The 256,943-nt window shown below is 41.0% G+C and overlaps 6 protein-coding genes across 11 annotated transcripts; 3 read left to right on the top strand and 3 right to left on the bottom strand.

Annotated features, from left to right (window-relative positions):
* Positions 1–12,180: 12,180 nt before the first annotated feature.
* GJA10 (gap junction protein alpha 10) lies at positions 12,181–14,040 on the bottom strand. The gene is made up of 2 exons (XM_054279070.1): positions 13,151–14,040; positions 12,181–12,224 (listed from the first exon to the last, which is right to left on the bottom strand). The coding sequence occupies exons 1-2, from the start codon at positions 13,974–13,976 to the stop codon at positions 12,181–12,183; spliced, it is 870 nt and encodes a 289-aa protein (XP_054135045.1). The 5' UTR covers positions 13,977–14,040.
* Positions 14,041–22,753: 8,713 nt separating this feature from the next.
* On the bottom strand, positions 22,754–41,602 carry CASP8AP2 (caspase 8 associated protein 2). 2 transcript variants are annotated; one of them, XM_054279888.1, is made up of 10 exons: positions 41,469–41,602; positions 40,312–40,387; positions 39,054–39,134; positions 37,226–37,326; positions 35,999–36,073; positions 34,676–34,791; positions 30,347–32,847; positions 26,612–29,543; positions 24,951–25,050; positions 22,754–23,639 (listed from the first exon to the last, which is right to left on the bottom strand). In XM_054279888.1, exons 2-10 carry the CDS (start codon positions 40,358–40,360, stop codon positions 23,583–23,585), a joined length of 6,012 nt encoding a protein of 2,003 aa, XP_054135863.1. In that variant the 5' UTR covers positions 40,361–40,387; positions 41,469–41,602; the 3' UTR covers positions 22,754–23,582. The 2 variants fall into 2 exon arrangements, with proteins under 2 accessions (XP_054135863.1, XP_054135864.1); XM_054279889.1 differs by lacking the exon at positions 39,054–39,134.
* Positions 41,603–42,080: 478 nt separating this feature from the next.
* Positions 42,081–135,780, top strand: MDN1 (midasin AAA ATPase 1). The gene is made up of 102 exons (XM_054279886.1): positions 42,081–42,182; positions 48,713–48,939; positions 50,491–50,715; positions 52,042–52,149; positions 52,229–52,421; positions 54,360–54,572; positions 55,761–55,892; positions 57,368–57,471; positions 59,433–59,547; positions 61,073–61,266; positions 62,276–62,357; positions 63,034–63,129; positions 64,107–64,219; positions 64,714–64,862; positions 64,966–65,026; positions 65,509–65,720; positions 67,157–67,260; positions 68,243–68,387; positions 69,030–69,126; positions 70,340–70,453; positions 71,083–71,230; positions 71,395–71,505; positions 72,322–72,473; positions 72,935–73,113; positions 73,488–73,696; positions 74,772–74,918; positions 75,674–75,815; positions 75,944–76,078; positions 76,157–76,295; positions 77,121–77,259; positions 77,340–77,470; positions 77,957–78,101; positions 79,232–79,361; positions 80,332–80,562; positions 81,288–81,485; positions 82,904–83,112; positions 83,644–83,766; positions 84,658–84,855; positions 84,944–85,051; positions 85,612–85,800; positions 86,595–86,684; positions 86,776–87,036; positions 87,171–87,441; positions 87,790–87,949; positions 88,250–88,366; positions 89,503–89,711; positions 90,253–90,398; positions 90,882–91,084; positions 92,218–92,438; positions 93,436–93,549; positions 94,339–94,471; positions 95,145–95,254; positions 95,910–96,043; positions 96,668–96,828; positions 97,159–97,279; positions 98,406–98,616; positions 98,758–98,989; positions 99,837–99,963; positions 100,848–101,018; positions 101,160–101,374; positions 101,474–101,855; positions 102,039–102,148; positions 103,237–103,933; positions 104,896–105,057; positions 105,752–106,025; positions 106,950–107,185; positions 107,852–107,947; positions 108,187–108,281; positions 108,929–109,053; positions 110,121–110,267; positions 110,553–110,662; positions 111,107–111,180; positions 111,370–111,565; positions 113,016–113,172; positions 113,323–113,469; positions 113,891–114,017; positions 114,902–115,007; positions 116,029–116,144; positions 117,170–117,649; positions 118,169–118,395; positions 118,748–118,894; positions 119,116–119,288; positions 119,666–119,827; positions 119,958–120,095; positions 120,359–120,500; positions 120,727–120,899; positions 121,130–121,273; positions 121,916–122,048; positions 122,667–122,986; positions 124,492–124,653; positions 125,052–125,153; positions 125,303–125,504; positions 125,957–126,127; positions 127,538–127,695; positions 129,160–129,249; positions 129,625–129,740; positions 130,356–130,530; positions 131,155–131,228; positions 131,322–131,436; positions 132,062–132,125; positions 133,326–133,468; positions 134,828–135,780. Exons 1-102 carry the CDS (start codon positions 42,081–42,083, stop codon positions 135,014–135,016), a joined length of 16,713 nt encoding a protein of 5,570 aa, XP_054135861.1. The 3' UTR covers positions 135,017–135,780.
* A 126-nt stretch (positions 135,781–135,906) lies between these two features.
* On the top strand, positions 135,907–138,353 carry LYRM2 (LYR motif containing 2). Its single transcript, XM_054279895.1, has 3 exons — positions 135,907–135,970; positions 136,122–136,262; positions 137,177–138,353. Exons 1-3 carry the CDS (start codon positions 135,926–135,928, stop codon positions 137,255–137,257), a joined length of 267 nt encoding a protein of 88 aa, XP_054135870.1. The 5' UTR covers positions 135,907–135,925; the 3' UTR covers positions 137,258–138,353.
* Positions 138,354–139,360: 1,007 nt separating this feature from the next.
* ANKRD6 (ankyrin repeat domain 6) lies at positions 139,361–224,713 on the bottom strand. 5 transcript variants are annotated; one of them, XM_054279891.1, is made up of 18 exons: positions 224,661–224,713; positions 224,440–224,572; positions 184,065–184,206; positions 172,802–173,058; positions 164,452–164,550; positions 156,174–156,272; positions 155,575–155,673; positions 152,248–152,346; positions 151,235–151,333; positions 149,551–149,649; positions 149,239–149,316; positions 148,337–148,441; positions 147,948–148,085; positions 147,542–147,718; positions 145,402–145,554; positions 144,736–144,849; positions 142,666–143,008; positions 139,361–141,660 (listed from the first exon to the last, which is right to left on the bottom strand). In XM_054279891.1, the coding sequence occupies exons 4-18, from the start codon at positions 172,919–172,921 to the stop codon at positions 141,104–141,106; spliced, it is 2,379 nt and encodes a 792-aa protein (XP_054135866.1). In that variant the 5' UTR covers positions 172,922–173,058; positions 184,065–184,206; positions 224,440–224,572; positions 224,661–224,713; the 3' UTR covers positions 139,361–141,103. The 5 variants fall into 5 exon arrangements, with proteins under 5 accessions (XP_054135866.1, XP_054135867.1, XP_054135865.1 ...); XM_054279892.1 differs by lacking the exons at positions 184,065–184,206; positions 224,440–224,572; positions 224,661–224,713 and adding an exon at positions 176,369–176,751; XM_054279890.1 differs by lacking the exons at positions 172,802–173,058; positions 184,065–184,206; positions 224,440–224,572; positions 224,661–224,713 and adding an exon at positions 161,780–162,118 and having other exon boundaries at positions 164,452–164,536.
* A 4,681-nt stretch (positions 224,714–229,394) lies between these two features.
* RRAGD (Ras related GTP binding D) lies at positions 229,395–249,108 on the top strand. Its single transcript, XM_054279856.1, has 7 exons — positions 229,395–229,605; positions 236,103–236,398; positions 236,794–236,993; positions 237,946–238,060; positions 243,817–243,959; positions 245,698–245,846; positions 247,760–249,108. The coding sequence occupies exons 1-7, from the start codon at positions 229,458–229,460 to the stop codon at positions 247,909–247,911; spliced, it is 1,203 nt and encodes a 400-aa protein (XP_054135831.1). The 5' UTR covers positions 229,395–229,457; the 3' UTR covers positions 247,912–249,108.
* Positions 249,109–256,943: the final 7,835 nt, after the last annotated feature.

Genomic DNA, 256,943 nt, shown 5'->3' with positions numbered 1-256,943 from the left:
TATTGTACAAGTAATTTATTAAATGTCTTTCTAAGGGTATATGCTGCTTTTAAGATGCACTATATTTTTGGATCTAATCCCTGTATTATTTTTTTTCCCAAGGAAGTAAAATGTGCTGCAAAAGCAAGCCACAGTGATTAGTATGCTAACTGCTACTTCTCTTTAAAAAGCAGAGTGGGAATGAGATACGTAACTTTGCTAAGTGGATTAACTCCTGCCAGAGAAATGATTAATGCTGATACTGTGGTTGTTAATCTGGAGTGTGACACTTCATCATGTCTGTATCCTAAAGAGTGCTTAAATAGAAGTTAAAATGCCTAGATATATAGTTAATTTTTTTAATATGTGACTTCATGACTGCCTATAAATAAAACAAAAAAAAAATAAATCTGCATGCTGGAATCACTATAATCCTGTAATAAAATGAAAACTGATCCACTAGGAGAAAGCATGGTGAAGCCTTGCAATTCCAGAATCAACACCACATCCTCATCTGTGTCTTCTAATCCACTGCAGTGGTGGTGAGGAGAGAGCAAGGGGTGTGTTCACAGAATAGGAGACCCATAGTGTATTTTGCAGTGAGACAGAGTGGATGTTTGCCAGGTTTCCACAGGCTCACATTTTGCTCCACTTGACATCCTCTACCATTGCAACAAGGAGTGCTGCTTCCACCTTTTCTTTTCCCTGATCTGAGATGCTTTTGAAGGTGCCTCTGGGTGAATGTTGTAGCCCATGGCTACAGCATTTTAAAAGTCTCTATTTTAGGGCTGCCTTGAGAAGTTTTAACTCAGTATGAGCAACGGCTTTGCATAAGGAGGGGATCTGCTAAGTATGGAGCAGTTTTATTTTTATCAGAAGTGAGGTGAAACTCAAACTATTAACATAAAGAATTTCTGCTCTCTTTCCTGTTAAAAATTTTCTCAACAGATTTTGACTTCATTTCAGTTTTTTCTCTGCCAACACAGTCCATGTTAATTTTGCATCCATATATAGAATACATGTATGTATGTATGTATACATACATCTATAATTCTAGTCAGAGTGTGTGTTTGTGTATTTTCCTGTTTATAATACATATATGTATATTTATAATACTCCCTGGAGTATTTTATGACTCAGGCATCAGGTCTGATGCTGTAGAATACAATATATGTGTATATGCATATGTTCAAATACTGCGTGTATATTTAAAAGATCTATTGTTGGTGGTCTGTAGAATAATTATTCCCTTTACTCCTAAAATTTTAATGGCATTACTTGCAAAGATTAAGTGTACAGTATTTTCCTACACTCCACCAAAATAGGTATTATTTATATCGAAGTCAATTATTGATGAGCTTTTTAAGGTATTACATTACTAATATTGCCATTTTTGCAAACAAAATCACTTTTTGGCAGGAAGGAATGCTAAAAATACCTTTTTTATAAGCTTATTACCCCAACCAAGCGACTGCTAAAATGCCAGTTAGATGACTCCTGTTCTTGTGCAAACTTAAGTGACTGTGGGCAGAGCCCTTGCCATAACTGACAGTCACTGTGTGGTTCATGCAGTGCCACTGTTGTCCCTTTTGGCTAATTAAGGGCATGCAGAAAGAAACTAACATCCCAAAATAGCAATGGGAACTGGCAGCGTTTGATTTCATTGATTGCTTAGAAGCGGAGATGGTCCCAGGCTACGAGCCCAAACGCCTCCCCCGCTTTGGAGGGAGCCAGGCGGGGGCTGCAGTGGGCAGGGGGCTCATCCCTGCAGCCAGAGGAGCCCGTGCTCGGGGATGTGGGCACAGGAGGGAGCAGCTGCCCCGTGCTGGGGGTTGTGGCTGGCACCCCCTGCCCAGGCTGGTGGTACCCTGCGGCTGTGTTGCACCCAAGAGGAACGTGCATGGTTTCAGTCCTGTTCTCACTGCTGCGCTTGCTCTGCCTGAAGCTCTCTGGATCCCTCAGACCAGCAGGAGTGATACTAAACACTTTGGTGATACTCAATGCGTGGTTGTTTACTCAAAGTTGCAAGCATCACCTTTGATTTCAAGGGTGAGGATGCCCTAAGAGTTTGTTCCAGAACCAGTTGGTTACAAGTGCACCTCTTATATATGCCTTACAAACTTCAGAGGCCATATTCAAAACAGGGTTTTATCAGTGTATGCAAGGGGGTGCAACCCCTCTTCTCTTCCTCCCCAGGTCAAACAGTATGGACAGTTTTCACACATATCTACCTGTATAACCCTCTGTACCTCTCATAACTGGTCAATGACTGTAACAGGTTACATCAGGTGTTTTTTCTACATACTTTTTACACAAATTCTATGCGATTAATGTAACTTAATTCAATGCATCATTTTATTGTACTAGTTCTTAAGCTTGTCTTTATTTTTTTTTCTAGGTGACTGTGGTTTCTTGTGATTTTTATTGTATAAATAAATGAGGTGGCTGTTGATGCTTACTCTCTGTTACTAAGAATTTTTACCTTTTTGGAAGAAAGCATTGCTATGAACTAATGAATTTAAAATGTCATTTACTCATTGTAAATACAGTATTGTGCAAAAAAACAAAAATGAAAAAAAACCACCCGACCCTTTTCATTCATTTGAATTGCTAGTGTTAACTGAATTTTGTCTAGACACCATTTCTGTTGATGAAATAAAGACATATCATTATGTATTGTAAATTGTCTCATCGTGACTCTGAAATCGACGTTAACTCAGGACTCGGTTAACACACGGGTTGTAGTGAAATGCAGCAGGGTGGGTTGGAAACAGTTGTTACTGCCAGGTGAATCTCTGGAACTAATGAAGAGGCTTCTACTCACATGGTCCCACTGCTAATTCACTAGCAGTCTTTGATCCAGGGATCCAAGCTACCTTTGATCTGCAGGAACAGCCCAGGGTGTTCCATTGCAAACATGAAATAAGTTTTTTTGTAAGATCAAATAAGCTGTATCAATACTCGTTCCCCTAGTACATGACTTAAGGCAATTCTGTTCAGTCTTTGTTTTGGTCTTCTAAAATGCCAGTGTACTTGTTGGAAAGTAAGGGAAGAGGCTGAGGTTTGTTTCCCATTTAAGGAAAACCTGAGAGAAACTGAGAGAGGTTTGTGTAGAAACAAAACATAGCTAAAAATCTCTGTAGTATTCCTCCCTGAAAGAGGAAACTTGTGCCATGGACCATTAGCAGGAAAGCCAGAAAGGGAAGAAGAAATTACAACAGTTTTAGATGCTATTTACCACAAGTAGGACATGGGGTCCAGTGAGGAGGTGTTTGTGCTGCGGGAGTCTCGCATCTGCCACCTCTCTCTTGTGTTGGATGCAAGCTGGGAGCCTGCTCAGCAGCTTGGCAGGAGCAGACCCAGGGAGGGGGAATGGCGTGACCAGTTATCCTGCCCTGGCCCACACACTTGGGATGACACTCTGTGGCATGAGGAGGTCAGGCTGCTGGAGGGAGGCGCCCAGGCTTTTTTATCACCAGACACAAGACCATCAATTGTGTTCCCTTGGCCACCAACCTCAACGTCTTCTTGTTGAGCATATGTGAAGAAGGCTTCTCACCCCATCAAATCTGTCAGAGGCTGTGTCCACCACACCTACGCAGCCTGGCAGCAGACAGAGTACATTAGCAAAGATGTTTCTTAATCCCTCAGTTGCTGCTGGCATTTAATGGCCTCCATTTCAAGTATTTCCCTTAAAATTCTGAACACATGCACAGGCAAATTGTCAATGAGTTTCTAGTGAGGCAGAATATTGTCACAGACATCTTTTTATGAAAATCCTTTTCTTAGGATTTTTTCTTCTGAGAAGCTGAGAGGCCTTAGAAACAAAATATAAACAATGGTTATCTGCTGCTGTGGAATGCAGCAGGTGGATCTGTGATGGGTCTCGTGTGGATGTTTGGAATTAGTGACCACTGACGGCAGAGCTGGCTCTCTCTCTCTGTCCGAGCCACAGACCTTTGTTTTCATTCTTTTCTATTCTATTCTTAGCTTAGCTAGCCTTCTGAGATGAAACTTTTCCTTCTATTAATATAGTATATATCATAGAATAAAAAATCAAGCCTTCTGAACACAGAGTCAACATTCTCATCTCTTTCCTCACCTGAAAACCCCTGTGACCACCGTCACAGAATATGAATGTAAATCATGTGCTCTTGAAAAAAACCCAAAACACTGCAATCTTTATGCTTGAGTTATTTTCCTGCAGTCCTGCTTTCTGCTAGCCTTGCCTTAGAGTTGTCAAGTCATGGAGGATTTTTATGCATAGGGAAAGCTGCATAGCAAACGAACTTGTTCCAAGCATCATTCCCTCCTGAGATGATAGCAAATGTGAAATGTGAACTGTGACAAATAAAAGCAGCTTTAGGTATGTGGCCAGAAACAGGATCAGGGACAGTCAGAAGAAGGTGCTTTATTTTCCAAGTACACCAGTGGAAGAGCTGCTTTTCCTTGGGCTGCATAGAACCCAGAAAGCCAACCCTCTGGAGTTAGGCTGTACTAGCAAACTGAAATGAGCTCTTTTTGGCTTTGCTTGTCTTTTAGTTCTTCTGTATGAGTTAATGAGGCTGTGAAAAAAATAAGATTTTTGTGACCGCAATGTGATCTTCTCAAACAGCAAACTGGAAATCATAGATGTTTTGCACTTAGAGTAAATTGTCTGATATCACTTAGTTTCAATTTTGAATACAAAAGCATTAGCTATGAGGAGGCCACGTTAGCATGGAAAGGCTTTATCAGAGTGTGAGGATTGCATTAGCACAGGCAGAAAAGCTGCAGATATTCTTCAGCTGTTTTTTTCTCTCTTTAATTTTCTGTCCTTTCAGATTCCATGAGTGTTTCTTCTGGTTTTTTATTCATCAGCTGCTGAAGTCTGGAGACATAGAGGTCACATAGCCTTCCAGGTTACTTTCAAATCAAACTATTCCTTTCTTGTCAGTGCCTTGGGTCTTAGGCTACCTTGAAGTTCTGTGGATCAGCCTGGTTTCTGATATGAGCACCACTAGCATGCACAACAAGCTGTGCATCCCAAAACGCTCCCCAAAGACACAAGGCTGTTTTTGCAGTGGCAGCACACACTGGCAAGATCCAGCTCAATCTACGTGAGAGAAATCTTGAGTTGTGGAGTGAGCTACCCAGTAACACCAGCAGTCAGAGTACAGCACAGCTGGGATTGGCATGAGATGGAGGAATAAAATGTTTGCTTTTTTAAACTGTGTTATCAATTTAGCATTACAGCAGTGGGACAGGGGAACATAACGACAGAAAATCTGCTTTTCATCTCTCTGCTGAAGGCAGTTTGTACTCAATCCCTTAGTTTATTTCTTCTCCTTAGAATGTCCTTACTTTTTCATGATGGATGATAGTTCTAGGAGCATGCTCTGAAAGACAAGAGAAAGGAATCACAAAACTGAATTGGCTTAAAGGAGAAAAAGAAATGCTATCATAGTAATTAACCCCAGCACATACCTCGTTAAGGGAATCTGGTGTTTAGCTGACAACATACTTACCTTGTAGGGCTTTGTTCAATGCTAATGGCAGGGTGGGAAGAGGGGAAGCATTGGTGTGACCAGCAGGTTGAGGGACGTGATTCTCCCTCTCAGCTCCTCTGGGACGTCACCTGGAGTGTTGCATCCAGCTCTGGGACCCCAGTATAAGAATGTCATGGACCTGCTGGAGCAAGTCCAGAGGAGGATGGCCAGAGGGGCTGGGACACCTGCCCTATGAAGACAGGCTGAGTTAGGGTTGTTCAGCCTGGAGAAGAGGAGGCTTCAGGGAGACCTTACAGCACCTTCCAGTATCTAAAGGGGGCTTGTAGCAAAGCTCTAGAGGGACGGTTAGCAAGGGTGTGTGATGGGACAAAGGGAAATGGCTTTAAACTGAGAGTAGGTTTAGATTGGGCATTGGGAATAAATTCTTTACTGTGGAGGTGATGAGGCATTGGAAAAGGTTGCCCTGAGATATTGTGGATGCACCATCCTTGCAAGTGTTCAAGGCCAGATTGGATGTGGCTTTGAGCAATGTGGTTTAGTGGAAGGGATGGGCACCCAGCCCTGTCCATGGGTGTGAGGGTTGGATCTAGATAATCTTTAAGGTCCTTTTAAATCCAAACCATTCTGATTCTATAATTCTGAGATTTAGTAATTTGTTTGAAATCAGTGAACCCACCCTAGTAGCTCTTTCTGTATCTGGTAAGGAGGTTTGTATCTTTTTTAAATTCTTTAAAATCTTACAAAGATGGACTAAATTAAACAAGTTCTGCTTTCTAAAACCCAGCTTATTTGTTTTTTGTTGCACAGATCCTCAGAGAGGTTCATTAGTGCTCAACTGCTGCTGATACCCAAAGTTTATCTCTGTTTGTGCAAGTGGTGAATGGTTACATTTGGGTGGCCAAGTGGCTTTTGCAGGAAAATTGGTATATTTGCTGTCATCACCACAAGTTTCTTCTGAGTGCTCCAGGGCAGAATAAAATACAAGTACTGTGGGATTTATTTCTTTTTTAAAGAGGTGTTTACACTGAAAAACTGTACAAAACCAGCAGTAGTCACAGCAGGTGTAAATGTGAATACCTTTGAGGATTCTCAGAAATCCTAGAGGAACACAGGTCTTTGCCAGTCCCTTACCCCACCTGCAGATTTTCCTGGTGGAGCTCAGCTGTATAAATAACTCCTCCATGGTTATCAGGTTTGTTATTTCAACATACATTCACTCTTATCAAGCGGTTGCAGCCCCAGAAGCAAGAGCAGGTGAGCTAGTTAAATGAGTGAGTATTTATTCCTTGCACGATGCTGAAAGGTTGAGTAAACATGCCCTGTTCTGAAGAAGATGGCAAGCACTCATGCTGAACAGCAGCTTTCCCTTCCCTATCCTGCTCACTATGGAGAGTTCTCCCAGTGGGTAAGAGGCTCAAAGCTGAATGAAGAATTGAGAAGCAGGAAAAAATTGAACAGCATGGACGAATAAAAGAGCAGTGCAATGAGAGAAACCAAACCTAGTGAATTGTAAAATTTTCACAACTTTGACAGAACCAGGATTTCAGCCCTAGAGACTTTCTCCTCTGCAAAAGAATAAAATCAGCAGCCCTATCTCACACTAATTCTGCAATCTGAGAGTATCAGTGTCACCATCTGCTTCATTGTTAATTTTATTCCCTTCATTCATCATAAGAAGGGAGTCTTGTTTTAAAGATGCATTTGTTACTTTGTAGCCAAAAATACAGACTTATTAAAATGGCACTGTGAAAGCACAGGACACTCTGGAGGAGAGGATGAGGAAGATGAAGCACTTCTTGAAAAACAAAAGTCTAGAGTGCCTAAAATGCCTAAGATTTCTTTATGGAAGTCTTGGTCTAGTAATTTTTGTTGTTAAGATCATTATACATCTTCTAATGATTTCCAGTTTTGTTTCTTGATATAGGAACTTATCATGGCTTCATCAAGAAACACAAACATTAGACAATGTCAAGCCCCCATCTTCTTGGAATACCCTTGGGTACTCTAGAAAGAGCACGAGCACAGTAGAGCACATAACCTCTTAATACAGGCTCAGGCATGGGTTGCAAATATAATTTGTTCCAAGTCACCTGAAAGTTGGTGCCTTTGTGAAGAGAGATGTCAATCTAGTGTAAATATTCACAATCCCAGTTAATCAAATTAAAACTCCTAGGTTTTAGAGAACAGCATAGAATTCTTTAGAAATTCTTTGGTCTTTACCTATCACATAGGTAAAGACCAAAAAGAACTGATGCTGGACATCCTGCTCAGGTAGCATGGAACTGGAATCCTCTGCTTTAGAAGGGCAGGAAACTCAGCTAGCAAAGACTTCCAATGCAGCTAGCAATGAAATACCAGACAGCCTCCAGCTTTTGTAGAAGTGATTACATTCAGCTATTGAGTTGGGAAGACATTGTGACATTCTGAAGATGGAAAGTCAGGCTGTGGTCACCTCAGCTGAGCAGTCTGATCGTTCTGCAATCACTCCCTGGTTTGCAGAAAATGGGTGAGGAGGAAGACTGCTTGATTCTGGCAAACGGTGCCTTTGGAAGTAAAGCTGCAATTTTCTCTAATTGTTCATTTGGAGTACTCAGGTCTGCTTTTCATGCCCCCAGAGATAAGAAGAGTTATTCAGTGGTCCTAATGCCTTGACACAGTCTTGCATGTGGATGCTGGGAGACAGTACCCCTCAGTGCAATGCTCCAAGAGCCAGGTGCCTATTCTGGGCTGTAATTCCTGGCTCTGCCTATTTTCAAGAGAGCACAAGTTGTATCTGTACTTGTTACAAACTGAACTTAGACTGGATCAGTCTATTAATCTTATCAGGCTTAAGCATGTATTATCCACCACTCAAGACCCTGACTGGTGCAAATTATGAGGTCTTTTTCTCAGAATATAATTCATGTCCTATGGACAGCAGCATAATTCCTTCACACCTTTGTGGATCCACCTCCTGTCTGTCAACTATGATTATGGATATACTAAATTCAGTGAAGTTTTTTCCACTCAGTTGTGTGTGAAAATCTGCCATTTAAGGCCTGCTTCACCTAACGGAGTCTGGCAGCCTGGCACCATGCAGAAGATGCCCTTTTGCTCCATAGCTCTATCTCCCCTGAAATTAAAGTTAAAATGTGGTGAGAGATGCAAACCTTAGGGCAGAACTATGTGTCTACCCACAATATCTCTGAGAAGATAAAATACTGTTTATTCTTTAAGATGTATCCTCTAAGTGAGCCTTGAATATTATTAGCTTGGAGACAGTTATCAATGAACAAAATGTTTTCTGTCACTTCAAAGCATGCTGACTGTGGTCCACAGGATCAAGGTTTTGGAGACATGCAGATAGTCTGACTTCAGCTGTTCACAGTTGCTGGATTCCCCTGTCAGTGTAGAGTTTTGTAACATTCTATTGAGATTAGATCATCTGTATAGTCAGCAATGCTCTTGTCATTGTGTTTAGGTGGAATGAAATCAGTTGGAAATAACCCTCATGTCATGCATTGATTCTCCACCTTTGCTTTGCTATGTGCTTGAAGGTCCAGTTTTGGTGGTCTGTCTTCAGAATCTAATAAACCTAAAGCTTGACCAACAGAGGCTCCAAAAAAGGCCTTCTTTTTTCCCAACAAATCAAATAAGTTTTTAGATTTTCTGTCTCTGACTTTGGCTTCCTGGTCTGAATAATTATTAACTTTGGATAATGGCGCATGAAAGAAATGGAACAGAACATGAAGAGTGAGTGGTTTGGGTGTAAAACTAAACAGTTGCAATGTAAATATTTTGTCAGGGGTTTAGGCTGCAGTTGGATGTGAAACAACGAAATGGCTCTTCATCTCCACCAATTCCAGGCAAGGAAGTTTTAAATAGCCTTCTAGTTTGTGGCCAAACATGGTTGGTCTGTAAATCCTACCGACAGGAAGGGCATTTCTTCTTTTTTAGATCTAGAGCTGGTCTGGTTTGAACTGAAGTCTGGAAAAGTTGAGGAATCCTGATAGCCAAATGTTTTGTAATCAATATCCTACTGCGCTGTTTCATAGGAGCTTTCAGTGAAGAATTAAACTCATTCTCTCCTAAGGGTCCAAAATAACCTTTTCTCCAAAGAGGGAGGCCAAAGGCAAACTTCCTGTTCTCTTTGAGAGATGCAGTTTTGTACTTATGAAAGAAATCCCGTTATATGACCCAGCCAATCACCTGGTCTTCCCAGTTTGATCCACAGGGTCCAATACATAATGACAAGTAACTTATAACACATTTATTTGTCCCTAATGATTATTATTTGCCTGTTAGAGATTCAGTTTTGGTGTGGAAATGGCATTGGTAATACCGGTCAGAGAAAAAGCTCATCACTGGTTGAAGGTCAAGCATCCATAAATTGTACCCTTAGACTTGCTTGGTGCTTTCAGTGTCACAACTCACAGAGGGCAGTTGACTTGTCTGAAGACTCTTGCACTATCAGGTGGATGGATTTTGTGTAACTTTGAGGGTTTCTTTCAGCTAGGAAGAAAACTATGGTGTTTGTGGGCAGCTGTATCTGCCCTGCTGTCCTAGCACAGAACATGGGTATGTGTTTGGTTGGAGGCTGCTGGAATGGTTATTGAGCTGTAGAAAGTGATCTTTTCAATGTTGAGTTGATACTCCTCTCTCTTTGAACCTAATACGAAGAATGCTACAGACAAATTCTGGCAGAATGGCGTGGATGAGGGGGGAAAAGAAAGAAATTTGAACCAGTATGGAACTAAAGATGATAGTTTGGGAAATTTATCAAAGAAAACCGAAGAACAGTGTCAATTCTGCTCCTAGGCTACCCAGCTTAGATTATTAAGATCCCGGTTAGAATAGACTATATTTTGTCTGTTTAAAGTATGTTTGTGCATGTGGATTCACTGTTATGTTAAGAAGTGTCAGTACTTTGCCTTTTTTTGCATTAGTGTTGCAAGTTAATCAGGGATGGCAGTAGGCAATGTTTTTGTATGCTTCATTTGGAATTTTTTTAAATATAGCTACTTTTAAGTACTTATTAGAAAATATTATTAATAGATTTTTAATAAAATCATACACAATTTTCTTTTATCTAAACATTACCTCTCCTATGAGGAAAGGCTGAGAAAGTTGGGATTGTTCTTCCTGGAGAAGGCTCCAAGGTGATCTAATAATGGCCTTCCAGTAAGTGAAAGGGAGCTGACAAGTGAACTGGAGAGGGACTGTTAGCAAGGGCATGTAGTGATGGGACAAGGGGGAATGGCATTAAACTGAAAGAGAGTAGATTTAGTAGGAAGGAATTCTTTACTGTGAGAGTAGTGAGGTGCTGGAACAGGTTGTCCAGAGAAGTTGTGGATGCTCCATCCCTGGAAGTGTTCAAGGCCAGACTTAATGGGACTTGGGGCAACCTGGTCTAGTAGAAGGTGTCCCTTGACAGGGTGAGGGTTGGAACTAGATGGTCAAAATCCCTTCCAACCCAAATAATTCTGTGCTTCTATCATTAATACATGTTTGTCGTCTTCTGGAAACCGATATTAAAACAAATCAAACTAATGCTGAATGTCTTTGACCAAATTAAATAGTTAATATAGGAACTGAGGAATACAGACTGGAAGAGTATTCAAGTTTTAATGCCCAGGTTCAACATATTTATGATGCACCAGGATATTTGTGTACTGAAATTCGTATTCATAAAAATGCTGCAGCAGTGCCAGAATAAAGTGCATTTGCCAAAACCTCGCCTCAGTGGAATTAAGAAGTACCTGTACTTTTAAATATTGAATGCTGTAAGCAGGAAGCACCAGGCAGCATACCTACATCAGTCACATTTTAAATTGCTAGCACAAGTCCTATACATGATGATCTCCAAAGACAGCATGCTGGAAGACTGTTACTTTCAAGAATAATGGCGTTGTTTTGCAAACTGACTATATGTCTCTGAAGGTCTCCCCTGGAAAGTGGAATCATTGTCATTACATAGGAAAAGCTGCCAAGCAACTTCCGTGAGTTCTCAAGAGAGTGCTACTGAAATTCTGTCTTGCTTTGAATAACTTTCTGCATTCACCTTTTAAAAGATCCTTCTATCTGAGTATCTAAAGCCAGCAGATCAACAGATTAGGCTCTAGGCCCTCTCTCTGTATTAGAAAGATTGAAGTGGAAAGTGCACCTGAGTGACAATTTAACACAGCTTATGCTGACTGGCTTACTGTAGGAACTGCAACCCCATGGAAACTGGAACTCACAAGCAATTTTTGGATGAGCAGTGCAACGGAGCCTTGTGTTTCTTACCAGAAAAGATTTGAAGTTTGTTGACTTTGTTTGTTTTGCATATAGGAAAAGAAAAAGTGGGAGGGGAGGAGGGCTGTTTAGGAAGAGTGAGGAAAAAGAATTGAACAGAATCTATGATTTTGAGCATTGTGTGAAGTAATCTTGTTTATTACATGCCCTATAAAAAGTCATTTATGGGCTTGCTACTGCAAGCAATTGTAAAGGAGCCTCTATGCTCTCAAAGAACCAAACCTGTGATCTGAGACCACCAGAATTCAAAACTCTTTTAAGAAAGCCTTGTTGACTTTTGAATGCGAGCACTGTAACTTGCCAACATTATGACTGTAAGAAAGCCAAGAGCACGTGGCCAAAGAAAAGGAGGAGCTGCTGAAAAGGCATCTCTGTAGTTGTTGGCTCTAGCATTACAATTATTTGGTGGGCGTTTTTACATGTAGATCTTTTGATTCATTCATTGAACAATTATTCGACTTGGAGACCACCTCTGAGACAAACCTGAAACCGAGAGAAGTTGTGTCATTGAACTCAATGCATTCTTGGCTTCTCTTTCTTACACTGGCTGGAGCTGAAGAAGTTTTCCCTGGGACAATCCTCGTCGAGTGGATTGGGATGATGGAATGAGTATATAAAGAAGCTGGGATTCGCTGACTTAGAGCTTCTCGGGACTCAGCAATTCCCTGGTATTCCTGCTTTCACGGCAGAAGCGGGGGGCCGAGCGTTTGGGAGCTTGGCTTTGTCCGGGGGGCCGCGAGGGGCTGGGGCTGTGCTGGAAGTCCTGCCCGAGCCGTCCTTTCCCCCGGCTCGCCCCCTCCTCCCCAGGGCCGGCCCGGGCTGCCGCGGCCCCCCGCCGCCCCCCTCCCGCGGGCTGTCCCGGGCGCTACTTGCCATGGACAGGCGGCGTCCCGAGGCGGCGGCCGGCGGGCTGGGCGCGCCCGCCTCGCGGCGCTGCCCCTCCGAGCCGGGGCCGGAGCCGGAGCCGGGGCCGGGGCCGGGGCCGGGGCCGGGGCCGGGGCCGGAGCCGCGGCGGGAGGCGGTGCTCTCGCTGTCGCTGCCCGCCCGGCTCCCGGTGAGCACGCGGGACAGGAAGCTGGACTTGCGGGTGCCGGGGCAGTGCCCGCTGTCCGGGGAGTCGCCGCGCTCCTCATCCAGATCGCGGCAGGCGCTCACCCGGCTCTGCCTGCGGGGCGCCCGGCCAGCGGCTGCGGCCGCCCCCGCCGCTCCCGCCCCTCCGCCCGCCGGGGCGGCCCGCGGCGCCTCCTCGCTGCTGGACGAGGGCGGCTGGTGCTGTCCGTGGTGCCGGCGGCGCGGCGGCGGCGTGGCCCGGAGCTGCCCGCGGTGCTGCCGGGCCGGGGGCGGCGCGGGGGCGGCGGGCGCGGGCGGCGGGAGCGGCGCGGGGGCGGGGCGCGGCGGGGCCGCGTTGCTGGCCAGGCAGGGCGGCGGGGGCACCACCGAGCTCTTCTTGGAGTTGTACGCGCTGGGATCCTCCTCGGACGGGCCCGCCGGCCACAGCGGCTGCCCGCACAGGCTCTTCCGGATCTTCTTGATGCCCAGGTGGGCGATTTCGAGGATGTTGAGGAAGAGGGAGACGGCGGCGATGCTGTTCATGAAAACCATAAAGATGGTTTTCTCTGTGGGTCGGGACACAAAACAATCCACCGTGTTAGGGCAGGGGGGCCGAGTGCATTTGTAAAGGGGAGACATGTGAAACCCGTATAAAAGATACTGTCCTATCATAAAGCCCACCTCGACCACCGACCGGGTCAGGATATGTAGGACATAGGTGCGCAGCAGGGACCCTCTCAGGGGTGCCTTATTCACTTTCTTCTGTTCCTCCAGCTTACGCAGTTCTCTCTCCACCCTCCTGTGTTCCTCGAGCATGGGCTCCAGGTCCTCGAGCTGAGCCCGCAGGTGGGCTTTCCTGCTCTGCCGCTCTTTCTCCAGGGCCCTCAACCTGTAGAGCGCGTGGCCCATGTACACTAAGGACGGGGAGGAGACAAATATGATCTGCAGTACCCAGTATCTGATCAAAGAGATGGGGAAGGCTTTGTCATAGCAGATATTGTTGCAGCCAGGCTGCTCCGTGTTGCAGATGAACTCGGACTGCTCATCATCCCAGACATCTTCAGCAGCCACTCCCAGCACCAACATCCGGAATATGAACAGGATTGTGAGCCAGATTTTGCCAACTATGGTGGAGTGGATGTGCACTTCCTCAAGGATGCTGCCCAACAAGTTCCAGTCCCCCATGGTCAGAAGTTCATATCTGGGGAAAAAAAAAGTTATTCTCCTGCAGGGGTAGATTTCTTTTAGAAATGGCCATTTTTAGTCTTTGTTGTTGTTTTTGCTGTTTGTTTTTGGGTACTATTGTTAATTTCAATATTTGTGTTTCACATGCATTCTTCTGGTAGCTGGAGAGCTCTTAGACGTTCGTCATTACTTTCTACTTACTGAGCCTTTAAATTAATTCAAACTTCATGGTTACTGGTCAAAGATGCACATGTGAGATTATTTTAAGATAAGAGATATTTATTTCAGCTGTAAACCACAGTACTTCATAACTGCCCATAGTTTATATTCCTTTCTTCCCACTACAAGTGAAGATGACTTTTTTCCCACCTGGCAAATCATTTGCCAACTACAGCTTAATTCTATACCCACTCCACTCCACATTGACTATGGATTTGGCATAGTTTTGCCACAATAAATTATGTTCTTGGCTTTAATTTTTTGGATAAAGTTTTGAGAAGTGTCCTATAACTGTGATTTAGTTTCTTTTTTTTACCCTAAGGTAGCAGCAATTTTAGTGCCATCCATCCAACATTTTCCCCATCTACCTGGGTAACAATTCACAAGTTTCTCTCTGAAACTACAAATACACAGCTGATTTACACATAGCTGTACATTTGCAGTCTCAGTTCTAGGATAATATCAATAAACTGAATGCTCCTAGGGTTAATACCTTTATTTTTATGCATCAAGTTTTGCTGCATCTTAATTATAAATTGTAACATATGAGGTAATTGAATCAGAGCGATGTGGAGGTTTTTAACAGTGAGTGTGTGAAAATCTTTTTAACTACCTCTATCCCAGAAACTGATTCACAAGCAAATTGGTCTGTGTTCTGCTTGATTTACAAGCTGCTTCTTTTGAAGCTTTCTTTTGGAGCTTCAGGTAATGGGGGAATCGAAATGCAAGATATTTGGCTGTTTATTTGTGAATCACCTGCATGTTTGGTGTTGTGCCCCTGGAACTTTTTCTACTAATATGACAATAAATTATTGAAGGAACTGGGATCATATCTACCTTAGGGTTCACACTTGAATTTCTTTTATGCTACAATACTTTCAAAACATCCCAAATTCCACTAAACCACAACCTTTAGTAAAGTACAATTTCTAACTTTTTTTTTTAAAGATCTGGCTTGTTGATGTGCCCAAAATCTTGTATATATTTAAATTATAGCATAGCTGGGTGATATCACCATTATTAATATGGCTTGGCTCATGACATGATCCCAGGAAGTTCAGTTTTGCTTCAAGGCTATATTTATCCACACCACAAGTAAAAAATTTCAGTTGTAACTGGCAATGAAGTCATTCTCAGCATAGGCATCCTACAGACTTTATTATTATGTTGCTGGGACTGGTTTTGGTCTGCAAATTTGAATTTTCACACATGGAACTGGCTGAGTAAACACATCTAGTCAAGCAATCTCTTAGGTGCTGTTATGCACCCAGAATATCTTGTTTCCCCATTCCTTTCCTCCCACGCATATCATTGCAATGAGACACAGGAGGAAAACAGAAAGTCAGCAATAATTATTGTAGTCCAATGCAACAGTTAAGCAAAGGAGCTTTAGGCATATTCACTGCCTTGCAAGGGGCTGATCCCTCACTGAAATTGATTGACTCAGCAAAAAACCCCAGCCAAACAACAAAACCCTATGTGTGATGCTACAATGTAAATTCAGGGATAAATATGTTTTAATCCCAAAGATGAAATTCTCTAGCAGCAGAAACTGGAACAGAAAGTTTATGTCTGGAACAGAAAGTGGATGTAACTATTCAGGGCAAGGGAGGTGTCTAAACATATCACTCTGGCTGGAGAGAGTTTTGTTTCTTGAGTTGTTTCCACCATTAAATAACTATCCTTACCTTTGCATTATAAAAGCCAACAGAAGAAATGAAATTGTAGGAATGGTATAAATTCACTCTTTAAGTGAGCCCTTGATACTAGGACAGTGATAGAACTTTCAGAAAAAAATAATGACACAGTGAATACTGAGTATAAAATAAAGAAGTTAGTTTAGAGCCACAAAAGCCAGCATATCTAAGAAATCAGCACAAACTACTTCACAACCTTGTCATAGCAATACGCTTCTAATTTTTCCATTTCTGTCCCCTTCCCTGCTCTTTGAGTTCTAACAGAGTAATTTCAGTTTACTGTAAGACAGCAATCTTAAATATCAATTATATCATTACTTCTAGTTTACTAGTAGACTAGAAATTCTAGTAGTACAGCCTCTTCTATACTACTAGCACTGTAGAATAGAAATATATCATTTTCAGTATAGAAAGTACATACCTGAGACATTTCTCATTATACCATCTAGCTTTGTGTCTGCCCAAGTATTTTTGTATGGTTATTTCAAACAATAAAAATTCATGGATGTAATCAGTTAGAACCAGATGGAAACCCATAATTTCTCTTGGAGGAAGTTCCTTTATTTTTTGATTTTGCTATTTTAAAAATCATCTTGTCATTTGCTACTATTCAAATCACTTCTATGTGACATTCATGCCATGTTTGCATCAGTTGAGGTATGAAATAGCAGCATTAAACTTTTAATTTCTTGTCAGAAGTTAAATGTTAAGATGCAAATACTCATAGTTTTAATTTGCATTGCTTCAAGCCTGACAAGCACCTGCTTGCTCCATACAGCCCTAGAAAGAATTATTTTTCTGCCACTTACCTTAGGAGAATGCCCCTGGTTAATCTCTTAGAGCATTGCAGAAGGAGCATGCAGAACTGCTTGTTGTTATTTCTCAGAGATCTCTCTTTGGGTGTCCTAGGACATCTTCTTTTTTTTTCCTTTTTTTCCTTTTCCCCAAGAGCCCAAGCATAGACGTGGTGCACTGAATGGGCTTCTCAGTTCTGTGCAGCTGGGTGCCAAGATCACTCTGTCTAAACTATTCATGCACAGTTTAAAAATCATCAGATGATAGGATGGATGATAGGATGGTGCCTCTAGCCAAAATTATCATGCAATTATTGTAGTCAGTGGCATCTAATAAAGCCATTCCCCCAAGGCTTAATCTGTTCAGCAGCAGTTTGTGAAGTCCCTATGCCTTGTTTTAGTCAGTTCTTTGAACTTTACACCTTCACCCAGCTCCCAAATGGAGTTTTATTTTGTAAAATGGCTAAACAGGCAGCTTTTACAGTACAATAGAGTCTTACATTTTCTTTACATTCCATTAGTTTAGCTTTGGATCAATGCTCGAGGATCGATCGGTCATGTCCGATTTCATACCCTGCTGCCTGGTGAGTTAATTCAGGATGTGTTAGACTGAGCCTTTCAAAATGGAGGCCACAGGAACTAAGACTCGAGTCTTAAGTTAGAAACACAGGCATTCAGCACAGTAACCCCTCATCAGCTGGGTTGAATAGTTGCCCTCAAGCCCATTCAGAACGGGTATCTGTGAGAGACAAGGTTTATAAAAGAAGGCAAGTTGTCAAAATAATATTTTATGAGAAATTGGAGCCACCAGAACTGAGTCGCCCATTCTACGATCTTGTACTGCCTACTCCTGCCCATGCCCAGGCCTACATTTTATGGAAATACAAAATACTTGTTTTTTCCTCTCTTATTGTAGAACTTCTGGCCCTTTTCTTCCATTTTATAAGGCACATGTATGATTTCTATTTCAGACTCCTCTCCCTGAAGATACTCCTACAAACCAGTGGCCAGTTCTCAAACAAGAATAGCCTCACCTCTTCTTTGGAATGATCTCTGATTTATGCACCATTGTGTCCTTCTCTCTCACACAAGCTGTACATGACCCCCTGAAAGTCCTGTTTGAATGTGCCTTGAGAGCCCTGCAGCAGCTGAGGTGGCTGCAGCAGCTCTCCTCTAGCCTCAGCCTAACACAGCAGATTATGGCTTATGCACACATTACAAACAAATGCCTTACAGGCAGTAGGAATACAATTTTCACCCCTGAGAGATGTGTTAATATTCATCCAAACCTCCCAGACCTCCCCCTGCCTTTCTCATCCATATACTCTCACATACCTGTCATTGCCATTTTATTTTCATGTCTCTTCTTTCCAAATCTGGTCACCAAGTCCCTAAATCTTTTCCTTGCTGCTTCAGCTCAGAGCATTGACTCAGGCCTGGTCCTGTGTGCTGCCTCATCAGATGCTCTTCACCTGACATCTCCAGCAGCTTCCACAGTCCCAGGTGTTTCTCAGGAGCCTCCTCTTCACCTCTGCTGGTGAAAGCTTGAGAAGAGAGCAAGAGCTGCAGCACCTATGATGTGCCCATCCTGTCAGAGCTGTTCACTGCAGAAGCAGCTCATTCTGGGCCCAGCACACTTCTGCCCCATCCCACCTGTCCCTTGGCAGGTCCAGAACCACAGTGCCTACTTCACTCTGCCCTCAGGGCACCCTGGTTTAAGGTTTTGGTTTTCTCAGGGGACAGGGCAGGTGACAGTGGGCTGTTCAGGGACAATTTTTTGCACTTCTGCTGTAGCAGCAGAATAATTAATGTTGTTAAAGGACTGCTCATACAAGCTTGTTAATGGACCATATAATTAATTGTGCATGAAAGGGAAGCAGGGTGAGGGCGCAGGGATGGTGGTGTTTGCATTTGCAAGAATCTGTGGTGCCTCAGGACACCCCCTTGCTGTAAGTTCCTGCCACAGACAGAACCAGCTTGATTCACAGTATGAGTTGACAGCAGGCTGTGTGTGGATTGGTGGGAGGGAATATATCTTGCAGATCAGAGATGGGACCTTGGCCAGTGGTGACTGGAACAGGCAACTGTGAGAAGCAGCACAGTGGGAACCAGCACATCCTCATGCCTGACCTTCCCGATCAGGAGTGACCTCCCTGCTGGGAAGCAGAGACCCATGGAAGATAGTGCTGGGGCTGGAGCAGATCACAGCCAAGGAGGGTAAAAGGTCTGGTCCTGGTGGCTCTTCACTAAATCCCAGTATCCAAATCCAGTATGGGGCATTTACTCTGGCCTGTGTGTGACAGCAGGATTCTGCACCTGGATGGGGTGACCCTGGATGTAGGTGCAGACTGGGGCATGAGAGGCTGGAAACACAGCCACAGAAAGGGTCCTGGTCCATGGCAAGTAGAACAGGAGCCAGCAGTGCCCTGGCAGCCAGGAGGGCCAGCCCTGTCCTGGGGTGCATCAGCCACAGCTGGACAAGGGAGGGGATTGTCCTGCTCTGTTCTGCACTGGGGCAGCCTCACCTCAAGTGCTGGGGACAGCTCTGGGTGCCACAGTGTGAGGAAGACATTCAGCTATAGCAGAGAGCATCCAAAGGAGGGCAACAATAATGGTGAAGGGCCTTGAGGGGGAGCTGGCTGAGGTCACTTGGTCTGCTCAGCCTGGAGGAGACCCCATTGCAGTCTACAACTTTGTGAGGGGAAGAGGAGGGGCAGATGCTGATCTCTTCACTGTGGTGCCCAGTGATAGGATGCAAGGAAATGGCCTGAAGTTGTGTCAGGGAAGGTTTAGGTTTGAGTACTAGAAAAAGGTTCTTTGTTCAGAAGGTGGCTGAGCACTGGAACAGCCTCCCGAGAGAAGTGGTCACAGCCACCAAGCCTGAGAGAGTTCAAGAAGCATTTGGACAACACTCTCAGGCAGATGGTGGCATTGCTGGGGCTGTCCTGTGCAGGGCCAGGAGCTGGACCCTTGCAGGTTTCTTCCAACTAACAATATTTTTTGATTCTAAGTTAGAACTCCCAGCTAGTACAAAATAAGTTCTTCTAGTGTTAGATCCAAATACACTTTTTATAGCATTGCAGGTTTTGACATTCTTGTCAGGCACTCACACATTTGAAAAACAGGAAAAGATATATATGGGAACTAATAGTAATCTTCTTATAACACAGACAGCAGCATTTCCTTGTACTAATACTTCACAATTCTGACATCACAACACAGCTAACAGTACAGGGTCAAAACCACTCCAAAGTGCACATGCTTTCTGCTGTCTCACCAAACCCATCACAAATTGGATGTGAACTGTGAGCTGGACAACAGGCTGCAGCCAAAGCAATTCAGCTATGGGCATAATGACATGCAAAGATGAGACTACAGAATTTTAGCTTTAAACTAAATCACTACATTTGTAGAGATACATTGTACTCTCACTAGCTAGAGTGAGAAATTCCTCGGCTTATTGAAAAAGTCAGTTCACTTGAACTTCTTTCCATTTTACTAGACAAACATTACTGTTACTACTGGTACTAACTCGCTTTTTCTGAGCAAGTTACCTTTCACAGGAACCAAACAGCCACCCCTGAAACTCTATCCATCTGTCCTAGCAAAGCCAATTCCGCTCCTGAAATGCCTCAACTGATTTCATAGATTCTTCTAAGAAATCCTTAAGACTGCTCCTCAGCATGCTTTATTACTGCTGCTTCCCTTCATGAAGACAAATTGCTGAAGATTATTCTGCATCTGGTTTTAGAGTGAATACAATGAGAGGAAAGCCTTAGTGGGAATAGCTGTGTTTTGCTGGATTGACATCTAAGGAAGTGTTCCGAGTTAAGACAACTGTTGTATGTACACCTTTAGCTGCCAACAGACTTTGCCTTAGAGAGAATCCCTCAAAATTCAATGGCCAATGCCCCATGATTTCACTATCATGCACATCTCCACTCTCTTAATTTAAACTCTGGAAAATTTTTGAATACTCACATCCATCAAACAGAATCCTGTAAAAATATGTGTGTTGGATAGAAGTAGACCTAACCTTCACTAGCAAGTTGGAGTAAGACTCTTGGAGGGCCACCAGCTACACTCTTCCAGTGAAAGGTCTTGGGACACAAAATGGTCTTTTCTCCTTTGTAATATTCCACTCAACAATAACCCCAGGTTTCCAGAAAAAATACTGAAGTTGTAGGTCCTGTTTCATAAGTGGCTTAAGGGTTTTATGTGGTTTGTGAAATTCTCCACTTTCCAGTCACATTCACTAAGAAATAAGCAGTATGTACTCAGAGCAGTAATCAGAGCAGAGCAGCAGCCGACAACTTCCATGTTTATTGGCCAGAACATCAACATAGCTACTCACTTATACAAACTAGGAGAAGTAAATTTTAATGCTGCTTCACAGCATGTGTAGCTGTCAAGCCATTAATCAACAGTTCTAGAAAAAATTTTGATTTACCTGAGGTTTCACAAAGTAGACTGTAGAATTACATACAGTACATTTGGCATATATGTATCAAAATTCTTGTTGGAGAAATAAATTACAAACAATGTTACAAAACCACTCCAAGCCAACCTTTGTTCAACAAGAACACGTGTGTGAGTTTTAGAGTTTTATTTTTTGTATTGCTCTTACAGTAAGCAAACTATTCAGTTTATACAAAATAAACCTGTAGTTTTATATACTTAAAAAAATCATCTTTGGCTAAAACAAAGCTCTATTTTTATACATATATTTATATATATACAAACATCAGATATTTTACATGACCACATAGGAACCTGTACACATAGATACAATAGAGAGAACATTAACCAAGTTTCACACTTTACAAAAAAGGAATCCAAGTCAGATTCAAAACCGTCAAACTCTGCCCCCATCACCTATACAGATATGAAAGTAAGCACACATAAGGAATAAACAACTTTGTAATAAAATACTGCCTGCCTTTTTGGAGGCAGAGAGGAAGCACTTAAGTGGAGAGAAGTGACTTCCCTCAGTGCCTTCAGTACTGTGCACATGTTGATCTGTAAGGATATGGTTAAAAACAACACTCTTAGGCGAGTCTGATTTTTCCACACACATAAACAGTTCTCTGCAAACTGACTATTCTGAAAACAGTTTCAGTTAGATTTAAATCTCCAACAAATTAACAATTATCACAAACATTTGTTAAGAACAAGCATGGGCTGGTGCACTGATCCCCCACTGAAATTACCAGGCACTGACTGACAGCAAAGCACGGAAGGTGAGATTTGATCATTGAAAGCAATGTTCAGAAACAAGCACAAAAGATGGAAGACTGCCATAACTGACATCATCACCCACTCAAGTTGTTCCTTGTAACAGTTTCCAGAGCACTGCCTAAAACAAGGACAATGCACTGTTTGGCAGCACGACAATCCATTCCATAAGTCACATGTACCATACTCCAAAGGGGTCAGTGACAACATCACTGACAAATTATCTGATGGTTTATTAGAAAGAGAAGTCTGTCCCATTAGCTGGAGAGGGAACAAAAAACATGCTGACATTGAAGAAATGGTTACTGGACTCTGAAAAAGAGCCAATTCAATCCAAGTTGAAAGGCAATGCACTTAGGTGAGGGCTATTAAATGAAGTCTAACTGTACTCAGCAGATGCTCTGACTGAATAAAGACTACAGCAATTCCAATCCTCTGTAGAAAATAAAACCTCAAAAATTAATGAATTCATTAAACAAAACCCCCTGCAACTTCCAGGAATGGTTCTCAGAGAGAAGAAAAAACAAAACATTTTTAGAAATTTGGGATAAACAGCAGTGTGTATGAGATGTGTGCGTAAATATATATACACACACACACACTTTAGGTATGTTCTAGTAAAACTGGAAAGAGTTATAACAGATTTTTTTAAAATAGAACATAATGAATTTCTAATGCACTAAACAATGTGTAAATATAGATGCAATTGCTGTCAAAACATGCCAAGTTGACAAGCTTTTGAAAACTGCCTGTTTTTATGGAAAAGTTTTGCTTCTGGTTATTAACTATGAAGTCACATTTTATGAAACTGTAAAATCTGTTTCTGAATTTTTAAAAGAAAATCACTCCTCGATATTTAGTTTTTTTTAACAAAACAGAATGTTTATTGTGTTGAAGACCTAAACAAAGTACCTTTTCCAGATGTAATTTGGAAGAGAAAAACACAATGGCCTTTGCGGAGGAGCGTTCATGTAAAGTAACATTTATGCCACCCTGCACACTGACTGCTCTGAAAACAGATCCTGTTAGATTTACATCTCTAGTAAGTAAACAATTGTCACAAACGGTTAAGAACAAGCTGCAAGATCCACCTCTTCCTGAGCAACAGAATTCAATTACTAGATAAGCAACTTTTGGAATCATTGCTATCATTGCCCTGCCTTATTTTAAAAGAAAAAGACCTCACTTCTTAAAATATGTTCCACAGTCACCAAGATGACCTACCTGTCATTTTCCAGGATTATCTATCAACTGGATTCCAAAGCACTCTTACTTTTTGAGATCACAGTTCAACATCAGCACACACAGAACTTCCAACAAGTGCAGCAAGAGCCATCACTCCCGCTCTTGCCCCTGTCTCCACCCACAGAACACCTTTAACTAATAGGAGACAACCCCCTTGAAATGATACTGCCCCGTGTGCAGTGTCAAAGCCCTTTCTTTCCTGGCCACTTGGCTTGTGAAGTTCCCTCTGTGTTACTCTGTTAAAGGAGTTCAGAGGAAACTCAGACAAGTAAATACTGACAGTGCACAGGATTTACCAAACTCAGTATTCTGACCCAGATACCTCTCCATAATCCCACCATATGAATGCAGTAGCTCCAGTTCATCCCTGCAGGTAACACCTGAGCCCTGTAATCATGAAGAAACTTGGTTTGAGTCTACTTGCACTTGGATTTCTTGAACAGCTTCATTAACTGCTTGAATCTTTCTGAAACCTAAGAGAGGACAAAAAAAAAAGACATATCATTAAAGCCCCCGACCTCCACATCTACCACAACAGACTGATCTGACATCAAGTTTTTTTTAAGACCACCGCTATTTACTTTGAAGAAATTTTAGTAGAATTTTAGGAGCACCATTAACAAATTAACTGGATCTAGGAAGTCTTCCTGTACCTTTCCCATTTGAAATAGCTTCCAGGTTAATCAAAGACAGCTAGAGCCAACACAGGCTTCCCTACAAGGAGGAGGAAAAATGAAGGCTTCAAAGCCAATTAGCCTTGAATTTGGCACGCATAACTGTGAGTACAATGCAAATGTAAAGACAAAAGCTTATTTTGTACTCCATAAAAAGCACCATTTATTGGCTATTTCCTACCCTCTTGTACAATTGTTGCTTCAGGTATTTTTTGCTCATCATGGAATAATCTGCCTAACAGGGATTTTACAAAACTGGTCTGTGGATCAGAGTAAAAGGCCTTTTTGCTGAACATAGCTACAGATGAAGTAGTAATCTCACTCAGCTCTAAGTTACTACATTTTATTGCTCTATACATATTGCTATAGCATATTGATGATCCACCAAACTAACTGGCAAGAGAGGCATAAATGCACAGATAACATTATTTTATCTAACCAGCCACCCCAACAGCTTCTAAACCCCACAAAAACTCAACAACTATACAACACAATATCCTAAAATCCAAATCCCAACATGCAGGATTTCCTAATGGAGTCAAATGTGTTTCTCCCTTTCTAGATTTGCAGGATCCATATTAAGAGAACAATTCAACCGAAGTATAAAGTTAGATGCAAACCTCTGGGAATATTCTACATTAATTTGGTATCTGCGTCCTTTGAAAACTTTTACATTAAAAGTGAAAGGAAAAAAAGAAATGCCTTCATTAAAAATGACCTTTCTGCACAACCATGATACTTTTTCTCAGCTCTAAACTGAATCTTTTTTCTAATTTATTAAAGGTATCCAAAGGCTTCAGGCCTCTCAAAATTGCCTTTCTTTATCTAAGTGCTGATCCAACAACAGAACAATCCTGTTGTACCTGGATTATGAGTGGAGCAGTTCCGATGTACCAACCAAACTTAGGAATCCCCATAATATCCCTATGTCTATTTGTGAGAAGTAACAGCTGGCAGAATCTAAGATGCTTTTTTTCAGGAATCTCCCAGAAAAGACATGAGGAAAAGAAAACAACAGATAGGCAGAAGATCTCCAAAGCTTTTTGTTTCACTGTAATTGTAAATGTAGGAATACTGCTGGTAGTATATACAAGAATGATCATCACCTACCTGACTTGGGCTTTTGTTCAGCCTAGTGGCCAAGGCAAGAAAGGTTTTGCTTGATGGTCCTTTTCTCTGACATTCCAGTAAAATTTCTCGGTCATCATTTCTACAGCAAAAATGCATTTTCAAAACATTAATACATATAGTTGTGTAAATGTACACAAACAAAATAATACATACAGGTATATATAAAATTCATAGTATTTCCAAACTACAGAACATGACTTCAAACAGCAGCAACAAATTTGTGGAGGATCCTTTCTTCTACCAGCAGAGTAAGAGAGTCAGTACGAACAAGAGGTAGAGGAGATTACGTTCCCCTACTAGGGAGGGCAGGATTTGTTAGAACAGAGCTAGCCCCAAACCAAAGCCAAAGAGTTTTAAGCTCCTAAACCAGATATTTAAACATGAATTGAAAGGAACTCCAATTCAACAGAGGTCAGCAGTTCCAGCCTCAGTTTGCATGGCTGAACAGAAGCTTTCACCTAAGGATGTTTGACTCCTCTAAGGGGCTTAATGTAACAAACATATACTCAGAGAGCACATGTACTGCTCACATGAGAATAAAAACCCAGGAGTCTATTCTGAAGTGTGTCACCGATTTCCCGTCAGTCTCATCAATGAATTTAGGCAAAATGTGTATAGCCAGCAACTTTATTTGGCTGAAACCTATCATACTTCAACAAATTGTATTTTTTTTTCTTCAATTTCAAAGAAAAGTGGAATGACTAGTTATTTAAATAAATGTATTTTTTTAAAAAAAGATAAAAGTTCAAAGATACACAAAACCTGCAAAACTGGAAACCCGATCATACTCATACAGAAAATTTTAAGTCTCTTTCTACCTTGTTGATTTGCACATTAAAAAAAATCACATTAGCTTTTGCTGCCTTTTTTCTGTGAAGGAACTGGTTCTCTTTTAAAATGCTACCTAGAAACTCACTATATCTGAACTACAGTTTAGAAAAGTCTATCCTGAAAATTTTAGAAGCCCCTTTATAAAGTGTTCATTGTGTCAAGTTATATAGCAAGAACAGCAAAACCTGCCAACTATAGTTTCTTAAAAACAAGAATACACCACAATAATTTTGCATGTATTATTGACACAGACAACCATTCCATTTGTCACCCACATCCTGCAAATCAGAATATATTGAGTGGAATGGTTGACTGCTACATTTCCACAGATTGAGCAGCTCAGGCCCAAAGTAAAACTGTAAGCAGAAAACTGCTTACTCTCATGCCTTCCCTCAGAGGGGGAAATCTTTAGCTGTTCCTCATCAGTCACCAATGCCTCCTAGGAACATCAAGGAACTTCATCCCCTACCAAGCCTGGCTGGAATTTTTGGACAGAAAAAATAAACCGGGCAGGGGAAATAAGAACATAGAGTGGATTACAGTAGGTCTTGTTACCTCAGCACATAAGCTTTCCAAACAAAAACCAAAAGGACTCCTGCTTTGGGAGATGTGGATAAGAAATGGACATCAATCTCCTACAGCAATCCTGCATTGATAAAAGGAGGCTCCCTTTCTCCTTTTTAGAGAACAGTGTAGAGCTACCAAATAACTTTGGTCATTAGCTAAGACCCCTTTTCTTCCTTCTTTTCAGTGTTTCACATAGTTTTAAAAAACCCTAAAGTAATCAAGCAGATTGAATCAGAAATTACCTTGTCCAGGAAACTACGACTTCTCCCTTCTTTTTAATGATGTTTTTGGCATAGAGGCTAGGTGAGGATGGAGATGAAGCCGAGGGAGAAGAGTCTTTATTCTGCTGGTCATTCTTCTTACTGGAACACTGCTTGGGTGATGAATTTTTATCTTCAATCCTGACATTACCTTCATCACTCCCCTCACCTGCTGATTCAGTTCCTTTTCGTTGCCTTTTTGAATTGGAATTCTCTTTGATAGTCTCTTTTTTCCTCTTCTTATTAGTTTTATCATCTATACTTATCTGACACCCTCCACTAGTCTTCAAACAGGGTTTTGTTTCAAGATCACATTCACTTGCTACAGTCTCAATAGAAAGCTCTTCTGTTAGGTCTGCAGATGAATCCAAGCACTCTTCCAGCTCTTCCTTTTTATCATTGACTTCTGAGTTTCCTGTTGAAGTTTCCTGAGTCCTGTTCTCTGCTCTGGATTCCACTGTATGACATGAAGCTCCACCAACAATACCATCTGTTATGCATGACTTCTTACTGCATCCAGCAGGAAAAGAATCCTGAGATCTAACATGCATTTCATTTATGTTTTCAGATACTTGCAATTTCTGTGCCTCAGATTGCTCAGAGCCTTTATCTGGGCTTTCAGAGTCATGGCTCTCTTTGTCTGAACATTTTCTAGAGGTTACAAGCAAGCCAGTAGTTTCTTCCTTTCCAACACTACTGTGTGACTCCTTCAGAGGCTGAGCTAAGGCAGGATTCTGTTCTTGTTCAGTGCTGACATGGGGCAAGTGATCCATGTTAACCACATCTGGTTTGACAGTTTCTTTCACGGTGGCACTCTGGCTGTCCTTTTCTTTTCCCCCCGTTCTCATTTCTCCTTTTCCAGTCTTGGCTGAGGATGCCTGTGCCTCCTTCACCGGAGCCATCTGCTCAGAGGCTGGTGAGGCAGATGGCACTGCCCTTCGGATCTTCACTATGAAATGATCATTGGATTTCTCCATGATCACTGCTTGCATCGGGAGGCTGGGGCGACACTGGAAACCGGGAGCAACAGGCCGACTTGTCCACGACGAGGAACAACTTGATTTACTGCTTGAGTTATCAGACTCTAAAGCCAAATGAATGTCTTGTTCAGTGGCATCCTCCTCTCCAAGAAGTGCATCCTCGCTGTAATGTGCACTAACAACACCCTCTGGAGCTGAGCTGGAATTATTCTCAGGTTTTAGGAAGCTGAGGTGAGCATCGGATTTCAAAGGCGATGGAATGGTTAAGGAAACAGCCAAATCTTCAAGGAGGATAGAAGAAATACAAGATTTATTCTTCTGTAAATTGCATTCATCTTCTTTGCACGAAGCTGAGTTTGTGGAAACCTCAAACATACAGCTCTCATCCAGCACATCTGGATCAACAGGCATCTGAGACCTAGATGCCAGTGAGGGAGCTCTTACAGGTGAAACAATAGTCCAACTAATATCCTCATCCAGTTTACAATCCATGCATGCCTCCTTTGCACTGATGTCTTGCTCCAGTTCAACAGTATTATCCCTGTACTTATGGCTGTCTAAAAACTGTTTCTCTGGAGTCCTGAATTCACAGTCATTTCTGTTGATATTGCCACCATTTTTTTCCAACAGATCAGAACCCTGTAATAAGCTTTTGAAAATTTCACCCATTTGAGCATCACTTACTAGATTAAATGTAAGACTGGAGGCTTGCTGTTCTGTGAGAAGCTCATAACTAAGATCAGACTTGTTAGCATCTCTGGACAGCTGGAGACCTTCCTTCTCATATTTCACACCCTTCAGTGGAGTAAGAGAGTTTTGTAAATTATTCTCTTTAGAGAGGTGAACTTTTGTTTGGGAATTTCTTGTGTTATCAATGGAATTAAGACATTTTGTAAGGGCAGTTTTTGGTGCACCTGGCTTATTTTTCTCATGGTGGCAGTTAGATTGTTCATAATCCACAGATTGTTTTGAAATATATTCTTCAGGCTTTTGAGAACCCTCTTTCGGGGACTTTTTTCTAGATCTCTCCACATCATTTTTATGACTGATCTTGTGGTTTTGCTTTCCAACTCTTTCAAACTTCCCTTCCTCGCTCTCATTTTCCACATCACATAGCTTTATTATAATTCTCCTTATCTTTTCAAATAAGTAATCAAGCTGTTCATCTACAAATTTCCACAACTGTTTTTTCATATCTGATACTTGCTGGTCAAAAAGACGGTCCACTATTGCGTTCTTTTTAACTTGTTTAAGTTTTGACTCTATAATATCACAGATATTCAATTTTAACGTATCACCTAATGCACACATCTTGGAAAAGTTCAAGTATCTTATTAATGCTGTAAAATTTATGATCCCAGATTCTATAATTCTGTGAAAATGCTGAACTGGGAAGTGTACTTTGAACTTCATATAACTTTTCCTCATCTGTTTTCGTATAGCTCTGAGCATCTGCATGATTTCTTGTATATTTGAAGGTTCAACAATAACATGAACTATTTTTTCAAGACAAGCAATGCTCACAGTTTTGTTTTTCTTCGTATTCTTTGAAGATCTGAAGGTCTGATTTTTATGCCTCTCTCTGTTCTTCTGTGTGCTTACTTGCACAGAAACAAATTTTCCATTATCTTCATTGCAGTGCACAGTTTTGCTATTTTGATTCTGTGGGCTGCTGGTTAAATTTCGTGTCTCAGAAGAAGCTTTTGGTCTTGACTTTTTAGTATTTTCAGAGCCTCTCTCTGGTTTAGATCTTTCTTTATCTTCATCACTACTTATGATTTCACCTTCTTCTATTTCATCAGAAGAGATACTCAGCCGAGACTCCATCTCTAAGTGTTCATCAGACATGCTCATTGGCTTTTGATTTTCTTTGTTTACTTCCTTTGACAAGTTCTTTGAGGGACAGATGACAACAGTACTTTCAGGCATTAAATCTATAAAAAGAAAACAGTTTGCTAGTCACCACAAAAAATGCAATTTTAAACAGATATTTTCAGAAAAATAAGATTCTCTTCCATAGACTGATTGTTCAGAACTGTTTGAATTCATGAAGCCTGAGTTATAATGAGTTTGGGTGGTTTCCTTCAGCAGCTGCCAGTTTAATATATTTCTTTGAGCTTTAAAGGGCAAATTAAACTTTATTTTGAGCAAATTTTGAGCTTTAAGGGGCCTCAACATTTCACCAAACATATGTGAACTATCTCACAAATACATCAGTTGGAAAGATAAAAATGTAGCAGTCTTCATCAGTTTTAAATTTCTTTCCATTTACTTTAACAAGTTTTCTGATTACTGCACCAGCTAAATTATAACTCTCACATCATTATGAATTAATATTTACATACAATAGTTGTCTTTTCTTTTAACAATTTCAAAACTAAAACAAACTGAGAATGACCCAATAATGAAACCTAAAGAGATCTATGTAAAACTAGCCACAATTAAGAAATGTATATGTATGTTTTTTTAGTAAGTTAATACAAAACTCTTATTTCAAGCAGTCTTCTGTCAATAGTGACCAACTCCAATTTTACAGCACTAATATTTAAATGGCTAGAATCCTGGCTGCAACATTAAATGCTGCCACCACTAACAAAAAGGACCACTGGGACATACACAGCTTAAGAAAACACAATTTGTATTTTTCAGAAAGCAGTCAGAAGTAGTTTCTGCTTTCCATGAGAGGATCTTTTAAGTTTTATGTAGAAAACAAATTAGAATATACACATGCAAATACCTTTGTTGTAAGTCTTCACAAGGCCTTTGCAGGGACTTTCCATCCTCAGTGCTCTAGCCAGGGGACGTATTGGACTGTTCAGTGGGCTGATTGCCTTTGGAATATACCTCAAGTGATTGAGATCAATGCTCAGAATTGAGCTGTCATCATCAACACAAACTGGGTTAGTTAATACTCTCTCTTTAGTTACAGGGCACATCTCACCACTGAGAGAAGATGCTGTTGCAGTACTGTTATCAGCTAGGTCTGGCCCCAGATCACAAGTATTCTGGTCAACTAGTGGTTTATCCTTATCACTTATCCTAATTCTGTCCAGTGAATGAGATGTACTTGTATTAACTTCACAGATACTCTTTTCCTCAATGGGATAGTCAACATTTTCTGCAGCCAGGTGATCATCATCCCTCACTACTTCCATTAAAGAGTCTGGTTTTGTTTCACTGCTATCATCTGCAATGTCAGAGGACTCCAGGTCACCAGAACTTCTGGCTTCTGAGTCATCTAAGCCAGCATTTTGAGAGCCACTTTGATCTGCAGAGCTTTCTGTGTCAGCAGCCAGCCATATTTTATCTTCCTCTTTCTTCTCTGCTGACTCCAAAAGGTCTCCCATACTTGCACTTGCAGGTTCAGGTCCTGCCACTTGTGCTGCTGGTACATAATCATCCTGCATCTCACCCTCTGTCACAGGCAGCTTTTCACACTCTGCCACACTCCCTGTCACCTCCAGGGGCAAACATTCAGGGTGCTTCAGACCTGTCACTGCTGCTGTTTTTACTGACGCTTCCAATTCAGCTGGATCACAAGTCTCTGCTGCTTCTGAAGGCGTTTCAGAGTCCATCTCATCAGGAACCAGCACCTTTGCTGCTGCTGGCAAGGCTTGGGGCTGTACCTGACCCCCTTCTTCTTCTTCTGGTAAGGTTTCTGAGCTTGGTTCATCAGCTGTGACTGCAGGCACTGCCTCAGCCCGTGCTGGATCTGCTGCTGCTTTCAAGGCTCCATTTCCAGAACCGGCAGCAACAGGCAGTGCTGGTTCCATGCTGCTCTGAGCTGCAGTGTCCAGAACCTGTAGTGCTGAATGACTGTGCCCTGTGGGACCACAGTCTACAGGGTGGGCACAATCTAAGAGCTCTGCTTGCAGTGTGAGCTCTGCACCTCCCTCATCAGTGGCTTTTTGGGAAGGTGCTTTAAGTCCATCCATTGCAGAGAGAAATTGTTTTTTATTAGGAGAAAGAGTTAAATTTAGCTTTTCCATAAAGCTAAGTTTTAAGTCTTTGTTTTTTTGCCCAGTGTGATTACCTTTAGTTTTGGGTACCTTATCATCTTTTAAGGTGCCTGCTACTCTGGATGTTTCTTCCAGCTTAGAGGATTTGTTTCTCTCACTTTTTGTACCATGGGTACCTTTCTTGGAGTCTTTTACAGATTGGTGAGAAAATTCTTTTGCAACTTTTTTTTCATTTCTAAAATGTCTATTTTCATCCTGATCCTCTCTTTCCCTTTTCCTTTTTTCCTCAGTTCTGTGTCTTTCTGATTTGGAATGTGCTGTTTCCCATTCATGTCTACTGCTGCTTTCCTTCAAGCGTGCATATTTATGCTCTCTGCTGCTGGAATTAGAAGGTGAAGTCCTTCCTTCTCGAGAGCCATGATCATCTGTGCCCCTGTCTCTCTTGCAGTCAGCGTGCTTTACTTTTCTAGACTCCTCTGCACGACATTTATGTGATTCATGAAGACTCTTTGAATGGTCATTCTTGGAGTGTGGACTGCTTCCCCTGCTAGGCCTCCTTGCTTGTTCTTGCAGCTTCTCATTTGGTTTATTTTTTTGGCCAGCATGTTTTTCACCTTTATCATGTGTTTTATTGTCCTTTTTTAATACATTTTGTGATCTCTCATCAGTATACAATTCACCTCTTGCTTGAAATCTGTCTTTACCAGCTGTCTGTTTCTCCCAGGAAGAAACACCCCTTTCTACTCTTCTTTCCACACTTGGACTGCATTTGAGTTTTGTGCTCTGACTTTTTTGTTGCAATTCATTTTTACTAGCCTTCTCTGAGAGGGTTTTCAGCTTCTGTTGAGGATCCACATTCCCCTCCTCGCTGTCCCCATCATTTCCAGTGCTCTGATGTACTTCTCTTTTGTATTTGCTGCCACTTCCCCTGCTGTGCTGTTCATTGCTTTTGGTTTCTTTTCTTTCCTTTCTGTTCTCCTTGGTGGAGGTATGGTCATAGCTCAGTGCACACGTGTGAGCACCATCACTGCAGAGCTCCTCAGGAGGGTACCTTGGCAAAAGTGGAGTGTTCCTTTTCTCAGAGCCACACTTCCCACTGTCCGTGCTGTGAGATGAGTAACTGTGGTATGCATCTTTTGAACAGTCATTCTTCATTCTGTGCTCCATCTTCATGTTATCACCAAAATCAGAAGGTCTGAATTTGGAATCTTTAGTTTTAGTTGCTCCTGGAAGGTATGTTCTGGTGAAAACGCTTCGATGGTTGGGAAATTCTGACAGCCTGTTTATAAAACAAAAAAAAAGTTATCTTATTTTTAAGATTTTTAATTTTAAATTTTTAAATTTACTGAAACATAACTAAAGCTGAACTGCAATGAATCCATGTTTCTGTAAAAATTAACACTTTCAATTTCAAGCTGAAAAAAAAGGGTGATATAAAAAGACATTTAATAATTTCCATCAGCACAGAACAAAAGAATGTAATTGATATATATATTTTCCAAAAGAAATTAATCTAAAGAAAAATCAAGATTTATGAAAAAATACTGTATTGAGTCTAGTTAACAATCTCAATTCAAATTAGTATTTCATTGTCCAGCAATAAAAAGAGCTCTCCCCCAGGGGAAAAAAAAAGAAAAAGTTGTTCTTTGCAGCAGTAGTGATTTAAAATAATAATAATAATTTTAAAACCATCAATAAGGAAATAAACTACATGTGGGAGTTTTTGCAAGCTCCAGAAAACAAGTACACATTATAGATAGATAACCATAGATAACCAAGCCTCATCAAGGCCACATGCTATTGCTGAGAAGTCATCATATTAAAAATAACTTTAAAAAATCAAATTAGAAAGGGTATACATGTGTGATTAATGTAATTGTATCCAGCTGTGGTTTTTTTGTTTTGTGGTTTTATAGTTGAGGGGTTTTTTTTTGAGCTAAACACTAACAATTCCTTGAGAGATACTAACTTTGAAATAATCTTTACACATAGATGTATTGCTTAAGAAAAGCTAATTTACTATAAACCATGCAGCAGACAAGGCATGTTTCTAAGATCTCAAAGTGCCAATTTCCCCACAATTTTCCATGATGGATGCTTCCAAAATATCTAGATGAAATACCTTGTTCACAAACTTTCAGCACCATCAGATGATATTGAAATGGAGCTTGTAAAGTATATAAAGTGGTCAAATATTCAAAACAAAAAGTTGCTTTTCAAAGAATTTAATTTTAAATTCACTGCCCTCAAAGGTGTGAAAATGACAGCTGTTGTGTGAAAGCTGATGAGCTGAAAGAATTACACATGTCAAAACCTCTTGATCTCCATCAGACTGTGCCCAGTAATTCTCTGTATTTAGCAAAGAAACCTGCATAGTTTATATGCAAATAGCCTTTAGCACAGGGACCTCAAAGGAATCTCCTTTACAAAATGTTTTGGTGCAGGAAAATATCAAATGGTCAAACCAAAACACAAACAAACCAATGATGTGTGACCCAAGTGACAAGGAGGTAACCTTCTGACACGTTGGCATCCTGAATCCCAAATCCCTGCTCTGCCTTTACATGGTTCACAAGCTTACTGTCAGCTGCTCTCCCATCCATACTTCACTGTTTCAACTCCTGCCTGTAACATTAGTGGTACACAGAAATAATTCTCTTGTTGTTATCCCTCACCACTGGAGACAGGATTTCATATCTTCCCAGGAAAACATGATATAATTTATTTATTTCTTCTCAGTTGTTGTCTGAGAAGTTCCATGGAATTCATGTCTGAGGCCATAGAACAGACACAATTCAGCTTCAAAACTAGTAAGATAATGCTTTCAAACATGTAAGATAGTTAGATAACCCACAAGGAATAGTGGGTTGCAAACAAAAATTCATGGAAATGGTCACCATGTGGATTCCTTCTTTTCTTAAGTAGAAACCCAAGACCTCATCAGGCAAAGGAGAGCTGTATTTCCTCTGACTGTACTGGTTCTAAACCACACAATAATTTACTAATTTTTTCATTAATTTTTCTTAAAATGCACACAAAAATTCCTAACAAGTATATAAACATGATCAGACCACAAGCATGTTTTCAGTTCTGCTGTCTGTTTGTACCTCTGATGCAGATGACTGATTTCTTCATCCTTACGGTTAATTTCCACTCTTGCTGTTTTGATAAGGGCTGAAATATTCTTTTTGAGAGCCTGGTTCTCATTCTGTAGAATGATATTCTATTTTAAATATACATAAAAGAGACAGCAAGAGAGAGAGGGAGAGAAAAAAACAAGAATTAGCTTGGATATCCAACCATGTAATGAAAAACAGTGCAAGACAATCACTAGGAAAATGTCCCATCGTTGGCAAAGTGACAGTAAAACATGTAAAATCTTTCAAAGAAATCAGAATGACTCAGATCCAAAACAGTATGAGGCTTTTTTTTTTTTTTAATTTTACTCACATTTATGCTTCTGTTTGTGGTCTTGGTAATTATTTATTAACAAGAAATATGCTTGAAATGCGTACAGTTTCAAGCATACAATTTAGTAAAATTGAAATATGCCATGAAACAAGTGAGCTAAAAAATGATAATCCACCTCTTTGTTTCATTCTTTTACACATTTATTTCTTTCTTGGTCATTGCATCAAATGAGAGATGTAGCTCTCAAGCACTTTCAGAGAAAGAGAGTAACTGTATTTCTTTTAAAGTATCAAAACCAACTTTGGGCACTTTATCATTCTAACATTTCTAGGTATGATATTCTAGAACCCTGTCAATCCTAGAAATAATCCCTTCTCTTGATAATTGTCCTCAGCAAAGCCTGCTCAGAAAGGCAGACAAGTTTTGCAGAAAACAATACAAAGTGTCACAGGGCAGCAGCTGCTTACCACTGCAGACTTAGAACCTTTGGGAGTTATGTGCAATATGCAGCAGAGCACACTGCAGAACTGCCCCAAATAATCCTCTCTGCAGAGTGGCACAGCAAGGGAACAGCAGCTGCAGCTGAAGAGCAGCTCAGACTAATCAGAATGGCTCTATGCTCAAAGCAACACAGACATCTGCTTCCAGTGCTGATGACAGCTCAGGTGCTTTACAGCCCTGTCCCTAGAGCATTAAAAAAACAAGAGTACTGGATACCTTTCTGATAACTAATCATTTGACACATTTACTTTCTAATCAGGAAGACAGAAGATAGCTTTTAACCAAATAAAGTCTTACTGCACACAACATTGTGAAACATTAATTTACCTACTGATCTTGTCAGTAGGCTATCCCCTCCAACCATCCTAGGCAGACCAAGGTCCTAACATCCACAGGGATGCTTTACAAACCATCCATGCAATGGATCAAGTCTGGAAAGCATAGGAAATTGCTTTCTCAAAGCAATATTCAATTTACTTTGCATCATCTTGACAGTATTTCCCTTTGAACTACAATACCTGTGCCTGTATTTCTTTAAATTTCTTCATCAACTCTTTAATTTGCTGCTGACATTTTCCATATTCTGCCTGCAACTGTCAAAGAGAGAAGAATTCAGAGCACAGAAATGGACTTAATTATACAGAACAGTTACTTCTCAAGATCTATTGTCAGTTAACACATTAATGTATATCACAACCTCTGTTTTTCCCCCAAAGGAACATATGAAAGCCATATTGAAACAAAAGGCTCCAATAGGTATGCAGATCTCTAAAACAACACAAACACTCAGCTAAGAGGAAATCTATTGAGCTTGCCTCACAGTAATAGGTGAAGAATAACAGGAAGCCATATTATTGTGAAATAAAAGACACAACTGCCAAGGAGCAGGAGTTCTGAGAGCCAAATGGATGGGGACTCTCTTGACAGATCTCATGTAAGATAAAACAGGTAAGGAAAAACACAACAAAAAGTTACAACAACAAACTTGGACTGCCATAATAGACTGCAAAGGACATGATCCTGCTGAGACCACAAAGTTAAAGTAAAATAAATTCGGCATGAGCTCTTCTTTAGAGATAGATAGTGACAAAGTTTTCATAGGAGAATGGACAACTTCCATTCAAACACACAGTCAACAACTTTCAAACTTGCAAAGTGATATTTTCACCACTCAGAGTCCTGGAGGTTTCACTCCTACTTATTCTGTAACATTTGTTAATGCCTGCTCCTTTCATTCCATTTAAATGTGTCTTACAGGCCAGGATCGGTGATGCTACTTAATGAGCATTGTCTTGATTTGCTAGAAGCAGTTACCTGCTGCACGGCCACCTTCAGTCTCAAGGACAGAATTTAACAACATGTAAAACAGATCACAGATTTATCAGCTTTACTCTGGTAAAACTTGTTGGGAGAAATGTCAAGATTTTAGCTTTGTATCAGATGTATGACCAGATCACTGACTACAGGGAAATTCCAATACATTTTCCCATAACACAGCTGATAAATGAACTGCATGCAAATGAGAAATGGGAACAGATCATGTCACAGAGTGACAGTCACTTGAACTTCTTGTTCTAAGAGGTTATTAGCACACTCCTGTTTTTACTTACTTAAAAAGAGCCTATTTTTCCTACAATGTGAGCATGCTGACAACATTTTCTGTACTTTACTTCTCACACAAGGAAATTAGGAACAAAATCCCCCCCAAAACATCAGAAGTTTTTTTTCCCCATATTAATACATACCTCATCATAGGATGCTTTCTTTGCAGTCCCTTCTTCAATTAATATCTCATCAAATAAATTTAAGCTGCTTCTAGATGGTGTAGTATTTGGAGCAAAATTGTCTATATAAAGAAAAGCAATTACATGAGAAAGAAGGTATTTTTCTAACCATCTTGCATTTTGTACACAGTTCTATATTGTCTGTGCATTTTGGTTTTACTTCTTTTACTTACAAGGTAACAACACACAAAGTAATTATTATATGCTCACATCATACCATGCTGCAATAAGGCACAGAGATATCTTGAAATAGCCAACTGTAAGTGAAATGAAAGTGAAACAAAAAAAACCAAACCCAAACAATCAAAACCAACTGACAAGCCAACACCCAAATTATTTAATTATGGTGCTTTTTCCTCAAATCAGCCTGGATGCCCTGTTCACCAAATACACTTCACTTAGAGGACCTGGCTTATGACACCCCTGAAATACAGATGCATTTGCAGATAAATAAATGAAGTCAGCTATTAAAGCTGTGCTTCCATCCTATGGACAATGCCATAATGCAAGAGGATGTATAAATAACATCTTATCTGTACAGAGCAAAGATCTCACCAGCCCTCTCTGCAAATTTAAAAACCCAAGGTCACTGAAAACTGGACTATTTAAAATGTTTCTACTGCATTGCTATTGCTCCTTGTGTTTTTAATGTTTACTAAACAATGCATCTCCATATAAGAAATATGAACTGAAGAAATACAAAATGCAAAATGAGAAAAAGATGTAGAGATGCTTTATGTCTGTAGGATATAGTACAGTTCTTCATACAAATTCAATGGTCTTACAACAGTAATATCAGGAGAGAAATAATTGCTTAAATACTAGAAACAGCATTTCACTAAACAGCACACTAAGGCTCACAAAAAAGTGCTGAATCCATTTATTTCCCACTTTCAAAGAGGTCAAAAGAAGAAATTAATTTACATTAGCATGTTGTAGGTACAGGTTTGTGGTAGTTGGGAGTGGGGCTGTGGCTGAGCCTCACCCCCAGTGGGCACAGCTGTGAGCAGCAGGTGAGCAGCGCTGACAGCAATGAGCCAGGGAGTGCCCAGGGGCACTGACCAACACCAAAGGGAACTGAGGGCACTCAGGTGCAGTGCAGCAACATGAGGGGTGTAAAAGGTTGGGCTAAAGAACACAAAGGGCAGATGTCTGAAGCCTTCCATGTGATATGGGGTTACTCTGTACGGGCACGTGGCTGAAGCCTTCTAACGTGGTATGGTGTAACTCCGTATGGGAAAATGCTTAAAGCCTTCTGAAATTGTATTGTGATACTTTGTGTATCCTGGCTCTCCGAACTTCAGTGTGTGCTGCAACAGCATGTCAAATTATTTGGACAGTAACAAAAGGTTTAAAGGATACCCTGAATTTACTGTATCACACTGAAAGCATGTTTTGGATCTCTCACTGGGGATTTAGTGATCAGTGACTGCTGGATCTGATCCTGAAGCTAACAAAAACACAAAATAAGGGTATTTTTTCCAAGGTAAAATGTCCTACTATCAAGGCACAGATAAAATAGCGAAGGTTTCCAGCACCCCTGCTCAAGTATCTTCAAATAGCCAATATTAGAAAAACTATCTTTCATTCAGCAAACAGATTTAAGCATTCTCTGCTGCATTTATACAGCCTAAGATATATGTCTTGAATTTAAACAAGTTGCTTGCTGAAGCATAGGCTGCACCAGCTAAATGTAAACTTAAAACTAAATATGTTTTACTTGAAATCAGCTCAAGAAGCAGAGACTCTGTAATGTGCCAAGCAGAGCAGTGAGACACCATTAACCTACCAGAAACCGACAAACTGCTGTCCAAGCCATCATAAATATCCACAGAGCTCTCATCTCCTTCCCTGAAGGGGGAAGTTTCAGCTAAAGCAATAGAAAAAAAAAAAAAAAAAGCTAAAGTAGTCATTTAGTAAACTGCAAACTCTACTTTTCCCATAAAGTAAAAAGTAAGCACAGCTATGATCCTATACCAGTAGAAAACCGGAGAGGTAATAGTACAGACCAGTAAAACGGGAATTTTATCCAGGAAACTACTGCTACGGTGGAGAAAAGATCAGCCACCAGGGAGTAAATTGTAAGATCAGCTTGTAAATACCACAAGAACTGTGCATAAAGCCAACTATATGGCAAATAGATTTTAAAATGACAAATTAAGTAAAATTGATCTAACTTTGAAACTCTTTTCTAGAATATGCTAAATACAAAACATATAGAATCCAAAAACAAAAATAAAAGATTCAGTATGATAAAACCACTACTGTTAAAGAAAATATTTCTTGCTAAAGAGAAAGCATTGTAGCAGTCTATATCATAATACCACCAATTTTAGTCTTTAGCATTGCCATCTACTAACACAATAACTGATTCTGTAAATGTATTTTAATCTAAATCATCTTAGTTTTGCTTCATGTCTTTTCGCAGTGCCTCTTATCACTCTCATGTCGTCTATGTAGACCTCTCAATTTCTGCAACAAATATTATTTCTATAAAGAAAAGCATCAATATCCATAGTCCTTCTGAGGCTGGGAATCTCCTAAATATGTGTTAAACCAGCCAGCTGTGGAGCTGGAAATAAAGAGTACCTTGATTATGGAGTACTGCAGCAGTTTCTGTGATTACCCTGGGTAAAGGTAATGGCAAACCTCACCCATACTTATGGGTACTGCGGCAGTTGGGAGCACATTGGCTCTTACAAACAGCAAACAAGGGAGCAGTGCCCCATACTGTTCAAATGCAAGCTTCATGAAGATACAGCTGAAGATTAAATTAGACACTGTGAAATACAGGGGCGAGACCAGCTCCAGACCCCTTCAAAACATTCCAGAAATCCTAAGTACACAGGTAGAGTTTCACATACAAACTTACTAATGGGATAGGGCTTGCTTGATATTGTGCCACAACCATTTAATTACATTTGAAGCTCATCAGAATTTGTCACAACTTCGAATTTGTTTTTTAAGTTATTTCTAGACCTATTTATTTGCATAAGACTGCTTTCATTAATTCCCCAGGAGCCAGAAAGTAATCTAACACTTCTCACCACTGTAGCGGATATCGTACAGTCCCAGTCCATCCTCATCTGCTGCCATGGTACAAACTCTCTATGGCTTCCCCATCTAGGAGCAAAACATCACAGCAAAGGGAACCAATTAATCGACAATTTCAGAACAGTAACATAAAGCAGCACCATCTTGATGTACATAAATTACACCTGTGCTACATGTGGCCCTTGCTCTTCAATAAAATCTAGCACTAGAGTAGGAAAACTCTTGGATCAAGGCAACAAGAAACGTAAAAAATTATTTGTTACTTGAATGAGCATCCTGAAGATGTTTAACTATGACTTATTGATCCGACAAAGAAATTTCGATATGAAAATCAGCACTGCATTATATGAACAGGTTATCCCAACGTGCAGCTTACCCAGTTAAAATAAACTGATTTGATATTTCCGATTTCTTCCCTACTGACCATTTAAAAGCAAATCCCCGTTGTCTGGTACCACCAGTCAGACCAGTAAGGGGCTGGCAGGGGGGAAGGCAGAGGCACCCGGCAGCGCTGAGCAGCCCCCAGCCCGTTCAGAGGCAGCCTCTTCCCCTCGCCCTCCCCGCACACGCGGGAAGGAAGGGGCTCCCGCCCGCCCCAGTTCCTGCCGCGGCGGAAGAGCTCGGGACCTCTCGGGGGTCTCAGTGCAGGAGCAGCCCCGGTCGCGGCTCCCGCGGGGCGGGCAGGCTGTGCCCGGGGGAGCCGAGCCGAGCAGGCTGTGTCCGCGGGTGCGGTGCGCGCGCAGGGCCGAGAGCGCTCATCGGCCGCCGCCGCCGCGGTGCCGCAGGCCGGGCGCGGGGGGCGGGGCCAGCGCCGCGCCAGCCAACGGCCGCAGCCGCACGGCGCATCCGCCGCCGTGACGCCACCAAACTCCGCCTCCAGCCCCGAGCAGTTGGCGCCAAAGTGAGGCGCGCGGGGCGACCGCGCCCCACCCCCTCGGCCGTGGCCCCGCCCCCTCGCCCCTTCCCGGCCGCGGGCCCCATCCCGGCCCGGCCCCGAGCGCGGGAAATCGCGCGCTGCTCCCGGCGGGACGAGCCGGGAGCATCCCGGCTGCTCCAGCCCGCAGCTCACGGCAACCACTGGTCACGCAGGCCTGGGCCGCGGCCGCTGGAGGTTGCCCGGGGCTATGCCGCACGGCACACACGAGCTTACCTGGTGTCGTTCCGCGCTGCTGCGGCGGTGCTCCCGGGAAGACCAAGGTTTAATCCCGGCGGCTGGTGCTGTCGGCGATCTCGCTGCCAAACCCCTGCAGGGACATCGTTACCGCCCGACAGCCGCGCTCGGCCTCCGCGAGCGGCCGCCGCCGGGGGCGTAACGCTCCTGCCGCCCGAGCCGGGGCCACCCGCTGCCGCGTCCGTCACCGCCCGCCCTCGGCCGCCTCCCCGACGCAGATTTAAAGGGCTCGCGGGCAGGCGAGTCCAGCGGCAGCAGCGGCAGATGGCTCTCCGGAGAGCAGAGAGCGGGGAAAGCCGAGGGCACGGCAAGCGCAGCCCCCCACGCGCGGCGTTCCGGCGCTCTGAGCCAGCGGGGGAGCCTCGCTCCGCTCCCGGACGGCGCCCGCGGCGGGAGGGGCGGGGCGGCGCGGTGCACGCCGGGAGCTGTAGTCCGGCAGGGCGGGGGGCGGCGCGGCGGCCGCGCTTCCCGTGACGGCGGCAGAGCGGAAGTCGGTGGTGCCGCGTCCGCCGCGCGCCGCACGTGCTGCGCTCCGCGCTCCCCCCCGGCGGTGTGCCGTGCCCCTCCCGGCGCGGACCGAGCGGCAGCGGGATGGCGGCCGAGCTGCGGCTCCGCCTGGCCGAGCCCCTGCAGCTGGTGGCGCGCAGGAACGAGAAGAGCGGCGTGGAGCTGAGCAGATTCGTGGCCAAGCAGGTGAGGAGCGGGCGGTGCGGCGCTCGGTGGCAGCCCCCGGGTGTCCGTACTCCCTCCGTCAGGGAGGGGCTCGTAGGGGCCGCTGTGGAGCGAAGGGAGCGCACCCCTGTGCCTGCCCCGTGCCGCCATCTCCTCCCGGCCGCTCTGCGTGTGCCCGACCCCCCCGGCCGCCCCCGGCCCTCGGGCAGCCGGCGGGAGCTGATCCCGCTCCCTCCCTCTCTCCCTGGTGCTGGTTCTCGCCGTCCTCGCCCCTGTTCGGGGTGCGTGGCTGCAGCCCATGAGGAAGGCGCTCTTCTGTAACCTCGTACCCTTCCTATTGCGTTTCGCCCCGCAGTTAAAATCTTCAATCCATTCCGTGGCGCCTAAGGTGACTCCGGAGGCGTGACAGCGAGAGGTGGTGTTTTGTTATCAAGCACTGAGACAGTGACTAGTCCCTACCCTGTTGCTGTTTTGCGTGTCTTCTTTAATTACCTTAAAACAGCATGTGGGATAGAAAAGGCATGGATTTTCTAAACTTTGCTTTGAGGGTTTTTTTAAAATCACAGTCTCCGGGTTGTAGTGATACAGAAAACATGGTCCTCTAGTCACTTGCATGCTTAGGCTGCCTTAGCTCTGTGAGGCACATCTGCCTTCTAGGAGAGTTAAGACCGATCTCCTTTCTTGCTCTGAAATGCTTGAGGACATGTAACAGCATATCAACACATCAGATATTGTTTTATTAATGCTCTTCGTGATAGAGCTTTTGAAGCCCCTCAGATGTGTACACATTTGGGGCTCAAAGTCTCTATTTCTCTTTGAGTGTGTAGGAAATATCCCAGTTGTTTGAAGATGAAAAGTCTGAAGTATCATATTTTTTCAGAATATTGGCTTTCAGCCTGAGTTGCTGTCGCAGTTATGGTTGGGGAAGGCTTTCATACTGGTACTCGAGGTTCTTTGTTGGTAGACAGATGGCTCTTTCTTCTGTCGCTGCAAAGACAGGATCAAAGTAAAACTGACACGAATATACAGTCCTGAGTGGAAGCTAATTGGTGGGAAGCAGTGACGAGAAGTTGCTTTTCACGAGAGAGAAGCTGCTGCGAAATAGGAAGGGGGATGATGTGAGTACAGGCTGTAGCAGCCAGATGGAGCAGCGAGCCAGAAGCGAGTCACCGAGATCGAGGTTGGGAAAGACACTGAGCCCTTTCCCTCTGGAGAGATGCTTCAGGTCTAAAAGCCTTGCAAGCTGGAAATTCCTAAAGAGTGATTGTATAGAGGAAGCCTGGAACAGCACAGGATTTAATATTGTCACATCCTTTTGAAAACTGAATTGCTGTTTCCAGGCTTGGAAGCTACAGCTCTAGGATTATTTTAAGCTTGTCTTGCCAGTAAACAAACTCCATGTCTAAACATCATACCTGATTTCCTGCTTTGTGTATAACCCAGGAAGCCTGCATTCTGGAAATGTGGAACTCTCTTTGCTCTACAGCTTTATCTCTTTCTGGCAGCATATTTCTTCAACAGGGTTCCATAAAGGAATGAAACTTGCCCACAGCTGCTAAGTGAGGAGCAGTCTTTTGAGGTTCATAGTGTGGCACAGTTCATGTGGTCATGGAAGGTTTTGTTCCTTGTGCTTGAGTGTGGGATAGAATTAGAGCCTTTTCTGTAAAGTATTTTTATATACCATGAACTCTGCAAAGATACAGCAAATATCTGTACTTACTCTTAATGAGGAGAATGGGATGAAAAGCTCTCTGAACCAGCCTTTGTTCCCCACGTTTACATTTTTGAATAATTTAAGCAAACTGTAGAAGCAATAGGTCTCCACAAACTGCTGGAATGTGTTTTTGGTTCTTAGTTACCAAAGGTCTGCCAGAAAGTCTTCCTGCATGGAACTCCAAATGTGAATTTTGTGCAAATGTATGTCTTTGGATGCCTGTGATCATGTAATTTCAGCAGAGAAGTTGATCACTGAGAAGGTTAAAACACTCCTAGGAATGGAACTTTAATCCAAAACCACCCTTACTGGTTTCTGTCCTTTGCATCTACCACAGTGCTTATATGGAAATATATGTATCCAAGAACCTGACCCCTTGGGATATTTCTTCTATTTAGCCTATGCAACCTTCCTAACTGGACAGGAGCTCTTGAGCACACCATTCTTGATTTTTCTTTTTTAATTTGTTGATGGTTTATGTTGGCATCCTTCATTTTGCATTTCATTTTCCTATGTAGCAGTGAAAGTTGTTTTAATAATAATTCCAAGCTCTTATTTAGTGGCCTTCAGTCTTAGCATTTGATGAAATGCCTTTATTCCTTTATATTAATAAATTTAGGAAAAAGGAGATGACCTAGTGGTCTCAAATTCACAGAGTTACCCATTATCTGTCAGAAAAATGTCCTGATGCTCTGGCAACGAAGGCAGAGGTGTTTTCATTCTAAAATGTAACTTCAGCATTGTATTTGAAAGATTAGTTAGACAAATCGACTTTATTTATTATGTAGACTTTTATTTATTAGTTAGACTAATAATGTATTAGAAAATAAGGGAAAGTATGTTGCACTTTGGCTTCCATCTTGGGCTGCATTGTCATCTCCTTCTGCTATGTTTTGAAAAGCTGTGATTTTGGCACACCTTATGTCAATGATACAAAGTCAGTGAGAAACTTCTTGCTTGCATCCTCTCTTGTGAGGGGGAGGTCTGTCCAACTCTGTCAAAGATGTGTTGGAGGAGGTTCAGGAAGTTCCAGCTTGTGAGACTGCATATCACCCCTGGTTTTTTTTTTTTTATTTCCCTTGAACTGTGTGGGTTGTAGGAAAAGTGTGAGCTCGTGTTTTGGTTTAGCTTGCTGAACTGAACAGCTGCCAAAGAGTGGTGCTGCTCTCTATTGAAGTGAAGGGGAGAACGACCATCCTGGTAATGCATCGAACTCCAACTTTATTGATCAATCAATCACCTTAAATAACAGTGCTAACGAACGCCATGAATATTCTGTAATCCAATGTCATGATAGGCTAACAGAGAAACTTCTAACCACTCCCTTTGTTTTAGAATACCTACAATTGTTTATTAAAAACAGAAACCAAAACAGAAACCAGAAACTAAAACAGAAACCAGTGTTCCCAAAACTTCTACATCTGTTCTCAGGATGGCAGGCCTTCCCAGAGACGGTGTTCTGCTTGTTATGGGAAGACAGTCTGAGAACTCCATTGTTTATAGAATGATGCCTGAGAGAGTCTAATTGTTTATACAAATCAGAAGGCTGAGAACTGTTAGAAACTGCTTTACTTTTCCCCTATACTTTTCTCTCAATTGTATGTCTCATGGCCTTTTCTTTAAGTCATTCTCCGACAGCTCTCTTTCCAGCCTCTTCCCAAGGCTGAGCCACACCTTTGCGTTGTTTCTCTTACCTTGATCCCAGAACGAGTGCTGATTTGGAAAATCCATTCAACTTTCCCACCCAGTGTAAGACTTTGTAAGAAGGATTAATTTGGATCATCTTGCTAAGTTGGTTGCTGCACAATCACACAGCTGTTGTGTGAGAGGACAGAGAGAACATAAGTTCCTGGGATGGAGGGGAAGAAAGATTTCCATGTGTGGCCCTCATGCCCTCCCAACTCTTTAGGAGTGTCCCAGTGTTAAATCTGTGTCTGGTGTAACCTGTGTGTCGTGAGCAGAAATGTAGATTGCATATACCAACTTGCTCATTGCTGTGATCCTTTTATGAATTTAGAGTTTGGATTAAGCTAGGTATTATTAAAGATTTCTGTACTTTGTATGTTCTGAGCATCTTGGGATCTCTAGCTGGTCAGAGTGACCCCGAGATACGTCAGAAAGTCTCTTTTCCCAGCCTGGCGGTCAAAGAGGGAGTCAGAGCTCTTCATTTCTCGGTCTCAAGGTTGTTTATTGTATCTCCTCATTAAAATTCTTTCTCCTGTCCTGCCGAGGTCCATTCAGCAAGACAGTCCCAGGCACTCTGCCTGCCCCCGGGGCAGTGTTATGTCTTTGTACTAAAAACTATGTGTACAATATTTGCAATTGCTTTCCAATACCTATCACCTATGTTAGACAGTGAGCTTCTACTCTAAACCAATCTAAAAGTGCCAACATCACAGCAGAAGATGGAGGCCAAGAAGAAGGAGAAAGGCTGAGTACACCCCAATTTCTCCATCTTGCCCCCTGAACCCCCATTCCAAAAACCCCAAAAAAATCTATTTTTCACCCTATAAAAATTATATAAATAAATTCACTATCATTCTACTTAAACTGTCGTGGCTTGTAATTCTTCATATAAGGTTGGTAATTGTTTTTTCCAAGGGCTAAATCAAAGTTACAGGGGTCTGGGGCTCTGTGCCAAGGTCTCTGAGCCCCCTGGGCAGGGGCTTGAGCCCTCCAGGGCAGCCAGAGGAATTTCCTGGGTTCCAACATGAGCACATGAACTCTGCAAGCTGGGAGGGAGATGTGCATCCTGGTGCTGGAGCATCGACTGGGACCGTGTCTGACTCCAGGGATCAGTCCTAGCTGTGTGTCTGCTTCAGGTGTCTCTTCAATTACAGACTGTGTGTGTGTTGTGTGCTTGGAGGCACAGCCTGTCATGATGCTTTCTTAAAGCACCTCTTTGGTACCCCATGTGCAGATTTGACTATCCCAGACTTGAACACTTTCAGATCAGCTGTCTATTGCTATTGGTTGAGAAAGCTGGTATTTCATAAAGCCATGTTTAGTTAAAAATAACCCCTTCTGATAGTATTCTGCTTCTGCATAACATTTTTCATTTAGGCTCAGATAAACAGTCTCTTTGTAGAATGAGAATGTTGCCACTGTGATTTTTGAACAGTTTTATAAGTCCTAAGGGTACTGCGCACAATGATTAAAAAACTGCTTCCTCTCACAAAATTGCCAAGTGGCATGAACTTGTTGGACAGTAGACATGTAAATACAAAATTTTACTGAATCAGTCACATTATTTATTATTTTATTGTTAGCTGGCTTTATTTGATAATCAAAGCTCTGGTTAATAAATTAGGCACCCTATTGTGCCTTGTTTGGGTAGCCAAAGATGTAATTGATTTGAAAATTTGAGATATTTTTTGTTTTTTTACAATTGAGTTTATTTCTGGTTCTTTTGAGCCATTCTGCCTTTAAACAGCTTATTAGTCATTTTGCCACTCAAAATCTGATTCGCTGTAATGAGTAGGGCCTTGCTCCATTTTTAAAATTATTTCTGATGCTGCTGTGATAGATGAGAGGGAGATAAACTTATGTTCTGTAAAAGCAAACACGAGCCCTGTAAGAAACAGGTTGCAATTAATGTGATGTGCTTGATATTTGTAGTGTATGTACCTCACTGGTATTCCTAATGCTGTATGGGGATGAATATATTTTCAAATTCAGGAGACCAAGGAACTTGAACAGGTTTGCCTGTGTTCTAGAAGGGTGTGTGTTGGTGTAATCAAAGGACAGCTGCACTCTTGTAAAAATGAAACCATCCCTGAGATGGTGAGACCAGGAACAGGTCTTACCAGAGTAACTAAAGCCTAGGAGAAGCAGGAATTGGCTGCATGTGGTGCTGAAACAAAAGACTACCTGAATATTACAGAATATTTTACAGAATATTTCTGTCTTGAACAGGATAAGGGTTCACTCAGGAAGGGAGGGGAGCATGGAGCATCTGAGTTGAGAGCAAAACCACTGCAGTGCAAATTCATAATCCTGATTTTCAAAATTACTCATACTGCACTCTGTGTTAAGCATCATGGAAGTGGAGAGATGCTTGGGTAGTAACATGATGTCAAAGAGACAGATTTGAGGGTAAGAAAAAATAAATGGGTCGTTCATCAGTAACAAAGTTAGGAGGACTGGGAGCATTAGGCTAGGTTGAAGTGAGTTGGTTTGGGATTTTTTCTTTCTTCCAGCAGATGTCAACATGTTTTCCTTGTATTTTAAAGAACCAAATGACAATTTTTGTATAACAGTATAAAAAGAAAAAGGATTTCAACTTCAAAACTGCAGATACAAGCTGCTTCTTGTTAAGAGCACTGCTTGCTGTAATTCTTGTCAGAACTATAAAAATAAGGCTGTGATCATGACTGATTGAATGCTTCCTTTTTGTAAAGAGATAGTGAACATGAAACAAGTTTAAATGTTAAGTTTATTGTCTTAAATGTTTTGTGGCTCTCATGAGACCAAGCTGTTAAGATCAATGGAAATTCTAGGAAGATGTATTAATTGTTTCAACATTTCCGCAATCTTTTTCTTTAAAAAAATACAAATTACTTTATCTTTCGGCTGTAAAATATAATTTAGGGTTTTGGGACTACTTTGTAATTCCTGTTTAGTGTATCGTTGTGCATCTTACCCCTTCTGTATTGAATTTTTTTTTTGAATACTGAGCACTGTGTCAATTGAGTACCTGCTTTGGGATTTTGGACTCCCTTCTGGTTTTGAACTATTTGTTCCTGTAAAATTCACTCTGACTCCTTCATGAATAGTTCTGAAGTTAAAAGTCAGAATAATTTTCCGTTTAACCTGTTTTCACTTTGCATTCCTTTAGGTTTGGACTCAGCAGGATCGTCAGTGCATCCTCAATACTTTCGCGCAGTTGTTGCTGGATAAAGAATGTACTCTATTGATCGGCCGCCAGCTTCGGCCCATCCTGCTGGATTTGTTGGAGAGAAATGCAGAAGCTATCAAAGCTGGAGGCCAAATCAACCATGATCGACATGAAAGGCTCTGTGTAGCAATGAGCAAGCTGCTTGCTGACCACCCTGATGTTATGCCGTGAGTAATGGGATGTCAGTGTTTGAATTTAGGAGGTGTTACAGCCTGCTCCTGGAGGCAGGGTAAACCAGGTTTTTGTTAACAGATGGATTGGGATGGATTAGAGAGAAGGACACTGACTGACTGGTGTTTTTTTATTTTAGAACTGGTGTTTATTACTGGTGTTCTGTTTATTTTAGAAACATTTGGTTGCAATGGAAAGGAGATATGTAGCTGTTTTGGTTATTACCTGTAGAAATACAACAACATATAAGCATAAAAAATAACATTTAAGGAAATGAATAAAGGAAACAAAAGAAAGAGGATAAGAATAGAAACATGTCACTACCCATGGTAGTGGCGAGACTTGCTTGTTGCAGTTTCAGTGTCCATTGGTCCAAGTGATGGTGGAAGTGTTGATCCATCATGAGGTGGGAGAAGCCCATGGAATACAAAATTTTTTGGGTTAACAAACAAATACCTTCAGGTGGGAAGGCCCAGGTACCTCCCCCGGTGGGGGAGAGTTTTGGCTGTGTTGCAACACTGTGGATCGTGACCAGTTCTCTGATGGAAGTTCCTAAAAGCGAACCTGTGGGCACTTAGAGATCTTTGATTCCTCCCAAGACGTGGCTGCTGCCTCTAAGGTAGCTGAGCCAGTTACGCCCCATCACAAGGGATGAAAGCTTTTAGTGTGAATGTCGTGGTATTCCCCCTCCCCCCCCCCACCCCAGGGAAGAGGGAAGTTTTCACACCTGAGCCACTTGTGTAAGGGAGGACATTGTCATGATAAAAGCATTATCCAACCTTGCAGGATTTCCTTCTTAGTGGTGGACTCTTCTGGGTGTGGCTCAAACCCCTGCTTTGGCCCTGGGTGATGGGTGCTCAGCCCCTCTCCCCTGGGCTGTGACCCTGCACATCCTCAGCAAAGCACAGATGCTTTTGCAAATGGGCAATTGTTTGAGTCATCATTAACCATTAACATTGCAGTTAACATTTCATCCAGGCGGTACCTGCTTGTTACTGTTCCCTGGTGAGGAGAGATAGTGTCAGAATTTGAATTGTCTCTCACAGTAACAAACGTGTTTTGAACGGAAATAATTATTAACTAAATACAAGTCTCAAATACAGTTTATTTTAATTAAATCGTGTTGTAAAATGCAATTTGACTTTCACCTGTGATCCACAGAAAAGCAAAATAGCTTAACAATAGGTTCACAACCAAAATCTTTGAGTTTAATATTAGACCTCTATGCTGGTAGAATATAAAGTTGCATAAGTAGGAATCTGTATTACTTTTTCAGTAAACAAGAGCAGTCAGAGTTTTCATCAAAGGCAGTACTGTTTCCCCTTGATAATTAGGTAATGATTTCTAATAAGGCGATGTGTCTGTTGTCAGCTGATTGCTGAAGTGGTTGTCTTTCTCATGTGTGGATGAAGTTAATTACAGGCTTAGTTCTAAGTACTGTCAATTACTGTCTTAGGACCTGTGCCCTGACGTCTTTATTAGTGTCTGGTTTTCTTTCTTCTGACTTACATGTTTGTGTTGTCTTTCTCTCTCACTCTCTTCTAAAGATTTGCTTTAAGATACTTTAAAACTACATCACCAGTTTTCCAGCGGCTTTTCCTGCAGAGCTCAGATGCAAGCACAGTTCGGTATGGGCGCAGACGAATGAAGCTGCGGGACCTCATGGAGGCTGCCTACAGGTTTTTACAGAAGGAGCCCTCGGTTTTCCGGGAGCTGTGGGACTGGAGTGTGTGTGTTCCGCTCCTGAGGAGCCATGACACTTTAGTCCGGTGGTGAGTTAAAACCTCCAGATCTTCTTCATTGAATAGCTGTATCTGTGTCTTGAATTGTAATTAAAAATGTTCACATGCAGTAGAAAGCGTTTTCAAGTAATACCAGCAATCGGTACCATGGGATCTGTGTTTATACTTCTTAACTGGCCTTTTGAAAGCTGTAGTAATCTATCACAAGGTGAATTTCTGACTAGCACTTAGTAGTGCTTAAAACTGTGGTCTAGAGAATCTTTCCAAATTATTTCAGTTTGCCTAAGTTGGTTCTTTTTTCAGTTGTTTGTGTGTTGATTTCTCAGCAGCTGTGAAACGTAGCTTGTTTAAGCTGCGTCTTGTATTGGCCTTGTTACAGGTTTTGTGTGGGATTTTGGTCAGATGTTTCATGTTAGGTGTCTGCCCGCAGGCCTTCAGCCTAATCACATGCTCTCTACCTTATTTAGTAATGTTAGTGTCTTTTATTTTAAAAAGATGTTTAATAGTCTTCACTTTTTAAAACATAAATTCTGAATTGTGTTGGTAGCATATAAATTCAGTAAGGTGTATAATTTAGGAAGGGCAGAACCAAGATTGTCAAATCTATCAGTCATTTATGAAGCTCTCCAAAATGACATAGTGTCAGAAAATGAGAGCACTTGGAATTCATTGAGTAGAATTGGTTTACCTGGTGTTCAACCAATAGTCTTAAGTGAATGAGCTGACTCTTAAACATTTATCCTGAAACAATCTTCTGCCTTTCCCCCATTTCTTCCTTCCCCCCATCATGCTCCTTGAAAACTTTGTTCTTGGAATTTGAAAACAGCATTATAATGAACGAGAACTGGTTTATGATTTATATTAAATGTTCTTTTGTTGCAAGACAGCTTTATGTAGTCACGACTTGGGAGTTGTTGGCTTTTCTAGGCACTCAGAATTGATTTAATTGCATTAAGTTTACTTTAGAAATAGCATGAAATGCAGTTTTGGAAGGGAAATAGTAGGAGGAAAAAAAATGGGCAGAGATGACTTCATTTTCCTTGTCTCATATGTTAACCTTCATTTATTTAGGAAAGTGCATTCCGCTATTATATTTCTGCTGATAATTCAGTTCTTCAGAGAAATGTTAGCTAATTGGGGAATAAATTAAAACTGTGCCATGACAGAATTGCTTTCCTCAGTTCTGAGATATTTGTCTAATCTGAAAGAATGTTAAGCATAGTGCTAAAATAATTTCTATGAATAAAGTTTTCTGCACGTTTTTCCAAACTTGATGTTTTGTTATGCAACTGACAGTTGTCAAACTACATTCCTTAAAACTGTTCTGACATATTTTGTTCTAAATGTAATTTTCAGGTATACTTCCAACTGTCTTGCTCTGGTTACATGCATGAGTGATGAGCATAAATTATCTTTCCTGAAGAAGATATTCAATCCTGAGGAGCTGATACATTTCAGACTGAAGTAAGGACTTTAAAAATCTTGAACATTATTTGTTTTTCTTGATGGCTTTCAGCTGAGTTAATAAACATGGGTTTCACAGGTTGCTAGAAGAATCTCAGCTGCAGAATGTGGAACAAGCCTTAGTTTTGGCTAATCCAGACTCCTCATTTTGGCAAAAGGAGAAAGAACCACGCCATACACAGGGACACGTTGTGTCGGGTGACCTCTCTGCACGTGTAGTGGCTGTCTGTGGCATTGTGCTGCCCAGACTACAGCATGTTTCTGAAGAGCAGGTATGTAATCCACAGTTAAATCTGTACATTTTTGTTTTAGCAATCTCTAAGTACAGTGAACTGACTTTATTTCCTGATTGGATGGTATTGAGATACTGTGAGTATCTTTATCTCTCTCAGTGTGTGCTGTAAGCTAGTGTTGCATAATTCTGGCACCACACAGAAAATCTGCAGTGGAGCGAAGCAGTGAAGGAGCAATAGTGCTGTTCATTTTACCTTCATGTAGCAGTTTGTACAAACATACTACAAAAGAATATTCAGCCTAACATAATAACTTCAGTCTCAGTTGGGGTGACAATCCATGGCTGATAAAGCAGGATCTGGGACAGTTGCTTTTACCTGCATTGATGTTGGGGGTTTTGTGCTCTACAGGCATCTTGTATGCAGCCTTTCTCCAGACATATGCTCAGTTCTTCTATGAAAAGAAGAAAACAAGTCTGCTGTTTAAATTCTTCCATAAGACAGAGAAAGGGGAAAGGAAGTGAGCAAGAATTTACTGTCACCACTTGAGAAAGTGTAATGTAGACTATAGTGCCTTATGGAAGCCCATCGGAGGCATAAATATTTTTAAACAAACAGTATTTCACCTTTTTTCTTCTAAATTGCTATTTAACTTAAGCTGTTCAGATCCCTCTTTGTAGCTACAGCCAGTATTCCTGACTGTTTTTCTCCTTTAGGTATCAGTTTTAGTTCTTAGCTGAGTTCTTTTGTTTAATTTTGTAACAATGATCTACAACAGGAGAAAGAAATGAATGAAGAGTACCAGTGTCCAGAATTATTTGAGTGGCTGAATCAAGGAAAGAGGATTTCCCCTCCAAATTCCTCTTCCCCCCATGCTGTTTTTCTCCCCGCTTCTGTTTTTCAATTCAGTGTTTTCTAGCCTTTGGGGTTTTTTTATAGGATTGTGAGAGAGTGGTTTGGAGTTCACTGTAGCAGGGGAAGCTGTAGAGCTCTTTAAGGAGATTCTTACTCCCATTGCAGCATCACTGCTGCTGCAGCTCTGCTGAAGCCAGGCCATGCTATAAACTGGATTACTGGAGGAATACTCTTTTATCTCTGAGGGAGGGGAGAACTTCCCTGAAAGGAATGCTTGTATTTTTTAATAGCCACAGGTATTCCACTGATCTGGTCTACAGTGTAGTTCCAGTTACAATAGGGAAGTTCCAGTGACAGCTTAGGAGCAAACAGTGAGGGGAAGCAGGTTCTCTTGTTTCCAGAGAAGTACATCAAGCTATATCTGGAAAAGGTCAGACTTAAATACAAGACACTTGTTTCTATGCTCTGACTCCCTTCCTCTGAGCTTTTTGGCACAAAGCGCTAATTTTTGTGCCATATATAGATAGGTGACTAGAGCCAGAATATTTGGAGACCATCCGTGGCATTGATTAATTACCATTCCATAAACTGAATTCATTTCATTTTGAATAAAATGAAAATGTTATTGAATATAACTTTTTTTCATTCACTGAGTTTAATGATCTTATGCTTTGGCCTCTACAGAAAGAAGTAAATACTCACATTTATCCATTTAATATTCATATTTGCATCATTTGAATGCAACTGCTGTTTAATTTGTCCTGTGATTTGAATCCATTCCAATGACCTAATTTCACTCATATTGCAAATTGTATTTGCTTGACATGAGTTATGACTGAATAGTTACTGTGCCTGTACTGACAACTTTGTGTGAATTCCTCTTGGCATCAAGTTGTATGTATACTTTTTATTAAGTGTTTCACCTGTAATAGCTTTTGGATGAAATCTATTTTGGTATCTGTTAATAGATTCAACTTTAGACTCCTTTATTTTATTTTATATGCAGATCTGCAGGCCAAAATTTTTCTTGTTGTTAGACTCACTTTCCTAATTGTTCTGTGTGGTACAACTGTAAGAAAAGTAACTTCAAGTGTAGTAACCCAGAATTTTATGTTTGAACAGGAAAATAACACCAGCAATTTTGTTTTGGTTGAATCTGCCTTCACAAATCTTCAAAACCTTGCTATTGCTGTATCATATCAGACTCCTGTTTTATTAGAAGGACCGATAGGATGTGGCAAAACTTCTTTAATTGAATATTTAGCAGCTGTTACAGGAAGAGCAAAACCTCCTCATATTTTGAAAGTTCAGCTTGGAGATCAAACTGATAGTAAGGTAACTGATGGATTTGTTTGGTGTTTGAATCATGTGACATAACTTTTACTTAAAGCATGGACCTAATTTTCTAATAATAAAATGTTTTCACCCAAGGACCCCAGTGCCCAGCTCTTTAGTACTTGTCTTAATATTGGTGAGAATGAATAAATAAACAGGAAAAATAACTGGTTTTTTCCAGTAGGTTTTAAATTCTTTGCATAATTTTGCTAAACCTGAATCATTCAAATTATGTTTTATCAGGGGTTTTCTATGTGGAAGAACACTATTGATTTTTTTTTTTTTTATTAAAAAAACTTGATTTGTATTGGAAAAAGCAGGATTCTGGTGCCAAAGGTTGTGTGAACGCTTATTTCAGTTTAAGTGAGCTAATGTTAGTTTAATCTGATGCCTTTTTTGTGATATAAAGGTGAGATAAAGTAAGATACTGGGATGTTGAGGTGATTTGCAGTTACATATTAATGATTAAGCTCTATCTGTAGATAATTTTATGTACTTCTTGTTTTTCATGCAGAATTTTGGAGCTTGAGTTATGTTGTTTGGCACAATTTATTTTTAGTTTTTGAAGGTGGTTAGTATCTACCAGAAGTTATCAGAAGGTTTTTATTAGCATCCATGAGCACCTTTCCATGCTTGCATGGAGCGCCTGGTTTCACCATCTCACAGACTGTATCTTCTCATATGCAAGAGTAAGGCCACCATATTTAAGAAAAAGTGGTGAAGTTCAAGGTACAAAATATGTAGCAGTAAAATCACAAACTCAATTTTTAAAGCAGTGCTTATATTGAAGTTACAATTTGAGAGAAAAGCAGAACTTTGAATAACTTGCCTTATAGTTCTGTTTACTACCTTAGTCGCAGACTTTACAAAAACATAAACTAAAGCTTGGTGTGACCCTAGACAGTTTTCTGTATTACTTTAGATTGCTTACAAATTAGGGTGGCACAGCTCATAAATTTACTTCCAATTACCTGGTTTGTTTTAATAATTAAGTTTCAGTAAAATTGCCGCCGGAGGCAGGAAACTTTTCTTCTTATTTAAAAAAAGTGCACTGCTGGGCACAGATAGCCAGATTGTTTAGTGAGGTAGAGTTAAAGTGTCACTTCTGTCCCAACTTTGGTCGTTTTTGCCATCCTTTCCCCTGGGGAGGCCGTGCCCAGGTCTCTGATGTGCCTGTTTCTGTCACAGACGCTGCTGGGGATGTATCGGTGCACAGATGTACCCGGGGAGTTTGTGTGGCAGCCTGGCACCTTGACACAAGCTGTTACCAAGGGTCACTGGATACTCCTGGAGGATATTGATTATGCTCCTCTGGATGTGGTATGTAGCTCTATGTTTGCTTTAAGGTACTGCTCTCGCTGCCCATGATGGCAGTTTTGGGAGTCTGATCACCAGGGGTCTGGAGCAGCACACTGAAAATGCTGCTGCTTAGAAGGGCTTAGAAAGAATTCACCTGTCTTGGTTCACATGTTTGCACACCTCATTAGTTTTTGTCTTTGTTACAGAGTAGTCATGACCCTGACACTGATCACAGATTTCAGTCTGAAAGCTGGAGATGACGCTGATAATGTGTCTGATAACGTGTCTATTAAACAGTGTTTTGGTGTTTGAAACCAAACGTGGCCCTAAACACCACAGAATATTGTCAATATATGAGGCTTAAGACTTTTTTTGTTTGTGTGCCCTTTTTTCCCTTCCACATATTTTTCCTTACACATTTCTTCCATATTAAAAACATGCTGTTGCACTTAGCATTATAAGCTTTAATAGATTTCCTGGTTTTTTTGGCTCCAGAACAACTAGTTAGTCAGTCATCCTTGCCTCTTGAAGTAATGGCTACTGAAAAGAAGTCATTTTCAAGCATGGTGTGATAGAGATGCTTTGCTGCATAGGCCTCCTGGACATTCTGCTGGTTGTTTCCTTTCATATCTGTTCCATAAAGCATCCTTTGTGTGGCTGAATAACCTGTCAGTTTATTTATTATGTTCTAGGCTTTCTGGTATAGAAATAGAAATAGAAAATTTATAAGAAAGCAAATGAATAGAGCTTGTACGTACAGAGAGTTCACTGCTAGGAGGTTGTGCACTTACTTGCTTCTGTGGATTTAGCTCAGTGCACTCATGATGATCATACCCTGAGTATTATCCTGCATTCACCAAATCCCTTTCTTCAATCCTCCCTGCAGGCATCCTGTCTGCTTTCTGCATATCAAAGGATTTCTGTGTGCTCCCTGTGTGCTGAGGGGTTGGTGTGGTCATACCTCCCTTCTTTCTTTCCACCACCATTATAGTCCCTCCCCAGGGAAGGGTTGGTTTTATAAATAGGTACCAAACTCTCCTGGGGTAGCAGTGTATACACTGAAAAAGGATTATGGTTGAGAACGTCATCCTTGAGACACAGGTTATTTTTGTTCAGGCAGATAAGCAAAATAAAGCTTCTGGTTTGAATGTGTCCAATAAGTAATTTGATAATTTTAAAATTAATAGTTTTGATTTGGACTTGAAGTGTTCTGGCTGTCATTTCAATTGTCTTACCATTAAATTTGAATACAGGAGAAAAAAAGGTAAGTAAACATTACACCTTTGGCTTCCACTGCTGGTTAAAATTGCTGGGAACTCTGCAGTTCCTGGTAGCATCACTTGGAAGTGTATCTCTGGAAATAGCAGTTGCTGGCAATGTGATGGTGCTCAGTGGCATTGCTCCAGCATCTCAAGTGTGAAATAAGTGTGGATGGTTGTGCTGTCTGTTAGTGCCACCAAAAAAAAAAGTTTTACAGTTTTTCTTTTTCTCTCCAGATCTCTGTGCTGATTCCACTTTTGGAGAAAAAAGAGTTACTGATTCCTGGTCGTGGTGACTGTTTAAAAGTAGCACCAGGATTCCAGTTTTTTGCAACCAGGAGGTAGGTTTGTAAACTTAAATGAGATTGGGAACATGGTATCCTATTTTTAAGTCCAAGGTGCTTTTTACAAGGTACTTTTATAGGACTGGTTTAGCAATTTCCAGTTAACAAGGAATATAAATCATAGAAACTGTGAAAATAATTTTTTTTCCACTTGAAGGCAGCCTTGGGGTGAATCCCAGTCTTTGTACAGAAAAATAGCTTCAGCAAGGCTGAAGAAATGAACCTTGCTAGGAGGAACCCTACAAAACCAACCCATCACCAAGACAAAACACCACTCATAGGAATGTGTGAAAAAGGTTTATTATTGATAGTTATGAAATAGCTATAGTGTCAATATAGGTGTTTTTAACTTTTTCTAGCCAGAGAAAGATACAATATGCTCTGCCTGATTGTTTCACTGTTGTAGTGGCTCCTGCCTTGGATGTCAAAATGACTTTTTGTATAGGAAAATGTAATATTTGTATCAAGGTTAAAGATTAGGAGGTCTGTATGGGGAATGACAGTTACATGGTTTTCAAATATTTTGTAGTTTATTTCAAAGCCTTTAACAAATTTCCCTGATTTTGTCTTACTTCTATAAATTGGTTTTTCTGATCTATTTTTTCTGGAATTGAGTCTTCTGTGTTCCACTCCTTTGGTTGCCTCATTTCATAAGAATTTGTGTTTCTTTATGCGTGGTTGTCATGGTTTAACCTTGGTCAGCAACTAAGCACCACACAGGTACTGGCTCACTCCCCTGCAGCAGGATGGGGGAGGGAGTTGGAAGAGTAAAAGTGGGAAAAGTCATGGGTTGAAATAGAGTTTAGATAAAGCAAAAGCTTTCCACACAAACAAAGAGACAGACCCTATCACTCTGAACATCCCCACCCTTCCTCCTTCTTCCCACAGCTGTGTATGCTGGGCACTGCTGATATGGAATATGGGATATCCTTGTGGTCAGCTGGGAATCTGGAATCCACCAGGTGGAATATCCTGGTGGGATATTCAGTTGGGATCAGCTCTCCTGGCCATATCCCATCCCAGCTCCCTGTGTTCCCTCACCCACCTCTGCTGGGTGGTGCTGGTGCTTTCCTGAGGAGCAGGAAAAGCCTTGCCTCTCTGGAAGCCCTGCTCAGGGGTAGCTTAGACATCCCTGCATTATCAGCACTGCTTGGGTCACAGATGTAAAACACAGCCCCACACCAGCTACTATGGAGAAATTTAACTCTGTCCCAGCCAAAACCAGCACATCAGTGAACAGTTTGTATAGCAGCAAATTATAATTTTCATTAGGTTTGTTAGGGTAGATTCTGTAAATCTGTTGCAGTTTACAGCTGGGAAATAGTATTTAACAATTGAAACAAAACACAATACAACAAAGAAGAAAAAATTTAATGAAAACCCACCAGAAAACAAAAGCCAAACCACAACCCCAAATCTAATGCTTTGCATGTGCAAGGCTACTTCTTACATGGCTGCATAGTTATTTCTGTAGTAAAAGAACAAAGAGAATGAAATAGATGATGGAAAGAGCTGAGTCTGGAGGACAAGGAAGAAGAATTGTGAAACACTGTGGAGGGGACAGTGCTGAAGATGCTTTTCCTGCACCTCTGCAATAAGATCACAGATCCTTTAAGGTTCTTCACAGGCCGCTTGTGTCAGGTTTCTCCCTTTACCAAAGATTCTGTATATTGCTTCTGACAGACAACTGACAGTAGGTTGAGTCTTTCTGAAAGTACCTCAATGGAGATTTTGGCATAAAGGAAGAAAAACACTGTGCTAACAAGTAATTTGGAAAGCATGGATAGGCAAGGTGGAGTACATGACAGTACAGTGACAAACAGTGTCATTTATGCCTGTTGCATTGTGCTGTAGCAGCTGTATGTACCATGTTCTTTGATGCACAGAAATGCACTGAAAAGGCTGAATTCTTCAGCCACACTCAACATGCTGTGTTTCTTCATTGCATTTTGATTTAGGATATTCAGCTGTGGTGGAGGTTGGTACAGGCAGCAAAGCAGCCATGCTGCTCTTCTGGACAAATACTGGACCAAAATTCATCTGGATAACATGAGCAAAGGAGAGCTCAAGGAGGTATGGGGGTGTGTTGCTCCATTGTGGCATGTGAACAATTGTTTCATCTTAGGGTAATAAATGTCTTTCAGTAGTTAATTGAATCCTTATTTTATCTTCAAGTTCTACAATAGACCCTTACAATTTCAGCTTTGTGCTGCCAATTTTGAAGTAAACAGGCAGTTTGTCAGGAAAATTTGAAGTGAATGGAACCGAGATTCTGGAACTTGCCTTGACAGACACAATTGTGCTTTGTGTGGGTCTAAGAATCAAGTTACTTTGCTGCTTATTAGCCCACAGGGACTTGAAAGCAGAGAGAAATAGCAAAAAAGAAAATTGAGTTTAATTTGGTGTTCTAAGCTTTAAGCTGAAAAATAGTTGGTCAGTTACCAGTTAAAAATAACTGCTTCTGTTAACATCTTTCTTTTGTTAGCATCTCTAGGAGGTGTTTGCTCTGTGTAATTCTTCAGAAGATTAAAACAGCCTAGGGCTCATATGAAAATTCAATTCTCTGGAGATTCTCCTTGTGATACAGAGCTCAAAACAGGATCTGATTCTAGAAGAACCTTGGCTGAGGGGAAACGTAGTGAAGAGTCTCTAGCAGAAGAGTTGGGGAGAAAGTTCAGAATTTTCTAGAATGGAGAAGACAGTTTTTTCAGTAGAATTCATTCACTCCTTTGGTCTCATTCAGCAGCCAGCACAATTATAGGTGGCCTTAAATATCTGTGAGGTTTTTTTCCTTTCTTGTCATTTGTCAGCTAATTGGTAGGAGTGGGGCAAGAACAACTACAAAAACCTTATGAAAAAACAGAACTTGAGTGTTAGCTGTGTCTCTTACCGCCAGGTTCTTTTTATTCTTTTTCTGCAACTTTGTAGCTTAAGTCACAAAAATGTATAAACTGAGCACTTAGATTCCACAGTAGTATACCCACTTGCTTGCCTTGAAAAAAGTCTCATGTTGTTAATCTTAAAAGTCTCTCTGGCAGGGTAGGATCAGTTTTCCTGGCCTGTATCTGTGAAAAGTAATTTTGAGAAGCAATATTTTGGTTGGCAAGCTTTAGTGGAGAGAACAGAGCTGAAAGGAAATTACAAAAGAAAAATTATCCCCTTAACGTGCCTTTGTCAGCACAGTGAATAGACAATTTGAATGCAATATGAATTTAGTCAATAAAAGAAGGGTGGGAGCTAAGGAGTTCTGTTACCAGTTGTGAAGTTGTAAACTGGTCATGGTTTGGGTTCAGATAAGATTGAATGTACTTTTTGTTCTTCCTGTTGCTATTTGTGCAAATGTATTAAATGATCTGGAGCAGAGCTGAGCTGGAAAAGTTTGTTTTTGGCATCAAAATCAGTATCATAGTAGTCATAATTTCTGATTTCTTCAGGTGAGAGATTTCAGGAGAGCAGTTTCATATTGCTTGCTAGTTATATCTATTGAAGCATCTCCCAGTGAAAACTGGGGTGCTGTTGGTTTCTTTCCAATATGGATGGGTTTGTTGTTTTCTTGTTTTGTTTCATTTTTTTTTCTTTTTTTTGTTTCTGATTTCAGATCCTCCAAAGGAGATACCCCAACCTTGCTCTTGTGACAGATCACTTGCTAGACATTTTCACTGACCTTACAGGAGACAAGTATCAGGCACCAGAAAACAGTGCTGCTGGCTCCAGTCACGTGCCAGAAGCAGCATCAGAGTCGAGATCAGAACATAAGAAACCAAGTCTGGAAGGACGAGAACTATCTCTAAGGTTGTCCTTTATATGTTTATTGGAAGCCAGCTAGTTACAGAGATAGAAGGGTTTATTTTTGTTATTTTTCTTAACTTTTTAGAAATAATGGTAATAGCTTAATAATTAAATGTGAAAAACTGGGAAATAGATTTTTTGTTTTAAATAATGATTAATATATCATTTAAAGAAGCTAAACTCATTCTGCGTTATTTAAATTTCCTATTTGCTATACTTACTTTTTGGCTGGCATGGGAGAATGTGTGAGTTCTGTCATATGCAGTGCTTTGTTGGCATCAGGCCATTTGAATTTATTCTTAATTATTGTTAACACAAGATATTGGTACTAGTTAAGAACTGGAAGATGCTTATAATGTTATCTTAGTAGCTAGAAAATAACATGTTCAGTAACTGAGTGCATTATCTTGATTATTTCATGCTGAACACTCAGCATTATAACTTAAGGTGACTGAAAATAACTGTATCTGTAATGTACTGTTAATTTCAGAAAGTCTGTGATGAAATGTAGTTTGATGCTGAATTATTTCTTCCTCTCCTACCAAATGTCAGTTCTATTCATCTGGAATTTCTGTAACCAGTAGTGCTTTGTAAATTAGTTAGTAAATGCTAGGTGTGGGTAGTACGTGATATTTGTGTAGAACAAAAGAATGTCAGTTTTTTCTAGAACAAAATTTCCTTTTCTCGCCTTTTGGAAGATCTTGTTGTTGGTAACGAATCTGTATCTTGAAAAAATAGGGGGTTTAGACCTTTCTGGATTCTTTAATACCTTTGAATTTTACAGTTAAAGTTATGATTTAATGGGAGTATGTATGATCTGTTTGTAAGCAATGTTGGTCTGTGCTCAGCTGCTCCTCAGAATTATTGTCCTTTGTGTCTTCCCGTGTGCAACTTGCACAACAACTACACGTGCAAGTGCCGCAAGATGATGTCGTGACCTAAGCTGAACATGAAAGAAGATGCTGTGTATTTTGGCATGTTTGTACCAAGTCTTTTTGTTTTTTCTTTTTAGAGACCTACTGAATTGGTGCAGCAGGATTGCTTGCAACTTTGACAGTAATTCTTCAACCACAGCAGTGAATATTTTTCAGGAGGTGCGGTAAGACTTGATGTGGAAATTGATCCCAAATTCTGTTGGTGTCTCACAAAATCCTCTCTTTGGGAATGTGAGATGGGAATTTGTTTGGTTTTGTTTTGAAGCAATTGGACTGTAGTTGGAATGTTTGTGATCTCTCTGATCAGAAGCTTTTGTTGCTACTAGGAAAGTTGTTTGCAGTAAGGTGCTAAAAGAATTTTGTGCTGTCATACAAACTGCATGGTGGGAAATAATTGTAACTGATATAAGCTGGGATTGCGTGTGGCAGAAACCTTTCTTTTTCTTGTAATATGGGGCTACTTTTCTTCTTACCTGCTCATCAGATTACAGTATAGGTTGAGGACTTTTTGGATGTGCATCTGTCAGAGGCAGTTTTGAGATGTGAGATCTTACAATGTTACTTCCATCTCCATTTTGGTCCATTAGTCTAAAAACAGCTTTTGTGGTTGAGCATTGAAAAGTTTTTATTTTTGGTGTAAACCCACTACGTTCTAGAGTTTAGAAGTTCTTATTGCATCTTTTTGAACTCTGTTGTTTGACTCCATCATAGGACAGTGAAATAGTTTTATTTGCAATGGTTGAATTGGATTTGGGTTCGTTTAGATTAAGATGGTGCTTTGTCAGATAAAATCATACAAAATTAGTTTTCAAGAAGTTGGTTTTCCCTTTGACAGGCACTGGACTGTTTCACAGCCATGTTGTCCAATCAAGGGAGCAGACAGAAAATGGCAAAAGTTATTGGAAGTTACCTAAACATTTCAAAAAAAAAGGTATGGTGAGCTACAATTAACATGATCTTTATTGGTAGCTTGCAATTTTTCTATGATTAATTGAAATACGTTACACTATTTCTTATTTAAATTATGCTGACTTTTCCATCCCAAACAGGTTTTTTTGCTTTCTGTTCCATCCCAGGATCTGTTTTCCTCCTATTTTTTGTTCACCTGCATTTGTTTTTTCTCTGAAAGTTCCCCACAACCTGTTTTAGAGCAAATGGCCTCAGGATGTAAAAGAAGGATTTCACAGCTGGAGCAGCATAGCTGCCTAAGCACATGATGCCACTATATGCACAGGGTAGCAAAGAATGTGTTTTACTTAGATGGTTTACAGTGAATATTAAACTCTTAAACAGAGAGATCAGAGAGAAACATGATCTTTACTGCTACTTGTTCTGTACTCACGCTTACAAAATCAGCTGCCTCTCTGGAGCTGTATAAATGACAAAATTAAACTAAATCACTTCTTTGTCAACTATTTCTGACTGTAGAAAGAAGTCTGCAAAGCAAATTCTCTCTGTTGTTACTTTAAGTTGACAGATGGATCCCTGACTCTTCTGTGGGTTTTTCTCTGTCCTTCTTTGCGTTATTTCATTACAGGAATGTATTATTCTCTGCAAGTGGCAAAATATCCTTGTTTACACAAAGGATTTTTTTTTAAGGGAGATTATTTGCTTATTGTTAAAATAATTGTTCAAGTTTGTGTTGTTGAGCTACCATGGAAGTAGGTGAAGTAGAAATACTGTGGCAAAGACTATTACCAAGTTATTGAGTTGAAAGTTGTTTGTATAGATAAAAACACTTCTGAAGTCCTTCACTGTTTTAGGTTATGATTGTGTAAAACCTCCAAAATACAGAATTATGCTATTAAAAATTAACTTGCTGCAAAATAATACTGGTAGCATGGCGTGGGTGCTGTTGCTGTGATGTAAGCAACATTAGTATTGGAAATGCTGATGCTTTTTTCACAGGTGGAGTTCTTCTGTGAACTCTATAAACCGGAAATTTCGATACGGGAACAAGATGTCTCTGTCGGAAGAGTGAATCTTGTGAAGAAGCAGAACCAGGCTCTCACTGTTCAAAGGTAGAATATCCTGTACTTTCCATGTGAATTGAAATTCACATAGGCTGCAGGTCACAGGGTTTAAGGAAAATTCGAATTGGGTATTCTCATTCTAATGAAAGGAATGTGAGAGCTCTTTCCCTTGCAATCCAAGTTTTACCTTGTGTATTTTTAAGAGTGTCTGCATCATGCTTCTGGCAGCCAAAGCGTGGAGATTTTCAACTTCTCTGAACTAGAGCGTCTTCAAAAGAGTGTGGATCCACAGCTGTTATAAAAAGACTGTGGTGGCTCTACCTTGGTTGAGGGAGATTTTTGTATGTGTTGGTAAATTCATTGGCCAGGAAGTTATTTGGAAACCCTGAATTTTTAGATTGTATCTTAGAACTATTTATTTTCTGACCTATATTAAAAAAAGTCCTAAATCAAACCACTCCACAAAAAAAAATTAATAAAGGCAAAATTGAAATGAGCTCCTTGATAAATCTTAGTTTGAGTAACTTGCATTGTTTTTTCAGGGCAAAACATACCTTTGCTGCCACACGGCCATCTGCAGTACTGATTGAACAGCTTGCAGTGTGTGTTGTCAAAGGGGAGCCTGTGCTCTTGGTTGGTGAAACAGGAACTGGCAAAACCTCAGCAGTCCAGTACCTAGCTCATATTACAGGTAAATAATGTGTGAAAATAGTAACTTACATGAAGATAATGTGAAAAGCAACAAACAAACAAACAAACCCACAAGTTGATGGTGCTCTTTTATCTGTTTCAAGGACACCGTTTGAGGGTTGTCAACATGAACCAACAAAGTGACACAGCAGATCTCTTAGGGGGGTGAGTCACTGACCACTGTTTTGTCTGTTCTGCAGAACAAATGGACAGTATCTGTTACCTAGTAGGATAAATGTCTTAATAAATATATTTGCATGCAGAAACCTTCTTGTCCTTGCTGAAGAGCAGAGCAGTGTGTGCAGAGCTGTGTGTGATGAAGTCATTCAAAAACAGAGCCCAATGTCCTGCCCAAAGTGGCTTAACTGTTCAGTATAAATCTGATGTAATATTCACTGGACAGATTGTTGGGTAGTATTGTGAATATTTTGCTTATCAGGGTGTTCCTGTCTTTACAAAATCACCTCATGGTGCATTTAAATATGTGCAATTCTATTTAGTTTGTTAGTTTAGTAAAAAACTTCAGAAACAAGAGTTCATCCATGCAGCTTATTGTTGTTTCAAGTAACTGGTTTCGGACTTGTTTTCTTTCTCAAGTTCACAGGTGACTGTCTCACATAAATAATTACTCTTTTGCTTCTCTTCAGTTACAAGCCTGTGGATAACAAGCTGATCTGGCTCCCTCTGCGAGAGTCTTTTGAAGAACTCTTCTATCAGACATTCTCTAGGAAGAAAAATCAAACATTCTTGGGACACATTCAGACTTGCTACAGACAGAAACGTTGGCATGATCTGCTAAAACTAATGCAACATATTCATAAATCTGCTATTAATAAAGAAGTAAAAGAAAATACATCTGGTAAGACTTCAGATGGATCAAACACACATTAATGCTAAACCATGCAGAGGGTAGATAAATACTGGTGAATTTTGTTTTTTTAATTTGGGTTTGTTTGAAGTTTAGGGATTTTTCCCTCCCCCTGTATTACATCTTTTTTTTCTGGTTTTGGGAAATGCAATGTCAACATTGAAACAAAACATTCAGAACACTGTTAGAACAGTGGTTGGGTTTTGTTTTGTTTTATTTTGTTTTGGTTTTCCTTTTTCTAACTCATCTCTGCTGGTAGCTATGTGTGGAGATTGTGTGCCCTGTGGTACCCTTGGCATCTGGTCTCCACTCAGTACTTGTTTGCTGTGCTGGGGAGCAGTCCTGCTTGTTTGTGTGTCACTCTTCTATGTGAATGCATTCCCACTTTCAGCCCTGGAACCTGCCTGGGTCTCACAAACGTGTCCTTTTTAAAAAACAAAGCAAAGCAACAATCACAGAACCAAACCCAAAGTAATAACAGTTTTAGAGTAGAAATTATTTTTAAGATCTTTCTTTTGCCTTGTTTCCTCTGTTAGTGATGCTGACTGGCCTAGTGCTTTGTTTTGTTCCACAGTGATTTTATCTCCAAATAAGTTCTTCTTGTTTTATACTTCACAACCCATTTTGGGGCTGAGGCAATGTTGATACTATAACTTGCTTGAAATTGTTTCTGGTTCTAGACCAGCAGAACAAGTGAAATTGTAGCTTTCTTTCCATTTGGGCTAAATAAAAGCAATTATAAAGTTTATCTCCACTCTTCTTTTAACTGGTTCTTCTGAATATGCAGATATTAAAATAAGTGCCCCCAAATGTCAAAAAAAAAGAGTTTAAAAAGTTCTTGCACTTATTGCAGGAATTGACAATCCTAAAATAAAGACAAGCTGAAATCTTGCAAAGTTTCTTAAGGAATTTTGATGTTGTATGTAGCTCAGGTAGGGATTTTAACAGATAACTGAAATCAGTGTTATAGTAAATATTGTATCTGATAAGCAGTAGTGTGTTAATTATTGATACTGAAGTGTTCATTATTAATCTGTTAGGTCATTTCTGTTAAAAATTTGGATTTATTTTTTTGACGTGTCTCTTTCTGTCTCTGGAAATTAGACAGTGTTAACAGTCATGCTGGAGCAAAGTGCAATATAAGTATTTGTTCCTCATCTGGGAATGAATAGCAAATTGTCTGAGCACTATTGACATATGGACACAGTTAAATTTAAAAAACAACCACACATGCAGGAAACCAAATCAGCAAGATTAAATTCTTTTTTTAATTTGTGGTTTGTCATCTGAAGGACTTAACTTTTTTTGTTACTTGAGCTTACTGTTGTATCTCTCTGCCTGAAAAAACTTGATAAAAAAAACTGTTGTGAAACATTTTTTGTGCTACTGTTCTGATGGTACGAACTTAAAATTTGTTTTTCTTGCAGGCTTACCACTGAAGGAAAAGTGGGAGGCATTTGGTCTTAAACTGAATCATGCTCATCAACAGATGAAAATGACAGAAAATGCCCTTCTCTTTGCATTTGTTGAGGTACTTAGCTATTTGCATTTTGATGCTAGAGGAATAAGGAGAAGTATTTAAAAGACTTTGCAGTCAGTATTATATAAGTTGCTTCCTGGCAAGAACCTTTCTGTGAAGTAAAACGTGTGCCATGATAACTCCATGAAATCAAGAGTGCAGATTCAAGGAAGCAGTGGTGAGATGGGCAGTGGAGACTGGTTTGTGCTAGCACATTAATTCAGTGCTGTATAGCAGGGATTAGGACTGGTATGACAAAAATATCAGTATGTCATATTTTCTTTTTAATTCTAGGAGATTAGAAAAAACTTCTTGATCAGTCTCCAGTAGGTCTTGCTTCTGGCTAGGAATTCTTGTGAAGGATTTAATATTAAGAATCTGTGCTGTTTATCTAGAAGTGATTTTTCTAAATGTTTCAAACCTGTAATATGTTTTGAAGATATTATGTGTGATTAGGAAAAACCATGAGGTTTATTTATGCTTGTTTATTGTCGCCCCAATAATCTGAATATATTCTCTCAAATTTCATGTGATGTGTGTGAAATGCTGACCAGTCCTCCATAGAAAAATGTATTAGTGAGTAGTTGGAGAACCTCTGACTTAATATAGTGTTAATTAATAGGGTACAGATTCCTTAGGAGCATAATACTGCTTGTGTCTTTGGATTTCTTTGGATTAACTTTATTCTCATGTTTTATTGCACCTATGCACCACAGTGCTAGATTGCACAAGAAAGGGATCCTAAATCTGCTGTATTTGAGCCAATCTAACTGGTAACTGATACAATGATATGATAACTGTGTGACTTCTGTGACTGGCAAAATGATTGCTGTTACTGAGGGAGAGCAGTAAAGCTGCTACTGCTGTAAAAGGTCTGGAATTGCCATTTGTCTAATCAAGCCATAGATTGCACACCAAGTAATTCCAGTATCTGAATGCTTCAGTTGACATTTCATTCCTGGCAACAGGGTTAACAAATTGATCTTTCTTTTAGGGTACTCTGGCACAAGCAGTAAAAAAAGGAGAGTGGATTTTATTGGATGAGATTAACTTGGCTGCAGCAGAGACTTTGGAGTGCCTGAGTGGTTTATTGGAAGGATCATCTGGGTCACTGGTGTTACTGGACAGAGGAGACACAGGTACTATTTCTATGCTTGCTTATGCCTTACCTTGGTGCTCAGCTGAGTTCCCTATCCTGTGTAGCTCAAAATAAGTTGAGATCATTTACCTTTAAAATGAATGTGTGCACAAGAGAGCAATGTGCTCTTTGTAGATTTCATATATCTTTGCAAGTGGTCTGTTCTCAACAGCAGTGTGAGCACTGCTGTGTAGAAAGTTAACTCCCTTTAGAGATGTAAAGATAAAAAACTACAGTTGCTGAATGCTGCTCTCAAAAGCTACAGAGAGAGACAAATGTTGTGTGAGCATCCCAGGCTTTGTTTTCTTCTGGCTGAGGGAAGCACTGGCTATTGTTCTGAAAGAGGCAAAAGCAGTTCCAGGTTTAGGGCTGACATAATTTTTGAAGTGTTTTGTGTTGTTACAACATCTTGCTACACACAAAAAAGTCAGGGTTTTACTTGCCTGTGGCTGTTGTGAAGATGCAGGTACTTCTGATAAAATCACATGGGATTATTCTCTCTGAAAATTCTTGATGCTGGTATTTTTAAGGAAATGTAGTAGTGCAGCAATAGAAAATTGCTTTAGATCAAATACACCATATTTAACATATAAATATCCTATGTTTATCATGAACTTTGCCTTTTATTTCTGTTTTGCTTTAGAGCCTCTTGTCCGTCACCCTGATTTTCGCTTGTTTGCATGCATGAATCCAGCTACAGATGTTGGAAAGAGAAATCTTCCTCTAGGAATAAGAAACAGGTAGGAAATAATGATTCTGGGACAAAATAGTCGCGGTCTTTTTCAGAGTTTAATTAGTTTCAGGAGTTGCCCAGTGAAGAATGCTTTATCTGAAGCCTGAAGATGCAAGTATGAACTCATTTACTACCTGTGAGAGATGTATAGTGAAGGTTTCTCATGAAATAGAGTCAGCAAAATACTTGGAAGTAGCTGAGCCGTGAGCAAATGGTCTAGCAGTAGTGTAGAGTGTTGTCATTGGGAACAGGAAATTATTATTCCTCACATTGAAGCTGTCAGCACGAGGGAATGTTACTGCAGCATTCGCAGGTACTGCAGTGTAATGCTAAAAGCATTATGTTCCTGATGGGAGTGAAAAAGACAGGTAAGTGCTTGGTGTCTGCTTAGCAGCCTTTCTCTTAACTTAGAAGTGTTGATGATCCTTGCAAAAAGCTGCATATCCAGTCTTGTTTACTCAAAAGGAAGGTGGTTTGCATGGTGGCACCAAATATTTGATATGTGGTCTCAAAGCATTTAAACTGTGGCAAGGCAATTGGAATTGAGACAAATCCATTCTTCAGAACCATTACCTGTTCCTGTATGCACACATCTCCTCCTTGATGCAGTTTCACTCATGAGTGCCAAAAGTTGCATATGTAGTCCCTTTCCAGATTCATAAACACTGGGCAAGACTCTAGAGATGCACCAGCTATGTGTAACTAGTCATTTGTAGTTATTAGTGGCAAATCAAGGTTTTATTGCTCTTGGCTCTCATGCAGACTAGTGAAAGGAAAGAAAATGAGTGTAATACAGAAGAAAAGAGATTTCAGCATCAGCATAACTTACTAAGTTTAAATGAATTTGTATTTCTATTTGTCAAAAATGCCTACTACTATTGGTCAAAAATAGCTACTGCTGTGTCAGTACTTTGTTGTTTAGGCTGTAACATTTGAGTATCTATTGCAAATTGTTTAAATTTGTAATTTAAGTCACACTGTTCACTGTCAGTCTAAGATGTTAAACTAATTCAGATAAATTACTTGAAAATATTAGTAATACCTTATTTTTCAACTGCTCTGCTTCTTGAGTCTGTCTGTAGGTTGGACAGTCTATAGGTCTGCAGCTTTAACTGTTAATTACAAATTTAAAATGTTATATGCCATGAGATTCATATACAACATGATTTTTCCATATGGTCAGGTACCTTAAGTGTTACAGATTGATTTGATTCTTGCAGGTTTACTGAACTTTATGTAGAAGAATTGAGAAATGAAGGAGACTTGCAAATTCTTATAATGGATTATCTGAGAAGCTTGAATGTGAGCAGAAATACAGTACAAGGAATTGTGAAGTAAGTTGACTATAATCTTTTTAAATTCTTGATGAAATAAGTCACAAAAAATAAGTATGTGGTGATAGTCTGTGGTTAGCCTGCTTTGGGAAACACTATAATGCTCTCCATGCAGCAGTTGGCATAGCTGTAGGAAACAGAAGAGTATAGGCATCCATCTTCTTAATTCTGCAGGTTTCTGTATTTGTGGGAAGGAGATTTTAATTTTTTGAAACTCAGAATTGTTTTCTTGGTGGCACCAGTTATATAGCATTGTTGTTTCAGTCCTCTTTCATATCTGGGAGACTACAATGGTTTGCTTCTGTAGATAATTCTGAAGAAAGTCTTGTGTGTTTGTCTAGAGTAACCTTTCTTTCCCCTAGTGTAAGGTGAACTATCTCATGTTTAGAATATCTGGAGTTTATAGTCACTCTCTGTGTATCAAGCTCTGTCAGAAATACGGCACTAAAAATACTCTGTTGCTGTGCTTCACTGACTGTACAGATGGCAGAGCTTGGCATGGCTTTCCTAACCTGGTGCTTTTGAGAAAAGTAACAGTTGGGGATAAACTGAAGTGTTCATACTTGGGCTTTGATTGCTTGGAGCAGTGGTCTGATCAGTAACAGCTCTATGTAACTGTATTTTTGCAGCTTCTATTTGTCTGTGAGAAAGGAAGCAGAAACCAAGCTGGTGGATGGAACTGGCCACAGACCTCACTACAGTCTCCGTACCCTGTGCAGGGCCCTGAGATTTGCAGCATCCAATCCCTGTGGCAGCATAGCACGCTCCCTGTATGAGGTGATTACCTGGGCTGGCATGTGCTCAGTGTGTATTCACTGCAGAGGTTGTTTGGGTAAAGGATAATCTTCTCTAAGTTCAGTATTGAACAGAAATGGTTCTTTAATCTGTGTGGTTTTTCCTTATTTTTCTTGTTTATCACTGAAAATAATTCTTCTTCTTAGGGCTTCTGTTTGAGTTTCCTGACACAGCTTGACAGAGGTTCTCACCCAGTGGTTCAAAAGCTGATATGCCAGCATATAGTCTCTGGCAACATCAAAAGCCTTCTCAAGCAGGTAAGCAACTAAGATTATGAAGAGCTGTCTAGTATTTAACGTAGAATTTATTTTGAGTTGAGTTCCCTCGTTTTTCCTCTACATTTCGTTCTTGCAGTTCTGTTTTTCATTTTACAAAGTTAAGAAGTGGAAAAAATTAATGCCATTCTTTTCTAGTTTTTTTACTTTGCTTGAATGTTGATGTGTTAGCTGGTTTTATTTATTAATTTGAAAAAATATGGAAGCCTGAATAACTAAAGCACTGTGGAGCGTGGGCAGCTTAATGCAGTGGTTCCAACTGTAAAGCTTTCACAGACTTTGGACAAGCTTTCTCAGGCTTTATATTTTTAGACTGAATGCAGAACATATGGATATGAAGAAGCATCTGTGCTTTGTCGCTTATGGGAAAGGAAGAATGTCAGTAGTGCTGGGAACCCAGCATGAGTTTGCATGGGGGATGGGGAAGCCAGTTAAAGAGATGGGTATTTGTTTCAAAATAAACCCTTTCATGCTGGAGAATGTGTATAAATATATAAAAAAGATGAAAGCAAAGCTCCTGCTTGTAAATGCCCTTCAAAATTCAGTGCTAAGACTCTTGAGACATTTTCATCTTCATGCCACTGGCAAAGATTTCTGCTTCATGACCCTGAAATAATCTGGTCAGGTTTTTCCTGTAATTTGCATTCTGTGGCAAGGGGACAGTGGTTACTGCAGGAGTGCTCAGGGATTAATTAAAAATTTCTTTAGAGAATATGTAGCAGTGGTGTGACAGTAGTTGTTCCATTAGCAAATTGAAAGCCATCTGTATAATCTGTTATTTCTGTCATGTCTCCTTAGCAAATACCAAAACCTAAAGGAGGGAGTTTCATACTTATAGAAGGGTACTGGATTTCAGCTGGGGACAAAGAACCTGCAGTAGATGAGAGTTACGTGCTCACCCCTTCAGTTAAGCTTAATCTGAAGGACATTGTCAGGGTTGTTTCTGCAGGGTAAGTGTTTTAACTTCTTACTTAAAAAAAATAATGTAATTATGTTTGCTTAGGCCTTGAGTTGTTGGTGTCCCTCTAATCTTTATTGTTTGGATGAATAATGTCTATTTTCCTTCTACTTTACAGTTAACTTTTCATTATAGAGTGACTTGAAATTTATACATGTGTTTTTTGTTTCCTTAAACCATCTTACTGCCGTACCTAGTTTTATTTAAATTCTGATCTAGAAATTTGCAGTTAGAATAACCTGCTTATTTCACACTGCCATGAAAAGCTTCATGGGTAGCTGTTAGCACTTGGGAGTAAAGATATTTATATTTCCCTGTCAGTGTATGATCTTGGATATCCCAAATGAGTTAAGTGGTGGTGTTTTGATGGTGTGATTTAACAATGTTGACATCTTGTGTGTGAGAAAGTCATGGCTCATGCTTCTAACCCACTATTTTGGTCATGGCTTTTAGGACTCATCCAGTACTGATTCAAGGAGAGACCTCAGTTGGTAAAACCAGTTTAATTCGCTGGTTGGCTGCTGCTACTGGGAATCATTGTGTAAGGATCAACAACCATGAGCATACTGATATCCAAGAATATATTGGCTGTTACACATCAGATGCCTCTGGAAAGCTGGTATTTAAGGAAGGTAAGTGAGCATGTTCCATGTACTCCAAATTCCTGTCTCATTTCAGTGGCTGGGGGTTTTTTTCTCCCTTTTCTGATTAACTTGTCTGGTTTATTACAATGGAGAGATGACCTGTCATAAAATTAGTAGTTGCACTTTAATGATAATCACTTGTGTGTGAATTTCAGTGAATTCTGAAAAAGCTCATGTCTGTCTCATCATGCTCCCATGGGACCTAAAGATGCTAAGCCAACAATTTAAACAATTCTGTTGCTTCTGTCTCTGGATTAGTGTTCATCATGATTGAAATGGGTTGCTGAAAGTATCTGGGTGGATGCTTCTGTTAGATTTGCTTTATAAGATTTTTAACGAGGCATTTTTCTGTTCCCCCCAAGGCATTCTCATAGATGCAATGAGAAAGGGCTACTGGATTGTTCTAGATGAGTTGAATTTGGCTCCCACTGATGTTCTGGAGGCTCTCAACCGCTTGTTGGATGATAACAGGGAGCTGTTCATTACTGAGACCCAGGAGGTTGTCAAAGCTCACCCTCGCTTCATGCTCTTTGCCACTCAGAACCCTCCAGGTCTCTATGGTGGCAGAAAGGTCTGTATGATCTGTTCCTTTTGGGTAGCCAAGACTTTGGGTAGTTAATCTCTCTCACACATAGACTGTGATGTGAAAATGTTATGATGTGTAGCAGCATGAATCTCAAGAGGGAGAGAGTTTAGGTGGCTGTGGACTGTCAGTATAGCTGGGCTCTGTTTAGGTGAGTTACTTGTTTCATGGATACAGAATTTCTAATTAATTTTAGGTAGTTAAGATTTAAGTGATTTAGTGAACCAGACTTCACGTATATTATACTTGAATCAGCATTTCTTGTCCAAGAGCACTGGGAAAGAGATTCTACTTGAGCTGTAGAAGTCCATTTTGTACTGTTTCTTGTCTGGAATAGGTAATTTTCTTCATGGTGACTGGTATGGTGCTGTGCTTTGGATTTGTGATCAAAACAGTGTTCATAGCACAGGGATGTCTTAATGATTGCTGGGCAAAGCTTGCACAGATTCAAGGCCTTTTGTGCTTCTCACACTGCCCCATGTACTTGTGGAATAGGTGGGGGCTGCATGAGATGCTGTGAGGGGACACAGCTGGGACAGCAGATCCCAACTGCCCAAAGGGATGTTCCATGTCAAATGGCACTGTGCTCAGCAGTCAGAACTGGGAGGAGGAGGAAGAAGGGGAGTTCAGTGTTTGTTTCCCTAAATAACACTGGTGTGTGATGAAGCCCTTTTTTCCTGGAGATGGCTGAATACCTGCTTTTTGATGTGAAGTGATGAATGAACTGCTAATTTTGCTTTGCTTGCACATGCACCTTTTGCTTTACCTATGAAACTGTCTCAGCCTAAAAGTTTTATCACTTTTACCCTTCTAATACTCCCATTGTAGGGGGAGTGAGCTTGTGGCTTTGTAATGCTTAGCTGCCTATGCCCTTAAAACACCCAGTCCATTTTAAAGCTTTCTCATCATCCAATCTGTCTATTATGCTTTCTTTCAATGTTGATGTGTGTGTGTTAATTTGTATGCTATGACACTATCCTTATTTCCTCTGGATGTGTAGGGGAACATCTATGAGCAATATCAAAGGAAAAAGTTCAAACACTGGTGTGGTCTCATATTTTAGGTTTTGTCCAGAGCCTTCAGAAATCGTTTTGTGGAGCTGCATTTTGATGAACTGCCAAGTGCTGAACTGGAAACCATCCTGCACAAGCGATGCAGTTTGCCACCTTCTTACTGCAGCAAGCTTGTCAAAGTCATGTTAGACCTGCAAGTATGAGAGTATTTTTTCTTTTAGTATAAGAAATGCAAACATACTTCAAAGTAACCTGCACAAAGTAATAGAAATTCCTTTGGGGGGGACGTATTGTTAGCTGAAGGATATTTAAAATGCTAAATCACAGAGAGAACCCACCGAGGTACTAATTTTCAGTGGTTAAGACTAAGGCTAGGGAAGGTGATGTCAGATTTGAGAGAAAGCTAGGAGCAAAAAAACAAACAAACAACCCGCCAAAAAAACAGACACCTTGGGATTTAATGTTTAGAATTATCCCTTGCTCTGGAGCCAAAGCACAGTATTGGATTTGTAGGGGTCTTTCAGTCATGTGAAATTTGGTATTATTTTTAAGCAGCAATTTTGGATATGTTTAGATTCTCCTGTATTCAACAGACGTTTGACACTTAGTATGTAACTAAAACTACCTTGTACTTAAAAGCAATTATTGCAGCACAAACTGGATTTAGTTTTATTCCAGGTAGCAACTAAGAATATTCTATTCTTAGTTGTTTTTACTTAAAATTATCTTTTTCTTAAAATTATCATTATCTAAATTATTTAGTTCCTGATGCTCATCAAATACCTGCCTAAAAGGAGTTAGTGTTTAGATGTTGTGACTTTTCTGAACTTTTTTTGGTAGTTATTAATGGAATTTTCTTGTTGCAATGTCACCGCAGAGAGGGGTGATTATCTTTTCTAGAAGTATTTGGACAGGTTGATGAGAAAATGCCTCACATTTGTTCTTGTGGCAGTCTTACCGCAGAGGTTCCACGGTGTTTGCTGGGAAGCACGGCTTCATTACCCTGCGGGATCTGTTCCGCTGGGCTGAGAGGTACCGGCTGGCAGAGCAGCTGCAGAAGGAGTATGACTGGCTTCAGCACTTAGCAAATGATGGTGAGCTCTGCTGCCCCAGCTTTTCTAAGTGTCTGTAGAATTGCTTTCCAGTCCCCGCTTCTGAAGTGTAAATTTTTGTTGCTGATTACCCAGGTAGTAATTGCTTTCTCTCTTCCTCTGTTTTGTAGGTTTTATGCTTCTGGCAGGCAGAGTCAGGAAACAGGAGGAAGTGGATGTCATTCAAAATGTCATTGAAAAACACTTCAAGAAAAAAATATATCCTGAGTCTCTCTTCTCAGGGGAAAGTGTCAAAAAGCTGCTGGGTGAGTTTCCTCGAGGGGCCCCACTGGTAGATGATCTCTAGATGGACTGAAGCTGATGGATTGCTTTGTGTTTTGTAGCTAAGTCTTCCACGTGGATGTCAGTGATGGACAGAGATTTCAGCCATGTTGTCTGGACTCAAGGGATGAGGAGACTTGCCATTTTGGTGGGACGAGCCCTGGAGTTTGGTGAACCAGTACTGCTGGTGGGAGACACTGGGTAATCTTGCTTTTTATGATGTTCTGTACCAGCTGCTGAGCTGGAGACAAAATGATTGCGTGGGCTTCAGTGCTGCTTTCATCTGGGATCTTTTAATTTGAGCCTGTCTCATGGCAGACTTGCAGCTGCTGTTTTTCACAGTTCCTTTCTGGGGGGAAGCAGATGCATCTCATTTAACCTGTGTCTTTGATGGGTTCATCTGCATTGTGTAACTACATAGAAGTTACATAAAAGTAGGAAAATGAAAATATAATCTTGCTGCCACTTCTCCACCTCATATACGGTAGTGGAGGTCATGGACGTAGATACTTTCTGCTCTTGTGCTGGTAATAAATTTGTAGAGTAAATTTTTATGGAAGAGAAGAAAAGGAAAATGCAAGAAAAGAGAGAAGGAAAATTTACTTGGGTAGTAAATGAAAACTAGATGCTCAGCAGTTTATTCCATCAGACTTAGGCTCAGTCTAGACATGTAGCATTTCCAGTTCAGTGAAATATAGGCTAGTTGAGTATCTGGAAGGCAAGCTGAAATAAATTTGACTTTGAACATGCAGAAATCCATCCATCCAGCTATTGATTTAAATTTAATTGATTTTAATTTAATTTAATTTTAAAAGGTCTCTTGTGCAAATCAGCAACAATTGTGCCAAAAATGGCTTCACTTTGCATACATTGCTTTCAATGAAAGGGAGCAGAAGAAAATTTGCATGCTGGGCCTTTGCCTCATAGCTCTTCAATGAAAGTATGAATCCTGTCCAAAGTGAGCTGATTGCTTGGTTTTGCTTCTGTTTTTAATTCATCCTTTTTAATCAAATTACTTGGTTACAGGTGTGGTAAAACCACCATTTGTCAGATCTTTGCAGCATTAGCAGATCAGAAGCTGTACTCAGTGAACTGCCACCTGCACATGGAGACATCAGACTTCCTGGGAGGGCTGCGACCAGTCCGGCAGAGGGCCAAGGAGCAGGTTTGTAATACCTTGGGTGGTGTCACCATGGAAGTAAAAAGGAGCAGTTACCACTTCTCACTTTCTTTTCCTTTTCTTAGGAGGAATCTGAAGGCTCTAGACTCTTTGAGTGGTGTGATGGGCCTCTTGTTTTAGCAATGAAGGAAGAAGGGTTTTTCCTCCTTGATGAGATTTCTTTAGCTGATGATTCTGTACTAGAGCGGCTTAACAGGTATGTCTGAAATGTGGTAGTACTAAGTATCCTCAGTGTGTCTGTTCATTATCCAAACATGAGTGGAGTAAATCTGACTTTTAGGCATTTTGGTTTCCTAGCTTAGGTGAGCTGCTCTCTTGCTGAAAAGGACAATGGTACAAATAAAACTTGAAAGTAAAAAATCTCTAGTTTACCATTTGCAGTATTAATGTTTTCAGCCTGCCGGAGAGCTCTTGAAATTATGAAAATCCTGTCAAATCCCCAAAACAAAATCTAGTTTTTCCCCTCTTTTGTGTGTGTGTAAAGAAAACCCCCAGAACAACTAAAATAGAAATTCAACTTTATCATCTGTTTGCAGCAGTCTCCCTCATTTCAGTCTTTTCTGTTACCCATTATATCAGGTGAAGGAAAGTTTATCCAGGCCAATTAATGTGATTTTCATTTTTAAGTGGTCTTTTGAAGTGTGGAGCAAAATTTAAGCAATTTTTTTAACCTTCTCTCTAGTGTTCTTGAAGCTGAAAAGACATTGGTACTTGCTGAAAAAGGTGGCCAAGATGATGAGGAGAATGAAGTGGAACTGTTAGTTGCAGGAAAGAAATTCCGTATCCTTGCAACCATGAACCCAGGAGGGGACTTTGGGAAAAAGGAGGTAAATGTCAAAACATCTGGAAGTACAGCATGCATCTTCTGGTCAGATTGACCATTAAGTGGTTGGAGCTGCAATGCAAAACTGCGTCATGCCCATTCTGGCATCCAGTGCTTTCTAGTTGGCATTGCTTCATCGTTCTAAAGGAGGATTGGGGTGAATCTGTTTTCTGCCACTTCTGTGGGCTGTCACTGTGGCATTATAAATGAATACTCAGCAAAATGTCAAAGGAAGCTTCAGGCCTCTAAATACTTGAGTTAGGCTTGATACATAGAATATTCAAGTACAGGAGCTGTGACTTGTGAAGCAAGTAAATCCAGGTCTCTGGGGTAGTACAAAGTGGCATATCAGATTTTTCTCCTTAATGCTGTTCAGAAAGTGATGGTCATCTTGTGTTTCTTAGTGAATAATGAACATCACATCCCAAAAGAGCTTTTTCATTAAATGAAAAAAATTGTTCCTGAAGTTGAGAATTAAGTAATTTAAAACATGTTTAAAAAACCCATAAGACAGCAAAACCCTACAACTTTTAAGCAGTGTTGGAAGCTAGGTTTATAAAAAAGAACCAGAAGCTCTTTTACTCAAAAGAAGATGGGCACTCCATTTAAAGTGGTTTCTGAAGTAGAGAACCACTCATTGAAGCCATGTGTTTAAATAGGATTTATTTCTGGATTGCACTTTTGCTACTAATTTTTGTTTGACAAATTCAGCCAAGGAAGAGAGGAATTAAAGAAACAAGCTGTAATTGAAGGCAAATTTCCATGTTGTGGTTTGCCTCTGTAAGCAAAGGGAGAATACAGAGCCATTGTTTGATACATGGTGTCCTAAAATGAAATGGAGCTTTGGTGATTGCAAACCAGCTCAGTTTCTTCCCATATTCTTTTGAACTTTTTATATCACCCATTTCCTGCATTGATGCCACTACCAGAAGTCTTAAAAATCCTTCTTCTTTCAAAGATTTTTCTTACAAAGTGTCTCTGTCAAAATTAGAAGGAAATATCCATCTTTATCATTTTATTTATTGTTTACAATTACAGTGACTGCAAGGCTGTTGTTAACTGACCTTTAGGGAAGATGTTGTAAATGAATTTACAACTTTAATGTAATTGCTCTGTCACTCTGCTTGTTTGCAGCTTTCCCCTGCGCTGCGCAACAGATTTACAGAAATTTGGTGTCCGCAGAGCAATGGCCGCGAGGATTTGATACAGATTGTAAAACACAATCTTCATCCAGGATTGTCTCTGGGTGCAGTAAAGCACAAGGGTAGGTATTTCTGTGTGTTGATACTCAAATATTGCTAAGAAAGTAAGGAGTTTGGAGGCTGACAGCCTTTCCTCAGGATGTACACCACTGTCACCCTTTTTCTGCTACATTTCTCCCTGAGGACAGTATGCTATATTCTGGACTTTGTTCTTCCTTCACTGTGTATGGTATATGTCTAGCCAGAAGTAAATTCAAGGCTGTGTTTACTTCACCATCCAGGTAGTTGAACTGTCCCCAGCCCTTCAGTGTCCCAGCTTGGTTTTAATATAGAGTGTTGAAAGAACTGGCACTTCACTTTCTGCCAGCAGCCTCACTCTTAGTGTTAGTCATGTGATGCTGTCTTGTTACCTGAATTTAAAAGGAACTGTAACCAGAGCTCAGGCAGTAGCTTCTCTTCTCTTCTCTCTTCTCTTCTCTCTTCTCTTCTCTCTTCTCTTCTCTCTTCTCTTCTCTTTTCTCTTCTCTCTTCTCTCTTCTCTCTTCTCTCTTCTCTCTTCTCTCTTCTCTTCTCTCTTCTCTTCTCTCTTCTCTCTTCTCTCTTCTCTTCTCTTCTCTTCTCTCTTCTCTTCTCTCTTCTCTTCTCTTCTCTCTTCTCTTCTCTCTTCTCTTCTCTCTTCTCTTCTCTCTTCTCTCTTCTCTTCTCTTCTCTTCTCTCTTCTCTTCTCTCTTCTCTTCTCTCTTCTCTCTTCTCTTCTCTTCTCTTCTCTCTTCTCTTCTCTCTTCTCTTCTCTCTTCTCTTCTCTCTTCTCTTCTCTCTTCTCTTCTCTTCTCTCTTCTCTTCTCTCTTCTCTTCTCTCTTCTCTTCTCTCTTCTCTTCTCCTGTTTCTAGGATAGAGTACCTATCTACGTTGCTCATGCAGCTGTACCTGCCCTAAAGATGTTTTTAAAACAGTGTAGCAGATGGGACCAAAAAAAATGGTAACTCAAATTTGTTTGGTGGTTTGTTGGTTTGTTTTTAATTTTTTTTTAGGGGCAGACATAGCAGAACTCATGATGGACTTTGTTGAATGGCTGACTAATCAAGAGTTTGGTCGCCAGTGTATTCTCAGTGTGAGAGACATCTTAGCCTGGGTTAATTTTATGAATGTCATGGCAGAGGATGAGTCCAGTTCTGCCAAGGGATGCAACCACCGTAACATTTCCCCATGGATGTCTCTTATACACGCTGCATGTTTGGTGTATATTGATGGAATAGGGTCAGGTAAGTCTTCAGGGCTCATTTGTTAGCAGAAAATATGAAACACTGTATTTGTATTAATATTTTTAGTCCAATGCAAACAAAATGCTTTGGGGCAGCATGGGACTCTTCTAGGAGACATTTTCACCTCCATTTGACGACGTTCTGTACATCATGTGCCTTTTCTGTGTTTCAGCAAGAGTTTAAGTAATAGAGCAAGCTGAAGTAAATTAGAGGGATTAATAATATTACAAAGGCTAGCACACATATTAAGAAAACCTGTGGTTTTTATTGAGTTGATGTGGTTTTACTGAGCTGATACAGTACCTGAGCACATATTATGCTCTCATGCTCTCCCCCACTGCACATGTCAGCATCTGTCTGTGCTGGCCTGTACTGTGCACATAGCTGAGAATGCATCTTTGTGTTTGGCTGCTGGCCCAGCCGATAAGTAGTAGATAAGGGAGAGGAGGAAAAGTGGAAGGCACAAGAAATGCCAAAAAAGAAAGCCTGGGGAGGCCTATGGCAAGATATCAGGGTGATTGTGACAGTAGAAGAAAGGGGGTTGGAAATATGGTGTCCTTAGTTCTGGGCTCGCAGAACCATCTGTCCATGGTAAATAGTACTGGAAGCACTGAAAACATTAAAATAAAATATAAACCTGCATGCACAGGAAGGGATGAGTTTCTTGTCATGACATGAATGTGCCTAGTTGTGTTTTGAAGCACGCTTTACTTTCCTAATTACAGGTACAACATCCTGCTCAGCTGATACAGCTTTATTAGCTCGTGAGAAATGCCTCACATTCTTACATGAGAAAATGACTCAATTCTTTGAGCTGACTGATTGTCAGAAGAATGAACTGAAGATTTATGACAGAACAAAGGAAAAAGAGTTTGTTTGGATGGAGAACTTTATGGGAATTCCCCCGTTTTTTATTCCAAGAGGCAAGAGACTGTGGGAGTGGGTGGACATTTATTCTGTGATTTGTATTTTCAGTAGTTTTGTTATTCACTAGATCTAGGTAGGATACCTGAACCATCATAGAACAATTTATTAGTTCTTAAGCTTTAGAAAAATCCCTTTTCTGCCTCCAAGTGTGTAGATTACAACTCAGTCACATTTATTAAGACACATCTGTTCATTCTCTTTTTTCATTACTTCTTAATGGCCTAATTTTCATAGACTTTTCTGGTATAACAAAGCTTTTTTAAAATTTTCAGTTGTGATTTTCTGTCACTTTTGCATGCTCAAAAGGCCTGTTAACTTCCACTAACTAAAGCTGCAGCTCGTCCTGGCCCTTGTGCCAAGCGTGGAAACCAGGAGCCCTGAGTACAAAGCTAAACAGAATGGAGATTAATGCCATGCCTTGCTCTAGGCTCTCAAAGATTTGATGCTATTTTGGCAAAATCATTAATTTTTGCATTTCAGTTCCTCATGGGACAAAAGAATGCAAATGGAACTAACAAAACACTGCTGCTTGCCCTTAAAATACCACAACAAGACTAAAAAGTGATGACTCTGAGCTTTCTAACTCAGCTGGTTATTTTTTAGCACATGGACCTGTGTGTTCCTAATGCTGCACTAATTGTTCACATTTGGACTTTCTGGCATTCATGGATTGTGTTAGTCATGCATAAAATTGTACAAAGTAAAGCTTTTTTGTAAATTGCTTAGCTCCCCTTTGCTGATTAGCTCACAAAAGGAATCTCTTTGGATCCCTTTCCTACTAAACAGGTGTCAGTTTGTGTAGGATGCACTGGTGATTAATATCTTGTATACATGAGAAATGCTGTATCACGCATTTGGGGCAGTGATGTCCAAGGAGCTGTACTGGCTGGAATTTGGCAGACGAGCTCTGTGCTCTCTTCCCACTGTATGCCATAATAACAGTAAAGGAGAAGCAAAGTTATAACTAAGGGGATGTTCCTTCACAGAAGTGGCAGTGGGAGCATGACTGGATTGTATCCCTCAGTGTCAATTTTTCAAGAGCTGCTTCTGCGTTTTAGATTCACACAAATGAAATGCAAGAATACATTTATGTTTGTTCAGGGATAGATCTTTACTTTAGGTCATGAACCAGGAGATATTTAGGTTTCATGGAAAAATAAATCATATGTCTATGTGCTTTTTTGCAAAATTCACTTTAAATATGTGGAGATGGGCTAAGATGTAGCTGTGGATCAAACAAAATCTCTGTGCCACGTCTCCAAGAATGACATACAAGCTGGATCTCCATTGCTTGCTACACTGAGATCAATTTGCAGACACAGTGAGCTCATTCAGAGGCATACTGTCAGCACCTCCAGCATAAACATTCTTTAATTGTTTAATTGTTTTCTGGTTTATCTTTCCTTTATTTTAGGCCCTGTTCTCCAGAGGAACAACATGACAGATTATGCTTTAAATGCTGGGACTACAGCAGTGAATGCACAAAGGCTGTTAAGAGCCCTACAGCTTAACAAACCTATTCTGTTGGAGGGCTCACCAGGAGTGGGCAAGACCAGCCTGGTGGCTGCCCTGGCAAAAGCCTCAGGGAACTGTCTTGTTCGAATCAACCTGTCTGAGCAAACGGTAGAATATTACCTTCATTACTCAGTGTTTATGGCAGGGTAGAAGCTTTGTGTAACTTTTAAAGTGCAGTTCTCTTAAACTTTGGCACTGTGTCTGAAATGTCAGTTTTTCCTTCTTGGTCTCAGTGGTCTCAGAACTGAATGGGAGGGGGAAGCAGACAGAGCAGTAAGCTTCTGTGAGTGAATGCCAATTCCCAGATATTTCTGTTCTTTTCAGGTGAAGCCATGCTTTTCTTTATCTACTGTGTTTTTCTTGGTTTCTGCAGCATTACTCGAAACTAGCTTTAAGGCTTTTTAGCTTTTCTGTTGGAATTTAAATTTTTGTTGTTAAATATTGTACCTTATCGCTGGGGTTCTATAATGGAAAAGCTTTCAGCATTTTGCAATTGCTGAAAATTATTAATTAGATGTAAAGTGTAGGTATTAAAAGGAAAGGTAGAAAATGTTAAATGAAGTTAACAAATAATGTTTATCAACTTCTGTTAAATTTTGTAATTCTTCAGTTTCCCCATTCTGTTCTTTTCTCCCAAAGGATGTGACAGACTTATTTGGGACTGACTTGCCTGTTGAAGGTGGGAAGGGAGGAGAATTTGCCTGGCGTGATGGACCACTCTTAGCAGCATTAAAGGCTGGACACTGGATTGTGTTAGATGAGGTAAGTTCAGGTTTGGGGACAAATGAAATGGAATGTTCTAGAAGAGCAAATTTGGTGATTTGCCTTGTGGAATAAATACCTATGAGTGCTGATGACCTCCCTTCATGAAGGCAGGTGGTGACTAGACTGTTTTGAGACAAGAGAACAAGGACTGAATCCCAGCTTAAATGATTGCAGAAGACCAAGGATAGGTTTGATTTGCATTTGAAAGGTTTTAGGGAAGAGTGTCAACAGAAGTTTTGGTACAACTGTTCTTTATGGATGCAATTTCACTGAAATAAAAGGTGTTTTTCTGGGACTAATATACTTTGTTGGTCGCTGATTTAATTGAGATGATGAAGAGTTCCATCTTGCCAGTATAAGCTTTCCTGCCACTGCAGGACTGTTCATGTACCCTGTAGCAAGTGCTTTCAACCATGTGTGTGACAGATCTGCCTTCTTGGCAATATGCACTCTAATTGCTGCAGAGTGCAAAATCTTCAGTTCCTTAGCCCCTTGTAAACCTCCTTTTTTCCCCCCCTATTGAGAAGAATGTCACTTCCAACAACCACCAGAGACTGCCTGAATTTAAACAAACAAATAAAATGCCCTGAGTGCCACAAATGTATGAACATAAATTTAGAAAAAAAAGTCTTGAAAATGCAGGTTTTACAATGGAGAATTGTTTTGTTATCACAGTGAAAAAAACCACAGTACAAATAACAAGTGAACATAAGGAAGTGTTAGTTGCTCCAGGATAATAACAGTCTAGCTGGTGGTAATAACTTGTGTTAGTTCTAGAGCAGGAATGAAATGGAATTTTGCCTTCTATATATCTCAGACTATTAGACTAGAGATTATGCAAAAATGTTTTGTGCAGCTTTAATATTGTATCCTTCTTTCTTTCCTCAGTTGAATCTGGCTTCTCAGTCTGTGTTAGAGGGGCTTAATGCATGCTTTGACCACAGAGCTGAGATTTATGTTCCAGAACTGGGAATGAATTTTCATGTACAGCACAAGACGACGAAGATTTTTGGATGCCAGAATCCATACAGACAAGGAGGTGGAAGGAAGGGTCTCCCCAAGTCCTTTCTTAATAGATTTACACAGGCAAGCTTATTTGTTTGGTTTCCACTACATCATGATCCTGTCTTACAGGTTTCTGATAAAAACACTCTGAATTCTCTTGATTTTACAGGTGTATGTTGATCCACTGTCAGCAGAAGATATGAAATTTATTGGGAATACATTGTTTCCTGCTATTGATAAAACCATTATTGCTAAAATGGTTGCTTTCAATAACAAGGTAAACATATTTTAATTTCTTTTCTGTAGAAGTAGGCAGAATGCACTAAGTAGAAAAAAATTAAGTATAATGTTTTATTTCCAAGCATTTTTATAGAGAAGTGTGTGGGTAAAAAAAGAGGGATGGAAATAAATGTAGAGGAAAGTAAAGAACACCACTAAATCTGAATTCTTGTACCATGACAATCAGATGCTTTGTTGATATTTGACGAGGCACTGTTTTTCACAGAAGATAAAACATACATACACAGGAGAAAGTAGTCTTCTGTGACCTCAGGTAAAATCTCTTGTGTCAGCATCTTACTGCATATTCATTTAAGAGTGCAACAGTAAACTGCAAAATTGAGCTGTGTGTTAAGAGAAACAGTAAGAGACAAACTAAATCAAGCTTTAGTTCCTAGCATATCTTCAGCAAAGTAAATTCAGCCTGCTCTTTCAGTTGTCTTTGTCTTGTCAGCAGTGCCAAAGGCAGAAGTTCAATCAACATTAAAAAAATATTTGAAGACCAGCTTGTGGATGGAATAAATGATTATTTTTTTTAATTACTGCCAATTTTTTCAGATTGAAAAAGAAGTAATGGCTGAAAAAAAGTGGGGACAGAAAGGAGGACCCTGGGAGTTCAACTTACGTGATCTTTTCCGCTGGTGCCAGCTTATGCTTGTTGACCAGTCAGCAGGATGTTATGATCCAGGCCAGCATGTGTTTTTAGTATATGGAGAAAGAATGAGAACCAGAGAAGACAAAGAAAAGGTGAGCCATTGTTCTCCTTCCTTTCTCTTCAGATGCTCAGGATATATTTATAGAAATCCAAGTTTCAATCTCCACTTTGAAGATTCCTTGCAATTCATTCATGGACACTTATCTCTTAAAATTAAAAATAGGTTTGTTTGGAGTTTTGGGGTTTGCTATAGATACCTTCTCCCCTTGCCATTTGAAATATCAATTTAATTAATATAAAAGCAGACAACTGATGTAAATAAAGGCAAGCAGAATAACAAAGGACTTAAATTAAAACGCATCATACTCTTGTGTGATTCTGTATTAAATAATGTTTGCTACCTACTTATCCCTCTCTTGGTTAGAAATCCTGTGCTTTTTGTTTAATTTCACAGCATTTAAGTGGTATTAAACTGGAAAGTCAGATTGTGAAACTGAAGTTACTGGTTGTATGTGACTGGCTATTTCCTCATGGCTTTACTGTCCCCTGCCTGTAACATTGTCATATTTTTCTGTGTTACCAAAGAAAGAACTTATTTATGAAGTAAATTCTATCCCACTACTTTGTTAAAGAGAAACACTGCTTACAGTATTTCAAGTCTCAGGAAACCATGATTAATGAAAGGATTGCTGTGGGCATCTCACACTCACATTGCTTGCTGCACTTTGAGTTAAATGAGCTTGTAATTTACAGTGTTAAGTTACTGTCATACAGCTGTGGAGCTGAGAGGAAAAGATACTTTAGGTGTAAACCTTTAGAAGTGAATCTTTGGAACAGTGGATAACTTGAACTCATAAGTCTCTTTCTGCTGTTTTAACTGTTCTAGGTTATTTCTGTATACAGAGACATTTTTGGCCAGGAGGCCAGTGTGTATACAGGAACCAGGGAGTTTCACATCAATCCATATAATGTTCAGGTAAACTGTTGACAAGGGATTTTGTGATGGGATAGGGAAGGAAACAACTTGCACAGCTAAACTCCATTTGCCTGTCTGTTGTCCCTTTCAGATCGGTTATTCAGTTCTTTCTCGTGGCAGCTATATTCCTCATTCTGGCAGAACTCTCTCACTCCTGCATCATTCACTGCAGTCCCTGGAGTCTATAATGAAGTGTGTGCACATGAGCTGGATGGTGATCCTGGTGGGCCCAGCAGCTGTTGGCAAAACCAGTCTGGTGGAGCTGTTGGCCCATCTCACCGGCCATCGGCTGAAGATCATGGCGATGAGCAGCGCAATGGATACAACTGAGCTCCTGGGTGGATTTGAGCAGGTAAATACTGGTTTGGTAATGTGGCAGAATTCCTACCTAATAGTGGCCAGTCTGCTGTGAGCTTACTGTTTGTAAATGGAGCCCTGGCAGCGCAGTGTTCTGCATGAGCTGACTCTCTCCTGGCCTGTGTGCAGGTTGATATCAACAGGCCGTGGCAGCGCCTCTTGGCAAAGGTGGAGAGTGCTGTGAGCACCCTCGTACGGGACAGTCTGCTCCTGGCAGAGCTCTGTGCAGATGATGCTGAACTCGTGCTGCGTGCTTGGAGCAATTTCATCCTGAATTACAAACCCAAATCTCTGGGGGAAGGAGGTGGAAGTGTTACAGCTGAATTAGTGAGCAAACTGGAGGGAATACTTGTACTTATCCAGCGACTAAACAACAAAATAAATTCTTACACAAAGGCAGGTATGTATGTTGGATTTCCTTCTTCTTTTTTTTTAAAATAATTGTTTAAAATAAGGCATCAATACTCATCAAATTTCATCTAATGGGAGAGAAGTGATGCAGAAAAGTACTTGTTTAGGGAGTAAAGTGTCAATCTGTTTTATATTTTGTTGTGCTTGCAAACTTTTTCTGTTCACATGGATTTTGCCTATGGGAAACTTCTGAAGAGCTGAAGCCTCTGCTCTTAAGTTCCCCTAAAAAGTAGGAAGCATATATGTTTATTAACAAAATAACTACTATTTTTCCTGAATGGTGCTGGAAGCTACTTCATTAATGTAAGATCTCACTGTAAGATGTACTTCCTTTCAGAGTTTGCTCACCTGGTAGAAGAGTTCCGGCGTTTCAAGCTGCAGCAGGCCCAGGCTGCTGACTGCAACAGCCATGGCACTTTTGAGTGGGTAGATGGGATGTTGGTTCAGGCCCTGCAATCTGGAGACTGGCTCCTAATGGACAATGTTAATTTCTGCAAGTAAGAGATTTTACTGGCCTTGTTTCAGTGAACCTTTGGACCTCCCTGATTTACTTTGCCTCTTACTGTGTGGTTCACAACTGAATATTTTGCATTTGATAATACATAGGAGCAATAAATTAGATTTTCTGGAATAGTATCTTCCTTCACAGACAGCTTAGCACTTGACAGTTTTCCTTTTACCTTATAGAGTAATGAGCTGTTTGGGTTTTGCATAAGGTTGGTACCATTTTTATTTCAGATCAGAAGGGGATCAAATTGGTACCTTTTAATGACCACATGAATTTGTTTTGATTGCAGCCCTTCTGTGCTGGACCGCCTGAATGCTTTGCTTGAGCCAGGAGGTGTTCTGACCATGAGTGAGAGAGGTGTCATAGATGGCACAATTCCTACAATAGCTCCTCATCCAAACTTCAGGTACTTATTTCTGCTTTTTGTTTCTCCTTTTTTTTTCCCCCTTTATCAAATAGCAGGTTTAGCATAAAAATGTCATCAGTGAGCCAGTCTTCTGATATTTTGAATGCCTTTTAGTTTGCCTTGCAGTGCAGTGACACTTTATAGCAGGGAAGAAAACTGCACTGTGGTGAGCATATAAAAGAAAGCTTAAGATGCTTTGCTTTATATCCCTGTTGCAACATGAATTATTACACAGGAAAATTCATAGCAATGTGCCTCTGCCTTGTTTTTGCGTTTCTAGTTTAGGACTCCAGCACTTCTCTGTTTCACTGTGATGAAATTGAGGATGCATTGAGGATGGTGAAGTCTTGAGATATGCTGGTTTTGAAAGCTGGTATATGGGCATAATAATTTTCTTCCCAGCTTTTTCCATCCCATATATATATTTGAGTTTCCTGCAGTGACAGAACTTAAAAAGAAAAACAACAAACCACCCAAATAGACAGTCTGTTCTCTCAGACCTGAAGTAATCTCTGGGGAAGATGGAAGGAGAATGTAACAGGATTCTGTATCATTCCTACCTATTACAAATTCATTATAAGGATTTTGGGACTGATACCCTCTGGTTCCACTGAATTGGAAACATTCTTGACTTTTCAGAAACCTGTTTCCACTGCATTGTATCTCAGAAGTATTTTTCCTCCTTGCTTTTAAGAGGTGTCTATTGATAGTAATACCTACTTGAATGTTGGATACTTCAGTTTTTAATAGCACAGATTTATTTGAAGCTGTTGCTAAGACTTCAAAAAAATCTTTATAGCTTGGAGGCACAGTCTAATTTTTCTTTCTAAGTGGGCAAATGATAAAACAGACATAATTCAGATAGTAAGTTAGAAGTCATGCAGAATATCTGTGTCTAATTGTAAAGTATAACTTCATACAGATTTCTCATTTAAATTCAGTAGCTGTCCCTGGATTTCTAGATACTGTGTTCCCATTTTTATGAAGGTGAATTTACTTTATGGAGAAGCAGATTTGGTAGTTCCAGAGTGATAGTTTAAGGACCTAAGTTACATCTTAAGAAGTTAAGGCAGTTGAAATGGATGATTGTTGTAGGCTGCTTCCAACTTGAGTTATTCTTTTCTAATATCCACCAGGCTCTTCCTTTCTATGGATCCAGTTCATGGGGAAATATCCAGAGCCATGCGGAATCGTGGGATTGAAATTTACGTTCCTGGGGAGAATGATGGAAATATATTGGACAGTCTGGATTTGAAGTTACTCCTGCATGGTTTGGGTTTAGTTGGAGACAGTGTCTGTGATGCACTTCTGGCTGTGCATTCAGAAACCAAGGAAGCAATAGCAGGTAAAAATGTCTGTTCACTATTCTTTAGCAACATGGGCTCATTATATATATCTGGATGAAGTCTTTAGTATTAAACCCTGGTTATATTGTTGTGTTATGTGCTGATATAAGTAAGCACATAAAACTATAATCAGGTACTTTTGGATTGGTTTTTTTGCATTCCCAGGAAGTAGGCCCCAGTCATGGAAACGTGGTAACTACTGAGCTTTGTAAGGCGGCATCAGACCCTGGCACATTGTCCCTTGCTATTGGGAAGCCAATGTATTCAAAGTGAAAATGAGCAAAATAGAGGGTTTGCACAAGTTGTATTTTGCAGCTGAGTTTCATTCAGCTCAGCTGTCTGATGTCTTCTTTTGAGCTAGTTGTCTGTTATTTACAGTCTTGTCAGATTTTCTTAGCAACCTTGGGAAGAATCCATTCAGCTTTCAGGTCAATAGGATATACTTGTTTTGTATCATGACACCTGAAGTGGTGTTTGTCACATTAAAAGGCTGACAGTTGCTAAACATTTGGATCACTCTAATTGCTGTGTGTCTTTCAGGTTCTGTGTCATCTTTGTCACCTTTGCTTCAGGCTGCTGTATTAATTGTGCAGCAAATACAGAGAGGCTTTGGATTAGCAAAGTCTTTTTACAGAGCCTGTTGGGAAGTTTATGGCCGCTCACAACAACTGCAGATTAACCAAAAGGTAAAAATCCTGTATTTGAAAGCTTTTCTTAGATCATCTAGATAGATGAAAAATGTAACTTCATGAGGCTAGTGTTTGAGATCCTCTGTTTCCTAAATGCCTGAGACAGAGACTGATGAAGATGGTGCTCTTGGAGAAATGACCCAAACAGTATCCTGTTTGGACTCTGAGGCTTGTAGTTTGTGACAGCTTCAGCTGAGACTTTGGGATATTCACTGGTGCATCTGTAGCCTGTAACACTGTGCACACTCATCTGTAGACACATTCACTTCCTCTCTGAAACTGCACAATGTGTTATTTCACTTCTGGTAGGAATGTTTTGGTACTTTTATTGTGTACATTATATAGTGTTTGTAGAAGACTTGGTGTCTAGTAATTTCATAATACATACATGTAATTAAAGAGTTTCCTGAGGTTTGGTGCTTGAATACATGCTGCATGTTTGAATGTGACTCTAAACTGCGTTTTGGTTGTTTGTTGTAGCTTGTGCTAGAATTGGTTACAAGGCATGCTTCCTCTCTGGCTTCCCCTGACAAGTGGGGTGAGTCCTTGCTGGCAGTGGGATTGTGGCCAGACTCCCTGCCTTCGGCTCTGTTTGCAGCTGAGGACTCACTCCTTTCCACAGTCCAGTGTGATGGCCAGGTCCTCATGTATTGTCTGCATAGACTAAACCTCAGAAACTGCAGGTAGGCAGGAAGCTTTTTTTTTTGGTCTGGTAAAAGAGAAACAATATATGTGAACTATTCATGGCATGCCATTGCTTATTGCAAAATCCTGTCTTCATGATGTTGTGCAATCTCTTCATAGAGATTGTGACAGTCATACTCTGTGTTCCTGTTACCTTTACCTTGCATACAGCCACTGCAAATGAAAGTTCAATTATTTACTGCTTTATTCTTAAGTCTTCCAAATACATTCAAAATACTTGACTTTTTAATCTTCAGTAAGTGCTTTTGACTCATTTTGAGAGTTTTTTAGCAGAAAATGTGAATGCAAACACTGGGTTTTGTAGATAATAAGAGCCCCAAAATTTCTCCCTTCAGTTTCCTTCTAAGCTTTCAAAAACCTGAGCATTGAACTAGTTTAAAGTACACTAATGATTCTCTGGATTTCCAGTTTTCATGGAATCAATTACTCATCAGTAATTTTAGGTCCAGTAGTTTCAGGTGAAAACAAAAATTTCCTTCTTCAGACAGAGCTGTCTGAAAGAAGCAGAGGCCCCCGTGCAGGGGGTAAATAAAAGAATTTTCTAATGATTTCTTGTGCAATATAGCTGTTAGTTTTTACAACACTGGTGCAAAAACTTCGTTTCTGCCTTCTTTGCTTAATAACCTCCTCTGGACTATAGGTATACAGATAGGTACTGTGGGTTGCTTCCAGTGAAACAAGTGTGGAAGCTTGTAGTAAGATAAAAAGTTGAAATTGTAAACTCTTAGCAATATGCTGTGTTGTTTGCTATTTTTGTTCGGTTTTGTTGTTTATTTTTTACTCAATGACACTTTTTTTCCTATCTCTCTTTTTAAATTTAACTTTGCATAACATTCTGGTGCACAAATCAATTAGAATTTCTCAGTGAAATTCTGTGCATATTCTCTTGAGATAGTGGATGAATTTTTGGCAGCAGTGAGCTCCTAATAGTAGACACTGCCAACTGATTTGAAGTTGGAAACTGGTTTTAAAGCTAAATGATGGAGGAAAGATCATTGCATTGCTACACTGATGCCTAAAGATGGTTGCAGACCATCTTGACCTGCAAAATATATTTTTTCCTGGATCTGGCAGTTCAAGCCCTTGATTGCTGGACTTGTTTGTGTTTCAGGACATTACCAGTGACTCTGCAAGATCTTAAGAAAGTTCTGCATTCCACTAATCCTGAGAATCTCAAGTTCAGTGCTGTTGAGATAGATGCAAACTGGATGGATGAAATGGAAGTTCTCCAGGCTTCAGTGAAATTGTTCACAGAAAAGGCAACCAATCAAGACTGGAAATTAAGAGTTAAATGGCTTAACTCCTTAGCCAAAAATCTGCCACAGGTTCTTGGTATGTAATCATTTAACTTTGCTTTGTCTGAGGGCTGAGTTATTAAGTATTCTATGGAAAAATTCAGACCTTTCCAACTTGTGGGTTATAAAGACTCTCAACTATCCACAGTAATTCAAGGGCATGGAGGCTCCAGGGAGGGACAGAAACAGGTTGTGCATGTTAGGGAAATAAGGAGATTTGGGCTAAACATTATCCTTTATTATTCAACCATGTGTATAACTTGTGCCACTTCTGAATTAATTACTTTTGGATCAGTTTTTCATCTGTGTAAGCAAATATGCCTTTTCACTATTTGTTTTAGTGATAGTGAAAGCAGGCAAATGCCTTCTGTGTTCTGGTGTTAAAATACAAATGCTTGGAAAGCCAGGAAACTGCAGAACTGAGATTTCCTGAAGAACATTCAGGATAATAGCTGAGATAAGCTATTCACTTAATTACAGAATTAATCACATTAAACTCATGGAGCATTTAGGCAGCCATTAGTCCAAATAATTCACACATTCAGCTTTCTTCTATAGTCTGAAATCTCAGATGTGCTGTCCCTATATTAATTGCTTCCTCTTTATTTTGCCATTTTTTCAGGCAAGTAGGTCTATAAAGTAGAAAAATATGTAAAAAATTAATGAAAAGTGTGCTCTTGTTTTTCTTATTGTAAAGAAAATACACCCACCCCCCTCAAAAACAAAAATAGACGTATTGAGAGGAAGATTTGAAGGTAAAAATTCATGGATTTTCACAAACCATATTTTACTAGCATACATGTAGTATCACTAGTTCAACTAGAACTCCTTATAAGATTTATGCATTCAGCTGTGACATTCTGGTGCTTTTAAATTTAAATCCTTTGGAGCCAATACAAAATATGACCAACCAGCATATCCAAAGTGGATGCACAGATTTGTTTCAGTCTGCTTGTGCTGGCTCAGTTGAAGTTATTTTTTTTATTTGTACTAAACACTCTTTTATCCCCATGTTCTCCCCTCTTCACCTGCAGATTCAGTGAGGATTCAGCTGGAAGCAGGTGCCGTAGCCCTTGGTTGTTTTTATGCCAGTCCCCTCTCATCTGGAGTCAGTAACATGATCAAGTTGCTACAGCCAACTATGACAGGTACTCCTGAAAAAGATGGATGTAAGACATTGCTTCCTTTACTTGTTCTCTGAACACACTGCAACCCTTCTTAGGAAATGTATGTAGTGAAACAAAGGCTAAATTCTAAATACGTGTTGCCTTTGTCATGAAAGAAAGTACAACAAAAAAACAAACAAAATTACAACAAATACAAACATTCTTGCTGTCTGGAACAGTAAATATGGCATTAAATGCATTCATACTATTCAAGTTAGAGATGAGTGCTCTGCCCATGAGTCCTGGTTGTGTATCTGTGACTCAGATGTATTCCTACAGCTCAGAGTGATGTTCTCAAGAGTGATTCAAAAATTCACTTCCTTTCTGACTTGATAGTTTAGGCACCCTGGTCTTTTTTCCTCAGGATTTGTGTCAGCCCATCTGAAACCCTTGGCTTGGCCTGTAATTCTCCCTTGGTGTTTTGTGGGGAGCTCAGACCTGTGGCTTCTTCTCCGAGCTTGTTAGGTGCATGAAAGCTGCATACAGTGACACTGGGCCTTTTATGGATGGTCCTGGGTGTCTTGCCTGGACTGTGAGCCAGACTTGAGATTCTAAACTCTAATCCCTGTTTAATTTATTGTCACTGTTCTGTTTTACAGAACCTGCAGTCAGCTTTAGTGCTTTTCTGTTTGGATATCTGGAGTGGGAGAGTTTGACTGCCTTTCCTCCTGGGCTGCTTCTTTCTTTCCCTAATGTTCTTGCATAGGCAGGGGGACCAAGAAGAGAACTGAGTGATGTTTCACTGCTGTCCTGTCCTGTCTGCCTTTCCAGATGAACATGTGATGCCTCTGGACCCAAGGTGGAATATGCAGTTTTTGGAGATCATTAGAAATTCGATGAACTTTGATACAGAAATGGAACACACAGATCAGCTTCTTATGCTATTGAAGTCTGCAGCAAATCGGTGGGTTACAAAAAAACCTTGTAAAGAGTGCCCAGTGCCTGTAACCAGTGCTGAGTAAACACTTGAGATGTCTGCCAAGTGTGATTTTAGGTTTTGATTGGTGTGGTCTAAAATACCAAGCAGAGGTTTTTGTACAGATATTTAAATACTTTGCTTCTGTTTTCTGTAGATGCATACTAAACACAATCACTTAAAATAGGAGCAGAGTTCCCAGCATTCCATACAGGCTGCAGTACTTCAAGGAAAAATCAGAACTGTGGGATGAAGCATTAAAGAGGCAGAAGCAGCAGTGTGAGATCCCTGACAAAACTTATATAGTTCTCCTGCTTTTGGATTTTGACTGTTTTTCCTAATAAGATTAGAAAGTGCACAGATTTTGAAGTTAAAGTGTAAGAAAGCAGCTGCTCACATATCCTACAGGATGTGGTGTTGCATCTGTTTAGCAGCTCACTGGTTTTCCCTTCCTGGTGAAGTCAGGAATCTGCTCCTTGTGAAACTTGCTTCTACAGAAACCATATTCAAGCAATTACTTGTGTTGCACTTCATGCTTCTTCCATAATACACTGAATATATTATGTCACTTTGCAGTTCAAATGCCATGTTGTAGTTCACCATTCTCATAAGGCCAAGGTTTAAACCAGTTGGATTGATTACGACTTTATTTTTACTTCAGGGCAGTGTTGTTTCTTGACCGAGAAAAGAGAAGTTACCTTGAGAAGAGTTTGATTGCCAGCAAGAAGCCAAGAAACAGTGCCTTAAGAATGTCTCTAGATTTCCACAAAAGTGGGTTGATTTTTGCTGTTCCTTTTGGTTCTGTAGTCAATTTGAAATATGATTCATTTGCATTGTTATGAAATGTGTACTTGAAACATGGTGTGCAAAGAAAGAATATGTGAATGTAAAGCAGTCAGATGAGGACTAATGTGGTATCAACACATTTTTCTTAGATTAGATATGCCTAAGGTATCTATTTATGTCCTGCCTCTGTGAGGTAATCAGTATTATGATTTTTTCTCTTAATTAACCAAACTTAAGAATAACAGTGGAGAGAAACTGGAATAGTCTTCTGTCTTTTTAGCTAACAAGAATAACCAAATTCTTCAGCTGTGTTTTTGTTTTATGTAAGTAAGAAGTTTTACTTTTAAAACAAAGGGTAAAATTTAGTATTGAAATTATTGTGCTGCATAGAAGCAATTGATCAAGGAATCAACTCTCATTATGGATTTTTAATATATGTATAAAATGCATAGAGGTAACAGAGAACTGTGAAAATAAGGACAGGCTACTTTTGTTGCTTCATTTCTTGGATCTTTTCAGGTTGTGGTTTATTTCTCAATCTTAGAGAGGTTCTAGTGATCAGAAGTTGACCCACATGTGTCATGTGATGTGGCTGGAATATTCAGTCTCTGCCTTTCTTTTCCTCTTCCCCAAACCTCAGATCCAGGGAGTTACAACTGTCTTCCTCACGTAGTCGTGGTCAACCTTGCTGCTTTCTTTGAGCTTTGGGATGCATTTGTACTTCACTGGGTGAAGTCTACTCAGGCGGCCTTAAGTGATGATGACACACATGATGTGAGTAGACTTTGCACAGTACATTTATGGGAATTAGGTGAAATGAGATTGTGTGCAGAACACTATTTTAGTTTCAGGGATCATGAAATAAAGTGCAGTGCTTCTGTTTGTATTCAGAATATGCCTAACAGTAGGCAAAAAATCATGTTTGTTTTAGTGGCTGTATTTGTGACCTCTAATACTTGCTTAGGATGGCATGAAGTGTGCTGTAGGAGTACTTATTTCTGTCCACTGATGATAAACAGAGTATCCATTTCTGTCTGTGATAAGAATGCGAGAACATGGACAGCTGACATGCAGGCCGCAGAGGTGGCACTTCTCCCTTTCCCTTTTCAGACCATGAATATCATTTTGCTCAAATCTTGACGTTGTAGACTTGGTGCAGGGATTGGTTGATTTTAGCTGCTGTAGTTCCCCTTGCTGGTGTGGTGTTTTTAGAGAGCCTGTAGTTGAGTCCTGGTTGTGTAGCACTAAATACAAAACGCTGTGGGACTGTGATTAATACAGGTGTTAATACACCTGTTAATACAAGTGATGGTGGTTTTGCTTTTTCTCCTGCTGGAAGTGAGAAGTGTTGTGTAGGCTGTGGCAGGGGTAACGCTGTACCCCCTTGGCTGGTTCCAGGTGTTGTGCTGCTCGCTGTGGCGGGACCGGCTCTGGGCCGTCTCCGACTCTGTCACCGTGGATGCGCCAGGGTTGTCACTCCTGGCTCTGCACTGGCACTGGGTCATGAAACACCTCATTGACAGGATTCCTCAGATGCTTATTGGGTCAGACCAGAACAAGTGAGTGGCTTTGTTTGGTGGCTTTTGATTTCTGTTAAATAGCTGTATAAATTACTCTTTTCTGTAGTGTTATAGCTGCTAAGCATTGTTTAGATTAGTGTCCCAAGTTATTTTCCATTAGTGATGCAAACATTGTTTGTTTTTAAAATCTGTGTTTCCTAGCACTGTGCTTCTGCTTGCTCAAATGATCATCTAGAATTTTTACCCCGTTAGTAAAAGAATTCTTATACATCGTTTTACATCCTTTTGCCTGTTTCTCAAATTTCTGTTAACTGTGGACTTTTTTTCCTCACATCTGTCTCTCCCTTTTTTTATTTTTCCCTCTACAAGGATTTCCAGGGAAATTCAATCCATTTCACAGCAGATTCAGAGCTGCTTGGTCAATCCTGCTGGTAATTCAGCCAATATGAAGATACTACAGAAGTCTCTAGGAAGACCCCTTCCTTTTAAGGTATCAATATTATGTTTGCAAAAGATTTGTAGTTCCAGCAATGTCCAGATAGGCTTTATTATATTTACAGCACTTGCTTTTCAGGACAGAGAAAACACAGACTTTTTCTATTTTTAAGATCGATTTTAAAAAAATTTCAACACATGTTAACGTACATATCTTTTGAGAAATATATCAGTTATCCAGAGATAGCATTTCTACTATTAATTATGCTATGGTAAGAAAGTATTTATGTAATAGAAAGGGGTACCTGAGCATAAAAATATTACTCCTTGCTGTGTTTTGGAGACTTGTGAATATCAATATGCCATTTGCTTATTCAGTGAACATAGGTGTATTTAGAACAATCTGTGCACTTTCTTTTATACAGCACAGGATGGGGCTGCCTTATGACTTCCCAAAACAAGGCCTTTAAAATGTGACAGTTTTGGAGTTTGCTCTTCACATATTTCAGAATCTGTTATAACTAATTTTTAAAAAAATATTTTAGTGAATTTTCTAGAGTACAAGTCCCTGTTTAAAAGGAGTGCACAAGTAGTCATGTGCAGTTGTGTTGGTCACTAGTGATTAGACCTGGGTTTTTATGACCTTCTCTCTCAAGGATACTGAGCTATCAAAAAATGCACATAGTTACTTTATGAGACTGAAAAACATTCAGCGCTTACTAAGGATTTAGAAAGATCCAAATGTATTTAGGCATCCAAATGTATCTAATATATCTAAGCCTCCAAATGTATTTAAATTGCAGGTGTACACTATAATTTCTTGTAAGTGACAGTAACAGGTATTTTTTTAGTATTTTGTGTATTTATTGCCCTTGATTTCGTTAAGTTGCCTAGTTGAAGTTCCATTTGTCTGCATGATCTATGTAGTTTCTTCATGAAGGGGAAAAAGCCCTGACTTGACAAGGAGGCATTGTAACCACCTGTTTCAATTTCTGTCTTCTTCTGTATTGAGTCAGGCTACTAAAAGATTATTTTTAGGCTGTTGTTGCAGGCTGGTTATGTATACTTGTACTTTAGTTGTGTGCATGTGAATTTGAAATCCTGGTTTTGTCTGCAGTCACAAATCTTGTTTGTGGCTTTGTTAGCACTGCTGAAACAAATTGTCCTTCTTGTGTTTCCAGGATAAACTGGGCATGGAATGTTTTTCTCAGTTAAAAGCTCTCAGCAAACCACTGAACATCTTGGAGCTAAGATTGGCCTGTGGAGACAGTAGATGGCAGGAAAAAATGTGCTGTGTGAAAATTGCTACCACAGGAGTGAAGATGAAGAAAGCATTGCTGCAAGCTGATGGCCTGATAATAAGAGCCAATCATTTAGAAGATGTTAGTTTTGGTAGGTAACACTTGTGAAGAGCACAGCAGGATGATTTCTGCCATCTCCATTCTTTTGTACACTGATGGAAAGGATATTAAACGTTCACTGACAAGAAACATAGTATATACATTTATAGGCCTCTTTTATTCTGTCAAACAGGTCAGCTACAGACATTTTTGAAAGCTGTGCATTCACAGCTGAAAGCAGAAGGAGTCAAATACAGTTATTCAGAAGAAAGGCTTCCTGAAGACACCATTTCCAACCAGTTAGACCCTGCCCTGCTAGGCCAGCTCTGCAGTCAGGTTCAGCTGTGGCCTGCAATGGAATACATAGGGGTGCTCTGGCAGTACAAACTAACAGCAGATTACTTGGCCAAGGCTTGTGCAAGAAGGTAAGAAGTTGTTTGGAGAAAGAACTCCTGTATTCCTTTCATGATATTCCAAATCCCTAGCTAGAAGCTGTAACTTTGGTGCTTTATATCTGCATGTAAATCTATGTTTGTAATTGATATACATCTGTGTGTATGTGCATATATATCTGTGCAGCAAACTGGTATATGTGTATCAGGAATCAACAGAAGATGTTTATACTGTACTGCTGGGGGCTACTGCAGAAAAACTGAATTAGACCTGGAGATGAAGGAAGTTGACTAACATGCATGCTTCCTTTTGTGTAAACTATACACACATAGAATCATTGTTTGAATTAACATTATTAATTTAAGAAGTGTTAGTGTTGTTTTAAGGGGCCATGTGTATTTATTTTTAGTCTGGTCTACCATTCCTGAAAAAAAAGCTATTCATTTATGGATTTCAGTGAAAGTAATTTTTTATGTAATGAGACTCCTAGAACCACGGGTTCACTCTTGAATTCAGCAAAGTTCTGACTTTTCACAAAAGCTATAAAGCTAGAAAATGGTTTGTCCCCAAACCATTGTCCCCAAACATTTTGTATGTTTTGCTCAACATGAAGCTTCTAGCTACAGGAGATAACATTTTCCCCCCTTTTTCTTGTGTTTAGATTTTGTTAGCTTTGAAGGATTCAAGGGTTTGAGTATTATTTGAGTGCTTGTTCTTCCCTAACATTTGGAACTCTGTCATTTTAACCTTGCCATTCTTAATTTGTTTTACTATCCAAGTGTTGGAACTCTGATGGTTGGTATTCCAACATCCAAGTGATTTATTTCATGTGCCTTGCTTAAGCACTGCTTAGGTTATATTTTTTTTTACCTGCTACAGGAAGAACTGCAGTCAAGACTTCAGCATCTGTTCAGATCTAGCTCAGTTCATAGCTTTTTCTCTGAAGCTGACACCAGCTGCTTCTCACCAGCTCTCTGGACTGTGGCACTTGTTGCACCTGAATGATGTAAGAACAAATTTTATTTTAATTTAATTTAATCAGATCTTTAGTTTAATTAATCTTCCTGAAGTTTTCAAAGGTTCTTCAAAATATGTATATTACTGAGATTTTTGACATGCAGTTTTTCTGTCTGCTTGACAAAAGCTGTTCCTTCCTTTAACAAGACAGGTTATTAACTGTGAGCCTTGAGAAAATGCAATTAAAACACAAAGTTGAAAGATAAAATACAACAAAGTCTTCAATAAAATAGTTTTGTATGACTTTGTTTGGTAGTATTGTTCCATACATCCATCTGTGACCTAATGGGAAATTGTTTGGATGGAAGGTGCCAGCCTGGTAGTATCTATATATTCAAAGTAATTTTATGCTGAAAAATGCTTTCCTCTGTACCCATGCCTCTAAATTTTTTAGTTCTGTTACAAATCAAACAGATTGATAAAGCTACTTGATGCATTTTCTGCAGAACATTTAATAATTCTGCTTAATATTTATGATACAGTGGTTGTTTTCCCACAAAGCACAGTAAAACACAAGTTCACCTTAAATGCTTCGGAGCAGAGTATTGGATGGCTTTACCTGTTTCATGCCTCTGCATCCTTGTGTATTGTAACAAAAGGTTGCACAGTCATGGACTACAGGCTGTATTCTAACAACTTGCTCTGTGAACATGCTGCATATTTCACAGACAGGAGACAGGGCTGACCTCAGGAAGTTTACTCTTCATTGAGGAGATGCAAGCAAATGCTATGTGAATTTGAAGGGATCTTGGAGAGTATCTTGTGCTATCCCTACTGAAAAACAGAATTATACTTTCTTTGTACATGTGTGTGCTTAATTCTCTTTTGTTCCATGTACATTATTCTCACCTCTAGGTTTTTGTTTCTCCTTAGATATCCCCTGAAGAAATGTCTCTTCTGTCATCTCAGCTAGTTAATGCTGTGTTAGCATCCTTTTGGAGCAGTACTTTCACCACAGACCCAGATTACTGGTTGACTTGGAGGCCACTGCCTGCAGCAGAGGAAAACAACTTCTCTAAATCCCATGTGAACCATTCTATGAAGGTTTGTCTCTTCTGACCTAATCAAATTCTAGGCTGAATGCTCTTGTTGAATAATTCAAGTTTTCTAAATCAATATTGTAAGCTCTAGCATAGTCAGAGCAAGTTGCATCTGAATGATCTAACTCTTAATCTCTTGATTCAGGGCCCAGGCATTTTGACCCGAGCTGTTTTCTCAAAGTGCTTCTTTGAAATTCTAACTAGCAGCGGCAAGACAAGCCAGTGGGATGTGAGTGGGCTTCCTGTCTTGTCATCATCCCATGTAACACTGGGAGAATGGATGGAGAGAGCACAGCAGCTTCACAAAGTCAGCACAGCGCTGTGGACCAACCTGGCTGTCCCTTCAGTAGCAGATTTTAGGTATTAAGACCTCTCTTCCACATATCTGTTGTTTAAATCAAGCATGTTACAGAAGGTTGCTTACTGTGTGTAAATGTTTTCTCATTCCTTTTTCTCCAGACACACAGATGCTAGACTGCAAGGAATAATGCTGGGCAGACTGCTCTCTGCCCTGGTAGATCTGATTCCAGTGGATCTTCAAGAAGAATTTTTGGAGTGCTGTGAGAAGCTCTACCTCAAGGATCCTGTTGCATATGAGTACCTTCTCAAGATACTTGAAAGCATCACTGATCAGGAATTACTTCCTAAAGAATTCCTGTTCCTTCTGCTCACTTGCTTGCATCAGTTCTATGGGGAAGGGCTTCAGGAGCTACCAGAGACAGCCTGGCGAGGAAGCCTCTGGGTGAACATTGGCTTGGTGCAGATCCAGATGTGGATTCCACAGACCAGGTTTGATCCAGCTGTTAAAAGAGAATACAAGCTCAAGTACTCAAAAGAAGAGGTGAGTATGAAGCCAAGTTGGCTTTTATCTTTGTTATGTTATCAGTGTATCAATGCAGAGGAGTTTGGCTTGATCATGATTTTTAAACTGTACAGTTAGAACTTCTGATGTCCAAGAAGTTGATGTACCTCCTTGGTTACTAAAATAAGAACTGCTGTGAATGGTTTATTCTTTCCTTTGTAGTTATACCAGCTGGAGTGTGAATGGAAAACACATGATTTTTCATGTCAGCTGCATACAGGAAAAAGTATTGAAGATGAAACAGTCAGCAACTATATTCATCCCCATATCAGGTAACACCCAGGCACTGAACCTCTCTTTTAGAATGGACATGTCATCTTTATGTGCTCAGGCTCTGAAGCTTTACAATTTTTCTCTCCTTCTGTAGAAACTAGAGTTGCTGGTTTTAAAGTATCAATCTACTTATTGAGGTGGTAGAGAAGAAGCAGCTGTGCTCCTTACTTGCAGTAAGGAATTGTCTGTACACTTTGTACTGCTGAAAATAGAACAATTAAAGCAGTGGCCATCATATATTGATGAAGTTGAAACCATGCCCAGAAGTAAAAACAGTGCCATACATTTAAATTACAGTACTTTCCTTAAAATGTGACAACATTATCAGTCAGTTGAAGTGAGATGAATTATCTATCACTGTACTTTCTCAAGGCCATTATATGTGCCAGTGCTATTTTGCAAAGTTCTTCAGCTGGTATTACTGGGGGGAAATCTACATATGTGTATTTTAGCAATAGCCTTTGCCTGCGTTGCAGTGGATGAATTAAATTTCTTACCACACAGAGTACACTGTTGATATTAGAATCTGTAGCCACTGTTATTTTGTTTGGGGCTTTTTGTAGTTCTTTTTTATAAGAGGAACGTGAGGAAGTTTTAAGCCAAGAGAGCTTTCTCCTTTCTGCAGCCTTCCAGAAATGTTCTGTGTACGTGAAGATAAAAACTGTCTGTTATTCCTTATTTTCCACTTTCAATAGGAATTTTTTTATTTCATTATTATACATATAGATGCTCTGGTAGTTCCATACTACTGCTTAAAGAGATGATAATAATTGAAAGCAGGTTCTGAATGGCTGAGTTTTACCAATTGCTTGTGGTAATTTTTTTTCTTTTAATGCTCACAGAGCTGTCAGGTAGCAAGAAAAAAGTACTTGAAGTTTGTTGAAGTGGCAAGGAGAGAAGAAATCTGCATGTGTGGGCTAAATGGCTGTACCTTGTATTTTCCTTATTTGTTGTTTCACACAAAATAGCAGAGTTTTTTCTGAATATTCTTTTCCTGTGTCTAACTGCTATGTTAGATCTATTTAAACAAGTTCGTATGAAAAATATTCCCATGTCTAAACTGGTCAATGTTGTTTTTTAACAACAGGCTGTTGCATGAAAGAATGCAAAGGTTGAAGGAACAAATAAGCAGCCTTTCTAGGAGGAAGGCCTTCAGGCCTGCAGCTCCTCTGTATGATTGCTTGTACCGGGAGGCTCACCAGTACATCAGCAGCATAGCACAGCTTTCCTCAGTCCAAGACCTTCTCGCCCGCCTCCTGCAGTTCCTCCGCGGAGAGAGACCTAAATCACTGCAGGCTGTGCAGAACCTGTTAAATGAAGAGGCATCGTGGCAACAGTCACACCATCAGTTCAGGAAACGCCTGGCAGAGGAGTATGCAGCGTTCCCTGATGCCATCGTTCCCCTGCAGGCTGCCATCGTGCAGCTGCAGCACGGCATGCGCTTGGTGGCTTCTGAAGCGAGCGCAGCGCTGCAGAGCTCGGTGTGCCCAGCTGATCTCAGCAACCTCCTCACTTCTCTGCTGGCATTTCCTTCTGTGGGCCGGGCCTTCCCCACTTACTTTGCTCGGGCAGAAATTGTATGCTCAGTGAATTCAGTTGGGGTACTTAATGGGCTTAAAAAGTTCTCTCTGAAGCACTCTGAAGGAGGATCTGAGGGAGCTGAGCAGCCTTCCCCAACTCTGGAGCAGCTCCTGGTGAATGCTTTGTTGCACCTTCGATGCCATGTACTGTCCAGAGGAGAGATGGACCCGAAATCTCTGCAGCTCTTCAGACATCTGTGTCAGGTAAGCTCTGGACGCCCATGGCTGGGAGTCTTGCTCTGAACTTGTCCCCTGTGCAAGACATGGATCTGCAAAAACAGCTCTAGAGGAGGGCCACAGAAATCATCAGGGGACTGGAACACTCCTCCTGTGAAGAAAGACTGACAGAGCTGGGGTTGTTCCACTGGGGGAAGAGATGTCTCTGAGGAGACCTTGTCGTGGCTTTTCAGTTTATAAAAAGGAGGGAAGGAGACTATTTATCAAGGCTTGTAGAACAGGGCATAAGAGTTTTAAACTGAAAGAAAATAAATCTAGATCGGATATGAAAATAATTGTTTTGAAATGTGCATGGTGAGACACAGGAACTGGTTGTCCATAGAAATTTGTGGATGCTGCCACCCTGAAAGTGTTTGTAAGTGATTGGATGAGACTTTGAGCAACCTGGTCTAGTGGAGGATGTCCCTGCTCATGGCAGAGGGGTTGGATTAGATGATCTTTAGAAGTCCATATCTTGATAATTATTAGTATGATGTTCTTTAAAATCTTCTAATTTTTTTCCAATTAATTGTAAAAGATAATCTAGTATACTAGATTAACTTGTTTGAATTTATCAAGGCATAAAACAATAGCCTGTAATAATTAGTAAATATTTGATTTATGTAAGAAAAGCCCCAAGCAACAAAACCCAAAGGTGGACACACACAAAAAAATGCACCCCAATGGTAACTTTGTGGAGAGTTTCTTTATTAAATGTTTAAGAAAGCAGATTAGAACTTGGTCAAGTACTCTTTTGTGTATTGTCTTTACATTTTCCTCATTTGCTTGTTAAGAGGGTAACTCACAAATGTTAGATGGCTTTGATTTCTACTGCTGTAGACCACAGAGGAGGGAAGAGCCCAGCAAAATAGATGCTGTCCCATTGATGGAGTAGGGGATGATGTTAAATGTTAACTCGTGTAGAAGCATCTTGCTTTGTGTTTCCTTAGGCAATTGTGAACGAGTGGGACGAGCAGGAGCGCCGTGCCCAGGAGCAGGAGGCAATGGAACACAGCCTGTACAGGTACAGGAGTAAAAGCCACGGGAAGGGACGGAGCGAGGAGGAAGAGGAAGAAGAAGAGTTCAGGAGGAGATTTCCTTTTCATGAAAAGGTAATAGCTGTAACTCTGTTAAGAAACACAAAAATTATGTCTGAAGTTGCTCCTGAAAATAAGTGCTGTAAATGACACGAGGAATGAAGCAGTTTTTCCTTCAACCAAAAGCCAAATTGGAGTAGATTTTGATAGGTATTCAGTTATGTGCTTGTGGTTTATTTCACCTTCTGGTTGAAAAATGTTTTTGGGATTAATTTCCAGGCTTGAACTGTACTGTGCTTTGGGTGAATAATCCCAAATTATATAACTGAAGGATAATACAGTTACTTGTAAAAAGTTGGAATTTTGTTTGTTTTAGCATGTAAGGTCATCTGAGGTTCTACTATGTATGGAGAAGGCTGATCTCCTTGAGTAAATAAAGCAGCTGGGATGGAATGGTTCAGGTCCTCAAGCAACCACACAGTGTTGAGGTGGTTTATCAGCAGACACAGCTGCTGCTGCTTTTTCTGCAAAGAGGTTTAGTTGGCAGCAGCCCAGGGTTCACTGTACTGCACTCCTGCCTGCTGTAGTTACACCCTGAAATGTTCTGTACACCTGTGTTCAGTTTCAGACCGGCAGTCTGTCTGTATGGTGCCAGCTGCAAATCATTAGCATGTCATTGCAATGCCAAAAAAAGCAAAAGAGGAGATAAGGAGAGGAGGCATTAAAGGAAGAAATGAAAATTTACTTTTGATTATCATGTAATTTGCAGGACTTTGAAGATATCACAGCTCAGCCAAGCTTAGAAGAAAAAATGGAAACTGAAGATCCAGTGGAAGACCAGCTGGAAGTTGACAGAGCCCTTTTGTCCAAGAGCTCCATGCAAACAGTAATGAAGGTTCATCAGCAATTGTGCTTAAACTTTGCTCGATCCCTGTGGTATCAACAGAGTCTGCCTTCTCATCAAGCCAAGCATTATTTCAGTACATTTATTTCCTGCTATCAGACTGGTGCATGCCTGGTGTCACAATTCTATCCTTTAATTGGTAAGACTGCTAGTAGTATTTCAGATATGCTGGTTTAGATTTGTAAAGATCTGTTTCAAAATAATCCCATTACAGGTCACAAAATACACCTATTATGGGGAAAATGCACAAAACAGAAAATCCTTTTAGCAGAGGATTTGTCTCATGTTCAGAATGGCATACTTTGATTTTTTATTCTTCTGTGCATTTTGTAAATTCCATTTGGTAATAGAGAAGACCAACACAGTTTAAAAATGTATTGACTACTGAGTGAAATTTTGATCATAGGATCTGCATAGTCCTGTGGAAGATAAAGCACTTGAAGAAATTTCTCAGAAGTAAATTTTGCAATGAAGTTCATTAAAGAATTATTTTAAACTTAGCTTATGTATATAAAGTAAAAAGAAAAAAGGTATCATGGTTTTTTTTTCCACCCTGAATTTGCAAAAACTTGATGTGTAAGTTTTTAGACAATGTGTGATAACTCAGAATCATCACTTGTTAAAGCACAGCTGTGTATTTCAGTTCTGATCTAGGCATGTGTGTAATTAAGATGAAGTGGATAAGGGCTGTTGTTTCTTATTTTTGTGTTTGCACCTGAGCCATAATGTATGTGGGATTACTTTTGTGTGTTGGATTGCTTTTTTACTGAGCCTTGCTTTATAGTAGTATCTCCTTGATGTAAATTTATATACAGACAGTCTGTTCTCCTGACAGCATTACAGCCTGTCTTTATAACACTCCTTGTACTTTGATAGAAAAATCTGATAAAATAGAGAATATAAACTCTAAGTATGTCTTGGGTTCCAGTGGTATAGTCTTATATCCTTGTAAAAGATAAAATGCTACGGCTTGGGATACAGGGGGAAAAAAACCCTATCTTTATCTATTCAACTGAGAAAAGAGCCAATAGCATGTGTGATGTCTTCCTTACTTGCTTCCTAGGTGCTGAAATGAATGACAGTCTTTTGGGAAGCCAACTTCTGCTGAGCACTCTTCTCCACAATACCTTTTTTGAGGAAGTGACTTCGGATCTTGTGCTGCAGCAAGATGGCCCTTATGACTTCTATCAGCATCCCAATATTCAGCAAGTCCGACAGTGCCAACCTGTACTTGACAATTTTGCTAAAGAAATAAATGGGCTACTGCAGGAGTGGCCAGAGCATCCTGTACTTGTGCAGGTAAAAACACCTCAACAAATATTTGGGGGAAACTGGAGCATTTTAGGATTGCATTTATGTGTGAGTATGTGTGTAGATATGCATAGACATGTGCATGCACATTGATATGCTTGCACAGATGTTGTAATACTCATGCAGATGTTTTGAAGTCATACCTGTTTATTCATAAGAGGTATAGGTATTGCTGTATGTATTATAACTGTTATATTTTAATCGTGAAATGTTAAGTGGAATTCTGCCAAGTCTGAACTTAGAGTTTTAAGCAGTCTTCAGTCTGGCATAGCTCAAAGATCCCTGAGGTCTTGCTGCTTCTACTCAGTTTTCTTCTGAAGCTCTTTCTTTCATAATGCTTTAGAATAATTCTTTTTAGTCCCTCTTACAGCATCTATGTTGTCTTCAGGTTACATTTTGTGGAGTAATGTAGAAACTCAGATTCCAGATGAGCTCTTTGCCTTAGGTGATTTGTGCTGCCTTCCCCAAGTGCATTGGCCTTACTGAACTCCTAGTGATCTTGTACTAAATTGAGAAAACAGTTTAAAAATGTGTATAAAAGAAAAAAAATTCTTATCTCTTGTGAGGATCAGTTATGCTCATAGAAATTAACTGAATTTCATGGCTTCTTTTGTTGAAGTGCAGCTGCTGAATGTTTCTGGTTTTGTTCTGCAGCTGTTAGTTGTGATGGACAGAATCCGGAGTTTTCCACTTTCCAGTCCTCTCTCAAAGTTTCTGAATGGCTTGGAAATTCTTCTTGCAAAGGCACAGGTAAGAAAAAGTCTAAGATAAAGTTCATTTTTTTATTTTATGTTTCCTTACCTATATTTGGTACCATGTGACAAACACAGTACATGAAAGCTGTCTGCTTGTCAGGATCTGGGGAAGTGAACTTGCTCCATGCTGAAAGTTTAAAGAGCAAGAACCCAGTAATCCAGAATAGTGCAATGAGTTTTGCCAAGCAGTGACTCATTTCTGCCTTTGTGTGAAGGTGAACTGTTCTTTTCTAGGACTGGGAGGAGAACGCCAGTCGGGCCTTGTCCCTGCGGAAGCACCTGGATCTGGTCACACAGCTGATCATTCAGTGGCGCAGGCTGGAGTTGAAGTAAGGGTTGTCCTTCCATGCTGCTTTTCCTTAGATACTGTAAGCTGTCATCTCCACATGGAGGCACATTCCAATATGGAATTGGCTTAATTTTGGAACATGCTTCTGTGTATCTGTCATGGTGAAAATATGTGAGGGAAAGAGACCACCAATGAGGAGCTGCAGTGGATCAGAATGAGTGTCTAGGCTGTGGTGACTCTACATATTTGCCTCAGGAGAAGTAGAAACAATATTTTACCAGTGCTCTCCTGTTTTCATCCAAATGTTTCCTGAACCTGCAAGGTTTTTTCTGTTTAATAATCATCATTAAATTGTCCTTAAAAATTATTGTCCAGTCTCCTGTTTAAGACCATATGAAATTTTTAAAGCCACAGTGTGACACAATCAGGAATTCCACAAGTCTACCTCAATTTCTGAGAAAATAAACTTTTAAACCTGTGTCTTTTTTTCTTCTCTCATATTTAATAATGGTAGGAAAACAGTGATCCTCAGAAATTGATTGTATATATTAAGCTTATGTGCAGGTTCTTTCATCCTGCTAAATTTTCCATTAGTTTAATAGATACAGAAAACAAATTTTACTTGTTTTGAACCCAAAGTACCCATGATATTTTTGATTTATCTCTCCCTTTTCTTATTATTTCTAGTTGCTGGTCAGTCAGTTTAGACAATATTATGAAGCAGCATGTGGAGAAATCCACAAAGCGCTGGTTCTCAATCTATCAGATGATTGAGAAGTATGTTCAAGAACAGACAGAGGCAAACACAGAAGGTAAGTGCTGGCCTTAAAACAAATGTAATTTATTCTAGTAATTACTAAGGATGTATGATTAAGATCCTAAATGCCAGAATTTGACATAGCACTTTCAGGTATAGTTCTTTGCCCTACAGTAAATTCCATGACTGTGTAGGGTTTTCCATATGGAGTGAACTTTGTATATATTTGTGAAACTACTTGTGGCTCATAGAGCCTGTGTTGTGATGTAAAGAAAAGATGTCTGTAAAAAGCATCTAAAAGAAAGTACAAATGTGGTAGCTGTATATCATGCATATACAAACATTTCAAACAGATTTGTAGGGTAGGAGGCCTCCATCTGCAACTGGAAAAGGCACCTTTATACATTCTGTATAAAGCCTAAAGAATTCTTCAAGTAGATTTTGGTACATACTGTTCTTAGCAAATCTGTCTGCACGTGTTCATGTTACATAAAATAGGGGAATGAGGGGCAGCACCTTGCCTCCCCCAAATTTAATGGAATTGTAAAGATGAAAGCAGTATCCTCTGGCTTGAGGCCAAGTTTCCAATCTCATGACTACTTAATGCACTTGATGAGCTTCAGATCCTTCAGTTTGATTACATCTCCAAGAGGACAACATGTCTTCTTCCACAGATAATACCCTAAAGACACTGTATTCTCTACCACATTCTTCTGCTCTATTTCTGTCCTCATGACTTTGAGGAATTAAGGAACTGGCAGTGACTTATTTGTGCTGTTGCTTATCATGACTGAAAAAGCCATTCATTCATAGGGAATAGCAAGTATGCTGTAAATACTCAATGGATTCTGAAATTCAACATATAAGTGACCTACTCAGTCGCTATCTTAATGCTGCTTCTTGCTCCCTTTTGTTTCTTCCAGCGTCTCATCTGTTAGTTTTACTTATTAAATCAGAATTCTTCTCCTCTCTGCCCACTTCGTGTTTTGTTTTGAACTTTTCCTAATTGAGAGTCAATATTCAATTGAAAGTTATAAAGACCAGACAACAATTTTCAAGTAGATATTTTAAAGGTTTTTTTTTGTTTTCTCTCTCTTTCTGAATTTCCGGTGCAATGTTCAGGAACTGAGCAAATGGATCAGAAAACTCTGGTCAGCACATTGCAGGCTTTCATTGAAGGCTCTACTCTGGGAGAGTTTCAGGCACGGCTCCAAACACTGCTGGTTTTCCACTGCCATGTCTTGCTGATGCCTCAAGGAGCAGAAAGGGGTAAGTTGTTAGCATTACCTCTGATGAGTTACCTATACAGCATCCCAGTATTCAGCCATCAGGTGTTCCAGACTTTCCAGACAGGTCACTGAGCTCATACATAGAACACAAGCCAGTAGAGCTGTTTTACTGTTTTCCTGCTGGTCAATTTACCCCAGCTTTCAGTGTTGCTAAGCTTCCAAAAGGAACTGGGGTATATTTATTGTAATTACTGAAAAATGCCCTCTTGTAAAAGAAGGATGATGATAATTATTATTGTTATTATCTGTCCCTTCTCCCTTCTAGATGTTCTGTGCAGCATCCTGTGGAATCTGTACAATTACTATAAGCAGTTTTCAGAGTGCGTTGAGGCCAAAATCACTGAACTTCGTCAGCCCATAGAAAAGGAACTTAAGGTAAAAGGAGACTTGGCTCAGACAATGTATCAGTCTAACCAAAGAAACAGTGGAGCAGATACTATCTGAATTTGTCTATAATAGTTCTGTTAGCCCCTGAAATCCCTACTAAACATTTTCTTTAATAAGAATTAATTCTTGAGGTGGGGGAGGGTTTGACTGAAAGCTTTAATGCTTGATCAGTCCCATTTATCCATGAAGGTTTCTACCCAGCGATGAAGCCCCTGTTCATTTCACAACATCTGGCTATGCAGCAGTTTTTATGCAGTGCAAATATTTTGTTAATAAGATGCCTGTGCAATAATTTGCTCACTTACTAAAATGTTTGGCATTTTAAAGCTACCAGATCATCATAGCTGATAAGGTTTAAAGATCATCTTTGATGTAGAAACAGTTCATTTCATTTACATAAGTAATCCCATTGATTGTTTATTTTCCTAATAGGAATTTGTGAAGATTTCCAGGTGGAATGATGTCAGCTTCTGGGCTATAAAGCAATCAGTTGAAAAAATACGCAGGTAAGTCAGAACTTAAAATAAAGCTCCCCTTTTTGAAACCTTCCTTCTGAATGATTTCGCTATGATGTTACATTTGAATGCAGAAGTGTTTCTTCTGCTCACAACACAGTGAAAACATTTATTTCCAGCAGCTGAGAGATTTCCAGGATTACAAAACCCAGTAATTTTTTCCTCTCATTTGGTAATTAGAACTCTCTTTAAATTCATGAAGAAGTTTGAAGTTGTTCTGGATGAGCCGTGTCAGCCTGCCTTGGTGGAGATTGGTAAGGAAGAGCAGCTGGACTGCATGCAAAAGCAAGAAGAGTCTGAAGACAAAGAAACCAAAATTCAGAGGCTAAACAACACATTGAGAAAGGTTCTGTCTGCTAGAACAGATGTTACCAAGGTGACTGAATTAGTTATTCTAAGTGTGGGAAGAACAGTTTCTCTATTCTCATCTATACATTGCTTTTCACTGATTAATGCAGGAAAATCTTATGTAAGTGTCAGATCTGTTGAATATATCATAAACTTTTTTGGTCTTACTTGTGTTCAGTGTTATGCAACACTGCAGATGGGTGGGAATGCAGCATGGGATGGCAAGCATGGTCTGTACTGATCTGGCACTATATCTGTGTCTGATGCACAGAGATGAGGCTGTTACGCATCTCATCTCCCATTTGCCTACATAGTGTCTGCAGCAATTTGTTACTTCTCTACTAATGAAGTAAAATAGCCTGGGAGTTGAAATTATTATTACCCTTTTTTTCTAAAAAAGGACCCAAACATATAATGATGTAGCTGGAGGATTTGTGTGCATATGAGGTCTGATTAAATACTGAATCACTTTTGGCTTGGATACTAATAAGGGAATTCACTATATTGACACATTTGCTGTTGACTGACAGTTTGTGGACTGTGAACATTTGCCTTGGACAAGCTGATGCGTGGTAAATCCTGTTCCAGAGAGTCTTAGTTTACTATGTCTCTAAATAATTTGCCCAGCTCAGAGAGGAAGTCAGCTAGTTTTCTTCCTGAAAGAGATTCCTATTCATATCATTAGTTTTTATTAACAAGATGCAAGGAGACAGACAATCATAACTCATCAGAATTTGGTGGTGAGTGGGAAATGCTGAGTTACCCTCAGCTTTGTTCTGTTTTTTCAGACTAGGAGGAGGGCTGATCTTGCTAAAGTCCTGTACAGGAGGGTAGAGCAAGGAGGCAGAAATTTAATGCAAATCTAATGTATTTGATTGATTGAGGGTTTTGTTTGTTAGTGGGTGATTTGTAAGCCTGTTACTGTTAGTTAACAGGGTTATTGGTTTCACTTCTTGCAGCTCCATGTTGTCTTCGTTCCTTAAAGAAGATGCATGCAAACAATTGAAATTGAACAAAAAAAAAAATTGAACAAAAAAAAAAATTGAAAAGCTTTGGATATGCTGAGGAATTAATTCCGTTATTTAATAATTTCTACTTGCACACTGTTTTTGTTGTCTAGTGGAAAGTGAGTGAGGGTGTTCTTACGTGACACCCTGGGTGCATTAGTAATTTAGGTTAATACCTTTAAGCTTGGAAGGCAGAAGAAGCTGACCTGAAGCAATGACTACTTTTTTCATAGAGGTAATGACAAACATCTAAGACAGTAAGATCACTTGACTGTTCAGAAATAATGCTTGCCTGACATACATGTGTTATGATTTTTCTCAAGTGTTGGTGCTGAACTGATGAAAGAATCATGAACATGTTTTGGGGTTTCAGATAAATGCAGAATTGAGCCCTTTTTTAAAGCAGTTTACTCCTAGGGATCAAACATGAGTTTTGAGTATTTGTGTATAATTTTCTTCCCTTTTTTTCAGAAGGTACTCCCAGAATGTCAGGGTGTCATCACATTTCATACAGATTCTCTTCAGTATCGTCTGTCTAAGCTGACGAAGAAAATGAAGAAAATGTGTACATCAGTTACAGAAAATAATTCATTCTTAAACCTGGTGGAAAATCTCGACCAGTTCACAGGTTAGATTTTCTTGTGATGTCCATACCACAGTTGACTTCTCTACCATAAATGGAACAAGTCAGGAAAAAGTGCAGATATATCTTCCTAGAGAATGCTTTGCGTACATGAAAATTTAAATCTCATACCTTTGTCTGTTGTCTTCTATACAGGTGGTATTATTGTTTCTGTAGCGGAACTGCAAAATTTAACATTTGATCAGACAGCAACTAAGGAGAAGCAGAAATCAGAGGCAAAGCATATTCAGATGCAAAAGCAACGGGCTTTGTCAGATCTCTTTAAAAGCCTTGCTAAAACAGGTGAGCTTCCACTAAAAATGGGCTTGGTTTAAAAGTACAGAGTTCTTGAGCATTTTACTGTCTTTGCCAATATATCTAAACCCACCATAATATGATGTAAGGTAACACCTTTACCCCCCTCATTCATCAGCCTTTTCATATCTTAAAAATTATCCCTAACTCAGCTTTCTTAAAGGACATGGGGCAGTGAAAAGTCTTTAATGTACACAGGTCTGTGTTAGTCTTATTTCAGCTGTGTTGCTCAGCTATGTTCAGCTCAAGATAGCTGAGCTACAACGTGTTCTTACATTACAAAACTTGCAGCATGTTCAAAGACTTGTCAAAATAAGAACATTTGATGTCTTACTACCAACTGTGTGAGTGACATTTTTCATACAAAACACGAGGGCATCAAAGGGTGTGTGCTGAAATGCCGTTCCAGGTTTGTCATACCGGAAAGGTCTGTCTTGGTCCCGCTCAGAAAACTGCCAGGAAGTTCTGTACCTCCGGCCGCTGGACTTGCACAGTGCCTTGGCTGCCGTGGATTGCACACATGAGCTGGACACCACGTAGGTACCCAGGACTTCTCACCCTCAGGCTGGGTGAATTGCAGCTGTAATATATGGAATTTATGGCGTGTTGATTTAGACTGGGGTTTCTCAACAGTAATTCATTTAGGGTTTTGCATATTCCCATCCTCCCATTACATCTCAGTTTGGTATGTACAACTGAGCAAGGATTCGGGATTTTTTTAATTTCATTTTTTTCTATATTTGCACTTTACCAACTGTACCCTTAGTTTCATTCTTTCCATGAATTAGATTTCAGTTAGCCCTCCACTGTCCAGCCTTGCCTGGGATGCTTTGCTAGCTGTATATTAGAGCATAAACTGCTAATGATTTTATTGAAAGTGAACTGTGATTTTCAGGGATTTCTTCATTGTTTTGTCTTCATTAAATAATGGGATATTTCAGGAGAAAATACATATACTTCAATGTGGTCATTACTGGAAAAGCTTTCTTAGGGGAAAGATGTTTTTTCAGATTTTTTAACTGTTTTTCTGTCAACAAGGGCTTTTTTGTCATTGAGACATGCTGGTTATTGTCCTGGGATGTAAGCATTTAGTTTATGTATCAGGGTGAAAAGAAAGGCTTCTGTATGAAGCTGGATTTAGCTGCATGGGGGGCAAGAAAAACAATATCACTATGAAAGCATTAAATGGTATTCAAAGATAGAGATCTTGCTGCTGTTGCTTAGGGTTTTCTTAGAATTTATTTTTAAAATCAAATGTTTTCTTAAGACTAGAATATTTTTAGATAAAATGCAGAATTGGAAGATCGATGCATTTTCTAAACAACAGATTTCAAGCAAAGCTGTTGGGTTGAAGAGCTGATGTGGTGGCTCTAGCATGCTGAGGTACTTTTCAATACCATACTTCTTTGTGCTCTGCCAGGTTGCTGACAGAGATTTCTTCTGCCTGGGATGGGTGCCAGAAGTACTTCTATCGGTCACTTGCACGTCACTCACGGCTCCAGACAGCCTTGTTAGCACCTGCCAAGGTAAAACCAGCAAAGTAAAACCTGAATCTTAGTTCTGTTAACTTCATTTACCAGCTTGGACTGAAATTTCCTTGTGGTAAAAAAGTGATGGGAGATAACACCGTGTTGTGTAATATGATACTAAATACGACACTTTTGTAGCTCTCATTAAATGCAGCATGTTGAAACCTGCTGTTTTCTGTAGGGACAAAATTGGTTCAGGGAAAGAAGTTAATGATCTGTTTAGTGTACATTATCTTTCATCCCAGCAGATCCCTAATTGCCTCATTTTTGTGCATGAAGAAACTCATGAAATGCTGAATCCAAACTTTTAAGGAAAATAATCCCAATGTTGTCCAGTGTTCTTGAAGAAATCAGTTGATATTTATAATTGGGTGCAACAGGAGTCTGTGTCTCTTTTAGAGACACAGACTCGATCTTTTAGACCAAAGATGGGTCTAGAACAGACAAATGAGCTCTGCCATACCAGAACAACTTTTCCAAAATTTCAGTAAAAAAGCATCTCTTCCAGATGTTCTTCCTCTCACTATGCTTTACCTCTTGTTTTACAACATGATCTTATCAAAGTCACACTCGATAATAGATACAAATAGTGGAACGTGGCTGTGATCAGTTATGCCTGTGTTGTCACCATTTATTCTGAGCTTTAAGATGTGTCCACTTCTAATGAAAGGAGTGGAAGTAGTTGTTCTGTCTGGTAAAAGGAATGGTTGTAGCATTGGTCATGAATGTAAAGCATTTAGACTGGTACTTCTTCAGATTTTAATCATTATTTATCTAAGGTAGATTTAATACTGCAACTGAATTTCTGATAAGAATTGCTGCAGTGGAGTGAAATCTAATGTGAGTGACTGTTACAGAAGTTACTTGAAAGGCAAATTTGTATGCAAATTTTGTAAGACTTGTTCAATTAAACCATAATCCTTCAGCCTGCTCAGTGAAATAGAGGCACACAGACTGCTGTTGCCTCGTTCTTCATCTAACTCTTCCCTTCCACTTCTTCTGTCTCTGTTTTGTGTAGGATATTGGACTGGGCAGCATTGAACGCTGCAAAGGGTTCACTGCACACCTCATGCAGATGCTTGTGAGACAGAGGAGATCTCTTACTGCACTGACAGAACAGTGGATCTTACTCAGGTATTCTCCATCTTCCAGTGTTAAATTGTTGGCAAGAAGTTTTAACAGTAAGCAAATCAGTTCAAGAAAGATGGAAAATGAGGCAGAAGAAAATAACAACTTTTTCCTCTGCTTCCTGGTATTTCTTCTCTCTTCAATTAAGCCTAGATAGGAAAGATCTAAGTTTATCCTATCACTGCAGCCAGTATTTTGGAATCAAAATAATTTTGTAGAACAAGAAAGGCATATATGTGAACTAATTCCTATAGTTTATTACACAGTTAAAGCATTAAACTTACAGATTGTCATATCTCTCTCATTTGGTATTGGCCTAAGTTAATTTTGTTTGCATTCAAGTTGTTGGCTTGACCTGGGGCAAATAAATGATCTGGATGGTATTTTGAGCCAAAATAAATAAAGCGTCAACAGCTTACAAAGAAAAATTCTAGAAAGGTGGGACATACTGGATGTTGTGTCAAAACTGTAAAAGGAAAAGTGTGTAAGAATCTTTCTTATTCTATGTGATCTTTCATTTCATTGCTCAAGTCATCAGAGTCATTGCAAATGACACCTTTGAGCATATTTGTGCTTAGCATTCTGTAGTCCATAAAACTTCTAGAAGTCAGGTTAGGAGCTAGCCCATTTGTACAGAGAAGGAAATTCTGGACTGGAGATTACTGCTGCAAAATTTATTCTAAGGCCAGGAAACTTGCAAAAAATGAATAAACAGAAAACCCCAACTAAACAAACTTCTTAGCTTTACAATCACAGAAATAGTAAAACTTTCAGGACATTTATCTGCATTACTATGACTTTCATAAGAAATCAGATTTCCAGGGCTTTGTAGTATTTCATAATGCAGGGAGGGAAAAAAATCACTAATTAACCAACGTTTAAAAAAAACCCAACTATTGTTTTAGTCTTTCCAGGAGAAGTTATTAGCTAGATTTAAAAAAAAATATTTTAGTTAAAGATATATCTTTTAAAAATGAAGTACAACTTAAGACTCAGTGATTTTTACATTCTCTTTCTTTAATCTTTACTAGGAACCTCCTGAGTTGTATACAAGAGATAGATTCTAGGCTGACTGCTGGCAGAGACTACAGTGCAACATTTCCTCCTCAAGACAGTATTCAATGCTGGACAGACAGACTGCAGCAGCTCTGCATGCAGTGTGTGATGGCTCTCGAGGAGCTGTCTTGGTTTATCCAGTGCTGCCCAAAAGAAGAGTCAGCCAGGAGCAATGACAGTGAAAGGACAGATGTGAAACCCAACATTGCTCAGAGTTCAGTCCCTGAAATGGGAGATGTTCTTGCAGGAATACCTGACCTGATTCCCTCGGATCTAAAGCACTTGTCTCCAGTATCAGCTGAGCAGTTGCCTCCTGGGTGCAGGATGAGGAATAAGGATCAGTTGTGGCTGCAGGTAGCTACACAATTGACTGCAATGATAGCAAATGTGAAGGCCGTGAAAGCAGAGGTGGACAGAGTAAGACAACAGTCACGTGAGACCTCCTTTTATTCCTGGTGAGTCCTACACATGAACATCCCTTCTTTATGTTCACATAGTAGGTGTGAAGTAATTTTTGAAAATTTTTGCCTATGCATATATTCAAAAGTGGGTTCAGGTGCTCCTCAAACATTTTTCCATTCATTCTTTTTGCAAAATGCAGTGCCTGACTCTTTAAGAAATGTATGTCTTCTCCCATTCCCTTGACAAGTGAAAAAAATTTCTGTCTCAGCTTCCCACTTTGTCTTTGGTCTCTCAGGATTTTATCCCCATAGATCCTTAGCTAATGAGGTGAATTTCAAATACAAATTTAATGAAGAGATTTTCATTTTAAAATACGTTTGTAGCCTATTTAATAATATTCTTCTAATTTTCTCTCTGCTTCAAAGTGTGACTATAAGCTTTTTGTCAAATCTTTTGCTTAATAAATTCAGGATGGAGATATGCTGCCTCTCCCTTATCCATGACCAAGAAAAGGCTTAATCTGAAGTTGGACTGTTTGTTCTTGTTTCAGTATTATGGTATTTCTGTTGCAGGAAAGACTTTGAAGTTTGCACATCAGCTGTGAGTTGTTTGCTGGAAGTGTCAGCCCAGTTACAAAGCATAGAGTCCCTGTTTCTTCCAAAAGGACAAGACATGGAAGCTGCAAATCAGATTGCCCTAATCAAGAGCCTGAAGTATATACAAGAAGAAGTTAATAACACATCTTCACACTTCACAGCCTGGAGAACACAGCTTCTTGCTCCCGTGTCAAATTGCACTGGTGAGGATAATTTTTCTCTACTTGATTTATAATGTTGGTAAAGACACAAGAATTTATTAGTTTGGTTATTGCTGAAGGTGGCCCTGTGTTCCTTTTGATATCCAAAAACTTCATTAAATTAAAACTTGCAAAATTTAGTCCAGACTTTATTTGTGCAGTAGAATTTTTTTTACCATCTCTATTAGTGATAGATCCTGCACCATAATTGAAGGTCACAATTAACAAGGAGATTTTGGTAGAACTGTATAGTAAAAGTTGCATAGTGCTGTCATTGTCCTTGCATAAAGGAAACATAGGAACCTGTAATCTGATGTTTACAAGCACGTAAAACTGCCTGTGTTATGTTCAAAAGGAAATCAACAGTCAGATGAAGAGTTTGTGGAGCAATTCTCAACAAAAGTGGAAACTGTTATCCATGCTGTTCTGTATGCTGTTCAGTGTTTGGTAGAGAGAAAACAGGAAGGTGGAAAAGAGGAAGAAAAATCTTCAGAGGAAAATGGTAAGTTTGTCAATATACTTGAGTGGGGAGCAGGAGAGTTTAAACCATGCAAACCTTAACCTTTAAACAGTATATGTCAGAGGTACCAATACACAAGGAAATTACTATTTTAATAGAAGTTGTGTATTCAGATACATAGGTGGCTATTTCTAGATTGCTTGTTCTAACATTTTTAGAATATCTGACCTGATCTCCATTTTTTTAATGTGCTTCAAACAAAGAGGATGCAGCCTTACTTGATGTGATTAAAGCTGGACATATAACTAAACTTTTGGATCAAGATCTGTCTGCTGATTTGGAGGCTTTACATGTGCAGAAGGCAATTTTAGGTGTTTCAGAACTCCTGGAGATCCTGAAATCTTACAGGGAAGACTGCACTTCATATAAACATAAGGTAAATTTTTTCTTTTCATGAGTTTCTTGGCTTAGGAGTCTTGAGATATTTGGAATTGTAACTACTTGGGGGTTAAATGTGCATTGCTTCTTCTTGCCCAGTGCCTTAGAACTAGAAGCATGTGAGAAATTGGGGACAAATAAAAGTAGTCTTCTGTAGTGTCTGGCAAAAGCTGAACAGCTAAACATTCCTGTAGTAAGAAGACAAAGTTTTTGTGAAAAATCTAGGAAAAGCTCCAGAAACATTAGAATTAGTACTTACACTCACCTACTGATATTTCTTTGAGAATGTTTTCAGTCACTGTCATGAGCCTCTCTGAGGTGCCTGTCAGTAAGTACAAGTAATGACTGACAGTTGATTTTTTGTTTTAATTGTAGTTCTTCAACCAGTCCTGCTATTTGCTGGTGCGCCTAAAGCCCATGCTCTGCAGATATTCAGACCTCATCCTGTTCTACCTCACCATTTCACTGGCATCTCACAGGAGTACTGGGAAACTGCTTTCTGTTTTAACCAGCATTTTTACAGAGCTTGCTCTGAAGGTAAGTTATTAGAGGTAACAGTGGCTTTATGGCAAGCATATAGTTAATGTGTAAAAGTCTTGAGTAGAAACTAAGCTGAAAAATGTACTTACTACTGAGGAAGATGTTGAGTTTCTGTTCACCTTTGCAGGGATTTTGTTTGCCAAAAGAGTTACTTGAAGATGAAGCAGGAGAGGGAGCAACAGAGTTCCATGACTATGAGGATGGTGGTATTGGAGAAGGGGAAGGCAAGAAGGATGTGAGCGACAAAATAGAAAGTGAAGATCAGGCAAGTGTTTGGGGTTGATCTTGTTTAATTGAAGTGAAACTGGAAAAGCTCTTGAAGTCCATGATGTGGATGTGTTAGGTAAAAAGAAACACAGTTATCTTCAGTCTCCTATTTATTTTGGCTTTTATTTTTGCCTATCAGCTTATGAATCTTGTTGTGATACTTTTAATATGATAATATGTTTTTGTGTGTTTTAATATGCTTGTGAATCTTTTAATATATTGGCAAGACTAATTGTAATTTTTTGCTTTACCACTGTTTAGATAGAAGACAGTTATCAAAAAGGGAAAGAGAAGGAGAAAGAGGATCAAGATTCTAAACCAGACATTGAAGGAGAAGACAATGCAATTGAAATGTCTGAAGACTTTGAAGGAAAGATGCATGATGGAGAATTGGAGAAAAAAGGTTTGGTTCTTTCATTATGGCAAGCTTATAAGAAAAGTTATAGATCAGTTTAGTAATGGTTGATGCTTTCCTATAACATGTGCATGTGTGTCCTTTGCAGCTTATATAAATTAAACTGAATGGGGTGATAAAATTTAGGTTCAAAGTATGATTGCTTATTTGCTTCTAAAACAAAAACATTATCTTTCTCTCTTCTGTACTGAAACACATTCTGAACTGTACACAGAGGATGAGGAAAATTCAGATGAAGAGGAAGAACTGGATAAGCAGATGGGCAATCTTGATAATGCTGAAGCTGATGATAAACTAGATGAAAGGCTGTGGGGGGATGATGAGGATGATGATGATGATGAAGATGCTAGTAGTAAAACAGAAGAAACTGGACCAGGAACGGATGAGGTAATAAGGAACAAGATGGGGGGGGAAAAGTATCAAAGGAATTGAACTCTGCTAACTTAATGTGACCTAGATGGGAATTGCTCTTGTAGCTTTTTGCCTTAGAAGGGGATAATTTCAGGGAATATGTTCTGTTGAGTGTTGTCTTTTTTTTTTTTTTAGTAGGAGATGATGTCACTAAGACTTTGAAAAGTGGATAAAGTTAATTGAGCTTCTTTTGGATTTATTAATAGGAGGATTCAGAGCTCGTTGCAAAAGATGACAACTTGGGGACAGGAAACAAGGATAATAAAAAAAAGCCTCCCAAGAATGAGGAAAAAGAGCAACAGGAAGAGGACAGTGGAAATAAAGAGAAAATCCATGAACAAATTGATGAGGTAAAAATTATTTGGACTAAATGGAGTATCTTGCTGTTAAACCACATTGTGTTGCTCATACCATGTTTCTGAGAATTTGAAATGCTTTTTTTTAAATAGTGAAGCACCCTGAAAAAAGTTCATTTCAGAGCTAAAAATAAACCATACTGTATCCATTATAATACACATTTATTTTCTGATTCATATTCCAGAAAGGATTTCTGGAATATGTAATAGCTGAACTTGTAATAGCTGCCAAAACAGGCTTTACATTGAATTGATGTTTTGATGGACAAAGCTTCAAAAGTCTAATTCTGTTGTGTTTAGCAAAAGAAACACCTTAGTATGCAAGAGTACATTTAGCATCTCCAAGAGTGCATATTCTGTTTAGAATGCTTCAGCTAGGAAAATTGGCTTTAGAACACAAAACATGGTGATTGTAAGTACCACCAATTTATGTAAATGTATTTGCTGAAATTAATCTTTCTGCTCTTTATGCATGATTATGTGTACCACTGGAAATCCACTTTTAACTGATCAGAATGTAATATTGTATCCAGTATTTCTTTGTCCTAGGGAGTACAGTAGGATCTTGTTTCTAATCTTAGCTTATCCTCACGCTTAATCCGTGCCTGTTATTTTTTCACCATTCTTTGCTGACAGCGTGAGTATGATGACAATGAAGTAGATCCTTATCATGGCCAGCAAGAAAAGGAGCCTGAAATTGAACCTTTGGACCTGCCTGATAATTTGAATCTGGAGAGTAATGAGAAGAGTGATGATGAGGAGGAGGAAGGTACAGCTGAAAATCTCTACAGATTCCTAGATGAAAGCCACATGAAAGCGGGGTGGGGGACAATTAGATCATGAACCCTTCTTGTCTACAGAAAGGACAGAGATGGTGGTAGGATTCAGTGTAACCACCAATTAGCAACAAATTCTTTTGTGCATCCAAATACCAACATACCAAATGCAGGCCAGACAAGAAGTCAGCATGACAACATTTTCCTTTACCTCCCTTTCATGCACACTGTGGAGCATGCTCTTCATGTTACCCAAGTGATACAGCCTAACTCAGGCTGGAATCTCCTTATTTAATTGTCCAGTTGCTTTTGTGGTTTCATTTTTCTTCTATTATACTTCTAAGTATTTGTACTCTCAAAAGTCAATTTGCTTTCAGGAATATTAGGTTAAAGGAAGTTACTAGGAATTCATCCTGTTGTACTGCTAGCTAGAAATCAGCTGTGAGTTAAAGGAATTATCTGGCTATAGAAAACACAGATTCTGTGTATAGAACTGAGTATTTTATGGGTTTTTGATAGGCTGGGCAGTTTTATTCCAAATGCCTGTAATATTCACTGTCTCTATACTTCACTGAAAGTTTTATATACCTTTCTGATTTTTTTTTATCCAGAAGAAGAGAATGATTTTGAAATAGATGAGAAACCTATGGATTTAAATGAGGCAGAGAAGACAGAAGAACAGAATGCAGAGGATACTGGTGAGACAGAAGGAAATGATCAAGATGCAAAAGCAGCTGAAGAAGGCATTTCTGAAGATCAAGAGGAGAAGGAAGATGGAGGAGATAAAGAAGATCATGATCAAGAAGAAAAGGCAGAGAATACTGAGGATGCACAAGAAGAAGAGGAAGAGTCACAACTACCTGATGAGAAAAAAAATGAATCTGCTGAAGATAAGGGAATCCCTAATGAAGAGCAAGGCCTTCAACCTCAGGTACAGTGTAATAAATTAAAGTGTGATTTTCTTTTTTTTTTAAATTGCCTTATACGAGATTTAAGAAATGGATGTGCTGTGTGATACTCTGAAACAAATTTGACATTTAATAGACACAATGAGAGTCTTCATCAAGATAATAAGAACTGCTTATTAAGCATGTGTTTCTGCTGTCTGTATTCCTGCTGCCTCCTTGGCCTTGTGTTAGAGTGGAACAGACTTTTTCAGTTGTGAGGGACCTACAGTGATCATCTAGTCCAGCTGCTTGACCACTTCAGGGCTGACCAGAAGTTTAGGCATATTTATTGAGCACATTGTCCAAATACCTCTTAAACACTGACAGCTCTGGGGCACTGGCCACCTCTCTAGGAAGCCTTTTCCAATGTTTGACCACCCTGTCAGTAAAGAAGTGATACTAAACTCCTAATGACCATTCCCATGCATCCTATCACTGGGTACCAGGGTGAGGGGTTCAGCACCTCTCTCTCTATGTCCCTTCCTCAGGAAGTTGTAGAGAGCAATGGGGCCACCCTTCAGCCTCCTTCTCTTCAAACTAGACAAGCCCAAAGTCCTTAGCCACTCTTTATAGGACGTGACTTCCAGCCCTTGCACCACCTTTGTTACTCTCCTCTGGCCACATTTAAGGACCTTCACATCCTTCTTGACTTGTGGGGCCCAGAACTGCACACAGCACTCAGATGAGGCTGCACCAATGCTGAATACAGTGGATTCAGCACCTCTTTTGACCAGCTGGTGTTGCTGTGTTTGATGCACCCCAGGATGGGGATTGCCCTCTGGGCTGCCAGGGTTCAGTGCTCACTCACACAGGGCCTGCTGTGGGCCAGCATCCCCAGATCCCTTTGCAGGGCTGCTCTCCAACCACTCCTCTTCCCTCTGTGCTTGAGCCCAGTGTTATTCCATCCTAGGTGCAGAATCCAGCATTTGGACCTGTTAAATTTCATCCCGTTAATCATGGTCCAGTGCCCCAATCAATCTAAATTCCTTTGCAAGGGGCCTTTTATCCTCCAAGAGAGGATAAAAGCACCTCCCAGTTTGTATCAGCAAGCTTGCTAATGGAGCATTCAACTCCTGTATCTAGATCATTGATAAATACATTAAACAGGACTAGTCCTGGAGCTGAAACCCAAGGAGCTGGTGAATGTCACGAGATGAAATCTCATTCACTACAACTATTTTAGCCCTAGAATCCACCCAGCACACTGTGAATCCACTCATTCCACAGCTGGACAACATGTCCGATAAGATGCTGTGAGGGACACTATCAAAAGCCTTACTAAAAATCCAGAAAAACTGCATCCACTGCCTTCTCTTCATGTGCTAGGCTGGTGACCTCATCACAGAGGGGATATCCAGTTAAACAGGCCTTTCCCTTTGTTAGGCCATCCTGACTGTGTCTTATAACTGTATTTGTCTTTAAGTGCCTTTCAGTAACACACAGTTCTCAGTGTTTTTTAGAATGTTAAAATAATCTGATGTTATTTCAGGAAGAGGAGGATAAAGGTAATTCAGAGATGGATGAAGAGATCCCTGAGGCTGAGGAAAGAATGGAGCATGAAACACAAGGGCAGACTGGGCAAGAAAATCTGCAGAGTGACAGTGCTGTTGAGCTGGCTGGAGAGGCTTCAGAAAGAGACCAGTCTAAAGAGGTAAATTATGTGGAAGTGTCTGAGTTAAAAATGCTAAATTTGTTAATATGTTTTCAAGTTGAAATCAGGGAACTGCTGCTGTAGTTTTTAAGAACTGTGTATAAGACCTTAGTTTATACCAGTTGTAAATTCACTGAAAAAAACCTTAAAGACCATATAGATACCCAGCACTTTCACTGCTGTAAAGATAAGTTTAGGATAAGTGTTGAACTGTAGAAGTGGCTTATCTGCTCTCCATAAGAATTATACTTGCAATTCTTTATTGCAAGTATATGAATTATGAGCCGTTGGTCATTCAGACCAGAATGTAGCAAAGCACTGCAGTTTAACATCTGGAGTTTGTTTGCAGTAGTTTTTCTATTTTTGGTTACACTTGAAATTTATTTTTTTTCTTTCAGGAAAGTGGAACTGGAGCTTCAAGTGCAAATCAGTCAGAAGGCCATGAATCCACACGCATGGCCCGGATGGCTTCTCAGAAGCAAAGCATAAAAAATACACAGGTTGGTCTCTTCTTTTAAATTTTTGTTTAAATATCTTAATATTGACCAACAAATAGTCGGGACTCAGTTTCTCCTTGTCAGAACACTGCTCTCATTAGTGGTGGATACACCTCTCTTGAAGTTCATGGTGTTAATTTGTTCCTTTTCAGAGTTTCAAGAGGAAACCTGGCCAGGCAGACAACGAGCGCTCGATGGGAGATCACAATGAATGCATCCACAAGCGACTGAGAACCATGGAATCCAGCAGTGAAGCAAAGCAGGATGCAGCTCAGCCTAAACAAAACGTGGAGGAGGCTGATGCATTTGAACATATTAAACAAAGCTCTGAACACTATGATGCACAGACATATGGTACAGTGGGATTTCTGGGGATAAAGAGTTGTCATTGCAGAATCAAATCGTGAAACACTCATATTTGCTGTAGTTTCCCCTGTTTGCTTTCTCAAGTTATCTTGCTTTGGTTAAAGGTGCCACACCATTTCACTACAAAAGTGCTACTCTTTGGCAGTCAGACTCCAACCAACAGTAACACTTCTGAAAATACTGATTTTGACTTTAAAAATAAATTTTATCTTAATATCTTTGCAATCTATTCTCTTCAAATCTTACTTCACCTAATCAAGGCAACAGCTTACTGACATAACATGGCACAGCAGAATGAAAGATAAAACAGGGGTTTGAGCCTCAGATCTCTTCTGAGTTCACTGAAATTGATACACAGTGGCCTTAGAATGCAACTTTTTTTTAACTTGACTACTTCTCCTTCCACTTTCCTCTTCACAAGTATTTTTGTCTTTGTGCAGATGTAGCTAGCAAGGAGCAAGAGAAACCTTTTATGCCTCCTGAAGAAATGGAAGAAGGAGACTTTGAAGATGCAGCAATGGAAACAGAAATGGAGGATGAGGATCTCAGAGCAGTAGACACTGAAGAGCTGAAGCCAGAAAAAAAGAATTCTAATGCCACTAAACCTTCTGGTACATTAACTTGTAAAGCATTCTAAATACATGCTGATATGGATCTTTAGATGTATATGTAGGTATTCAGATTTGCATGTAGTAGATATGTTTCATAAGGCTGAATGCCTGCTCTAAATTGATTCCTCTGCAGCAGTGTTCTTACTTCTGCCCAGTAACTTTGCTAAACTGATTGACAGAGAGGTTTACTGCTTTCTTTCAAGTTAATGGTCTCTAATCTTTATCCACCACTTTGAAGAAATAAAAAGCAAACACTTCCCTGCTGTTCAACACAGTGCCAATTCACTTAATTAATTGGCATTTAACAGTGCATTCCAGTGTCACCACCATCAGCACCACATAACTCAACTGTTTTATGTATAACTTCTGGCAAAAAAAACCAAAAAAACAAACCAGCAAGAAGTTGAGGAGCTGGTCTGAACAACATCTGGTGAGGTAGCACCAAACTCTCACTGCCTTCTTTCTTAAGTGGGAACAAAACTGAGCAGCTAACAGCAGTAATTGGTAGACAAGGTAGGTTTGACTTGTCAGCCACACACCCCACCCCCTTAAAAAAAAAAAGCTAGGTAGAAGTTTCTATAGAAATTGTCATTTTGATGAATCTAAGTGAATGACATCATAGATTGGAATTTTGAACAGATTTCTTCTTGAATAACATAAAGCATGGCTGGAGAGGGGAGACAAGTTTTACAAGCTTACATTCTTGCCTCCCACTCCCTTGAGCTTTAATCACTTAGATCTCTTGCTAGACTCTATTTATGGTACAGGTGTGCATGTAATCAGTCTACTTGTTTTTCCACATGATTCTCTAACTATGTTCTGAAAAACTGGTCTTTGAAACATCCTACAACATCATTCTTTTTCTCCTTTAGAATAATTCTTAAGAAATTAGTAGTTAAATATCATAGTACAGTAGAAACAGTAGTAAAACAAACTCTCTAGTCCATTCTTTTATTTGTAAATTGATTTTTGATTTATAGAAAGCTGTTCTATAAAAAAATCAGAGAGTAAAAGATCAGCAAAGATTTTTAATGATGGTTTTCTAACTCCTCATATGACTTTATACCTCCTATCATTCTGTCATAGAGGCTATGAGAGTCAGTAAATTTACTTCACCATTGGAACTGTCAGGTGTTAAATATCTGTTAACTATTACTTTGTTTAGCAAGAAGTTTACAAGACAGAAAAACAATTTGCATTAGGAAATGCATGGTTTTGTGTTCCAGTGAGTTGCAAGATGTATTCATCCCATTCCTAGAATTAAATGTCTTAAAATTTGGCACTTCTTTTAGAAGGAAATGTCAGCTGCAGTACAAAGCATATGAGATGCTCTGTGAAAGAGTCAGATACAATATTGTTTCTTGTATTATGTGTGACCCATGAAGTCAGTAATTAATTTTGTGATTGTAGGACCAGGTGACGTGGAGCCAGAGCTGCAGACTTTTGACTCAGAGGATGTCAATGACTCTGCACCAGAAAAACTACCAAAGGTGGCTGAAGAGAAGCCAGAGAGAAGCAAGGACTCAACCATACACACAGCCCACCAGTTCCTGATGGACATTCCTCAGGTATGACACCCAGTCTGTCTTCTTTCAGCTACAGCAGAAGAAAGAGATGGTTTTACTTGACCTGTGTTAATGAAACTCTGTGAATGCAAAAGACTAGAATTACTTTTTTCCAGCCAATTCAGTCATTATACGTTAATATAATACTACTTTATAACAGCTGATTGTAGGTATTGTAGAATCTTTTTGAGCTTTTTATAATGTCTCAATCCAAAAATACCATGGCCTAGAAGATCCTAGAGCTTGCTGTAACATAGTTTTCCAGTGCAAACTTCTGTGAAAAAGCACATTTTATCATAAAGACCTATGGCATAGAAGCAGTTGGTGGTGGATAAGCAGTTGATAAAATATAAATATTTTCAGTGTGTGGTTTTATTTTTAGAAGGATTGACCTTTCATTCTTACAGCATGGTGTCCTAAGTCCATACTTAGAGGGTGCTATTTTACTCTTTCTATGCATAACACAGAAAGGATTGTGTGCCAGCTGCACTGGGTATTTCTACCCTAGTGCCAAGTATTTCACCTTTTTGGAAAAAGGCTGCTGAGTGCAAGTGTTGTCATGTTGTCAGAATAATTGTGGCTTTGAACTTTGTAGGCTTTTTCCAACTGGCATACAAAATGTGGAACAGGAGAGGGAGCTCTTGCAGCGCCATTTAAAGGCGAAGGGAAAGAGGCAGCTGGGGGAAAAGTGCAGCTTCTCACCTTTCAGCAGAAGGAAGAGAGAAATCTGCTGCATTTCTGTACTTTCTCCCTTCCTTAAATGTGCAACAGGTGACCAGTGGGACAGCTGCTGCTTCTTGAGGAATGAGAAGTTACTGGGAGTATTGAGCTTGGAGTCATGGGCTTATTTTCCTTAGTCTGTAAGCCTGCAGGTTATACAGACCATGCATTGCTGTTTGGCCAAACTGGGGGTTTTTAAGTCAGTGACAGAGGCTGTCACTATTGGGTGTCCTTCAATAGAATGGCTTATCAAATAATATTTGGTGCCAGGTAAGAAGGATGATGATATTCAATCTTCAAGTGGTTTCAATGAAGCTTGTATAAAAATATAACTAAGTGAAGTGTACTCTTGTTTCCAAAGATACTAGTTAGGTGTATTGTTCAATAGTTTGGTCTCCATTATGCGGTTGATAAATCTGGTGTTTGTCAAGATAATTTCATTGATTTATCTTGAAATTCTATATTTTATTGTATTCAGTGTCATTATCATAGATGTTCCTAGCTTTGTTTCTATATTGATTAAATCACATATGGAGATATTTGTGGGGAGCTGTTTATCCTTCATGTACATAGAAGCTCTTAAAAAAACATGGAGATTTAGAATCTTCATTGAGGTATTCGAGGTTTTTTTGTTTATAAGAATGAGGACAATGCATTTTACTTTCTTTATAGTTTGCTATACTTTGGGAATCACCAGATGTGTAAACTTAATTTTCTGTCTCATAAAACTCGTAACTCCATTTCTAGCACATCGTTAGAGATCCTGAAGAGCTAAGAAAGGAACTTGAAAGGCAATTGGAAGCTTGGCAGACACAACAGCCTGGAACTCCAGAGGAGGTTCGTGACCTCATTTGAATATAAAACTGTCATAAGAATCCTTCATTGCATTATTTCATCTTCTTTTACTGCTAAAACATTGAGGAATCCAAGCAGGCTGGAATTTAAATACTTAAAATCACATTACATAGATAGTGTTTTTGTTGTTACATTTACCTTACTTTAAAAAACATACTGTATTATTCTTGAAGCAGGATGCTGTTTCAGATCTTGTTTTGAATGTGAATGCAGATTGTCATGTGAGGCACCCTCAGTTTTAGCTGATTACTGCCTTCCCCTTGGTGCACTGTGGTTTGGTTTCTTTCTTCAGACAGTGCTCCCCCTCTTGTTTTGTTCTTTCATAATTCACTTTAATTTCTTTGTGTGATGTTGTAGGAGAAGGAAGCAGCACAGCTGTGGCAGAAGTATTTAGTACTGACAGCTCCTCTATCACAGCAGCTTTGTGAACAGCTGCGACTCATCCTGGAACCCACTCAGGCGGCCAAGTTGAAGTAAGTTGGGTTTTTCTGAGGCTTCTGATTTCTTCAAACTTGTGGGTTTGGGGCGCTTTAACCTCTGTAAAACTGCAGCATTATGTCATTCTTGCATTAGAGAAATTATTCCTGTTTGCAAATGCCTTCAATTTCCTTGTACAGGAACATTAGGTTATTTTATGAAATGCAAACATGATATAGTAGTTGGCACCCATCCTGAGTATATTGCATTCTACTTTTTTTTTTCCTGAGCAACAGGTGATTGATGAACTTCACCATTTGAAGTTAAGTCAAAGATTATGTAAAATGTCAAAATGTTTTACGTTGTTTATAACATTAAATGATTATTTTTTAAAGAAATATAGACTTGTTTCAAACTGGTGGAATGTAAATTCAAGGTCTGCCTTCCATTTTTGGTACCTGGAAGTAAACTTCTTTTAAAACACTGAATATCCATCTTACATTAAAAATGTGGGGGATATTTTTATCTGTAACGGTATTAAAACTACTAATATTGGATTTGTTGTATTTTTAAAAAAATCATTTGGTGTATATGCTGCATAGGCCATGGATTTCCAGAATGAGATACCTGCTGATAACCCCTGTCACTATGTCTTTTTTCCCAACTTTCAGGGGAGACTACAGAACTGGCAAGAGGCTGAACATGCGCAAAGTGATCCCGTACATCGCCAGTCAGTTCCGAAAGGACAAGATCTGGCTGCGCAGGACCAAGCCCAGCAAACGGCAGTACCAGATCTGCCTGGCTATCGATGATTCCTCTAGTATGATTGACAATCACTCTAAACAGGTAAAATAAACCTTGGGAGGGGCATGGAGAAACCACCTGTCACTGATGTGTAGTTGCTGGCTTGTTTCATATGGGGCTGGTGGCTGCTGCAAAGTCTGATAATTCCAAAGCACTTATTTTTCCAGTCCACGTGCTTGAACTCTTGTCACTTCATGCCTGAGAGAATTATTAACATAAGATCAGTGAAAACTAGCTGAAAGGATGAGCTGTTAAGTTTGGTAGAGGTGTACATATCCACTGTAAAACCACTTGCTGTGGCCTACAAAAGTCTGAAACTTCCTTATCTGGCAGTTCATTGGAGCACTAAATACCCATTCATCATAGACCACTTGTAGGGTTTTTATTAATTAAAATGGTGTGTTTCCTTCTGAACAGTTACTTTTTTATTTCATTAGCCTATGTAAAGTGGTGTCTCTAAATCAATCAGCTGAAGCCCTCAAGCAGAACTAGTGTATGTTTATTGCACTGACTGTCTTACATAACATAGGCAAAAGGATAGGCAGTCTCTTCAATTATCTTTCTAGATGATAAAAAATAATTTCAGTAACATTCTTCATATTTAATACTGGGCTTTGAGTAAAACATTGACTATGCTATTTTTGATGCAACTTTTTTCTTTAATAGCTTGCATATGAATCCCTGGCAGTTATTGGAAATGCTCTGACTCTTCTAGAAGTGGGACAAATTGCTGTGTGTAGGTAAGTTTGTTTGAAATCTTGACTTTTCTTCAGTACTTCAGAGCAGAATGTAAACACCGGTTTCATGCTCTAATTGTGTCCTGTTTTCTTAAGCTTTGGAGAGACAGTTCAGCTGCTGCACCCGTTCCACGAGCAGTTCAGTGACCAGTCAGGGACACGGATACTGCGTCTTTGCAAGTTTCAGCAGAAGAAAACAAAAATAGCCCAGGTACACAAAAATGCCTCTAGGGCAACAGGTTTACCAATCTTTTCCAGACAAGATAGCAGCACTTCATGATCACTTTGTAACACTTACTAGTTTTTTTGTATTTGAGAGTCTGATATTAGGTGAGATAACAAAGAAATAAAATGGTCACAATTTTGTAACAGGAAGAGTGTTTTTTCACTTTTAGTTCTGATGTATACCACTTTTAAGCATTCACCTTCCTCTGTATTGAGTCTTAAAATGTATTTTGGGTACTGTTGATGTTCTTAATCTTAATGGGGAGTATTAGACTAGATACTTCCTTTCAAGCTGAAGCCAAAGAAGTTGAACCTAGAAACAGGATGTATATTTTCAATGAAGCCATTAATCTCATTAGCAGTGTACTGTGTTGATGGCTTTGCTAGTCTAGTATTGGGGAAAAATAAATTGTTTGAAGGCTCTCTGAAGATTCTTTAGTTCAAAAGTACTTAATAAATTTAAAGCTGGAGTTAATACAGGAGAATGCTAAAACCTGTATCTGTGTTACGTGTTCAGACTGGCTTAGCATTTAAGAGAGAAAGCTGTTCTTTAGAAATGTTTTCATTTTTAAGATGAGATAATTTGATTTTCTTACCTATTTCCTCTGCAGTTTCTAGAATCATCAGCAAACATGTTTGCTGCAGCACAGCAGTTGTCTCAAAATATTAATCCGGGTGAGTTTTCTTATGTTACTGTGCTTGTTGCCATGGCAGCGGAATGCTCACTACAGCCCCGATGTAGGATCCTGCCAGGAAGACTCCTAGGACTGAAACATCACTTGCATTGGGGCTTTGGGTTTTGCTTTATCAAAAGCAATGTTTGGTTGAAATTCAGCTCAAAACCCAGGTGATACCTACTTCATATTTGTCAATAATTCACTAAAATTTTATGTAAGACTTTTTTAAAAAGGCACACCTTGCCTGTCTCCCTTTACCTCCTGATTGCAGACTGTGTTAAGGTGTAGACAGTGCCAGCTGGGAGCATTGCCCAGCTTCCTAAGGACCCTGACTCTCTAGACACTTCTGCTCCTGCTTGAGAGCTTGAGTTCTCTGGGTATCCAGAAGCACACTGCTCTGAGGAGGGAATTTGCCTCCTACCTGCCTTTCACTGTCCTGCAACTTTAGGTCATGAGCTGCTTTTCTTTCCAAGAAAAGCTGGAAGACTGCTTGCCTCATGTCTGGCCCACAGTTAGTCTAAAAGATTGCTCTGTGATAGTTAAATGCTTGTCATGGTGGCACCTGTATTTTTTATAAGTTCTTGTTGTTGAAGTACTCCAAGAACTGGACAGTCTGGGATTTATAATCCACAGCTGCTTTGCCACAGGGTGGCCAGGGTGTCACAATATTTTGAGGGGGAGCAGCATCCAGTTCTGTGTAAACTAGGTGGGGATGCAGCAGCAATCAGCTCCTTAGGATTAGGGAGCTGGCAAGAGAAAAGGCTGCTGGATCCATCACCTCCTTCTGTGAAAAGACAAAGCCCTGTCACATCTGGGGCCTGTCTGCAGAAGTGTGTTCTGCATCCCCCTGTAACAATTAGGGCTTGCATTCCTGACTATAATTACTGTGATTTTATGTGTAATTAAATACATAACTTAAAATGTACCTCTAGAGGGATATATCTGACTCTAGGGACAACTTGGGTCAAGTAACATGTCTTCAGAAATGGGAATCAGCATGAGTGTGATGCTTGATGTTTCAGGAGGATTACTTCAGACTAATTGGACTGACTTGACAGAATTCTATTTGAGGAGTTAATATCCTTAGGAATACTCCTTTTTCCATTATACCCACAGGCCAAACAGCAAAATAGGGGGTTTTGCCTTTTAAATGTTTTACTCTGAACTTAGTGGAGTTTGAAATGTTCTTTGTGCTCAGAAACAGCGCAGCTGCTTTTGATTGTGTCTGATGGAAGAGGCCTTTTCTTGGAAGGCAAGGAGCGGGTGACAGCAGCAGTTCAAGCAGCTCGGAGTGCCAATATCTTTGTTATTTTTGTAGTGTTGGACAACCCTAATTCCCGGGTAAGTGAACAAGGGAGAAGTATTCAACTGCAGTGAATGAGAAACTGATACAAATCCTTTTCCTGTCTTTTATAGTGCCATACAGTTACCTTATCTTCTGTAGAGGTCAGAGATACTGAGCCCAAGTGCGGTTTTCCACGTCTGTCAGATCTACCATTTCTTCCTACTGTGCTTTTTATCTTTTGTATTTTAAAAAAAGCCCTCTCTGCTTCCATGCCACAGAAAGGCCAAGAGCTCCCGTCTTCAAACAGAATGCTTGTAGCTCTTGGCCACCAGGGAAGCAGCTGGCAGCTTGACAGATTTGGAGTTTGAGAGATGCTTTGTTCCATCTCAGCTCTGATTCAGCTTGATAATTTCTGACAGCAGTCCCCAATTGACATGACAGCTGGAGCCAGTATGAGATTAAACATTAGACAGAAGGGAGTGTGTGAGAGTTATTTAGTGCCTCAGTTGGAAAAGCTGAGTCCTGCATCTGGTAATGGGGGAAGAAAACTTTAGATATTCTTGGATGGGAAGCTGAAATATCTGGGAGTGTTTCAGGAAGGCTCTGTGAGGCAGTAAGTGAGCAAACAAGCCTGATAGAGAATTATGTGGTAAAGACTCTTAATTTTGTTTTTTGTGTTTTCTTCCTGTATCTTTATTTTTGCATACAAAACTCACCTGCTATATTTAGTGTTGAAAAACTAACAGTTCTCTTGCTGACAAACAGCTGAAAGGTTCTGATGAAACCTGGCTGTAGTATCAAGCAAAAATTCTAGGTGTCTTTCATAAGCTTTTTTTTTTCTGTGGGAAAAAAAGGTGTTTTCCATAACCTTTATTAATTTCTGAGCTGCTACACTGGGCAACTAAGAAGTTACAAGAAACACAGCTGGAGTTTAATCTGATTTTTGTCTTTGTAGTATTTTCTGAAATACTTTCAAGTTGCTAAAGAATCTTCTGATAGAGCACTGCACAAATATGAGTTGAACTCAGCACTAAAGAGCTTACAGACTCCCTTGGGAAGGCATCAAATTAATGAAACTAAAGTGCCAACAGTAAACTCAAATCGTAATATGCTAAGAAAAGACAGAATTTATTTACAGAATTTGGTATTGCAGAAGCTTAAGCTTAGTCGCTTCTAGCCTGTAATTCAAGGATTACTAGTACACTTTTATCTAAAAGGGCAAAAGAATTTAACTGATTTATGTTCAGCTTTGACCCGATTTACCACTGAACACTTAGAGCTTTTAATCTTAAAAGTATTTTATCAACTTTTAATCTAAGGAGGAGAATTATAAGTACTTAGAATTTACCCTATTTTCTATCAGTGATCATAGAATATGTGTCATTTAGTAGTAACATCAGCACTTTTTTTTACAGGATTCAATTTTGGACATTAAAGTACCTATATTCAAAGGACCTGGAGAATTGCCTGAAATCAGGTCTTACATGGAAGAATTCCCATTCCCGTTCTACATGATCCTTAGAGACGTGAACGCGCTCCCAGAGACTCTGAGCGATGCCCTCAGGCAGTGGTTTGAGCTGGTGACTGCCTCCGACACTCTTTAGGCTTTGTAGACAAGGTCAGACCTGATTGCTGCTGCTGAACTGCTGAAATACAAGAAACTGCATTTCATGGGAGGGCTCATAAAGCTCTTCCTGACTGGGATTATCCTGCAGGAGCTGCCCTGGAGCAGAGACTGTGTAAGAACAGAATGGTTTGGGGGCATCCTCCCAAGGTGTCAGAGGATAATTATGCAATGGTGAGACTGTCCCCTGCTATTCCCACAAGAAATGTAAATCTTGTCTCAAATTCTCTTGTAATAACTTATTACCTTAAAAAAAAAAAAAACAAACATTTGTAATATTAATAGAGGTAATATTATTCCTGCCACTCCCTCCCTGCCGTAAGTAAAACCAGTCTTGTTCCTAGAAGGCATTTCTGCGTTGGAAGTTGGGGTGTCTCACAAATAAAGCCTTTCCAGCATCACCCATGTGGAGGTGCTTGTGGGAAGGAAGGAGTGGGGGAGCAGGAGAGGCACATGTTTTTAATCAACCAAAAAAAAAAAAGTACTCGAATACTTGAAACTATTCTGCGGTTTTAACACATCCTTTTTAATTATTGCCGATTTTTGCCTGATGATAGCAGCAGGGAGTTTTCTGAATCACGCCATACGCTGATCCCTGCCTTACCACTTTACACTGTGAAGTTTGCCCCGTCCGAGGCAGGCGTTGGGGATGTTTCATAAATCACGGACGTGATTTTTCATTGCAAAGGCTATGCATCTTGTATCGTCTATACTAATAAAGAGAGGTACCACTCTTTGTAATTACGACGTCTGCGCCTTGAATTGGTCCAAGCTGAAACAACCCGGCCCGGCCGTGAGCGCTGCGGTGACGCCGGAAATGGCGGCCTCGGCCCCGCCCGCGCGGGGCGGGCTCCGCGGCCCCGTGGCGGGGCAGGGGCGGAGCCGCGTCATGGCCGCCGGGCGGCTCCCGCCGGCCGCGCTCACCCTCAAGCAGGTACGGGGCACGGGGGCTCGGGCAAGCTGCGTCCTGTACAGACGATGGGGAACTCGGTGGTTGTTTACATACCCATTAAAGCAAAGCGCCGAGGGCGCAGCGTGCAGCAGTCCCCTGGGGCGGCGGGCAGACTTCCCTCTCTCCTTGGCAGTTCCTGAGGCGGCAGCAGGTCCTTCAGTTGTACCGCAAGATCCTGCGGGCTATCCGGGAGGTCCCTGCTGAGCAGGATCGCCGCTACTTAAGGGACTGGGCCAGGGAGGAATTCAAGAGAAATAAGTATGCTACAGAAGAGGTGAGAATTGGGAACCCGCCACTCTGATCGCCTGGCCTCGGGCATGGTCACTACACTCTCCTGTCGTGTGTCTTGGGGTTTGTTTTGTAGTGTCGCTTCCGGACTGGTGAAAAGTCCCCTGTTACTATTCCCTCATTTATGTGAAGAAATAACCCAGTATCTCTAAATATTATCCCCCTCTCTTAGCAGTAGTACAGTTTCTCAAATTTTTAGAGAATAATCTGAAATTAAAAACCTAATCAACAAATACTGTACTTACTCAAATCACAGATCAGGAAAACCTGTATCTATATGGTAACTAACACAAACTTAGTAACAGTTAAGCTTTTTATAGCTTTTTTTTTTTAGCTTAAATTTAACCTATATTTAAGCAGAATACAATCAGATGGGATGGTTAAGGATAATGAAGCAAGTTTGAAATGCAGAAACCTTCACATTTCTTGTACATATCCTGTCCTTTGCTTCCTCGTTCAGTCCCTGGTCTAGCCAGTGCCCAAGGAGTTGGTGGCTGAACGATGCAGACAAAGCCTTAGACCCTTAGTTAGTGTTGAGAGAAACCAGTACCTGCTGTGTAAAACCCTCTCCATAATGCTTGTGTGCTGGTCTCACTACTGGCTTGCAAAGGCAATACACACACAGGCATAAAGAAACCATTATTAGGGGTTTGAATCCTCTTTTAAACTGAGTTTGAAAGCAAAGCTACTACCAAGTACATTAAGGAACTGGAGAAAATGAATCCATTTATTTACCTGGTTTTGAACCATCTGTGTTATGTCACACAAGTAAATGACAGTAGTGCCAGTAAGAGTTGTATGTTATTGAATGTATTTTAATGCATTAAAAGTCTTTGTGCTTGTGTAAAACCCATGCTGTGTACAGACATACAGTTCACTAGATTCCATTCTCTGTTACAGGATGCCATCAGGATGATGATTACTCAAGGCAACATGCAACTTCAGGAACTTCAGAGAACACTTAAGCTGGCAAAATCCTGATCTTCATTTTGTTGACAGTTTAATTTTTAGTTATTGCAAATAGGCACAGTGTTTTTTTCCAGAATGTGGTTACAATGGTGGCCTTTGCTGGCAACCTGGTGATGTTTGAAGGGGAAATCTACCACAGTGAGGGTTTTGGTTTTCCCCCTTCCCCAGTCCATTTCTCAGTTTTGCTACCCTCAGAAGTGGAAATGACTTGAGCACAAAGGACATTAAAGAACTGCATGGATGATGTACCATGTGCTGCAGGGAAAGCAGAAAACACCAAAAACTACAGTTAAAACAGCTGTGTTAATGCCACTACAATGGAAAATAAATATATGCCAGATTATTTTGTCTGCTTTTTACTGTGGTAGCTGTAATTGGTAATATTCTCAGTGACAGCTGTTCATGTACTATACCAAGTATTTTCACCAAAATTTGTGATTAAAAAAAGAATTTGGGATATATTGGCCCAGAACAAACAAACATTAAAAAATGTTTTGTGTGTAGATGTTGATTTTCAGTAGTAGCTGAATAAAACTTAAAAGGAGAGGTCTTTATTTATGAAAATGGGAGATTTTAGCCCCAGAAATGTTTATTACCAGATACCTTCAAACTAGTATGTAAAAGTCAATATATAAAGAAAAATCACAGGTAAAAAATACTAACTGCAAAAGTTATGATTTGTGTATTCAAATGTTATACTACTTTACTTCTAATCGTTAGCTTGCAACTGTTCTCACTTTCCTTTGAGCTGTGGTGTATCTTTTTTTTCCATGTAATTTAAAAATGCCTGGATGAGCTGGGGATTTTCTCCACATGACTAGACAGGCAGCAGCAGATTGATACCTTACCATTTTAGGTTGTGATTCCAAGACATGCAGGATCTCTTCCCTCTTCCACTCTGCTATTGTAGATCCCTTGAGGAGAACCCCTGTTTCAAAGGTGGTTTTCTGCAGAATTCCTGAGCTGCACAAACTGGCAGCAAATCTGGTAAATAGGGATCACCACTGGCACCAGGGAAGGGACAGGACAGAATTCCAGGCTACAGGAGGAATGACCCCAGGTGAGAGCAGGAGCTGTGGTTCAGATCTGTATAGACTGAAGCCTCTGAGCTTTAGTCAGTCAGTGAAAAAATACATATCTAAAAACTCTTCATTTAAAATTTACAGTTTATTAACATTTTCTGGTAGAACAGACTGACAGAACATTTTTGTATTGGGGATGTATTTTTCACGTTAAGAGAAAGTGCTGCTCACAAAGGTATTTTGACTAAACAACCATAACCAATGTTGGCAGTTATCACAGTAGCCTTCCATTCCCCTTCAGCCAGTGCTTGGATTTCTGTTCCTTAATCAGGAGGCTGAGCCCTGCTGCCTCACCATGGTGCTTTCCTTTCAGAGCCCAGAGCATGCATTACCTCCTGTACTCCCAGTTTGTACATTTCCAGGTTGTGGGCACGTAATCCAGAGCTAGGACTGACAGGGCCCTGGACAGATGTTGATGCCTTGAGTGCCGCTGCCTTTATCTCCACTGCTCTGTGGGCTTGCCAGGTATAAAACTGCCAGCCAGAAGCCTTTAAGAGTCCAAGTACAGCCTGTGAGGGTAAGTAAATTTACCTGAAGAGACAGGTAGGTAGGTCACACCTATTTTATAAAGTCTTTCACAGTTTTGAAGAAGGGAGGGGTATAGAAAGGAATTAGCAGAAAATGCTTCTCTTTATTTTACCATACACTCACTGGCCTCAGAGAACCTCTAAAATCAGTAACCTGCAGCCTGGTTACTGCCTTAGATTACTTGGTAATTACTTGGGTTTACTTAAATTACTTGGACCTAGGAGTGTGGTCCAGTGTGGTCTGTATGGGGAGTTAAAGGCACAGCCTCTCCCTTGAGCAAGCTCAGGAGTGTGTGTGGGATCTGTGCACAACTCAGCCCTGTAACTTCTGAACGGGGCACCTGCACCAGCCACTGCAGCCTCCTGCACAGATGGCAGATTCCACTTCTGTGTTTTATAACCACAAACAAAAAGCTTACAAGTTGAAGTCCAATCTTCTGTTCCCCCTTCAGAGTCAAGTGAGGACTGTGTCAGTTTTCTGTGGCTAGAAAATGTTACACCACACATTTCTGAGCAACACTTACTTTAATTGCTTGGCAAGACATGAACTTCATCCAGGGGATACAAAACTTCAATAGCATGCTTCTGCATTCCTACTGTAGCTCAAACAAAACTGTAAACATACCAAAGTGTCTATGTTAGACTACAGAAGTCAGAGCAAGAAAACTAGTATTTCCATAGCTGCAGATACACTTCTCCTGTCATGATAGTGCATTAATAGGAACTTTAAAAATATTGTTATATAATAGGACTTTTTTGCTTTATACATCTGCTAAGAAGACAAAAGCTTAATTACTAATTAGTGAATGGCATTCTTCAACACTGTAAAGTATTTTGTATTGATTTTGGAGCTCCTTAGTACAGAAAATATTTTTCTCCTTGGAATAACAGTACCATCCTGTGTTGGGACTGTTTTTGAACAGTTGTTCTATCATGATCTGGTAAATAAACTTCTATTTCTAGCAGGATCTGATGGAGCCTTCTCAGATGTGTAAGGAGGAAACCCTAAAGGGATGCAGATGCAGTAGTTACAGTGCCTTGAAGTTATCTGGAGTCTGTCAGCATGGACAACATTGGTCAATGAAAGTTCTGATTTGATAACAAAACGCAATTATAAAACTTTAAATGTTGAGTGCTGTTTTGTGGGACTGTTTGTCCTAAAACCTGTAGACTCATCAGGGCCTGGTCTCCTTTTTAGAGACAGAAGGGAAAAAACCAGGAGGAATCATTCAGAGGAAAAAAGGTAGACAGTCCTGGGCAAGGTGCCTGAGAAAAAATCCTGACTGCAGAAAAATAAAATTTGAATTCAGGAAGCCAAGCTTTCACTTCCTTAGATAAAGGACTTTTTCAAGCTTCTTCAATAGTAGACAATTTAGCCATTTCCTGCTTGAAGGAAAAAAGATTTATATAAAACATTCAACCTAAAAAGCAGACCATGGTTACAGTAAAATACTTGTCATCCATGCCCTAAACAAAATTCTTAGTCAGATTACTGGAGCAGAGCCTCAACAATAGTGTAATCACGAGGAGCTCTGCAAGCAGGACACCATAAAAAAAAAGACAAATCAGATTTAGTGCTTGTTTTAATAATGGAAAACCAAGAGAAAAGCAAAGTGAAGCTTCTGCTGAAGCTTCTGTACCTATTGGGATGATTTGCCCTAGCATCTCCCTCCACGGTTGCCTGCCCTCTCCCAGCTGGAAGCCTGCATCTGTCAGCTACCTGGGCTTGTACCTGGAGTGGGTTCTTTGGCTTCTCTCCTGACTAGAGAGAGGCCCTGGGAGTATCTAAAATAGGATCAATAGCCCTTCATCACTAAGTAATTCTGTCAAAAACTTTCACACATCTTGGATTTATTTCAGTACTGGTAACACAATGTGTTTACATGCAGCATACAGTAGAACCCTCTAGTCTGTGTCCTGTGTGGAAGTAAGGGAATTCCTTTTTCAGAAAGCAGTTTTGGTTACTAATGCAGTTTGGTTTCAAGCAGCATCTGGAAACTGAGAGTGCAATATTGACAGACTCTTGAAAATAACAAAGAAAGGATCTAATCTGCAGCATCTCTTTGTTATCAATATAGTTTGCATATGAACTCTCCTCAGTTCTGGAGTTTCCAAAGTTATTTCTACTCCTGAAATAGAGTGTTGTGTTTGGATGTTAACAGGCACTACAAATATCTATCAATATGCCCAATTCCCATACAGCAGGTTCCAAAATGAGTCCCGTTGTTTGATTAGCTGCCTGGCAGGTGCTAGCTCTCTTTCTGCACCTTAGTCCTTAATTTGCTCAGCTCCTCTTCTAAGCATTTGATGTGCTCCTTGAGCGCAGCTTTGTCCTGCTGCGCTCTCTGGTTGGCTTGGCACCGGGCCTCTTCTATCTTCCGCTCGTACCACTTCTCCATCTGCGTGGAGACGGCCTCGAAGAAGTACTGGGTTATCTCCAGGGCCTGGGAGGTGTCTCTGAGCGGAGGGGCAGGCGGGCCCGAGGGCTGCTGCTCCTGGCCCTGCTGTGCCCCGCCGTGGTGCACAGCTTTGTGCCTCGACTGCCCGCTTTTGCTGGACTTCTTCGTCTGAGTTCCTTTGTCAAGGAAGCATCCGCTCTGTGGTTCAGCCTTTGCAGGTTCAGTCACTGACTGCAAGGCAGCTTGAACTTTAACGTGTCTTAATTTGGAGCCCGAAAGCTCGGAGGAGGGCAGCTCCTGCTGGAACTTGTGGAACGTGCTGGCACTCACAGCTTTGTCCTTTGGCCTGACATCTTGAGCAGGGGCAGAAGAAGAAACTGGTCCACCAGCCACCTGTTGCTCTGTACCTATAGAACAAATTATAGACAATATATTAAGAAAGCTCTGGGCATTTATTTTAGCACTCAGAAGACCTCGTTGTTTGATGAATGATGGGGTTTTGTGTGTACCTAGTACAGGCTTATATTAGTTTATCACATCTTCACAGTCAGGTGATGTAATAGAAAGTCATTAAAGGATGGACAACAGGCAGAGGACATAAATACTAGCCAAAAATTCTTCACTGTGAGGCACTGGCACAGATTACCCAGAGAAGTTGTGGTTGCCCATCCTCAGAAGTGTGCAAGGCCAGGCTGGATGTGGCTCTGAGCAACCTGGTACAGTGGAAAGTGTCCCTACCCATGGCAGGGGGGTTAGAACTAGATGATCTTTAGGGCCCCTTCCAATCCAAACCCTTCTGTGACTTCATCAGAAGGACATTTAACAACTATCAGGCTAGATTTCCAAAGTAGGTTGTGTCTGCTGATATTTATGATCTCCCTGTTTCTACAAAGTTTGCAGTCCCAGTAATTTTGGAAAGATCACACATTTCTGTGCTTTTGAACTGTTTCAATGCAGAACAGCTCACACTCAAGCACCACAAGATCTCTTATATGCCTTTCTATTTGATGGGGCATCCATGCCTGTTCACTTTGCTTAGTGTTTAGGGGACATACAGATTGTATCTTACAGAAGCCAGGGCTCAGGTAGCATTATGCTTTGCTGTGGACACCTGGCTGTTCTGCATATTTCTTTTTTTTTTTTTTTCTTCAAAAGCTTGCAGGGCCAAGAGTTATTCAAAGCACCAAAGGACTTTTGCTTCAAAGAAGCAAAAGTAGAAGCATCAGGAACAATCAGTGGAATTCCACCCAGTCACCTCTTAAAATATTCCCAGTGGCTGCCTTGAAGGGTATTCAAATCCCAAGCCATCAGGCATATGGAGGGGGGAAAGCACACCACCAGAGTTATTGTAAATAATACAAGTGCCCCTCAGTTACTGAGCTCGCCCTTGAAGGGATATGACAGCTAAGTACCTGACGTGGTTGTACCCAATGCTCCATCTTGTTTAATGCAAAAGTGTTGCCCAAAGCTTTGTTCTGGCATCTGGACTCTGCTCCTTCCCCCATCTTCCAAGAGGCTGTTTGGAAGTGTGATGTAGGAATGCTGGTGGGAGCCCTCCGACTGCAGCACAGGCTGGTTGGCTTTACAGTCCTTGGCACTGTTGGGGTTGTTGTCAGTATCCAGGGTCTCAGTGAGAGACTCACAAGTGGACAAAGTTGATTTTGGTCTTGATGACCTGGAATCTCCAGAAAGCTTGAGCTCCAGATTCTGAATCTTCAACAAGCACCAGGTCTTCAGCTCATCAACCAAGGAAATCTATCAGAAAGAGACTGTAAATTACCTAATCCTATTATGACATCCTGTGGTTTCTGGGCTGCTGAGGGCATGTGGCAGGGACACAGAGAAGCAAGCTGGGTATCTGTGGGCTTAGACTCCCTGTTCAGATGGGCATGCTGCCACGGGGAATATTTAGAGGACTCCAGGTCAAAAAAGATGGAGAACTATGCATGAGCTTATGAAAGGCAGTCTCTTTAGTCTAAGTTACCACCTCTTAGATATGAATATGCTACTTCCAATTCAACTCTGAGTACTCTATCAGGGATGACTTGTCTAAACCTACAGTCAATGGTATTTTGTAAGTGCAAGGAACACCACATGGTCATTTTTTAAGAGTGAAATTCAAATTAGACACTCTGGGAGACAACTTTATACAATTACCAACCTCTGCTTCTCTGTTCATTCAGTCATAAAGGTGAGTCCCCCACTAAATGATAAATCAGTAACAGCTTTCAAATTACACAGATGCTTAGTAAGTGTCAGCTGCAGATGCATTTAAATAATTTAAAGTAGGAGTAGCTCTTCTCACCCTATTGTTCATGTGACATCACAAATTTAGGTCAGGCCCTCCTAGGCACAAGGATATTTAGTCAGTGTGTTTAGTATAGCCCAATTCTGTTTTTTCAGGTGTTTCAATTAGACCTAATTGAGCAGAAACAGCTGACATCACTTAATTCAGTTCAGTGATGTATCACTCCAGCATCTTGTGTCTTAAATGAAGATTACAAGGAGATGGAGCACAAGCCTAGATGTTCAGAAGCCAATGCAAGACTTAGGTCTCTTACAAAATAAAAATCAAAGCTGCCTTAGTTTGGCAAGTACTTTTCTTTGGAGAAGAGTGTTTGATGGACATTAGACCCAAGTATCTTGATCAGTATCCTATGCAAGGATTATCACAGCTGTCAGTCTTTTTACATGGATTTGGAATGGTCTTACAAACACTCATGATATTTTCCTAGCACAAAGTGTACTTCTCAGTTCTTGTAAGAATACCAATAATGAGAAAATGAACAGTTTTTTAAATTCATGTTTGAGTGGAGAAACACAAATTTCTCAGTAGGTTTTAAATGGTGAGTTTTTGCAGGAGCTGGATCTCAATGGGAGCAGTTGTTCTTGTCCTGCTGGTTGAACAAGCATACCAAAAAGGACTTTCCTACTGGCAGTAATACACAGCTTGGAGATGGTGCTGTGTTGCTAACATCAGAGGAAAAAACTTCAGCCTTTTAATACATGGGAGGGAAAAAGATCAGATAGAGAAGAAGGGAGAGATTCCCAGGGCCCACAACCAAATGGATGAGAAGGAAAAGGAACAACACAGATCTTTGTCTTTTTTACTATTTGGATATGTTCCTACATATGTCCTCTAATGAAGCAAAAGCTGAAAGCACAACTGTGAAAAATTAAGTGCTGGAAATTTTTGCAAATCACTATGTTAGAAAAACAGTATTTTGTTGTAGATCCCACACTAGAGATGCACCAAATTAAATTACAGCACTGGATTTCACATTCCTCATTTCTATTGCAAAAACATCATAAATTTGGTTTAGTGACTAAGATGGTGGGTAGGAATAAATTGGTTTTTGAAGTTCTTTTACCTGTTTTAACAGATGTGACACATCTCTGATATTTTCTGCCTGCTGGAATGAAACTCCTGAGCTGACCTGCCAGGGGATGGACCAAGAGGGAGTGGCTGCTTCAAGCCCTACCTGCCGCTTCTCCCCCTCACTCTTCTCCAGCTCCGTGTGCTGCTGCAGGCGGTGCAGGCACTCTGTCCTCTCTGCCGACAGCCGCTCGGCCATCAGCTTGTCCAGAACTCGGAGCTGCGGGGAAACAACACTGTGCAGCTGAGATCATCGTGTGAGACACCAAACTCCCACCCCTGAACCCTGTAACTACAGTCTGTCTTCCAGTCTTTGTTTCTAGAATGCTGCCAACTACAACTAGATGTAGCTTGCAAAGAGGCTCAATCACAAAATTACCAATGAATAACTATTAAATTAAAAATAAAAAGTAATTTAGAGGATCTTGAATCTCAATGCATACATAATTCAGCAAGAGAATTTTGACAATTATGAACAGACTAGTCATAGGACTGCCTTCTTTCTCTCTTAATGGCTCAAGCCCTTAAGATTTGTTGTCTAAACAAGCACCAGAAGCCACTTAACACAATAAATTGTTTTTTCTCAAGACCCTAGTTTGCAACATCAGTTCCCAGTGGAATGTCACAGTTCCCTGGACTTGAGTATTAGAGTGCAGGTTTGCTTTTACAACACAAGAAGCAAAAAATGAATCATTACAATGAAAATATTAATGAAGTTTAGGATATGTTTCTGAATCATATAGGCAAGCAGAACTTCAGGTCATGTTCTTACTTGATGTTGAGTTTTGCTTTCCATCTGGCCCAGCTTAATGTTCATTTTATCTTGTACTGTCCCAAGCTCAGCTTTTATCTCTTCCACTGTTGCATCCAGCTGATTTTCCAGTTTATTTATCAGGGGCTCACAACGACATCCATTTATGGGTGCCTGAAAGGAGTGATGATGATACATTTACTTGCTACACCCCTTACCTTTGCAGATCAAAATGATGAGGATACGTTTACTACACCCCACCAACCTTTTAGCACACCTGGAACATTATCATAGCCTTCTTCAGTGAGTCCTGGGTTCTTCTATCCCATGTACTGTATCTCACCCTCCTGACAGTACCTTACAGCAGCTCAGCAGATGGGCCGTGAGCTGAAAAAGCACAGCCTGCACAGGGATAGTCTGGTGTGTATGGACACACCCTTACACAGCAGTGTTGATCTCACTGGGGCTACAAGCAGCACTGAGCTCAGAGCCTCTGTGCTGGCTCAGGGAATACCACCACAGGCCTATATCCTGTGTCTCAATTCTGTAATTCTCAATTGTAAAAAAAAAAAATCTGATTTTGTGGATGCATGTGCATTGTGTGCATTTGCTTTTAAATGTAATGCCAGTCACGTGCTCTGTCCTTTTTCTGTACTGGATGGCAAGGCCTCTCTGCTTCTGTTTGCCCTCACTCCCCTGGCATTCAGCTGCCCCTTGCCTGCTGGGCACTCCTGTGCCTGCCTTTGACTCGTGTGACACCATCCCATGGCCCCTCTGCAAGGGCAGCTGCACTGACCACATCTAAATCTCTCTGGGAGATGGTCACAAAAGGCTCCCTTAAGCAAGGACAGCTAAACCTCATCAGCTTCCTCTGCAGCCCAAAGGCAGAAAGTGGCTCCTTCAGGGGCTCTGCCAGTAGCCCAAAGCATCTGCTCTGAACTCTGTCTGCAGAGGAACCTCCCTCTCTTCTTTAGCCCCACAGCAATGTTCCATAAACTGGGGGTTATTCCCTTGGCAGGGAAAGGTGGGTGGTTTGCTGAGCACTAATGAAAGCTTCAGAAGTACATGCACTTCAGAAAGTATGTTTGCTATTCATGGCCTCAGGGCATCAAAGAAGACAGACAAGCAAAAAAGGAAAGGAGAGAGGAGTATCATGTATTTCAGGAAATACTGCATGGGAGTCTAGCGCTATTAAACTAATCTTTGTGAACAGATGAGATTTGTGTACAAGTCCTGTCTGCTTTCTGCACCTCTCTACTCCCCAAGTCCTTCTGCACCTCTCTGCCCTTTTATGCCTTTAATGTATGAAAGGTCCCCCAGCCTTCCTGATGTCTGCTATAGGATAATTCCATAGTGCCCCTGTCTGGAAATTTCTCAAACATTACATGGAGAGGTTGGAAAGCAGTAAACAGCCAGTAAAACCTTAGAAGTCTGACTTCAATGGTCTTCAGAATCTGCTGAAATTCTGAACTACAGGAAGGGACTTAAAAGAGCTGATGTATGGATGTGAGAAGCTAAGGAAATGAAAGGACAGACCTTCCAGGAGTACAGTGTCCATACGTCCATTTAATGACTGTTCTTATGCTTTCTTATAAATGTCTACTGGTAATTTATTGCGTAATATAGTGACTAAAATAGTATTCTCCAAACTGGAATAAATGCACGTGGCCTGGTAGCTCCAGGTTTATTTGTTTTCCAGTTTCTATAGAAATCCTGCCCCCAGTAAAGAATACCCAAAGACATGTTGCAAAACCCAAAAAGAACTGGAACAAAATCTATTGAGATTACTCAGCCTCTTGGTTTAGGAAGTAAGCTTTGGATTCTTACACACTGCTTTTCCTTGGAAATTTTCTTTCTTCTGTCAGAGCTCTTAATGTTCCAAAGTATACAATGAAAGTTCTCATGTCATTTCCAATCACCTCTTATCTTTGCAGATCAAAACTACTTAAGTATGTCTTCTTTAACAGGCACAAAACCAGCTTATTGTTTGCCAGACTTCAGGCCAAAATGCAGCTGGAAGACCAAACAAGGAAAACCAATCCCAAGGCATGATTTCCTGCCCCTGAGAGTGCAGTGAGTGGAGCATATATTCTGTCCATTGCCTTTGTCCCAGCTCCCCAGGCTCCCTGCAGTGTGTCCCTGTGTGAGGACAGTGGCTCACCTGCATCACCTTGCCGTCCTTGCCTCGGTACAGCGTGTAGAGCTGGTAGGCTCGCACCTCGTGGGGAGGGGGTGGAGAGGGGCAGTGGTGTTTGCTTCTGCGCTTGGGAGCGTTCTTCTGGGGCTGAGGGACTGCCTGCTGGTCAGCTGGGGAGATGGGGTCTGAGAGTGCTGAAACCTGCATAACATACACACAGTGTTTTGCCTATATGAGCCCCTTGGTAAACTATTCCTGGTGGGAATGGGAAAAATTCATTGTGACAATTACAGCAAAAATTACTTTTATCTGAAGATTATCTCTGCCCCAGGAGCATGGTGGAGCTGCTGCCCCAACACACCAAAGGGACCCACACCACTTCTGAACAGCTATCCCTTCTTTCTCTCTGCTGTTTTAAATCTACCGATACCTTTTCCTTTGGCTTTTTCTTTTTGCTCTTTTTCCCTTTGGGATCTGGTGAGGCTGACCGGGGTTTATCCTTCAGATTGTTCTTCCTCTCTGGGGGCTGGTCACTGCTTGGTGTGTCATCAGCAGCTGAGACACTGCCCTGCTTGAAGCAAAGACAGGGAGTTCAGAGCAGTTGAAGAGATGGGGAAAAGGATCCTCTTCTTCGATTGCCCAGCTTTAAGCTGCTCTGCACATGTGAGTGGGAAATGCTTTAGCAGCAGAGCATGACAAACTGCCTGGGGCAGCTGCTGGGGCCATGCACAGTGATAGCTCCAAACAGACTGTGTCCTTAATGGGTTTTGGTGACAGTCCCCCCTTACAGCAGATCCAGCTGGTAATGCCAGGCTGTACCTTGCTCTGCACCACTTCATCCCGTGGCACCGACTGAGCCCTCCTTTCCTCCTTCAGTCTCTCTCTCTTCTTCCTCAGGCTTCTCCCACGGTTAAAACGCGAGACCTGAAGACAGACCACACTGTTACTCAGTGATGTCATGCTCTTTCCTACCACAGAAGACAAGTAACAGAGCAGACCTTTTCCTTTTCTGAAAGGCAACAGATAAAGGAGAGTGCACTGCCAGATGGACACTGATGAGCCAAGCAACGTGGGTGTTCATGGCTGTGAAAACACACCAGCACTGAGCTCAGTCTCTTGGAGCACTCTGCTGTCCCCTAGAAGGTTGAGCACCTCCTCTGCTGTCCTTGGGCTGGTTCCCAAGAAAAGCCCAGCCCTTTTCATGCAGAGGTGACCAGGAGGAGGGCAAGGATTGTGCCTGGTCTCATGCCCTCCTGCCTTCTGGCCTGAAGAGCATTGCAGCATTTCACACACAGCTGCAAAGTATAAACAAGCCATAAACATTTTGTCCTTGTTGCAAAGCATCCTCCAGTGCCAACCACCTGGGGATGGGATATGTCAGAGGCAGGCAGCAGAGACACAACTCAGGAGCTTCAGGGTACAGGGCAACTTTCTAACCCCATGGCCACTGCAGGGAACAAGTGCCTCTGAACAAGTGCCACCCCCTGCCAGTCAGGACACAGAAACCTCTGACAGCACTTCATGCTGGCTAATCTGCACACCTTGCTCACTTTGGGGAGTGAAAGGCTCTATGTCAATAGACCTGAGCCCAGCCCACAATGCCAGCAGAAATGTAGGAGCCTTTCACAGCAGAAGACAAGGAGCAGGGGATGCAGCCTCCCAAGATTAAGTGGCCTCAGCTCCAAGTGTATGTGTGTGCTGAGGAGAGATGTGTAATGTACCTGTGATGCTTTAGTGAGCAGGAGCGCAACCTCGGGGTTATTGTGCTGTCTGGCAACCTCTAGAGGGGTCTGGCCTGCCTGAGAGAAAAAAGAAAACAGCATTTCATTCAAAACAAGCTACTGGAAACATGAAATTTCTCCAACCAAGTTCAGTATATACTCTGTGCACAAGAGTAAAGCGACTAATTGCATTAATTTACCGAGATATAATTCAACACTTCACAACCAAGTATTTTCTACCAAGCCTATGAGGAATGTTGAAGAGACTCTACATCAATATAAAATACCAGAGAAACTCTGTGTCCTGCTTACATTGTTGACAACAGATGCATCAGCCCCTGCCTCCAGCAAGAGCTTCACCACCTTCTTGTGATTTAGGGCAGCAGCTACATGGAGTGCAGTATCCCCTGCCTGCAAGTCAGAGAGCAGAAAACAAACTTGTGACACCAGTCCTTGGGTCTTACCCTACAGAATTCACACTTTCCTAAAAGATGCTCAGAGATGGAAAATAACCTACACTTGCTGATGCAACAACTAAGCTTAAATAAGGCCTGGTCAATAAAAAATGACTGACTGGGGAGGAAGGTGACAGGAGGGGGCAAAGAGCTACCTCAGCCTGGGTTTGAGAAATGCAGCTGGGGCGCTGGTGATCTGATTTATCTAAACCAAGTGACACATGATGCAGCTTGGAGACAGCCCAGCTCTACCTCCAGTAAATGGATATGACATCTGAGGGTAGAACAAGTTTTCCCACTACAACCTTCTCTTCTTTTTTTCCCCTCAGGTTTGATTATTTGGTGTGCAGGTGGTGATGTATCACATTACTCAGGAATACTCAGGTAAGTACTGGCAGTGAGATGGTTGGCATGCTCCTCACAGGTTTCCTCAGGAAGAACAGATTTTGAATCAGAGCCAGGAGGCAGTCTGGGTCCAGCACTAACACACTGCCCTGCCCTTGTCCTGGTGCAGTGAGGTGAAGACAGCCGGGATCAGATTTGGGCACTGGTAACAGAGCCAGCAACTGTTCAAGTGGGACCGGACACGTGTGTACAATGCCTTCCTGTCCCCCTGGTCTTGCATCTGGCCTTCATAAAATCAGATTTCCTCAGGACTAGTGCCTGTTGCTAACTTAGATGAGATGTACTCCTAAATCAAATCATTCTATGGGCAAATATGGAATAACTTCAGGTAGTGCTGGGGAATGAGGGAAAGGGATGTCTCTCTGGGCTAGGTTCCCACCAGTCCATCTTAATATTCAGTAGCTCATTTTGCAAGTTAAAAAACTAATTTCCAAATAAAATTACATAGTAAATTTCACATGCTGAAACCTATTTTGTTTGCTATAATATCTCATAGTGAAGAAAGAACATTAAATGTACAGTTCAGAAAACATCTTTATGATCCTCAATTACACATAGAAGATTTCCCAGGAACATGAGAAAACACGGTTAAGCACCACATAATATGTTTATGCAGCAGATTTAAAACATTTTAATGTACCAATTTCATTCCCTTCTACTACCCAATTATGCTATGCTGTAGGTACAGCAATCAGTTACTTCCCTATAAAACAACTCTGGATGATTAATCCTAGGCTGGACTGATCATTACTTTGAATTTAGAGCATGCTTTGTCTTCACGTTTATGTCCCCTTAATTCCCCCTACTGCAAAATGCAGCAAAGTATTCCAGAGGAATTTGCACTTTAGTAGCATCTAAATGTCAGTGAGTTGTGCTTCACAATGTCTCTGTAATGGCTATAAGATCATTAAATCACCTCATAAATAAGCAATGCTTTAAAGAAATAATGCAAATGTGATGGCAAAATAATAAACCACTGATATGCCATTACTTTAAGGCTATTCTTAAAAGCTTAGGCATTTGGTGGTACAGTGGAACACACAGAGTGAAGCAGGATTGCTTGGGCAGGAATTCCTCTTCCCAACAACTGGCCATATGCAAAGGGCACAGAGTCACAATGAGGTTCATGCACTGACCTGGTTCTTTTCATGGACAGAACAGAAAGCACTGAGCAGCACCCTAATGATGGGCAAGTGATTATAACGAGCAGCCACATGCAGACAGGTATCTCCTGCCTGCAAACAGAAACAAAGCTCTGAGCATGTAATCACTGTGAGAAAGCCTGTACTCGTCATGATGTTCAGGGATGAAATAATCCTATTAAATCACAAAGAGCAGTAAACACCACACACCTCCACAGAACAGCAATGCTGTCTTCTCTGCAGTGCAAAGTCTGCTATCATGGGTGGGAAAGTTTAGCAAGAGCTGGGGTCAGGAGAAGTGAGGGCATGAATTCTTTAACAACTGATGGGAAATACTGGAAAAATAAAATGCTGTTTAACTGGTACCACAAACCCGGAGTTAGTTATATTTTCCCATTAAATCTGTTCTTCTGAACCACAACCCAATGCAATTTGGAATCTCAACTTAGGATTCCACATAATGTAGAAAACATGAGTGGCAGCCAGAGCAGCATTCCCATGAAGGGTGGCACTTGTGCAGCTGAGCCCAGGAGCTGCACAAAATCCCACAGGTTTCCATTTCTCTGCCTGCTCTGTTACCAAGTTATCAAGCAGGGCAAAAATATCTGGCTTCCTTTTGTAGATTGTTTTTTTTTTCATCAGGCCAGAATCATTATAAAATAGGAGGAAAGCTGTCTGAAACTGAAGCCACCTTGAATCAAGTCATTTGAGAGATAGACACACGGTATGTAAGATCTGCAGATCTGAAGCCTTTTACCATTGTCTGTGCAACAGCAAAACCCCATTTGGCTCCTTCTCTCCTTGCTCAAGAGATGGGTACATGTAGTGCATGACTCAATCCTACCAAAAGCATTCCTGTGCATGGTGAATACAATGGTTGAGTAGTGGGTTTTTTTCAATATAATTTACAATAAAAATCATTGCTTAAAGCCTTTCTGAGTATTTCTACAAGTTAAAGCAATATACCTAAAACAAAGTCACACAAAAATGTTATTTCCAAAACTCACATTATTTTTGAGGTCTGCTCGAGATCCTCCAAGTAACAAAACACGAGTACTCTGGGAATGGCTATTCTGGCAAGCCAGGTGAAGAGGTGTGTTACCTGCCTTAGAGAAATACAGGAAAATATAAAAGCCATATTTAGATAATGGACATAAGCATTAAAATATAAACCCTCACAGATCTTTGCTAAAGAAGATCCACCCAAGGGTGGGAAGCTGTTGTTTTCCCAAAGGTACGAGATTAAGGAACCCAGAGACTGAAATCTCTGCTTCAATGGCTTACCTGGGATATAATAAAGGCACAAATAGGACAGTATAATGATATCTGCATTGGTCAAATCTGTTTACAGGAAGAAAGAGCTCTAGAAACTGTCTTGTTCATTAGTCTCAAACAGCAGTATTAAATACTTAATTTAAAGAACTGTAATTCTTGTGCTTTGGGTTTCCCCCATGCACAGACACAAAAAACCAAATTGCCGTGGTATGGGATCTTTGATCCCAGCCAGGACTGTTGCAGGGTATTGAGCAGACTCCTGTCACAACTCCTGTCTCCTTACAATTGTAATGCAAACCAGCTTGAAGTCTGGCTGGGTCTGCAGGTGCTCTCACTGGGCAGGATACAGATTTTAGGCTACCAAGAAGCTTTGGTGTTCAGAAGGCACACCAGTCTCTAGCCAAGATGGGAAGGGAGGGCAAAAAGCCACGCAAGCTGCAGAGAATCACATACTATGGTTCTTCAAAGAAGAAAATGTGCAGAAGTGGACAGAAATCAAAGAAGTGCTGGCTTGTGTATTATCTTTCTAACACAGTGAACTATTTTATTGGTCTGACAAGTTTTTCTGGCATCATTTGGTTTTTGTTGGTCTGAAAACATTCAGGGTTTTTGGCTCTTGGGAGCTAGAAATTAAATCACCTCAGGTAAAAAGGTTTACCAGGCTTACTACGCTGTCTGTTCACCTCGATTTTGTCCTTTGATTAGTCCCCTTTGCTTTCAAGACACAGATCAAAGCTGCAGGGTTTGAATTACAAAAGCCAACTCTTAGATGTGGTCTTAGGTCTTCACTTCCATATTATAGACCTGAATATGTGTGTCAGCCTCTAAGCTGTGGCAGACACAAACATTTCTCTTCTCAGCTAAATTGTGTTTAAGTGTCAATTTTTTTCCGTCACAGGTTTATCTCTGAAAAGCCTCTGCAATGCCTTTATCATTTGGTGTTTGGCAGGTTGGCCCTGGTGGGAAGGCAGAGGTCCTGTGCAGCAGGTGAGGACTTCAGTTCTGGGAGAATGGCAGTGCCAAGGTCAGAGCTCAGAGTGGCTCATCTGGCTCATCTCCCGTGGGGTGACAAATCTCTCACCAGCTTCTGAGAGGGAGAGAAGCTCCAAGTTGTACCAGTCTGGGAATCTTCACTGAAATGTACAGACTGATGAAGAATCTAAAAATAAGGATCTAAGACTGATCTCACTGGATGATCTGTCAAAGCAGAAAAGGTTTTATTAAGCCAACGTAAATGAAAATAAACTGCTTCTCCAGGGTGACTACTGTGCAGGAGAAATACAGCTACCCAAAACACAGTGTCAAATTCTTCCCATCTTCTGGTGCTTCACAGGTTTGGCAGATCTAGCAGCCCATATCTGTCCCATCCATCCAAAATCACACAATACTCAGGTGTAAGTGAACAGCCTGTGAGATGCTCCTGCCCATGGCACTCAACCCCGGCTACCAGAAAAGCTGACAGAATGATAATGCCTTGTCATCAGTAACACAAAAAGCTGACAGAACAGAAACCATTTTGGGATTATGTGGACTTAAGCTCTTAATTTTTCTTGAAAACAAAGATAAAAGCAGGTGCAAGCATGCATGATTCCCACATTTTTCAGCAGCTCCAGACAATATATCTTGTCCATTAAAAACCACCCAAAGAGTAAAATGCAAAGGGCAAGACATCAAAGACTAGCACAGGAGCTGCTCAGGCAGTATTTAAGTTTGCCAGTCATATTTCAGCCATCAACCCTGCTGAGCTGTTTTGTGCACATACTTTCCCAGAGAGGTTGCCTCCAGCTGACATAAACTGGATTGTAAGCTAAATCTTCTAATTCCCTGAGGCACCCAAGCATGCAGGATAACCAGACTTGCATCTCAAGCCCACACCTTTGTACAGAAGTGTATGTGTATCCACAGACAGGCGTATCCAGGGACAGCAGCAAAATGGTTCACAAGCTTACAGTCAAGCATGAGAGAAGTTTTCTAAAATATCCTTGATACAAATCTAGGTGGACATTACAGCAAAAGTAATTGCAGTAAATAAAAATTGGTAGTTGAAGTAATACAAAAGAAGGAATACACATAAAATAATATCGAAGACGATGGAATTGCAGACCACAAAGTCACCCCAACTGTGCAAATATGCTTCTATAGTGCCTATATACTCATGCACATACAGAAACACTGTGACCAAGCATCATGTCTTTTTACTCTAAACCTTAGGCTTTGACCAGCTGTCTCCTTTCTTTCCCAGCCCTGTTTCAGTTGTTGTTTCAGAGACACATTTACCAAAAATGCTCAGAGATCCCCTAAAGCACTCCCAAAGCCCTCTCCCTGTCACGCAGGGCACTGTGATCTGACCAACCCAGCAGCACAGCTGTCCAAACCCTGACTCTGCTCACACCATGGGCTGCTACCACCATTTCCTGGACTATTCCATTAACTTCTGAATTACTGAATTGAAATGCCTCTCAGTTATAACAATTAGAGTGGAACTAAAACCCTTTACTTTGTTATTCTTTCCTCTAAATGGCTCTCAAGGTATTATAAATACCAAAAGGAACATAATCCAGGTTCATTACAAAATTCTGGGATGAGACTATGCTAATATATTAGGAAAAACTTAGTAACAAAAGACACATTTTTTTTTGTTTTCCCCTGTGGCTTACATTCCTTTGGCTGTTTAATTTCTGAAAAAAAACAGGTTTTCAATACCTTTTTCTTATTAGTACAATTCATTTCCATTTTAAATCACACCAATCACAATGAATCTCCTCAGTATAAATTAGAACACCATGGAGATTTCCACAGGAATGGCAGTGTTCCTCAGCTGTAATTAATGTATCATTCAACGCGTTATTGAGTTTCTCCTGCGTCAGCTGTCAAAATATGAATTTCCTAATGCCTGTGGATGAACCATCCAGGCATGATAAATGAAAAGAAAAAGAAGAAAGAAGTCCCCCTAAGAGCTGGCCCCCCACCTGCTGAGAAATGGCATGGCCAGAAATCCCCAGTTCTGAGAATCAGCCACCTCAGACCAGAACTGAAAGCTCCTCTTCCATGGGTCTCACCTTGTTCTTGGCAAGAACGTTGGCTCCTGCTTTAACAAGCACTTTGGCAGACTGACTGAATCCATGCCAACAAGCCTCATGAAGTGCAGTGTTCCCATCCTGAGGAGCACACACACAAGAGGAGAATGTTAGGGGCTGTATAACCAACCTACTCTCTTAAAAGTATTTTCATTTCCTACTAGCTTATTTTCTATCTTATAAGAGGGTAAAAACATTGCTATTTGTCTGGAACTTGAAATTAGTTATATTTACTCCTAAATTAAACTTACAGTCTGGGATTCTCAAGTTTCTGGGATAATCATTGGAACTGTGCAGCCTTTTGCGCAGGGTGTAGTATGGCTGTACATTCCTTTAATTCATCCCTAAATGAGCTGAGAACAGACTCTTAAACCAAAAACTATCAGCCTAATATAGAAGCATAACTAAACCAGTAATTTGTATTAAAGAGATGGTACAGGTTTTTTTTTTCCCAATGTAATTGTTCCAATTACTCCTGAAGCATCAGACATTTACTATGGAGTATAAACTTTTTCTCTGAGACCTTAACATTACTGACTGCCAAAGCTGCCATTCCACAGGGCTTTTGTTTTGTTTGTTACCTTGTCTTGTCTGTCCAAAGCACAGCCCTCTTGAATGAGAGTTGCTATTATATCAGTGTTCCCTACAACAGCAGCCCGGTGCAGTGCTGTCTGGTCACCCTGCAAAAAGAAGCACATTTGTAATTGGTAAAATTCCCACCTCATTTTGACTTAATGCAAATGCAGACAACACACACAGGGGCTGCATCTTTGACACATACTGATTAAATCCAAGCTGCTTTGAAAACAGTCCCCCTAAACAACTACCATAGAAGTTTCCAAGATTAATGAAGTTATTGCAAGTATCAGAGCTACAAACCATTTACAGAAGTTTGCAAGTCATCACAATCCCATATACAGTGCTGAAGCATTCCAAAAACATGGCAGTGTCAGAAGGCAGTGAATTGGATACATTTGGCTCTACGTGTCTAATAGTCATCAGTGTCTGTAGGGAACTAAAGGGAATTACAGGCTGTCGTAATTCATCATCATGATCCTCCAGGACTTACACTAACTGGATAAGGCTCTCCTGCTCTGGCTCTGATTGCTCCATCAGCCCTGCTTAGGATAAGGAGCACGAGATGAGATTGGTCTCTTCAGCACCTCTGATGAATTTACCAATTACTGCAAAGAGTGGAGGCAACTTTACCATGAGAACCACAACTGCAGGACCATCCACTTGTTCCACTCAAGCAACTGAGCCATCCTGAGGTCCAAATGACTTTCCTTTCTCTTTGACTTGCCATGTAGCAGCAGCAAGCAAGTCTCCTACATCAGTTTATTTCCTTTAAGGTTTCCAAAAGAAACTGTGCTGATGTGGTCATCTTGTCTGACTGCCCATTTATCTCCTCTCTAACAACTGCTGGACCTATTTGCTGAGCTAGAGAGCCCAAGGTCAGTTTCCAGAATTCTTCTAGAAACTGAAGACTCGGGAAACTTAAACCACTGTCCCTGCCCATCAGGGATTATCTATGTTTTTATGTACATGTTGGTAGAACCTGATAAAAGAGAGGCAAGAGAAGGATTTGTGAAGCAGTGTGTAGGGATGTAAGACAGGGATCAATGGGAAAATGAGCTGCAGTAGCTCCACTGCTGCCACAACAACTGGTCTTGGCTTTCCTTTGAAGTTGCTTTGAACCAGGAATGCCAAAGCACAGCCTGAATCCAGGAACAGAGACAGGCTTCAAAGCTGCACACAGACTTGTTTGGGATTAATAAACAGATTTGGAATCCAATCCATTTCTGCTTATCTAGGGGATGGTCACCACAAACACACGCAGGGCAGAGATATGCCATCCATGTGTCCTAAAAAAGCTTGCAGGAAATCAAGTCCTAAATAGACACAAAATTTCTCTGGTAAAATTCTTCATCAGATAATAGTATATTATATTAAATACTGAAATCAGAGGAATTTCTTTATTTTTTATTCTAGAGTGTCCAAGTCTTTAGATAACTGGCTTATTTGAACAATTTGTTCTCAAAGGCAATTAGCAGCTGACTTAAAAATTGGTCTTGGTGGGGTTCTTTTGTGCTAAAGACACCAAAATAGTTATTAATCTATAAAAAAATGAGCATTGCCAACCACAACCTTTCAGTAATCCCTACCAGTAAATCATTAAATTGGCTTATAATAATGAAGTTGATTTTAAAAAATAGTGTTGAAGGTGCTTTTTAAAAGCCTCCTATCTATTTTTTGTTTCTAGAGGTTAGGTATTTTTACTTTTGTTCTTGTGACTGGAAATATATTTTAGAGGATTTCAGCAAAGGCAGTAAAGCTTCCAGGAAGTGGAAACAAAAAGAACTGGAAAACTGACAGCATGGCAAGTGCTCTGAACTTATGTATTTGTTCCAAATTCAAAGACAACCAAAATGTTATGGAAAATGTCCAAATTATACCATCTCACAAGTACAAATGTCAAATAGTTACTGGTTACTATGACTACATGGAAATTTGCTCACCAGCAAACTAAGGAAGAATTTTATATCTCATTTTTGATAATGGCACAGCTACTGTTACTGCAGCAGTGAGTCATGTGGGACAGTGCAAAAATCATTTTATCTGACTATCATGAAGTGGAAAGTAATCTGCCAACCCACCCCTGCCAAGTGGTATTGATGCACCAGCAAATCCACAGAAGATATTATAAAACAGACTAAAACAAAATGGCAACTTCCATTGCAGTGGATGGAATCTGAACAGTAAATGATTGGCTCCTGCTGCTTTACATTTGGGAAAATTACTGTGGAGAAGGCAAATTTGGGGCAGAAATGAATTGTACAGAATTTGGTTTGTAATTAAGGATCTTCCTACTGGGACAGTTTAAATCAAGGCTGTTCCTGTCCCCACAGCACAGTAAGCACAGGGAGGTCAAAGAACATTCAGCTTTTGGGGCTTTGTTGATATGACAGCTACTTCAAACAGCATCTCATTTAAATTAATTCATTTAAATTTTAGACAAACATTTGCCTGTTTGGAAAGTGGGCTTCACACTTCACTGCTGCAAGACCAGGTCCCCCATGGTAATCCCAACCCATATGGTGGAGGCCATACACTGGGGATGCAGAGCAGCACTGGGACAGCTTCAGCCATGCCTAAGCTTTGTCCCAAAACACATTCTGGTCCCTGAAATAGACGTAGGTGAAGGGACACAAGTTCTGCAAATGGCAGGCTCAAGTGCCTCCTGCCCAAGGTATGGGCTTTGGTTATGACACCTTCCCTACACGAGCAGCCAAGAGTAAGGTCCAACCCACACCCTGACTGGACAAAATGAGCACCTCATCCATGTAACAGGGAGTGCCAAAGGATAGCTCAAATCTTGTTTCACCAACTGAGGCACCTCCCAGTGAAGAGAGGGCACGTATCATTGTCCTGGTGAGGGTCTGTCCCTGCCAGCACCAGACCCCTCAGCCAGCAGGACAGGGCAGCACCTGGTCCACTGTTCCCTTACACCTCAGCACAAATAGTCACCTTAATGTGCTGTGGAAGCTGAACCACCAGGTTGTGACAGCTTCTGTGTGACAGCCACTGAGCAACCCAGCCATGGAGAGCACAGGCATCCTATAAATAACAGTGCCTGCACCGCTGCACTCTAACCTGCCTTCCCTTCCCATCAGCAGTGGAGCAAATCCCTGCCCTGCCTTTCACAGAGTCCAAGGAAACGGATGAGTTGTGGTTTTTTCACAGCATGAATTTTCAGGCAGTGTAATCACAGACTTGTGTACCTTTTATTAATTACTGAAATAAATGTCTCTGGAAGCACTCACTACAATTCTGTCTTTAGCAAAGCATTAGGGGTCTGTTCCAGAGGCTCAGAGAGCAATTACATCGGTAAATGCGTATTAACCGTCCAGACTATTATGTTGGGCACAATTTATGATTCTGTTTCCAAGAGATTTATGCCTTAGGAACAGACTGCAGATCAGTAGCAATGAAGAGAGACAATTCCAGAGCCATGTCACAGAAACATGACCTTGACAGAAACAACAGTCTGCCCAAATGCAGATGTGGGCCCAAAGCCAAAAAGCCTTAAGTGAGGCTCGTCAGAAGTAAGGCACTAAGGTCTACACTGGTGAATCTTAAACCCCCTTCCTCAGACTCTGCCTAGCCCTGAAGGCAGCTCAAACTCAGGGAATTCCACTCCAAGATGTCCATGCCCTGGATATGTCAGCTTGCCAGGCAGGGACAGGGCACTGCATGAGGGTGGCACAGCGCACCCTGGCCCTGCACAGCCCCACTGCAGGCAGCTCCCCTCCTCTCTCTGGCCCTGTGAGTGCTCTTGCCACACACCTGATGGAAGCAGATCCAGGCATGTTGCAGGTACAGACACCACCCTTCAAAATTAGGCCAGTGAAGGAAGTGCCACTGGTTTTTCCACAGTAGCCCAGAGACAGCAGTGCTCACTCACTTTGTTTTACCCTGGCAGCATTGCAGTGTTGAAAGTTCTCCAGTTTTAGGAAAAAATCTTAGTATTCATTGGGGCAGTAAGAGGCTGACACTTGGAGACTGGGACAGAAATCTGCATGCACTGATGCAGAGGATGCAGACCTGCACATATGAGAGCTCTACCTCTAACAGGGCTCCTGCACAGCAGCAGGTACATTTCAAGAGGGGGGAACCAGGCTCTTTACAGAGGGCTTAAACACCTGCTTTCAGGAGAGGCTTACAGGCTGCGAGTCCTGAAGAAAGGCAGACACCTAAATCTTGATTTTTCCTCATGGACTTTGGCATTACCCTTTCTTTAGCACTGTTCTGTTGGCATGGCTGTTGGCATTTGCTCAGTGTCATGATGCTTGCAACTATTTCCCTGAGCTTCCTCATGTGCTATCCTAAAACACTGGATGTAACCACTGGGACCAGGCCCTTGGAAATAGGGCAGGTATCTATTTACATCTGAAGTTTACCCCAAGGGAACGAAACAACAAAGTGGCTTCCAATGCAATCCCAGGTAGACTTCTGACAGCTCTCCTGAATTACTGGAGTCTCTCTTACAGACTCTACAGACCCATATGAGTGAGATTTGGTTTACCTTAGTTTGTAGTAAATGTTAATTTTTCCTTTTTCTGATTTAAAAAAACCCAAACTATAACCACATTTTTTCCTGCCCATTCCTGTTCTCCGGAGCATCCAACAGTTGTACAATCTCCTTTAAAGCCCTTCTCCCATGTGACACTTTGCCTCCTCACTTCTATGTTTGCAGAAATCAACAGACTATCTTGCTGCTGGAGAATTGCACCAAAATCAGAGAAACATAGAATGGTTTGGCTTGGAAGGGACCCTAAATATCACCTGGTTCCAACTCCCTTCCCATATGCAGGAACACCTTCCTCTAGACCAGGTTGCCCCATCCAGCCTGGCCTTGCACACTTCCAGTGACAGAGCATCCACAACTTTGGCCAACCAAAAAATAAACAACCAGAAAAACTCATGGCTTCAATCCCTGATACAAAGTGTTGAACAGCACTTGTAAGGTCATATAATATAAAATCAAGTCACTACATTCACAGTAGAAGAATCAAAATATTCTAAAGTTAAAATATAACCAACTGTTAAATACTCGCAGGAGCCTGCAAGCATATGTGGATATCCTGAAGCAGCTGTACACAAAGGGAACTGAATATGCTCTCAGGTTTCTCAGTGTCTTTGTGCTGCTCTCCTCTTTTGCTACAGAGAGGCAGTCGTGATACGCAGTTAAGAACAACTTCATTCTTGCACAATAAATGATGATGCATGACCAGCAGAAGTGATCAAGGCATGAAAAATAATCATGAACAAAACAAATTACAGCCTAAATAAAATGGGACCACAGGAATAAGCCACTTTGCACATTCCCTTTCAGCTAGAAATTATTATGAACCCTGGGCTATTGTTCCATTTGAAACTAATTTTCTGCTTCTTAAACTGGAGCTTCCAGAAGGGAAGTTTCGGGGCCTTTGCCCTTTGTTTTAACTCAGCTTGTTTTCCCAGCTATTCTCAAGGGTGCAGGCAGGGCAGGAGAGGATGCAGAGCACAGAGCACCAAGCAGCCATGCAGCCATGCAGCGCAGAGGGAGCTCGGCCTGCACCGGGGCTCGCAGCATGCACCGCGACCGGGCAGGCGCAGCGCAGGGGGGATGCACAAGAGCTCTAACCTCCTTCTCTCTTTCTGATCTTCTAGGTTCCTTCCTAGCCTTTCTCTTCTGGTTTCTCTTATTTTTTTCCTCCTTGATTTCCTTCACCGGGACAATTTTCTCCTGTACTATTCCTGAGGCGTGTGCTGTATGGACACTCATGGACCACTCAGAGATGGCACTGGGATCCCAGTAGGAGCTGGCAGTATTGGCAGGGAGAAGGAAGGAGTCAGCTCCTGGAGTGGCATATTCTACAGAGCTGGACTCCACCGGCTGAAATTCATAATAATCCCACTCCAGGCCACTGGAGGTCATTCTTCAACTAATTCTTAAGGCTCTTACTGTGTTTAGGGAATATATCTGTAGAACACGAAAGGGAGCATTTTAATCTCTCCGAAACAATTAGAAGCTTTTAAGTTTCTGCTTATCATCTGGCAAATTAAAACTTGTTCTTGAATTTGATCAAAACTCAAAAATGAAGCGTTTATGTTTCTCTTGTTACTTTGAAAAATAAAATGTAGGTGATAATTTTGGATTTTTTTGTGCTATCACAACAATGCCATAGACCAAAATTAACAAAATAATCCGCATTTCAATTGAATACAATACTCCCCACTCTTACAGGTGTTTTCATATCTGAACCTAAATCCACATTCCTGGAAAACAGCAAGGAAACATACAGATGTTAATCAAAACTTGAGACTAAGATGCCTTCACTGCCACATAAGCAGACAGTAAAAGTGACTGAAGGCATAATCAAGAGATTGCAACTAAAAGACACTACAAACATTCAGTGGGGCATAAATTGTAAAAATTAGTTATACAAGGAGAAGCCATAAGCTGAGAACCTTCTTTGAAGACCTATGTAAAAGGAAAGCAGAAATATTTTAGTTAATACCTATTGCAAGCAAAAATCTTCATTTGGAGTTTTAGACTTCCTCCTTCTACAAGACAAATCCAAACACAGCCTTTGAAATTCAGAAACTCCTGAGGCTCTCCTCAATCCCAACCAAAGTACTACTACACCTGAATACAGAGGTACACATCAAAATATATTTTAAAGAAATAGTATCTATGAATCCAGTATGCTTTCACTCTGCCCATATTAATCACCACATGTAGAAGTAGTATCCAATTGGGAACAAAGCCCCTAAGCTCATAAGACAGTAAGTCTTCTATGAGCTGAGTAATTCTACAAGTGCAGGACTCTTTACTGAACTGAAATGATGCTAAACACTGATTTACTGTTTTCCTAACATGGCTATCACATTTACATATAAACAGCATAGACTTTATTCCTAGATGATTAAAACAAATGAACCAGACATTCAAAAAACAGTTTCCACAGAAACTCAGTTTGACCAAATCAGTGGAAGCTCTTGCTTTCTTAAAGCTGCAGTTTTCTTTTCTCAGGAAAACTGGCTGTATTTGTAAAGTGTCTGCAATTTTGTCTTAAATACCTAATGAACCCTTTCTGCTGGGAGAAGTGAAAAAGCATACCCAGGATACATCTGAATAAACTGATTCTCCCATTGCACTTGCAAATCTGCTCCATTTCACAGATGGGCACAGGGAAAGAATAAAGAGCACAGGGAGCAAATTTTCTTCCTAGAAAAACAAGTTTCCCTGCAGAAAGCTGGCCACATCAGTACCCCAGGCCCAAGCTCGACTGCTCACATCTCCCAGGCAATCAGCTACTCAGCAGCAAAGAAAGAAACCAGTTTTCCAGTTGCTATAGACTTTTAACTCTCTAGATGCAAACACATGCCCAAAGGCATTTTTAAAAGGCACTTAGACATTTCCTGGGTCCTTCTACCAGTCATACAGGTGGCTCTACTAACACCTTTGGACCTCTATGGCCTTTGAAGACTCTCCACCTTTTGTATTACAGGGAGAAAAAAGCAACCCTACCTTCAACTTCTTCCAGCATGCCATCAGAAGTTAGCAATTAATTTTAAGAAATCATGGTTACTCAACTGCTACTGCACATTTCAGCATATACCTTTTTTCAGCAGTGAGGGAACTAAAACCACGTTACCTGTCAATCCTAAGTGACTAAAAGCCCAGTCCTAGATTAGAACTACGCTTACAGAAACCCAAGAAATTCCAGCAACTTACGTGTTTTACCAAATGAACACAAACTACCATGTGCTAAATTCAAAGCTGGCTGTTGTGCTGATGCCTCAGCACACACCACCTCAGAGATGTGAGCACCCCCACATGGAGCATGGTGCCATGATCAGGATGGTCTCCCCATGGCACAGCACTGTGCTGTGGGCAGCTGCTCTGGATGCTGAGGGATGTGCCTACTCAAAAAGCACCTCCCACTCCAGGCAAACCCAAAAATTGGTTGTGTCCCCTACCTGATGTCCTCCAGCGCATTCCCACAATGAACTCCTAGAGCACTTCTACCAGAAGCAGCAGATGATGACTCTCACATAGCCTGGCACAAGCAGAGCTCTTATAAAGCTCTGCATCTTGAATGAGAGCACTGAGCTATTCACTGAAAACCACCACATTTTACATTGTTTCCCATGCTCTTTTGCATCTCTAATAGAGGTTACGTCTCCGAATTGGAAAATAGAGACAGATTTTGTTTCCATTTAATCCCACTTCAAAGAAGTGAGTGTCTACTGTTATTTGTAAATCACCTTTTCCCCTCCTCCCCAAGTTAGAAGGCTGTGTCTACTTACATCATCCTGAATATCCAGATCACAACCTGCCTTCAACAAAACCTGGACAACGTGGAGATGACCCTTGTAGGCAGCAAGATGCAGGGGGGTCCGGCCATGCTATGAATGAGAAGAAAATAATAATATCTTAAGATTAATCTTTTGGCATGGTAGTTTAGAATAGTTTTATCTCCTTTTCATCATTCTTCTCTTTGTACCTCACTGTCTGAAACCTGCAGTTGTAGCAACTGACATGTATTAGTGTGACAAAGGCTTTACCTTGGTTTTGTGAAAGCTGAAAACTTCTTCTCCACCTTCTGCAACATTTCAATTTACGTTGAAATGTTGACACTCTACAAAAGGGATATTATATTCACATAAGGGTCCTTCCTTACAAATTCAGATCTGGCTCTGTGTCCATGCCTAAGCAGAATTCATGACCCTCTTGTTTTTGTCCCTCTGGAGTATGGAACTATCAACTGCTTTCACCTTCCCTCTGTACAGCTAAGTTGCACTAACTGGCTAATTCATATATTGTAATGGGTGCTGTCTTTGCAACAGAGATAAGAATTACTGAGCTGTTGCACATGACAGATGCTCCCCTGAAAATGAATGGAAGGCAGGTAGTCACTCCAAGTGACTTTGTGTGTATGACAATCAACTTCAATTCACAAAAGATCTGCCAGGTTTTTTTAGACAATACTTATTTTTATCTCTCTCTCAGTAAAATCTCAAAGTGAGTGAAACACCTGAAGATGTGTGAAACAACAACACTAAAACTGTTCACTGCAGATTATTTAATGGCAGTAAAGGAAACAGGATTTCAGCAATTGCTAAATTCACAAAGTATCTTCCCAAAGAATGCTGGTTTCTCCACTAGGCATTTTGTGAGGGTCACATTAAAAGTCACATGATTCTTCACCTGTATGTATTATAAATCTTCACTACTGGTGCTGTTGTCGATTTTTCCACCCAATGATTTATCCTGCAAAGGAGCATAAACAGCCCTGACACATCAACCACAGAAGGGGCAAACACTTCAAGAGCTGTCTGACTATTGGCTTGAAGTACACAGAAAGCAACCATTGGCACTCCGAGGTTTTAAACAACTTCTTCACAAAGAAAACTACTTCAAGTATGTAATAAACCAAGCTCAAGACAAGATTGTTTTCATACAGCAAACACCACACCCACATACCTGGCAAAGCCTTGTTAACTTGGCCTTTTCAGAGAAAAAGGAAAAACACTTTTGGAATCAACACAATGGTTTGTGCCATTACTGATTAGCTGTGCTGTGCTTCAAAAACACTAAGTGTTGATCAATTGTCCAACATTATTGACTTAAAGGGGCAGATCTGAGGACAAAATCCTCACTCACACTATGGCACATGGATCTCTCAAAAGCTGAATGTTGTCCCCTGCTGGCAGCAGCAGTTCATTCCCATGACAGAAATTTCCGTTCTTGCCCTGCTAAAGGTGTAGGAAGGGCTCATTTTTGTTGTCACCACTGCCCCTGGGCACCATCCAGCCTGGGTGCCTCTGGCTCTATCTGGCCACAGGTCCCTAAAATCCTGTCTCTTTACTGAAGGGCATTGAGCTGCACTGACCACACTTTCTTCTCTATCAGCCCAGAAGAGAGCCAGGGGTATGTTGTTGTTCCAGCTAACTCAGTAGCAGGAGGCGCAAAATGCCCAGGCAACAGAGGGATAAAAAGATATAAAGAAAGGGGGGGAAAAGGAATAAAATAAAATGTTTGTAAAATACCAAATTGACAAATCATTCCCAACAATGAACAGTATGTTTGGATTATGAATATTATGAATCAGCATATTCAGATTAACAGGAACTGACTTTCTACATTCCTTAATGACAATAAGTAAATCACCTAATCCAGGCATCCATCTCACTTCCTGGAAGGTTATTAATACACCATGAAAACAATTTATAGCAATCTGTGCATGGGGAAGGAAAAATCCCAAACAAACCCACCTTGAACCCAGCTCATATGCTTTAAAAAGAAACCATTAACAACATGAATGCATATTCCAGCAGGGTAACGTTCTGATAAGACAACCAGCTCTAACCACCACAAAAATGCTGACATGCAGTTAAAGGTACTGTGTTAAAAGCAAGCTATGAAAGCAGAATAGGAGTTTATTTGAATACAAGGGACATATTTTCCTCACCAAGCACACCTTCCTGGGCAACTGCCACATGAACGATGCCTGCTGGCATGGTTGAGCTGGAAGACTACAGGATCATTTTTAATCCTTTTTTATTCAGATTCTCTATCCAGAAATGTAGGTTGAGAGGCATCTCACCTACTGAAAAACCCTAAAGAGAGGCCTTCAGGAACCAGAGTTTCTGCACACATGCAGTCCTTGAGTTCTTGCTACTTTAGGGGGACACTGTAAACAAAAACTGACACTAACCAGGAAAGGAGACTGGGAAGGGAGATCAGTTCCAGCATAATACACTGATTAGAGGCTCAGGCTTTTGGAAGAGCACTGATCATCTCAAGATTAATCACAACCAGCAGTGCCAGATTTTCTTCCCAGCAACCCCAAAATGAGAGCAGAGATGGGTGGTACAGCTGGACACTGTTCCAGTGTGGGCAATGCAAACGCTCAGAAAAACATCAAATCCCCCCACAAATACACATAGACACAGGTATGTATGTACATACACATACACACACCAATCCAGAAGAAACTGTGAGGAAGATACAAGGCAATTTGGGTGCCACTTGGGCTGTGATGACAAATTCGGAGCAGAGCAATCCTTGGAGACAAACACTGAACAAGTCCATGCCACAGCAGCAAGTCAGGGCTGCTCTTGCCTTCATGTCTTCAAGTCAAACCACCAGCCCACCAAGTTTTTCTCTCACAGCAATTTATCCTACCCAAAATACATAGGGGGCAGAGAGATGAAGGCAGACAGACAAAACTCCCTCTGTGTGTCTCCTCCATAAAGACATTCTGCACTGAAGGCAGCAGCAAAGAGGGAGTTTATCTGAATAACATAAGGGAAAGCAAACATACAAACGAGAGTGTCTCCTAGATCCTCACTTCAAGGACACAACACCAAACCCAGGGACTTTCTACATGCAGATTACTGACTTAGACGCTTGTGAGCTGTGCCAAATAAACTGTAATGTTTTGGGGGTTATTACAAATACAAATGAGACACTGCTGCAACTTGGGATTAATGAACCAATAAACCAGTCATTCATATGTAAAAAAAAAGCAGCAATTTGGACTCCTATTCAAATGTAAACAATTGCTCCATCAGGCAACAAATCATACAAATGGCCCTGTGTCACGGACTTATTGACAAAATAAATGGGACCCATTGGGGCTGAGGCTGCAGCTCCCGGGCACCGTGACACGCTGCTGTAGCTGTGGGGTGCATGGGTCACAGCCAAGCACTGCAAACAGCCACGGGAAATTCAGCATAAAATGCAAGGGTAGGATTCTGTTTGCATTAAATCTGCTCTCCAGCTTCCAGATATTGGCAGGCAGCTGTCAATATACACCACTTAAAGGCAGAATCCTCCCAGTATTGCTGCACACGTGTATGCACTCCACAACCAAACCCATACAGGGGGCCTGAGCACTGTAAGCTCCATGACCCTTCCTTGTGTTTAGCTATGCGTAGGTGCTTTTCTGCAGGTACATCCAGTTCTCCATCTCACCCTACTCTTGTGGTGCACAAGGACTGTTACTTATTCATCCATTCTGCACTCATGAAAAACATGCCTGTCCACATTCTATTGGAAAAGCCTGAAAGCAAAATCCAAGTCCTGTCACATTGTTCACACTGATAATTTGTTGGACTGTTCTCCATGAATAACCTGCTCACTCAAGTCAGCAGAAAGCTTCTCATTGACCTCAACAGGCATTTAGCAAGTTCCTAAGTGTTTCATAGTTCCTTTTAATTTATCTTTATTTATTGTTTAAAACAGACACAAATAGCTTTTCAAACTGAAGGAGTGCAAAAATGTGAAAGCACCAAAACACATTTATTTTTTTGCTTCTGTCTTAGCTTAAAAAAGAAGAAAAAGAGAGAATGCTTTAAAGAACTCAACATGCTCTGAAGCTGACTTAAAGTAGCCCAGCATTACAAAAGTGTTGCCATATGTTGTGTTCATAACATGACTATTTCAGAAGGTAAATCAAACAATTACTGAATCAAAACAGAAGCACTACCTTTTCCATTTCTTTAGGGCTTTTTTTTTTCCGAATAATCATCCATTCTCTGCAGAATTCAATTTTATAGCTATGATCAATGCAGGAGCCTGCTCCAGCACAAGTTTCTCATGGAATTCACTGGAATCTTTCAGGCATCCACCTACTCTGGGATGGGTCTGCCTCCATGGGCTGCAGGGAGTCTCAGCTCCCCCATCTGAAACAGTTCCTCCCCCTTCACCACTGACCTTGGTGTCTGCATTGTTCCTCTCACATGTTCTCACTGCTGCTCCCTGGCTATGATTACATCTTCTCTGTAACATTTTTTTCCCTTCTTAAATACCTTATCCCAGAGGAGTTACCACCATTGCTGACTGGCCAGGCCTTGACCAGCAGCACATCCATCTTGGAGCCACCTGCCAGGGGCTCTACCAGACCTGGGGAAGCTTTTGGCAGCTTCTCACAGAAACCACACCCATAGCCCTTCCTGCTACCAAAACCTGGCCATGCCAACCCAATACCCTCAGGAAAAGGATAACAGCATCCTGGGAGGACAGCAAGGCACATCAGCTCAGCTAAACTCCCAGGGCTGTTGTGCCAAAGATGCAGCTGTCAGTAATTTCACTAAAAGAGAGCTCCAAAAAAAGACTGAAAGAAGGGACCAACTTTCTTGTTTTCTTCTTCATACCTGTGAAGACAAAAAGGTGTAAAAATGGAAACTATCTCTGGCACATCAGGCAGAGCAGCGACAGAGCACCCTGACCAAGCAGGTGCCCTTTGGGAAGGGCAGAGCCACAAGGCCTCTGCTGAGCACCTGCCCTGGGCCTCAGCCTCACATGGCTGGAGGCAGAGGTCCAGCAGCACCACGAGGGCCCAGTGCCTGTGCCATGCAGTGCCACCAGCCCCCTCCCACTGTGGGCTGCCTGATGGCACATTGCCATCACCTGTGGGACCTAGAGGCCATCAGCTGCTCTTTGCGTATTTTAAAAGGCCCCAGATCTGGAATGAGCCTGAGTCTCCCTCACTGGAGTCAGAGGAGGTGCACATTTCCATACTGATTCCACCTGCAGAGATGCCTTGCTGGTCATGCTGTAAAAATGAAATAAGCGCATCCTCACCATAATGCTGAAGTCAGCACCTGTGTATGTGTATTCTCCATTGGATTTTGTTTCTCTCCTATTCTTCCTCTTTTCTTCTGAAATCATCTACCCAGAAGTCACAAAAATGAAGAACTATTTTGCAGATGAATTGTTGCTTACTGAAGCAACAATTAACCACATCATATGACCTTACATACAGGACAAAACCAGAACTGGACAAGTCAGCTATAAGGCATTTACTAGTACATGGTTTGTTACAGAAAATATCCTTCCATTTTCTTAAGATATGCTTGATTAATTCTTTTTGAATAAAGAACTCTGGAATTTATCTCTAGATCCTGGACACTTTAATCTGTGGCTCTGTGGTGTGATTCACAACAATTGGTCTGTGCTTACAGATGTGGATCAGAAATACATTTAAAGCCTGCTGTGATGGGGGAACTTTTTCCCTCCAAAAAGCTTTGTCTCCATGTATCTTCCTCCAATAAAACCCAGAGAATTCAGCAGGAAGTTTGGTTGACAATGACCAAATCCATTTTTTTCTTTTTTGGAAGCAAACCCCTGTAATTTGTAATTAGGCAGAACAAACTGTAAACTACTAATGAAAGCAGAAGACATACAGGTAAACCAGATCTAAGGCAGGCACATGGATAAATTTATTTTTATGCTTCATTGTGCAATGAGTTTTATCTTGGGGGAGAAGAGGGTTCTGGGTTTCAATTTATCTGAAAGCTTGGTCTATTTTACTGCACTACAAAAATTCTGCCATCTAATTTCCATTCTAATATTAAGAACCTCTATCCTGAAAGTTGTTCTTATTTTGTGCTTGTTCTGCTATTCTAACAATTCTACTAATTGTTCTGCTTAGAAGAAAACTGCACAAGAACCTGTTGCTAAAAAGCCCCTCCAGATTTCCAGTTTCAATATATTTGAGTCTAATTTATACATCCTCACTCTTGTAGACAACCTTATCCTTAACTTTAAACAGATCTTTCTCCTTCCAGCCTTTGTGTGTCATCAGATTAGCAAGCCAAGCTATTCCAGGGAATGTTTCATAGGCCAATCTGCACATGCTCTCCCTGTGCACCTGTCAGGCTGGGTGAGAGCCAGATGCAAACTCCAGCTGTGCACATCTGGACAGGACATCAGAGCCTGGATGGATGGGCTCTGGTGAGGGCACCAGGTCAGTCTCAGGCCTCTTGGTTGGCACTGAGCTCAGCTCTCTGTGGCTGATGGTGTGGGAGCAGTCAGAGTCTGTGAGCCTCCAAAAGGCCCCATTCACACAGCCCTGGCTGCTCCTCTGTGTGCACCCCTCCACAGTCCTGCAGATCTGGCTTCATCTCTTCTGAGCAGGGCTTCTCACCAGGCCACCCAAGCAGCTCATCTGTCCTGTCTGTCGGTGTGCTGGGATGCACCACAAGACAACAGGGATAGCTTTGGTCATCCTCCCTCTCTGCCTCCACGGGGATGACCCACAACTTCTGGGAAAGAACTGCTACAGTGCTGCAGTAGCTGGTGAGCTACAGGCATGGCCTCAGAGCTCACAGCTCTCCAGCATGGTTGGCAAGCACAGGTCTCCACAGAAACACCAGAACTTTGCACCTGGCCACAATTTTGCTGCCAAACGAGCTTTGTTTTAATTTTCCACACAGGGCAGAACAACAAAGCAAGGGAGCCACCTATGTCATATAGGAAAGCTGCATTATATCAAATTAACCTGATTTTGTGTTTCAAAGTCAAATCTACACTATTTGTTTTTTATTCTAATTAGCACAGGTCCCTTGGCAGCCTCAAAGCTCACAAAAAAAACCCAAAAAACCAAACCAAAACAAAACAAAAAAACACAACAAAACAAAAAACAAAATTAAAACCCCAAACAAACAAAAGAAAACACAACCACAAAACCCTGAGCTACCATTCAGGTATGTGTAAGTCAGTATTACCTGGTCTATTACTGACTACCTTTAATAGTTTTTCAGCTACAGAGCTGCTTGGAGAACAGAAGCAAACAGCTGCCTACATGGGAGTATTCATGCTTATAACATCTGGGCTTTGTATCCACCAGCAAGTTTTATTTTGGTAAACAGAACTTACAAGCACAGGCTGTCCTTGGATCACTCCAACTTTCAAAATAAGCATTATCTACAACTCAAACACTGTGAGGCGACTGAAAACAACTGTCACTGACAGATAAGCATTCTGTCTTTTCCTCTTTTTATCAAATGTGCTTTTTATCTGTAAATATTAGCTTCTATGCATATGTAATGTTCAAAACCAATATGGAAACACAAATATAAGTAGGTGGGATGGCAAACAATAGTTCATCAAAACAGTATGCCCCAAATTTTATGTTACAGGTCAAAAGATTTGACTTACCTAGCTATTTTAAAGGTTTTTGCTGATCAAACCTTCTCTGCAACAGGCAATTACATCTCATATTTTCTAAGATAGTATTATTTATAACATGTTGAGCATTAGGAATAGGTGAATAATCAGTTTGAATTCACTTATATCTAAGCAGAAATTCTCTGACTTTTCTCAAAGGTGCAGGGAACACAATTTGCAAACCCCAAGTTTGGAACTGACTAAGGGACTACACAAAACAAACCAATGAAGAGGCTGGGTATAAGTGATGCTGCTGCACCAAGAGACTTCAGCAGCAAGCAGCAGTTTCTGCATCCCTTTACCCTGCCACAAGAGGTGGCTTTTCCCCATCCCCTCACCCAGGGAGATGGATGCCCTGAACTGCCTTCCCTTGACAGTGATGAATCGCTCCATTCATCAGGTCACACACTGTTCAAAAGTCAATGCATGCTTTGAAAAATGTTGCTCCCCTCTCTCTGTGTCACTGTGTTTGCAAGGACTCAGTGTCCATCACAGCTGCACCCACTGCAAAGGGTATAAACACAAGATGTGCACTATATTGCAAATCTGTGTGAGCTATAAGTGCAAACTTGAAGGAAATCTGAACAGTAACTTCAGTCACATTCAGATTGGTAAAGCTAGGAGGGCATTTTCACAGACAATGGTCTAGAAGAGTTACATTAGTTCCCAGGGTTTTGCAAAGCGTTTTTCTCTGGTTACCTTGGTAACTGCTACCTTGGCACCCCTGTTGATAAGCTGCACCACATTCTCCACTTGGCCTTTGTAGGCGGCTACAAGCAGGCGTTCTGAAAGCACGGCGACCACATCCTGCTGGCTCATGAATTAGGAGAGAAAGGTTTTCACGTTTCTTCAGTCCAAAAACAAAGGCTTGGGATCAGTTCAAGCAGCATGCAGGCAGGCGAGGAAGAATTCCAGCTCCCTGGACAGTGATGCTATTGCTATGCCATCCATTGGACCTATGGATCAGAAAACAACACTGCTGTCAGGCAGCTTTCAGAAACAGAGCACTACAGCAGCTCCTCCCTGAGCGTTCATCTTGGCATTGGCTTGGGAGGGGAGCACAAAAACTCCTCAGAACCTCCTGAAGACACTGCACTTCTGTTGCAAGGTGGAGGGATGTAGACAGTAGCACAAAAATCCTTGAACTTTCTGAGAGCTTAACTCTCTTTCAGCCTAACTTCTATTTGTGTGGTCCCTTTTCATCCTCTCTCCCCCCACCAGGTTTCCTGGTCTTTAATTAGCCAAGGGTGGGTTAACTCCTGTTGGCCAAAGGAACAAGAATAGGTTATAGTTACTGGCTGCTGATATAGATATACAAACCTCTGCCCTGGAAGGATTGAGTGCAGTCAGCAATTAAAGGCAGCTGACTGTTCCCTAATGAGTATAAAATGCTTCACAGCCTCCCCTGAACCATCCCAAGGACACCTCTGGGAAAGATCACAGCCTGCTATTGGGAAACACTCATCTTTGCTGTCACTGAGAAATTATGTTCTCCCCATCAAGCTGACATCATTCCCCACTGATTCCAAAAACAACTCATATTTAGCACTCATCGTGCAAACTGTGAGTATGTTTGTCTCCCCAGGCTTCACTGACCCATCCAATGAGCCATCAGAGCTGAAAAGAGTTTTCTGATATAATCACAGAAAATGTCTCCACTGGTCACTTTGAGCTGTGGGATCCAGAATCTGCCTAGTTTGGGAAGATTTCAGCTTTATTTGTGCTTTTCTCACTTTAGCATGTAATTGTTTCAGCACAGGAAAAACACCTTCAAGATATCCAGTGTATTTACAAATTATCTGCCCTCCCCTCTTGAAATATCACTGCACTGGCCCTTAACAGCCACCAGTACAAAACACTCTATATAGTCAAAGAATAATAGGTACAGGGTCCTGGATGATTCTGGAGATCAGTACTGGAATACAATGTCTTTCACCCTTATGTTATCCTTTAAATCCATCTCAGAATAGCTGTAACTAAAACTGTAGGTTAATTTGTAGTAGTAGAAGGCAACATAATTCAATTTGCACTCCCCTAAGGTGATTTATATTAGCAAATCTTAGAATGCTTTATGAGCTTTAATTCTTATAACACCCTTTGAGGTGAGCAATATGCAGAAGAATATTACATGCATCTTAGAAAAAGGCCCTAGAAAGCACAGAGAAGTTACTGCTTTCTCTGAGGTCAATAGAAAGTTATGCCAAAGCCAGTAAAAACTCCACGTAGCTGATTCTTGATTTCAAAGTATAAGCATTAGGCAAGGCCATTTCCATTTAAAAGATTCAAGTTAGCTTTTCCTCACCTTTCTCTTCCTTTCTAAATGCAAACATGTTTGGAGCAAGGTGGAAATAGCTACACATTTATTTAGAGAAACCAGACAAGAGTTTCTGGGCCTCAAAGTCAGCATAACATAGGACAACAGAGGGGTGGTGCTGTACCCTGTGCCACTGGACTGTTTCACCTACACCTTCAGTGTAATGGACACAGTTTGTACCCTGGTAAAATGGAAAAGAGGGAAGATGAAAGAAAAACCCTCCTGTCCTTCACCAGCACATCATACCCTGCTCCTCTGGCAGAGTGCTGTACACATTATAGTACAAACCATTTTAAAAGTGACACAGATGGCCTATACTTAGTAATTTGAACTGTAACAAACAACACCAGTTTCAATCTTACCTCCTCAAGTATTTGATTTCCAGTGACTCCTGCTTCCAAAGCAAGTGGAACACCCACCCTCCCTCCATACCTCCCACCCATGCTCCCAGCCCCCTGCTCCCAACATCCCTGAGTCTCCCATCACATCCCAAATGGAGCTTCCATAACCCAGGAGCACACCCCACAGCTCCCCTCCGTGACCAGAACACAGTGCAGGGCACACCTCACAACAGGGAGCTCCTCAGGCAGAGGATGGGGTGTGTCTGTGCCAGCCCCTGCCTGGGCAGTGATAGTTTCCAGGTGAACTGTGCCATCACTTGCTTATCCCCAGCCTTACCCCTAAGATGCCTGCCAACACTTTGGCTGGAGACATGTACACTGACATCTCAAAACATCTCTGGTCAGAACCTGCTTGGTTTTCTTACCTCTTAAATTAAAAAAAAAAAACCAACAACAAAAGCAAAACAATGCAGTGACATCATTGTCACTGGCAGATTTGCATATTCTCTACAAAAATCTCAGTCTCAATGGAGACATTCTCCTGATACACTGATATTTCTGAGCAAGTTTGCAGAAACCACAGATGCTCATCACATCTTAGCCACACTGCTAGAAAGACACTAATACCTCAACAATGTAGGAAAAGTCTGGATAACCTATGCAAGGTAAATGCTGGAAATCATACTCCCTAGTTGAATAGTTCCTCCTCTCTCCCACAGTTTTTCCATCCCTGCAGCACAGTGAGATCATGAGCCTCCTCCTGCCATGCCCTGCCACACTGGAGTGATGGACTGTGACCCTGTCACTGCTATCATGGATTTCGCCTTCTTGTCTTTTCCACCGCTTGGATCATACATAAAAACACAGCAAGGAGCTGATTCAGCTATTGGTCTTTTAGGGGTATCTCCCACTTTGCCCAGGTCTCCAGCAGGTGTTGGTCCTGCTCCCAGAGGGCAGTCACAGCACGAGCCTGGCTCCTGCTCAAACAACAGGTCACATTCCCTGTGACCACATCTGCTTTACATCTCCTCAACTGTGATTATCTGCAACTCAGAAAAGCGAGTCCATTTAGAACAGGAAGCCCAGACAACTGAAAGACCAACTTTCCTTTTCTCCTGAGCTGGTAAAAAAGGCGATGGGTGAACAGTGGAAGTGGGAACAGCCTTCCCATTCCCCTCCCCAGGGACCCATGCCCAGCACAGTGGCTACACTGGCAGTGACATCACTGCCCCCAGCTTTAACCCTCTGCGTGCCTCAGACACACAGAGCGTCTTTCCTTGACCATGTCTGCACCCCCAGCAGCAGGAGGAAGGTACCAGATGCCCAAGGACTGCAATTAAAAGCTTGACTGCTCCTTTCACACCCAGATAGTGCAAAATGAACTCGACAACACGATTACAGGCGCTGCATCGCATCCCTGCTGCCAGCACCTGCTGCCTAGAATTAAATCCCTCATTATCACCCCCAAGATCCAGGAGCTCAAGGGAGGCACAGAGCATGAGAATATTCAAACCTTCAAAACAACAAGAGAAAAAATTATTTTGCTTTAGCATATTTTTAAATGAAAAACAGCCATCTCTGTGCTTCTTTGTTTAAGATCAGATTACTTACCTGGAGCGGGCTGGGAAAGCAACACCTACTTCCCGAGCCTCTCCAAGGAAACTGGCCAGATGTGATGCCCAGAGGTTGAGCTGCTTTGCTGTGGGTCAGTCCCTGCCAAGGATAAGGAGCTCACCCCATCAGTGGAGTGAGGAAAAGGACAGGCTGACTGTGGATCAGTGCTCCCGATCGGCAGCTGCGAGGCACCGTCCCCCGGCGCCGAGGTCCGGCTGCATCCCCACGGATTATGCTCTCAGCTCACTGAGCCACACTGCCCACGGACACTCAGGACATGTCTGTCTGTCTGTCTGGGGTGGCACAGCAGCCTGTGGGTGGGTGGGCAGCTGGCTGCTCGGTGGCAGGGCTGTACAGCTCCCAGCTCTGTCCTCTCTCCCATGCAACTGGCAGAGCTGGCAAAAACACTCTCTGCACCTTTCCCCTCCCCAGCTCCCTCCCCTCCAAACTGCTGCCAGGCTGCTTCACTGGCCATAGCGCCTGCACGTCAGTGACAAAAAAAGCACAGGAATGATGATTTTCAAAAGCCAAAGGACGGTCTAGGAAACATCAAACATCACAGATACTGAAAGGCTAGGCAACAGATTCCCCTAAGTTCATGCAAAGGGTTAAAACCAGCAGCTTTCTCGCTGAGGGAAGAGAAAAAAGCCAAAACTATGAAAGATTTAGGAGCTGTGAGCTAATCAATTTTAAGAAGTTCTCTGTGCTAAATGGAAGAGATGAAATGCCAGAGCACAGGTCATTCTCAATGCAATCACTAAGTTAAATTAGTATTTGAATAAAAGAATGCTTACATAGCTAACACAAAGTTTCCATATGTGCTGAGGTACAAGATGAAAGGGGAAAAAAAGAAGAAGGGACCCCCAGTTTTCTGCAAGGGATCCCAAATTCTCTTTTTCAGTTTATCACCAGAAATTATGCTGAACAGAATCACAGAATCATAAAATAACAGAACTTCCTGAGTTGGAAGGGATCCACAAAGATCACCGAGTCCAACTCCTGACTCCACACAAGATGGCTCCAGAAATCCCACCATGTGCCTGAGAGCATTGTCCAAATGCTTCTTGAACTCTGGCAGGCTTGGGGCTGTGACCACTGCCCTGGGGAGCATCTAGTACAAGAAAAAAATCTCAACATCTTGTAGCTTTATTTTATTCAACATAAACAATGGAATAAAATTAGTCTAAATTATTTTGGAACACTCCAATATTAAAATATGGAACTAGACCATTTTTTATGGGAGAGTAGATAAAAGCTACTAATTCATAATAATAGTCTTTCTAAGAAAATTCCCTGCATCTAAATACTGCTCTTCTTTGCTTGACTCTCACAGCAAAATGGGTTTCTTTTTTTATTAGTACATAACAGTATAAAATCAAGAAAATGTTCTTTTTCTCGTCCGGCCGCTTTGCAAAGCAGTTTGTCATACATAAAATATGACGTAAACACTAAGATTGTATTCACTTTAGAATAACAGCATTATTCAGCAGAGTGGATTATTGCATTAGAAAGAGTGGGTTTCCTGGAACTCATTTATCATTTACTGCAGGATGCTGATATATCTGCCATTTCTTTCAGCTGACTTTAAAAGGGTTTGTCTGAGACAAGCAGCACTGCTTCCCTTTCGGTGATTTTTCTTTAGTTTCATCATGGATCCAGTAGAAACAACTCTGGAAAAATATATATTTTGCTAAAGGGAGGATACTGCCTCTCACCCCTTCCTGCCCCAAAAGACAGTTAAAAATCAGTCAAAGGTGAAAGCAAGCAGAAGCTTCATCTGGAAAACAGTAAAGCCCCCCACCAGGTTGAGAACAATGTGCTTTTGATTCACACTTTTCTTCTTTCCTTTACAACATCATCAACACTATTTTTGGAGTTAGGTTTTATGGGTTCAAAGGAACATTTTGAACTGGACATCTACATAGACTTTGAGTCTGGGGGGATGGATTTTACTGTTTTCATGACATATTTTATTGTGGCAAATACAATCATTTAGTTTTCATATGGATAGTTCCATATTCATCACTCTAAGTATCACCACTGTCTGAGACATCTGAAAACAATTTCTGAGCTGCCTTTTTTTTCCCCCCCACTTGTTGCTAGTAATTACTTCAACAATGACTATTTAGCAGCCTCCCAGGGAGCATCTGCATGACAGTTGCTCATCAGGCTTCCCAGCACAAGCAGAGCAGACTGATTGATGCCACTGCTCCGCTGCAGGTGGCCGGACAGACAGCCAGCCCCACTCGGGCGATGGACACAGAGACAGCGACCGCCAATTCCCCAGCTGCTTTGTGCAGTCCACCTCCATTGCCTGGCCTCCACTGCTGGCTGCACTCTGTAAACCCTCAGCTGCCTGGCAGCTCTCAGGGAATGCCTTGGTGCCACCAAAACCAACTTCCAGAGCTGCACCTGCCAGGCAGATGCTCCTGGAGAAAGGCACGGACACAGGGAGACCAGCAATGATGATCAGAGGCACTTTCAAGTCATTGCTTGAACATAACCAACCTTGTATGAAAACAATTGCTTTTCTTCCCCTCTTACTTACTTCTCTGCCATGCAGCCCTGATCTCCTTTATACAACACACAAGTTATATACTTACCACTTTCCATATAACGTGATCTGGGGTGTTTATTTGACTTTTTTCATTGAAATTCCACAGCTTTGTTACTCGCCACTCTTTTAACACCTGCATACACACATGTCAAGACCACTCAGTACAAGCAAGCTCAACTCCCAGAAAGCCCTGTCAGTTGGGCACTATTTACATGACAAAACAATATCTATTGTTTGACAGGGGACAGTGCCAGTGTGCAAACACACATGCATGACATATCTGCTCCCATTTGCATAAAACCAGTTAGGAGATCTTTCCAGCTGACTGCTGTTTAACAGAAGTGCCAGAGCCTAACCTTGGGAACCAAGCAGACACATGGCTGTGCTCATGGGAGAGTGGGGTTTTATGTTACCATCACACACAGTGGGGCTTCTGGATGGGAGAACTGTCCCTCACTGTCACCCTCTGTGCAGGAGCCTATTAAAATGACTGCAGGACCTCACTGTGAGCAGAAAGTGCCATAACCCTTTCCACAACCAACTTCCTGTCCTTCTGTGCTGTTCTCCCTTTTCTGATCCCAAAGCATGTCCTGTGCTGCAAGGGTTCACATGACCTTTACCATGGACAGCATCTGTCATTGAGTTTGGGGACCCTGCTGCTGCCATGCACAGGGCTGGTGCAGAGATCTCTTCCTGCTCATGTATGACCTGAATCCTCTTCCCTGCTGGCACAAGCAGCCCCACACCCTCCCAGACAGCACATAACAGTAACTCAGGTTAATACTGCAAAAGACACTCCAGAAAACTTCAAGAAAAACTAATTGCTACACTTACAGATTTTTTTTCAAGGCCAGAAAACACCACTACAATAATCTAATGCCAACCAGCACCAAGGCACAAACTCCTATTTGAGCTAGATCCTATCTTTTATACACATTATTAAAGATGTGCACCCAGGCAGTGATCAGGAAATGCTCTGGCTGACATAGCAGAGAAGAAAAGAACACATTTACCAGCTTCAAAATATTTTTCAGCTGGCAAAAGAGCACTGGGGATGCTCTTCCTCTTCAAGAAAAGCACGACTTAGGAGCTGCCAGCAGCAATGACGCAGCCCCTCCTGCACCTTCACAGCTGATGTCTTGGGAGAGCACGGGGAGGTGGGGTGAGGCAGGGGAACCAGGGCCACCCAGTTCAGCACTGAATCATGGAGACAACGTGACTATACGAGATGTTTGGATATTGGCACAATATTCCTCAGTTTTGCTGGGCTTCTGGCATGAGAGCAAGAGTCTGGCAGGCAGCGTGTCAATTAAAAGCTTAACAAGGCTCAAGCTGAAAGTCAGTGGATGAAATCTTAGGGATGAAGAGGCCAGGGTGGGAGAAAGGTGTATTCAGACAAGCATGGGTGGAAGTGCTGAGTATGTCCACTGCAACCCCCAGAGAGGTGTGTGCCCCTGTTATGGTGCACACCATTGTCATGAAGAGATCACGATTTTTCCATTTGCCTCCCACCACAGGGTACTGCAACAGCAAGAGGAAGCACAAATATCCAGGGATTTGGCACACCCTGGAAAATGGGCAAGTGAGAGAAACTGAACACAGCAGGGAAGCAGACATGGAGGTCACATTTTTTTGCATAGAATCACCCCACCAGTCAGCACAGCTAGGACATTAATTCTCATTTCCTAAACCCATGCACTGATCTCCCAGTGCTGCTATAGAGAAACTGGCTGTAGCTCCCAAGAAAAAAACATTATTGATGAGCTAAATTAGCTGCATCTGATTCACACAGGGAACCTCTTTAGGAAATATTCCAAACTTGCCGAGTCTGCCAGAGGGCTCTCTCTGACCTCAGCAGGCTTTGCAAGAGACCTGAAGAACTGGGGAGCAACTTTAAATCATCTCTGAGGAGATCCTAACAAGGAGAGAAAAGTTCAGGGACTTTACCCTATCCTATCCAGAGTTTAGGGCAAAGACAGCAAAGACTCTAATGCAGTGCACAAAGCCCCCATGCTGCACACCTCCTGTGGTGCTCAGTGTTCTGGGTCACACTGCAGCAGCTGAAGGTGACAAAGCTTTTCCTCTTGAGACCGTGAGCTCAATTCTGCTTTGGTAGCCAGGCAAGTCAGCCACCAAAACTGCTGTTTCCTGGCTGTGCAGGGTCCTACACGACACCCACAGAAGGTCTCTACTCCTATTCTAGCGCAAAGCTGTTCATAAATGACAAAACGATTCCAACACATATCAAAAGATACATTTGTCAGCAGTCTCAGCAAATTGACTGGACTGCCATGTGAAGGCACAGAAACTGGGGCAATGAACAGAGATTTCAATACTGTCAGTACTGTACTCCAGACAATTAAAATACTCTATTCCCCACAAAATAAGCTGGTTTATCAAAATGACACCTAATACATATGTCCTATATTGACAAACATAATGAAGTATGGAAGATCACTCTAGAGGATCCCTGTCCCCTTTCCTCCTTTCATTTCCTTCATTGCTTTCTTGTCTAGATAAAACACTGGAGGTTTTTGCCACTCCCCTCTAGATAACTTACTCCAGCTCTCTGCTCATTCATCCCCTGGCACAGCACTTTTGAGGCTTGGTACTCAAAACTACACAGAATATTTGCAGAGGGCTCTTGATGTGAGCGGCCCCAAAGTGCAACCAGGTTGCAAGGAGAGAAACACTGAGCAGAGTACGTGTGCTGAAAGAGGAGATGCCTGCTGCACTGTGAGCCTGGAGCCAGCAGCATCCTTGAGAAGAGCAGTCAGCATCTCTGAAGGGCAGCTGGGGGTGTCCAGCAACCACAGCCATCCTGAGATACCATCAAGAAGCAGAAAACCAAGGAACTTACCATCTGAAAAGGTGAAAGAAGCGGGAAAAGTGGAAAAAGGGGCAAACATCCTGAGAAAGGAAGGTTCAACAACTGCCATTGGCTGTTCTAACTGCAAGAACAGGAAACAGTGGTCTGAGATGTGAGAAATCATCATCATCATCTACTTGTTTCTCTCAGCTGAAAAACAAATTAACAGCACCTCTTGGCTGCTCAGGTGAGTGTGTTGTACACCCTCTAATGTCTCTGTGCCATAGAAAGGACTTCTTACCCAAATCCTCTGGTTATTTCCTGCACTGCTTGTGGTTTTCCTACACAGGTTGAGCTCCCCACACAAACTTTCCACAAGATCTTCTAGACAAACTCTTTGACCCTCCTCAGGGATGTGTGGCTGACCCCCAGCTTTGTGACAAGGCTCATCATTGATGCCAGACTCTGCCTGTTGCTTTACTGCTCTTCCCCTGGGACCACTTCTGTGCTACAGGATCCCTGAAATCCCCCGTGGTCAAAATCTTCTTATTCCTGTAGGCCAGTTAACCCTTCAGGTCATGATGACCACACAGTTAATAATTCCCTCTGATGTCCTCTACAGATCAACTTCTGCATCCCAGAGCCCTGGAACTGGGCTTGGCCTTTCCTTGCAACTGCATCAGACAGACCAAATTCACTTCCCAGCACACTCCAAATTCTCAGACTTATTTCTGCAGCTTAAGCAGTAATTCTCTGCCTCGTAGGAATCAGAGATTCATTCTTACAGTGTAGTGCTTGGCACTCAACTCTGAGCAGAGTTTAATCCTCTTGATTTTGGACCGAGAGGAGCTAAATCCCCATGGATTTCCTCTCCTTTTGAAGTTCCTGCATTTCCTCCCTATTCCACCCTCCCACACTGTTTAGAGGTTCTTTCTGTCCCACCACCCCATTAGTGATTTGAGGGTTAAATGCTGTTTCTATTTTTCATAAGCTGGGGTCACCAAGAACGCAATTGAGTGTGACAAGCCCAATGGTCCTGTTTTAACACTCATTTCTCTGCAGTTACACAAGCAGGAGGGGCAGAAGCAGTAATAACCTGCAGAGCCAAAATCCACAAATATTTCAGGCAGCAACAGAGAATGTATCTACCTGGAAACCCTTTTATATTGTATTAAAGGATGGTTACATCCCGTTTTACAATATGCCTCAGTCCCCTCAGGAATAAAACAATTACTTTCATTAGCAGCATCCCACAATACAAAGTACCTAAATAAGCCAAATCTTTGAGAAAAACAAGTCTAGGGGATAAAAATAACTTTAAAAATAAAACTAAAAAAATAAGGTGCTTTGCACACATTCTATGGGCTGTATGCATCATACCAGATTACATTTTTTGTTGCTTGACTGTATTGTGCTATTAACTTGAAGATATCTCCATGCTGATGGCATGGCTGATTGTGCTTTCATGTTGGCTTGCAAGGGTGACAGTAGACAGCTGTGCAGGGATTATCTAAATGGAAAGATCTCTGGTGAGACCAGAAGGTGCACTGGTGATAGCATGATAATGAGGGATGCTTTCTGAGGGAAAAGACTCTCCTTGGACACTGACAGGTAACAGTTCTCAAATAACTCACCTCTTCAATCAGAGGTGTCCTTTATGGAAGCTGAGGACAGTGGGACCACAGAGCAGGAGTAACCATGTGGAGCAAGCACTCTAACTTACCATGGGAAAACACTCGGATTGGAAAAGAGATGCAAAAATGAACTGGTGCAGGAAGTACCAGCAAATCTGAGTAATGACTTATCTTCTGCATGGACCTCAGAAATTGCATCACACTCTCAGGTCTAATTTTCTAAGCCCTAGTCAGTGATCCCACAAGAGCAGCTAGTCCTCCAGCACTGAGAGTGCCTTGTTTTCCAGAAACATGGAACACTTTAGTGCATGGAAACCCCTCCTTGTGCAGAGGATGGGGCTTCCTAGGGGGACAGTCTGTGACTTTATCTTGAAGAATTCAAGCTAGCTAAGCTAGCCTCCTGCTCAGGGAAATCTCATTTCAACCTCTGACACTCCTCAAGCCTCTGGTCCTCAAAAATGGAGCTCAACAGAGGTGTACAAGGACAGCAGAGGAAGCAAGGAACTACACACCCCAAAGAACACAGCAGTGCAATGTAAATACCATAAGCCAGTGCCACAGGTTCAGTCCAAGCTCTTCACAGTCCCTAGTTACCCAGGAACTGGAATGCATTTCCAAAATGCAAAATCCATGGCATTATTTTTATACATTTTAGACAAAAATTCGGAAAGGTCGCATTTGTTTTTTACTCACTCTTAAGGATCGAGGGTTCAGTTTTTTCTGATGAACATTTTATAGCTGTGTCTTGCAAGGCAACCTCTGGAGAAGGACTATGGGGGTGCCAGCTTCAGTCTTTCCAGTGTTGGCAACAACAGCAAGTCTCTGTATGCTGCTCCTGGGTGAGGAGAAACACATCATAAATGGAGAATGAGCAGAGTGAGAACACAGAAATTTAATACCAGTGTTTTCTGCAGCACTCAGCTGCCTGCACACCTGGGCAAACCCAGGCTTTTCCTCCTGAGGTTTATACACCCACTTCCCATTATAAACAAGTTCCAGCCACAGCTCTCCAGTTTGGTTCTCACTATCTGACCTCTGAAAATAAAACTGTGCAGCTCTCACTGCTTTGTAAGGATGAGGAAAATGTAACAGAGACTTTAATTTCTTCCCAGAAATCACGTGACAAATCAATAAAATCAGGAAAGGAACAAGTTCACAACAGTGTTCATGAATGATGGAAGTCACTTGGCCTGCATGAACTTTTGAGTGCTGAAAACTGCTAAGGATAAATAATCTCTCTTGATCTCTGAAGCAGAAATCATTGCTGAAATGCCAGTTCAGTGACTTCAATTAGAAAATGCTGTTGGAAGACTTTACCATCCCTCTTTCCTACTAATTAAAATTACCACATAATTTAGCTGCTTTTGCTATCCTTTTTCCTAATACATTCAGATCAGCAGATATGTTTAAGTACAAAAGCATAAAGGCATTGGAAAACTAAGTACTAGTTATGTCTGTGACTTGACCTTCTGGTACTGTTTTGCTGACTAAGTTGTCAATGACAATGTCACTGTCTTGTGAACACACCTTGCTGTTTCATTTTAATTGGAAATACCAATTGAAATATAAAGAACCAAATAAATAAACTGCATTTAAACTACAGGTAGACTATCAACAGTCACGTTCAAGATGATGTGCAAAAAGACATAGCCTAAAGTAAAAATCAAGAAACAGAACTTGGACAGGCTCATCCCTTCTTACAGCTTGGATGAACTTATATGCTACTGCAGTTTAGGAATAAATGGTGTACTCTGAAGACAGGTTCCTAAAATGTCTCAGAGGTGGTACAAGTTCCTTAGGTTATGTGCTCTTAAAATTTCATGTACAAACTGGAAAAACAGAAGGTTCCTTTTTAAAAAAAAAAAAAAAAAACGCACACACACACAAAAAAAAACAAACCATAAACAAACCAGAAACATTCATGCAAAAACATAATTAAGCCTAATTCAAGATAATTTGATTAGTGTGTCATTCTGTTCACCTCAGCAGGTTCATTGGGAACACAGCTAGTGTGACTTCACTTGGCTATCTTATCTCTTATCTATACTCTTTGAAAAATGCAGGCTAGCAGAAGTAACTCCACAGCAATACAAATATTCTATCTGGCAAATAGCATCTACAGTATGAAATTAACATAACATGCTGCTAATTTACATATTACTTGTTAAAGACTACTAACAATCTGAAACTCAGTTCAAAGGGTCCAAAAGGTGAAATAGATCCCTGTTCTGTATTTGTGAGGAAAATCAGGCAGCAGCAATTGAACAGAGTGGCAGACAGAGTAGGAGGGACCCAGCAGCAACGCCATGAGCAGTTTAAGAGCCCAGGCATGCTACCCAACATCTTGTATGAGATCAGAGAACAAAAGCATGGCCAGGATTTCAAGAACATCAGGGACTGCAGAGAGATGGCTGCTGATGTGAGGCTGAGGAGGAAGCACACACTGTCTCCTTTGAGGAGGGAGAGGTCAGGAAAGGCTCTGCCCAGAATGAGATGTGCGAAGCTGGACTGGAAAAGTCACTGTACCACCAACAACCACTGACAGCACATTGAGCAATAAGGGGGAGAAGAGAATTGCAGAAGGTATCTAGAGAGCAAATGTAACTGGTGACGGTCTGGTCTTTTTTCATGGTGGAAGAGGTTCAGATGCTGCTTGCAAAACCAGAGGAATGAGACATGAGGGCACATACTAAGAGAAGAGCTGAAAAAGCAAAGAAATGGTCTGAGATTGTACATGACCATCAGGGCAAGTGGAAGGGTTAGAAAAGGAGGGCAGGCAAAGAACTTCTGCCTTTGCTGAAGAATGAAAGGCTCCTAAGAAAGGAGCAGAGAGTGCAAGCAATGAAAAAGCTTCTTTTGCCAGTATTCCCTTCAAAACAATTGCTGAGAGAGAACTGGAGGAAGAAAAAAGGGAATCTCCCAGGGACTAGCCCATGCTGTCAAAAACCTCACTGGGGCTGTAGAGTAAATATTTATAATAAATTACTACTTCTTTATAAACTGTTGCATTTGCTTAGTGCATTCGATTTAAGAAATACACAGGTATTTCCCAAAATGCACTCCAGTCCATTAAGGAGGAGATATTTCAAATTTTGTTTTGGTGGGAATAGAAAATTTATATACTCCTCTATTTTCATCAGTCATGCAAGTCTTTGTTAATAAAGATTATTAACACTTTTTTCTCCCTCCCTGCAACTTCTGATGTATGCACAAATCACTTAAAAAACCAACACTGTAACTGTGATATATAAGGGAGCCAATTTAATCACTGGAGATCAACAGCAAAACTTTAATTATCACAGTAAGATGAGAATTCAAGTTTAAGAAAGTGTGACTCTAAAACACTAATAAAGCTGTCTTCATCTTTGAACTGCTGCTATGAGTGTTAAACATTTCACTTTAGATTAAATATTGCATTCATTTGATGTGCAGTGCTCCTTTTTATGCTGCATGAAAAACACACAAATCTGTACTAACGTGGTTTTAGCCAAACCCATTATTTTTCATGCATATTAAGTATATTTTAGCAGCATAAATATTAGTTATTATATTGAACAAGAGCAGTTGTTCCTCTCTAGAACCATCAATGAAATATGTTCATATACATCAATTAAATGTTCATATACTTACATTCAATTAATTAAATGCAAAGCACCTATTTCACTACTTTTGAAATACAAATATGTTGAGCTCCACCATTCACCTGGTGTACGTGGTATTTTAAGTGATGTTGGAAAATACAATGAGCTATAAAGCAAAGACTGGCAAGGCTAGACAATGTTGATACTGATGCTGTAAGTATTATTTAGGTCTTAATCTTTTAAATCCAGGGGAGACAGATTTGGTTTAACAGTTTGTCATCAGGATAGCATCTTTAAATATCAGCTGTTCACTGAAAGATGATGTTTTTCCTCAATACTGAGGCTGAATAAGGTGGGGTACATATTTTTCAAAATTAAACCATCACCATCATCATCAATCAAACCCTATGTTGGTAAAGCCCACCTAGAGCCCTCTTGAAACACATTTGTTTTATTTCCTAATGGTGAGAAATCTTTGGTCTGCCAAGCTAGAGAAACAGAAGAAGAGAAAAATTCCTGAAAAAAGGCCAGTCACAGTGAGAAATGAGCTGCAATTAAAGCCTTCCACACATTAGCCATAAAAAACAGACACAAAATTATAGCACATGCAGCAGCAATTTTTTAAAACTGAATATTGGATTGATTGTATAAACCTGTCCTAGTGAAGGGAGGCAAAAGAGAGCTGGCACTGTGCTTTATAACATATTTGAGGAACAGCACTCATAAAGGGTAGTGTGCAGCCATTCACAGACAGTGCTCATGTTTTGTTATTAACCAAGTCGCTCCGAGCTCTGGATGAAAGCAGAAACAATGTTCTGTTTTCTTTGGGACCTTTCTGCAAGTCCAGTCCAGTGGGGACACATCTGTCTGTGGCTGCACACCCTGCAGAGCTGCACTGTGCCACCTCCCTGAGAGCTTGGGCCAAGAAAAGATGATTTGTCTGAGAAATTATTTGATGATTTGTCCAAGTAGAAAAAATGGTAGACTCAGCTGGGCTGGGTTTAGCCCAGTGTATTGGATGGTGAGCGTCTGAAGAGCGCTCTATAATGGGCATTATCAGGGCATGACTGGGCTTCACTGTCAGTGCAAACAAGCTGGGCTGGGTGATGCTGCAGCAAAATGCCTCAGCGATGGCAGTAACCCGAGAGCACAGTTCCAGCCCCCTCACGCCAGGGCATGGCAGAGCCTGTGCAGAGCCACTGCCACAGCTCACACCTGCTTTCATGGGCCACGTCCAGAGGGGGAGATAGTAACTGGGCCTCTGTTCATTCAGCTCTTAATCTCTCTCTTGAGACTGACAACGGGGGAGACCATTAGTGTCAGCTCTGCCGGGACTTTCTGTTATTAAGGCTACTTAAGCTTTTCCAAGTAAATTGCATGTGCCAAAGCAGCAGCACACAGCGATGGGCAAAAAAGCCATTACACAACTGCTCTCCCTTTCTATTGATCCACCCAGGTGCAAGGGGGAAGGGAAAGACAAAACCCTGGAGCCAATTCTCTGCAATTCCCTGCTCCTCCCACTCATTATTTTACACTATTTACAGGCAATACATTACTCATTCTTTCAATTTCTTTCTCTTAACAGGAGCCCACAAGTCCCTCACAAAGCTTTGCAGTAGTCACCATGCTGGATACACTTTGCTGGATAACTTAAATATTGAAAAAGTTTTGATTTACATTGGTTACATTCCCTTCTACCATGGATGGAGAAAGGCAAACAACTGTAATGCAGGCACAGGAGTGTCTCAGCTGCTTTCTGGCCCCTTCCTCTGACTACAAAGGGACATCACCTCTAATTTCCACACACCTCTGCTTAGATTGTGCAAACCCCATGTACAACAACAGCCTGGCCATCCTTTACAGAAAATATTTTGCTATGTCAAGGCCTCCATCTTCTTAAAGAAAGAGCTAAAAATTGTTTCTAGACTGTCTTCTGAACTGTTATTATAGCCCTTAGCTCCCATCTGAGGTTACAGGATTCCCAGCACCTTTTAATCACCATTCATTTTGCTGTCATTAAAGCAGCAAAGCTATTTCTGGTACCACCTTCACCATTTCTAACCTCACATATGCAAAACCTTAAGTAGAATATAAGTATGATCCTTGACCCTATTATATCACAGGGAATTTGCTGTTAACTTTGATTATTTCACTCCAACTCCTGATACCCAGAGAGCTACAAGGCTTGTTATTGTTCATATTTACAAACAGCTTTAAATCTCTAGGCTATTTTTTTTTGATCTTGGAATATTTAGTCCATGGATTTCAATCTATAACACACCATGCTGAAGAATTCTTTCTGCTAGGTGTAATGCTTGTTAATAAAATCCATGTAGACTCTTTGAGGCAAACAGGGATTTTCACCCTGCAATACAACTCCAAAATATGAATTGTAAAAGGAGCAGTTCTTAATTCAAGTATAGATTCAACTGAACTATGGCATTTCTCCATTTTATCTTACTTCCCTCTCTTTTGTTAGTTTCTTTACTGCTTTTCAGAAGAAAATCAAATGAGAAAGGGAAGAAAGAGTAGAGGGGAAGTTTAGGCAGATAGAACTTACTCCATTTAAAGTTAGGGATGCCAAAGGAAGGACAATTCAGCTACCTGCAAAGACACTGCAGGGCACACACATTAAAACCAGATACCGTGACAGGCTGCAAGGCACAGGCACCAGGGAATTGTTATGGTTCATGCAGGAAAACAAACCTTTTTATTTATGAACTTACTGGCTGTTTATTTGTTCTCTGTTTAGAAGTTTCATGATGAGCACAAGTAGCTGTGTCACTGATTCATTAAGTACCCTGACATTTTAGCTGGATGTTTCAAAAAGATTTATGCCCCTCCATCCAAAGGGGGCAAAAAGAGAGGCAAAGATGAACAAAGGGCTCTGGAGCACTGTGACAGTGGGAATGAGGTGCCCTCCACATGAAAACAGAAGAGCTCTTTAGATAACAGAATGGACAGCCTATGAAATGTCACTTACTCAGCTTTCTCTAAAGATGGGGAGTTTTAGGATCACCATATGTAGGAATTAATTCAAACAAATGAACAGGCTGTTAGATTTTTCCTCTAGAAGAATCTGCTGGCCACACTGTCCCACCTCACCACCACCCTTCAGAAAGGACAAGGAGCTGGGGATACATATCCACAGATAGCCCAGACCAATTCCCTTCAATGACTGCAGAGCTTATGGAGAAAGAAACAAAAGGCAATCCACACTAGGCACTTAATTTGGAGATTCATAACATCCCTTCGGACGAAAAATGTCTCTTGCCATTCCCTAAAAGAGTCTCTTAGGCAGACAGGCTGGTTTAAGAGTCAAATGTCCAAATCTGAATAGCCTGATGTTTCAACACCTGAAAGACTTGGCAAAGTGACCTGTTCACTTTCTCACATTCATTCCATCATGTTTAACATATATCAACAAACACAGGAACTACTTTTCCTCACCTAATTTAAACTAAAAAGCATACTTTTCGTGTATGTTTGTGAGGGCACTGGATTAGTCTCATTTCAGTTTTGGATATTGAAATCCCAAATATGGAATTCACTGCACTGCCACTCCTGACCATTTCCAGCCTTTCCATAAGAGTCCAACAGATGCACAGACACATCTGGGCAGGCAAGGCAGGTCTGTCAGAAGGCACACCCGCTGTGCTGGGGACTGCCTACCTGCTCAGCACACTGCCTGCTTCCCATCTGTGGCATAAATGAAAAGGGAAAAAGGTTCAAAATCAGCTAACACAACTGGGTAGCTACAACCTGGACATCTGAAAAAAATCCCTAAAAATATCCCAAGTACTTTCTGCTTTATTTGTGCTCTTAAGAGTAAGCTCCAATCGAAACAGCAGAAGGGAAGAAAAGAAAAAAAAAAGGCAAATCAAGAGTTGAAAAGAAAACGTTCAAAAGAAAATAACATATGTAATTTAAAGTATTTTTGTGGGGTTTTGTGAGTTTTTATACACAGCAATTATTTTCAAGGTCTTAATAATGATGCACGCACTGAATATATATTTCTATAATACAGTCAACAGCCATTATTTTTGTTAAGTCATTTGTGGACATAAAAGAAAATCAGGAAACCCATATCATCATTTGATGCGAAAGTCTTCAACCACAACATTTGTCAAAGGCTTTACTCTAAAACTCTTAGTAAATGTTTAAAGAAGCTTAACAGAGATACTGTCTGATTCCTGTTCCCTGCTCATCTGCACAGGAGGCAATTTCCCTTTCACACACAGACAAGGATGAAGCTTCTGTTGACTTAGGTGGTGTAATAGAAAAAACAGATAAAAGTTTTTGCAGAATGAAAAAGAAAGAAAACAAACAAGTATCTCTGCAGTTTTGTCAGACTTTTTGACTTCTGACAGCAATCAAAACAAGTGCAATGACTTTAGATGCCCACCAAAGCAGCACAAACTACATGGAATGAAGAGGCCAGGCACTGAGGTATACTCTAGTTCTCTCTCATCTACTCAGGATTGCTGTATGGCATGTAGTAATGAAGAAATTTGATTCTTTATTCAGCTGTAACATAAAACAATGCATATGATAAAAAACAAGAAAATTTCCTTGAAAAAAGAGAACCATACAGAATTTGTGAAAGTGACTCTATAAACAAAAACCAGTGTTTCAACAGCAAAGCAATTTAATTGTCCATATATTTTTCACAAATTAAGTTAGAAACCATCTGATTGGTCATCTTGTTTGTATCAAAAACAAGAAGGAAAATACTGCCTGAAAGTATTACATAAAATATCCTATGTCTGGGCTCTCATCTCACTAAGAGGGAGAAGTGCAGCGGCCAACAGCTGCCCAGGCTGCCACCAGCTGCAGCCCATGGCAGAGGAGCTGGATGTGACCAAAGCAAAGCAGCACACTTGTAAACCCACCCCAGCCACAGAGCAAATAATTCTGAACATCTAATCCCTACCAGCAGCTAAATGGGCACGTGGCTGGGCTGATGTTTTGCCATTTCAACCCAGGAATAAAACCTCCCACAACTGCAACAGAAAAAAAAACAACATTTCACTCAGCTTCACACTTTCTGAAAATGACCCAACATACCCTGAGATTTTATGTCCAAAAAGATTCCTTAAGAGCTTTTTTTGAGCAGCAGATTTAACTGGCATGTAAGTGAGGCACTGGGAGGAATTGATTTAATTTTAAGAACTAATTTTACATGTAATATTAAAAATGTGAAAACTTAGCATGTCTGATAATAAAGACACAATCACTTGCAACAAAATATAAAAGTAAAAATTGACAGTTCTACTTTGTAACCAAAAAGTACTGTATTTTCACAAATGTCTATTCAGGACAAAGAAAAGTATTAGAAAACAGTGAATTGTTTGGTGTATTTTTTATACAATACGACTGCTACTTCTCAATAGTGTGCAGAGCTGTTTTTAGAGGGAATGATGCTTCAATTAAAATGATGAAAAATAGTGGGTTTAAAATAGTTCTATTAATTATTCTGAACCACTTTAAAGACTGGTTACAATTAAAAAAACCCCACATATAATGCTTTTCTTTCTGATAATTCGCTGGTTGTTTTGGGGTTTGGGGCATTTAGAAGACTTTGGGTTTTTTTATTTTTATCTCTAAGTACCCACTGCATGTCAAAGTATACTTTGAAGAAATCCGGTACCAGCTCCACTTTGCTACACAATCTTAAAAACAACATGATTAGCTAATAAGGTTTTGAAATCTTTCACATAGGACATATCAAATAACTTTTGATACAGTCAACAAATAAAACTCATATTAATGGAGCACACATATACTTGAAATATCTGACACGAAACAGTTAAAAAAACCCCATTCATTAAAGGGTATTTCCAAATCAGTTCAAAGACCTTCAAAAGGATAAAGATCAAAAGAGGAGTAGAAAGCATGTCTCAAATGAAGCTGCACATTGCACAGCAAACACCTGCACCATCGTCACAGGCACCTGCAAGCTCCAAAGTCCAATCAAGACAGAAGAAAGCAAAGATCACAGTACCAGTGCCATGCCTGCTACTAATCACCTACTACAGAGCAAAACAGGCAAAACCACCTTCTGAGGAGGAGGAAAAAAACAGGAGAAAAAAAAAATATGTACATATGCCTCTGTATCTATCTCTACATGACAGATCTCTCATTAGACACTTTCATCCAAGTACACAAGATACTCTAATTGCTACCTGCCAAGGTTTATGAGTGAATTACAGAGACTTCACTTCCTTGCCTTCCCTCAGAGCTGACAGTCCATCAGGGACACCTCGGTGGAGAACGGGCTCCCCTGACGCTGTGGGGTCCTGAGAGCAGCAGCTCCTGTTCCTGAAGGTCTCTTCTCAGCACCTGGGGTGTCTCTTGTCTTCCCAGCTGCCACTTGATTTCCAAAGAGGCCCCCAGTGCATTATTCCCCACCCTGCAACCCAGCAGAGGGAAGAGGGAGAGTGACCTGTGCAGGATCATTCCAGATTATATTTAGCCCAGTCTGATCTTATACTCCGTAATTTGGGCAACAAATTACTGGCTCCACTGAGGGTGGGGAAGAAGAGCACATGCCCCAGTGTGCCTGATCCTGCTCTGAGTAAACCAACTAATCCCCCTCTGAACTACTTGAGTCCTTCAAAGCAATTGTTTTAGAAGACAGACAAGATAAGTCAGTCTGCCTTATCAATATTCAGACATTTCCATAAGGCTCTTGGATAAACTCTCAGCTATTTACTTTGTGCCCTCACTGATAACCATATAATGCACAGAGCTGCCTCTCAGGGTGTGCAGGGTTGTGCACAGCTTTGGATATCTCCAGCAGAAAGAGCAAGCAGTCCTGGCTGCATCAGGTGGGCAGCACACAGCAGCAGGACTCGGTGTAGAGACAGAGAGAAGGACAGTTACAGGAAAACACAAATAAAAAGCATTCCTGATAAATCTACAGCATCATAAAAGCTGCAGAGACAAGAGACATAAGCTGCTGTGCCTGTCAAAACCTCCCGTAGGGCTACGCTAAACAGGCAGACAAGAGACGTGGTTAAAGCTGCCATTCATCAAGGCTCAGCATCACCAACGCAGAGAACAGCAGAGTAAAGACAAAGTCCAGACGTCAACTTAAATTCTGTTTTCAAACTTCAGTCCTTCCATGTACCATAATATCATAAGAAAGGGGAGCAAACAGTTCATCTGCCAAAAGCTTGTCTAATTACCACGAATTTGTTTGCTTCACATTTCTTGAATTCCTTTCTCTTTGCCAGACAATTGACTAAGAAATACTCCTTTCCTCAAAAAAGCACCGAAGCAGAATAAATAGAACAACTAATATAAACTGGCAGCTGTAAATTAATCTATGTAGTAGGCAGCCTGGAAGGCTTTGTTCATCCCTACAGCTTTGTCGGCTACAAACTCGGAGGAAACAAAAACAACCCCAAATACTCATGCACATCCTCACACTGTTCATTAAACAGCAGCACTAATACTTAATCTCACCAGATGCTGGGATGAAACAAGCAGCCCAGTCTCAGGGCACTCAAGTGGTGCTGTGCCAAACAAGAGCTCCTACAGCGCTGGCACAATTGTCTGAAAAACAAGCAGCCACACACGCCTGCATGCACAAGCCAGCCAGCGAGCAAGTGCTTCCACTGCTGCCTCAGCTCCTTCAACGGCTCTCCCACTTTTTAAACTGGCATCATTTGAGCCTGTTACAAACAGATTACAGAGTAAATTTCTGTTGTTTTTCCAAATTCACCCCTGTGCCCCCAATTTATATTCATGCACTCTGAATGAAGAATTTTTGAGCGATTATACCTATTCTTGTCATATTTATTTTCCCATTCTTGTCAATTTAAAAGAAGATGAACTTAAGAAAAAGCACAGTAAAACACCCTAATTTATCACCTCTTTGGTAAGGAAAAGAAACCCACGCTGTTCTGTAACAGCTAGTATAGTACTAGGTTACTAAGTGCTTAATTCCTCAAACATATCTCAAACATGTTATTACATCTTAATCACTCTGCAGCTATACAAAAATGTTTATCAAAACCTCTGATGAGCAGTTTTATAACTATTCCTTTACCACTGATCTGGGAATAAAAACATAAACAAAGAGGGCTGACTCTAAATGTTTAGTGCATTCAGGTGATGATATTTGCCTCAGAAATGCATTATCCAACATAAAAATCTATAGTTTTATTCAGCATAAATAGAACAATATGTTCATTTGAAGCATTCAGATATAAGCTCCTGGGCTCTTCAGGGGAAAAGGCAAAGTCAGGAAAAGCAATTTGGGTTTTTTAAAACTCTCTCTTGATTTATGGTATTGTATGGAGAAAAAAATCTTAGTATATAACTGTTCATATTACATACTGCAGTATTCAAATATCATGGGGAAAGGCAATCAAAATAAACCAGAGTCTTCTCCTTCCCTGCCATTTAAATGTATTTCATTCAGGAAAGTAACCTCTAGCTGATTACCTGCAGCAGCAGCAGCAGCAGCAGTAAGAGTGTGTCACAGCTCATTTGCCAGAGCTGCAAGAATGAAGCTCGTTCTGTGCCTCCACGAACAAAGTGAACAGGTGTTTGTGGAAACACCCTCTCTATGAGGTCTTAGTTTTGGGTTCTTGATCACCACTACCAAAGAAAGTTGGCAGTTTCAGGTACCCATGTGACAATGCATTAAAAAAGTTAATACTGAAACTGAGTTATTAACCAGGTCAATTTACATAGCAGTAGAATAAGCTTCTCAGGGAGGTGTGGGGTTAATAAAAACTTTACTATGCTGAAACATTAAAAACAGAAGTAAAACCAACTGAAAGATAAAGGAAGGCATGGTCTGGCCACTGCCACCTTATGGTTTGGAGTGGATCCAGTACATTTTGAAGGCAGAGTCTCCACAGCAGTGGCGACAAGCATCTCCCATTGAGAAAGCACTCACTAAGCACCTGTGCAAGTACATCTGCCTCAGTCATGTTCGTTTCACCTGAACTCATCTTGAACCACAGTTGCTGGGGGGCTTTTGTTTTGATCCTTACTTCTGTCAGAAACTTGAATGACAAAACTACAAAGACCACCAGGGCTGAGCATGGAGACCAAGAAGGTGAGCAAAGCAAAACTTTCCTTACCAATTTGATACATATATATATTTGACACATTTACATATACATGAAATATATTTATATATGTATGTTTTTTTCACATTACTTTCTACTCTCTGCATTATGGTTTATAGATACCTAAGGTGATTTTTCCCTCCTCCTTCTGTTCTGTAACACCATCTATCATGCTTAACCTGGTAACCCTGCTCTGGGCACCTCTGGCATGTATCCCTATAGCTAGGCTCCAGCCAGCTCCAAGCCTGCACCCCCAAGCTCCAGGGGTAAGGCAAGCCCTGGCCACACTGGTCTCACCACCAACACTGCACACAACCATCCTGCCACTTCAGAAGAAAGCTTCTGCTCCCCATCAAACCCCCTCCAGGAGCAGCTGGACCTGAAATGTCTCCCCCAGGCAGCTCCCACCTCTCTCTCCATCAGCAGTCCCTCCACACTGCCCTGGCACAGGGTAAGCATGAGTCCAAGAGAGCTTGGTTTTGGTTTGGCTTTGCGCCACAGACCTTGTGCTCGTGCTCCCAGCCAGGCTGAAGGGAACTGCAGCAAGCCCCAAACACCAGCCCTGGCATGAGCTGCAGCTGCTCAGCTGGGAGGCAGCAGGGAGAGAACAGCTGAAAAGCACTTGGGGAACTCTACCCCAGGTGAACTGATGCACATATTCACCCTGGCTGTGTCTGGAAGGACTGCATCACTAAAAAGGGAGAAAACCTTGGAGATAAGGGCTAAAAGGGTTACAGCAAACTATCAACATACCCATTTCTATTCTGTAAATTGTGCAACTGCTTAGGGGAAGGATTATGTCCCCAGAGCACCATGCTGTGGCCAAAACACACCCCCACACCCCTCCCTGGATAATCCCCAGCAAATAAATCCTCTCCATCCAATGGTGCTGTCAAGCGCTAACGGAAACAGCAGCTTGCAGGAGCAAAACTATTTCCAACCTTCAAAGGCAAAACCTCCCACAACTCCAGGCCACCACATCCCTTCACTGAAACAGAAACATAACACAAAATTACCTATGAATAGCAACTGTGTTTAGTTCTCCTACCTGTGTGTCTACGTAAATGCATGTGCATATATATATATATATATATATATATATATATATATATATATATATATATATATATTGCACTGCCATCTGTCAGAGGCTTCTACCAGCAGCTGCAGGAGACAAATGCCCCCCTGACTAATCCCCTCCCCATGAGGGAAAATAGCTCATTTTACTAGCTGAATGCATGCTATATATTTTCTTTATTTATATGTATAATTAGACATTCTTTTCTCTGTGCCATGAATGAATTGGGGAAGAGTCACTGATTTCTAATGAGGAAGAGCAGAAAGGCAGGGTGACAATAAAAGGACCCTGTGTTAATCAAATGTCCACCCCACACAGGAATTCCAAGGCCTTAATCTCCGTCTGGGAGAAGTGTTGCTTAAGGCTTTCACTCAAAGGGAAAAGGAGAGATTTCACATGGCAGGTGCCACATTTGCTGCAGCAGTGTAAAACTTCTTTATTCCACATTTCTGGTGAACATTAAAAGAGAAAGAAGGAAAAGAAGAAAGGAAACAATACAAGCAGCAGCCTCAGTGCAGAGGGAAGTGGGGAGGAATGGGTAACTCACTAAATTCTCACATTATTACACATTAACAAATTTAAACAGACTAAACAACATGATGGGGCAACACACATGTTCCTCATCTGTAAGCAACTCAGACGAGGCCACATTTTGTTCTGGCACTGGTGCCCACATGACTGGTGGTGCCCATGCAGGACAGAGCCAGAGCATCAGAAAGCATCATGAGCCTGCACAGCTCCATGGCACACATCCCTTCACATCCCTTGAGCCGGGAGCTTGCTTTCACCCCTTCCCTAGAGGATGTTCCTGCTCTTGGCTGAAGCAGCACAGGCCTCTGCTGTGCCCATCCAAATGCACTGCTAGTGCAAAACATTTCCCTGCTCATGGAATCTGGAAGGGCCTTTGTAAACCTCCCTCCCTCACCTACTTTCCAAGCTGTTTCAAACCCAAGGAGAAGATGTCTTGCCTTTCTTGCCTGAGCTTCTTAATGTCCCTCTGTGACAGAATTACTTAAGTGAAGTGTTTTGGCATAAAAATTGTGTGGAAGACTCTTAAAAATTACCTGCCAAAGAAAACATATCCTCTGTCCCTGCAATATTAAATTACATATTAAGTTGAGGAGAATGAAAGCTCCTGTTTATTGCTTGTATTAGAAATTCATGTCTTGCCTCTCCTGGGATGCCACATGAATGACTGGAAAGGTGATGTCAGAGTAAGCATCACAGCAAAAGTGCCAAAGGAAGAAAAAATCCTTCTGTTACTTTGTTTTGCTTTGGATTATGTTCAGGAAGATGCATCACTTCAGTACAAGTGCAAAGCATTTCCTGCATCACACCAGCCTGCAGCCTAGAGCTGGATATTGCCCAACCTGCCCATGCTGGCTCTCCATGGAGACTTCCAGCACATCCAGTGGTGTTTGAAACACTGCTATAATGAAAACTAAAGCAACCAAGGGAACACCAGAACCTCTCAGACTTGCTGTGAGCAACACTGAAATAAAATTATATAGTTTTCTTCTTTCATTCACAGATGAACTACAAGCAAATAAAGCATTGGGTTGGATTCCTAGACCTGGTGAGGTGTTTGCAGAGCCTAATCTGCCCAATCATCAGCTTCATAAAGCACACAAGGAACACTGACACTCACATCTCATGGACTAATCTCTAAACCTTACACAAATTTACAGCTCTTCAGCTCCAAGCACCATGATTTCAGTATGTTCACCCAGTCGTACCAAATGTATCCTGCACCTTATATTTCTCTCCTATTGTTTCATCAAAGTCTGCCATCCTTCTTTCATCTCTCTTCCCTAAAAGCAGCTTACTGTTTTAATTTAAAATATAAACAATTCTGTCTAACCATTTTAGATAAACCTTTTATCAGTCATGTTCATATCCCCAAAATAATGTTACAGTCATTCAATTCTCACACAATATATAAGCAGCTGCCTTTACTCTCTAGGCCAGGCACCCTTTCCAAAGCCATGCCACAGTTTAGAATAAAAGAACACTTCAGCTATAGCAGCCACAGGGTAACATAAGGAAAAATTACCAGAAAGTTCTAATGAAGATATAAGTATTTATTATTTAAATATCCAGCAACAATTACATTGTAGCAAAATAACTGGTTTACCTTCAGAAACTAGCACAAACATTCAATATGGAACTTAGGAAATCAAGCTTAGGTCATTGTTATCCAACCCTAGCTTATCCAGAAAAAGGATGATGTAGATAAGGAAGGATCATATGGAGTCAAGGAGAGACAGTTTTCCTTCCTTCTCTTCCCTAGCCCTACACTTCTGGCCACTGTGTGAGGCCAGGAGGAGGAGATTTTTGGTCCAGCTAAGACAATATAGCTGCTCATTTTCCTGCCTTGTCTTGTTATACCAAAGAAAACCCATCACAGAAAATAAGGGGGAGGTCAGGACATTCTGAAAAATATTATCAATTAAAATGCTCACCAATGTCCCTACATCTGTTTAGGTTTGTATTTATAAACTTGCTGAGAAGAGAGAAAATTGACAAATTCTGCAAAGGAAGGTCAAGGTTGCCATTGAAAAGGTGAAACGAAGAAAAACTAAAAGAATTCCAAACTGCCACCCTGCCCTTACCATCCAGAAATAAATGGTTAAGCAGCCAAAAGTAGAATACAAGAATGAAAGTAAGATAAAAAAATCAAAAATTATGTCTGATATAATATTCCTTTCTGACAGGGAAACCTCTCAGTAGGCAAAAAGAAGAGCAGTGTATGCATCTGAAATTCACTAAGGCTTTTGACACTGACACATGAGCTAAGAAATTACAGCCTATGGGTGCGAGCTGGGTGCCCAAGTGGTTTAGAAAATCGATAGCCCTGTAGTTATCTCTGAAAGTTTCTTTATCAAACTATCCTGAAATTTCTGATAGGCTCCCATATATGTATATGCTGGGTCTAGTTTTGTTCAACAGTCCCATTTGGGATCAAGTAAACTGACATGACCCTTGTGAAATCTCTCTCTAACATCACAGTGGGTAAAGTTTCAAGTTATTTAGAGAGAGGTCACTTTTCAAAGTAATTTCAAATTGCACAAAGGGTCTGGAATAGAGAGGATGCAATCAATAAAGGGCAAAGTTCCACATTTACATAGGCACAATCAACTCTAAAAATGCAAAAATAGGAATGAACTGACTCAGCAGGAATATCAGAGGAAACCCTTGTTAGACACAGTGAACCAAAACCTAAATGGAAATAAAGAATACAGTGCTGAAGGACAAAACACCTCTCAGGCTGGACATGTTAGTAGTGGCTAGAGAACTCTTGGTTCTAGTAGGCAAAGGAAGAAAAATGCACAGGCTCTTTTGTGTGAATAAGATATGCCAGTGTGACTTAGATTGTGATTTAAAACCAACTTTACTAAACTGACACAAAAATATAATGTGATGTTGTTGTAAAGCAGCCAGTGATTAATTAATTTAGCATAGCTTCATAAAGAAATCTTAGGCTACTTATCAGTTACTCATGTTCCTCCAGATCTCTTCACCTCAAAAATGGGACTAAGTGGAGTATGAACACTGATAATGTATATTTTTCACTTAATTCACTTTGAATGCGACCATTAGACCATACTAAATTACAGTAAAACTCACCAGTGAGTTTTCTGAGAGAATCAACTTCTACATCATCCCATTTTTGCTAACCAAATTGCTTTAAAAATGTACATGAAAAGCTGAGCACTTGCAGCTATTAATGGGAAACTGAGTGAAATGAAACAGTCCCAGTGCTGAACCTCTCCAGTGTTAACTCCAAACCAGCACAGGTCTCACCACTTTCTACAGAGCTAACCAGCTTTTCCATTTTACAAGTAAATTTTACCACCTTTATGTGGGAAAACTGTTTCACAACTAGAAGCATTCTGCATACAGGATCATTGTATTTATCACTATTGAAAATCTCAAAAATATGAAAACCTCCTTTAGCAAGCTGCCAATTGCCATTCTTCTTACAGTGGAATAAGGTGCTCTTGCACTTTGACTATTAAAGCAAAATGTGCATTTCCCATTGAACATAATTCCCTACTGACTACACCACATCACTTGTACAGTACAGAGACACCAGGGCTTTCCACAAACTGTCAAAAAAAACTTTCTCAACTTTAGGAAACATTCAGTTTCTAAATACAATGGTGCCCACAATTACATAAATCAGAAATAATCCTGAAGACCCTATTCTCCATAGACAACAGCAGTTATACATTCTGAAGCCTTTCTTAATAAGCAGCATATCCATATCCCATGGTATCATTACTGAGCATATTTATGATCCCAGAAGCAGCAGTCAGTGTCCTGCCTGCGTTACAACCATGATGGAAAGCATTAAGAGAGCCAGATGAACACCTTCACCAAAGCAGCTCCAGAGTGGCCAGGCCTGAAGCAACCTGGACTGTTTGAGAAGACTCAAATTAGGAGAGCAATGAGATGAGAAAGATTAAAAGGTCACACAGACAAAACAGCAAGCAGACACAGAGGTCACATCACCAGTGATGTGACCAGAATATGTAAATCCTGTATTCCAGTCCTAGGTCTGACAGAGGCCTTCTCTGTGCTCTTGAGAATCATTTCATTTTCATATACTTGTGGGTTATAAGCTTTAGAGACACTGATTCCAGATTTACTGAGACATACAGTGGTACTACAAGAATGCACTACCATCTACACCCTGCTAAATTTCTTAGCAGGAACATAAACGATGACAGTAGAGAGTAGGGGAAAATGATGTAAGAGAGGAGAAGAAAAAAACAAAGGAATGCAAAAATAAACAAACAAACCCACGAAATAAACAAACAAAAACCGTGAAACAAGGAGTTTACAATAGAAGTTTGAAACTGACTCTTTAACTCAAGATTAAAAGTTTGAAAAATCATCAATGTTTCTGAAATGCATGTTAGGCCATGTTATGGCAAAACCTCCACAACCCAGCACCAAGCAAGACAGCCTCTTCACACAGGCTACACAGATAAATATGTGCAAACCAGGGGTGTGTTTATACAAGGAAAATTCTCCATAATACTTACACCGACCAATCACAATGAATCAGGGCACATGTTTTAGGAAAACAGCATTAAAAAAAAAAAAAAACAAAACAAAAAAAAAAAAAACAAAAAACAAACTGATTTGCTTTCTGAAGACTTTTTTAGGGTACATTAAGGAATTGTCCATGTGGCAAAAATTTCTGCTGGCCAAAAGGCGCCTCTGATTTCCCCAAACTTATTTTCAGGAAGAAAGGAACACTGTGTGAGAGTCCTGAAAATTGGCTCTGTTGGCTCAGTCTTCTACTTTGAATGGAGCAGAGGTTCACAGGCAATGTAATTTCAGAAATTACTAATACTACTCAAACCACCATATGCCTCTATTTTTACACTGCCCTCCATTCTTCTGCCAGATGCTTCTCTTCTTTCATTTCATCTTCTTAATGAAGCTCAGCTATTTAGGTCCCAGTGCTTTGATTTTAGAAAATTACGTAAGATATTTTATAAAAATAAATTATCACTATTATTAAGATGACTGAGTGCCTATTTTTTTTTTCCAAAAAAGGTAACATTTAGTTTTGCTGTTCAAAAAGGTATTTGGTGGCACCAATATCCCACCTTGCAGAGGGCGAAACCAGAGACAAATCTCCAGCCAGAATTAAAATAAGCACAGGATACTTGGAGCAGATGTGGTCATACTCATGAAAGTGTACCTGACATTTTGTTCCCATTTGGGCAGTAGGGTATTTTTTGCACTGACAAAGAAATGACAATGTAATATGGATTATCTAATAGCCTACATATCTGGATGTTTATCTAGGATCTCACTGTACAGGATTCCAGACCTGTGGATGGTTTGATTATCCCAGGATCCCTCTGAGTCTAGCAAATCTCAGTCTGCTATTTTGCTCACCCCTAAAGAATTAGTATTGTAAGACCCCCTGAAACCTCTCATTTTATCTTTATGCCCCCATCATACTAAATGAATTCAAATTGCTAACTTGCATGACCTTAGAATATAGGCCGCTATGTGATTCATTTTTAATTTGCCTTAATCGAAACACTGAGAACGGAAGATAAAAGTTAAATAGCAATATTCAAACTCACATTTATTACTACTCTCAAGGGTGCAATTAATCTACCCTGAGGAAGCCAAAGAAGGGTGGAAGGTCTCATTTGGATGCTTTCTGGCACAGCAAGGACCACTGTGACAAAAGCAGAGCACAGCAGTCACAAGGAGTTGTGCTGCTCTGGGTAGAGGAGTTACAGAGCAGATGCAAACTCCACAAGGCATCCTCCCAACCCACCATCTGAGTTACAGAGTGGTACCACCACTTCTGAATAGAAGTGAAGGGGCAAGGCTGCAAGTATCTCACAGCTGCAGGTGCTCAGGAACAGCAGCAAAAGCTGCTGTTACCCCCACAGGGTAAAAGGAGCTCTAAAACTGGAGTACAGCTCTCACTGCTTCCACAAAAGCAGCTGAACTGCTTGGGAACACAAAGCATCTCAGGTGTCCTTTAATGCACTGGGCAGGTCTAAAACTGCCTAGGGGACATGCTGAGAAGGTGAGAAGGGCACTACGGGTCAGTAAATTACATCAGTTAGCATTTCAGTGTTGACTTACATATTTCTGTTAGACAGAGGGATTGCACTTCCACACAGCCCTGTTATGTACTGTGTTACAGGGCAGAAGAGTATTTTCCTTCACTGATGAGATGAGCTTTTATATTTCATAACACAGTTTTTACTGAGAAATGAGATTTTAAAGACAAGTTAAGCTTCTTGCATACAAACCCACCAGTAAGAGGAAAGAGCTGAGGTCCCCACCTTTGTCAGGAAGGAAAACATTAACACAGCTTTGGAGCAGTCGATTCAGTGTTAGCTTGTCTGCTTTATTTGTAATGAACCATGAACAAGACAGCAACTTTGACTAACAGTTAATACCTTGACCCAGCACATATATAAAACCAGACATAGCCCCACAGAACAGGTTTACTCCCAGGGTCAATCTAAGCAGGAGAAAAAAGTGTTATATATTGGTTTGGCTTGATCTAATTCAGCCACAGCACAAACTGGAGCCAAATACACTGCAGGAATGATCCTTGTACAAACATGGCACAAGGGCCAGCTGACAGGTATTACACAGGCCAGAAAACTGGAATCTATTAATGCAGGGCTGCAGGAGAGGTTTCATAGCATGCAGTGACCTTCCTTCCTCCTGTGCCTTCCGCTGCTCAGCAAAATGACTATGCAGGATAGTGGAGCAAAAGCTGTACAAGAGGGTAATGGCTTTCTGATCCACTAACTAAAAAGAGAAATTCAGCAATTCACTTTCAACAGGTATCTTTTTTAAAATAGTTCATGACATCTATGCTGCAGATAGGTGTTGCAAGAAATTCCCTTAGCATGAGGAAATTTACCCAGGCTCTTTTTTCTCCTCTTACACTAGAGTAATGCAACGGTTCCCAAATCTTAATGTACATATTGTTTCTGATTTGTATCTTACAGCAAATAATCACAAACACTTGCCTTGAGGGGCTGTAAAGGAAACTAGACTCTTACAATTATTCAGGTCTCATGTGCCCACATGGGTCCAAACAGCTCTTCTAACCTGGCAGTTAGTTCATCCTAAGAGATGGATTCAAAGTATTTCTCTCTTTCTTCTCTGCTTACAGTAGCTGGTGAACACAGGTGGCAAAATGGCCTTTTATTTCAGCAGCAGCTAGATCCAAATGATGTCAGCATACAGTAGGTAAAGAAACACACAGGACAGGCTGCAGACCTGGCTGATCTCTTTTTAAAAGAAAAATCAAGAAATGACTTTTTACTAGCTTGAAATTTTCACCAGCATGACCACTCTTCATAACACGAGATGAAAATTTGCAATGCCCTGTCCAATTACTCTCAAAATGAATGACCTCCTGACAAGATTTTACTGCTTCACCTATGAAGCTGGATACCCAACACAAACCTTTAGGAGCAAACGTCCTTGGCTGCGTTTTTTTTTTCTGAATGGTTACATTTTCATCATTGTCATCACCTTCACCAGATGCTCATTGCTCAAAAGCTCAGTCAAGGGCGAAGGACAAAAACATGGCAATGATGTAAGGGCAGCTATCAGGATGAAATCGATAGCAGTGTACTACTGTTGGGAGATCAGCAGTACAATTGAAAGCTACTGAGCCAAAAGTGGTTTCTTCTTCAATCCGGAAAGCAGGGTGTATGAGGACCTGATTTAGTTTCCTTCAGGTTGGAATGCACTGTTGCAGCATGCAAAGCCTGCAGCTTCCCCAGGCATCCCTTCCAAACCCAAATATTATGTGGTATGAATGAGATTAGAAAATATTAATCAGCATATATATGCTGGGAGAATATGGAAATACTTTGCCTCTTCTAAAATAAATTAATTTGCACAATGACTGTAATATGAATTCAGTTTCAGGGCTTATGTTGCATGTATTCTACTTGCCAGAAAAAATACAAGATACTAGTGGGTCAAAGGATGGTTTCATATGGGAATATAATTAGATGCAGTGGCAGGTTGAACACTCCTTCAGCAAGGGAATATTTACAAGAAGCCTTTTTTAAATTCTGATATACAATTTAGCTAGAAGAAAAAGTTACACATCCTTCTCTGAGAGAACAGGAGGCTGCTACTGCTATTGACTCATTTTGAGACTGCCTTAATGGCTTAATTGTTCAAGACAACTTATAAATAAGTGTCTTATTTTAAACCTGTTGCTGGGAGAGAAGCTCCAAAATGAAAGTAATCTTTAAAGACAGGAGAATTAAGGTACTTTTCCATACAGGCTATGCAAGTTCTCTTTATAAGAGATTTTTCACTATGCATTAATAAGCACAGTCAACAGTACTTCCAAAGAACAATGTGTTCATGGGATAACACATGGGATAACATGTTTCCTGAGACATATGTTCAAAAATGAAGAAAGCATGTCCTGGATATTGAATTTGTCCACAAAGTGATGGATGTGTCTTTCAAGAAGCAGTTCTGAAACAACAATTTATCAGTCCTGCTTTATTTGTATGCCCATCAGGAAAGACAATACTGTAGTATGTGCTGGATCACTTGGAGCACAACAGAAGGTAAAACAGAAACAGCAGGAATATCTACAGCAGATGATCAGAACCAGCTAACTAAAAGCACATTCTATAAGGAAACTTCAGCTGCTTCTTCCAGAAGAGGCCAGGGACAGAACAATCCCAGTGCCTTTATACAAAAACAGATCTCCCCTAACTTCCCTCATGAAAAAACGTGATCTAAAATTGGATCTTTCGGAGATTCTGTATGGGTTTTCACATCTGTTTGGTTTGCCAACTCAGAGGTTTTCTCATGTGTTGAGAAATACCATCCACACCAACTTGCAGCCCCTGGAAAGGTTGTGGCTGCACAGATGGTGCCACACCACAAAGAATTCCCAACCTGCCTTCCCTTCCTGCATAAGGACCGAGTAAGACAGAAGCCATTCTTGCAGCTGCAGATCTCCCTGAAACAGAAAATACCAAACACCTGGTACCATTCCACCAGCTCTCCTGCAGCACTATCATATTACATTTTGACTATCATGCAATAAAGAACCCTCTGTCTTCATTAAATGAAGGAGGAAGTGGCAAGCTGGGGTTAGAGAGAGTAGGGCAGCAATGAGAGAGCAAACATCCTGCAAAACACGTTTGGTCCTGGAGCTACGTCTTGGAGATCTGTAGCAACAATACTAGGCAACAACCCAGTTTTTTGGTTTACAAAACAAAACACTCAAATCTTCAGAATGGACAGAAAATTCCCCACCCTTCTGGAGAAAGTGCAACATACAGCCAAAAATCTTCTTGGGCGAATGCACATTGCAATTTCCACAATATTCAGTATTTTCTGACTTAAATCAGTAGTATCTATGAGTCCATAGAAAAACCTAGGAAATGCCTAAGGAAAACTGAGGATACCAGATTTTCCATCTTGCCTTAAGAATAGAGCCTCACTTTTACAGTAATGTTAAAGAGGTTGAGACTGACAAAGTCCCTTTGCTGGGAGGGGAGACTGTCACCTGCTGGCACAAGAGAAAAGGGTATCTCAGCACACTTGCAGGGAACCATGTGTCTACAGCTCTATTTTCTGCAGGGGTCTATCTGCTTCCCAAGAGGCCAGTGCTGAGCTCCCCAGCTAGAAAAACAGTCTCCACAGCGAATTTTCTTAGGTGGGCAAAAGCAGCAATGTTGGTTTATGACAGGACTCATTCCCTTAAAAATTATTTATGCCGTTAATACCATTTTTTGCAGGGTGGAGGAAAAAACTGGTCACAGAAAGCATTTTTAAAAGAGGCATGTGCTTGTCTTTTCCCTCTACATCAGTGAGCAAGGTTTCACATTAGAAATCAGGAGCAAGTGCATCATATACCACTCACTCCTCTGTGCTGTGTGAGTTTGGCAGGCCTGCTCTATCCCTGTAAATGTGGGAAGCTCTTCAGAAGGACTGAAGAGCTGTGTTCTTGGGGTGCCCTGCCACAACAAAACCATCAGGGAGAGAGCAAAGAGGCCATCTGACATCTCAGACTGCAGGGAGAAGGGAAGAGCCACCAGTGCAGCTCTGCAGCAGGTGCAGCTGGTGGCATGGGCTATCAGGGTACTTCCTTCACAGGCACAGGGAGAAGAGGCTCCTTGCTCTTGAAACCTATAACCACTTCTGGTTTCTCTCCTTTCCTGCCTGGTGATGGAGAGAAGTAGCCCTATCCAGGTATCTTGCAATGCTCCTCAGCAAGCCCCCTGCCAGAGCATTCCCCCAGCACTGAGAAGATCTGGGTGTTTGCCACTGCATTCCGAGGTCTCCCCTGAGATCTGAAGGGATTCTGGCCGCTGCCACTGCTCAGAAGAACAAGCAGCACAGAGAGGGAGCACAGCCTTCCCAGCCAAAGCCCTTGTACACAATAAAGAAATGAAACACAGAATGTGGTGGAGTGTGGAAAGCAGCTGCCTACCTCCTGAGTTAGACATTTTGTCCAGAAGATTTCCATACAAAAATAAGCATTGGAGTCTAAAAAGCTCTCCCAGACAAGAGTGGCTGCCAAGCCAATGCACCACAGCCAACACAAAAAGCTGGAAGGATCTGTGGAGACAGGGCAGCTCCCTTGAAGCTGGAAACTGATGGCTCTGGCAGCAATGCTGAAAGGATGCTACAGTGTTTGCTGCAGCAGAGCTGCCCACCTCAGCTTGGGAGAGAAGGAAACATTGCAAATGGAAACAACAGGAGCTCCTACAATAATTATATGGGAAAATAGGGAACTATTTAAAGGCACTTCTCCCTCTCACTCTCTCAAGGTGTTTAAGTTAAAAAGCATCACAGGAATTTCTAATAATGGATTAATTTCAAAGACGTGTATGACACCCTGTCAGACCTAATGGAGAACCAAGGGTTTGGAGACAAGTCTGTGAGACTCAATTCTGCCAACTGCAAGCTTTCACAAGCAAGGACTCCTGTCAAACTAGAGGGCAGTTCCTCCATGGCATCAAGTGCCCCTTCTTGAAGTGACAGCTCACACATCTAAGTGTACATATTACTTTTCCCTGTTAGCAATCAGATACCACCATTTGAGGCATGAAGGTTAACTTCACCAAGGTGCACTCCAGGACACAGCTGCTGCAGCCCTGACCACACACTGCACATCACCTTGTTAAGATAGAAACCATCACAGGGCTCCAGCTGTTACTACAGAAAAACTCTTTGCAGGAAAAAAATGTATGTTTGGGATTCTGACAGAGCTTGGATAAAATATACATGCAATCCAAATTCTCCTTGGAAGAAGCTCCAACAAAGTATCAACAAGTAAGCAAATAAACCAAATCTTAGTATAATAACACTGTTGCAAAACAGTTTAGAATAGGGAAAAAAATTTAATCTTACAGATTTATTCCAAGGAACTGGGTGTCAGTAAAACCTGAACATTGTTTGTTTAAAAAGTGGTGATTTCAAAGCTGAAAGTTTTCATTATCATCTCTCAGCTTGGATCAGCAAGTTCAAAATCAAACTTCTGATGTAAATATAAATATCCCAAAACTGTGTAGTTTCAGAAGTGAAGTAATACAATTGCGGCATCTCCAGATTTAACAAACAGTCAACTTCCTCTGCATTTTCCTTCACCCAACCCCCTCCCTGCCAAAGCAATTCACCCCTCTGGTAATTCAGGTACGCTAGAGGGAAGTGTTGCAGGACAACACCATCTCCTCCTCTCCCTGGCAATTCAAAAGAAGGCAACAAAAGACTCAGTAATTGAGAACTGTTCTCTGAATGAAAAGGTCCAATTTTACAAGATTCATCACAAGGTCTCTTATGCATCAACAGCCTTGACACTCTTACTCTTCCACCTCACACAGACATTTCTGGAATGTGTTTCAGGCTACTGGGGAAAAACAAGGTAGTTCAGCAGGAAGCAGCAGAAGGTAAAGAAATGAAGAACCTGAAATCGATCCTGCTCCTGTCCTACACAGCACAACTTTGTCAGAAGCATCAGCAGAGTAGGACTATCTCCTTGGTGAGTACAGTTTTCTTTCTACTTTTTCTGTTTTGGTACCTCCAGTAATGTTGACAAACTGTTTACACACAAGAACAATACTTGTAATTTTGCATCAACAGTCTTGTAGTTGATCTCTTACAAGGCATCTGAGTTCTTATATAAACTAGGTTTGAAGACTGAGAACAACAGATTTCTATTTTCATCTGGTTAGGAAAAGTTCTATTTGACAAGTTTCCTTGCTAAACTCCATGTTAGTTTGCTGACAGACCTGCTGGGATGAGGATATACAGAAATTCACTTCAGAAGTGGCAGGAGGTTTTACTACCATTTTTATGAGAAGAATATTGCTCTTTCTTGCTCTGATTCAAAGCTTATAAATACCAATTAAGAGATTGAAACAAAGTCAGCAGAACCAATATGGGCGAGAAATGTCTCGTTCAAGTACTAGACCTGGCATCTGGGCAACCTTTGCAACAGAGTGCCAGTCTCCTCTCAAAGAATGCTTTCTCTACATTTTCAGACACAGCTCTGCTCTGGACCACACAAGGGACATAGTACTAATAATAATAATAATATAAAATAATAATAATAATAATGATAATAATAATAATTTTTCATTCCTTGGATTTCAACTCATTTGAACTGATCATTGCTAGTGTAAATAAACTTCCCTGGAGATCTAACCCCTCAGTATAGTACTTGCAGAGATAGATATTAAAACAAGGAAACAAAAATCCTGAAATATATTTTTCAGACTTGTGTGCAGTGTCAGTGCATGCAAAAGAACACAGTAAAAGCGAGGTATGTGCAGAAAGTTATCCTAGTTTTGATGAATGTATTTGTTTGGGAGTGCAACAAGAAACCTAAGGAACTTGTTTGCCCTGGATTAATGTAACACCAAGGAGGAGTTAATGAACAGTAAAGCTGCAAAGCAAATCACAGAGAGAGCAGGAACTGCCAGAATTAGTCAAGCGTTTCTGCCGATGGTGCGAGCCTGCTCTGGGGTTCCAGGTCATGGCTTCCACACAAAAGTGCACCCTTACCTCTCCAGAGCCCTGCCCAGCCACGGCCTGCCCTGGGCACCACACAGGCCACGTCTCCCACACAGCAGCAAATACTCAGTGACCTCTTTAATGTTTACACCACACCATTCTCTTCTTACGGTTTTTCATGTTTAATTTCCTTTTTAAATAAAAGCCATGGAAAACCAAAACCAAATATTCAGCAGTACCCCTGCCTCTGTGCTCTCTCCTACCACTTGCCATGCTAATGCGCCACAGGACTCGCACTCAAGGGTGTTTAAAACCACAGGACACACCTCCTCCAGCACCTGAGCTACAGGGATAAGCTCTGGAAGACACAAGCATACAGGGCAGCAGAAGAGGACTGGCTAGTGGGGAGGAACAGAGTCAGCTCCTTGCCACAGACTTTCACACATATTTGTAAGACATGAGAGGAATGTTGGGAGTCAAATTTTTTATTTTTTTAGAGGGGGGGAAAGGAGAGGGAGGTGTTACTGAATAGTGAGAAATTACATCTAGTGGCTGAGTTCAGCATAAATGAGTGCAGCCTTTCACAGGAGTGGATTTCTATACCTGTGAACATGCTTATGAATTATGATTATGAATGCATAAATATAAATAGTGCAGAATGATTGTACTTGCTTTATTTCTGTGGCTGTCATGTAGTCTTGATCAAAAGAAAGAAGAAAGTGCATACATTAACACTGGTGGGCTGATGAGAGGAAACCAAAAGCAAAAACCTGCTGCCATGTTTGTCTCACTTTGTGCAAGTTACAAAAACCTCCTTAGAAAAGTACAGTGAACTGCTAAAAAAATTTTCAGTTTTATTTCTCAAAGACAAGTTATGGGGAAAATATTCAGCCAACATCCAGTTCTGAGGCCCTGAATGTCTATTTATTCCACAATTTAGAGCAAAGACCTCTAGTCCTTTACAATTCCATTTCCCTTTCTCTCAAGCTGTCATGCATTTAAGCAAAGATAGTCTATATTTCTAAGTGGAAAACAGGTAAACATTTGGTTATTCCATTTGCAAAAAGTTAAGCTGTTATCACCATAAAGCTGAAGAAAAAACCTTTGACAGGTTAGAGGATAATGTTTCTGTGATTATTTTTTTCTTTACCTCATAAATCAAGCCAGGAATTCTAAAGCAATTCTCATTCAAAATGCCCTTGGGTTCTTTGAAGACATGTGGTGGCAGGCCAGTAAGACTTTCACAATTGTAGATTTTGGGGGAAGAATGAGAGTTACACTTGAGAAAAGCCACATGCTGGGACAGACTGCACAATAATGACAGCAGCAGTTTTGGTACAAGACTTTGTTTCATTAAAACATACTGGGCTGAATACAGTAGTAGGACACATTTGCTGCCTCAGACACTACAAAATGAGAATCCAAGAGTAAGTTAAGTTTATGCAAACGCAGTCTGAAGACAGTCTTGGCATTGGTTTGAATAATATTGGTCTGAAGAAGTATCTGCACAAAGCCTTCAGCTGCACCATTTCACACCCTGCCCACTCTTGTTACACCTTCTCCTTGTCCTGGTCTTAGCTGGGATAGAGCTATTTTTCTTAGTAGCTGGTTCAGTGCTGTGTTTTGGATTTAGAGTGAGAACAACGTTGGTCACACACTGATGTTTCATTTGTGGCTCAGCCGTGCTTGCCCTGAGTCCAGCCCCTTTCAGGGTCTCCTGCTCTGCCAGTGAGGAGGGGCACAGGAAGGAGCATGGTCAGGACAGCTGACCTGAACTGGCCAAAGGGATATGCCATACCAATAAAGCAGGTTCTGGACTTGGGGGACCAGACTAGGGACTTGATTCCTAACAGAAATAAGACTTTGATGTTTAATGCACTCACCATTATCATTAGTCAGGGACAGAGTTTGATGCCACACAGACACATTGTCTGAGTTCTTCTAGAAGGAAAGCTACCATAAGAAACAGTAAGTGAAAAAGTAATCTAAATTCCCCTATAAAGTTGTAATACAACCAGGTCAAGTTGCCCTTCACAGTTGTATCTGTATAGGTGATGTTTGTGAGTAATGCAAACAAAACAATGAAAATTCTGATCCTCTTGCCTGGACCACTGGCAGATATGGAGCTGAAGGATCTCTCAGTGGGTTGTGGGCACCCTCTGTGTTATCTTTATTATTGCTAAATTCTTTGCAAGTTCTGCAGAAGACTCTTCCCCACTCCATGCAGAAGTCCACTGGTGGGAATCTAATCAGATAACAAAAGTGATTCCCTACCTCAGGGCTCTTGTTCCAACCCAACTGAACAGCCCAGCTCCCAAATGTCCTCCTTCATCTGTTCTGTGCAGGCCATGCAGAGCAATAGTCTCAACTCAGCATTTGATTCATGAGGAATGCCTCCCACCAAGCCCAAAATAAACAAAACCATGCTTCCAACCTATCCTACTTATATTGCAAACTAGGATCTCAGCTAATCTTAAAAACCTATGCATCAACACAAAATACTTCCAGGACAAGAAACTGAAGTTAATCTCTCTCAGCTCAGGCTATGGCTCAATTAACACATCTCACCTGGAATATCACATTGCTCTTCCCTGTATCTTGAGAATCTTGCCAGCTGTACTAACACAGGAACAACAGAAGAAAGCAGCTATCACAAAACCTTGGCTCTTGCATCAGGTGACTGAAATGAGCATTGCACAAGGGTGCTTTGATGTTATAAAAGGCCTAAGAAAATGCCAGAGGTTTGGGGCATATTTCTTGCTGTGTTTATTCTCTTACCAAAGGGCACTTGTCACACACATGCCATCTGCTGCACTGAAATGCAACACCCAACCAGGTAAAATAAAAATCTCCCACACCAGCAGGCTCTGTGTACAGATTCAAAGGATTACCACTAATATAATTTTAGGTGTTTCAAGAAACTCTGCTACAGAGACTGCATTTCTTGAAAGCTTCTCCTCCTGTAGGACAGAATCTCAGCTCCCAGAGAAGACTCTGCCCTCACGGCCGCACACAAGAAGTCACAGGCTCATAATCCAGAAATATTTGTACTTGTGTCAGGTGTGGAGAGCTGAGAGTGCAAAGTGAACACAAATGACCCCCACTCCCCCACATTGCCCCCTGATCCCCCTCCTTTCCCCTGGGTGCTCAGAGGCACTGCAGGAACCCAAAGGAGCAGTCCTGCAATAAAAGCCATCTCTCTGGGAACTGGAACTGGCTTTAAAAACACTCAGCCTCTTAATGCTTGTGGATATTTCCCACAGCCTGAAAGAAAGGAAAACCTGGAAATGTGTTACTACATGGGCTTACCTACAGCACCTTGGTAAAGTCAGGATCCCTTAGTACAAGCACCTCCTTGGTCAGCCACTATCAGGAACCATGGAGGATGATGCTATTGGTTGCACTCATTTCATTCTCCTTAAGTCTTCAGTCAAAATAGATGCTTTGGTCTATTCTGAGTACTGAAAAGGATCATGCAGGTCAGTGTATCTGCTTTACAGTTAATGAATATTCTGAAATCTCAGCATATCTGAGAGTCTCCTTCATACATTACAAGAGCCCAGCTCGTTCAAAATTGTTAAGACATGGAGAACACTTTACATTATCTGCCCACAAAGGCTGCCCAGGTCCTAAAGAGCAAAGAAAATAAGAAGCAAAAAAATCCCAAACCTGATGACAGAGAAACAGAGAAGAGCAGATCATGCTAGAGGGACATCATATTCCTGGACTATCTTCCCAGAAACATACAGGATTTTCCTCATGGCCATCTCCTTCCCTACCCTTAATGAAGCTCAGCACCCCTGTGCCTCTTATATTTGAGGATACCCTTTTGAAAGAGATTCCATTTTCACTTTTACAACATACAGGAAAAACACAATAAAAGTCTCAAGAAGGTGGCAGTTCCTGTCCAGTAAGATAGAAATAGATATTCCTTAACCATCACTCCTACCAAGGAACACAGTAGTCAGTTGTTATCAAAAAACCAGCACATTGATAATGACTGGAAGCCTAGCAAAGCTAGAAGCACAACCAGAAAAGCCCATAAGCTACTGATATTGGAACTGAGAGAGTTGAAAGCAGTCAGAGATGGAAAAACATGCCCCAAGACCCAAAACAATACTAGAGCTGAAGTGAAAGCAGAAAAAATAAGATTGCAAATTGAGATAGATAAAGGCCAGAGGATAGAATGAGGAAGAAAATACTCAACATAAAGCCTTTAAATAGCCTTGGAAGATGTGTCATGACCATCAAACTGATCTATAAAGATGGCCTGGAAAGGTATGGAAGAGGGACACATATCCTTTTCCATTCACAAATTCTTTCTTAAAGGATTGTCAAAAAACCTTTTGCTCTATTCACATCTCTTTTGGGTTCTAAGTGTTGACTCAGCACTTATTAACCACTGTTAGGAGCACAACTAGCAAAACAGGAGATTTGCAGGAGATGAGAAACAGATCAAAGAAAATCAGATGATTCTGTTATCAATGGTACGAAAGTACTAGGACAAAAGAGGGGGGAAGATGAAATTGGGGAACAATGCAGAGCTTTTAGAAGTGGCACAGAAGGAAGAGAAAATGGGAAAATTAAAAGGTAAAAAGGTCAAGGACATCTTCATTACCTTACAATCACAGGAGTGGCCTAATACGGTAGAAGCACACATTGGTGTTTCAGTGCAGACAGGACCAAACTTCACTCCTGAGCTGTGCTGCTCCATCTCTGGGTTTGCTGGTGCTGCAGTGTGAGTAAGGAGTTACCAGCGGAGTTCTGCTCTCTCCTGGCACTACAGGACTGAATCACACCTACCCAGGGGAGCTGCAGCTGCGACGCAACCACCAGCTCCCAGTGAGGTATAAAACAGGGAGAGAAAACTAAGGAAAAGGACAACTGACTCTCGTGCTGTTTTCGTACAGTTTGTCTTCCATTTTTGGCTCAACACAGGGAGGCAAAAAGGAGGGGTAGAAAGAGAATGCAAGCAGATTATATATTTGTGTTCTTGTTTTCCAGTCCTTCCAGAAAGGCCAGTTTTGTAAACAGAGAGAAAGCTGAGATTTTCTTTATCTTGTTAACTACTCCCATGACTGTAAGACACCACACAGAGTTCACAATTATCTCTCTGCTCAACATTATCAAAAATGCACTGCAAATCCTTTGGCAACATGTTCTTTTAGTCAGGCTATCTGCACCTAAAAACACTCAGCCTTTTGTTTCAACAGCACAGACCTGCATGCTGAATTATAAAAATTGTCCAATATCATATTATCTTGGCTACAGATTTAATTTCACGGAATATGAAACTTCACTGAAAATCATTGTACAACAAGACAATGAAACATAAACATTCACTTCTGTCTTTTTTCCCTTTATATTAAGTGTGAGCCTACTACAACTCCCTCTGGGAGGATATTTTTCATACAAAGCCACATTCTTTGAGTCTTATTCACATAAACAGTCATGGCATTGAATGAGATCAGCCACAGAAGCAGGGAAATCAGGTTTTTATCCAGCATTACTGATACAAAATGCAACATAAGATTTTAAAAGAACAGGATAATAAGCATCCATCTTTAAACTATCTAATAATGCAAAATCTACTTGAAGGTTTTGTTTTTCAGTTCTATCCTTCCAAGATGTAATACACTAAATTAATTATAATTTTGCTACACACAATTTGTTGATAATTGTGGACCATACTGTTATTTGGTACAATTAATGGGAATTTTTAAAATAGTCATTATTTCAGTATCACTTTATTCTTGATCCTTAATTAAGCAAGGCCTGAAAATCCCACTTGCAGAGCATAAGGGAAGTGATTTTCAAATGGTACTTGCTAAAATCTGCTAACTTTTGCATTACACTTTTGCCTGACTCTGTCTTCCCTGAAACACCAAATATATTTTGAGCTAAGCTTAACATATACAAACCATGAAAAACTTTTGTTAGCAGAAGAGTGGATACTCATTCTCAAAATTTGAATAATGACAACTGATCAACTGAAGGTCAGTTTGCTTTTTACAGGCAAAAAGGACAGACATACAACACATGCTTGCTGTCGTATTAAAACTTACAATGTGACTTTATTAATGACCATCAAACTAAGACACTGCCTATATAGTTAATGCTTTCCAAAATCTCAGTACTTGGGGAAGATGGCAAGTATACAGCTCCCTAGAAAGACAGAAAAATCCTTCATCTTAGTGTGAAACACTGTAGCACATATTTACTAATGTTCTGAGAAATTCCATCATAGTGTCACTCTCCTCTGATAACCTTCCCTGCCTTAGCTTACTTGAAAAGCACATTTAGTGCTTTTTCTGCTAAAGCAGAGTATCCTGTGTTTCACGAGAGTTACACAGGACTGAAACACAGCAAGTTCTCAATTTCACTGACACTCTTTATTCCATGTCTGGGAAAGGCTGAGAATGGGTCCCAGACAAAACTCGCTTTAAACCACAGCTCCTGAGTAGCTCAACACTTATTTCAGCCTAGTCAAGGAGAGAGTCTTAATTTCAAATTGTGAGGAGAACAAATAAAACTTTAAAATGTTGGCTTGTTTTTTCCTTTCAAGTGCTGTGCTCAGTTCTTCTGAATACACCCTTACCTGTTTTCTTGGTGTGTCTGCTCCAAAACCAGCTCACCTCATGTAAGTATATGCAGACATTTGCTGCATGTACAAACCCACATATGATATGTAAGCAAATTCATATTATTGCAACTTTTCAAAAAAGTCATTCTTAAAAGCTGTAAATGCATGTATCCAAGTTCTGCAAGCTTTGAATATGTTTCTGTCTTCCATAACATGTATCCTACTTTCAGGATTACAAACAAAAAGAAGAAAAACTGGCACAGTTCTAGTAAATGAAGCAGCAGCATCCTCCTCATTTGTATGTCTGCAGTTATAGACATGAAAGACTAAATTCTCTGAAAGAATATGGAATCCAGAAGTTTGCTTTTAAACTTCTCAACCACGTGTCAATGGGTAGAGATAAAGGGAACAGAAAGGAGGCAGAAAAAAAATTGAGTTTGTTTTTTTCAACCTAAAATACTCTTGGTATGGAGATCATGAATCTGGGATTAATTTCTTAAAATATATAGGGCTTTTTTCAGTTAAGAGACTCTGCCAAGGACCAGAGCTTATGCCTGCAAATTCTGCTTTGATTTGTTGATACGGCATGCTACTTAGTGCAAGTATTCATACCACCCTTTTAATTCTGCCATTCACTTTCCCATTGGCACCCATCTTGCTTCCAGGTAAACAAAGTGTAAAATTCTTATTGAGAAAGGATGAATAAACAAAGCAGAGCTAAATATAGAAACAGTCAACCTGTTCTGACAAGTAGGAAGAATGAGAAGCAGAAGTGAGTTACTGTAATACACACAGGGCTCTCTTTAACCAAAGCTAAATCCCAAACAGAATACTGAAACTTGAAATTTTATGAAGCAAGCTGGGATGTGACTGCAATGTAGATTAGATGGAGCTGAATGTTGATTATTTGGACTCAAGACAGATGTTTAAATTAAGCTGCTTCACATTTGTGGTGACCATACACATAGCCTGTTACCACACTTGCACTGATGTGAAGTTATTTCCCAATAACTCATGTCCAATCCCCAAAGATTCCCTCCAAAGGAAAGAAGGCTGCTTAAAAGGAAAAAAAAAATAAAACAAACAAACACAAAAAAAGTCCCAGTATTATAAAAGCTAGGCAGTCATGGGATAACAGGAAAAGTCCTCATCTGTATAGAGAACAGTGAGACAGGAAATAAACAGTACAAGGTCAGTCTTCCCAAGAGAAGGACACTGAGCCTGCAGCCCCACAGCCATCTGCATTAAGCATATATTGTGTTCATTACACCCACTAATGAATCACAAGGGGACAGGGAAAGATTACAACTGTTAAAAATGGCTGGTAGATTTCAATAGCATTTAAACACAGTCTGGTATTTGGGCTGGGAAAAAAACCCCTCAACTTCATATGCATAATGATGGGCTTGGGATGATTCAGGAATGAAATGCTGGATTGACAGTGGACTGTTCTTATAAAAGAATCAGCACAGTTAAAAAGCAGGAAGGGTACTAAAAACTCATTACTGCAGAGAGTACAACCAACCCAATCATCTAAGAAACTCAACTGGATCTTAGAAGTTGTCAGTCTGGCCTTCTCATCTTTAAAAAGGTTTAGCAAAACTAGAAAAGCTTCAAGGAAGGAGAACATAAGACAACCAAAGGTAGAATAATTAAGTAGAAGAAAATCAGGTTGGAGAAATACTAGAAGACATCAGGTCAAACCAGCATATTTCAAGCTCAAAAACAAGTGAGAAGAAATAACTCTTCTTATCAAATAGCAACTTTCAAGCTGTGTTTGTCATTTGTACTCTTCCTTCTCTGATTTTCTCAGGCTGTTTCCCATTCACTCATGTTCCCTCCTCAGTTTGACAGAGTCACTGATATGGATGCCCTACAGGAGTGAAAGGCATTAAAGAGAATACGTGTCATCTCTCCCTGTAAATGAAACACAGCCAACCTAGAGATGAGAATTGGTGAGGCTGACCATGACACCACTCACCCACACCTCCAAAACAGGCTCATCATTCCTGCAGCCATGGGCCTTGCTCAGCTCCTGGCCACAGAGATGGAAGAGCTGAAGGAATTCTCCCCAGACAGACAGTCCTGTCCTAGTCAGCAAGAGATATCCACCTCTCACTGCCTTCAACCAAAGTATGATTTGTTAAAAAAGGTCACACAGAGAAGCTGCTGATGCAAGGCACTCTGTTATTCCACCTATGTCAAAAGCATCTATGTCACTTGGTAAGTTTTTGAAAACTCTTTACATTACTAGAATTTAAATAAATTAAATTTGATCCTGCTTATTTTGAGGCTAGCAGCAACTAAGGCAGCCAAGATCAACACCATCTTTTTACTGAGCTGTCCTCACTCATCCCCAAATCCAGTTCTGCTTTATCAGGCATGCTGGCAGTGATGCTGCTCTCCTGCAGGGGCACCTCCACTTGTCTGTCAAGACACCAGGGAATAAGTGAAATGGATGGCAGCCTCACCCAGTGCATGCCAGGTCAGGATTTCTTAAAACCTGTCTTCTCCAAACTGATTAAGTGTAGTCTTACAAGGAAAGAAGAGAATCCAACTTGGTAGCAGACTGTTCATTAAGAAAATACTATACTTCAAACCCATGTTTAAGCTTTCTCCACACCTGAGTCTGCCATTCATGGCAATACTTACACCATTAAAAATAACCAATAAAAATCACCATAAACTTAGAAATAATAATAAAAAAGAGCACATTGAAAGAGTATAGTTGGATTTTACCCAGAAGCTGTGAAAAAACACCACCACATATTTGCAAGAATTCAGGAGCTGTTGCAAAGTCTGGAAAAAACAAACTGATAAGAAAATGCTGCACTTTTAAAATCTGGATTCAAACCAAAACAATAACATCAATGAAAAACTGTAGATGTCAGGCAGATAATTTTGCAGCCAGAAGAAAGACACCCTCACTTTCCTCCATCCCATAATCCTCTTGAAAGACTTCAGCCAGACAAAGTCAAATCCCAAAAGTGCTCAGACAGAAAATGAAGGAAAATTACTCATATGTAAGCTTTACAAAATGCTAAATACCAAGTTAAGCAACAGATCTGGCTGGCACTTATTAGTGCAATCATTTGCAACAGTAGTGATAACAGTGAAAAGATCACATCCTGCCCAAGACTCTGCACCAGCTGCAATTTCTGCATCTGTTGCACAGACAGACATCAAACTCTGAGCAGAAGTAAATCATACCTAAAATGATTCACTGTGACCACTATTAAAACGTTACTCAAATATTAAGCTCATATATAATTACCATACATTCATGGCACTTTCTTGTTTTATAAGGCTGGCACTTTTCCTCAGTGACTGACCCAACTGAGACAATTTAGGGCACTTTAACTCAGAAGTGTATTGGTACAATATAAATAGACCTAGCAACAGATCTTCCTAAGATGTCACATTGCAGATGATGTTAAAATCAACAGAAAACATTCCTGACTGGCTTAAAGCAATTGGCATGTCAAACTGGAAAAGGAATTATCCCACTGCAATGCAGACACAATGAAGATGCACACCCTTAAGGAACTCACTTTCATCGATTCCAAATGCATTTTCCATAATGCAAATGAAAATGCTTTTGTCCAACAGCATGCCAAGACATGCATACAAAACCTGTATCTTCAGTGGCCACTTCTCAAAGTGGGTGGTGTTTAGGTGGGGAAGGTAGCAAATCATGAGAGAGAAAGGCATAGGCTGTTAGAAGAAGCTTGTTTAAATCCAGGATTTGAAGGAGGCATGATTTAATGATTTGAAGAGTACTCCAAAAATGCTTTTGATCATGATACAAGATTAAAAAGCCTAGACTTTTCTGGCATAGGAGTATATCAATTTTTCTTCAGGATTATGGCAATCCCCCTAGGGTACCTGTGCTCAGCACATCACACCCCAGATACCCTGTAGCCCCAGTATGCTCCATCTGGCTGGCAGCCACACCAGATACTCCCATCCACCACTTGCCACAGATGTGCCCAAATCCCGTCCCTAATCACAGGCAGATTCCCCCGCATGGCTGTGGCTTGGCTGAGATGCACCTATGGCTTGGAGGAGCAGCAGTGGGTGTGGGGAGTGGGAAGGAGAGAGCCACAGAGGAGACAGCAGCAAGACACGAGTGCTGGCTGGAAGGAAGCGTCTTCCTGTTCATTCCAAAAACCTTTAATTACATTTCACACATAGCAGGATCTCTGCCAAAAGATCAAAAGTAAAACAGTGCAAGAGCAAGCCAGCAATCTACAGTCCTGCATTGTACCATGGGTTACCTGTGCATTTGGTATTCCATCAGAAGTACATCACTGAGGCTACCAAGACAACCTCTCCACATCTGGATAATGCAAGAATTCAAGCTGTTGTACTGTATCCATTAGGCCATCCAATGGGGATTGATTTATGGCAACAGGATACACCCAACTAACTATTAGTGGTAATAAACTAGATTGCTTTTAGCCTCAAAGTCCTGTGCAGCCTTAATGCTTCATTTAGCACACACCTCTAAAAATGTGTCCTAAATTGACACTCATTTCATCATTGGTTTTTTTGATAGCATTCTTGACCGTGGTATCAAACTACTGCACACCAACAGTATCCTTCCTGCTTCACTCTCAACACCTTCACGTTTCCAACTCGACCTCAGTATTTTCTAGAAAACAAGAAAAATACATGTCTGGCCAAACCAGCAGCTTTGAATACAAAGCATCATTGTTTCATGCACAACCTGCCAAAGGAAGCAACACACAGAGAACATCCCAGGCACATGGAAGCTATGCAAAAAATAAGCAAGGACTCCACACATTTATTCTGACTCTTCCACAATTTGGAACACCTGCCTTCACAAATCCAACAGTCTTCTGAATGGCAGCATGAGATAAACCAAATACAAACAAAAGGAAAGAGACCAGTACACATAATTCAGTGACAGGTCACAGCAAGACATGGGGTATTTCAGGATTTCACTATTCTCACAACTGCTGTCAATGAACTGTAACAAACTATTCTCCATCAGCACCTGCTAACAGGAGTGGAGTAGCCAAGTGAGAAATAACTAAGCTATTCCTAAAGGGTTCACAAGTTAGCAATGGTATGCAAGAATATTTCTAGTATTGTACTTCAGAAGCTATTCTGGAAATTTTTGGGATCAAAATAGCTGGATAGGAGGCAGGGAAGAAAATTAGCCCCTTGCTGTTATGAATTAAGGTCTTTCTGAAGTGCAGTTCTGCACCTTCTATTTTTGGCTGGATCATTTAAGTCACATATTTAGTTCCTGAATAAACAAAAGGAACTAAAAATACTTATTTCAAATTTTTATTTGCCCAAAGTAATTCCAATCAATTTATGTCTTTGACAAATATATCCCTATATCAATCTTGCCAATAAAATATGGCACCTCATTTGTGGTTTTATATAAAATACTTCCACCTGTTGTACAGACCTGTTGTACTGATATAGCTCTAAAAAAAGATACAACTGTGAGTTCTCTGCCAGTTCATCCAAAGTCCCAACTGTTGAGGGAAAAAGAGAAAGTGCACATCTGAAACTAATGAGAATAAATACAGTTGTCAGTATAATTAATTTAAGAACCTGAAAGTGCTTTAAAAATGTTCATTGGTACACCACCTATCCAAACCAATAAGCATTGTTCATCCTGTTATACAGATTTAGTGAGTAAAGGACAGTGAGGTCTTTTTCTTTTACATCACATGACTCACTGGCAAAGTCAAACAGAGGTGAAGCTAAGACACATGGGGAAATGCAGCTTGAGGCTCAATTGCTCACCACCACACCCTACAAGCACCTGATTTACTCAGGTATCATTCATCTCATCTAGTCCAAGAACATGGAATGTTTGATAATCTGAACTCCAGAACGTGCCACCTGTGACAGGGCAAGAGGCTGAGCCTGGTGCTGCAACTACATCACATCAGCCAACACGGGAGCCCCACTAGTGCAGAAAACTTCTCACAATTCCTGTTCCTCAAAAAAGAAAGGACCTCTGTGAAAAAATCTTGAAGTAAAACACCTGCATGATCAGGAGGTTTCCACTTTATTTTTGCCAATCATTTACTGGTTATTTCATTTCTTGTGTTCAAAGCCAGTCTCCTTTATGAGGTTGGTAGCACTGTCTGGGTAAATATTAAGTAGCAAGGGAAAGTGAAAACTTCCCAGCTGAATACTACCATAAAACTCCTTTTTAATTTTTTTTGTTTATTTTCAAACAAAAAACCAACCAAAACAAAACAAACAAACCAAAACAAAAAAACAAACATGGAAAAAACCAGTGACATTACTACTGCTGCTGCACAATTCCCATTTACCCTTGCAGATAGGTCCTCACGGATAATCAGGTATACATCATCTACATACCAGGCAAGTAAGTACTTTATGTAGCCATCCAACTGCAGGTTTTGCTACATGCAGTGTATTTAACTATTTTTGAGTATATTCTGCTCAGAAATTGTTATGAAGTTCTGAAGGAGAGTCATTATACCATGTCTTGTGGTCTGCAATGCAACTGCAGATCTTACATGTAATCACACATCTCCAGAAACACTTTGTTTTCCAACTATCTGGAGAATGAAGATTACACAATACTTGAAACTTGAGCCTGCCAAAATAAGTTGTTATAAAACTAGCTGCACAGCCTGACACATCACCTTGAAAGAAAGTAAATAACATTCTCCTCAGAATAACCCATAGACTCAAACAGTCCTACCAGGGGATCTGATCCATGCCTACCCAATGCTGCATAAGAGTTAAGACATGGTTACATTTTTCTGTCTTTGGACAGAGGACATACTGATCTTCCCTATTACTCCTTTAACATTGGTAGGACATTCTAAGTTCATTTAAACAACTTACGGGGCAAAGATCCACCTACCAGCAAGCTACTTTCTAACTCTCTCAGTGTTTTCCCTGTGAACAAAATATATCAGTAGCAGACATGTCCTTTTGGTCATGTGCATTGCAGAAATACCAAGCAGAAGTCCAAATAATCGCTTCATATATAATTATAAAAACATGAAGATATTGGTTATGCCTTTTTAAAAAAACAGAGTGCTCTCTACAGCCTGTGCTGTAATACACACAACACCCCAGGGCACGATAAGCTCTTTATTAATGCTTGCAATAAAAAGAACACTGCAGAACAATGACACGCCGTAGCCATGGATTTCCACAATCAGAGCTCAACAAGCAGCCACTGTGTACTCACAGGGTGTTGAGACCTCGGGGGGAGGCGATGTTTGCAGCAAACTAGTGGAAATATTTCCAGCGGAGTTTTCAGGTGATGTCAACAACAGGAAGGATGACTTGGAGCCAGATTTCCATTTCTCATCAGACGCGGCCTTAAAAGTTGGAACAAGAGCGTTACTTCTCCGCATTTTCACCCCCAAACCCGCAAGCGAGCCCCTACGTCGACACAGGCTCCTGTACCTGCGCGGCATCCCGGAGGGTCCGACCTGCCGGACGGGGGGGGGTCCCTCTCCGGGCTGGAATACGGGAACACTTTCCCGACGCCGCTCCGGGGCACTGCCCTCGCCGCGGTCGTGCCCAGCTGCGGCCCCGCCACCACCTCCGCCATCACCTGCGCGGCCCCGCCGGCAGCGGCAGCGGCAGCGCCCCCGCCCCGCCCGGGCCCCCCGCGCCCCCCGGCCCCGCAGCCACACACGGAGCCCGGCGGGGCTCACCTGCGCTGCCGCTCCCGGGCGCCGCTCCCGCCGGGCCGCGCTCCGCTCTGCCCCTCCAGCGGCGCCTCCGCCGCCGGGCCGGGCTCGGGGCTGCCCCGGGGGAGGCGCCGCCGCCGCCGTGGCCGCTGCGAGGGCGACACCGAGCGGCCGCGGAGCGCGGGCGGGCAGCGCCCAGAGAGCCGCACCGCCTCCCGGCCCTCCGGCCGGCCAGCGGGACACAGCCCGGCCCCGGCCCCACGCCCCGGCCAGGAGCACAGGGCTCTGCCCGCAGCAAGGCTCCGCCAGGGCTGGACGCTCTCCTGGAGCGAAGCTCCTTTGCAGCTTAACGATGGAAACTTATAATAATTTGCGTGGGAGCAGAAGCGCTACAGAGCCACAGAATCAGAGTGGGACCGCAGTGATCACCTGGTCCAACCTCCCTGGTTAACCAGGGTCGTCCTAAAGCACGTGGAACAAGACTGCTTCCAGACAGCTCTTGTCCCTCCAGTGAGAGAACTTCCACAGTCTCTCTGGGAAATCAGTTCCAGTGCATGGTCATCCGCACAGTTAATAAGTTCTTCCTGTTGCCTCAAGAAGAGCCTGGCTCCATCGTCTTGGAAACCTCCCTTTTGGTATTTACACACAGTAATGAGGTCTCCCCTCAGTCACATCTTCAGCAACCAGGCTCAGCTCTCTCAGCCTTTCCTCATAAGAGAGATGCTTCAGTCTCCCAGTCACCCTTGCTGCCCTCCACTGGACCCACAGCAGCTACATGTCCCTCTTGTATGGAGGAGCCCAGAATTGGCCACAATAAAATTTCCCAAACTTTAGGGAGGCCAGATGCCCTTCCCTCCAGTAGGGAGCCAGTCAGCGGGCTTTGAAGTCTGAACTGAGGGACAGAGAGGAACACCTTGAAAGGTGACTGTGCCTGCTTAGTGCCTCACCCACCCCTCCAGCTATCACAATATCACTGGGACCTTCTGCTCACCCGAGTCATGTGTTCATGTGGGCAATTATGGGTGAATGTCAGTAATTCACAAACTGGTAGGGAAGCAAGTTGGACAGGACCATCTGTAGACACCGGTAGAGCAGAAAGGAGTCTGTATGAGTAGGCTTAGCAAAATGATAAAAGTGGGATTGGGAGAAGAAGGAGAAAACAGAAAACAAGCAGCTGCTCCCCATACAATGCTTGATCTCACATGCACATCACTTTCAGAGGCTGTTTCTCTGGCTTGAAGGCATTCTCAAAATGCCCTAAATTAACTGATGCCCTAAACAAACTAAACATTGAAGTATCACAGGCACTTCCTAGTTATGTCATGAATATATTCTTTTGAATGTTTTTTTAGATTATTCTACTTATGCCTCTTTCACTAAACAATTACTATGGTAGTCGTTGTTCTGTGGCAGTAGTCATACCAGAGGTTTGCATCAAAACCCTTGGTGCTCCCCAGGAAAGACTGACTGACTGACTGCCTGACTGACTGACTGGATTTATTGTTCTGATGCCTCCCTGATCTCAGCAAGGCTTTGCCAAAACGACAGCATTTATCTGAAGGCTGGTGTCATTACTTAAATGTAGTTGCTAAAACACATAAAAACATGCTGTGATTCTTCACACTACGATTTTGCTTGCTCATTTCCATATTCAGGATAGGCTTACTTCATGTGAATTTTATTGAATTTGATACTGTTCAAAATTCTAATGTAGGAATAGAAATACTTGTGTGAGTAACAATTAACCTGTATGTTAAATAAGTTCCATATATGTAAAATAAGTTCCATATATGTAAAAGTTGGAAGAACTATTTTATGTTTGATCATTACAACTGAGAAACAAGATGCTATGATATTGTAGGAAAAAAGCTTTCTTGGCACAGGTCTGTCACCAATGTGGCATTGTGAAATGTAGTGGAAATTTTCTCTCTTTAACAGGAACAGGATGAGACCCTATTGTGATCCTGCAAACCTAGGTGCAGACAGGCTCCCTGATTGTGTGGATGTCAGTGGGACAATTCCCTGTGCTTAAGTAAAATTAACTTTTTCTAATGCAGACAGTTGGTTTTGTATTCTTCTGGATTTTTTTTCCCTAGTGGGAAGAGAAGTGAATCACACAGAAAGAATATAATGTCTATGAACTGCAGCTCTCCATGGGCAAAGTCCAGTCACGTCTATCACTGTACATGTCATACACGCAAAGATGCAACCTCTTATTTACCTCTGCCCTTGCTGCAAGTCCTGTGACTGAGGGCTGGGCACTGTTTCATTGTGTGCACCCAGCTTCAAAGTCAAATGACCTGACAGAAGGGAAAGAAGAAAAAGGCAGAGGGAACTGAAAACAATCTGGTGGCAAAGGGACAGAGGAGGAGCAAGTCCTGAGTCCACAACAGATTATATTGCCAAGGGATTGGCAGAAATGCTTCAGCCCTACTCTAAAAACCTACCTAGCAATGGGCCTGGAGTCTATGTGGCTTTGAACCTGAAGCTGTGGTGAGGTCACTGATGTCAGTTGTGGGAAGAGCTGCATTGCAACCAGTCCTCTTTTTTGAATTTCTACACACTGATTTTGTATTTTAATATATCCAAATTATTCACTCTCTCATTGGTCATGTTTTATAGCTCTCTGTATAGAAGAAACCTAATGCAGACATTTCTGGGCAAGACCCCTATCCAAAGCTGGCCTTGAACCCTAACAGCCCTTTGTGCACATAAGTGATCAGCTGGTGTGTGAGACAGATGCTCCTCCATTACACACCTGGAAACTCTTCCTCTTTCCATCAGTTTTCAGCAGGCTAATGCCTGTCGGGTCTGTCCCAAGACACAATGCTGAAAACTCAAGTGGTAAAAAAATCCTGCTCCAAATCAACGTCCTAGGGGAATTTCTCCCACCTCTGAACAGATGTGTACCTCCATTATCTCCAGTGGGTTAGTGCAACCTGGAAGGCCTGGTGATAAGATTGTCATGCAGCACAGAGGTCAGAAAAATAATCAGCTGCAGGAAAAAAGTGGAGACCCAAACAGAAGTCTAATCAATAAAGTGAATGCAAGGACTAATCAATAAACTGAATGCAAGGAGGGAGAACAGGAGAGGAAGAAGTAGAAAGGAAGGAATAGAAACAGAGGAAAATTTGGTGTTGGAGAATCAGGTGTTCAGCTGCCAGTCACCACAGTGGGCAGCACGGGATGACAGCCAGGGACTAACACACACACTCTGGAGCTTAGACTGGAACAAGATAAGAGCAGCACTGGAAACTCCTGAGAAGGAGCCTGGGTGCGAGGCAGGAGGTCTGTCCTTGCAGAGCAGGCCTGGAGGAAGCAATGACAGGGAGATGAGGGCACCTTGGTCTGTCAGGGTCATCAAAATTTCAACTTCTTCAGAGATTTCACTACTATGTCTCAGTATTCCTCATTAATCAAGTTAATTATCTCTAAAATAATCTCTCTAACCCATACTGCAAATACATTACCTCCCACCATCAGTGCCTAGATTAACATTTTGGGCTCGCCCATGTGATGACATGGAAGGAGCATGGGGCAGGGCAGCAGGCAGTGCTTGGCAGATGGGTGAGCTGAGCAGCACCAAGCACACAGGGCTCTGCCCATGTCCCAGAGTCTCCCACATGCTGGAAGTGTGTTCAGATGATGCAGGAATGTCCCACGCCTGTCTCTGGAGTTTGTGCAGCATGAGGCTGCAGGACTTGACCAAGAAGAGGAGGCTCAGGAGAAACCTTACCACTCTCTTCAAACTGACTGAAATGAGGCTGTAGCCAGATAGGGATCGGACTCTTCTCCCTGGCAACCAGTGACAGGAGGAGAGCACATAGACTTAAGCTGCCTCAGGGGAAATTTAGGTTCGACATTAGGCAGAAATTCTTCACAGAGAGGGTGATTAGATTCAGAATGGACTGTCCAGGGAGGTGGTGGAGTCACCGGACGTATTTAAGGAAAGACTGGACTTAGTGCCACGGTGTAGCTGACATGGGGGTGTTCGGTCATAGGTTGGACTCAATGATACCATAGATCTTTTCCAACCTATTTGATTCTGTAACTGTAAGGATTCTGAGCAGGGATGCTTGTAATAGAAACGCCAGGTGCCCTCTCGGTGCCGCTGCCGGGCGCACACGGCCGCACCGCTCGCCCACCGCGGCGCCCCGCACGCCAGCGGCAGCGCCTCGCGTGTGCTCGGCTCCCACGGGCGTCTCTCGGGACAGCAGGGCCGGGGCGAGCGGCGGCGGCGCTGCTCAGACCCGCCGGTGAGCCCGCAGCGCCCGGCTATGCCCGCCGGCGCGGGGGTGCCAGCGGCACGGCCGGGCTCGGGAGCGGGCCCGGGCGAGCGCGGAGGCCCCGGCGGCCCCGGCGGCCCGTGACCGGGCGCGTCAGGTGACGCGGGTCACGCCGCCTCCCCGCCCGCCCCGCCGGCAGCTGCGCCGCGCTCCGCCAGCGCCGTGCGGGGGGAAGGAGGGGAGCGGCGGCGGGCGCGGCGCCAGCGCGGGACCTGCGCCCCCCGCGCCCCGAGCCTGCCGCAGGCAGAGGGGCCGGGAGCCCCGCCAGGAGCGCGGCCGGCATGAGCCAGGTGCCGAGGAAGCTGCCGGAGGAGGAAGAGGGGGACGAGGAGGAGGAAGAGGAGGAGGAGATCGTGGGCTTGGCGGGCTACGCCGACGGGGCCGAGTCCTTCTCGGACGGCGACGCGGAGAGCGGCGGCGATGAGGCGTGTGAGTGCCGCTCGCGGCGGCCGAAGCGGCACCGGGGCGGCGGGGAGCGGCGGGGCGGCGGCCGCGGGGCTGCGGGGGCGGCGGCTGGGGCTGCCCCCGGAGAGCCATGGGGCAGCACCGGGCTCGGAAGGGGCTGCGGAGGGGCGGCCGGCAGCGAGTGCGGGTGTGGAGTGAGGCGGGGCGGGGGCCGGGATGAGGCCGGGACGGTGGCGGGGACGCAGGGCCGCCGCCAGGAGGTGAGGTTTGGCGGCCCGCGGATGTGGGTCAGGGAGGAGGCGAGGCGCCCCGCGGGGTTTGGGACACGAGGGGAGCCGGGGCCAGCGGTGCGGGGAGAGACGAGGCGTCCTGAGCGAGGGCAGGCCCAAGTGGGGACGGGGCTGGGCGCTGGGATCCGGGCGAAGCGAGGATGCTGCGGAGGTGCCGTGGGAAGGGCCGGGCCGGGGACGGGGTGCTCGGTGGGTCAGAGGGTGCAGGGAGCTCTGAGGAAGGAGCAGGGCAAGGCTGACAGGTAGCAGGAAGCGTTGGGAAAAGAGGGAGGCAAAGGGAGTGCAGGCAAAGTGTGTGTGTGTGTGTGTGTGTGTGAGATTTCTCATCAGTATTCTTCCAGTTTGGGGTGAGAGTTATTAGTTATTGGAGGCCACAGCTTGATGATGTGCCCCGAGTGTGCCAGGGTGGGGGGTTGGGTGTCACGCTATAAAAGGCAGCGGCCACACGCAGCTCTGTGTCCGGGGCTGCTCCGCAGCTGCGGGTGTCAGTCCCACAGTGGCAGGCTCTGCTAAATGTCCGTCTGTCTGTGCCTGTGGGGAGCCGCCTTACTCACTGCATGTCCGTGTCGGTAGAGATGGTGATGCTGAGAAGGACGGGCTTACCAGGAAAAGCAGTCTCATTCAGTAGAAAAAGGAAATGCCAGCTCAGAGCCTGTTGCGTTCATTCAGAGCCTGAATTCATTCTTCTGAGACATATTTCACAAAGGAGCTTGGAGAACTCTCAGTGTCACAGGATAAAAAAAGAAGTGCTTTTTTATAAGAGCATAATAAAAAGGCCACATGCTTTAAGTCTATTTCGATATTAGCGTGCAGAACTCTTATCCTTAAAGGCCCAGTCCTCCAGGCTGCCATGGGAGGTGCTGCACTGACTAATGTAATTTTGGGGAGTGGAGGAGGGTCAGTGCTTTGAGTATAAGCCTTCATGGTTAAAAGCTATAGGAATGTTGGACTGTAAGACCTGTAACTGAGATTAAATAAAGTCTTACTTGAACCTGCTAAAGAATTGCCTTTATTTTGATGCAAAGAGGATAAATTTTAATGTGATTCTTTAGTGCTACACTAACTTAGTATTTTCTGTAGAGAAGTAACCCATATACTGTCTTCAGACAAATTAATTTGGATATTTTTGAATAGGAACTTATTAGACTGCTAAAAATTGCAATTGCTTCTCTACAGTAATACCAGGATATTGTGCTTAACAGAAAAAAACCTTTATATCTGAATAGCAGAAGAAGACAGTCCATGCAGGGACTATGCTACACAGGATTAAAACAATCTGGACATTTTAACTGTCCAGATTCCCTGGTTTTCTGTTTCATTTTGAATTCTCCAGAGAAAGAGGCAGACAGCATCTGAACTGGAGGGGGTTGGGATTTGGGTCTGTGTTTTGCATAACACTGGGCTGCAGGGCTTCTCCCTTTTTTTTGTCCTCTCTTCCTGGCTCTGTATGGCAAGTAGTCCAAAATTCAGTGTCACTGCCTCCACTTTTCCACAAAGAAAAAAATGAAAAGGGGCAATATAAGAAGAACAGTTTCAATGCATGGCTGTTGGCAGTAAAGAGAGAAGCCAGGCTTAAAAGTAAAAGCATAATTTCTTCTTGTAAGTATGCAGAAGATTTCAAAACTTCACATTGGTCATCCCTCGCCCTATACTGGGTTAGTGTCTCCACCTTCAGGGCTGAAACCATGACTCTTTTCTTTTGTTTACATTTAGGGTCATATTCAGGGACCTTAAAACACTTAAACTTACATAAAGCCTAGTCATATTTTTTATAGATGCAATTTAACAGTGTTTAGAAGCTGGAAAGCTCTCTGCAGAGTGTCCCAAGGAAGTGGCTTTAAGACATACCCCTGCAGAGTGCTGCACTTGTGGCAGTGTGGGACCTGATCTTCTGGAAGAGACACTTCTGAGTTTTTTCTGTAGCCACAAGAATTTCTTTCCACCAGGTGTTTCTGCAATGTCTGTAAGCTCCCAGTAGCTGAACACCCTTCTTCATAGCATACAGACTTTTTCTGTTAACCCTTTAGTCTCAGGCCATCTGTTAGTGTTAAGGATGTTCAGTGTTTTGTAAGGGCATTGTCTTGACAGCAGTCCAAAGTGCTGCAAATACCACAGTCACAGCAGTACTGGAAATGCTACAGGAATAATGGCTTTGAAGGTAAAGAGTAGAAAGTTTGGATGGAACTGCTACCTCTCCTTTACACAGAAATGGTTAAAACTTAATATAACTGAACTAGTGGGGAAAAAAAATCATCATTACCTGTATTAGTTCAAACCTAGACTAAGAGGCTTGTTACCTTGCAGTTGGTAACATGAGCAAAATAATTCCTTTTGGCTTTATGTTACTTGAGCAGATGAGCTGTGATGTTTCATTTGTATGTTTGAAAGCTGGTGGGATGTACAGAACGTGGCATCCCCATCCCATATGCCCACAAAGCATGGGTTGTCACCTGCTTTGACAATTAATTGCAGTTGATCTGTTACTTGGGATGGGCTTCAAAAACTGCTTTAGTTATCTCTGTATATCTAATGGCATAAAGGAGATACCGAAGTATTCATTGTGTACTGGTGAGACAGGTCTGGAGTGTTGCATGCTGTTCTCAACTCCTGGGAGCTGTGCTCTCCTGCATGTGTTGCAATGCATGCAAAACACTCCATAGGCAAGGACACAGCTGTGGTTAACAGAGGTTCTGTAAGGAATGGAGTGCTTTTCTGGGGGAAAGTGCTTTTAGGTTTGTTGAGTTAAATTGGTGAATACTTGAAAGGAATGGCCTCTAACCAGCATGGCTTCTGTTCTTTATGGCTGCTTAGAAAAGTTGAAACATGAAGGGCTGTTGATATGCATTAGAGACTGGCATTTTAAAACATTTACTCTTTGCAAAAGTGAATGAAGCAGGAAATGTGTGGCATCTCACAATAGGAAAAATTATCTTTCCCATTATAGAACAGAGAAGAGTTTAGTGTTTCTCTTGGGCATATTATGATCTCACTCAGTAACCTAGTCTGGGAAGTTGCAGTGATACATCTGCTGGCATTTCTGTGGCAAATTAAAAAAGGAGTTGTCATGTACTCCTGCAGAGGAATGTGGGCAGGCAAAGCATCGTCCAATTCCTTTACATATAAGGTAATCTCTTAACTCTCTCTGAGAGGGAAGTGCTGTAGAAGCCTTGCTATCTCGTCAGGTTTGGATGATACTCTTACATTTCCCTGTCTTTGAACTGGCAGGATTTCAAAAGCTAAGTAACAGTCCTACTAGCAGAAGAGCTTCATTCTTCTCGTCGCTAATTCTGTTTGCAGTTGCAACTGTATTTTTTTTTAGTATGGCTTTAATAGAAAGCAATTTCCTGCTATTAAGCATTACAATCAGTTAACATCTAACAGCCTGGAATAATTTAATACCACAACGTAAAAACTCCCAAATGATTTAAAATATTTCTTCAGATATGTGTGGAGTTTTTTTTTGAGGTTGTTTCTCAAGAAAAGGGAGTTAGGTATGTAGCTTGTCCTCTGGTTGTCTCATCAGTGGTCAGAATCTTGGAAACTGCTGTCCACCTTCAACCAAGTCTGAACAAAAGACATCTCAAAGGTAATAACCACAAGTTTGAGGAAAACTGGTATTCAGAAGAGAGGAGAAAGCTAAATGAAGTGTCCTCAGAGGGACAAGTGAGCAGTTTTGTGCGTTCACTGTGGCAGCAGCTGGCAGACGGGTGCACACAGTGTAGCCAACTGAAATGTGCTGAGCTCCAGATCAGCCACAGCATGTCATATCTGTTATTTGGAGGAGATGTCATAAGACATACAGGAGGAAGTTGGTGTTTTTGTGGTGGGAAGAGGAAGGGGACACAAAGTACAAATCCATGGTAGATGAGACTTTGTAAGTGCAGTTGCATACAGAGCAAATGGGAGGCTTTTTATTTTTTTGAAGCATGCAATAAAGCCTCAACTTGAAGCCTGTTCTTTACATGTTTTTATAAAGTCTTGACAAAGCTTTGAATAAACTATTTTCTCTTCTCATGGCCAAAAAGCAGAGTGAGATGGAGTATACACCATTGACTCTTGCATATTTGGTTTGGTTTATTAACAAGGCTGTACTCCCAAAACATAAAATATCTTTACATCATCTTAGAGCAGATGTTTATTATTCTTCTGGAGTTGTGAAGTACTGTAGGCACATTTCTCCCAGCCACAGGAGTACTACCTCTGTTCAAGATGATGGGAAGAGTGGAGGAGCACGTTAACCTCAGTTTCTTAGTTCGTAAATTTGTTGTATGTAGATCAGCAGAAGCGGCCATTGCTGTGTTTATTGGATGAGATTCTTACAGAGTTACCTATCCCTGTTCTGTCTGAAAGTGTTTCCCCTGTGCACATGTTCCTGCCTGGCAGTGCTCATGTGTGATAATTGACAAGAACACAGTAAGGGGTATTACCTGCCATGGTTTTTCAATTGCATTTGAAATGGACAGGATGCCTCGGATAATGAGTTGGAAACTTCTTCAGTCACTGGTGACACGGACCTGCACTGAGTGGCACAACCTCTCCCAAGCCAGTAGATGGTGCCAGGAGATGTTTTATGCTAACACTGCAATATCTTCAGTTTGAGAAGCTTCTCTGTCACTCAAATTTGGGAGGCACAAACAGACCTGGACACGGTTCTGTGCCCTCCTGGCAGACATACCCTGCTCCTTTGGTTCTGAAAGCTGTAAATGAGGCTTCAGGCACACAAGAAGATGCAAGATGTGGTCACCACCCCTGGGTGCAAAACGTGCTCCTAGGCAAAGGATTCCTTTAAGCTTTCCTTCTTCTTTTGGCTGATAAGACTATGTAATAAATTTTCAGGTTCAAACTGTTACTGAGATTTCTTGTTTTGGATTTTAATGTTTTGGGAGTAAAGCTGACCACATATGCAGGGCATATTCAGGAATGATGCATGTGAATTAATGTGTGCCAGATAAGTTTTGCAATTCAAAACTTATCCCAGCAGAAAAAAGAAAAAGAAATGCAATTATGTTGTGCTACGAAGTATGATCTGAATAGTCTGTGGTGCAGTGGATAGAAGGTCTACCAAACCTCACTGGATAGTATGTTTAGCCTGTTGTGTGATCAGTATTTAAAACCTGACCTCTCTGTACTCTGAGTTGTACTCTGTGGGTTTAGCACTGACAACTTCTTTTTTTGTGCTGCTTGTGTTTGACACTGCAGAGTCACAGAGGTGTTTCAAAGCTTTTTACATATAAGGGCAGTGCCATTTCACCTCAGCACCAAAGGACATTTCAAAGTTATAGGCCAACTAGATGCAGCAATTTCGACTTCTTTGGGTGTTTTGATTAGAGATAACCTGAAGCTAAAGTGTGTCCAGGAATGGGTAGTTATACATTCATGTCCTTACAGATATAACAGCATAGTTTACTGTTGGAACTACTTGATGCTGATATAACTGCATCAGCGCCAGAAAAAGTAGTGCCAGTTTCAAACTGGAGTAGGTAACACAATGAAACCCATGTTCCCAGGCCTTTGTTTTGCAAATAGGCAGATGATATGCTGTAATCTTATTTATTGGATAACAAACCTTTACAGATTGTAACACGAATTGCTGAGCAGCAAGTGAAATCCTAAGCCCCTTAGGAAAGGACTCCTCATGAGCTCAGTACTGCTTACTGCTTACTCAGTAAGCAACATAGAAGCCCTGTGTGCCTGCTGAGTTGAACTTTTCCTGTAGCTCCTTGCATGTGTGATTTCATTTATTAGTTTATTTATTGGTTGATTGATTTTAGAGAAAGGCAGCCCTCAGGTAGAAAGATCATGCAGAGGTACTTAACAGAGTCTTACTCTGTTCTTCCAGCATTGTGATGTAGCTATCTGCTGGAAAGGGTATTTGTTATCAGATTATACTCTTTTAAAGGAGAATATATGTGGCATAGTGTTAATTAGAGTAAAATTAGGTATTTAAAGATGTCTATGTGTGATAACAGATTTTTCACATAAAACAGAGCAGTCAAACCTTCTGCAGTTTGTCTTGGAGGTGAGAAGTAGATTTTCTGATAGTATACCCTAAGGGGCAAATAATTAAAGTCAAAATGCCTGTAGCACTGCTCTCTAAGTTTAAACATTGGATACATTTGCATAAATTAATATAAAAATTTCATGAAAATAAATATGAAATGCAAGTTATCTGGAAGTTACTAATTATATTGCCATAGTATATTCCTTTTCTTCTTGTGTGATTTTATTCAGTCTTGGATTTCAATGATCCCTTCAGTACTGAAGTTAAGCCAAGAATCCTACTCATGGGATTGAGAAGAAGTGGAAAGTCTTCCATTCAGAAAGTTGTCTTTCACAAAATGTCGCCGAATGAGACTCTCTTCTTGGAGAGCACAAACAAGATCTGCAGAGAGGATGTTTCCAACAGCTCCTTTGTCAACTTTCAGATATGGGATTTTCCTGGGCAAATTGACTTCTTTGACCCTACATTTGATTATGAGATGATTTTCAGAGGCACTGGAGCACTGATATTTGTTATTGATTCTCAGGTAAAAAAAGGGGCTTTAAGCTATTTTTTTCTTCCTTCAGCAATAGACAAAAGGGAGGGTTTTTCAAAGCAAATAAATAATCTACATCACAAACACACATTAAAAGGAATCATTAAAACTTGAAGAGCAGCTTGGCTATTTTTAATCTCTCCCTGCAGTGTGTTTGGAAGTTAACTAATTTGTTTTAACATCTCAAGGTTCTTGCTCAGATTCGTAAGTGCTGACAGCATGAGATTGGTGCACATGCTGGATGTAGGCTCAGGCTTCTACTTATAAAACATTAAAAAATCAAGCTGCTGTTGAGCTGTAGTACTATTTAAAAATAACTATCATTAAGTATAATATATATTTTTAAATACTTTCCCAAGTTGTAGCTCTTCTTTTTCCTTTATTAGGATGATTATATGGAAGCATTAGCTCGGCTGCATCTTACTGTGACCAGAGCCTATAAAGTGAATCCAGATATCAACTTTGAAATCTTTATCCATAAAGTGGATGGTTTATCTGATGACCATAAGATTGAAACACAGAGGGATATTCACCAGAGGGCAAATGATGACCTTGCAGATGCTGGATTGGAGAAGATTCACCTCAGGTGAGAAAAGTTGCTCTGCAGTGAATGCTAAAGAGGAGAGCAGCTTATTTGACAAGTTACTATTTTCTGTCCTCTTGAACTAGCAGGCAACATGCTTTTGATATATGAAGGATAATCAGAGATCCTGTATTTGACCTGAGCCAAAGTATCCTATTTCTGATTGCTGTCTAGAAGGGAAAGATGGAGAGCTGCTTAATAGCACATGACAAACATGCCAGAATACTATCAGGTTTTGCTGCAGTTGCTGTCTTGAAATAAGTTGGCTTGGACAGTGACAACAACCAGTAGAGTTCCAGGCCATGGAGTGTATATGGCACCACATCACTTTGCCTCCTTTGAAAGCTCTGTGCCACTCACTCATCCTCACTGCTGCAGCCTGCTCAGAGCCACTTGGGAAGACCTGTGCTGTAGCTTTGCCTTGTGTCCTCTGGTAAAATGGGTTAATGTAGTAAATGGTGACAAGTAGAGAACTTTGCAGACTGGGAACCAGAGGACATCAAGTTGTCATGGCTTTCTGAGCACTTTAAAGCCAAATATGTTAAAATGAGAGGCCTGCTCCATGAACATGCCAGCTCTTTGGAGCTCTTAACTACTCAACTGCATCACTGCACTGATAAATGGGTCCACAGCTTTCAAAAAGTAGATCACAAATAGGCATATTCAGTAACACTCCTCTGAAATTTGATAAATATTTTTGTAAGAATACCAGTGTGGGAGTTGCATTAAAAAGTTCTACATCGAGGTCTAGATTTCACTGTTCAGGCTGGGGGTTTTTTTAGTATAGAGATTAAGTCCTGTATTTCAGTCATATCATGACTTTTGATCACGGGGGGTAATTGCATTAGTGTAGGCACTTACTGTCTGACAATATTTTATTTCACTCATATTGTGAAGGGTACATCATGTTCACAGTATGTGGCTAAAAGGAAAATGTGGTGACATTTTTTTCCAGCTTTTATCTGACAAGCATATATGATCATTCTATATTTGAAGCATTTAGCAAAGTGGTACAGAAACTGATTCCACAGCTCCCAACACTGGAAAACCTGCTTAACATCTTTATTTCAGTAAGTACTTTCTATGTCCTTTGTCTGTAGATCTGGCTGTGTCCAACATGCATGTTTAGATACTCTATTCACTGCCTTCTTAGAGATCATGAGCCATGTGAACTCTCAGAGAAATGATCAGAACTTAGTTGAAATGCACCCCCATGCAACTTGGCCTCACTTCCATGTCTATTAGACAGCATTGATGAGCTGCTGAGATACTCAGAGTATTTCCTGAGTCACATGAAGTGGGTTAGCTGCCATCACTTTTCTGCTTGTAGCATCAGTCTGAATGTTGCAAAAGTCTGTGCTGCATGTATATGCTGAAGTTGCACTTAAACCTTCTATGAATAAATATTTAAAGGAACATTATCTAGTCTGACTTCATATGGGGAGCTGTCTGTAGTGGTTCCCAGAATTAATTTTATTTTGTATTGGAAAGTTTACTGAGCTTAAGAAAATCATCTTATGTCATGAAATTTTTAGACATGGATTCCACCACAACTTTCACCCCTTCCGTAGTTACTCTGAAGGCCAGTTAGGGAGTTTTGTATATCTAGTGGTTTGTTACCACTGGGGAAGAAATTGCCTGCTCCACTCTTCCTGTATGTCTGATCCCTTCCTTTCCTTCGTACTGGCTCTGACACTCACTTGTTCCCTCATGAGGTTACTATACCATGCACTTATGCACTGCTTAATTTAGTTAAAAGCAGGTGATGGAGGAGTCCAACATGCTCTTGTTCTGACACAAGGTAAGAGATGGAAACATGGGCAGTGAGTGAAGGGGAGCACAGTGAGAATTTGTGAAAAGGGGAAACTCCCTATTTTAGTGGTCGTTATATCAGGTCATAGTAGCTCTGAAAACTGCACCCTTTCTCATAATATTCTAATTTTGTGCTTAGCATCCAGCACTCATTTCTGAAGCTTCAATTTCTGAGCAAGATACTTTGTTGTGTCTTCTTGTGATTTTGACATAAGAAATTATTTAATATCATTCAACAGCTTGTAAGATAAAATTAGACTTCATGGTTTCTCAGTGTGGAAATGGAGAGAGATAAAAGTTGGATGTGACAGGGAAAGCTAGGAATAGAGGAAGGTCATTCCAAAACTTATTCCCTTACTATTAAACAGCAAATTTATACAGTGTCATAATTAATAGTTTGCTACAAAGACCTGTTTCTTCCAAAACAGCTGGACTGTATACCAGTTATTATCATGTAGTCTCAAAACTCCATGGCAGAAAGGCAATGAAGAAATGATGACAACAATTCTAGAGCAATTAGATAGTGGTTTTGGCACACAGTCTTTCTGAGAAAGCTAGCTGAATAATAGTCTTCCCTGTGCCAGAGTCACTCCAGTCACTCTTTGTGAGTCAGATCTCTGTATGGAGTCTCCTCACTGGAGTTGGTGAAGGGTTTGTGCAGAATCTCCACGTGAACTGAGCACAGGCAGCTTCCTGAATGACTGATGACAATTTCTCATGTGTCTGTAATGCCCAGCTCCAGTCACACCTACAATATCAGGTATAGTTTGTAAGGAAGAAAAAGTATTTCAAACAAATGGGATGTCCAGAAAAGTGAGGGAGGTGTGCTATTTCCCCTCTTCAGTATGGGAAAAGTCTCAGACTCTTTCTTTGCTCCAGTTTCTAAATGACCTAGGGCCATGTGTAGCTGCATCACTATGTCCTCAGTATGCTTGCTGTTTTTACAAGTATCTGTCTGCAGACAGAGAGACTCAGAATGATTATTTGCAACCACAGGAAGATTAAGCATCGTTCTCCTGCATACAATTAGTTAGGGGGTGCCTCTTTACCTTGGCAACTTAGTAGCAACAAATTTTGGCATGGGTTTTGGTCACGCCTTGTCTCAGGAAGCCCATGTGTTGGATATCAGGGCGGGGGTGTGTTCGTGTTCCACTTTTCAGTTTCAGCACATTCACGAGGAAGTGCTTTCATTTATGCCACGGAGACTTCCAACACAAAAAGCTGACGATTACAAAAATAGATCTGTGATCACTCTCAAGTTCACAGCAGGTTTTTTCCCCAGTTTATAACGCCACAGTGTGTGAGCATGTTTGAGGAGCCATCAGTGTGATAATACTGGTGCTGCATTCTTTAATGTAACGGCTTGTATGTCATTCAATGACTGTCACTAAAAATCCACGTTAATCTTATCTGATAACACACCAGCTTCATATAGAAGGATGCCTGTTTCTTAATTACTGTGACCTTATTAACCAGTCAAGATGTGTGACATAGAAAAGTGTATTTTCATTTGAGGTTGTTTGGTCTGTTTTGAGGAATATTAAAAAGTACGTATTAAGACAAACAATTATTATAGTAAAAATAAAATTATATACAGTTTTGAACATTTAATGATTTAAATTTTGTAATCTGTAAATTCAAATGTAGTGATAAAAATTAATTCATGAAATCTGCTGTGTGATGTAATGCCTGTTTAAATAATTGTCCAAAATTCATTGCTAACTGGATGTGACTGGCAATATCCTCTTAAGTTCTTTTGAGAGTTGCTTTTTAGGGCCAAATTCTGGCTTACTTTCATACATTAAAGACAGAAAAAGATAGGCCTGCTTACCTGTCCTAGGAATTGGAGGAATACTACCACTTTTACTGAACCTATTCTATTTAAGGAATAGAAATGTCTTCTACATCATCACACCCCGTATAGTTGAGAGACATGGTTTGAATTTCAAGTACCTCATGGTTTTTACCTATCCAAAATAAAATCTCATATATTCATTGCAGATTTTTCACAATGGCTCTCTTGGTTCAGATTAACCATGGAATATTCTTACATCAATTCAGAATGCCTTTAGCACATGTTGCATCTTCTCTGCAGATTGTAGGGTTGTGTCAGAGAGAACTGCTGTTTTTTCAGACCCTGCTCTCATTGAATCAATGCCAGCCTTTCATTCAGTAAGGAACCCACCAGCTCCAGTAACAGAAACAGTTGATTTCTTATTGTAATTTTCCCTAAGCATTAATAATGTAATGTCTCTCTGAACATTACTTTTAATCCACCTTTTCCTGGTTTTAATGACTTTTTATTATTGTTTCTATAATTTCTGTTTGGGTTCTTTTGTGGGCTAGGGGTAGCAGGTAGAGGGTGGAGTGTTGAGTAGTTTCCACACAAAAATTCTGGGAAATCCTTTGATTTTTCGGTTACAGTTGTACTAAAAACCCTGGCAGGTGAAATATTGGAAGGCACGTGGATAAATTTAGTGGTTACTACTCCAGTCCGTCCTACTGTTTCACAGAGGTTTCTGTTACCATACAAGTTCTAAAGAAGCAAATATATGCAGTTTCTCAGCAGGTCCTACCACAATGGATCAGTTGCAATTGAAAACAAGCATAGTTTAAGAGACCAATTTCTGCCCTTAACCAGCAGGTGTAACTGCTGGCATGGCAGAATGTCTCAAGATGTTCTTGGCAAACGTTCAGAAAACTTTCTGAACTGTCACTGCAAGTACAGGCAGGCTGCAGCACCTAGAGCTCTGAGATGAAAAAATCACTTCTCATTGTTAAATGTTATTATATTGTCACTGGCATCTTAATAATTTAAAGTGCATCTTATCTGTACAGCTGAAATAGTTGCTATGTCTCTCTTTTTGTAATATAAAACTTGGTAATTGACTTCTCATGAATGACACTGCAGGGCTCAAGTTTCAGCTCCTTCTGCCTGAAATGACTTGTATTTTCAAATACAATTTTGGCAATGAGTTATAGCTATGTACTTACATGATATTTCAAAAGAGTCTTGTAATTAATCTTATTTGACAGCATCTGTTGAACTGTGTGAGGTGCTGTCAGAATTACTATTTAAAAATAAAATTACAGAACTCCCATATGTGGCCAGAACAACCAGCTTAAATATGCCTACATTTTTGTTCTTTGTGCTCAAAGAACATAGACTCATAGAGCCCTGAAGGCTGAAAGGCACCTTTAGAGATCAGCTGCTGCTCAGAGTCAGGCCAGTTACAGCAAGTTGGTTATGGCTGGGTCCAGTTCAGCTTTGTGCATTTAGAAGGATAGAAACACTACAAACTCTCAGGTCAGCATGTTCCCAATCCTTCACCACTCTTCTGTTAATTTTTTTTTTCTTGTATCAAGTCAGAATTCCAGCCTGTGCCTTTTGTCTTCTGTCCTTCAGCTCTGAGAAGAGCTGGGTTCTGGCTTCTCTGAACCCTTACATTAGGTATTTGTAGATAGCAGTAAGTCTTCTCTTCTTCAGGTTGAACAAAGCCATTTCTCTGAGACTCTCCTTGTACATTCTGTGCTTCAGCCCATTTACCTAAGGTATCCACAGTGTATACTTTGTTTTTAATATTTTTTTATTACTGACTTACTGAAATAGGCCACTCAGAGGGTTTTTCCATTATGAAATACAAGAAATTCACCTCTATACTCTGTTATTACTAATGGATGTTTGCAGCCTTAGCTCTGTGTGCAGTGATGGAGGAATGACGCCTCTTTAAGGAGAAAATGCCCAAAATACTGCTGGCCATTGTTCAATAGCATATCTAGTGTTGGAAATTTTTCTTCCTATTTCAGGAGATATGAAAAGCAGGAGAGTCACTTTAGTTACTTAACTATGTGTTAAACAGTTGACTTAGGAAAGAAGGAAGAAAAAATGGAAAAGTTCTGTAATTGTACAAAAGAAACTGAAACTATTAAAACTCGTTAGGGATTTTCAGTGTGGTTTTTGGTGGTTACAGAACTACTGTGGCAGCAGTCCCAAACCCTGTTAAAATGGGAATTTCTGGAGACAGTTCAGTTGGATGGAGAAAATTGCTTGTCTTCCCATATAGATGGAAGAGTATTTCATAGCTTGTGCTTTAGCAATTCTGGGAAATTGCCCTTTGTTCATGCTGGGACAGGTGTGCAGGTGTAATCCTTTGACATCAGCCAGCAAGGCTACTGTTTTCAGTTAAGAAGTACACTTTTTTCTTCCAGGAAGCAGAGGCTTATGGCAGCTTACCTTATCTACACAAAGAGCAAGAGCTAGCATTCCTGGCTAGCTTCTCAGAGCTGTGAATACGATACATCTCCAGTGTGGAGAGTGTCTTAATCAGCTTGGCAGGATCACAGGAACACAGCTGTCATCATTGTAGCAAGCCTTAGCATTTTAAACATGGCTTTAACTACCAGTGCTATGTGAAACCTGAAGGCACCATCACAACACTGTTCTCTCTCCTGTGATCCTAAAAGATGTTCTACAGAACCAGACACTAGAACAGCTACAGACTGCAATGGAAAAATTTCTTAATTTCCTTGGAAATCAGTTCCTGAGCAATACTGTCTTCTTTGTCCATCAGTGTTTTCTTTCTCTTGTTTCTATCTTCTCATATGCCCACTTAGAATAACTTTAGATTGCAGCTTTCTTTTATGTCTGTTGCTAGAATTTAAACACCAAAATCTTGAACTTGGAAGATTTTTCTGCTCCCCCCTTGCCCTCCCTCATTTTCCACTGAAAAGAAATTTCTCCAGGTGGAGCAGTTTGGGAGTGTCACTTGTCATTATGTCTGCTCAGAGGCAGAGAATATTGGAATGTTTGTGAGCAACAAATACAACAGTGTTTTTGTTTGCTACAAATACAACAGTGCTGTATGTACAGTTCTTTCAAAATGAGCTTGATTGCAATTTAATTTCTTTAGCCTAGACTTTTTGTATAACAGGCAAGTAAGGGAACAGAAAAGCTTGGGGTTAATTTGAAAACATGGATTCCACTTTATTTTTCTTTTTTTCTTCTCTTGAATAGAATTCTGGGATTGAAAAAGCATTTTTATTTGATGTAGTCAGTAAGATCTATATTGCAACAGACAGCACTCCAGTGGATATGCAAACTTACGAGCTCTGCTGTGATATGATAGATGTTGTGATTGACATTTCTTGTATATATGGGTAAGTAAATTGTGAATGTTTTCCATAAAGCTGTGTACTGAGAATCTGAAAAGCCTCAAAATTCCAGTGATGTGGATGTAAACAATAATTTGAATGGGTAATTTGCCGACAGGGGAGGAGATGGCTGGCTTCTGAGGGACTGATGCTTCCCAGAAACAAGCATTGTTCCCTGTTCGGTCTCTTTTGTGAGTATCTTCGTATTTCTATGCTAATAATTTTATTTGGAGGAAGAAGTCAGAAGAAACCAACCAAAAATAAAAGGAAACCTCATAATTTTTTTCCCCTAGGGATGAAATCAACAGAGAGATGCCTGCTGTTTTAAGAAGTGGGGCCATATTGAGTTTTATTTAATAGCCAGTGGCCTCTAATAGCCTCAGAGAGTTGTTTCACTCTCACTTCAGTTCTCTGTTTGTCCTCTATTCCCTTTATGACCTTTCTGGGTTTTTTCAATTTCCCCTTTTTGTACACTAGCAAGTGGAAATCTCCTGGGCTGGCACGTACATCTCCTTGCATGTGTTCAGGGCTGGGCCCTTGGCCAAATGTAGGCCAGCCATTCCTGGGAAAGGCAGGGGCACATGAAGAATTGGTGCACTAAGATGCTTGCATTTGGAGGCCAATGGGCTAGCTTTGCATTTGTACCACTGGTGGACTTTTTGCTCTCTGGAAGGGGGTACAAGGGAGAGTCCTGGTGCCCATGTGCAATAAGCACTGGAACAATAAACTTGAATACTTAACCTAAAATCTCTAAAGTTTGTATATTCTAGCGTATGTTTCAGATTTTGGAGTCATCACTTCAGTAGCTGTGTTAGAACTTGTTTTACAGAGGTATAAATAAAGAATGCTGATTTTTGTAAAGAGAGAATCTGCTGTGTAGTTCAAAAGAGTGTGCATTTAATAATTACATGTACAACACCATTTGTGGGGCTCTTTATTTACAAAATATCATCCTGCCACTGTGCTTGTGTAGCCATTTAGCCTTTATCACCAGAGATCTGCTTGCCATTTTTTAGCTATAGAATAAAGATGATATTACAATTAATTTTTTGTCCTCTGTTCCTGGAGCATCTGTGGAAGTTGCCACTTTAATATATTACTGAGACTAATTGTTCTGGGAGGTTGGTGATAACAATCCATTTAACAATATCTGTGTGTGCATTCAGGAATGAGGATAAAATTATAATGTTACAATGATGTACAAAAACATAATACAGTGATCATCATGACACAGCATCTGTGAAGGAGAAATCTCTTTTCATAATATGATGTTGCAAAAGCAAACATCTCATGAGGAAAATCTCATGATGTCTTAAACTATCAGTCAGCTGCTACCACTCAAGCAAGGTTACTGGGTTTGGAGTTATCAGTACAGACCTACTGTTTCATATGTTTATGATAAGTCATAATATAAAGCACTGATTTTTAAAAAAAGCAGCCTTGTGGTAAATGGGTGGTAACTTACAGAGGAAAAAATAAGGTTCCAGTTCAGGCACTTGGCAGTCAAACCACCTGATTTCTAGCCCCAGATCTAAGGTTTGGTGTGTGATGTGGTAAACAATTTAATCTCTTTGTCTTCTTAGTTTACTAGTTGTAGTTTGAAGAAGAGTCTGCCTGAAAGATGAAAAGGAAGATTTCATAAAGTTTGAGATTCTTTGTTGAGAGAACCAATGTAGCAGTACTTTTGTTAACTAATCTGGTGTCTTGTCTTTTCTTGTTTGTTTGTTTGAATACTGCTCTTTAGGCTTAAAGATGATGGCACTGGAACCCCTTATGACAAAGAATCAATGGCAATCATAAAACTGAATAATACAACTGTCCTTTATTTAAAAGAGGTGACAAAATTCCTCGCTCTTGTTTGTTTTGTCAGAGAAGAAAGCTTTGAGAGAAAAGGTATTTTCCCCTTTTCTAGTATTGCATTAATTTTCTCTTATATTAGTGAGTTAATGAATAACTGAGGTTGTCATTAGCTGATAAGTTTCTAACTGCATCATAAATATTGAGGTAAGTACAGCTTGATAAAGCTTATATAACATTTTTAAAGGGATGAAAGTACTTGTGCAGGCATTAAGATGGGATGAAATCCTAAACGTATTTGACAAATTTCTGATATGAAAGTATTTGAAAGTTTACATCCAATGCAGTAAAGCTTCCACCTGCAACTGTAGACTGTGTTAGTTTATATTGTCTGACACTGATTTGTACCTGTTGACATCAGCATACACATTTGGAACAGCTTGCCTGCCATAGCCAAGGGAAAAATTTGGAAACTGACAGATAGAATGTTCTTGCTTTTCTTATATCTGAAAGCAGGCTTTTAAAAAATTGCATATTTAGGACATAGTCTTATTTAGGAGTGCTTTAATTTTGCAGTTAAAGTGCACAACATTTCTTTGTCATCTTTCTGGTCAAAGTCAATACTGAGCCCTTAGTTCATGACCTCTCTGCCCACCAGTATGATGCTCACTGAGTTGCTGGTCTTTGTGACATGCCCTGAGACCAAAACTCAGCAGTGGAAGAGCAAGCTGCCATCTGGGCTCCTGTGCCCCATCTTGTGATAGTAATTTCACCTGTCAGTGTTGGTGTGCTGTGAACACAGCACTTGTACCATGTCTGCTGGGCTGTTTGACAGCCTGGTGAGCTTTTGATAGAATTTAAACTAGTCAAATGTCTCTTCCATACCTCTACCACCTTTATTGCATTTGAGTGTTGGATGCAGTTGCTTTCTGTAGAAAGCATACAAAGTGTTATTTCTGCACACTTACTAAGAGCACTGTTTCAGAAAGACACCATGCTGAATAAACATCCCTTAGGGTTTGTCCACACCTGTGTGAGGTTCTTGTGTCTGCATAGTTGGGACACTTGGTAGCCTTCACCCTTCTGCAGTACAGCTCTGGTATTATAATGGAGATGAGCTTTTTGTGCCTCATGAATTCCAAGTAATATTTTGCCTGAACTATAGGAAGATAGAAAACGGTTTCTGGGAAAAAAAACAAAGTGTAACATGGTCGAAAATATTCATCTCCTCTTAGGGAAACTGAAATGGAAAATGCTGCAGTATTTCAGTTAAGAAAGCTCATGGCATTAGTATTAAATGAGGTCATGAGCTCAGTACCAAAATTCTAAAATTGTATTGTGGTGTTACAGAATTGTAGTACTCAGTAAATCTTCCAATTGACTACCAATATGGCTTTACAGCTTTTCTGTGGGATTATATTCAGCCCACTGACATGGTAATGTTATCTGCCTATTATGTAAGTATCTAATCTAACAGCATGTCTATTGTGTAATTTTTTAATTACAGTGTAAGATGAAATACAACTGGGTGAGATTTGGTAATAGTTCTATCAAGTATCCATTTCAAAGTTTATGTATTGTCAAAAACCAAATATTTCTTGATTAATAGGAGGTACTTATTTTTATCACAGTTATTCTGTAAAATAGATTTCCAAAGTGACACCATATTTTATGAAAAATTTCAGTTTTTCTTCTAGTATACTGAGCACTTCTTCAAAGCCCTTTATTAAATTAAGGATCTGTTATCTGCCAATCAACTTCTATTTGATTTCTCTTAAAACATACCAGTATATATAGTAGCAGACATTGTATCAAGCTGTAATGCTTACTGAATTATTTGTATTTCTCAAATGTGCTTTTGCTTAGCACAGAAAAAATTCCTGGACGCTGAAAATGAGCTCCAGACAGAGAGTATGTTATTTCACTAAACATAGAATATAAGCAATGTTTTCATTACTTTATTTCTATGAATGTCTTTATTAATATGTAAAACATTTCTGTCTCTGTAGGATTAATAGACTACAATTTCCATTGTTTTCGAAAAGCCATCCAAGAAGTATTTGAAGTAAGAATGAAAGTAGTAAGATCTCGAAAACATCAAAGCCACCTACAAAAAAATAAAAGACCCACTCCCAATGGGACACCAAGAATGCCACTGTAACTGAGGTTTTCTGGCAATGTGGCAAGCAAAATTTTCATGAAGTTGATGTGACTTCTGCATCTCATTGCACTGAGGGAAGAGGAAAACAAATGGGACTGATGTATTATATGAATTTTCCCTGAACGTTCAGAAAGCACTGTTTAAATATTTTTATCCAATCAGTTTTTTTCATATAGTGAGCACTTTGAGCAAAATGTTGTATATATAAACATTGAGGTGAGCACTTGTAAGAATTTTCTTAATATATGCTGTAAACCTTTTTCATGCCATATTAAGAAAAAACAGCTGTGACAGAAATACTGGGTACATAATTTGCACTTTTTCATGTTTTCCTTGTGGACTTGGACTTTGATAAACTTAGTTTTTATGGTGATTTTGATGCATGGTGTCAGGTAAAATGTATGCTGTAGTTTATTTACCTGCTACAATCAAATTGGTTAGTAAACAATTAAGAAAAACTTGGTACAATGCCTTTTTAAATTTGTGACAGCTAATACCTAACATTCATACAGATCTAATTTCATATATTTTTCAATTTGTAAACTGAAGAATAATATTGAAGTATTACAGCAATAAGCACCTTACCAGGAATCGTAACTGGTAGGTAAATATTAGCTTTTATAAAACAGGCTTTTGGCCAAATTTCATCCGGAGTTCTCCTTAACACTGGTCATGCCCTCTCTTGGGTCTGGTTTTATTATTTACCTCGGCATATACCACTAAAATACCTTTCTATAAAGATGATTGTTTTGTAAAATGGCTCTATGTTGCACTGGTATTTTTATAAGGCTTCAGAGGAGTGTGTTGTATCTGTACAGCTGGATTTACATTGCTAAGTTTGTGTTGAGAGCCTGCACGTGTACAGTTGGTGCAATGAAGAATCTGTATGTATTTCCACCCTGGCATTCTGATGTACTGATAAGTCATAAAGGTGGGAGCACTGGGTTATTGCCTCTATCAGGGGTACATCTGTGATTGAAATCAAGATGAGACCATTAAAATGAGGACTGGACAATCTACCTGCTGTAATAATCAGCGTACATCACTACGTTTTATTTTAATATTGAATATGGGCAGATTTACCCCGGGATCCGCCAGGACAGCAGAGGACTCTCAAACCTAAAAAGAAGTAACGCTTTCCATGTTCTGTATTGAGTGGTTTTGTTTAATTAGTGATACAAAATTATAATTCCTTGATGGAAGGGAAACTCTTAATTTTTACTAATTGCATGCGCAGTGTAATGGTTTTGTTGGCAGCTTTTGGGAGTGAGAAGAACTTGACCAGAATGGGAGGCAGCTTGCTGTACACCAGAAACAGGTAAGGGGAAATGTACCATGTTCACAGCTAATCTGCCCCCAGCCAAAATAGCTCTGGAGGCAGGCAGGAAGATGGAACCAATGGCTCTGTCAAGAATTGTGTGATAAGTAATGCAGTTCTAGGGGCTCAGAAAGGTAAGAAATACTGATAATAGTGAAAATCACTGATCCTGATGCTGGTGTGAAAAACAGTGACAGTAGCTGTAGTCAAATCAGAGTGTCTAAAAAACAGAGTTCAAATTCCTTTTAGTACTGTCACCACCCATCATCTTAGTTGAGGGCATTCTTCTGACTAGCCCCTCAGTTAAAGTAATGCAAAGCTGTTTTCAGAGTTCACCAAAGCAGTGATGGGTAAGAGACACCTTTTGACAGCTTTCCAGTCCACAGGACATTCATTGAAGGGCTGCTGTAATTTCTGGCCATGTGTTTGTCTTTCATTTTGTTGAGATCCCTGGATTGGGTCACAATCTCTGTCCTCCCTTTGCCCCACCAGGTGTAGGTGCCTATGTGGGACTAAGAACACCTACCAGGCTGGGCCAGATTTTTTTGTTGTTGGTTTTATGTGTAAATTATCTCTTCATAGTGGCTATGGTATGAGTCAAAACTAAATGTAGCTTCCATATATTTGGCCTGAGTTCTATGTAGACCTTCTATTAGAGACTATCAACTTGTTTAAGACAGTGAAGTTGCCTCTTGTAGTCCCATTTAGAATTTGGAACAGACTATCTAGCACAATTTAGTGAGGGTGATTTTAGCCAACATAAAACTTCCAATTCGATATCATCAGAGTAAATGTAATTTTCATCAGGTTACTTATGTTTCAAATATAAAATTTAAAGAATGTTTAAAATTCATTAGTTTTAGTGTTTAACTTTGGTATTTTCAGGTTAGGTGATAACTCATTTCACTTTTGAGTAATCATTTTCTAATGTTCTAGCTGAAGTGATTGAACACTGAGTGAGGCATGCAAGGTCCTTTTTACAAATATATTCTAAAACTTGCTTTTTTTAAAAAAAAATATTTTAAATTTTATTGAGATTCTAGTTTTTATTTTAAAGAAATTAAATACCCCATGTGCTACAAGAGCCACTTAAGGCAGTGTTGATACACTTTTTCTAAAATAAGAAATTGTGGAAGAAGTAATTACTTTCCAAATAGTCCAGTATTTTTAAAGTACCTGATCCATAAGTCTCCATTTCTTATTTAACATTGAAGTTGTCTAGAGATGGTAGGGACCATTAATGAACAAGACATGTCTTTTAAAAAACACTGGTTTACAATAAACCCAAACCAATTTAGTATCCTGTGGACATTTTAAAGTCAGGAGCTAGATAACTATAAAATATTGTTTCCAAGAATGTTTTATAGTTGAGGAAATGCCTGTAAGTAATTCAGCAGGCAGCAGCTCAGGCAGCAGAGTGTGTGAAGGGTTCTCTGAAGAGTTCAAATGCACCTTTGAGCATGCACTGGAATGGCTATTTAAAATGTTACAGAGCTGGAATATGTTTCTAAAATCTGGTGATTACCAACATGCTGTGCATTTGCATAGAAGTGTAATTGTCAGGAGCAAACTACTCTGATAAAGCATAATTCACATAGATCATTTGAGCTCTCATGTTTCATGATAGAACAGGGTTGTTTTTCCCACTAAAACAAAAATTCTGTGGTTTCTTGCATGTGAAATTGCACTCCTGATGATTTGATACTAAGGGAGCTCATTCTGTGAAAGTACTGCAGCAATTTTTAAAAGAAATGTTGACCTATGAACTCCCTCCATCTTGATATGCATCATCAGAGTAAATGGAGGAATTAAAGAAAATAACCCATAATTGTATACAGTAGCAACTGTTTGCTTTAATGACATATTTATTGTGCTGTCATTTGCAACAATTATTGTAGAATATTTTTTTCTTAAATTGAACACTGAGGTTTTCCTATTTTTGTACTGATGATGTACATGACATCCTGTCATGATTTTTGTGCTGCAGCTTTGTCCTGTTAGATGGACAGATACATTAACACCAAAATTTCCTCAGATTCTAAATGTTTATCAATAGCTGCATGTGAATTTACTCAATTACAGATAAACACATCAAATTCTCCCATTTCAGCTGTGTGGAAAATCAGAAATAAGCTTGATTGGGAAGTTCTTTTGGGCTCCTCTTATATGGTGGCATATGGTTGACATCCCACTTGATTTCTCACTGTATTAATATTTGCATATTAGCTCATGCACATATCTTCAAATAGCTACATTTAAAAATGACACTAGCAGATTGCTGCTTTTAATTTGTTTTCTCCCTGGTATCTGTGTTACCTTTCTCAGTTTGCTGTCTCTGAATTTCATATTTTGCTGTAACCAGGTCTGATACTCACTCTCCTTGGTTTCTGCCAGCCTATTCCCTTTGGCTTGTAGGCATTATGAGCCACAAGCTAGGTCTTGAGCTAAAACCTACTGAAAAAATACTGAGTGCAAAAAAAAATTGTAGAAATCCATTACATGCTATAACATCCCTAAAAAGACTCGACAGATTTATGTAATCCTGGTTTGTATGCATGCCATAAAATATGTATTGATATTGAAGTTACAGTTTATGTTCGCAGTCAGATTTTAAACATTTCTTAATCATGTCCAGAACGTATTTTAAAATGTAAAAAACATATAAATATATCCAAGACAAAATCCCCTAGTGCAGCAGTTTATCACAATGTCTCTTGAACTAAATTAACACATTTCTGATAAGGTAAAAGATTTTCATGAGACTAGTCAGAGAAGATACTCTACTGAATATTCCCCTGCTACAAGTAAGAGGGATTATTTATTTCAGGATTGCTGAATAGCAGAAGAAAAAGCGAAAAAACCCATTGATGTCCGTTCTTTAAAAAGAACCAAACCAAAAATAAGAACAAGCCAACAACTAACATGTGCTAGCCTAAATTGAGAAGTGTTGGGATTAGACACATGGATGAGTGCAAAGAAGGCAAGAAAAAAAGCAGAGTGGCCAAAGTTACAGCATGTAGGCCAGAACACTTCAGTGTATTCAAGCTGCCTTACACAAAATGTTCAGGTTGGATATTTGGAGGAATTTCTTCACAAAAAGGGTGATGAAACATTGAAATTGGCTGCCCAGGGAGGTAATGGGGTGATTAAACATTGGAATTGGCATCCCTGGAGGTATTTAAGGAAAGACTGGACATAGCACTTAGTGCCATGGCCTAATTGACCTGATGGTGTTTAGTCAAAAGTTGGACTTGATGATCCCAGAGGTCTTTTCCAACTGAATTGATTCTGTGGTTCCATGAAAATGTAGACCAAGGAAAGATAATGGGCTTATCACAACAGGGTCAGCCCCAGGGAGGTAGTGTGGGTGAGGTCGGTTACACCACATGGTCCTCAAAGGTCCAAGTAGCTGACAGGGAAGAACAGGACAGAATCAAAGCTGCCTTTCCTATTTTAGCAGGATTTACCCTTTTGTGTTTTTATCTCCATTCAGTGCAAACTAAAAGCCATTCTGAACTGTCTAAACTGAAGTGTAGTGTCAGTACAAATGTAAGTATAAGCCCTATGAATGCATTCACACTGGAAATCAAAAAAAATTCTGTAAGCAGGAGAGCAGCACCGGCAGAGCAAAGAGCCTGACTACATCCAAGAGGAACCTCTCCTTGTTAGGAAAAATGTGTGTAAGTCACGACATGTCAATTCCTTGAGCGTGCTAGCATAAGGGAATGCTATATTCTTAACTCACCTTCTCATCAGCACTGCAAGTTTCTGACCCAGATGAACCTGTCTTTGCATTTAGGTGTTTCTGTGCCAGGTAGGTGCCCCCTCAGCCAGTTCAATTCATGCATCACTGCAAATTCTTGGTCCTCAAAATACTGGTCTGCCTCCTTACTCCTTCCCTCACAAGCCCCAAGTCTCAAACCTAGTGCATGCTTCCTAGATAAACACTGCCCTAGTCCTTCCTCAGCTTTCTGTTATCCAGATAAAACAATCATCCAACAGTTTGGGAGCCAGTAGTGCTTTCAGACTCCTTCATAACTAGTGCTGCAAGCTCTCTTCTGCAGCTGGAGCTCCTCTTAATGCTGCTGATAAAACTGCATAATGGGACGGAGTGATGGATGCCCCAGAAATAAAACCTTTCAGCAACACTTCTGGGGTTTCTAAAAGCCCCACCATCCAGGGCCATCATTCAACTCCAACTTGTTCTGAGGTTAAGTCAGCTGTGGATTGAATTCTCCCTTTGCTTATTCACATCCACATCTGGGTTTGGGGCTACTTTGATAATGAGAGGCTTCTGGGCTGTGGGAAATGTAACCTGTTTCAACTCCTTTTGCAAGGTAGTATGCAGAGAGAACGGATGTGCCTGCTGGGAATCCAGTAGTGCCAGATCTAAAGGTCCTGGGACCATCTCTGTCTCCAAAACCAGTGCTGAGAAGTGGAACCATACTCTGTTTCTCTGCAATGCCCTTTTCAATGACTGAATTGTCTTCTGGTGAGCCAAATGGTCTGATCCACAAATTGCTTCTCTTTCAATACTCCCTTTGCAGCTGATTCAACTTCTTTGGACTGTCAGTGTGCCATCATGCTGTCTTGGTCTCATACCCTAAGTGCTGAACGCAAGTTTTGCAGCAGAGGCATTCAAATTAATTCACTACCACCATTCCTGTTCCCCTTGCTCAGCAGTGTTTCCAGCTCTGTTCCTTCAGTAATTTCATATTTCAATTCCACATTTTTTGTCTATAAAGCAGACGGTTGTCATTCAAATTTTGTATTCTTCATGAAGTCCGTTATGCAGAAACTTGATTATTGGCTTTAAATTTAGTATTCTCTTGACAGAATATAAATGCCTTTCTGCTTTACTCTGTGCACCCTCTCCCATGAAATCTTCCAGCTCCCATGAAATAAATGCATTCATAAAAGTTCCTTAGCATGGAAGAAGTTCTTTCCTTCTTCCCTCCCCTTTTTATATTGCTACAATTAATAGTCCTAATTAAAAGCTATAAATCTGTAATTTGAATAGTTATGACAACACCAGACTGCACAATTGTTTTAGTTTTTGTAATTTCCCTTTCAGAGTAACAGTATCCTCTGCAGCCTGCATCTCCTGTGAGTCTGTATCCTAATGAGTCACCTTGCTAGACACCTTTCAGCAAGGAAAAAAAAAGCCTGCAAGCAGATACAGACAATTTACCAGAGGAAAGTAATAATTCATTGGTTAGTATAGGTAGCTGTGACTAGCAAGCTACTAGACTAAGCATTAACATGCTAACATCCCCATGGAAGACAACAGATGCGCATTCTCTGGCTCAAGTGTCACCACCCTGCCATCTTTTGACTCTCTGCCTTTTCCTTCCAGCATTTTACACCTTTTTAACAGTGCTGCCTTTTCTCTGGACCATAAGTCAATAGCTCTACCTCCGTCTCGGGGTCTGTCTTGCCTTATGTAGCTCTGCTGTGCAGTTTTCTCTAAGAGTGCCAAACCAAGGTTCTGGGATTGAGCCTGACCAGGGCCGGGCTGTGGAGCCCAAGCAGCTGAAAATGCAGAGGAGAGTGACCTGGTATCAGGCAGTGGAGAGAGGAGAGTGACCTGGTATGAGGTCAGTGCAGTCAGCTGGAGCCCAGAGAGCAATGCAATTTGCCAGAGGGTAGGCATATTTGGTCAGCAGAGCCACTCTCTGGGCTCTCCCAACTGCTGTGTTAGGGCTTTAATCCAAGTGTCCACATGGATCCCTTATGTCATTGAGGGCACCCTATGCACTTCACCTGGCCTGGTGCTGCTGCTTTGTTCAGAATGGCAACAGTATCCCATACCTTTCTGCTATGTATGGATATCTGGCATACCTTAGGATACCTCAGACAGCATCAGATGCTTCTGTGTGCAATTGAACCAAGCCCCAGATTTCCACCAACCATCTGAGAAACTCCTGTGTGTCCCAGATATCTACAAGGGGCTGGTGAAGACAGCTGGTAACTCAATATATCTTGGTTAATGACACAGTAAGGTTACACCATTTGGTAAATGCTTTTTGAGGAGCTTTAAATAAACAGCCTGCTCACCAATCCTTTATTTCTATTGCTGAGTCAGTCAGAGCTGTATGTAAGCAGCTGTATGCAGGCAGGAACATGCAAGCGCACATTAAAGTGGTGAGTAACAGTTTTGGAATGGATGGGGTGGAAGGACTACTTGATGGCAGTCCAACAGACATAACCCTGAGTGCTTTGCCTCTGCCTGATGTGTAATTGTGAGGACAGGTGGTCCCTTCCCAGAAGAAAGCCTACAGGAGTAAGTTAAAATGAAGGGGCATGCAGAGGAACTCACATATAGAAAAAGGGACAAGAAAATCTGGTGCCTGAAGCCCTAAAGAGATCATGGAAAACAGGCTGCATGGTCAAAGGCTATGCCCAGGCTTTTCCCCTGAAACAGTGGCACTGGAGCAAAATATTTTTAAATTTTGGTATTTGGCAACTGCCTCCAGCTACCTAGTGTGCTCTGCAATTTGCATGGTGAGGAATATGCACCAGAGAAAATTTCTGCCGTTATCTGTAGCTGCTAAGGACAGAGTAACTAAATCAGGGAGGTTCAGAGTCATGAACAGCTGTCACTTGGACACAGATTCAGCTTTGACTTGGGTCTTTGCACATGTCTTCTGAACCAGGAAATCATCTGAACTATTACAGCAATGATGCCAGAAGACTGTGAGTCAACTGGTTGGTATGATTCTGCTCATTCTTCAGGGAGTAAAGGAAGGGTGAAACACTTGTACCTTTATTTTGACTTCACATTGTGAAACATTTTGTTAGTTCACACTAACTCTGCACCAATGGTCCAGATGAAGCACTTGCTTGCTTTGTCAATTAAAGACACCTGGTAACTTTTCTCCCTACTATCCTTCATTTCTGAAATAATGCTAATTAAAAGTCAGCTGGCAAAGCCCCCTGTTTTGTGAAATGGTTGCCTTAGAACTAAGCTCGAAGAACAGACAGTAATTGCTTTCCTGAGAGGCACCATCCCTCTGTGCAATTGCTGCAGGGCACTGGTTACACAACGCCACCCTTGTTTTTATTGATGAGGAGGTGCACTTGTTGAATCCAGATTTACAAGGTCTGAATTCACACAGAGGATTTTAAAAGCTGAGACTGTATTAGTCACAATGGATACCATGATGATTTCTCTTGCAAGTAAGTAATATCTGTTCCCACTGACAATATAGGCATATGAATATTAGATTCCTTAATTCCATTAAGAGTTTAATTCTGCAGCCAACTGTCTGTATTGAAAGGCTAGCATTATAAATGAGGCAAACCCTTCCACATTTTGTGAATTCATAAAAGCAGGGCATGATTGCTCTGTACAAAAAACTATTGCATTATCATAAGCTTCTGTGATGTCAAACCTTCTCTAGAATAAATAATTCGTAGCTGAATTTATGAGACAGCCCACAAAGCATACAAACCCCACTCTGAACTGACTTTAGATAATCACCTAACATATTTATACACTCATCTCATACCATAATATGACCTGCACAGAGAAATAAAGAGTAGTTCAGTGTCACATAAGCTAGCATAATTCCCTGAGATTTGTAAGAACCTACACTGATGCATCCAACCTTTGTGCAAAAACTGAACCCCTGTGTCACACAGGTGTTCTGCCTCCCAGAGAAAGAAGAGGTTTTGGGAGTAACTCCCTCTTAGTGGGATCCTGCTGGATGCT

Source organism: Melozone crissalis, unplaced genomic scaffold (genome assembly GCF_028551555.1).
Source record: "Melozone crissalis strain CALT ecotype California unplaced genomic scaffold, PUWL_Pcris_2 ptg000027l_1, whole genome shotgun sequence".
Taxonomy (NCBI): Eukaryota; Metazoa; Chordata; class Aves; order Passeriformes; family Passerellidae; genus Melozone; species Melozone crissalis.
This window is presented reverse-complemented; position numbering and strand designations above follow the sequence as displayed.

Bases quoted from the DNA above. Each gene is read 5' to 3' on its own strand.
- GJA10 (XM_054279070.1), bottom strand. From the start codon at position 13,976: ATGGGGGACTGGAACTTGTTGGGCAGCATCCTTGAGGAAGTGCACATC. The intron at 12,225-13,150 runs GCAACGCGGCCC...TCTCGGTTTCAG, and splicing joins CCCGCCGCCCTGCCTGGCCA to GTTTGTCTCAGAGGTGGTCT.
- MDN1 (XM_054279886.1), top strand. From the start codon at position 42,081: ATGGCGGCCGAGCTGCGGCTCCGCCTGGCCGAGCCCCTGCAGCTGGTG. The intron at 92,439-93,435 runs GTATGTAATCAT...CTTCACCTGCAG, and splicing joins AAATCTGCCACAGGTTCTTG to ATTCAGTGAGGATTCAGCTG. The intron at 103,934-104,895 runs GTAAGCTCTGGA...GTGTTTCCTTAG, and splicing joins TCTTCAGACATCTGTGTCAG to GCAATTGTGAACGAGTGGGA.
- LYRM2 (XM_054279895.1), top strand. From the start codon at position 135,926: ATGGCCGCCGGGCGGCTCCCGCCGGCCGCGCTCACCCTCAAGCAG. The intron at 135,971-136,121 runs GTACGGGGCACG...TCTCCTTGGCAG, and splicing joins CCGCGCTCACCCTCAAGCAG to TTCCTGAGGCGGCAGCAGGT. The intron at 136,263-137,176 runs GTGAGAATTGGG...TCTCTGTTACAG, and splicing joins ATAAGTATGCTACAGAAGAG to GATGCCATCAGGATGATGAT.
- ANKRD6 (XM_054279890.1), bottom strand. From the start codon at position 162,073: ATGACCTCCAGTGGCCTGGAGTGGGATTATTATGAATTTCAGCCGGTG. The intron at 149,650-151,234 runs GTCAGTGCATGA...TCTGACTTGCAG, and splicing joins CTGTCCATGAAAAGAACCAG to GCAGGGGATACTGCACTCCA. The intron at 143,009-144,735 runs GTAGGGCTTGAA...TCTTTCTGATAG, and splicing joins GTGAGGGGGAGAAGCGGCAG to ATTTCCTTGGTTGATGAGCT.
- CASP8AP2 (XM_054279888.1), bottom strand. From the start codon at position 40,360: ATGGCAGCAGATGAGGATGGACTGGGACTGTACGATATCCGCTACAGT. The intron at 29,544-30,346 runs GTATTTGCATGT...TTCTTTTTATAG, and splicing joins TGTGAAGACTTACAACAAAG to ATTTAATGCCTGAAAGTACT. The intron at 25,051-26,611 runs GTAATTTCTGAT...TTTTTGCTGTAG, and splicing joins GTCGTAGTTTCCTGGACAAG to AAATGATGACCGAGAAATTT.
- RRAGD (XM_054279856.1), top strand. From the start codon at position 229,458: ATGAGCCAGGTGCCGAGGAAGCTGCCGGAGGAGGAAGAGGGGGACGAG. The intron at 236,399-236,793 runs GTAAAAAAAGGG...TTCCTTTATTAG, and splicing joins TATTTGTTATTGATTCTCAG to GATGATTATATGGAAGCATT. The intron at 236,994-237,945 runs GTGAGAAAAGTT...ATTTTTTTCCAG, and splicing joins TTGGAGAAGATTCACCTCAG to CTTTTATCTGACAAGCATAT.